This window comes from Rhinolophus sinicus, linkage group LG06, assembly GCF_036562045.2.
Source record: "Rhinolophus sinicus isolate RSC01 linkage group LG06, ASM3656204v1, whole genome shotgun sequence".
Lineage (NCBI taxonomy): Eukaryota > Metazoa > Chordata > Mammalia > Chiroptera > Rhinolophidae > Rhinolophus > Rhinolophus sinicus.
Window position 1 is genome coordinate 127,100,385 of NC_133756.1, and position 243,793 is coordinate 127,344,177.

Sequence of the window (243,793 nt, forward strand, 5' to 3'; positions counted from 1 at the left end):
TACCATGTCCTTGGGGTTATCAGCAACCTTGTGCATAAACGACACCTTTATAAGCATTGGGAAAAAGAAGCTATATGCCAGGGATCGCAAACTCAAGTGCCTATTGGACCCACGCAGATGCTGTTAATTAGTAAACAGACTTGATCGAAGGAAAACTTGGGAGTCATAGGGACTGTGGCAAACTGGGGAGCACGTGGCCCTTCCCAGGAGGGCAGCCCCTTCTCATCCCCACGTGACCACCACTGCTCGGAATGTGACCAGACCTTCTGTTTTATCAAGGAAGCAAGAAATCCAGATTTCCACATGAGCTCGCTCAAGTTTTAAATGTGTCTGACATAACTCATGAATTCTTAAAAATTCTGTGTGTGCCAACACCATGCAAGCCTAACAAAATGGGTATGGGGGCAGAATCCGGTGTACAGGCTGTACCCCTGTATCATTCTGACTTCTACTGTACAGATCGTTGAAGCGTTGTTTACGATCTAGAAGAATTTTAAACCACCTTAATGTCCAGTGATGTGCGCTGGCACAAATATCTGGGTTGCAGCCATGATTGAATTTTTAAAGGCTTTACGAGTCAGCAGGGTGAAGGCCTTGCAGCAGACTAAAAAATTCTTAGGATAAACAGCAGGGTGACATGATTCTGATATGACACGGAATTTAAAAATCAAATGACAAAATGATACCCAGCCAAGTGTTTTATATCTTGACTGGGGGTGGCTACAAAAGTGAACACATGTGAAAAGTCATCAAGCTGTAGAGATCTGGGCATTTCACAGCATGGTTGTCATACCTCGATAAAAAATTAATGATGCCTGGGCTGTGATTACCATTCTGTGTATTTTTGCATGAATATGAACAAGAATTTCAAGGAAGCATAGGCAAAGAAAACAATTTGTGTTGGTTGTGGGTTAACGGAAGATTCTTTCTGCCCTTTCCTACATGTTGATTTCTCTTGCTATTACTGTAATACAGTATTTCTTTGGGGATTGGGGGAAATTCCTCAAAATATATTATCTAAGAAGAGTAAGAGTAGAACATAAGCTGATTAAAAATAAATAAATCAGTAAGTAACTAACTTCCCATTTCAGCGTAGTTTGAAAGCCCAAAAGAGGAATGTTTAATCTGGGTCATTTTCCACCCCTTCCCAACTAGACATATTGAGGCCTCCACCTGCTGCCTCAGCTCCATCCCTGAGCAGCTCAGAAGGGAAACCGGGTGCCCCAGCCCAACAAGGTAACTAAGCGATGTGATGGTGCTGTCCACAGTCCCGGTTATTGGAAAGCCTTCAGCAAGACAAAGATACCTTCGTGCTCACTGAGCTACCACTGTACCCCCGGTATCGTTCAGGGTGATTTCTGCTATAAGTAATAGGAAATCCAACCAAATGGCCTAAGGACTGGAAAAAGTTCATTGTCTCACATACCCAGAATTCCATGCACGGCAATCAGCAACTCAACAATGTCAGCAAGGGCACCAGTTCTTTCCACATCCCTGCCTTCCCGTGGCTGTCCCTCCAATCATGTAGCGGTCAAGTCAGAGACACAAGTAGTCGCAGACCACCTTCAGGGAACGAGTTCTTGGTTCACATACAGCAAAGGAGTGATACTGTTTCCCTTTGTGGTTCTCTCTTTAAGAGGAAGGTTATTCTCCCCCCAAAAGTCCTCATTGGACTGCTCATGTCTCAGAATTAGACAGGATTGAATCACATGACCATTTTAAAATTAATTCCCAGAAAACAGGATAATGAAATTACCCTGAACAACGTGGACTAATCGCCTAGATGGTGATGTGGTGCGTCAACCCTAATGACCTTCATATCCCTTACCAGTTTCACCTCCTAAAAAATATCTTAAATGTATCCACCTCTGTGGTTTCCCAGTTACCATCATTTCTTGCCTGGACTATAGCAAGAGCCTCCTAACTAATCAATCTACAATTTCTGGTGGGTAAGGACTGTCATTGCACAGCCAGCTCAATCAAGGAGACAGAGTTAAGTCAATCTTCTGAACAAAATGTAGGCATGAGGCATTAGGTCAGGGCAGGGAGAGACAAACCAGCTAGAAATGGAAGGAATGTTTATGTTGGTGCTGAACTGGGCTTGTTTGCATGTGACACTGCACCAAGGTTAGATTGTGTGGTGCGCTGGCTTATATGTGGGTTCTAATGTGATTCTCAAAAGAAAATGTACATAGTAATTAGTTTCTCCTGGAAATGCCAACTTTAACTCTCAGAAAGAACCACCTGCCAAGGCAAAAAAAAAAAACAAGAAAGCTATTCATTCGTCCAATACATTTTTGAGGACTTACTCTATCCCAGGCAATGTGCTTGACACTGGAGATACAAGGGTGAATGAGACTGACAGTCTCTGCTCTCTCAGAGCCAACCGTGTAGCAGGAAAGGCAGGCATTAAACAACCAATTACAGACTAATTATTTAATTGCTGTTTTGACAAGTGCTATTAATAGAGAAATATAGGAGACTGAGCCCATATAATGGTTTGAGGTAAAAGGTGTGAAATCAGAAACTGCTTCCCCAAGGAAGTAACATTTAAACTGAATGGAGTTTAGTTCAGAGAAAAAGTAAGGGACACGGATGCAAAGCAGAGGAAACTCCAAAGACCCTGAGGCTGAGTGACACAGGGAAGTCAGTGTGTCTAGAATAGAGAGAATACAGAGGAACAGGACAAGACGAGCAGGGGGAGCAGGCGTGGGAGGGGACAGTAACGGGTAGAGCACAGGACCTTTGCACTAGAGGTTTAAGCGAGTGATCTGATCAGAAGCCAGAAGATGACACCTCAAGCAATGGGGAAGAGACAGAAACAATGGATACAACCGATGTTTCCAGAATTCTGGGAGAAAGGGGGCACCCTTGCCAGTGGACGGAGCTCCTACTGATCTGTTTATTTTTGTCTAACTCACCTTCCCCCCTGGCTGTCACAACACAGTCACCGTAAAGCCACGGATCTCGGTGAAGGACACGTGTTCCCTTTCTGTCGCCGTGTCGCCCTGAGTGACGATGTGGCCCACATGCAGGCTCGAAATGTTCCCAGGTACCTGGGACATGGGTCTCCCCCTGCCCAGGCCCTGTAGCCGGCCTCCTTTTTACCCTCAGACTTCATTCTAAGCAGGAGCCTCCTCCATTCCTCCAGCCTGGGCTGTGCGGAGGGGTTCATTTGCCTGTTAATTTTCCACATGAGGTAATAGGCTCAGTGAAGCACAAATGAGAAGCAGGCCATCAACACTGTCTCCAGCTGAAAAATCAATTCATACTTTCAATTACTCTGGGTGACCCAAGTTACCCCTGGGTTCCTATTTCTATCTGTCTTATTTGTAAAAAGTTGTGTTCCCGGAGCGTGCAGCCCCCAAGAGTGCCCTGGGAGGTTCCGCGGCTGCACCCCAGTGGCACACTAATGGCCCAGTGAGGAGGAGAGCCAGGATTGACAGCGCTCAGAGTGTCCCCAAGGCAGGCAGGCAGCACGTACTACACAGCACGAGTGACAAAGCCTGCTGGGCCTGCGCTACTGCTCAGTGTCAGCCACAGCGTAGGCAGCCTGAGGTCTGGCCGGCTCACACCTGGGCTTCAGACGCCACTGCCCTCTCCCCACCACTGGGTTCTCAGCTGATTAATTGCCTGGATCATTCATCCATTTCACAAACATATACATGTGTGTCAGATACTCTCCTCGGTTCAGAGGAAAGAAAAAGCTGAAAACGATTCTCACATACCTTAACACTGGAGAGTAGGGGGGAAAATACAGCAATCTGGGTGTAAGTCCCAGCTCTTCCATTTAATAGATATGTGGCTGTAGGCCCGCTACATAACCTGTCTGTGCTTTAGGTTCCTCACCTGTGAAATGGAGACAACATCGATTTCCCAAAGTGCTCATAAGAGTACATGCATATGAATAAAATTAAGTTTTCGTGCACTTGCTTTCATTGCATCACATAAAATACACTTCATGGATTGTCACCAGATGTGGAGGTTATAATTTGGAAGGTCTCATATAAAATATAAACCATGCGAAAGGCCACATATTGTATGATTCCATTTATATGCAATATCCAGCAAAAGTAAATCCATAGACAAAAAGCAGACTAGTGGTTGCCAGGGGGCTGAGGGGAGGGGGGAATGGGAAGTAACTGGAATGGCTACAGGGTTTCTTTTTGGGGTGCTGAAAATGTTCTGGAGTTAAGTCATGGTGACGGTTGTACAACCCTCTGAATATTCTTAAAACCACTGAAGTGTACACTTTAAAGGGATGAAGTTTGTGGTATGTGAATTATAGCTCAATAAAGCTATTATTTTAAGTGTGTGTGTGTGTGTGTGTGTGTGTGTGTGTGCGCGTGCATAACATGTGGCATAGATAAAATTCACTTTGGAACTATTTCAGGAGGAGATCATGCAATATGAATCCGGATGATATAAATGGAAAAAAGAAACTGGATTTGAACATGGGCCTAGAGCAAGAGTTTCAAAAACAAGAAAGGGGCTTGCAAGTGTTAGAATGCATCATGATGCTTCTCACATAGGCCATCTCAGATTGGACTGGCCACATTTCAAGCATCAGTAGCTACCTGTGGCTAGTGGCTATCACGCTGGACAGCACACTTTTAGAAGCAAGGCTGAAAAGAAAGGAAGGCAAGACATGCCCACTGACTGAAACCTCCCGGAGCTGGTCATGCTATCCAATGCCACTTTATTCCACCTTCCTAAAGCCTGCAACGGAGATGGACTAGCTCCATTTTGACATTTGAGCAAACTGAGGTTTAAAGAGGTTAAGCAAGCTTAAGGAAAAGGGAGTTTTGTTTTTAAGCAGAGAGAGAAGGTGCCTGACAAGAGGGGACAGCTAAATTTAAAAAAATAAAAAATAAAAAAGGAGAAAATGCTGAGCAGAGGAAGATCCCACAGGATGTGCGTGGAAGGTCACTTGAGAAGGACCAAATCCCACAGGCTAGATGACACGTTTTACACGTCATGGCAGAAAAAGTGCAGTTGCTTTCACCTTGTAGAATTCTCTGATGTTAGAACCATAAGGGCGGGTAGTAGACCCCTCCATTATCAGCTGGGGTCAACTTGAACATGAGCATCAACAGAAACGTATCGCCTCCCAACAGAAGTTGAGATGCCAGCTGCAGTTTGTAATGGTGGCAGAAAGCAGGCTGTGCCATTCACTCAGTAGCTCCCAGCTGCCTTCTCCTGACCTGACCGATGCCCCAACTCCACACCTCACAGCAGCAAGTCCTGGCCTCTTTCTTGTCCCCCTCTCCTCTCTCAATACCTCTTTTCTTCCCCTTGCCTTTGCATTACCTGGTTCCTTTTCTCTACAAGTCTTTATTTCCAAGCCTCTTTCCTCTCCATCTTCATAAATAATCCAGGAAAGTCACTTTCAGAAGGTCTTCTTTCATGTGCGTAATTAAAATTGGCTTCTCTGAGTTGTCTCCTCCCTAAATCATTCATCAGATAAGGAAACTGGGAAAGGAGGTGACAGCACCCACTTATTCTCCTGCAGCATTTTCCCTTCAGATACAGAGCAGGCATGTTGTCGGGCAGCTGTGATGGGACTCCACCAGGTGTCATGCAGGGTCTCAGCTCCAGCTCCCCGCACAAGAACGCAGGACATGGTGAGGCCACAAAGGAACAACAACAGAGCCATAGATAGAGGAGTCATACACTATATTCTCACTGGCGGCTGGGCGAGACACAGGAAGTGGGATCAACATGATCCGCGAGCCGCAACCCTCTGGCCGCTTCTCTACCTACCTACCAACCCTCCCCGTCGCGTAACCACAGCAGTTATATTAGTGGCTAATGGCTAACCGGTAACAGCTGCTGACCATCTACTACCCGAGCCAGCACCCTTCCACGTGAGGCCGAGAACCTGGAAACTGCTCTCTGGGACTCTGTCCCCACACCAGGCAAGCCTGTTGTCTCTGCCCCAGTCACCGACTCAGCTGTCTCCCCAATTTGCAGGGAGACATTGCTCTCCCCAAGTTCTCAAGATGTGTTTTTATAACCTGAGGAATAGGAAAGATGGAATAAAGCCAATTCTAGTTTAGCTCCCAGCTCACAATACACCCCAGCTAGAGCTAATTTAGGCAGCTTGTTGAAAGGTCCTGGACGTTTAGGTATTCAGACGTAAGTCTGAGTCCTGACTCTGACACTTCTTAGCTGTGTGGCCCTGGACAAGTTACTTAACACCCTTCCCCTGCCCCCAAAACTTTGGTTGCCTCATGTTTTAAAGTTAATTTTTCTTAAGAATGGAGCGATACAAAAAAAAAAAAAAGTCAAGAAGAAAAACTGGCTTGCCCAGCTGCACTAACGACATAAATAAGGTGCACAAAAGGTCCACACGAGGCCCAGCTCTTCAGCTTGGCATGGCTGCTACTTTCTTTCATTGCTTTCTTTGGTAATTGTGCCAGCCAGTGCAAATAGGGGGTTATGAGTTTGTAAAACTCGACATCCTATGCACCCCCTCTGTGCTCACCCCATGGATCAAAGACTCCCTTGCTTGTTCAGAGTAACAGATAAGCTGAGCCAAAATGATGCCAGCCTTTTCCCTGATCACGCATCTTCTGTCTACAGGGTCAAAAGACGGCCAAAAAGTCCAACCCCAGTCCTGAGTGTGCAGACAGTGTGGCCTCTTGTGATTTCCTCTGTCTATTAATGAAACCTTGGTGAGTTTGGCAGCCCTAGTGTTGAACCCCGATTAGTCACACATAAGAATCCTCCCTGGGTGCAGTGTCAGGAAGGGGGCAAGGAGGAGAAAGTTGGGGCTGAAATGATTTTGTGGTTCAGCAAACCCAGACACTCCATCTCTCTATACTCAGCACCTAAAACAGTACCTAGAACCTACTAAACCATTTCTACCAGATGGTGAAAGACTGAATGTTTTCTCCCTACGATTGAAAAGAAGGCAAGGCTGTTCACTTTTACCATTCTTAAAAAACAAAACAAAAAAAAACAAAACACTTTATTGAGGTATAATTGACATATAAAAAGCTGTACTTATTTAATGTATGTACTTTGATCAGTTTGGACATAAGTACACATCCATGACACCATCACCGTAATGTGGGCCATACACATACCCATCACCTTCAAACATTTCCTACTGTCCTCTGTACTTTGTGTGTGGGGGTGATCAGAATACGTAAGGTCTATTTCCTGGGCAAATATTGAGCTACGTAATAGTGTTGTTAACTAGAGCACTATACTATACAGTAGATCTCTAGGTCTTACGATTCATCTTGTACAACAGCAGCTTTGTACCCTTTGATAAATATCTCCGTTTCCCTCTCCCCTTCACTGCAGGCAACTATTAGGTTGGTGCAAAAGTAACTGTGGTTTAAAAGGTTAAAAATAATTGCAAAGACCACAATTATTTTTGCACCAACCTAATACCACTCTACTCTCTGCTCCTATGAATTTGACTATTTTAAGTTCCTCATATAAGTGGTATCCCTTAGTGTTTGTCCTGTGTCTAGCCTATTTCACTTAGCATAATGTCCTCCAGATTCATGCATGCTGTCACAAATAACAGAATTTCCTTCTTTTTAAAGGCTGAATAATATTCCATTGTACACATAAACACATTGTCTTTATCCATTTATCCACTGATGGGCATTTAGGTTGCTGCCATGTCTTGGATATTGCGAATAATTCTGCAATGGACATGGGAGTACAGGTATCTTTTTGAAATTCTGACAGCAATTTCTTTGGATATATACCCAAAAATGGGACTGCTGGATTATTTGGTATTCTCTTCCTAATTTTTTGAGGACCCTTCATACTATTTTCCATAGTAGCTATACCAATTTAAATTCTAACCAACAATGCATAATTGTTTCCTTTTCTCTACATCCTTCCAAAACTTGTTTTATATATATATATATATATACACACACACATATACACATATATATATGTTGGCTGTTATATATATTATTATATATTATTTATATATATATATTATTAATATATATTATAATATATATGTTGGGTATTATATATAGGCATATATATATATATATGTTGACTACTATATATATGTGTGTGTATATATATATATATATATACACACACACACACACACATATGTATATATATAATTATATTATATAATAGCCATTCTAACAGGTATGAGGTAGCATCTCATTGTGATTTTGATTTGCATTTTCTTGATGGTTAGTGATATTGAGCACTTTTTCATGGACCTGTTGGCCATTTGTATGTCTTCTTTGGAGAAATGTTTATTCAGTTTTTTGTCCCCATTTTTTAATCAGGTGATTTCTTTTGATGCTATTGAGCTGTATAAGTTCCTTATATATTTTGGAAATTAACCCCTTGTCAGATACATGATTTGCAAATATTTTCTCCCATTCCACAGGTTGCCTTTTCATTTTGTTGGCTGTTTCCTTTGCTCTACAGAAGCTTTATAGTTTGATGTAATCCCATTTGTCTATTTTTACTTTGGTTGCCTGTGCTTTTGAGTCATAAACAAGAGATCATCACCAAGGCCAATGTCAAGGAGCTTTTTCCCTAAGTTTCCTTCTAAAACTTTTACAGTTTTAGGGCCTACATTTAAGTCTTTAATCCATTTTGAGTTGATTTTTGTAAATGGTGTAAGCTAAGGGTATGATTTCATTATTTTGTAAGTGGATATCCAGTTTTCCCAAGACTGTTTATTGAAGAGATTATCACTTCCCTATATTTTATTCTTGAAACTTCTGTTGAAGCTCAGTTGACTTGTATATGCATGGGTTTATTTCTGGGCTTTCTATTCTGCTCCCCTGGTCTATATGTCTATGCCAGTACCTTACTATTTGGATTACTGTAGTTTTGTGATATATTTTGAAATCAGAAAGTGTGATGCTTCCAGCTTTATTCTTCTTGCTTAAAATTACTTTAGCTCTTCAGGGTCTTCTGTGGTTCCATATTAATTTTAGGATTGTTTTTTATATTTCTGTAAAAAATGCCATTCGGATTTTGATAGTGATGGCATTGACTCTGTAAGTCATTTGGGGTAGTATACGTATTTTAACAATACTAATTCTTCGAATCCATAAACACAGGATGTATTCCATTTATTTGTGTCCTCTTTACTTTTTTCATCAGTGTTTTATAGTTTTCAGTGTACAAGTCTTTCACCTCCTTGGTTAAGTTTATTCTTATGTGTTTTATTCTTTTTCATGCTATTGTAAATGGGATGGTTTTCTTAATTTTCCTTTTTGGATAGTTCATTGTTACTGTATAGAAACATAACTGACTATTTTCCACTTGCTTATTTATTCAAGCCTTTATTAGTCTAAGTAGCATGCATTGCACAATACATGGCACCAGTAATTCAGTCTCTGGTGCTATTAGACAGGTCAGGTTTCCTACAGCCAGAAAGAAGGGAGAATGGCAGAAATTATGAGAATTCCTGTCACATAGACCCAGGAGGTCCCAACTCATCAACCTGGCCCAGGTAGGAAGATGTAAGGAATGTTCACCAAGGAAATCTGCCCATCCTCCTGGGACGCAGCAGTACGGTGTTTGTTTGTTTTCCTTTGTTCCTGCAGCCCATGCCAACCCACACGAGTCTCTATCTCCTGTTCCTAAGACCCATGTCAAGTAACTAGTGTCATTCTCCTCTGTGCTTGCAGCTTGTATCTCTCCTTGGGTGTCCCTATCGACTGTGTCTGCAGCTGATACTAGACCTCAAATGTCTCACTCCATTCATCTGCATCCCATTCCACCCACCCTCCAGTGTGTCCCCTGTGCTCCAGCCTATCCCAGCCTATGTTTGTGTACATTCTGTGTGCCTCCAATCTATCTAGATAACCAGTGTTCTCATTTACTGTTCCTCTAGCCTCTGTCTAAACTTGTGTTTCCTTACCCTATGCCTGCAGCCCATGTGTACCTCAAATATCTCCACTTACTGTGCCTCACTTGGTTGTCATTCACCTATTAAAGGACATCTTGGTTCCTTCCAGGTTTTTCCCATTGTTATTCAATCTCCTTTCTATGTGTTCTTAGTGGTTTTCAATTGGTATATTTTCACACCTGTTGGGCAAATACACTGGGGTACAAATACACTGGCTGCATCATATGATGACACTATGCTTAGCTTCACAATTTTCTGGCAATAAGTTTCCTACTATAATTTCTTTAGTTTTGGATTTTATATTTAAGACAATGAATTATTTTGAGTTAATTTATGTCTAAGGTATAAAGTTTATATCTTTGTTCATTTATTTCCTTATGATTGCCTATTTGTACTCTCATCATTTGTTGATGATGACTAAAAAGACTATCTTTTTTGTGTTGATGTGTCTTTATTCCTTTAACCAAATTCAAGTTGTCTGTATTTGCATAGTTCTATTTGTGGACTCTATTTTGTTCCATTTATTTATGTGTCTATTTGTTTTAAATTATCATGCTCTCTTGATTACTGTAGCTTTATAATAAATCTTGAAATTGGTAAGTGTGAGTTCATCGACTTGTTCTTTATCAGTATTGTCTAGACTACTCAATGTTTAAAATGAGTTTGTCGATATCTACAAAATAGCTTGCCGAGATTTTTATTGAGATTCATTGACTCTTTAAATCACTTTAAGAAGAATTGACATCCTAATAATATTGTCCCTTTTGATCACGAACAAGGAATATATCCCAATTGATTTATTTTTCTTTCATTGCTTTCAAGAGAGTTTGATATTTTTCTTTTATAAAAAAAAAAAATGTGTTCAATTTATTTAAACTAAAAAATAAAGTTCACCTATTTCTCCCACTTCTCACCCTCACCCTCACCTCTTGTAACCACCAATCTGTTCTCTGTATCTATAAGCTTTTTTTTTTCAGATTTCACATATAAGAGATATCATATGGTATTTATGTTTCTCTGTCTGACTTATTTCACTTAGCATAATGCCCTCAAGGTCTATTCATGTTATCACAAATGGCAAGATTTCTTTTTTTTTTCCTGGCTGAATTATATATATATATATATATATATACACACACACACACACACACACACACACAATGTCTTTATCCATTCATGCACACTTAGATTGTTTCCATAAATTGGGTATTGTAAATAATGCTGCAATGAACATGGGGGTACATATATCTTTTCAAATTAGTGTTTTTGTTTTCTTCAGACAAATACCCAGAAGTGGTATTGCTGGATCATATGGTAGTTCTATTTTTAATTGTTTGAGGAACTTCCACACTGTTTTCCATAATAGCTGCCCTAATTTACATTCCCACCCACAGTGCACAGGAGTTCCCTTTTCTCCACATCCTTGTCAACACTTTTCTCTTTTTGATAATAACCATCCTGACAAGTGTGAAGTGATGTTTCGTCGTGGTTTTGATTTGCATTTCCTTGATGATTAATGATGATGAGCATATTTTCATGTACCTGTTGGCCATTTGTATGTCTTCTATGGAAAAATATCTATTCAGATCTTCTGCCTCTTTTTGAATAGAATTGTTTGTTTTTTTGCTATTGAGTTATATGAGTTCTCTGTATATTTTGCATATTAACCCCTTATCAGATATATGATTGGCAATTATTTTCTCCCATCCAGTAGGTTGCCTTTTCATTTTGTTGATGGTATTTCTTCTGTGCAGAAGCTTTTTAGTTTGATGTAGTCTCACTTGTTTGTTTTTACTTTTCTTGCTTTTGATTTTGCTGTGAGATTCAAAAAATCATCACCAAGACATATGTCAAGGAACTTACTACCTATGTTTTCTTCAAGGCGTTTTATGGTTTTAGGTTTGTCTTTAATTCATTTTGAGTTTATTTTTGTGCATGGTGTAAGATGGTGGTCCAGATTCATTCTTTTGCATGTGGCTGTTCAATTTTCCCAACACTGTTTATTGAAGAGTCTTTTCTTTCCGTATTGTACTGGTATATTCTTGGCTCCTTTGTCATGAATTAATTGACCATAGATGTGTAGGCTTAATTCTGGGCTCTCAATTCTGTTCCATTGATCTATGTGTTTGTTTTTATGCCAATAACATACTCTTTTAATTACTATAGCTTTGTAATATAGTTTGGAATCAGGGAGCGTGATGCTTCCAGTTTTGTTCTTCTTTCTCAAGATGGCTTTGTCTATCCAAGGTCTTTTGTGGTTCTATACAAATTTTAGGACTGTTTGTTCTATTTCTTTGAAAAACACAATGGAAATTTTGATAGAGATTGCATTGAATCTGTATATTGCTTTGGGTAGTATGAACTTTTTAACAACATTAATTCTTCCAATCCATGAGCATGAAATATCTTTCCATTTATTTATGCCTTCTTCAATTTCTTTTATTAATGTTTTGTAGTTTTCAATAAGCAAGACTTTGACCTCCTTGGTTAAATTTATTCCTAGGTATTTTATTCTTTTTGATGCAATTGTAAATGAGATTCTTCTCTAAATTTCTCTTTCTGATAGTTTGTTATTAATGTAAACAATATGAAGATTCAGTGTTTTCTGTTGGTTTTGTAGATTTTTCCCAGTTTTATTGGGAAATAATTGATATATATCACTGTATAAGCTTAAGGTACACAGCATGATGGTTTGATTTACATGTATTGTGAAATGATAACCACAGTATGTTTAGTTAACCTATCATATCATATAGATACAATAAAATTATTTTTTAAATTGCTCGTATCTTGAGAACTCTTAGTATCTACTGTCTTAACAATTTTCCTATATATCATCATACAGCAATGTTAACTATAGTCATCATATTGTACATTACATCCCTAGCACTTGTTTATCTTGTAACTGGAAGTTTTATCTTCTGACCACCTTTCTCCAGTCCCTTCTCCCCCCACCTCCATCTCTGGTAACAACAAATCTCCCTTTTTCTATGAGCTTGCTGTTTGTTTTGTAGATCTTTTGTTCCTCTCTTTCTCTTTTTTCATCTTATTTTGTGATTTGATGTTTTCATATCCTTTTTATATTGTCATTTGATCTTTGATGTATATATACTGATATACTTTGATTCTTTTCTTCGTATCATTTTTGTATCTACTGTAGGTGTTTTCTTTCTACTGTAGGTTACCATGAGTGTTGCATAAAACTTCTTATAACAGTCTATTTTAAGCTGATAGTAACTTAAACTTCAATCACATACAAAAATTCTACACTTTTACTACCCCACTACACACATTTTGTTACTAATGTCAGAACATACTTCTTTTATATTATGTATCCATTAACAAATTTTTATGGTTATAGTTATTTTGAATATTTTTGCCTTTAACTTATATCCTGAAGTTCAATGTGATTTATGTACCATTATTATTACAGTATTACATTATTCTGTATTTCTCTATATTGTGTATCCATTAACAAATTTTTATGATTATAGTTCTATTTACCTTTACCAGTGTCATTTATACTTTCATATGTTTCCCTGTTGTTGTTTACCATATTTTCATTTCAACTTAAAGAGGCGTACAACCTTCCAAGGCTAACTCAAGAAGAAACAGAAAACATGAATAGACTGATTACCACCAGGGAAATTGAATCAGTAATCAACAATCTCCCAACAAACAAAAGCCCTAGACCAGATGGCTTTACAGGTGAAGTTTACAAAACGTTCAAAAAAGAATTATCAGCTATTCTCCTCAAGCTCTTTCAAAAAATCCAGAAGGAGGGAAGGCTCCCAAACACTTTTTACGAAGCCACTATCATCCTGATCCCAAAATCAGACAAAGACACCACAAAAAAAGAAAACTACAGGCCAATATCTCTAATGAACATAGATGCAAAAATCCTCAACAAAATATTAGCGAACAGAATTCAGCAATACATTAAAAAGATCATACACCATGATCAAGTGGTATTCATCCCTGGTATGCAAGGGTGGTTCAACATCCGCAAATCAATTAATGTGATACACCACATTAACAAAATGAAAAATAAAAATCATGTGATCATATCAATAGATGCAGAAAAAGCATTTGATAAAATCCAGCAGTCTTTTATGATAAAACCCTTAAGAAAGTGGGAATAGAGGGATCATATCTCAACATAATAAAGGCCATATATGATAAACCCGCAGCTAACATCATATTCAATGGGGAAAAGCTAAAACCATTCCCCTTAAGATCAGGAACAAGGCAAGGTTGCCCACTTTCTCCACTTCTATTCAACATAGTGCTGGAAGTTCTAACCACAGCAATCAGACAAGAAAAAGAAATAAAAGGCAGCCAAATCAGTAAGGAGGAAGTAAAATTGTCATTATATGCCGATGACATGATACTATATATAGAAAACCCTAAAGACTCCACCAAGAAACTATTAGAGCTGATAGATGAATTTAGTAAAATAGCAGGATACAAAATTAATATTCAGAAATCAGTTGCATTTGTATATGCCAATAATAAAACATCAGATTGAGAAATTAAAAAGCAATCCCATTTACAATTGCTTCAAAGACTATAAAATACTTGGGAATAAATTTAACCAAAGAAGTAAAAGATCTGTACTCAGAAAATTATAAGACACTGAAGAAAGAAATGAAAGAAGATACAAATAGTTGGAAACACATACTATGTTCATGGATAGGAAGAATTAATATACTTAAAATGTCCATAGTGCCTAAGGCAATATACACATTCAACGCAATTCCTATCAAACTACTAACAACGTTTTTCACAGAAATAGAACATATAATCCTATAATTTATATGGGACCATGAAAGACCCCGGATAGCCTCAGCAATCTTGAGAAATAAGAACAAAGTGGGAGGTATAACAATACCTGACATCAAATTATACTACAAGCCTACAGTAATCAAAACAGCATGGTAATGGCATAAAAACAGACACATAGATCAATGGAACAGAATAAAGAGTCCAGAAATAAATCAATGCCTACATGGCTATTTAATCTACAACAATGGAAGAAAGAATGTACAGTGGGGTAAAGACAGTCTATTCAATAAATGGTGCTGGGAAACCTGGACGGACACATGCAAAAAAATGAAGCTGGACTACCTCCTTACACCATATACACAAATAAATTCAAAATGGCTTAAAGACTTAAATGTAAGATTTGAAACCATAAAATTCCTAGAAGAAAATATAGGAAGAAACTTCACAGACATTACCCGGAGTAAGATTTTTACTGATGTATCCCCTCGCGTGAGGGAAGTAAGAGAAAAAATAAACATGTGGGATTACATCAAACTAAAATGGTTTTTCACAGCAAAGGAAACCATCAATAAATCAAAAAGGGATCCTACTGAATGGGAGAAGATATTTGCCAATGATATATCTGATAAGGGGTTAATATCACAAATTTATAAAAAATTCACTCAACTCAACTCCAAAAAAAACAAACAACCCAATTAAAAAATGGGCAGAGGACATGAAGAGACATTTTTCTAAAAAGGACATACAGATGGCAAACAGACATATGAAAAAATGCTCAACCTCACTAACCATCAGAGAAATGCAAATAAAAACCACAATGAGATACAACCTCACCCCAGTCAAAATGGCTATCATCAATAAATCAACAAACAACAAGTGCTTGCAAGGATGTGGAAAAAAGGGAATGCTTGTGCACTGTTGTTGGGATTGCAGATCGGTGCAGCCACTATGGAAAACAGTATGGAGTTATCTCAAAAATCTGAAAATGGAACTACCTTATGATCCAGCAATTCCACTCCTAGGTATCTATCCGGAGAAATCCAAAACTCTAATTCAAAAAACTTTATGCACTCCTATGTTTATTGCAGCACTATACACAATAGCCAAGACATGGAAACAACCGAAATGCCCATCAGTAGATGACTGGATTAAGAAACTGTGGTACATTTATACAATGGAGTATTATGCAGCCATAAAGAAGAAAGAAATCTTACCATTTGCAACAACATGGATGGACCTAGAGAACATTATGTTAAGTGAAATAAGTCAGACAGAGAAAGACAAATACCATATGATCTCACTTATATGTGGAATCTAAAGAAAAGAATAAGTGAATGAACTAATCAGAAACAGTTTTGGAGACAGAGGAAAAACTGAGGGTTGCTAGATGGGAGGGAGGTGGGAACATGAAATTAAAATAAAATGCCATTGTAAAATCTTTAATAAGGAGGAAGGTATGGGGGAAAAAAAAGCATAGGGAAACAAAAAACTGGAAGGAAATATTCCAAAATATTAACAGTGTTACCCTTGAATGTTTTCTTCTTCCCTTCATGCTTTCCTATACCATGCATGTATTCAAATATGCTCTTGTAATTTGTAAAAGGAAAATAAACATTAACAAATCAAAAAAAAAAAAAGACATAGGGTGGCTGAATGGAAAAGAAAGCAAGACCTATACATATGCTGCTGACAACATACGCACCTCAGATTGAAAGACACACACAGACTGAAAGTAAAGGAATGGAAAAAGATATTTCACACAAATGGAAATGAAAAAAAAAAAAGCTGGGGTTTCAATACTTATATCAGACAAAATAGACTTTAAAGCAAAGGCTATAACAAGAGATAAAGGAAGACATTTGGTATACAACAGCCAAGATATGAAAGCAACCTAAGTGTCCATTCATAGACAATTGGATAAAGAGATGTGGTACATACATACAATGGAATATTACTCACCCATAAAAAATAATGAAATTTTACCATTTGCAACAAGGATGGACCTAGAGGGTATTATGCTAAGCGAAATAAGTCAGAACAGAAAAAGACGAATACCATCTGATTTCACTTATGTGTGGGTTCTAAAATACAAAATAAATGAACAATCAAAAATCAATATATTGGAAATGAAAGCATTAAACATGAAATTAAAATAAAAATGTCATGTAAAATCATTAATAAATAAAATAAAATACTTAGGTATAAAACATGTACAATGCATGTATACTGAAGACTACAAAACTCTGAAAAACAGATCTAATAAAATGGAGATACTATGCTCACATATTTTAAAACTCCACATAGTAAAGAGGACCTATGTGTTTAATGCAGTTCCTATCAAACTTCCAGTAATGTTTTTGAGGACATAGACAAGCTCATTCTAAAATTTATTTGGAAGGGCAAAGAAACTACTATGGCTAAAACAATTTTAGAAAAGATAAATAAAGGGGAAGGGATCACTGTATCCAATTTTAATATTTTACGTAGTGACAGTAATCAAGACTGTAGTATTGATAGAGGAAAAGACATATAGATCAATGGAACAAAATCAAAACCCAGAAATAGACCCACAGAAATAGACCCAATTGATTTTCAAGAAAGGTAAAAAGCAACTTGATAGAGGAAGGATGGTCTTTTCAACAAATCATGCTGGAGCAACTGGATATCCATAGGCAAAACAACCAAAAAAAACACTTCCACTTAAGCCTCATACCTTATACAGAAGATGACTCTGAGTGGACCACAAATTAAAAAGTAAAATGTAAAACAGCAAAGCTTTTAGAATAAAACAGGAGAAAATCTTCAGGATGTATGTTTTTCTAAAAGTTTTTTTTTAGTTTTACATCTGATTGAATAACTGGGAGAATATAACTGGAAGAATACTACAAAATGGCCATTGCCTCCCTTCTATGCTCCAATTTTCATGTGACAATGTCCTTTGTAGCCCACCCTAACTAAGAACATATTAGAAAGGGAATTCTGGTAAACTATATTTCAGGCTAGTCAAGTTAACACATCAAAAGCCATTACAGATATGTACGGAAAAATGTATGCTGACACCGTACAATATCTCATCATACTACATACCATACCAAAAAGTCAATTCTGAATGCATTATCTTTCTAAATATAAAGGGCGAAGCAATACATCTTTTAGAAGAGAACATAGAGAAATATCTTTATGACCTTGAGGTTGTCAATATTTCTTAAACAGGACACAAAAATTACTACTCACCACAAGAAAGATTGATAATTTAACTACAGTAAAATTTGGAAATTCTACCCATGAAAAGATAAGACATAGACTGGGAGATTTAAGGGTATGAAAGCAACCTTCAGGCTGGTAAAATATATTTGCAATATGGATATGTAACCTACAAAGCTGAATCCAGAATACATAGAGAATGTCTTAAAAAAGTAATAAAAAGGTAGATAGTCAAATAGAAAAGGAGGATTTTCAAATCACCAACAAATGTACGAAAAGATGTTCTTCAAGGAAATGCCAATTAAAACCACAATTGTATATCAAGGTCCATCCAAAAGAAAGGCTACAATTTAAGAGAAAAATAATATTAAATGTTGTTAGGGACATGGAGCAACTGGAACTTTCAGATCCTATTGCAACGTAGGAAGTGTAACTTTGTATAACCACTGCAGAAAGCTGGCAGTGTCTACAAAACTTAACTGTATTCATAACCCATGATTTAGCAATTTCATCAAAAGGTAGAAATAATCTAAATACCCATCAATAGAATGGATAAATAAATTGCAGTGTATCATACAATAGAATATAGCAAAGAAAATGAATGAACTCTTGCTATGTGCAGCATTATTGTCGAATCTCACATCATAAAATTGAATAAAAGAAGCAAGGCACAAAGAATATCGAGTGATTCTATTTATACCATTACAGAATTCAAAACAGATTTTAAAATCTATGATGTTAAACTCAGTTATGCTTACCTTTAAGAAGGAGAGTGGGAATGTTGACTGGAAGGTGGTGTTGGGTGTTTCCAGAGGTGTCGCTAACATTCTATTCTTTAACCTGCTTACATGGGTGTGCACCCCTTAGTAAAAATGCACCGAAGTCACTTAAAATGTATGTGCTTTTCTGTATGAATGTTACCTTTCAACAAGAATTTTATTAAAAAGTTAAATTTGAGATGGTGGTGATCAGCAAATTTGTGTATCGGCAAATACATAAAAGGGGCAGAAACTTAGATATGGATTGCCCAGGGAGATGTCAGGAAGTACCAACCACGAAGGGGGTCAGAGGCCTGGAAATGAGGACTTTATCAGGAGTGAGTGCCGGAAACCAAGAGCAGGGGAAGTGGGAAAGAAAGCCAAAATACCAGACCAAGAAGATCCTGGAAATATGGTGACTGAAATAGGAGTTCAGTAGCTGAGAAGAAAGGAAGCGATACCCAGGTGAACATGTAAGACAGGTATTATAGAGCAATGAGATGATCTGAACTAGTGACTTGTTCTAACCATGTATCTCAGTCATTTTTTAATCTTGCTGTGCGGTACTTGATTCCCAACTGACAGAGATCACCTTGCAATCTTAGACTATGGAACTTAACTTCTATCCGGCAATTCCCAAAGGATTTCCGTGGAGGAAGGGGAAGGAAGTTATCGCCATGAAATACACAAAGTATTCAAAACCACCCTTTTTCTGTCTCTCCTTGGTCTTTGAAAAACCAGGAATGTGTATAATACAATAATGAAATGAAAATAAAGTCATTCATCAGGAACCCTGTATTTATTTTCTTTATGTCTGAAGGTTGTTAAATCCTAATTATCCTGAACTATTTTCATACCGCTGAGCAGCCTCCACTTATGAAGTCAGTAATTAATATTCAATTTGCCTAGAGCTTTCAAATTTGCATGTTAATTATTGATTTCTTAATCACCAGGATGGGTACTTGAGAGCTTTGGAGAACACTGACATTTCAGTAAATGTTACAGAGTGATAGTCTCTGTAGATTGGGGTTTTTTAAGAAAGTACTTTGCAATCTTTTATTTTCAGATTTCCTTTCCACCTGCAGCTCTTATTCTTTTCTTGAAACATCTTCTCAGCTTTGCATTGCTGTTACTGATTGAATTATGAGTATGAATCTGGAATGGGACAATGTTATCCTTTATGGTCTCAGCCTGGCCTTCCCTCTACTAGTGTCATTGCTTTAGCAGAGGCAGAGTGAGGAACGATGACAACACAAGCAGAGCAGAGGCAGATGAAGCTGGGACTAGTTTAGCTAGACATTGGGCAAGTGACCTGGCTACCGTGGTTGATCTAATTGAGCTATCTGGATTATCCAAAGTACAGAACTCAAAGAGACTCTAGTTGGGGAATTGACAAAATTGATGGGAGGAAGCTTGGATGGCAGGTGACACTTGATGACCAGGTAGAAGCAGCATCAAGTTGTGACCAATTAGGTCTTTCACAGCAGGACCCCCACCAGTCTTGGGAGGACCCAAGAAACAGGTGTATCCAATTCCCAGGGGAAAGGAACTGGCCTGGACTCAAACCATTCTTATGAACTTAGCTGACTGAGCTGGTGCTCGGATCAGAGCTCCCGACTGAGTGGAGAGTCTGAGTGTCTTCTGCCCACTGTCTCTCCACATACACATGCGGGCTCGCACACACAAGGGCTCGTCAATATGGGGCAGCTCATAGAGTATTTCATGAGTGATGGTCCTGGAAAAAAGACCAATTCACCAACTCCATCCAATTGAATCAATTAGGAGGAGACTAGCCAAAAGCCAGAAGACGTGCTTGGCCAAAGGCTCAAAGAAATGGGGTGGAAGGAAAAGACGCTGTCCTGGTGTAAGAGATTAGAAAACAAACAGGCAAAGAGAGTGCAGGTATGGATATGGAGGGGGGCAGCTTAGAAATAAGTCTTGAAAATATAACTTTAAGTCCTTTTACTTGCTGTTTGACACCCTACTGCCCAGATAGTAAACAGGTATCAAAATGGAAGCCTCCCTCAAGACAAGTGTTAAAAGGGTTGGGATAGGAAATGCTATGGTTTACGTACTTTCCAGGAACCAATCACCCTGGAATAGCACCCAAAGTTAGGGCTGACACAATACAAATTTCATTCCTGCTGTCAAGACTGGCTAATTAACGAGTGGGCCTAAGCCCACAGAAGGAGCTGGAAAAGACAGGATGAAAGGAATGAGGCTTGACAGAAGGCTGCTATGAAATCCCTGGCTGCTAATTCATGCTGACCACTACATTGATTCTACTGAGTGAGATGATCCAAAGAGGACTTCCCAGCAAGTAATTTAACCAATACAATAGCATATATATGGCCTATATCTTTAAGTACTCCAAAGTACCTTAATGTGGTTTTCAACTGATAGGCTGACCATTCTTCTACCATATGAGAAATGGGTTTGGGGCACTTAATTACAGCTAGTATTTTTTAAATTACCCAAGGTGGTAAACATGAATCCACTTTTTAAGCAACTTTACTCAACATTTAAAATTGGGGGCATCGTGCTTGCAGTTATCCCTGGCTTCATAGTGGTCCAGCATAGCTTAACGTGGCAGTCACTTTAAGATGGCTGCCCCAGTGCTCAATCCTGACCCATCTTCTCACTTACCCACTATGGTAAACTGTACCAACAGTTCCAATTCTTCATCCTCCCTGAATTCATTCCTTTTCATTGTCCAATTCCTCCTACTGAAAAGGCAAAGAATATCCCTGTGCCCACCCCCACTCTGCTCCCAACTTGGGGTCTATCATGTGACTTGCTTTGCCAAAGTGAATGTGAGTGGGCATGAATGAACAAATGTTTGAAAAGAGTTTTTTCTGGTCTTGGCTAAGAGGATCTTCTGGGTCTCTGTCAGCTACCTCCCATCTCCAACCCCAGGAGTAAGAAAATTCAAGTGCTTTCCCATGCTTCTTGGAGCAATAGGAACTCAGTAGGGTTGTCTAAGGCCCTCTCTACCCCTGGCACCCATATTTTATTTTCCTGCTCCCACACCGTGGCAGCATGGAAATCACCAAAAAGTTGCCATCGCCTAGGATTCCATTGACTCTCAGATCCCCCATATTTTCTAGAGGTTCCAGCCCCTTCTAAATCAATTTGGAGCTAACTGTGGGGAACCCTTTCTCAGTAACCCTCACTTGCATATACTCTCTTCCTTCACTCCCAACTCTTTTTTCTCTTCAAATACAGAGATTTTTCTTTTTCCTCTATTAGTAGAAATAGGGAGAAAAGGAAACTGGTTAGCCAAGTAGTCTTCCAAACCAATTTCTGTTCTTGTTTTTCTTTCCATTTCTGCCATGGCCTTCCTTCCCTGAAGGCCAAGGTCTAGTTGAATGGTGGGAATGGTAACAGAACAAGAAAACTGAGACAGCAACATCAGCAGAAATCAATTACTACCCCATTTGCTCATTTGCACATCAAATGAATAAATGCCAAATCAGAGACAAGTTCAGGTGAATAGACAAGTCCCCTGAAGTATTAAGTCAGAAACAGGAACTCAGAAGGAGTTATCAAGTCATACGAGGTCTGACAATTAAGTTCGGGAACTTGTCGCAACAAGGTTGCTAAACATTTTTTATATCAGAGGGATTATTCATTATGAGTTTGTACCAACTGGACAAACAGTTAACCAAGTTTACTATTTGGAAGTACTGAAAAGGCTGCCTGAAAAAGTTAGACAACCTGAACTTTTCGCCAACAATTCAAGGCTCTTGCATCACGACAATGCACCAACTCACAGGGCACTTTCTGTGAAGGAGTTTTCAGCCAGTAAACAAATAACTGTATTGGAAAACCCTCCCTACTCACCTGATCTGGCCCCTAATGACTTCTTTCTTTACCCAAAGATAAAGGAAATGTTGAAAGGAAGACATTTTTATGACATTCAGGATATCAAAGGTAATACAACAATCGCTCTGAAGGCCATTCCAGAAAAAGAGTTCCAAAATTGCTTTGAAGGGTGGACTAGGCACAGGTGACGGTGCCTAGCTTCCCAAGGGGAGTACTTCAAAGGTGACTGTAGTGATATTCAGCAATGAGGTATGTAGCACTTTTCCTAAGATGAGTTCGTGAACTTAATTGTCAGACCTTGTAGACACCAAAATAGGATAGAGCTAGTGGTAGAAACCTCAAGCTAAAGAGACGTCAAGAAAAAGAGCCAAGTAAGAGATAAAATACTAGAAAGACCCATGCTATGGCAGGGGTGTAGGATCAAAGGAAAGCAAACTGGTACTGGGGTTCATTGCGCATGTACAAGGGCAGGCCCCTTGGGTAACACCATGGCCATGGTTTGCTCATTTGACATGCTCATGCCCCAACTCTTCTGTGAACACACTTTCTCTTTCTTAGTGCAGCCGTGTTTATAAACCACTGCCTAAGGATTCTGGAAAGGATCTGTTTTTCCCCCCAAATGGAATTTGAATCAGTGTTCACTGCTTTTTTGTAGTTTTGCCATGTTCACATGTCTTAGGAATGCTGTGGTCATGTAATTATAGGTACAAATATTGCTATCCCACCACCGTCATCTGTGTAAGGCCCCTCCCTGCAGTGACTCAACCCTTTAATAGAGCCACCCTGATATTCTGAGGGTTTTGATGATTAGAACCAAGCATTTCAAACTATAGAAATGATCCTGAAAGTATCATCTTAGAACCAAGCATTTCAATGTTAATGTAGTGATCTGTCTTACATCAATACAAGAAAAGATGAAGGAAAAACCACATCAAGCTTTCAAGGTCAACACATAAAGGGATACAATATGATCTCCTTCCCTTCCAAGCCACCCTCTTATAAGTAGTTGAGTTCTTCCTTCTTTTTCTCCTCTCCCCACATTAGTCCTTAAGTCCCTATCCACTTTTACTAACGTGGGTCTCATGAGCATGCATCCCCACTCCTAGGCTGGGTCAGATGTCCCTTCCCTGTGGTCCATGAGGCATCATGCCATCTTTCTGTCACTGTACTTCCAATTATTTTAAAACTCAATGTTTATAAGTCTCACTGGACTGTGAATTCCCGGACTCGGTCATTTTGTCCTTTCTCTATATTATTTATCTCTGTATCCCCCAGGACCAGCCTGGCCCAGGGCCTGGCATAGGTTAGACTTTAAGAATCTATAGTGGTAGTCAAAGCACGCTTGAAAGTAATTGCGGTATCGCTGATCCTAGTCTGAAAATCTGGACCATGCTTTGGGGACCACCCTGGTACAGCTGTCAAAATCTCCTAGTGATTTTCTGCTCTTGGCCTTCACCCTTTATCCTACCCTAGTGTTGACCTAGATCTGTTTATGCCCAGCCGTGAGTCTCAAAACCCTAGAAGAAATATCAGGAGAAGAGGAAAAGGGAAGTATTTAAGTAAGTACAGCCTGAACCCCCATCAGATACAGGCTGCAGAAGAATAAACATCCTCCATCCAAAAAACGATGTGCAAGCCTCAGCTGTGAGGCAAGTGCAAAGTGCTGTCTGGGTCAAGGATGATCATTGTTTCTGCTGTCTGGACCATGGGAGACAGAATCCATGACCCCAGTGCGTCTTTTCCATCTTTGACATATATTATTCTATGAATTTTTGATGTTTCAATCTGTGTACTTTGAGGAAAATAGCGGTGATTACAAAAGAGTACTTTCTGTTCTCCTGGGCATGTGATAGATGGCTGGTTTCCGAGCATGTCTGCAGTAGGGCAAAGCCGAGGGGGCATTATGCTGGCTGTGAGCAGCTCTTACCGTACACCACTTTTCAGAGGCAGGCTAAGTCCTTTCAAGATAGAAAGCAGTGGGTTAGCGCTTCCCCCTCTCAGCAATTATCCTTTGGCTGATCTGTTTCATACAGTTATAGAGTGGTTATTTGGGATTAAAGGAGCAATTGAATCTGTTTCAAAAATAAGTTTGAGATGCCTATCCTCCCTGACAAACATGTTATTACTGCCTTCACCAAGAAGCATTTACCTGTCTGTCAGAAATACACTTTGTTTTTGTTTTGTGCAAAATCCTCTTTTACTGCCGAAGACACATCTATGGAATAAAATAAATGCTTCTGACAGACATTGCCCAAGGGGAAGCAGGAGCCTTCACCCTGCCCACGGGGTCCTGGCCTCTCAGCAGCACCATTTTGTTGATGAAATGCAGTCATGGCCCTATGTGCTTTAAAAATAGAACCTCATGGGATTTCCTCCATTTCCAAAGTCTCTATGGCTGCCCTCATTCACATGCTATTATAGGTAAGAGATTCCTTTCCTGAACATTCTCCTTAGTTTTTCTAGAAGTACTTTGCATTGAAAGGGGGGAGCGTTATAACTCAGTGGGGTCCCTACCTAATTAAGATCCCAGAAAAAGAGTTCTATCCTGTTCCTTAAACGTGCTCAGAGTGAGCCCCACATCAGCCTCTGGGCTGAGCCGTCCATTTTTCAGGTTACCCTCTCTTGCACTTAACGAAAACCTTGAAAGTGTGTCGTCAAGAGCAAGCTCTAATATTAGTGGTAATACCTATCCAGAGCTTTAGATTTACAGACCGCTTTCACATTCACTACCTCTTTTGAGCCTTTTAACAACCTGAGGAGGTAGATGCTTTCTCACTTTCCAGATCAGAAAATGAAGGCTGATGATGACAAGGGTCTTGCCAAAGTCAAAGAACTCTCTAGATAGCCTAACCCAGTTCTCCTGAGTAGCTGTTCCAGACTTCTTCCACTGCCACATAAAAACCACTACCAATTAGACTAAAAGTTATGGGACTGGGGTCTGGACCCAGGTGTACCTTGGCCACGCCCACAGTTTTCTGGGGAGTGTGAGATGCAGGCAGGCCTGAGAACAGCTGCATTCCCCTATACAGCCCTCCTCCAGAATCTGGCCCTGCGCTCAGGGATGAGCATGGAAGTAATGCCTTTTCACACAGGAACAGGCTGGGGATTGTATGTATGAGTATGTGGGGGTGAGTGTGTGTCTATGTTGGGGGGAGGGAACGGAAGGAGGTGTCTAATCTGCACATGTACCTCAAGAACTCTGAGAAGTCGGGGTAGTAGGGGTCCCCCTTCCTTAAGTATCTTAGGCTCACTAGGAGAATCAGTGACGGGATTATAGAGAAACGTGATCAGACCATAGCCATAAATGTAAAACTACCTTTGCATATTGTTCGTTTATTTTATTTCAGTGTTTTTCAACTTCTACACCATTGGCATCTGAGGCAGGATAAGTCTTTATTGTGGCGGCTCAACCCATTAATTCCAGTAGCAATCCTTCTACCCCAACTGTGACAGCCAAACATGTCTCCAGATATTCCTACATGTCTCCAAGGGACAAAGTCATCTATCCTCAGTTGACAACGACTGCTCTATTTCATTGTATTTACTGTACACTTATCTGCCCCCCCTTAACTGAGGGCTACTTGAAGGCAGGGGCTGTGCTGCACTCACCTCTTTAATCGCCAAATCTGGCAGACACAGTAGAGACCTTTCCATTCACAGTGACCTTTTAAATTGACCTGCCATTCCCAGGAGTGATCCTCTGAGAGTTTGTACTTCACCATCCTGGTTCCTTGGCCATAGTTTATTAGACAAATGGTGGATGCCTAATTCAATCTCAATGAATCAGATTTGCTGTCCTGTTGGAAGCGACTCTGACAGACTGAGAGACCCTACATCAGCATGGGCTGGTCTTCTGCACAGACGAGTTGGGAGCTGTGGGCAGCCTCTTGCACCTATCACATGAACCGAGACGCAGAGAAAGCCAATCTTCCAAGATACAAGAATGAAACAGATGTTCAAGAAGAGAGTAGGAACGAGATGAGAGTACCTCTGGGCTCATGATTTTCAGACACTGCCTGATGATTTTTCTACACCCTTCTTGAGGCCTGGCTGCATTCCTATCCTTGGGTTCTGTCACACATCCCTCTACCTTTATGACAGACTTCTTTTTCTTATGTAAAACAGCTTGAGCTGAATTTTGACACTTGTAATCAAAAAAACCTTAGTAATACAGGAGATCTGGCACTGGGTTGATATTCAACAAATTGTGTTTAATTAATTAACAAATTAATTAATGGGTCAGCAGCCAAAAACAAGAGCTAGCGCGAGCAGCATGGCTCTACAAAAGCAGTTGGGATACACTCATCCCCCTAGACAGTGCCCAGCTCCTCCTGGAAGCAGAGGGGTGTCCATACACTGAGAGAGAAGGAGTTAGATGGCAGAGCGACATGTGCAGTAATAAAGCCTTATAGAGGTTGACAACAATCCAGTCCTCTGGGATTCTAATTCAAACCATTGAGTCTTTTCAAGTTGGGCCTGACCTGGGGTAATAGGGCTCCACTGGCCTGCAGAGAATCTAATTATTCATTCAGCCAAAGCAGCTGCTCCTAAAGCATTTCAAGGAAGCTCCCAATTCACAGTCATCCACACCACAATGCCATTTGGTTCTCAGCTCCCCAAGAGTCACCCAGGATGAACTGAGATTCCTCCTAGATATGGGTCTGCAGGAGAGTGGGATTCAAAGAAAGTTCTCCCAGCTCTCCCTTGGGCACACCAGGATGCATTCAATTCTAAAAGGCAATGTGCATATAGTGAGGGGACCAGGCTGGGGTCCTGACGAACAAGCAAACCCCACCGCCACATGAGGCCAGACTGGAAAGGCACAGAAGGTTCCTGGCCTCCTGAAAGACCAGCAGACGAGTCTGAGTGGAGGGACTGACTTGAGTTAACTGCCTTAGTACTTGGAAAGCCCTACTTCATTAAGTAACAGTGGCTACTGATGGTAGCATAAAATAAGTATGAAGTCAAAATCACATTGGTGACACATGAAAAGGTGCTCAGCATAACTAATTAGGGGAATGTAAATCAAAACCACAATGAGATGCCAGCTCACGCCCATTAGATTGACTACTATCAAAAATAAATAAATAAAATAGAAAATAACAAGTGTTGGGGAGGATGTGGAGAAATTGGAACCCTTGTACAATGTTGGGGAGAATGTAAAATGGTGCAGCCGGTAAGGAAAACAGTATGGCAGCTCCGCAGAAAATTAAAAACAAAATTACCATATATTCCAGCAATTCCACTTCTGGGTATATATCCAAATGAATTGAAAGCAGAGTCTCAAGGAGGTATTTGTACACTCACATTCGTATTCAGAGCAGCACTATTCACAATAGCCAAAAGGTAAAAACAACCCAAATGTCTATCAGCAGATAAATTGATAAACAAATGTGGCACAATGGAGTATCATTCCATTTTAAAAAGAAATGAAATTCTGGTACATACTACAAAATAAATGAACCCTGAGGACATTATGCTAAGCAAAATAAGTCAGTCACAAAAACACATGCTATGTGATTCCTCTTACATAAGGTACCTAAAGTAGTCAAGTTCACAGAAACAGAAAGCAAATGGTGGTTGCCAGGGACTGAGGGAAGGGGATTGTGGACAGTTCTTTAAAGGATATAGTTTCAGTTTTTCAAGATATAAACAGTTCTGGAGATTGGTTGTACAGCAGTGTGAATATACTTAACACTACTGAGCTGTACACTTAAAATGGTTAAGATGATAAATTTTATGTTATGTGTATTTTACCACAACTTTTAAAAAAGCAACCATAATGGCTGAGAGTGCCACCAACACAAGGCTAGAGAAAGTAGAAAACCAACATTTGCTCAGAGCAGATAGCTCTTTGTGAATGGCTCATAGCAGAAGGCAAATGACCTGCAGCTCAGACTTTCAGGCAAGGGACTTCTCTGCCTTGGTAGTTTCCCTTGAACAATGTCCCCTGTAAAACTCCAAGTCATCTGCACAGCACATTTCTGTGTCCACTCCTCCTAATCTCTTTTACCATCTGGAGCTACGTGGGGAAGCCATGATGCAAAGGCAACCCAAAGAGGGTACGTAGTCCTGTCAGCTTTGGACGTGTGAGCTATCGCCGTCAGCAGAGGATCGTAGGAGTTGGGGTCCCAGAGCAGAGAGCAGGTGGATAGGAGAACTTTGTCACTGTTAATATTGGAGACCACTGAGATTCCAGGGTCTCAAGGTAGATGATACCAAGGCTGTATATTGAGCAGATGCATTTTGTTGTGAAAGCAACCTTTGGTGGCTTGAAAGAGTAATCTATGTGAAAATGGATGGTCGGGAAGAAAATGCCTCTTTGGTAAGGACTACCATTCAGACCCATGATGGTGGCAGCCAGTGGAATAAACCATCACCCACAGCCTCACTGAACCCTATGCAGGAGGATCCCTCTAAGAATTAAGTTGGTTAGTTCCTCCTCTGCTCAGCCTTCCTGGGACACCCCATAAGCCACTTCCGGGGTGGCTCCAGATGCCCTCCTAATTCACCTACACCAGGGACAACAGGCACGAGTTCTTCACAGGTTTGCTGCAGGAATGACCCAGTGACAGACATATGTCCTGATGGTGAAGGACTCGTCTTGGAGATTTCTGCTCCCTGCCTCAGCTGCCACGAAGGGGATGACTCCGGCTGACCCCAAAGAAAGGCCAAAGGCCTAACTAAGAACTTCTAGCGTAGCAAGTGATCTATAAAATGTGGCCCCTCCAGTCCCAGCAACCGCTGAGCCATGCGTGGCACAGGAAATCCCTGACTTCCAAAAGAACTATGTCCCAGCCTCTCTTCTTTCATGCAGTAACACATTCTGCAATATTAACTAAGTACGTGACAGATACTTTGCTAGGTTCTAGGAGCAAGAGGGAGAAAAGCAGAGACAGTCCTTGTTGTCATGGAGCTTATATTCTAAGGCAGGGGACACATTTCCCAGTGAAATGTAGGACACAGATGCCCAGCTCATTACACAGAGGGCTCACACGCCCTCTCAGGTCTCTGACTAACAGAACCGAATGTGCGCAGCCTCCCCTTCTGTAAAGAGGGTGATCATAGACCATGTTCTAATCACCATGTGCTCCTGACAATGAAGATATGAAGACTCGACACCCTCTCCCAAGGGTCTGTATTCCCAAAATGAGCTTCCTAGGAGCCCTCTCTAGGGAGAAAAGTTGAGTCTCCCCTGGTCCACAAAGAAGCTGGTTTTCTTAGAAGACCAATCACAATAAAGCCGTATGTCATATTGGCTCAAAGTAATGACTTAGAGTCAGACAGTTTGATCCCATCACTTATTCTGTGCCTCAGTTTCCTCATGTGTAAAATGCAGATAACAATCCAAACCTACCAGAGTTTCTAAGCACATTGAAAGAGATCCTGTATTCAAAGCACTTGCACCAAGCCTGGCATATAAGACTCTTAGCAAATTTCAGTGGCTTCCTCTCCTCCCCCCTCCTCCCCCGGGCCAACTCTCCCTTCTCTCACCCCTCGATGTGTACCCCATATGGCCCTGTAGGGCACCCAACACAGGCTTCTTTCCCCTACCAGGGTAGTACTTGTTTCACCTAAACTCCCATTTCCCCAGTTTCTGTCCTCAGATAGCTATCAGGACCCGAAGTCTCCTTAGGATCTCAGGTGTGTGAGCCCCATAACTTACCTGCAGACCCCAGGGGAGAATTCAGGTGGTGTGGAACTCTGATAAGGAACATCGGGATAAGGAGACATTTAGACACCCCCAGGAACAGTCACCCACCCACAAGCACAACAGGACAGCCCATTAGCAATGAAGCAACAACTCAAAATCCTTCCACTGACAGGCCAGTGAAAGGATTTTGAAACCTTCATGTGACAGTGACAGGGACAGTTTTCCTTGAATTCTCCCTCTCCCATCCTCCTTCTTCCAAGATTACACTCAAGGGTGGATGAGTTGCTTATTGGTACAGTAGTGCCTCTGGTTTTATTGCAAATTAAGCATGCGCACATTATAAACAAACAATAGATGTTTCTAGAGCACATATACAGTTTTCAGGCCCCTCATAAATTCTTCAAGAGGAGCTCTGTGCAGTTTATAACCTCAATACAATTTGGAGTGAGTTACAGCCCTGAGTGGGAAGTCGGAAAGGAGACTGCTCACTTAGGGGGAGACTCTCTCCCTAGCCTGCTCACGTGGACGACTCTCCACTCTCCCACGTAGCCGCAAACATCCAGGGCTGGAGTGGGGTGAAGTTCCAGTCCCACACTGGCCCACCCTCACCTTCTCTCCATGCCTTTTCATTTCTTATAAGATTCATTTTCCCTGACAAGCTCAGAATTCACCCCTGCTCACCAAATACCAGAATTCTGGGACTCAGGATGCTGTACCCACTCGCCCACCCTTATTTCCTTAAAGTCTGATATGAGGAAACCAAGCCCCAGAGTGGTTGAGAAACAGAGCAGTAAGCAACAGAGCCAAGACTAGAACACAGATCTTACGAACCCCAGCTCAGGGCTCTTCCTAAAACACTGTGCGTTCCAGTGACCTGACTTAAATGAAGGGGCTTTGAAGTGCTGGGAATACTCGAAACTCTGGATGATCCTATGCGGTAACAGGCAAGAGAGCAGAGAAAGGAGCTAGAGGGTAGTTGTGGGAGAGCGAGTCAAAATGCCAAAACCGAAATGAGGAACAAACTGGAAGGAGCAGAATGAAGCCAGCGTGTGGCCAGATTCTCAATCCTGAGTGAGGACATAGGAGACAGGCGGGCGTGCAGGGAGATGGGCAGGGAGCACAGGGATTTCCTGTGCTTAATCTGAGACCAAGTTTGCGCCTAGAACACTGCTCTTTTCCATAGGATGCGTTTAGTGCCTTTTTTGGAATCTGTACCTCACAACCAACTCTTTGTTCTGTGCTTAGAGCAAGTCAACAGGCGCACCATTCAAGCAATTCCTAGGCTCAACGGGGTGACTCCCATCTCAGGAGACTTCGGGAAAATGCCCCATTCCGTACAGTAAATGACATCTTGTTGTCTCCAGTAGGCTTCATGTGACCGTGACAGGGACAGTCTCCAACAGAAGTAGGTGCTCGGATATTAGCTCTTGTCCTACCATATTCAGATGAGGAAACTGAGGCTGAGAGAGGCCAGGTAACCGACAATGACACAGCTGATAACCAGCAGACTTGTTGTTGAACTCTGGCCTTCCGACTCCCATTCCAGCGTTCTTCCACCCCACCAAGGGTCCCTCTAAACTACCTCTGTGGCATCCCTGCTTTCCTAAACAATCATGTTATAGGTAACAATGTTTTCTTAACGAATTAAACTTTACTTTGTCAGAATGTTGTCAGTGTCATGATACCTCTTGAAATCACTGTCAAAACTCTAGAAGAGCTCTCTCTCTCTCTCATATGCATAGAGCCTGGGGAATGGCAAGAGAAAACAGACAGAGCAGCGGTCAAGGTGAAGTTTCCATGCATCATGATTCCCTAGGCCTTCCCCTGCTTCCTGCAGGATAATCTCCCATGGAGGGAAGGAAGTGCCACGAAGAAAGCTCCTTTATCTTTCCTTGTCCCCTCCTTGGGTATCCCCATTGGACGCTGGACAGCTAAAGTTATCTTTCCTAAAGGAAATAATCTATAATACTAAATAAAGCAAACCGAAAGGTTCTAAACGTCCAACAAGAGAAGAGTCAAGAAAATCATGTTGTACAAGTATTCCTTAGCTAGGATACTATGTGGCCATTGTCCATGACATTTCTGAAGTTTATAACGTGGGGAAATGCCGTCTGCAAAGTCTTCAGTAGAGAATGATCATATTTATATGAGAACAACTATAAGAGAACTCTGTGTAGAGAAAAGGCTGAGTAGAAATGTAACTAAGTAGTAACCATGGATTGTCTGAGTAAAACTATGGGACATTACAATGGACTGAATGTTTCTGTGCTCCCCACCCCAGATTCATATGCTGAGATCCTTACCCCCAGGTGATGCTATTAGGAGAGGGGGCCCTCGGGATGTGATTAGGTCCTGAGATGGAGCCTTCAGGAACGGGATTAGTACCCTTAGAAAAGACAACCCAGAGAGCTTTCTCACCCCTTCTGCTGTCTATGAACCAGGAAGCAGACTCTCACCAGACACCAAATAAGCTGACACCTTGATCTTGGATTTTCCTGCCTCCAGAACTGTGAGAGATCAGTATTTGCTGGGTAAGCCATCCAGTCTATGGCATTTCTGTTATAACAGCCCAGTCATATTTTTTCTCTACTGTTTGTTTCTCTAGTTTTTAATTTTTTATAGGGAATATAAATTTTATAACAGAAAACAGTAAACTTCATTTTTTGTAAAGTGTCTCTCTAAAAGATGCCGAAACTTTAGAGAAACCAGCATGCAGTGGTTAAGACTCAGGCTCAAGTAGACCTGTTTGAATCCCAGGGTTAATTGTTTTATCCCTCCATGCCTCCATTTCCTCTTTTGTACAGTTTGGATAAAAATAATACTGACTTCACATTGTCATTGTGAGGATTAAATGGGATAAAGTAGGAAAAGCACCTTTCCCCACACCTGGCACATACTAGCTGCTTCATAAGTGTTCTCCGTTATTACTGTGGTCGTTGCTCCCGTTTGCTAAGTCCAGTTGCTGGTGGTCAGGAGTATATACAGGACCAAGAATAGCCTGGGTCCTCCCTCTGGGTGGACTGGACCCCAAGGATCCTAAATGGCAGTGCTAGGAGGAGCTCTGGGCTTTTCAATTCGTAAATAGCTACCAGCTGGTCTGCAGTGAAAGGGACGTTCCCATGCAAAGGGCATTGGTCAGGTAGCCGAGCCACCACGTGCTTCACTGTGAGTTCTTCTGGCTCTAGACCCTCCCAAGACAGAATTGTACTGTCTGGGGAGAAAGCCTCCCAAGTGGTTTTCCAGACTCTTTCATATTCTTTTTTTTTTTAAAGGGGTAGGTAGGCGCAGCTCACAGTGGCCCATGCGGGGATTGAACCGGCAACCTTGGTGCTGCCAGCACAACACTCTAACCAACTGAGCTGACCAGGCACCCCCTATATATTCTTTTGATTAAAACCTAAATTCTTGCATTATAAGGAATGTTCCTGCTGCCGATAAATGATGAGCGATTGAATGGGATAATAATAGAATTCCAAATAGCAATTGAGTTTCTCTGAAGAACATGACGATTCCTTGTCCAAGAAGTTCTTTTAGCTTCTTGGCATTGAGGATATGTGACTAGGAAAATATCAGTAATTTTTCCAAAGTAACAGATTTCCTTAGAATAAATGAACAGATTCCCATATTCCAGGTCCATAAAACCCTGTCTGACCAGATTCTAGCTCATCACACCTCTGCTCTGAGAATTGTGTTGCTTACTGACAGACAACCTGGGGTTATTCGGTGCATAGAAGGTGACACATGGGGAAGACCTTCCTTGCTCCTTACAGACCTTAAATATGAAACGGGCATCCAGAGTGAAGATGAATCAGAAGATTACTACCAATAAAACTACGACATTAGCAATGCCTGTGGGGACCCACGGGACCCAGAGTTACTGTTTGCAAGGTATGTGGATGACATACTGTTAGTTTAAAATAACTATGAGTCCACCGAGCCCGGTGTTTTCTGCCACTGTTTAAGCTTAATGATGAGAGGCTCAGTCCAAATTATCATGCCTTCCTTCAGAGGGATCCAGAACACCGTGCAGACGAGTATGTCCATGTGTGGCATCCGACCCATCACTAGGCTGATCGGGGCCTGTGGAGAACCGAGGCAGCTCGGTACCAGAGCACAAGGACTGGACATAGCAACTCCTAGCTTTGTTTCCGTGTGGCAGCGTGCCCTTATACGCACCCCCACATGTTCACACAATCCCAGCGCTGGCGGAATAAATGTTTATAAAAAGTAAAACCTGTTTTATGGAGTGCAGGTTTTAATGAATACAGAGATGTATTTACCCCCCATTTATCCTCTGCCTTTTGGCAATAAAATTTGACTGCATCTGAAGGAGATTTTCATAGTTCTATAAAGAAAGGCAGCTTATAACATGAAAAGCTTACAGCTTTTCAGAGGAAAAAGAAAAATTGAAGCCGGAGGTGGTTAAAAAATATTTCCCATATCCCTTACATGAAATGCCCAGGGTCTTTGAGATTTGTAGCAGAAAATCTTCCTTGTATCTGACAATTCCGTTTCCACAGTGACTGGCACATTTCAGAAGCACGGTGAATGGCTTTCTTCTGGATTTCTTTCCAGCATTATTATTATTATTGCCATCACTGTTAGGTTAGGCACTGGTTTTGCCTAAAGCAACAAACCATCAAAAACTCACAGCCTTCAAGGCTCTCCCTAAGTTATCAGTACACCTATGACAGATCTTATAATTTTTGCATTATTATTCTTATCAGACTAGGAGTCTCCAAAAAATCTGGAAAAAAAACAGCAACAAAAGGCCTTCATCTTTGTGAACAGAAAAGCATTCCAAGGCTCCATAGATTCCCCCACATAAGTGAAAATATTAGTACCTGGAGAATTCAGACCCCAGTGTTGCTTTTGCCTAAACTAACAAGAAGATTTCACTCTTCTTTGCTTTCAATCTTCCCTCCAGGGGTGAGAAAGTCTACCATAGTGGAAGGGAGACTTAGATGCAATGCATGGTGGGCTCTCTGTAATGTGGGCCAGCCGGCAGAGGGAGACGTACTCTGGGCAAGACTGTAAGCTCCTGGGGGTAGAAACTAAGGACTTATTTGTTGTCTATCCTCCAGCAACAAGTAAAGAATGCTTGAATCCTTGTTGAATCGCAGCCATCTCAACTGAAGAGGCTGATTGTGGCAAGGGCAACCAGATGGTCTAAGACTAAGAGTTTGACAAGTAGATTTTTCTGCACTGACTTAGGTAAGGTAAGGCCACTGGTGGGGTGCAAAGGGTGGGGGAGACGGGAGAGGGGATGATGGAGTACTAAAATGGAAGAACTCGGTATTGGGGGAGATACATACAGACAGGTGATGGCAATTCTAGTGATCTGTCCATTCCTAGCAGGACTTCAGCCAGTAACTTGGGAAGGGGCGTTTCAGGAAGGAGATTTCAGCACCTCTCCACCACCATCCCCAACAGGGAGGAAAGAAACTGAACTGGGTATAAGTACCAACCACAGAGACAGAGTTTAAGTCGGGCTCCAGTCATGGAGAGAGATTATAATACACGGCATGATATCTAGGTGACTACAAAGCAGAGGTTGAGACAAATGCCCAAGTCTGGCAAAGTCTAATATTAAACCATGAAGTAGCAGGGCTGGGCAGCCTCCAACAAGCAGAGCTCATCCTTGCTGCTCAAACATCAAGTCTGTGTGTGTGACTTAACTCCAAGCCCCCCAGAGACGGGTGTCAGGCTACTAATGTAAGCTATGTCCTAATCAGGAATGATTAGGGGGTTTATGAAGCCCTGAACTTATAGGTAAGAGGTGCTGAGCAAGACCAAGACACATGGTGAAAAACCTGCCGTCCCTCCCTGACCCGTTTCTACCAAGGGTTCAGAAACATGGTAGTTCAAGCATGAATTGAACCAAAACAGTGTATACTGGCAGAATAATTATTAAAAGATGATCTTGGCCTGTTTTCTATTCTTTGTTATTTGAAAGAACAGAGCAGGTTGTATAATATCTTTTTCTAGGAAGCAAATCTAAGTTCTTGACTCCTTAAGTGTCTGCAACAAGGCTTGGAAAGGTTGGTGGGTAGGCTAGATGTGCCACGCTTTGGGGGATCTTCCCTGTTGTTGGCTATGCTCCATCTGTGTAACCAGGCAACCAGATGATTTTATCAAGACTACAAACTTGGCAAGAAAATTGGCCAAGTTCCATAAATGAGTGCTCTGGGGAAAGATATGTTGGTGGCTTCTGGGAGTTGGCTAGGAGAGTAACGTGAAAAGAAAGTACTTACAATAACCACAGCACAGAGAGGAGGAGAAATAGAAGACAGAGGTCACAATGGGAAGAGGAAAAGAGACTTTCATTCAAGACCCAAGGTGTCCAGGGATTAATTATGGATGTACCCCTTGCGGCCAACTGGGAGTCTAAAAAAGGACACAGTAGCTCTTACCCTTCTCTTCTCCACAATCAGCCAACTCTGAGTTTTTAAAGGTTATGTCCTACACTTATTGTATCAGTCAGAGTTCAATCAGAAAAAGATACTCCTCTGGATTTTCCAAATAGGGGAGTTTTTAATCTAGGGAACTAGACACATGCATAGCCATCAGAAGGACTTGAGAAGCAAGAATCAGGGAAATGGCTGCTGGAATTCATGAAATCACAAAGTGACCAGAGCAGGGAAGTGGCTGTTGACAATCTCCGTTGTTCACAGATCAAAGCAAGTGACACGGGAGATTGATCAGAGATGCTGCAAATCTCAGGAATTGCAGAGAAGCTACAATCTCAGCTACCTGTGGCAGGCGGTTCACAGGAACTCACTTGGAAGTTTCTGTAAACCTGTCCTTTGCCCTCTTCCCATATGTCACAATTGTGCCAGGAAGTAATGGCTTTTCCTGCTCTGACACTATTCAACTCACACATGAGTTTATAGAATCTAACACAATGCAGAACCATCCTGGAGAAGAATTCTGGGAAATGGACTTGCAGACATGTCTGTAATGATGACATAATGCTGAAGATGATGTAGAAGCAGACAGAGAAGATGTGGAGTTAACAGCAGACAGTCTTCCCCCCCCCCATTAATAATGAGGGTTTTGCCGGTTTCTTTATCCCTAGCATGTGACTTGTGGGTTTAAAGTTTGTTAGTGATTCTGTTTTGAATCTATCTCCTCTCACAGGCTTGCACTGAGGGCTTGAAAGTGGTAGAGATTGCTAGCGTGTTTATTCATTCATTCCCTGAATATTTGCTGAGCTCTTACTATGGGCCACTTGCTGATCTAGATGCTGGGGACACACTGGTGAACAAGACAGACAAGAACCCTGCCCTCAGTGGCTTATGCGCTAGTCAAAGAGCGAAAGATAGTAGTGAAGTGAACAAACTGATAAGGTAATTTCTTTTTCCTAACAGCTTTATTGAGGTATTTTTTACATATCATAAAATTTGCCCATTTTAAGTGTGCAATTCCGTGACTTTTAGTAGATTTACTGCATGGTACAACAATCACCATAAATCAGTTTGGGAACATTTTCATCACCACGATAAGATCCCTTGTGCCCACTTATGGTTAATCCCTGTTCCCAGCCCCTACCCCAAGCCACCACGAATCTATTTTCTGACTGTATAAATTTGCCTTTTCTGAACATTTCATAAAAATGGAATCATACTGATCATGTCAATTTGAGATAAATATATGATTTAAATGAATCATTTAAATGTGATAGAGTCATGGGAGCAGGAGCGGGGTTCACCTTCATTTTGGATGGCAGGAGAAGGCCTTCTTGAAAAAGACTAACATTTGACCTGAGATACACCTTTTCAGATTGTCAAGAGCAAGAGGTAGAGGCTGTGTTCACTGGTGTAAAATACAGTAAGTACATTAAAATAACACCAATACGCTAACATCATGGTTTGGAAATGATGTGAGGGTTACATTACCTTCACAATAATCATCTGTGGCAAGAGCCATGGCCAAGGAAGGTGTGCTGTGGAAACCTGTGGGCTTTCAGAAGAGTACATTCCAGTGGAGAGAACTCTCAAAAAGGATGGGAGACTAAGAAGAAAGGGATCAAGAACTCTGTTTTCTTGCTGAAGAACGAAGTCCTCAGCTGCCACTGACAAACGTGGCCCTGCACATAGCAGAATACTCAGACATAAGAAGAGATGGACCCAAACAAGAGTATCTGCCCCAACCTCTCCACTGCCCCAGGAGCTCAGCCAAGGTGCAGCAAACTTTCAGCACTCAGAGCAGTATGGGGACGCAAAGGTTAAGACTTTGGAATCAGACGATTTTTAATCCCAGTTCCTATACTTCTGTGCAATGTGATTTGAGTTGCTGTTTCCTCATCAGCAAAATAGGAATAAAAACTCTTATCTTGTCAGACTGTTCTGAGGATTAAATGTGATAATACAGGTAAGTGATGGGCCCAGTGCCTAACACATCACAAGGCTTCAATAATTATATGATTTGTTATTTTGAACCCAAGTAGGTAAAAGGCAACGTGAGATTATACACTATTTGGTACATCAATTTTTGACTGATTTAACTACGTTAGCCTCTACACTTACATAGAAAGACAGATGCCAGTACTGCTACCACGCAGAATTAAGTAAAATGACTTGTCTCTCAGAAGAAGCCAGGAACAGGTGAAACTGAATCTATTCTGCAAACACAGGAGCTTAGAGCACAAGGTGACCATGAGATTGAGAACCCCTACCCCACCCAGGGAATGCACTAATATCTTGGGGAGTCTATTGGATATCTATTGAGGTGTAATGGGACTGAAGCCAATCTTATCTTAAGGGTAAGAGACCCAACAGACATCAGGATTAGAGCAGTTATTGTTATTATTATTATTATTATTATTATTATTTATCATTCCCCCACCCCAGTACAATTTGGCAGATGAGAAAACTGACCATTAAGAGCTAGGCAGACAAGGAGATTGAAAGTTTAAGAAGCTGTGGGCCACGAAAAGCTAAAAAATAAAGGTGGGGAGAGAGGTCCAAGATGATGGAGTGTAAAAACTGTGCCTGCATCCTCCCATCAACACATTAAAATGACAACTAAATTATAGAACAATCAACCTGGACAACTATCTGTAGTCTAGCTGAACAGAAGCCCTCTGACTAAAAATATGAAGAAGAAGCCATATCAGAATGGTAGGAGGGGCAGAGACGTGGAATGGGCCCCAAACCTCTATGTGGTGGTTGAGAATCAGGAGGGATATCCCGGCAGCAGCCGAGTGAGGGACCCCAGTCCCCCACACCAGACTCCCCAGCCTGGAGTACTGGTGCCGGAAAGGGAAGCCCCCATAACATCTGGCTGTGAAAAACAGTGGAGATTCCGACGGACCAGATGGATGCAAGGAAACCCAAACATCCTCTGAAACGGCCCGCACGCAGATTCGCTCGCTTGCAGGCACTCACCTTGGGCTCCGGTAGAGGGACAGTGACTCAGAAGACACTGGAGACATACAGAGGGGCAGACTGAGCTGTGACTTCAAGGGGAGGACTGGAGGACAGTTGCCATTTTCCCTGTGTGACTTCCTTCGCCACTGCAGCTAGCAGGTGGGCGCCATCTTTCCTGTGTTGAGCCCGCCCCCACCACAGCCAAATCTGAATTTGATTGGCCTTGTGAGCTCCAGGGCTCCACACTGCTGACTCACTGGGACCCCGCCCTACCCAACTCTCTTATGCCAGTGGCACTTTCTCCAAAAGCAGCCAGCCCTGCCCTCACTGAACTTTTTCTTGGAAAACTATCAGAGTCTGATAAACCCCAGGTAGGCGGCTACTGGCCTTGTTGGGCTCCGAGACTTGCTGAGTAGCTTCAGGCTCAGCAATGGCACCAAACCAGAATTTACATTAACCTGGTGACCACAACTCTTACCACTTGTGGGGGCAGAGCCCCAGAAAGTAGTTTACAGGCTCTCGGCCTCACGTGGAGGGGTGCTGGCTCGGGTAGTAGATGGCCATCAGCTGGGGCTGGTTGGCCGTCAGCTGTAGCCATTGAGCCATTAGCCACTAATATAACTGCTGCGGCTACGGAGGAGAGCCGAGGAGAGTGGAGGAGAGTGAAAGAGAGTCGTCGGTGGGTTGCAGACAAAACGGACAGCAGGTCGCACGTCCAGTGAACCCAGCCTCCAGTGAGACCGTAGTGGTATGACTCCCCTACCTATGGCTCCGTGGGTGTTCCTTTTTGGCCTCACCATATCCTGCGTTCTTGTATGGGGAGCGGGAGCAGAGACCCCGCAGGCCTCCCTGCACGACACCACTCTAGTGACTTCCTGGGACCCTGCCTTACCCAACTTGCATACTTCACGAAGCTTTATCAGTGGCTGAACCTTAAGGGAGCTGACAGGAGGAAGCAGGCCTTGGGGAGTCCTGGCTTTTTGCGGAGCTACCCCAGGCCAGTGCTGGTAGCAGCCATCCTTAATTCACAGCGTGGCCTCTCCCACATGCTTCCAGGTCCAGCACATGCAGCGAACAACCATGGATCACTTTGTAGCCCCTACCAGGTAGTACCTGAACAGTCACAGGCAGTGGGTGATCTGGGCCTGCACTGGAGCCTCTCCCAGGAGGCCCCAGAACCAACATACTTGGAGGTTGGCTTCAGACTAGCAGAGTACCACCCAATTAGCCCCACAAGCAGCACACACAAAGGGCAGTCTCAACAGGCACCAGAGCCCCAATGGAGTGAATCCCACTCAGTGGGGTAAGCCCCCCTCACAGCAGCCCATAAGCTGTGTACATGGCTAAACCCCACAGCCAGTCAGCCTATGGGTCAGTCCCACCCACTGATGTGCCAGTAGCAATCAAGGCTCAACTATAATACGAGGGCACACAACCCACACAAGGGACACTCCTGAAGAACCCAGAGCAGGTGATCAGGGAGACTGTGCCAGGGCCACACAGGACACCTAATACGTAATGCAACCCAGCCAAGACTGGGAAACATAGTTGATCTACCTAATACATAGAAACAAACACAGAGAGACAACCAAAATGAGGAAACAAAGAAATGTGTATGAAATGAAAGGAGAAAAATCCAGGAAAAGAACTAAATAAAATGGAGGTTAAGCAAACTACCAGAGACAGAGTTCAAAACAACAGTTATAAGGATGCTCAATGATCTTAGGGAGAATTTCAACAAAGAGATAGCAAGTATAAAAAAGAACATATAAACCATAAAAAAAGAACCAGTCAGAAGTGAAGAATACAGTAACTGAAATGAAGAATGCACTAGAAGGAATCACCAGCAGACTAGATGAGCAGAGGGTCAAATCAGTAACTTGGAAGACAAGGGAGTAGAAAACACCCAATCAGAACAGCAGAAAGACAAAAGAACCCAAAAAAATGAGGAGAGTTTAAGAGACCTCTGGGACAACATCGAGCACAACAACACTCGTATCAATATTGAGAGCCTATTTGAAGAAATAATGACTGAAAACTTTCCTAACCTGGTGAAGGAAATAAATATACAAGTCCAGGAAGCGCAGAGAGTCCCAAACAAGATGAACCCAAACAGGCCCACACGAAGACACGTTATAATTAGAATGGCGAAGGTTAAAGACAAAGAGAAAATCCTAAAAGCAGCAAGAGAAAGGCAACTAGTAACTTACAAGCGCCCGTAAGATTGTGAGCTGATTTCTCAACAGAAACTTTGCAGGCCAGAAGGGACTGGCACAAAATATTCAACGTGATGAAAAGCAAGGACCTATATAACCAAGATTACTCTACCCAGAAAGGCTACCATTTAAAATCAAAGGACAGATAAAGAACTTCCCCAGACTAGAAAAAACTAAAGGAGTTCATCACCACCAAACCAGTATTACAAAGAATCTTAGAGGAACTTTTTTACGATGGAAAAAAAAAATTATGAATAATAAAACAGCAATAACTACATATCTATCAACAATTACTTTCAATGTAAATGGATAAATGCTCCAGTTAAGACATACCATGACTAAATGGATAAGAAAACAAAACTCTTACATATGCTGCCTACAAAAGACTCAGTCAGATTGAAAGACTTGAAAACAAAGGCTATAACAAAAGACAAAGAAGGACCCAGTAATCCCACTTCAGGGTATTTATCCAAAGAAACCCAAAACACTACTTCAAGGGGACATGTGCCTCCGTATGTTCATTGCAGTATTGTTTACAATGGCCAAAATATGGAGGCAGCCTGGGTGTCCATCAATGGATGAATTATAAAGAAGAGGTGGTACATATACACAATGGAATATTGCTCAGCCAGGGAAGGGAATGGGTTCTTGCCATCTGCGGCAACATGGATGGGCCTGGAGGGTGTTGTGCTGAGTGGAGTATATCAGACAGAGACAGATGCAATGTGATTTTTCTTATATGTGGAATCTAAGAAAAAAATGAACAAACAAAACAGAAACAAACTCATAGATACATAGAATGTTTTGATTGCCAGATGGGAGGGGGGTTGGGGATATGGATGAAAAAGGGGAAGGGATTAAGAAGTACAAATTGGTAATTACAACATAGTCGTGGGGATGTAAAACAAAGCATAGGGAATGTAGTCAATGATGTGGTAATAACTGTGTATAGTGCCAGGTGGTATTAGACTAGCCAGGGGGAGCACTTCTTAAATTAAATAAATGTCTAGCCACTATGCTGTACATCTGAAACTAATAATAAAATAATATTGAATGTCAACTGTAATTGGGAAATTTAAAAAGGGGGGAAAGGTGAAAGGGAATAAGAGGTCTAATTTCCAGGTATAAAGCAAGTAAGTCATGGGGATGTAATGTACAGCATGGGGAATGTAGTCAATAATATTGTGATAATGTGGTACAGTGTCAGATGGTTGCTGGACTTATCATGGTGATCACTTCTTTAGGTATGTAAATGTTGAATAACTATGGTGTACCCCGGAAACTAATATAATATTGTATGTTACCTATATTTTTAATAAAAAACCTTTTAAAAAATAAAAACAATGCCTAGTTTAATGAATAAAAAAAAAATGAAGGTGGGGATGGGCGGCAGGGGGTCAAAAAACCAAGAGGTCCCATGACCTGAGGAATCTGGGGTGTCTGGGGCATAGTCATCACCACATTCACCACCATCTCTCCAAATTCCCTTTCAGGACTTTTTCCGAAGATGGAGATAAAAACCCTAAAAGCATTGTCCTTAGTTCACTACCATTAGCAGGATGAAAATAGAACCCACAGTTTCTGTGCGGACCATTGTTTGCATTGTCTCATCTCAGAATTCTGTTCAGCAAACAATTCAAATGAAACACAAGGAAATATCCACCACTTAGACCCAGGGCTTTCAAAAGGTGTTATTAATTAGTACTGACTAAAGAAAAGCCAGCCACCAACTATCTTTCTCTTCGATCTTCCAAGGGGGCTGCTTTTACTTCTTTTCCAAATCTGGACAAAAGACTTTTGAGGAGGCCTGCTGTGTAAGATGGTACCCAACTGAGCCTAGCCCTAAAGGAAGACAGCACTGGCCTTCTCTGAGAGGGGAGATAATTGGAAGATGCTTCATGATTAGTAGACACAGAAAAATGTGTTATCCACTTTCAAGAGCAAAGCCTTAGCAGTCATCAGAACCAGGTTTAAATCCTGGCTCTGCCACTTCGCAAGTGACTTAATCTCTCTGTCCCTCAGTTTCCCTCTCTATAAAGTGGGACTAACAGCCGTTCCTGCATCATAGGGTTGTAATGAGAATTAAAAGAGATCATTTATTAAAAATAAAAAAAGCGTCTTGTACAGTACTTGTCACATTGTCAGTGGAATAACAATTGGTTATTCTTATTACCATTCATATATTCAAACACAATTGGTGGCCATGCCCTGTGCTGGGTGCTGGGGTACAGGCACACCTGCTGTGGTGGAACAAAAGTGGGTTTGGGAAAATAAACACCTGAGTTTCAGTTCTGGTTCTGCCCGTTATTAGTTGTTCTAACTTAGTCAAATCCCTTAAGCTTCTTGAGCATCATTTTTCTCAGCTAGAAAATGGGATTAGTAGTATTACCAGTATTGTTATGAGGCAGAAATAGAATAACGTCTGAAAAGCACGTTGAAGGTACAAGAGGAAATGTTGTTAGTCATTTGTGGGTGGCTTTAGGGCATTTTGCTTCTCTTCCTTTCCTCATTTGGTCCTTTCCTGTTGGAGTTATTTTCTTGTCTAATTTGGTACCAACAAGAAGTGAGGGAAGGGAAGGAGGGCAATTGATACAAACCTCAGTCCATTTCATCATGTATTAATTCTATAATATTCCTGATGAGAAAAGAAATTGGAGCTGTGATTGATTCATACACAGAACCTGGAGAGGTAGTATATTTCCACTTTCCAGGGTAAATAAGAATTTGTATAAAGAGATCAGGTTTTAGAATCAAATCTGTGTTCCAACTCTTAGAAAATCCTTATTCTATTCCCTTTATACCTCTGTGACGATGGGTAAATTAGTTAGCCTCTCTGAGCCTCAGTTTCTTCGTCTATAAAATAAGAGTAAATATACCTAAAATGTAGAGTTGTTAGGTTTAAATATAAAATAGGTAAAACACAGCATCCAGACAGATAGGGTGTTCAATAAGTGGTAGTTATTCTGAATTGAAATGTTTATTTCAAATCTTTCAAGTCCTAACTATGGCAATGATTTTTCAGCACTACCAAGATCTTTTTATGAAATACAGTAGAGTCCTAACCAGCTGACAGACTCAAAGGCAACTTCTTAATTATCCTCTCCTTCCCTTCAGACTCATGCTTCTTGCATCCTCAGGCATCGTGTTGTAATCCATCAAATCATTAGATCACACATAATAGCTCTTTGTGGCATCTCCGAATCTTGCTTTCAAACTAGCGGTTTTGTCCTTCACAGCAGCATGTATCTACAGGATGAATCACTCTCCAGAACCAGTGTTCTGTCAATAAAGGTGTACTGTGTGTGTTACAGTGTGCAAGCAAGCACTCCACCAGGCATCTGGGATAGGTAATTGTGGAATGCACAGTCCCTGACCACCGAGGGAGACAGACCCATCCACAGCGGCAGTGTCACAGACCAGGGCTCTGATGGCACAATGCCCAAAGCTCTGTGAGAATCAACACTGGACAGCCAGAGAAGGTGACCTTTAGGCTGGGCCTCAGAGGATGGGTGGTCAAGGGAGGGAAAGGAATGACACGTGCAAAGGCATGGAGAAGGGAATGGTGAAAAGTTTGGTTAGACTGAAACATGGAAGGTTGGAAAGTGGTAGAAGAGATTGGAGAAGCAGTACAGGAAAAGATGGTAACGATCTGAACTAGAGCGGTGGCGTTGAAAGTAAAGAAGAAGGAAAGAATATGAGAAATATTTTTCAGGTTGCATCATCAGTTCTTAGCAACCAAACGACATTGGCAGAGGGATGAGGAGAAGCACGGAAGCGGTCTCTCAGGTGTTCGACCTGGCGGACCTCCTAGTGGGTGGTGGCTGCATTGACTGACACCGGTAGGATGAACAGGTGGGGGTGTAACTTTTCAGCTCAATCTGACGTGTGTTAAACTGGAGGTGCGTGTGGGTACCTTTCATGCCATAGTAGGTTCCCAGACAAAAACGTGTCCAATGTGTAACTGCTGGAGCTCGGGGACCATGCTGGCTGAAGAGGACATCCTTCATTCTGATATGTGGCCATGTCCAGTAGCCAACTAGACCTGCAGACGTGTCTGGATTAGATAGAGGGTTTGAGCAGTCGTTTTCATGAATGCAATTGCTGAAGTCAGAGGGTAGAAAGGGCCCTCCTTGTAGCCCATAGCTCCCAGCAGAGAAAGGAGCATGTGAGACAAGCTCGTGGTATAGCTACTGAGTTGGCTGTCTTGACACAGCTCTCCTCCCTACCTGCCTCATCTTTTCGATCGTGTTCACATCTTTCTTGCTTTCATCTCCTTTGCAGATCCTAGTGAATGCTTGCGGGATCCTGGCTTAGCAAATAAGCTAAAACTTCCACTTGGAAATCAAGCCCTAGCTGTTATCTTCCTCTGTGGATTAGGGTTTGCTAGAATCAAAGTAACATTAGCACAATTTGTTTGGATTAGCATGAAGACTTCTAATCCGCTCCTTTGCAATATTCCATATTTTAATAACTTTAATAATTACTGCTTCCTTTTTCTCATTAAGAGCTTAGAGACAGAGACCTTGGAGAGGGACCAAAACAATGGCATTTGGTATTGTGGAGGATGGGAAGGAACGTGTGCCTAGCAGAATCAGTATTCAGAGCCAGCCAAGAAGCACTTGGATTTCAATTCTGCAAGCGTTCACGGTGCCCCACGGCGGACAAGCCTGGAGATTCAGGTGTTGGAGGAGAATCCTCCATCCGTTTGGGGTCAAACTAGGATGCCCCACGTTGCACTCTGACAACAACAGCATAAATTGAGTAACAACATCCTCCTGGCGATGTGCTTAGCACTCCTGAGAGCTTAGGAGAAGTCCGGAGCACCTTGGCTCTACCTCACTGTTCCCACTTCAGGGAGGGGCACTGGGGTCTGCGCAGAAGTTCCTATTGGGGAGTTGCCTTCAAACCACAAAAGTGGCTTCAAGTCCTCGGCTCCAGTCGCAGCTCTGCATTTTAAAGTGGCTCCTCTCTATCAGAAGCTAAACTAAAGCACCCTGCAGGATCCTCAGGCTAACCTTTTCCCGTCTCCCGGTACTGGGTGTGGAAGCCAGGACGGAAGGAAGCTCTGTCCTCTGGGCACAGGGGAGTCTGGAGGCTTGGCACAGGAGAACCTCCAGAGGGGGAGAGTACTGTACATGCTGACAAAGGGCCCTGCCCATGAAGAGCAGGCTGGAACTCAGCGGCGGAGGTGGGTCTTCTGCTCCCATGTCAACCCAGCGCAGACACAGTCCTTACGTAGTATGTCTTTCTATTTGAAGCCCAGCTTGGGAATGAGCTGGTCTCAGATTGGTTCTGGGGTCTCCCATCTCTTAGACCCAGAATCGCCATCCTCTTCCCTCTCAGGGTTTGTCTTCAAGAGCTGAGCAGCTTTAATTTTGAACTCTCATGCACAGGATTTTGTTATGCTTGTTTTCCTCAATCATAATACACCTACTCTTTTTTCAAAAAATCTATTTTTAGTGATTCTAAGGGGCTTTGCCTTTCTCAGGGAGATCCTCCAGAGGATTTCACTGCCACCATTCTAGGGAATGCTGCCAGCCTCAGGGAGTCAGAGGTGGCTTTCTGCATCTTTCCCATTAAAAAAAAAAAAAAAAAAAAAAAAAAACAGAGAAAAATGCACAAATTTAATCTCTAGTGAGCCACCCGTCTGGTAGGTACTCCAAACCCCAGAGATAAGTCCGATGCCAGCTTTGCCCAGCTCCCGCCCACAAAAAAAAATCATAATCTATTGGAGGAATCTGACATGGGCAGTAACAGTCTTATAAGACAGGACAGACCAAATGCTAAACACAGGCTCCAAAAAGCCTTCATTACTTCTGACTTGGTGAATTAGGAAGCGTTTCTCACAGGAGATATTTGATCTGGTTCTTAGAGGATAAGAAGGATTTAGTATATGGAGAATAAGGGAAATGGCATTCTAGGATGGGGTACAGAATAAGCCAACTAGAGAAGCTTGAAAATGCAAGTGTTTGTAGTTAAAAAATAAATTTTAAAAAATTTTAAATGCAAGCTTTATTTCGGGAACAATGAGAGATCTAGTATTGATAAAGAGCAGGGTTCGTAGCAGGCAGGCTAGAACACAAGGCTGAAATGTATAATGACATTCCACCATATGGCATAACGTGCTATGGTAAGAAGTTGGGTCTTTATTCTGGAGGGGTTTGAAAAGCAGCATGGCCAGTTTCTCAAGAGAGGAATGATCCAACCCTTCCTGAGCTTTAGGAAGATCCCTGCTCATCCATGTGAAGGGTGGAGAAATTAACAACAGGCCACCAGCGTGGAAGCTGTTGCTAACTTGCCCAGAACTGAGAGACAAAACCAGGGTGAGGGCAGTAGGAAGCCAAAGAAGAGATGGCGCAGAGAGAATTAGAAGGCTTCTGCAACTCTCTAGCTAAGGTACCACTGCCTGGCTTGAGCTCCTCACCAGAGTACAAGCCCCTGGAAGGCAAGAGCCATGTCTTACTCATGTTTGCGTCCTTAGTGTTTAGCAAAGGTGGCTCACATATAGTACAAGTCTTGACCTGGAAGCCTTAGGTGGGCCTCCAAGGAGTCTGAAAATCCAGCCCCCAAATTGTATGCAGAAGTTTGTGTGTCTGTGCACAAGTGTACCTTTCTGTTGAAGAGGGTCTATAGCTTATACCACATTCTCAAAGGGCTGCTGCTATGCACATATAAGAAGAGGCATGCCATACACCACACTTTCACATTTACTTCATTTATTTTCCTCTAACAATTAGGGAGTACCTACCATGTGCCAGATACCAGAGCAAGTGATTTCATGTACTATGTTCTCTGTTAGTCGTCACAACTATATGTGAGCTAGGGATTATTATTCTCATTTCATCAACGAGGACTGACACTCCAGAAGAACAAATGACTTTCCTAGGACCCATGGCTGTGAAGTGGCTGAGCCTGAACTAAAACCCAGGTCCGTCTGATTCCAAAGACTAAATTATTTTCATACTACGTAGTGTCCCTAAAAAGCTATTAGGACTATGCGGATGAACCTGAAAATCTTTATAGTCACTGAAGGAAGCCCGATGCAAAAGGTGACATATTGTGTGACTCCATTTATAGAAAACATTCAGAACAGCAAATCTATTGAGACAGAAACCTAGTGGTTGCCAGGGGTTGCAGGGGAGAGGAGAGTTTCAAGAGAATACCCTCAGCATATGTAGGGGACAGCGAAGTACCTGAGTTAAGTGAAGCCACATGAGCCAACACTTTCTTCTCGATTCAAATGAAGAATGTGGATAAATTCCCGGCACAGACACAAATATGTTGTACTTATTTTGTGTGTGTGTGTGTGTGTGTGTGTGTGTGTGGTCAATGTTTGGTTGTGCAGGAGCATCTTTGAATCTCTATGACTGAAATATATGGAATAATCTGTTAGCTAATAAGGGTGCCTAACCAGCCACCCAGCTGTGCTTTGTTCATGGCACAGAGGGTGCAGAAATTCTCATGAAGGGTGACCAGTCACTTGAGGAATTTAATTTGGTTGTACTGCCTTTCATGTGGGAAATTACAGGCAACATGAAAATAGTGACTCACCAAGGCCTCCAGGACATACCCCCAGGCAAGGGGGTAAACCCTAACACAGACCTTATCTCAGAGGTTCATTCTCCTTTCACACTCTTTGGGAAATGTTTGCCTTCCCTTCGCACTATTCTCGGAAGCATCTCTACTATTGACAGTTGCTTCTGTCGATTGGGAGTTTCACACAGCAAACTGACCCTTTCCAAACCCTTTTAGGAAGCAAGAAGGAGGTGACACGTGTGAGTGGTCTACCGTCCTCATGACCACAGTCAACTTAGCGAGCCCTGGCAGAGAGCACGTGATTGCCCTGGTGAGCCTGTAGCTCGGTTTCCTCCACAGCACAGGCTCTGTTCCTGGAAGGTGTCCACTGAAACAGCCTGGAATGCAAGAATCAAACTCTTCAGCTGTCCATCCATACCCATGTTTGGGGTCATGAAAGTGCCTAGAAAGATGTGCTTCCTGGGGACCAGCTCAAAGTTCTGCAGAGGCCAACTAAGAAGCAAACAGTCACATTCTGTGTAGAGTCCAGTAAGAGTCCACAGAGTGGCCAGTGCAGTGGCACACGTAGAATTCCATCTAGTGCCCAGTGCATTTCCAGTCGGGAGCTCCCTGCAGTGACTGCCCTGAGCCCTCTGAGATAGAATGTGCTGCAGCCTGAACAAAGCCAGTGAGATGACCTCAGCCATCCCAATGTGGTGTCTGGTCAACAGGTCTTCAGTGAAATTCCCCTTGAAGTTCTCCGAGCCGTGCCCAGTGCGAGGTCCACATGGTGCTAAGGATAATGCTTAGCACCCAACCAGTGCCCATTTGATAGCGTACATAGCACCCAGTGAATGACAAACCTAGGAAGCTGCTCTCCTGCCCACAACCCATAGCCAGTCCCTTAGGACTGTCCCTCTGGCCTGCTGATGACTCCAACCCCACTACCAGCCTCTACATAAACTCTAGGGGCCTTTTAAAAGCCACATAATATCATTTTAGCAAAACAAGTGACTTGTTCCAAACCTGAAAACAGCCAAGAGAATACAAAACCCCAAATACCAAGGTAACAAACTTTTGTTTTGAGGTTTTTTACATTGCTTTGAAAATGACATACAATAAATACTCATAAAACAAAAGAGTACAAGCAAATAGGACAGAAATCTATTAAATAGAAAGTGAAATTCCCGGTTTCCTCCCATCTTCCATCTATCACTCTTTCTGGAATTAGCCACAGGTCATTTGGTTGTGTCCTTTCAGATATGTTCCATGTATTACTCAAACATATGTATTATATGCACATAATTCTTTTTTTTACACATACAGGATAATACTGATTCATTCTTCTGAAACATGTTTTTTTTCATATAATGTAATGTGGTCACCTTTCCATGTCTGTATATGTGTGTTTTCTTCATCATCTTTGACTAATGCATTTTATACAGACATACTATTATTTATTTAATCAGCTCTCTGTTGAAGGCATTTATATCATTTCCATTTTTTCACTGCCACAAGCAACATGGCAATTAACATCGTTTAAATTTTGATAAGATTGCAAAATTATCCTCCAAAAAGATTATAACAATCTACACTTGTTAATGACAAACGCAAAACAAATTTTTCCATTGCTTCCAAAAAGCCATCAATCAACTCCACTTGAAAATTCCAGGAGGTAAGAGGTTCACAATGAAAGTTACAGGTTCAGAATGGGGCACCCATTCTCATCAGGCTCGGGTATCGCTCCACGTCTTGCGACATGTAAGCTCGAGGCCAGTCCTTGCACTCTTTCTCAGCTCAGGTGGCCGACACCTCCCGGCCGCCAGCAATAAAGACCTGTGCTCAGTGTACAAGAGGCAGACGTGGCTCACATGGCAATCAGGGTGTGCGTGCTTCTGCTGCCCACAGGCCTGTCCCCAGAGAGCCTGTGAGTGTTGGGGCCTCCCTAAGTCAGTACAGAGCCAGAAGCCATCTCTAATTCCCATAGAAGAGTCTCTCCACCTGCCTGACAGGCTTCTGTCCTGGTCCCTGACTTGGAATGGAGCCCAAGTGGCGATGGCTCTGCCCCCTGCTCCTTGCTCCTCCCTGCGCTTGCTCCCAGCCTGCTTCTTCTAGCTTAGATGTGCCTTAGCCTCGGCGTCTCCACCACCGATGGTCACGGTGAGAGTCTTGATGCACCTACTGCCTTCTCACGTCTCTGCTTATTGTCTTAGACTGGATCAGAATTCACCTCATTCTCTAGAATCAGGGATTTGGACAATTGACCACCCTGACTTTTATCTTAGTTGCCTAGACACCCCTCCAAAAAGCGGTGCTCCACTCCCTCCTGCCATGCCAGGGCCTCACCGCACCAAATATTTATTATATGCTATGTGCATTTTCTATAAATCACAAAATTCCTCAAATAAATTACCTACACATCAAAGTTCTGTATTTCTATTGTAATGTGGATGGCAGGTTATGAAAATTGTATGAATTCGGTATTACTATAGACTGGATATAGTTCAGTCCTTTTTCTTAGAGAGGTGCCCTCCTAGGATGGGACAGTACTCCATCCATCCCACTGATGCTGTATAATCACAGCTGACATGTATTAAGTACTCGCTCATCAGGTGTTGGTCTAAAAGTAAGCATGTGTTAATATTCCTCACCACAACCACCCTCCAAGGTAAGTACTCTTGACATCCCCATTTTATTGGTGAGGCTCTGAGGCTAAATAAATCACCTAAGTTCACCCAGGCTATAATTAACAGAGGCAGTATCCCAACCTAGGCATCTGTTACCAAAGCCTGCCCTGTTAACCACTATGGCCTTCTGTCCTTCCATAGTGGTTTTCTACGTCAGATCCTTGGGCAGAAGCCAAAAAAAATTCATCAATGGCAGCTTTGGCCAAGCTTGAAAGAGGAAGGGTCCAGGACCAAAAGTGAGAGTAACAGCTCTGGGCTCTGGCCAATGACACCCTCTAGCAGGCTCAGTGGGGACTCTATGAGTAGTGAGTACAGATCTATGGGGACTCCATGGGCAGTGAGTACAGATCTACGGGGACTCTATGGGCAGTGAGCACCATTGTGTCTAGCACGTTCCAGGCATGTGATGAGAGAGGTGGTAGGAGGCGAGTGCTGGGGACACAGAGCTCTCAGTTCTGTTCTGCTGCTGAGAGCCCTACTGATGATGAGTGCCAGCCGCTCAGACTTCTTCTTCTTCCAACCCTGGTCCTCTTCAAGCTTCTCATGGTGGTTAAGAGCTCATTGTGAGAATTAAAGGAAAGGAGTCTGGGGTCAGAGTGCCTGAGGCCATCTAAATCTTGACTCTATTACTTCACAGTTGTGTGACCTTAGGATAAGTGACTAAACATGTTGGTGCTTGAATTCCTTGCTGTATAAAATGATGGAAATAATAGTATCTTTCTCAAAGAGTTGTGAGGATTTATATGATGGAATTCATATGAAGTATTTTAAAAGTATCAATAAAGGTGAACTATTTTAATATCATCCAAAAGGCTTGCTGACCCTTTTGAAGTAGCTGAGGCAGTGAACATACAGCCACAATAAAAAGATGTGTTCTTGTATAGGGGATATACAAGGTGCATTCAGGGTGGTGAAAGATGGAAGTAGAATGCTACCTGGAATGAAAATAACTGTATTAATTGGAGGGCTTATGTAACCTGTGTGCCCACCTCTGGAGCTCATCTGCATGGGAAGGGGTTAGCTCTGTTCACATACAGATCCATGGGGACTCCAGAAAATCATAGACGAGGGGAGCAGGAAGGAACTTCTGATGTCAACTAGTCCATCCCTTGCTTTCCAGATGGAGAATGAGTTACTTGCACCAGGTCACATAGGAAAAGAAGAATAGTCTTGGATCTTTTCTCTATTCGACACTGCCTTAGTTGGAAGAAATGATGAACTTTGCTGATTGATCTGATTTATTTAGCAAATTGTTTAACAGATTTAAAGATATGGCAACACGTGGCCCACACTTCTTCATGACAGCAGTTAACTAGAGCTGAGTAGTAAATGTCCCTTTAGCCGGGGCAGGCCTTCTCCAGTGTGACATGACCGATCCCTGCTGGATCTTGGCCTGCATCGCTTAGTAAGTTTACCTTGCTGACCTCTGAGCCCAGCTCTTCACCTGTATTGTTTCCCTAAATCCTAACCATAAAGCCTTGCAGAGAGTAAGTTGGCTAAATAGAGTATTAACATCTTCAAATAACAATAATCATTAGTAATTACCAAGCACTTAATCTGTGTCAGGCACAAGTAAGAGCATTTGGACCCTAACTTCTGAACCCAAAGATATTTTAATCTTATTGTGCATTTGGATCTTACATCTTTGCTCTATGCATCTGCTTTGTTCTCTGGGCCAAGAGGTATCAAATCACTCTCCCATCCAATTCATATTAAATATTACTTGCAGAAATAATCTATTCAAAGTAAAGTTCACAATGGCAAAAGCTTCAAACAGTGAAATTTATTACTGATTTAAAAATGAATCACCTCTTTTAGGTAATATTGAAAAAAGCAAAATTTGAACTCAAAATTTTGTGTAAAAAAACAGAATCTTTTTCACAAAATTTGGATAGTTTGACCCAGAAGAATTGTACATGCTAAAAACAATTGCCAAAGGGAAAACTCACAATAGCAAAAGTTATAATCAGTCTAGCTAGATAGGAAAAAAATGCACATTTTTGTCCAAAAAAATCATATGGAAAAAACTGACCTTAATAAAAAAATTTTCAGTAAAATAAAAATTTTAATTGGAAAAATGAAAGAAATGTGTTGTATGGAAAAACTGTTGAAGAAACTGTATTGGTTTTACTAACTGCCCTTCTCCCAATACCACAGAAAACCCATGTCAAAACCTAGCATGTATCCTTCCATATATTTCCCCATATTTATAAAACCTCATATGAATTCATATTCACATAGCAGAGGCTTTTCATTGTTTGTCTTATAAAATTGAACCATATTATATACATTTCAAGGCATCTTGTTTTTCTCACTTAACAGTATCTTACAGAAATTCTTTCAAATTAGAATGGCTTCATTTGTGTCAAAGAAAGTGCATGAGAGAGATTACTAAATTGAAGGAAATTTTTTTTATTATTTTTAAAAGAAGTTGCTGGATAACTTTCCAAAAGGACTGAAATAATTTACATTTCCTTCAGCAAAGTATGCAAGTACCTCTGTATTCGACCACCAGTTGGCATTTCTGCTTCTTTCCACCAATCTGGTAAAGGTACGTATTAATCTCAGTATCACTTTAATTTGCATTTATCTAACTTGTAATAAATTTGGGCACTTTTCCATGTTTGCTGGTAACTGTATTTGCTCTTCCACAAAATTCCTGTTTATATGTATAACTTGGTCATTTTTGATTGGGTAGTTTATCTTTTGCTTGCCACTTGTAAGAATTATTGGTATGTTTTCTTTACAAATCTTATACCTGTCACTTGAATTACCATTATTTTTTCCAAATCAGTCATTTGTCTATTGGTTTTGCCCAGGATATCTTTGCCATACAAGAGTATGAATGTTTATATAGTTAAATATGATTAAACTTCTGGCTAAAAGGATCTCTCCCCATTATTCCCATTTCTTAGAAAATCTAGGTGGGCAGGCTCCACGGCTCAGGTGGTTGGAGCACCGTGCTCCTAACACCGAGGTCATCAGTTCGATTCCCACTTGGGTCAGCGAGCTGAGCCCTCTACAGCTAAGATTGTGAACAACAGCTCTCCCTGGAGCCGTGGGCTGCAGTGACCTACAGAAACAATGGCTTGAACTGGAGTTGGGGGGGGGGAGTAGATGGAAGAAGTGGGGGAAAATCTAGGAATATAATCTCCCAAATTATCTTGCAAGACATTGTTTTAATTTTTTATATTTAGTTTTTATGTCTATCTCTAATTTATGTTGAATATACAAAGATCGGGGTCTAAGTTTTTATTCCAAATGGATAGTCAGTTTTGCCAGAATACATTCTTTCCTCATTGAACTAAACTACCAACTTTCTAATATGGAAGATGCTTATATATTTCAGGATCTATTTCCAGAGTTTTTATTCTATTCTACTCATCTAGTTACCTATTCCTATGCCAATGTAATATTTAATTTATAGTATGTTCTGACATCTTGTAAACCCTTTCTCACTAGTCTTTTTATCATATTTTTCTGGGCCATCTTTAGGAATTTATTCTTCTACATAAGCTTTAATATCATTTTATCAAATCCTCCCCACCCTAAACCCACTGAGATCCTAATAAGAATTGCATTAAATTTATATATTAATTCGGAAGAACTGACAATTTTAATATTAAGTCTTCCCATCCAAACGTGGTATTTCTATTTGTTTATGTTCTTGTTTTATGTTGTTCCATAAGACACAAACTTTTAATGGATTATTTGCTTCATATAAATTCTTTGCCTTTCTTGTTAAATTTCTTCCTGTTTTATAACTTTGTGATTAATTAAATACTTTTAACATTTCAATTTGTATCTGTTTATTTTTATATTTAAAAATTGCGAATTTTTATATATTTATCTTGCATCCGGACACCTAGCCAAAATATAAAGGCTTTTACTATGGCTTCCCGGGTGTTCCATGTAAATAATTATAAGGTCAGAAAAAGAGATTATTTTTCTCCTCTTTCCCAGTATTTTTTACCAATTATTTTACTTATTTACTATATTTGCACAAACCTCCACAACAATCTTAAATAATAGTGGTGAGACTAGGCCTTCCTGTCTAGTTGTTGGTTTGAATTAAACTGGTTTTACTATTTTCCCATTTAGGATAATATTTGCAGTTAATTTTTGGTAAAGCAATATTTATTTTATGGAGAATTTTTATTAGGAATAGTTGGCAAACTTAACCAAATGTCTTTTTAATTGATATGTTGATTTTTTCCTTTAATTTGTTGATTAATGAATCATGTTGATCGATTTCCACTATGAAACTATATTTGCATTCTTGGAATAAACTGTATTTGTTTTGCTACTCTTAGATACACTACCAGAATCGATTTGCTGATATTTTATTTGGAAATTTTGCATCTATATTCATATGTGATCATTGTCTATAAACTAGACTGGTTTATAAAACGTGAACTAACTATTCTTTAAAAATGAGAAAAAAACTCAGCTGTGAATCTGTCTAGTCCTGTTGTCTTCTTCAAACATAGCTTTTCCATCACCTTTCCAACATCATGAATGGTAATTGGTACATTGGTATTTTCTACTTTAGCTTATTCCTTTTGGGGATTTATATTTTTCTGGGTAATGAACAATTCTTTCTTTTGCCAAGTGTATTGCCATAGAGGTGTATGAGTATGTAACACTCCTTACAATTATTTTAATCCCTATCATTTCCAGTTTTACATACTTTCTGCTCTTCCTCTTTTTTCAATAGTAGAACCAGAGTTTGAGTCCCAGGCTTTCTGCCTCCAGCGCCAGCCCTCATGGCACTGCTCCATACTATACCCTTAGAGGTTAATTAGGGCTGAATCTGTAAATGTAAATCATTTTGACTGATTAGATTGAAAGGATTACTCAATTGCAGAAATTAGATTTTTACAAAGTTTAAATTATTCTAAATTTTACTTAAAATAGCTAACTATCTTGGCATAAGCAGAATCAGCAATAATATATTCCTGCTTGGTAAAACCTTGGGGAATTTGAATTGTCTTCATTTAATAAGCAGACTCACTGTTTCCTTGTAGACTCATCCTGAAACTGGTTTTTGACTAGCATCAATAATTTCTGTGGAAGAAAGAAAAAAAGAGAAAAAAAACATCTGAGACTATGAATGTTATTTAATTCTTGAAAATGGTATTCCAACTAACATGAGATTTCATTCAGTTTAATAAAATACTACTTAATTAGGAATAAGCTTTACTATTATCTCTAGAGATATACTAATATCATTAAAAAGAACACATGGCTGTGAAAATTGCACGTACATTTATAATTTTGTTCCCTTCTGAATATGAAAGACTATTTAATTAAGATTATTACTATCTTTAAAGCTTTTTCTCAAAGGAAGTGTTCTTCATTCTAAGCTACATATCTTTGGGGAAAAAAATGTATATTTTAAAAGTAATCCTGAAATTCTACAAGTTGCATATGCTCTGGTTGTGTCCAAAGGAGGACTCCCTTGTTCCCTCCCTCATTATACTTCTACAATATAACATCAATCAGGGTGGCTTCCATGTGATTGCTTTCTCTCCGTGAACAATTTTTGAACATTTTTTTTTTTTTATGAGCATACTGGAGAGGTACACCAATTCTCCACCTACTTCAGGCAAAAACAAGAATGTAGAGCCTGGCAAGAGGGTGCAGAAAATTCCACCTTCCGGACTGAGATGCAGACACAGATCATTGCTCATCCACCGCCTTCACTTCGTCCTCCATACAAACATCTCTTCTGCCCCCGTGGTCAATATACTTCCATTTTTCCCATGCTCCTCTGTCTCCCTTCCATCTCAGAGTTCCACTTTCTTGTTCTCTGCATCATCTGGTCTCTACTGAAACTATTCTTCCAAAGGCCAACTTCTCTGTTAGGAGTTGAACTGTGTCTCTACCAAATTCCTTTATTAAGGTCCTAACCCCACTACCTCAGTACATGATCTTATTTAGAAATAGGGTAGTTGCAGGTATAATCAGTTAAGGTGGAGTCTTAATGAACTAATTAGGTGGGCCCCTAATCCAATATGACTGGGGACCTTATAAAAAGGAGAAATTTGGACACACATATCTACAGGGAGACCACGACGTGATGACAAAGACATAAATCAGGGCATTGTAGCTCTAAGCCAAGGAATGCCAAGACTGCCAGCAAACCACCGGAAGCTAGGGAAGAGGAAGGGGACAGATTATTCCTCACCTCCTCAGAAGGAAACAACCCTGCCAACACCTTGGTCTTCTAGGCTCCAGAATTGTGAGATAATACATTTCTATTGCTTAAACCATCCAGTTTGTGGTATTCTGCCATGAAAGCCCTAGCAAACTAATACATCCCCCTTCCAAATTTAATGGTATTTTCTCTATACTCATCCCCATTAACTTCTCACTTCAACTGGTAACAGTAGCCACCAAATCCTTGTGAATCTGTCTCCTAATGTTGCAAAACTATAGTCTGTTGATTCTCTTCTGTTGTTTCTTCCTATTTTCTTTGCCTTCTCTACCTCCACCCCCCAAAATTGTCAGTGTCTCCAAGTTTCTGTCTAAAATCATTTCCATTACTCATGGTAATAATGTTTTTTTTTAAATAACTAGCTTTAATTGAGCATATGCCAGGCATCATTCTAAGTATTCTACATATATCATCTCATTTAATCCTCACAGCTCCTCTGAGAAAAAATTTCCTACCCCATTTTATAGGAAACTGAGGCTGGGAGAGGGTAAGTAACTTGCCCAAGGTCATACAAAGAGTTATTGGTCTACGTGTCTTATATCCCCCACCAAGACTGAGTTCCTGAAGGACAAAGACCATGATTCATCTCCGAATTTTGCCACAGTACTTAATATAGCATCTAGCATATGGCAGGTGTTCAGTAGATATTTACTGGCTTAATTTTTTAAGTTTCTAAGTCTAAGTGAATTAATGTATTTGTCAAACTGCCTATTAGACAATTTGAAATTCAGAGCTCAGAAAAACTAAATCTTGGGAGTAGATTCAAATCACCAAAATCACCAGGAGACCTGGCTCACCTGGGTCCTATTCTGATACAGTCAAAGGTTGTCATTTTGCACAGCACTCCTGCTTTTTGTTTCTATGGAGCCCTTGAGGCTCACACCAAAGCCCTTTCTCATCATTCCCACCGCACCCTGGAAGGTCAGAACATGTCATTACCCTTCTTTACGCCTCAGTTCACAGATGCCAGAGAGATGCCTAATCCCTTAGCAGTGATAACAAGATAACTGGGGCCAAAGTACTTTGAACTTGGCAGGTCCCTTTCACCCTGTTGTTATGACTATCCGCATGCCCAGAGGCCACCATAGGAGGCTCCAGCACGTCCCTGACACTGGGCTGTCTAGCAAGTCCATGGGAAAGAGTGGAGAAAAACTTCAAAGCCTTGATTTCTAATCCCAAAACATGGGAATACAGAGCAATTCCAACTGACCATTCACCTGTGTGTACAGCCTGGGGGTGATGGGGGCAAAGCCTGACCTGCAGATTTGAGATTCCTGGTGTGGCAATTAATATGGATTGCAAGGTTTCTAGGTAAGACAGGGAAGGAGCTAAATCAGAGGATCAGAGAACTGGAGCTGATAGCTTGAGTTTTTAACCAGATCCATTAATTTTCCCCCAAGGCAAGCAAGTCAAGAAACCACCAGAAATCCTATCCTAGCTCCATGACATTATTATTGATTATTGTTATTGTTGATATTAACATTGCTCATAAAAGTAGGTATAATTTGTTGAGCACATACTATGTACCAATCATTGTACCTGATTATCTGTATTTGATATCATTTGCTCCTCATGCTGCTCCGGTGAAGAATGATGATGACTAGGAAACTAAGGTTCAGAAAAATCAGTCATGTCCCGAGGTCACACAGCTCCTCAGTGAGAGGCATTCCAAGGCAGAGTGGAAAGCCAGAGCAAAGACCTGGAGATGAGGAAAAGCAAGGCACTCACACCCTGAAAGCAGCGGGGCATTCCTGGGGAACAGAGCCTGAAGAAGAGCATGGAGAGAGGGGCTGCCTTTATATGCTGTGTCAGGGAAATTGTTTTATCTTGCAGATTACGGGGAGCTTTTGAAGAGTGTTAAATAGGGGGGTGACACATCAGATTTGTGTTGTGGAAACTGAGATGCAGAATGGATCAAAAGGGTTAAGACGGAAGGCAGGGAGGCCAGCTGGGAAACTATAGAAGTAATATTGGAAAGAGAGGATGACACTTTTGTGCCTGCTCCATCTCTTTGATGATAGAAGGAAAGTGTTGGAATAGAGAAATACTTAGAAGATAAAATCAACAGGTATTGGGGAAGTACTACGTAAGGTTTCAGCTGATGAAATCTCCAACCTCTTCTACTATGCCTCAGACTCACATATCCAATATCTTGTGGATGACCCATGAGTATTATGCACGGGAAACAGGAATGACTAAAGCAAGATTTCTGATCACCTTCTAGTTGGGACAAACAATACCAAATAAACAAGATCCAGTAAGTATAAGTGGTATGCAGACAATTAAATGAAGGTGATGTGATAGGGTTTGAGCTCCTGGAGAATGAGTGGTTAGGCAAACCTCTCTGAAGAGATGCCATCAGGCTTGCTAAGGCCATGCGAAAATCAGGAGAAAGAAGTGGTTTATTGGGTTGGAAGACTCCAAAGCAGGCGAGTGCAGATGTAACAGAATGGACAAAGGAGAAAAGGAACAAACTAAGAGAGGTAGGCAGTGGCCATATCACATAGGACTTTGGAAGTAATGTCAAAGAATTTATATTTTATTTTAAGTATCATGGGAAGCTGGTAGAAGGTTTTAAATGAGGGAGTGATCTTACCTAGTTTAAGTTGCTAAGTTATCACTCTGACTTCTTTATGGAAAATGTAGACAGGGCAAGGGTGAAAGCAGGGAAACTTTTGCAGTTCCACTGAGAAATGATGGTGGCTTGGAGAAAGGTGCATGGGTTGTGGCTCTGTTGTGATGGATTAAATGTGGAAGGTGAAAAAGAAAAGCATCACTACGTTTTGGCTTGGGCAAAAAGGATGGGGACGACTGTGGCAGGGAGACATTAAGAGCTTTGTTTTGGACATGTTGAGTTTGAGATGCTATTGGAGACCTGGGGCAATGTGCCAAGCAGGCAGCTGGAAAACACAAGTCTGGAATTCAGGAGAGAGTCTGAGCATAGAGCTGTACACTCGTATACTCTCAGCACCTTTCAGCCATGACTTGCTTCTTCCAGTCAAACTCACATCCAGAAGCTGTTCATCCAAATCTACTTTCTCTCTTTCTGAAGAGCAAGGAAGTAGCTATGGCTGAAGAACTAAAGAAATCTGTGTGAGCAGTCTTCTCTTGTACACCCACATGGCTTCTGATCTTAGCGGATTTTAAGTTGCTCTGAGGGAGGAAGGTAGCTGTGCTCTTGAACTGTTTCTCCACTTAAAGATCTCTGTCCGATTTCTGCAGAATCATGAAATGGTGACTCCTTTCCCCCACTCCCATCCCTGACATGTTCAGGAGTTGTTAAGGACAAATAACTACAGTGACTGCTGTAACTACTGGGGAGTAGTCCCAATTTTTTTATTTTGTAAAAAAAAAAAAAACTTTTTGGAGTCAGCAAACTCTCTTGACTGTGATCAAAACTGCTGCCTCTTTTTTCAGGGTTTGAGAAGCCCTCTTATCTTTCAGGCTTTCTGCCCAAAATTCATCTTCTGAGTTACATGTTTTCAATTCCAGCACAGACGGACTGGATGACAAAGGAAGCTCTATGCTATGAGGACAGCTGTTTGTTTCAGGGATGGCAACTCCTAATACAAGGCCAACAATGATTTCCTTGTGGGCCTTTCTCTGCTGTTTGCAATTTGCTAGAACCTTATCATCAAAACAATACGAAGCAAATATCTTTTCCCAATCAGTAGGATCCCTTTTTGTTTTATTGATGGTTTCCTTTGCTGTGAAAAAGCTTTTTAGTTTGATGTAATCCCACATGTTTATTTTTCCTCTTACTTCCCATATATCAGTAAAAATCTTACTCCGGGTAATGTCTGTGAAGTTTCTTCCTATATTTTCTTCTAGGAATTTTATGGTTTCAGATCTTACATTTAAATCTTTAAGCCATTTTGAATTTATTTTTGTATGTGGTGTAAGGAGGTGATCCAGCTTCATCTTTTTGCATGTGTCTGTCCAAGTTTCCCAGCACCATTTATTGAATAGACTGTCTTTACCCCACCGTACATTCTTGCTTCCATTGTCATAGATTAAGTGGCCATATAGGCATGGATTTATTTCTGGACTCTCTATTCTGTTCCATTGATCTATGGGTCTGTTTTTATGCCAGTACCATGCTGTTTTGATTACTGTAGCCTTGTAGTATAATTTGAAGTCATATGAAGAAATGTTCAACCTCACTAACCATTAGAGAAATGCAAATAAAAACCACAATGAGATACCACCTCACCCCAGTCAGGATGGCTATCATCAATAAATCAACAAACAACAAGTGCTGGCGTGGATGCGGAGAAAAGGGAACGCTGGTGCACTGTTGGTGGGAATGCAGATTGGTGCAGCCACTATGGAAAACAGTTTGGAGATATCTCAAAAATCTGAAAATGGAACTACCTTATGATCCAGCAATCCCACTCCTAGGTATCTATCCGGAGAAATCCAAAACTCCAATTCAAAAATCTTTATGCACTCCTATGTTTATTGCAGCACTATATACAATAGCCAAGACCTGGAAACAACCGAAATGCCCATCAGTAGATGACTGGATTAAGAAACTGTGGTACATTTATACAATGGAGTATTACGCAGCCATAAAGAAGAAAGAAATCTTACCATTTGCAACAACATGGATGGACCTAGAGAACATTATGTTAAGTGAAATAAGTCAGAAAGAGAAAGACAAATACCATATGATCTCACTTATATGTGGAATCTAAAGAAAAGAATAAGTGAATGAACTAATCAGAAACAGTTTTGGAAACATGGAGGAAAAACTGAGGGTTGCTAGATGGGCAGGGGGGTGGGGATAAGGGGAAGGTGAGAGGTTTTGGGAACGTACAGAGGGATAGTGGATGGGGGGAGGGGGGTTCACACAGTGTGAGGGATATAAATGATAAATGTCTAAGTTTTGCTTTGTCTTGTGCACCTGAAACTAATTAATAAAAATATATATATATATATATATATATATATATATATATATATATATATATATATATATATATATGCCAGACCGCTATGGGAAATATTTTAAACATTGAGACTTCATCAGACAATTAAAATATTAAGTTTGGAAAACTCAAAAAAAAAAAAAAAAAGAAAAACTGTTCAACAGATTGTCTTTTACTGTATCTTACCACCAGCACTGGTGCTAAGAGAGTAGGCATTTAATTTTACTGATAAGCAAAAAGAACTTCAGAGATGTTGAATTGCCCAAGGCCACAATGCTAGAAAGGGCCCCCACTGAACCTGTTTGACTCAATCTTGTGCACTACTGGGTCTCTAATAACTTTAAAATTATATGATCTTCTATCCATAAGCGAGAATTCTAATCAGCAATAAAAAGAAACAAACTACTAATGCATTCTACAACATGAATAAACCTCAAAAACATATGCTAAGTGAAAGATGCCAGATGCGAAAGATCACATATTGTATATTTCCATTTGTATGAAATGTCCAGAAAAGGCAAATACATAAGAAAAGAAAGTAAATTCCCTGGGACTGAAGATGGGACAGGGGACTGACTACTCTGAATGGACATGAAAGATCTCTTTGGGTTGATAAATTAGACTATAAATGTTCTAATATTCTAAATGTTATTTAGATAAATGTTCTAAAATTAGACTGTAGTAATGGCTGTCCAACTCTTCTCTTTGTACTAAAAAAGTATTGGATTATATACTGATAATGGGTGAATTTTATGGTATGTAACATATCTCAAAAATAAATGTGTAATATAAAATGTTGACTATTTCAGTGTTATGCAATAAAGTATATTTTAAAAAGTAAAAAAAAAAAAAAAAAACAATATGAAGCAGTTTTAAGATGATCATTGCAATTATCTCTAGAAGTATGGCTACCTGGTATTCACTGTCTTCATCCTGACAGACAAACATATGTAAATATTTGCACAGCTCTTTTGGCCTTGTCTTGGTTTCACTTTTCTGGGGGAGAGATGAGGTTTCTGTAAAACGTTTTATAGTTATGTCTGACAGTGAGACTTGACTAAGATTTTTTAAGTGTTTTTCTCTTCTTTCCTTTTTTTTTTTTTCCTCCAGATTTTTTATTGGGGAAGGGGAACATTGTGTACTTCCAGGACTTTTTTCCAAGTCAAGTAGTCTTCCTTTCAGTCTTAGTTGTGGAGGCCGCAGCTCAGCTCCAGGTCCAGTTGCCATTGCTAGTTGCAGGGGGCACAGCCCACCATCCCTTGTGAGAGTCGAACTGGCAACCTTGTGGTTGAGAGGACGTGCTCCAACCAACTGAGCCATCCGGGAGGCAACTCAGCTCAAGGTGCTGTGTTCAATCTTAGTTGCAGGGGGCAGAGCCCACCATCCTTTGCAGGACTCGAGGAATTGAACTGGCAACCTTGTGGTTGAGAGCCCACTGGCCCATGTGGGATTCGAGCCGGCAGCCTTTGGAGTTAGGAGCACGGAGCTCCAACGCCTGAGCCACCGGGTCGGCCCTCTTCTTTCCTTTCTTAATTGATACAGAATGAAGTAAGGAAAAGGCCTCAACGTCCTTAGAAGAAAACCACATGCCAAAGATGATTGTTGGCTGTTACTTTTACTAACAGCTCTTTAAGGAATATTACTATCATACTCGTTTTTCTTAAGACAAAAGATGAAAAATAAATAAATAAATAAAAAAGAAAGAAAAAAGATGAATTTAATTTTGTTTGAATATATAATTGATAAGAATAAAGACGAAAGAGAGAAGATTTGTCCTCATAAATAGAATCTTTGGTGGGTTTGCTAGTGCCTAGACCTTTTTGTCAGGTTTAGAATGCTTGTTTTAGGAGTTTTATTATTTTTACAAGACAAGGCATTGGAAACGTTTTTCAAAAAATTCACATTTTCTGAATATATTATCTTATCTTCATTTTCTTTACACAGCTGAAGCATACTTTAATGATCCATGGGAAACTTCCATGTCTTATTTAATTTTCTAGCCTTATCTTTTCTTTGATGATTACTTGTTCTGAATTTTCCTTTATAGCCAATAATTTTCACACTGGTGCACATCTGGTTACAACTGATGATACTTAAAATACGATAAACAACAGTAAGCTCCATTCATCCATATAATAAACATTTAAATAGTTATCGTATACACACGGACTTACACCAAGTGTTCTCTATGGTCAAACCTCAAAGACGTTAGTTGGACAAGGGAAGATACAGGTCCTTGAAAAGAAAAAGTCAAGCCACTGTTTGAGCAAGTACATAATAGGTGGTCAGACGGAAAATGGTTATATCTAAAAGTAAATCTGTAATATTATTTTAGCAACATTATACACAGTACACATGATAATAATTTGATTGCAATATAAGTAGTATTAGATATGTCTAGCAACACTGTAAGATAATTCAGCTATAACCAGTAGTGACTTGATGTACTTTAGGTAAAAATGGTTACTTTCCTTAAGCATTTGCTCCTCAAAGGGCAGGCTATGATTTTGATTTTTAAGCAGACAAGAGGTTCTATTGCCAACTTGCCAACTTAGTGCAATTTAAAGAAAAGAATGTTTCCATTTGATAAAGTGTATCAAAGTAGTATGTGCTGTTTTGAGCAAGAGAGCAGAGGATCAACGATGAAACTTCATTTGGGGATCATGCATCTAAGAGAAAGCTATTTTAAAACTACAAGCACATCAAGTCACCAAAAATGAACGTTGTCAATTTACAATAATAGCTGTATCTATCTAATAACATATCATGAAACCAACAAAGCCATGTTGTGCTGGTAAGGTACTAGTAATATCTACATAAACGTTCTCCTGAGAACTGCATATTATCTATAATAGTAATTTACACCCGTGTAGTATGTTTCTACTTTTAAAATGTTTTCACATCCTATACCAATAAATTAAGAAGGATGTTATATGGTGTGCCAGTTGCAGCTATAATGTAAATTGAGGGGGGAAATGTCTGGACCATTAGGCAGTGGCTACAAGCAGGACAGCTTGCTTTGTCTTTGGCATATTGTATTATGTGAACATATGCCCCAGACTATGAAGCTGGGCGCCAATGAAAACAAAATCAAACAAGCTTAACAAAACTAACTAGAAGGCAAGGCAAGAGAAGCACACTGTGTATGTGAATCAAACCTCTATCCACTTACACAATAAGAGGAAAGGAATATAAATAGAACCCAAGTCTATATTGCACTGGTTAATTTAAACTGCTGGTCATTTCATCTTTAAATCTGCCACTCCAACTCATCAGGGTTGGCAACAAGCAATAAAGTGTGATTTACAGAAAGGACCTAGTAGGAAGAAGAGAGAGAGAAAACTATGCACCAACATGCTCACCAAGCCACATGGCACTTCTCCATACAAAGTAAACAGAATTGCTCCCAGAGAAAAATAAACAAAGGAAAACCTATGAAGTGGGCTAAGGCAGCGTTCCTTTAAGAGTGTCCCCTTTGCTGGGGTCTTTCTCACCTTGCCTACTACACTCCTATTTACAGTTCTTTAGTCTTCCCACCTGAACCCAACTACCCATATTCCCTAATCCCCCACTCCCAGGACGTAGAAATAGGAAAAGATCTTCATTGAATCACTTGAGGTCAGATATTCTTAACCAGAATTTAACACATCGAATCAGATGTCTGGAAGTAACCTTAGAAGTCTTTTTTCCCTAATTTTTCACCCTCTGCATCAATTCTCCAAGAATAATCCCCCACATGGAATCCAGCCTGTGAGTCAACACTTCTCCTGATTGTAAAGCAAGGCCTCCTGGGGCAGCTCCTTCTATTTCTGGACTGTTCTAATCATTAAAAGGTTCTCAGTCGTGTTAGTCAAAATTAGCCCCCTGCAATTTCTCCTCACTTGAGAAATATAAAGCAAGTCCTTCTCCTGGCAGCCTTTTACTTTGTTTGAAGGCAGCTGTCACCTCCCCACGGTCCCTGTAGTTCAAATGTGCCCAACTGTTCCTCATATGACATGATTTATAGGCTACTAACCATCTTGCTCACTCTCTCCCTCTCTCGGATACTTTGCAATTCAGTAAAGCCCCTCTTCAAAAGTGTTGTCCAGAATGGAACACAATATTGCAGAAATGGCCTAAATACAAAATGAAAGCCATTGTCTACCATTAAATGAATTGCAGGCCCCAAGGATCATATGAACAAGAGAAAGGTTTCTATTGTTATCAGAAGGTTTTTGTTTTTGTTTTTGTGGGGCTTCGGGAGAGAGTTCACCATGCTTTTCATTGTGAGACTCGGGAATTACATTTAAAAACGCAAATGAGAATCGACTATGTGCAAGGCTCTCTGTTAGGGACTTTTGGAGAAACAAATGAATAAAATACAGCCCTGAAAGAGTCCATATACTCTTGTACACCCCCTGTCCCGTCCCCTTTGTGGACTTTTTGATAAGATAAGCTTATATTAGTCATCCATGCTAGCGCATCTGATTGGGGATAGGGGACCCTTAGAAAGATGTGCTTGACCTGGTCCCCAAACAGCTGGTCAGGTCTGTGCCCTAGAACCGCAAAAGCATTTCATATGCTTGCGTCACTGGTCCCATTGACACTCCCGCACCAGCCTGGCTTTTGTACACTTTGTTCCCTCTTCCCAGTCTGACAGCCCTCCCTGCGTCTCCAAACACAGCCTCCTCCCCCATCCTCTGCCCAGATACCCAGGTATTACCGTAACATATCTAGTATCAATTCTCCCGGACCCTGAGAACTCTTGAAAGACAGGGTGGGCTTCACGGTACCTGCTGGCTGGGAGCTCCGGAACACAGGGCTTGTATTCTCTTGGCCATAGTAGCTTTGCAGCCGCCACCTGTGACTGAGGACACGCAAACTGAGGCTGTTCAGTGATACCACGCTGCCAGCTATACCAGATTGCCTTTTACAGAATACAGAATTGAAAGCCTTGGAGATCATTCATTCTACAGTTGACAAAATGAGGGAAGCACAGAAAGTTAACTGACTCGCTTTGAGGTAACAGAGGGGCTGTAGTGACACAGTGGGCCCTAGCTTGATTCCCGGCTCAGCGCCCTTTCCGCGGACGGACGTTTTTACAATCTAAGTACTTTATGTGTATTTGAAGAAGTGCCCTGGGAGTGGATGTGACTCTACCTCTTCCTCTTAATATTTTAATAAAGAAATTTCCTAAACACTAAACTCCCGCCACACGTAGTATAAATATTCCCCTTAACGGCCACCGCGTATCAAAAAGCTGTACCAGGGCGCTGGATTCCCACACCTTCCACCAGCAGAGGGCGAGGAACCGCAGCACTGAACTTGGCTGTGGGATTTTCGGCTCTTGGGGGCCATCGACGGCCTCGCTAGCACCAGAACAAGGGAGAAGGGGCAGAGGGTCGGACCCCCGGTGACCGGGCCCCTCTCCCGCGTACAAGGCTCCCTTCCCTCCCGGGAAGACAGGAGCCCCCGGAAGCGGCGCGTCTGGGACAAGGAAGAGGCCGCGGCTCCGGGCCTTCAGTCTCGCTACATCAGGAGACCCCGGGAGCGTGCACCGCGCTAGGAAACTGAGCGCAAGCTCCCGAGGCCAAACGCCCCCTTGCCACGCCCTCTCTCCAGCCACCCCTGGCCCCCGCGCCCCCCAGGCCCAGAACTCGGCTCCCCGCATTCCTTTCTTCACCCTGCTGTCCCACTCTTCCACCCATTCCTGACCCTACACCCTTTCCTCCCACCGCGCAGTACCCCATCTCCCACGCTACTCCGCACCCCCCACCTACACCTGCTTCCCTTCTCTGTTTCAGCCGCTAGACCCAGTGAAGACTGACACGGAGAGCTCCGCCATTCACGCCTACTGACAGACAGGAAGCCAAATTCTACCCAAAAGCTCTTGATTTGATCTCCTAATGCTAAGACATGTGTACCACCTGTGGGTGGACCATTAAATATAGTAATAGGAGCTAACAGAGAACCTAATAGATGCAGGTCTCTGCTCTAAGTAAGGTACCACTACTGTGTTCGTTTTACTAATGGGGAAACCGAGGCACAGGGTGGTTAAAAAGCTTAAGAGCTACGGATAAAACAGTAGGTGGTATATCCACACAATGGAATGCTACTGAGCAATAAAAAGGAATAAATTACTGATACACTCAATAACGTGGATGAAGCTCAAAAAACATCATGCTGAGTGAAAGAAGCCAGACAGAAAAGAGGGCATACTCAATAATTCCTTCCATATGAAATTCCAAAAAAGGCAAAGCAATAGCAACAAAAAGCAAATCAGTGGTTGTCTGGGCCCAGAGATAGGGCAGGAAAAATCGTTTTGGGGTAATGGAAGTGTTTCAAAACTTTAATATAATCATGGTTGCACAGTTGTCTACATTTACCCAAACTCACCAACTGTACACTTAAAACGAGTAATTTTTGTGGTATGTTAAGTGTACCTCAAAAAAATAAACAATAAATAAATAAATAAAGAAGAAGAAGAAGGAAATGGGAACACTGGATAACACGAGGATGAATAGACAGAGTAGAAACAGGAAAGGTGGAGAGAAGTACAGTAATATCTCGGTTTTCGAACGTCTAAGTGGGGAACATTTTAGTTTACGAACGCCGTGAACCCGGAAGTAAAGGCTTCGGTTGTCCAACCCGCCTTGGAAGTGGAACATGTCACATGGCTTCCACTGAGTGCAAGATCCTGAGGCCTAGCTGTCGGCTGTTTCCAAACGTTTCAGAACTTGAAAGGTCCCCTGGAACAGATTTCGTTCGAAAACCGAGGTGCCACTGTAGTTAGGAGTGAGAACTAAGAAAGAAAGATGGCCCAGAAGCCAAGCGAAGAGACTAGTGCATTGTAGGTGCTGAATAAATTCTTGTTGAATGAATGAACAGCAGTATCCAGAGGGATGAAGTGGTCAACATGCCACAGAGAGGTTGTGGAGGATGAGAGCTCTAAAGAGTCCCCTGGGAGTTGAGCTGGACTCTCCTGGGGGAACAGCTTTCAAAGGAAAAGTCCCCTGGTTTTCTCAGCTTCAGTGTTCTGAGAATTTCCAGGGAGAGAGATGTAAGAGCTTAGTGTACTATCAATAGATAACCTGCCCTAGAGTTCAGTTAATTATAATACGGTTGTAAACAACACAGTGGAATATTGGGCTCATTTGTGATTTTCCTTTCTATAAAAACCCAGCCTACTTTTTTAAATTATTAAAAATCCTTGTTTAACAGGGTTTGATTATGTGAAAACATTTTGAAATATTTTGAATACAGCTTGATCAATGGCTTGAAAAGGAAGTTAACGATGACCTGTCTCATATTCTGATTTTTTTAGCTATAGGCTCCAAGCCTTAAAAGAGTGACAATCGTAGAAGATATGTCCTCTGCAGTGTGAAGTTTTCACACTGATTTACACCGGTATGATTAGCAGCATACTGTGGTATTCAGTGAAGCCTGCCCACAGGGTAAGCTTTCCAAACCTCCTGCTCTGGCTTGCAGGACCTGAGTCACGATGACTAATGAAGAAGGCGCTGCCCATAAGCTAGGAGCTGGTGGGCTGATGAATGGTCTCAGCAAAAGCTTTGTGCCTCTAACTCCGACAGATCATTAGCTCCCAGAAAACGTCCAGCCTCTGGAGGTGATGGTTATTATTATAAACTAATAAATACATGAACATATAAAACAGAGCAAATGGCCTTTTTATGTGCTAGGGATATTTAAAAACTAAGCTGCATATTTCCATGAATACAGAATCCTGTTTATAGCATAAATCCTCCCTTAGCTTCCACAAAGCAAAAGCAGACGCTATTAGAAGAGTCATACTTCACCATGAAGGTGGCATTAAATTTTAACCACTGCAGTCATGGTTAAGGAGATATTTTCATTATAATCCAGTATTTTCAGGACCTTGCAACTTAGTTCAACATTCTCTTTTTGCCAATTAATTATACTCATATTGGTTTCTTACACAAAGGATATGAATGTCTGAAGTTTGATAAAATTTAATCAATCCTTAAGGTTATTCAAATGTTAGAAAAGATAAAATCCTGAGACACAAAGTAATATATAGTATATGGGGAAAATATTAGACCCCTGTAGGAAGAAAACATTATTCAACCAATGTTTCTTTGTTATTAAGTACAATGTGTTCCAGTGAAAAAATATATAGTACCACTATAAGCTGATAGTATGTAGAAAAGGAAACCAAAAATGTATGGGTACTGAAATCATTGCCTATTTCTTTAATTTCTACTTTATATTACCTGGGGGAAAATATGAATTGGCTAATAAAAAGAGACAAGTAAAGTTAAGGAGAAAACAATCTAGGAAAAATAAGGCAGACTATAACTATTCTAATAATAAGGGCCACTTTGGTTACTGGTACCAAGGCCAGGAGGGAAACTTAATAACCTGACATAATTATCGTCAGAAAAGTAGAAAATATGTGTAAGGTCCTCCAGGAAAACAAACTATTAAATCTTAGAAACCCGGTAATCTTGAATCATATCCCATTCTCTTTGGGCATAAGACTATAGCTCCGTAGTGACATTTTGCTATGAACTGAATTATGTCCCCACTAAAATTAATGTGTTGAAGCCCTAACCCCCAAAGTGACTGTATGTGGGTAGAGTCTTTAGGAGGTAATTAAGGTTAAATAATGTCATAATGGTGGAGCCTAATCCCAAAGGACTGTGGCCTTATAAGAAGAGGAAGAAATCAATTTCTTAAGTAAATTCAAATATTTTCTGTGGAGAACTGTCCTTTACTACCAAATTGACTTTTGTTAGTTTTTGAAGATTCCAATTGTGATTAAAGTTTAATTTGATTGATAGTGCTGTCATTTTAAATGCACAGAGTCAAAAATGACTAAATCAAAACAACCAAATGTTTCAATTTTAATCACATATGAAATTTAGCTGAATAGCTTCAAAAGACAAGGTCAATATGAATGTTATGCTAATTAGATATATTCCTCTCACTATAAATATCAAGACTGTCCATGTTTCAAGATAAAAATAAGATAGTATTCTTAGAAAAAGGAAAGCATTCCACCCCTACCAAAGTTGAATCCTTATCACCAAGCAGGAGCCGATAACAAAGTCCTCTTACTATTTATTCATTCATTTGATGTTTACTGATCACTTACAAGGTAGTGATTTAAGGCATAGGCTTCAAAGCCAGAGCTGCCTGAGTTTACATCTACACTCCATCACTTACTAGAGTTCTGACCCTGTGTATTAATCAACATGAGTTATGTTTGCTATGGCAACCCAGTCCATTTGGGCTGCTATAACAAAAGTGTCATGCACTGGTGGCTTACAAACAAAAAACATCTATTTCTCACAGTTCTGGAGGCTGGGAAGTCCAAGATCAGGGTACCAGCCGATTCAGTGTCTGGTGAGAGTCTGCTTCCTGATTCATAGATGGCCATCTTCTTGCTGTGTCCTCGCATGGCAGAAGGGGTAAGAGAGCTCCCTGGTGTCTCTTTTACAAGGACATTAACGTCATTCATAAGGGATCTACTCTCATGATCCCTTCACCTCCCAACAGCTCCACCTCCAAATATCATCTCCTTGGGAATTAGGTTTCAACATATGAATTAGGGGGGATACAAACATTCAGTCTATAGCATATGGTAACAGATCAAAACTGAAATCTCAGTGGCTTAAAACATCAGGATTTATTTCTCACACATGCTACATTTCCATCCTGAGGGAGAGGGAGTTGTACTCACACAATCACTCAGTGATCAGGGTGATGAACATTCTAGCATCTTGTAGCTGTGTAAGCATGTCAGCTTCTTAAGCACTGGAGGGTTTCATATCAGCCATTAAATGCTTCAGCAGGGAAGTGACCTATCGCACAGAAGTGACACATACCAATTCTCCGTGTAGCTTACTGACCATTAGCAGTTACAAGGCCATCAAACGGCAAGAGGATGGGAAAATGATCCTCCTGCATGCTCACAGAGTGAGGGGACCCAGGAAGGGTGAGCACTAAAAACTTCTGTGACATCTTGGGCAAATTACTTACCTCGTTGTGGCTCCATGTCTTCATCTGCAGTATGAAGATAACAATAGTGTCTATCTTATAAAGCTATTGTGAGGATTAAGCTAATATACCTACATCAAGCCCTTTGCACTGTGTTTAACACCTAATACTCAATGAATGCTGTTATTATTATGAACATTGTGCTAAGCTGTAGGGACAACATGAGGACCTGAACAGCTCTCTCCACTCTGGGAGTTCTGCACACATTAGCAGACAATAGACATACAAGTGATAATTCTACAAAAAATCTGATTATCAGCCTGGAAAATTATCTTAGTTCTGATGACTCAGTAATGCAGAAAGGCAGAGCAGTATGAGAAGGTGGAACACAGGCTCTGGAATCAGGCATTTCTTGGTTTGACTCTTGGCTCTGCCATCCACTGGCTGTGATTTAGACAAGTGACTTAACCTCTCTAAGCCTCAGGATCCTTTTCTGTAAAACCAGAACTTTAAAACATTCACCTGCAGTTAGTTATGAGGATTAAATGTGGAGCAGGTAATGTAAAATGCAGCATGTGGTTTGATGAATAGGAGCTATTATTTTTAATATATTCTTAAACATTTTAGACAAAAAAACCTGTTTCTGCTGTTCTTCTCATTTCAAGTCAATAATATGCATAAAGTGCCTATGTGCCACCCATACTCACTGGGGAATACGTATAAATTTAGCTGGTTGACTTTTTCAGGTCACATTAGTTTACAGGAAAAACTAACTAAATAAAAAAGATAGAAGTAAGTAAAGCAAACAAAAACCTACATGGTCCTGAGGAATGTATTTCTTGCTCTAGCCCTCCCCTTCTTCCCGCCCCTACTCTCTCTAAAATCTAGCCCCACCCAGATTCTCCCCAATCATTTGCAAGTCCCAAAAGGGCATTTTGTGGTTTCCCCAAGAACCGGTCCTCCTTTCTTCCTCTCCATTCATCTTCCTGCTCTGAGCCACTAGCGAGGGCTCCGCAGCACCCACCAGCTCCACCGCCCACTCACAGACATGCACAAGGTGGTCCGCACAGGGGAAGATGAGACGTGCTATTGTAAATCAGCTGTCATGGACATCCTTTAATTAACTTTTAATTTGCAAACAAGTTCTCAAACCCTAAATCAGAGTCCTATGAATATCAGTCTTTTGTCGAGAATCTTCACTGTAACCAGTCTCGTATGTTGTGTAGTTGGGCAGATGGTAGCACAATCAGGATGAGCACTCACTGTTAACCAGATTGAAGTCACAAATATATCCAACCAGGTGACCCCACTTCTATCACAGTTTTGATAAAGTGACTTCAAGTACTATAAAAAGATAGACAGCTGGTTTGTCTTCTTTAATGTGAATTCCTAATCAATAATTATCCGTGTTTTCTATTGTATTATCCCTACTGCCCTATAGACAATAAATACATAGTGATAGCTTAAAATACAGCTATGAATTAATAACTAACCTTATTGAAATATGTTCGATAAAATAGATTAGGTCTTCACAAGCCTAAGTAGGATGCTATAAACACCAGAAGCATGCTATAAACACAAGAGCATAAGAGGAGGTTGGGTCTAAATGTTCTCCCTCTCTAGACCATTCAGCTTCTTGACCAACTACTGGGAGCTGAGGGAGGATTGTCCACACACACCAAAGACTCCACACATTTGCCTAAAGACTGTGACCACCTGCTCTATAGAACAGTCCTGCTCGAGGGCAGAACCCTAGGCTTATGGTTGAAGCTCAGCTGTTGAAGACATCCCTTCCTCACCTATGTGCCTGATCTGGAGAAAACCTCAGGCTTCTACCTGTCCCTGCCCCCAGAAACTTGGAAGATTTATGTGCCTCTCTGGCATCAGCCAAGTTCATAGTCTTTCTTTGCCTCTCCCTGAGAGTCCGCATGGAAGGGTCTCCAGAGGAGGTGAGCCCAACGTACCTGGCTGGGGTGAGGCCATTTGTCTCCTGGCTGGTAACCAGGCCCTCAACTACCCAGTTCCCTGATTTAAGGCACATTCTACTTCCTTCCTGCTCTAGCAAGATGTTTCTCATTGGAGCTGCAAATTTTTTCCTTTTACCCTTTTTTTTGAGAGGTACAGAATGCCTGTGTGTGTGTGTGTGTGTGTGTGTGTGTGTGTGTGTGTGTGTGTGTGTGTGTGTTTTAATTTAGGGCAGTGTCTAGTCTTGTTTTTCAGTATATATTTATATTACATTCACTTAAAAAAATGTGATCTCACTTTCATAATTGAATTTTCCCTTTTGTAACACACACCTTTGATTTTTAAAATTATTCTCTTCTTATTTATTCATTTAAGAGATATTTATTCCTGCTAGTACTATGACTGTGATGAATAAGACACTTCTTATAGAACTTATATTCTGTCGGGGTAGACATTGAACAACAACTAACATAATTATTTAACTACGGTTATGCTAAGTGCTAAAAAAGAGGACAACCAATTGCTAAGAGAGGATAATGACAAGGCACCTGACTTCATTTAAGGAGGGAGAAAGGCTTCCTTTGAGGAGGTGCTGATTGAACTGAACTGTGAGGGGTAAGTAGAAAATAACTGGGCAAGGGAGGTGTGTGGGATGGGGGAAGCTCCATAGTAGAGAACATTCCAGGAAGCTGAAACAACATGTACAAAGACCCTAGGGAAAGCTGACTCCACTCAGAAACTGAGAGAATGTGGCTGAAATGCAAAGGTCTAGGAGCAGAGTATCCAAGAGGAAGCTGCTGAGCAGAAGGAGGCCAGATCATGAGGGGCCTTGTTGGCCAAGCAAAGTCTCTGGTCTTTACCTCATGAGCTATGGAAACTATAAAAAGAATGTAACCAAAAAAATTACATGATGCTTTTAAAAAAAGATTACTCTAACTGCCGTGTGGGAAAGGTAAGGTATTGGAGGGAGAGAGTGGAATTAAGAAGCTATTTCATTAGTCTTAATTGAGAGATCACGGTTGTTGGCCTAGCTTGTGGTACTAGAGCTGGAGAAAACTGGGCAGTTTTGATATATTTTAGGAAGTAGAGTTGACAAACAACTAAGGCCTGAATATTTAAATTATTAGATATTAATTTAAGTTTAAAAGGGAAAATACTTGGTAAGGCTTAGGAAGTCCCTGTTTAGAAAGGGGGGTAGAGTTTACTTTGCAACAATAATACTTATGCAGAGACTAAGAAAATGTTGTAACAAGGTCAGATTTTATGCCTAAAACCTAAAATTCTGGGTTGTTGAATATATATATATATATATAATTTTATTTTATATAGAATATAATAGTTTATAGATCATACATTCATTTCATATCTATCTATATGACCATATATTCATATTATATTTATGAATATATGTGTATTCAAAATGTGCCCGTAAGAACAATGAAGAATTCTGAGATATTCAGATCATGTTCCTGTTGGACTACTTAGATTGGGCTACTTAGCCTGGTTAATTTGCTTGGGAAACAATGAAAGTAGTTACAGAATGTGTTTATGTTACATAATTTATTGTACCTTCAGATTTAATGCTACTCTGTTTCTTCTTTCTCATTCCTGAGCAAAGAAGGACCTATAACAACGGAAACCATTGGTTTCCAGGGAAGCCAGACACAGACACAGCAGCTGAAGAGAAAAATCTCTAGCTGTTTTCATTTCTGTCAACCTTCTGGAATCAGATTCTTTCCTGGCTCTTGAGACGGTCTGAATAGTGAAAGATGAGTTGTGACCATCTGGTACTTCTGGGGAGGTGCCATTGGATTGTGATGAAAACACTGGGCTAGGAGTTAGGAAACAGGAGTTCTAACTCCAGTTCTAGACCCAGCTTCCTGGATTGCCTTGAGTAGATTACTTGAACAATATGGGCCTTGGCTTTTCAGCTGTGAAATTTGGACTAAATTTGGCCTGGCGTCCCCATAATACTCATTCTATGATTCAAAGAGAGAATATGAAGCTTCCAACTCACATTTCACAGACACGTTTCTCACATTAGTTTCTCTAATCATTCATTAATTCATTTGACAAATGAGAACCCACTACATGCCAAGTATTATTGTAGGCACCAGTCTCATACCAGTGAACAAAAACAGACAAACGTCCTCACAGAATTTATATTCTAATATCTGTAATAGATTTATACAAATCCTGGGTCATTAGGAATAGCATCTTTAACAAACAATTAAAAGAAGGGTTGTTTTTTTTTGTTAGTTTTTTAACATTAATGAAGGAAAGTTTGTTGTTTCAATACTTATCCCAAGCACCATCTCCTTCCTCCAGGAAGCTGTTCCTCTGAAGATTCAAGTAGGGCTAAGTATATCCTTTTTCTGTAAATTATAGCATTTCATGCTATGCAATTTATTCATAAAGTGGGTACATATTAATAGGCATAAATAAATAATTCATATTGAAATTCTATGTTGCTGTTAGTTATCTCAGTCAGACTATACAGTCCCTGTAGAAGTGACCACTTACCCTCAGGCCCATAGCACAGGGCTGGGCCCCAGTCGGTGCCCAGTGCTATTTGGATCTGAGCTTTGGGAATGTATTGGATCTGAAACCCCACAGCCTTACTCACTCACTTTCACAGAAGGATTACGCCTAGAGCTAAAATTCCACTCGTGGGCTCTTGCCAGGTTTCCTTTTCTCTGCTTGTCCTTTCCTGCCCCTGCATTTGTTTCCCATCCCAAGGCTCAGCCTTGCTCCGGTCCTGCTTCCACAGCTGTCAGCTTGCTAAGGCGGAGGAGCTAATCTCAGCCATGCGCCCCGTAGCACAGGGGCCTCCGCGGTGGGTGGACACAGCAGGGGGAATACCCTAGAAATCCACTGAGGTGTAAGAAGAGAATATTAGAATACAAACCCACTGAGGTGTGAAAAGAAAAGATTAGACTACACACACACACACACACACACACACACACACACACACACACTTACTTACTTACTTTTTATTTAAAAAAAAAAAAAAGAAAAATTAAGATCTACTAACATTTTATGTGTGGATTGACATCAACACTCCCACTCAGCACGCATGTCTGATGTCCTCTTGGCCAATACAGTACCCAGGCTGCTTGAAGGGAAGGAGGAAGGGGAGCTCCCACAGCAAAGAGGGGGTCACTGAGGGTTCAGTGAGGTAGATTTACAGATTACAGTATCTGGTTTTAACTACCTTGCCCTCACAAAATAGAAAAGTGTCTTTGAAAGATTCCTACAAAAACTACAGCAGGAATATCATGCTAATGAGATCAAATACGTACATAGCATTTACTACATACCAGGCACTGTCCTAAGGTGCTTCCTCTCCAGTAATTCATTTCACCTTCACAAAAACCCTGTGAGGATGGTACTGTTTTTATGCTCATTTTAAACATGAGGAAACTGGGGCATGGAGAGTTTAAGTAAGTTGCTAGTCAATGGCAGAGCCTCAATTCACCTCAGACATTCTGTCTCTAGTCAGTGCTCTTCACCACAATGTGATACACCTTAGGGATATTTAATGGAGATTAATTTATTATGATAAATGACCATTGGTCATTTTCCGCTCTTTCCATCACATTTCTTATCTATTTTTACGATCTACTTTCTACGTTTTATTTATGATATTTTATCTTCCAAAGAGCTTGTCTGATTGTAGTGCTCATGCACATAATAAATTTTGAAGTTTTTGTAGTTAAGTTAATGAGACATTGAGTCTAGATAAAAATTTATGATTCCTCATAAACAACAGTGCCGTAGACACAGCAGGAATCCAATAAATGTTGATTATTGACAAAAATTGTGATGATGATTGGGGTTCAAAATCTATACTCTGCCTACAGATGAGTAAATGAGATAATAGTTGAAGCATTTGATTTTTTTAAAATAAGAAAAAAGACCTAATTATCTGTGCATGTAGAAAATTCTATCAACAGCTAACGTAAGTGTCAATTTCAATGTTTTTCTACTAGAGGACTCATGTAAACCAATGAGAAAATATTTCTTTACTCGCTTGTAATGGTAGATAGAAGGTCTTGATAGACAAGTTTAGATGATATTATGCAAAAGAAACTGCCTGTTCTATAAAAAAAAAGGGGGGGGGTTAGAAGAAGAGGAGGAAAGGAATAACAACTGCTATTTAGCTTTTTAAAGAGAAGGTTCACTTTTAGATACATAGAGATAAATTGATAATCTTCCAGGAAAGAGCAACTATAAGAATTAAATAACTAAATATCTAAAAAATGATCAAGAAGTGAAATCATTTAGTCTAGTGAAAACCACCAAATAATTGAAAGACCAGTTTGAACATTTAAAATATAAAGGATCAAACAGCAAAGCTCATTTGCTGAAATTTTAAAAGGCCCAGAGACTTTGAATCACCTAAGTTAGTTACAAATTAAAAGTGATTAGTCACTGCTTTCTTCCCCTGAAAGTGTTATAAATTATAATTTTCACAGAACCATCAAGACAGTTAAAATATACTCTATGGAATATTTTCTATATATTAAAATATAGCATCTATAGAGGCAAACAAGGCTTTGCCTATGATAAAAGACTTTGGAGTTAGACTGCTTGGGTTGAAATCCCAGCTCCACCATTCACTAGAGTCTTGTGACCTAGCAGGTTACTTAACTTCTTTATTCCTGTTTCCTTGTCTGTAAAATGGGGATAACAATTGTACCCAACTCAGAATGTTGTTGTGAGAAGTAATAAGATACTATGTGTAAAAATATTTAACACAGGGCCTGGATCAAAGTAAATAATAAAAATTTGCAATTGTCATTAGGGACAAAACGGAGAACTTATGAATCAAAGTAGACAATAAAAGACCATAAACATTTTCAAATATTGAGCATCTGCAGTGTATCAGTCAGTCATCATGTCAGTCAATGTTCATAACTTGATTTTTTTAATTAGTTGTTTTAAAATTATATGAGACGCACATGTCCCTGGTAAAAGAATTAAAAGAATACAGAATGGTTTAATCTGAAAATGAAAAATAAAAGATCCCAGCTAACACCTACATTGGCATTGACAACCTCTATTCAAGGGACTAAGAGTTAATCATAATAAACTTTTTTTTTTGGTGGCGTAGGAGCAGATACTGCTAGAGATTTCTATGCCTATAATGGAACATACATATATAACCCCCCTCTTTTAATATACAAATGCTATACATTCTATCCTGCAACTTGCTTTTTTTTTTTCCATTTATTACGTCTTGGTTTTCTTTCTATATCATTTTATAAAATAAACTTTTTATTTTGGAATAATTTTGGATTTACAGAAAGTTGTAATATAAAGTTACATGAAATGTGTAATATGAACATATTATACAACCAAGGTACACTTGTCAAAAATAAGAAATTGACATTAGCACGTTAATATTAACTAAACTCTGGACTTTATTTGGATTTCACCAGTTTTTATGCTTATGTCCTTTTTCTGTTCCAGCATCCAAGCCACCATACCATGCTGCATTTAGTCCATATCAGTTTTTATGTTTTCACCTCACTCTATTCTAACAACTGCATAGTATTATATAGTATGGGTGAATCATAATTTACATAATCCTACTGACAGATTTTCATGTTGTTTCTAGTTTTTGGTTATTACAAACAATACTGTAATGAACATCATTATGTGTATATCTTTGTTCACTTGTGCTGTAGAATAATATTAAAAATAAAATTGCTGGATCAAAAGATGTGTATAGTTTGTGTACAATTTTGATGTACATATTGCCTTCAAAGAAGTTTACACTAATTCATATACCACAAAATTTAAATGAGTTCTTACTTCCCCTTAAGTCTTGCTAATCTGAGAGTAAAAATGGCATTTTGCTGTTTTCATTTGCAGTTCTTTAATGAGTAAAATAGAGCATCTTTTCAGATATTTATTGGCAATGCATATTTCACGTTTTATGAGGTGTCAATTTAATCTCCTTTAAGCATTCTTCTATTGGTTGTTCGTCTTTTTCTTATTGATTTAGAAGAACTTTTTTTTATATTAAGGAAATTAGCCATTTGTCATATTGGTTGCAAATATTCTTCCAGCTATTTTGTCTTTTGACTTTATTTATATTAATATTTTGCTATACACAAGTTAAAATTTCTTAATTGCCATCTTTTTATTTATACTTCTGATTTTTGCTTTTGCTCCATAACAATATTATTATAAATTATTCTCCTTTGTATACATTATTTCTCATCCTCACAATTCTATAAAGTAATTGTTACAATGAACACTTGATATTCTCAAGGAATATTGAAGTCTCTTCAAACACCAAATTTGTAAGTACTACTCTATTTACAAAGACGTTATTCTCATTTTTAAAAATTGACATCGTGACTCCAACTTTGTTTTATTGGATTCCTCATTATTTTGGACCTTGAAATTTGAGTGGTTGCAGAACCCTAGAGAAAGCTAGGATGAATCATGGTCAATCTGTCTTTGGTTGCCTTAAGCTCTGATATTTGTGTCTCCTTCTTCGATACATTTGCCAAGGCATTCTCTGTTGATGTGAGCCTCCTTTTATGCTGTTGAACACGCTGACCTATAAACTTTTTCTTTTATGAACTTCTTCAGCTCAGAAAGAGGCAAGCACTTCTGTGGCAATGAGTCTTTTTAGTTTATGTCAACAGAAAAATGCTACGTCAAGTCCTTGAACCAATCTTTCTTTGAGGCCAATCTTTCTTTGGAGCTTTCTTTGACAGCTCCACTAATGTCCTCATACTCTTGCTTCATAAAAACACTTGTCCATATTCCTAGGTTTCTCTTACATTACATTTTCTTGAGTATCATCTTTTCTGTTCTTATTTTTACACAAAGAGTTAGTCAACTTTTTAATGTTTACTAGGTTTTCTACTCAATTGATAACATTTTTTGTAGTGGAAGCACTCACTGAAATAGTTTCCCAAATTGATTTTTCTTGTTTTCATATTGATGGTGTCATTTCCATCACAAATATAAGCCATCGACTAATTTTACATTCCACTCTCTAACTTAACCAAAGAGCCTATTTGTGGCTAAGATCCAACACTTTATTAATTTCTTCAATCTTATTGCTAATAGTTGAATTTCTTTTCAGAGGCATTTTCAAAAAAACAAAGTATTAAGCATTTTCATGGAGATACTACATAAGTGGAGAAGAGCAGGCAACAATGAAACTATCAAAGTATAGTTGCTGGGTGATTAACAAGATTAGTCATTAGCTAAATGACTAGTTTATTTACTCATTCATTCAACAAATATTTAAAAGAACCTACTATACGCCAGGTATTATGAGGGCTGCATAATCCCTCATGGAGCTTAGTCTAGTACTGGGATACATAGAGCCAGGATATAGTGATTGTTTAGTACGTGCTAGGCAGTGTGCTGCATGCTTCAAAGGTTCTATATTAATTTCCTCACTCGAAAGATGGGGATAATAGTAGTAGTTATCCTTAAACTTGTTGAGAAAATTGAATGAAATAATATGTATAAATCATTTAGAATAGGGCTGCATGTATATTTATATTTATATATATTATTACATTATATTATATTATATTATATTATATTATATTATATTATATTATATTATAGACTCAGTCGTACATTATAGTAAAATAAGAGTCTTATATTAATTATTTCTCCAAAAGACGCATTAGAGTTGATTGTCCGGCTAGGTCTTATTTCGGGGAAACATGGTGTATATGTATGTATATAATGTTACCATCTTTTTCTTTACACTCCCATGTTTTGTTTGGAATACATATTTATATTTATTTACAGTTATCTATTTAAATATATATTTAACCATTCTTAACTATTACAGTTTTGTGATTATCATTACTTTCCTTACTATTTAATATAACTTTATATAGTGGGGGCTATTATTATCCTCATTTTATAGATAAGAAAACTAAAGCTCAAATTTAAGAGATCTATCCAAGGAGGGCTATAAAGTTAATAAGTACAGAGGTGGGATTCAAATTTAGGTAACCAATGTTCAGCTTATTCTTTCAACCACTCAGCTATAAAATCTTCTATACTCTGGCTAATGCATAAATTTCAAATATTCTCTTTAGCACAATTATAGAGGTCTACACATCATGGACTTTTCTGGTCAAAACGCCAAATATTACATTTGTAAATGCCAAGGTTCTACTTTATTACTTCCATTTTCTAGTCGAGAAAACAAAAAACAAAACAAAACAACAACAAAAATGAGGTTCAGCGAGGTCTTTTATGGAAAAAGTGTCAGAGCTTGGATATCAAAACAGGTCAGTCTGGCTCCAAAGTCAATCACACTGACTAAAGATCTTCTTGTTAACCTTATTAGAACACAGTCACGGTGAAAATTTCTATTCACATTAATAAAATACACTTAACATCAGTACTCATAGTTATAGGGGTGAATATTATCACTAGCTCTTTAAATTATACACTATGACTCTGACTACATAGCTTTTTAAGAAGAAGTTAAAATATTGAAATGTTTCACAAAGGGTCTTTAAATATAAAAGAAAGGAAAGAAATACCTTTATTACCATGAATATTTTAAATGCTTTTTTTTTTTGGAGAAGTTTTAGATTTACAGAAAAGTTGCGAAGATGGAACAGAATCTACATGTACCCCTCCCTGGTTTCCCCATAGTCACCAGCTTACAGTACCACTGCACAGTTGTCAAAACTAAGAAGCTGGCATTGAGACATTATTGGTAACCAAACTACAGATTTTTATTTGGGTTTCACCAGTTTTTCCTTTTCTTTTTTTTTTTTTTTTTTGGCTTCAGGATCCAACTCAGGATACCACTTTGCATTCAGTTGTCATGTCTCCTCCGTCTCCTGTGGTTTGTGACAATTTTTCTGTCTTCCATTGCTTTTCATGAGCTTAACTGTCTTGAGGAATAGGAGACAAGTATCCAGTAAAATGGCCTCCAATCTGGTTTTGTGTGATTTTTCTTCATGTTTGACTAGAGTTATATTATGAGCATTTTAAAGGGAAGGGAAAAAGAAAATTTAAAAAAAATGTATAAGGTAAAGCAAAAAGCCTTCCACCTATAATAGTCCTGACATTTTTTTAAATGTAAATCTCATCTTAAAAAGGTCATTAATTCAACAAAAATTTATTAAGTACCTATTACATAACAGACACTCTTCTAGGCACAGAGGAATACTCATTAAGGACAACCAGTTTAGATAGAGTGGTCATGAAAGTCTTTGTTTAAAAAGTAGCATTTGGGAGGCCCAAATTATAAGAAGGAACTACCTAGATAAGAACAACAATTTGGGGCATAACATTCAAGGAAAGGGAATAACTAGTGCAAAGGCTTTGTAGCACAAGTGAACTTGATGGATTTAAAAAGCTTCAATAAAGACAGGGTGGCTGCATCATCTGTGTAAGAGAAAGAATGGCAGATGAGATGAGCAAGTCAGACCGGGGCTAGATTACACTGGGTTTTATAGGCCATGGCAAGAAGTATGGATTTTCTGCTGAGTGGGATGGGAACTCTCTGAAAGGTTTTAACCAAGAGAAAGACATAATCTGATATATTTTAAAAAGATTGCTCTAGATGCTGTGTGGAGTAGGAATTATTGGAGGATAAGAATAGAAGCCCGCAGCCTAGTTAGCAGTAGTCCAAGCAAGAAATGATGATGATTGGAGTGGGACGGGTAGCAGTGGCTATATGCATTTGGATTGGGATATATTTCAGAGGAGGAAACAACAGCATTTAGTAACAAATTGAATACGAGATAAAATTCTCAACTGTTTGGCTTGATAAACTCAATTGACAAAATCATGGTGTACTCTGTTGAGTGGGGAGAACTGACAGAGCATATGTCGCAGGAGGAAAGTAGGGGAGGCTTGGAAATCAAATATTCTGCTCAGGTCAAGTTAAATTCAAGATTTTAGAGTCATCAAAAGATAGATGTATGAGTTTGGAACTCACGGGAGAGGTCAGAACTGGAGACATAAAATCCATATGTCAAATAAACGCACATATATGTAATATCTGTAACTTGATTTACTAGGAAGAGTAGCCATACATCTCTATTTATTCTTTCATTTATTAATCAATTCATGAATTCACATACGGATTCCAGAAATATTTATTGTATACTTACCAACCTATTAGGCTATAGTACAGTCATGCCAATGGTCTCTAAAGAGTGTGTAACCAGAGAAGGTAGATCAGGGGAAGAAAATATTAGCACTTTTTAAATATTTATTTTTATCTAAAAACAAAAACATGAAGTCTTACAAATATTTTATAGATTTCCACTGGCATCTCACTATTAATGAGTGAAAAGTGTGAGTGGAAAATAATTAAGGGATTTCTTCATTTTCTTTCCTTTCACTATACTGTGATGTATTTCAGTTTATGTGTGCTGGGCTAAGTAGAGTTGCCAATTACATTATTATTTCATTCTATTAACCCCCACTAAAATGAAAGTAGCTGAAAAGATTTCTGGGAAAAAAACACGAGTTGGAAATAATGGAAGCATAAGCAAAATAGACAACAGTAGAGACAACAAATTTACTTTTACCTTGAAATCTACAGAATTAATCTTAAGTAGTGGGGATGATATTTTGAAATCAGACATTTGGAAACATTTCCATTACGTGATTCTGATGCAAAAATAATGAATGTATGTTACCCAAGGCTGGGACTACAGTGAGGCATTCATCTTGGGTGCACTCAGTAATCAAGATAAATATCTTAATGCAATATTTTAAGAAGCCAAAATTAATACAAAAATCTATGATGAACAAAATAACAAAATTTTAAGTAAAGACAAGGTCAATACCTTAAAAAATTTATACATGTACATCAAAATTTGAAGACAAAATTTTCCAACCTATTTAACAATTTTTCGGGCAACAATTCCAGAGAGTTTGAAACCATTTGTTAAAAATGCAACATTTTCTGGCTGACTTCAGGGGAAGGAAAAAGTTACTAGTTGAATTTCAACAAAAACTTTTCATGACTGGTGGATGGAAGTGATAAAAATGGAAACTTGCATTAGTAAGAGTAGCCAAAGACGTACTTTCATTAATATCTACCTATCTTTGTGAGTTATCTTTTTCAGCTTATGAAAGCCATTAAAACGAAGTACAGAAATAAGCTGAGGTTATTTGAATCACTTTAATAGCTGTTTCACAAGGTATTAAAGATTTTTTAAAACATTGAAACCTAGTCAATCATATTGCTTTCACTGAATATTTTTGAGAGCAACAAGGATTTTTTATACCATTAATATAAAAAACTCTTAGTCACTTTAAATGTTTATTTTGTCTTTATCTTATCCTTCTTACATTTAAAAACGGCTTTATAGCATACACAACAGGATGTGTATATAACTTTCATAAGTATACAGACTTTTTTTGGGTAATAGAGTGCAATTTAAAAGTTTGGAGAGCACAGGTACAGGTAGTTAATGCTGTGGTGGCAGGATTATATTACATCAGGAAGTTGTAAAATCACTGTACCCATGGACTTCCTCATGAAGCACACCCCACTGAGTCTTCATAAAGAAAGTTTTGAGGAATGAGTAGGATTTGGAAAAATATTGCAAAATTTGGTTAGTATAAAACAGAGCACAATGCTTACTGCTAGAGGAAAGGACTCTACAAACATTTTTAAAGAGGATCATAGGTTCACACTGCAGACCTGCTGTTCAGAGTTGGAGAAGAAAGTTCCTTTAAAGGGGGCAGGGAAATGCAGCTGTAATGGGGGGGTGTTTGTGTGTGTGTTGGGGGGAAGATGTAACGCCATTCCTCTGAGGATAGGGTTGTTGCCTTGCCTCGCAGGAGATGGGTCCTGAAGTCCCTCCAGCCGGGGGCGTCGGGAGTGTTGGGAAAGTGGGGGAAGGAGGGGGGCAGAAAACGCAGTTCTTTCTGGCCGGGGCGGGTCAGAGGGTGGAGGCCGGGAGGTAGCCCGTGGTGCTTTCTCTTCCAGGAGGAGGCCAGGGGTCTGTGAAGAGGGGGTGAAGTTCGGGCGCTTTCCTGACGGGAGGGGAGAGCAGTGTTTGTGGTAAGGTCGGAGAAGGGGCTTTAAGCTCGAGTCTTTCCTTGGTGGGCAGCCAGTCCGAACAGCCCGAGAACGCCTGGAGGACTCTGAGGCCTGGTCCTTCCCCTGCCGGCAGAGGGAGTCCCGCGATGGATGGTCCAAAATCTGTCTAACGAAAACAGCGTTTGCATGGCCACTCAACCAATTTTGTACCTCCTGGGGCCGAGTAAGAGCTGAGATAATTAAACGCGAGTGACAGCTGCCTCTGCACCTCGGACACCAGGCGCCGGGCTCCGAGCCCGACGGCCCGAATTCTCGCGAGAGCGGCCGCCGCCATTTTTCCATTGATTGCAGCGGACTGGGGGAGGGGCCGACAACTAAGGCGACGGCGGCGGCGGCGGCGGAGCCTTGGGTTGGTGTCTGCGCGCTGGTGTCTAAGGCCCAGGCTGAGGCCTCCACGGTTGCCGGAGCGCAGGCAGTGGGGAGGATGACTGCTGCTGCCATTCTCTCCTGAGAGAGAGCCGCCGCCACCTCCCCCTCCCCCGCAGGGCGGAGAGGAGCGGCCCGAGTCTGAGCGATGGTGCCCGGCGAGGAGAACCAACTGGTCCCGAAAGAGGTGAGGGGCGAGTGGAGGAGCCTAGGCCCGAGGCCTGCGGACGCTCGCAGGCCGGGGCGAGGGGCCGACTGCGGGCCCAGCTCCTGTACGGGCCCGGCTGTGGGGCACGGAGGGGGCGTGCTGTGGGGGCGGCGAGCAGTTGGGAGACCCGAGTGGATCTCGGGGCCCGGGGGAGCGGAGACCTCGCCTTTCGGGTGTGTGGGGCTGGACAGATAAAGGAGCGAACTGGAGGGAATCGGGTCCGGTGTGGGAGGCTAAGGTGGCCTTTTGAAGTACTTATTTACCATGTCGAGCCAAGATGGGTAATTTCAAGGGAAAAATTCTGGAGCAGTTGCTGATGGGCACGACAGGGTGACGGTGCTGCGTCTGGTTCTGACAGTGGCCGTGTATAACTTTCAGGGCTTGGGAAATGTACACCCAACTTGAGATCTGGGGAGGGCAGAGTTAACTGTTACGACTTTTTTGAACTCCTATTACTTGGTAGTACTATGGGCCTGCCCAAATGGGGCCTGCCAGAGAGCGTTGAAAAGTAATAAATGTGACTTTCACGGGAAGGTAAGAGAGAACATTACCTTATGGAGGGCTGAACTACTTTTTGTAGTTGGGTTGTGGATGCCAGTTTGGGTGACTTCTTAAATTCTTAAAAGCAAGTGATACGAGAAGCCTCGACTTCTTGGCTTCTCTTGAGTAGTGCACGACTAATGGTAGAATCCAGCACGGGCCAGTGAAATTTCAATATATTAATAGTATCTCTGTTGGCTTTATAAATATCTTTAGCGTATACAAACGTGTATTTTTAACTGGTTGGTCTTCAGACTAATGCTTTGGACTTTTATTTCTCATATACCTTACATGGAGGCAGGTGTCTGTTGAAATTAGCTATATAGTAGGATCTTGATATTTATGACTGATGTTCATTAGAAACTTTTTTTTTTTTTGCCTTTTTTAGTTGCTTTGTAACAATTTGTTGCTGCTTAAAACAAGCTATGATACTGCAAAAGACATTGGAATTATGTATCTCTGATATAAATATTTTTCCAACATCAGATGATAGTTGTTTGGCAAGCACAATTTTTTAAAAATTCAGTTATGTGTCAGTATTCATCAGCCATCACCTGTGCAAAGCAGATAAACTGATGAATTAATCAGAAGTCTTGCCTTGGGAGCTTTCAAAGCTACTAAGAACTAGAACTTCATTGAGTCCAAATTAGGGGCCACGTACTTTACTACATAATTAACTCTTATGCAAGGATGGAAGTGATAGGTGATATAAGAAAGACATAAATATGCATTTTCTTTTAGTGCTACATATTGCTGGTTTTATTCTTATGAAAAACAAAGTTAGTTCTTAATTTTTTGACCATTGGAAAATACATTATAGGTGGAATTCTGCTTTAAGAAAATCCATTAGATTTGTTTCCCTAATTGATGTGTAGAAAACATGAGAACTGATACTGTAATGCTGCTTTTACCTTTTGGATTTTAGAGATTCAATACTTCTCCTTTAAGACTTAACTCCCTACCTGAGGCTTCACGTTCACCCCAACTTTTTTCCTTTCTACTTTTTCTGGGTTGTATACTTTTATTTTCTATTCCCTAGACTCGTCTTCAGTCTTTTTCCCTGGCTCATCTCATGATTTCTGGAAGCGAGCAAATAGTACTCTCAAATCTTACAACTCTTTCTTGAAGTCCTTGCCTTTTTTTAGCTAGCTACTTCTTTTCATTTTTGATAGCCATATTTCTTGAATTTCTTGCTTGCTTTTCTCCTCCTTGAATTTTCTTTTGCATTTGATACTTTAAAAAAAAATTCCTTGATTTTAGTAATAGTGTACTTTTCTGGTCTTTTTTCCTACCTGTTTGTCCTATCTGCCCACTCATTTAGTCAATGCCTTTCTCTGTTTTCAGTGTTGTCAGTTACCACTTTTGTCTGGTGTTTGTCATTCCCTCTCCGGTCTATTTCAGTAGGAGTAGAATCATCCAGTGCTAAAGCTGAGAGAGAGCATAGTGATCATTTGGTAACTTCTACCCCTTTATTTTACAGATAAGGAAATTGGGGCCAGAAGATTGAGAATAACTTGTTCAGGGTCACATAATGAGTAAATGACAGAGCTGGGACTAGAACTGACATCCCCTTCATTATACTCTATTTTGCAGGTCCCTCCATGTATCCTAGAGGCTCTGTAAGAATAGTTTTAACTCTTTAAGTACACTTACTATATGAAAACAAGTTACAAAACTAAAAAAAAAAAAAAAAAAAAAAAATTCTCTTCTAATGGCTTACTATCAACAATTTGAAAGGTTTTGTTTTTTGTTGTTTTGAGGACCTTTGTATAGGGAACCTTTGACCCCTGCTAGATCTTAGTTAGGTATGTGCATTCATGCATGTTGAATGAGTAATATATTATTCTGGTCCCTGAAGCTCAAGGACAAATGTACCTTAGAGGGCTGCTGAAGAAAGCAGCTTAGTGTAGTACAGGGGATGGCAAACTATACAGATAGGCCAAATCTAGCCCGCAGTCTGTTTTTGCATGGCCCATGAGTTAAGACTGATTTTTACATTTTCACATTGTTGGAAACAATCAAAAGAATAATAATGTTCTGTGATGCATGGAAATACATGAAATTCAAATTTCAGTATTCATAAATAAAGTTGTATTGGAAAGTAGCCATGCTTATTTATTTACTATTGTCTGTGGCTACAGCAGAGTTGAGTAGTTGATGCAGGTACCGCATGCAGGATAAATTTTGAACTACTTAGCTTGGTATTCGAGGCCTAGCTAGTACAGTTTGATTCTGGCCACAACCCGCCCTTTCACTTTAGCTCTTCTCCCACGAAACAAGTTTTTAATGCAGCCAAACAGGTTTCTCTCTCTCACTTGTTTTTCATTTCTGTTTCTGCTATCCCCTCTTTCCTACTTCTCTCCAGCTGTTCAGAACCTTCATACACATTTTGTCCCGTAAGTACCTCATATCTTACTTATTCTGAAAAAGCCTTTTGTGTCCATTTTAACCTTAGGGATTTCTTCTTAGAAGACCTTTATATATGAATAGAATTCATTTGGCAATTAATAAATAGTGCTTTGTGACATCTATTATATTATGGTCTCAAACTATAATACACATTTTATATATTATGTTACGAATTTCTTGGCGGCAGAGATATTTGTATGTTTCTCTCACCTGTTTTATACATATTATAGGTCTAGGACAGTGTCCTTCCTGGAGCAGGTATTCATAATATTTGTTGATGTGGGTTGTACAGAAACTTAGAATTCTAACCCATTATCCCCTGCTTGGATGTTTTCCACAGCATCCTTGGCAAGCTTTTTTCCAACCTTTGCTTAAATACCTTCATGACTAATCTCTTTTAATATCTTTGGCTAAAAGAGATCTGTTAACTTTTTGAGTTGAGAGAAGTCTAGATCTCTGTAGCTGCCATCTTTTGATAGTTGCTTCTGGACAACAAAGAAATCTTAAATCATTTTCTGTAGGGTAGCCTTTTCTCCCTGATAAAGATGGGGGCAGGGAGCAGGCGCGCCAACCCTTTCTGTTCTAAAGTCTGAGCATCTCAGTGCTTGAACTGGTTCTTGCTTGCTCTCTTTTGGACATATGTCAGTGTTTTTAGTATTCCTCCTAAATTGTTGTACCCAGAGAAGAGCAGAGAGAGTGTGGTCTGTTCATTGTGGTTAACAACAAAGCTTTTCACCTCATGTTTTCACTCCACTATATGTCTTTGAATTGTTGCATGTTGATACTGGCTTGGAGATCTCTTGCTTTTAATATCATCACATTTTTTATTTATTGCTTTGTTGTTTTTATTACTCTGTTTCCTTATAAGGATTTGTGATAATATTTATTGAGTATTCACTCTGCATAATACTACTGTACTCTGCCATATAGGAAAAATTAAGAAGAAATAGAAAAAAATTCATTCTTCTCCCAAGTATCTTGTAGTGTAATTAAGGATAGGGTACATAATTTACTAATGCTTTTAAAATAATACTTTCACTGCAACATTTAAAGTGATGTCCAAGGAGTCTATAAAAGTAGAGAAGATGGAAAAATCAAAGAAAAAGAATGCAGTTCCATATTTCAGTGGTTTTTTTCTGCCTCTCTTTTCCAGGCAATAAACACTACTTCCAGCTGGAACTAATTATAGTAATCACCAATACTTATTAGGCATTTATGACATGTTGTGTGTGCTTGGTGTGTATTAACTCATTTGAGCTTCACAACGACCTCACAACTATATAAGGGCCGTTGATGTTGAGAGCCCCCAAAACATTAAAACAATTTATTTTTCATCTCTATTGTCCGACTTTTTATAAATTCCTTCGATACCTGTTATGGAGCATTTCAAACAAATATTCTTTTAATTCTATTTCTCCTAATTACATTTCTCGAGAAAATGTGCTGCAGTGATCATTCTTGTTTTGGGTGGTTCTTTTAAAATTAGCTTTTTTCTTAAATTTGGGGTGTTTATTCGCTTTTACCAGTAAAAGGCAAGTATGTCAAATACTACTTATTAGTGGTGTACATAAATTGGAATGTTTAATAAAAAGTATTAGTATTTCCAATATTAGTATTTCCAATATTCCAATAAAGTAAAGAAGCTAAATGTAGAGTTGTATATGATTCCAATTTTGTCAAGGAAAAAAATAACAATTTAGAGTTATGCATTGAAGATTTAGAAGAAATACTCTAAAATATTAACAATTGTTTCTGGATATCTGGATTATTAGGCTCTATTTAGATTTTCTTCTTTATGCATTTCGACAATGAGCAGGTACATTACTAAAACAAATTTAGATGATCTGATTATAGTTTCTGAGGTAGCTATTTATATAGAGTTGTATTGTTTTTATGCTTATATGGTTTTATTTTTCCCCTGTCTTCATGCCCTGTATACTATTTGCCAGAGTAATCTGATCCACCTATATGGCTTTAACCTTTGATTGTGATTTATACATTTACATTCCAGCCGTGACCTCTCTTCTTCTAGATTCAGATTTCTACCAGCAAGCTGCATATCTCTACTTGGTTGTAGAATACTATACGACCCACACATTAAATATGGGTAATATCCACCTCATCTATATTTTCTCCCTCTTCTCATGTCTTCCAATATAATTCTCTGTATTTTCTTGTTCAGTTAGTGCATCACTCTTTATTTGCTTGTTAAAATATTATTTGGACTCCTTATTTTTACTTTTTCTCATATATACTGTAGTTGGTTTATCACTTGGAAAATATCTCTTGTTCTCTTACTTTCTATCCATGGCTCTGCCTCTATTTTCTCCTTCAAATGTAGCTCTTCTAATGGTCTCTCTGCTTCTAAGTTCTTTTCTTTCCTAGCCTTCCTCCCAGCCACAATTACTTTCTAAAACAGATGAGATTAGGATTTACCTGTTTTAAAATTTATAATTATTAGCCACCATTGCAAATTAAATATTAGGTACTATTTATTAATACTATGTGCCAGACACTATGCTAAACCATTTATATACAGTATCTCATTTAATTCCTATAACAGCCCTTTAAGACAGCTATTATGTTTCATTATCTATTTGGTAGGTAAAGTAACACTTAGAGAAGTTAAGTAACTTGCTCAAAGTTATATAGCTGTTTGATTCTAAGTTTGTGTGGCCTTAACCAGTAGGAAAGTCCTTCATAATCTAGCCTCAGTTGATTTCTTAAAATTTAATTTTTATCAGTTATACATGCACATATTTAAGAGTTGACTAGCTGTGCAGGACTACTTAGAAAAACTATAGTCCTCTGCAATTCTTCCTCCCTTTTATTTCAGAAATTTATCTCTGTATCTCAAAATAGCATGCTTATAGTTTTCCTTCTTGATTTTTCAGTTTAAGGGATTATCTACTGACTTCCCGTAGGGGAAGATACGGTTTACCACTATCCCCAACCACATGCAGACACACTTCTCATTCCTGCCCTGTTCTCCCAATATTGTCTTATTGCAAGTTGTTTGGATACATTAATATTGAGTTAAATCAATGTGACTATGCATTATTCATAGTTGAGCCATAGTTTACTGTGATTATTTTCCTTTCTTGTACAACAGTTTTCCCTGAGTTATTTTTTAAATTTTGCTTTTGCTTAGTTTTCTTTGTACTTATTAATTTAGCCAAGTGGTTCTCAACTGGGGGCAACCTAGAGGACACTTGGCAACATTAGGTAGGTAGAGGGAGGGCAGGGAGTGTGTTACTGATAATCTAGTGAGTAGAAGCCAGCTGTGCTGCCAAGTATCATCCTACACGGCACAGGACAGCCTCCCACAGCAAAGAATTATGTGCCCCAAAATGTCAATAGTGCCACTGTTGAGAAACCCTGATTTAACCCAGTCTCTCAAGAGTATAAATCTCCTCTTATGTGCAAACCTATCATTTTTGTTTGAATTTCCTTAAATTGCAGCTATTGTCTTAGGTTTGCCTTTACTCTCTGTCATCTTAGTAGTTCTCCTCAGGTCTCTCTTGTGTTAGAGCTGGTTCTGTATGTGATGTCTTCATCTTTTCTTTGCTTTCTCGTTTTGGTGGACCCCTTTCAAAAGCTTTCTGGATGGGATATAATTTTTTCGAGACCTCACAGGTCTGAAAATGTTGTTTGTACCCCCTTGCTTTATACGATAGTTTGGCTAGACAAAGAATTCTCCCTCAAATAATTTTCTCTTAGAATTTTGAAAACATTGGCCCACTGTCTTCTTTTTTTTCAGTGTTGCTTTAGAGACAGATATCAAATGCCTAGAAAATTCTTTACCACTATTTTGAAACATTTTTTTTCTCTCTGGAAGCTTGAAGAATCTTTGTCTCTATAGAGTTCTGAAATTCCTGTATTATGTGCCTTGGTATAGGTCTGTTTTTATCCATTGCTGCTAGGTTCAGGGTAGTCTTTTCTAATCTGGGGTTTATCTCAGTTCTGAGAAGTTTCCTTAAATATTTGTTTTTATTTCCTCCTCTTCATTTTCTTTGTTCTCTCTCGTTAATTCCTATTAAGTGTTGAGCCACTGAGAGGTTTCTCTAATATTCTTGTCTGTTGTCATCCATTTTCATTTTTCTTTTTCTTTTCTTTTTTTTTTTTTTTTTTTTTTGCTTTCTGGGAGATTTTTCTCAACTTTATCTTTCAATTCTTCTACTAAGGTTTTATTTCTGCTATCATGTTTATAATTTTCAAGTATCTTTTTTTTTTCTGGAAAAAAGTTTTTAATAATACCCTGTTTTTGTTTTATGGATGCAATATCTTTTATCTCTCTTAGGAAATTATTGGTACTTTTCTTCTCTGCATATTCTCTTTCCTCCAAATTTCCTTTTGCTGTTTGTTTGCTATGGGTGTTTTCTTTCATATTAGGTGCTTTCCTTAGATGTCTGTGGATCCTTTTAAATGAAGTCAACACTTATTTAAAAGAGGTACCATAAAAAGCTGAATGGAAGCTCTGCCAGTAGGTGGTTATGGTTTTCCCCATAGGTTGACATGTCTGTATAATTTCCTTGCAGACTCCCAGTGACACATCTTTTCTCTTTAGCTGGGTTGATTTCCCAGAAAAGATTTTTGATCTTTTGCCTCTAGAGAACAAGCTTGGGAGCTGAGTAGGAAAAAGGGAGATGGGTTTCATTATTAAGTATGCAAATACACTTTCATTTAATTCCCCAGTTTTCCGAATGGCACCCCTCAAGTCCAAGAGATAACCTGTTTTATACTCTCCAGAGATTGTTTATTGCCAGGGAGAGTCAAAGAGTAGAAGAGGGGATCTTGGGTTTCTAACTGCTTCTTAAGCAGACTTCAATCTTATTTTAGTTTTAACTCTACTCTTACTCCCAGAGTATCTGAAACTGCCCTTTTTCTTTTTAATTTTTTAATAGAGTTGCAAAAAGAATACAGAGTTCTCATATACCTTTCACCAAGCTGCTTGTTTAACATCTTATGTAACCATAGAACACTTATCAAAAGAAATTAACCTTAACAATGCTATTAACTACACTACAGAATTTATTGAGATTTTACTAGTTTTTCCATTAATTTTTTTTTTTTGGTTCCAAGATCCAAATTCAGGATCCCATATTAAATTTAGTTTTTTATGTGTCCTTACTTTCTTTATGTATGTGACAATTTCTTAGTTTCCTTCTCTTTCATGACCTTGACAGCTTTGAATACCGTGTTTTCCCGAAAATAAGACCTAGTTGGAAAATCAGCTCTAATATGTCTTTTGGAGCAAAAATTAATATAAGACCCAGTCTTATGTAAGACCGGGTCTTTTATTTTATTACATTATATTATATATTATATTTATTATATTATTTTATTTAAGACTGAGTATTATATTATATTACATTATATTATATTATATTATATAAAACCCGGTCTTATAGTAAAATAAGAATGGGTCTTATATTAATTTTTGCTCCAAAAAACGCATTAGAGCTGATTGTCCAGCTAGGTCTTATTTTCGGGGAAACACAGTAGTACTGGTCAGTTGTTTTGTACAATGGCCCTGAATTTGGGCTTGTCTGGTATTTTCTCATGATTAGACTGAGGTTATGAGTTAAAGAGAAGGATATTACGGACATGATGTGTCCTCAGTACATCATAAGGAAGTGGTGAGGAGACATGCTGATACTACTGCTGGAGAGGTTAACTTTGAGCACGTGGGTCAGGTGGTGTCTGCCAGGTTTCTCCACTGTGAAGTTACTCTTTTTCTTTTTAATAATTACTAAATATTTTGAGGCCAATCTGTTTCTGCTTAAATTTCTGCCCACCTGTTTTAGCTTCCTTCTATGGGTCTTGCCTTATTACTGTTGCATTCTACTAGTAATTTTCTATTTCCATCATTATATCTACATTGATTAATTGGAATTCTTCTGTGAGGAAGAGTTGTCCCTTCTCCCCTATTTATTTATTTATTTATGTCATTATAGACTTACTGATGGCTTTGTGCTCATCTTTTCTATTTGAGCACTCCTTGCTTTGTGGTACCCCATAATGCTTCAGTCTATCTTATGTTTTCCCTGCCCTAACCCTAAAATCAACCATTTTAAGAAGGAGTTTGAGGTCTTTTGGTAGAAATGTAAACATGATGTAAACCAGGTGTCTTTGGCTTTCCCCTAGGCTAGTGTAGGAGTCAGCCTTCTCAGGTGTAATAGTCATTACCACTTGTTCTGCTTTCCAGCTTCTGGTTTCTTATGGTTTTGTGTTCTTTGAATATTTCTTTACTCTTATTTGAGAATTATTTGGGGGGAACTTAAGAGCTAAATGCTTGTTTTCAATCTATCCTCTTTAACCAGAAATTCCTAACTTAATGTTTTTGTATTCTGCATCAAGCCAGTTTTGTCTTAGCCACATTTGACTACGTTAATTGCTGTTCCCAGATGTGCTATATGCTTTCATGTGTCACTTCTACGCCCTTGCCCTGAGTGAATAATAAGAAGTATTTTTTATCATCTGGTTTTTAAAGAGTTTTTCAATGGGTGAACTTTGATTTTACATGAGAACTACTATTTAAGTACTTTTCTTACATACTTAGGATTTTCTTGCCTCTGTTTTATTTTCCTTTTTTTTTTGGTTAGTCACATAAACTTTTTATGTCTTAGTGTCACATACTATAAATGTTTGCTAAAATGTAGGGGAGAGGGCTAGCACATTTCCAGAGTACTAGTATACAATCGTAGCCCAAGTTGGAAAGAAAAGATTATATTGAAAATAAGGGGATGTGAAAAACATAGCATTAAACATAGATTTAAATACCTACTGTAAATTAAGGTTCCAGAAGACATCTTTTTAAAAAAAAATTATTTTGGTGACAATGGTTAGTAAAATTACATAGGTGAGAAGACATCTATTTTTAAAATTGATTCATTAGTATTAAGGATCTTCTTCAGTTCAGGCAACATTTTAGGTGTCATGCAGAGGCTTTTTCTTTTTTTTAGGTGAGATTTATTACACAGATTTTAAAGTGTTTGGCCTAGGTATTGCTAGCTTAAAATCCAATTTTATAGACGCATTCTCCATTGTAAAAAAGTCTTTGACAAAATGATTGTGTTTGGAAGTGATGGCAAACAATTGGCAAAAATGATGTGGTCTTTACATCAAGATTCTTGAAGACCACACATATTTTTTTTGAGCCTGGTTTTCTGTTATTGTAGTGTAAGTAAACAGATGCCTTCTCTTTGCCCTACTGCATATTTCCACTTACTTTGTAGGTGTGGGAGTAATAATAATTGCCCAAGTCTTTTGTTTAATGGAACTAAACTGAACCAGGTATATGTAAAGTGGCCACGGATATGAACATTTCATTTACATAAAACTGTTGCTATGCCCCACCGTTGAGAAATTATGGTTTCTATGAAAATTACTGAAATGTATGAATTTTGATGATTTTTTTAAAAAGCCTGCTTAACCAGCAAAATCCAGCCTCTCTTCTATAAGAAACCTTTCCTGAGTCTCCTCTTTCAACCTGATTGCATTTTCCTAACCCTGATATCCCATAGCACTATAGCTCTTGGCATTTGAAAAATTATACCCCTTTATTGTAAGTTGCTTGTCCTTTGTGTTAATGCCTTTATTAGATAAGAAGCTTTTCAAAGTCAGGACAGCCAGAGTGCCTGGGTTCAAATACCAGCTTTGTGACCTTGGGCAAGTTACTTCTCAGTACCTTAGTTAAATGAGATACTGGTAACTACCTCCTAGGATTGTTGGAAACATTAAATTAGTTAATACATGGAAAGATCTTCCACATAATAAGCATTCTATAAATGTTAGTTAATACTGTGACTACCTTCATTACTGTTACCACCTTTGTGGGAGTTCAGAACGAATCACCCCAAAATGTGCCTCTGGTATGAGGATTGTTTTGAGCTAAAAACAACTTTACCTGAGCACTCAAGAGAAACTTCTGCCATTCCCTTAACTACCTAGAAGAATTCGAATTAGGGCCCTTGCCTACAATAAAAGATGATCAGAGGTAACCTCTTTTGACCTATCTGTGGGGCAGGGCAAACTACGAATTCCTGAGTGTGCACTCTCTGCAATGACCCTCTGAAGCCCCAAGGTGCCCTACCTCACCCCTAGCTCAGAATGTCAGATATACCCATGTTCCCTTTCTGCCTCTGACTCCCTCATGTATGTGGGGTTCCCATACATGTGTATTACATTTGGTTATTTTCTCTTGCTAATTTGCCTCATGTCTATTTAATTATTAGACCAGCAGAAAGAACCTTGAGGGTAGAGGAAAGTTTCTTCCCCATATCTTCGTCCTATATTCTCCCCAGAGGCCAGCACAGTGTGCTTTACATTGTCTAATAAATATTTATTGATTAAATGAAAATGAAGTAATATTTTAGTTATGAAATATGCTAGTCATTTGAAGTTACAGTTCTGATTATGACCTGTCAGCTAAATATTTTATGTGTATAGCACAAATCCTAGTTGATTGTTAGATTTGACAGATTCTTTTATGTCATTAAGTAAGGCCTATCATCATTGCTTTAGTTAAGAACTGGAACATGTAACAAAGTACAAATATTAAAAATAAAATTTTGAGTCTAATGAGTCCTAAGAAAAATGGGTTTAGTATAACTAGATATTTGTGAAAATAACTATATTAATAAATTACTTGATTGCAAGATTCAGTGTGAAGTGTTATTTTAAAGCAGGATCCATGTTAAAAATAGTTTGTTCCTGAGGGAACTTTATGTTTGATAATCCTGATTTTCCCGTAACTGGAGTATAAAAACAAAAAAGGGACTGTTTCTGGATGATATGGATGGAAGAGACTGTTTCTGTCATTTGTGTTATTGTGTGCTTTTAATTTGATGCTGTGTAATTGACTGCTGTAAGACTAGCTGTCTTTCAGATATTCATATAACATGCTTATATTCAATAAATAGAGTGGCTTTCCAGTAAAGAAAACCTAAGGGCTGTTAAGAAAAAAGGTCTGGATTTAAATCTTTCTGTATACAGTGAATCCATTACCTTTGGTAATATTATAGGTTTAACTTTAGGAAAACCATGAACCTCATTTATGACTTATGTGAAATTTTCTTGTGTAACCAAAGCGTTGTAGTTTTACTATAAATACCTTTGTTTTCTCAAATGAGAACTCACCTATTTTTATTGAATCATAAATATAATTTTTCTTAGTATAGATTTCCATGGCTCTTGATGCTATAGAATTCATTCAGTTAAGCTTGAGTTAGTAGCTGCCAGAAACCAGAGATTCAAAGATAAATTAGGAACCTGACCTAGTTCTATGTGCTAGTCTTGTATAGTCTGGAAGAGACAGACATGTAACAAGACAAATATATAATATGAAAATAAAGTAGAACCATAGAGGAGGGAGCCGCCAGCTTTATCTAGGGGATTCTGTGAGAATATAACATTTGAACGAGGTCACAAAGGGTGATTTTATTGCCTGGTAAAGAAGGAGGTTAGAGCTTTTAGTTAGAAGGAATAGCATTTAAAACACTAAAGTTTTGTAATGCATTTTAGGAAATAGCAAAAAATTTAGTAGATGCATTGGGTGTCTGGGGTTGAGTGAGAGAAGATAGTTCTGCCACATTGTGTCTTAAAATTCTGAAGGCTTTGTTTACCTATCACGAGTTTAGATTTTCACTATGTAGACATTAGGGAGCAAGGAAATTTTTTTTCCCCAGGAAAAGTTGATAGATTTATTTGTAATTGCTGTAAAGTTTAATTGCTGAAACTTGTTCACTGAAACATTTTTTTACTCCTGTGAATGTTTTATGCACAAATGAAAGTGGGGGAAAGGGGAATTTGTTAATACTTTTTCTCTCACCTGTTTGTTTGTTTTTTTTCATTTGCAATCATATAATTAGGTCCCTTTTTTGTTTTTTAAGAGTGAAATGTTTCCCATCCTCAATGCACCGTAAGCACATTTTCCACATGAGCCGGGCTGGCAGGGTATCCTTTGGCATAATTGTTCCATATTTGGTATGGGTAACACACAGGTAGGTGTATTCAAATAGGCTAACTAGACAGGCACCATTTGTGTCAGAAAAGTGCCTGTTGCTACACTCTGGGAGTGTAGATCTGTTGGGAAGTTCTGAGCAATTTCTTATACTTGATGCTGGAAGGGAAGTTTGCAAGTAAGTTTGGTGTGCTTCTGATTTTTACTGACAGCCACAGTACTAGTCTTGTAATGATGTGGTTTCTTCACCTTTTCAGTATAAGCCTGTGTGGTCTGTTTGCAGGCATCCCGCTTTGTAGGAGCCATACTATAAAGAGCTCCCTATTTACCCTCCTTCTTTTTGTCAGAAGCTCAGCCGCCGGGAGGTGCTAGAGAGGGATGATGAGTCTGGTGGTGGCAGCAGCAGTGGCAGCAACTGAGAACAGCGCAAGGAATGTTTTTAATTAAGGGATTAATGAAATCTTCCCAAGGATGTCCCCAATGCTCCAAATAAAATTAAATTTAACATTTAACTAAGAGGAGCTCTTGATTACAACCCCGGTTCCAGGTTGGATTAGAAAGTAGAATTTTTGTATGACTCATCTCATAAAAGATACATAGTAAATAGAAACTATATAAGTTTATATACATCAATTTTATAGATATAAAATATCTACCCTTTTATGTGTTTTAATTTGATTGCCTTTAATTTTAGGTTTACACCAAGTTGTATAATTGATTACTGTATTTATAGTACTTTGTGGTGATGAAAAAAAAAAAGGTGAAAAATTAGATACCTAACAATGAAGTTTCTTATTAAAAGATATCTGAGAGATAGTATTGCTTTAATTTTGACATTTGAAATTCATGTGTCTTGAAATGTTTATTCACCATTCCATTATTTACCATTAACCTAATACAAATACAATTTTAAGAATTCTAAGAAAAAAAGACATGATACAGAAAATGTTTCTACAATTCAGTAATATAATTTAACACTGGAAGGGTAGTCGTGAGGGAGGACAGCCTCTTTATTTTTAGGTGAGAAAAACATAAAGGCTGTAAAAGCTCAACAATTTATTCAAGGTCTCAGGTAGCAGAAGAGCTAGAATTGGACTTTTTTTTTAAAGTCAAGTTTACTGAGGTATAATTTATAGACAGGAAAATTTGCTCTTTTAAGGTGTACAGTTTTATGAATTTTGACAAACTTACACAGTTGTAGAACCACCATCACAATCAAGATACAGAATGTCTTCCTCACCTTAAAAAAGCTTTCTCATGCCCATTGTCGTCAATCCCTTCCTACACCTCCAGGCCCTGCGACCACTGATCTGTTTTCTGCCCTCATATTTTGCCTTTTCTAAATTTATATGAAATTTAACATATGCTCTAACTGGAATTCATATAGTACGTCTGTACCGTTTTGAGTCTGCCTTCTTTGATCTAGCATAAAACTGAGATTCATTTATGTTGTTGCATGACATAGGTTCTTCTTTTTTATTGCTAAATGCCACAATTTATGTATTCAGCTGATGGACATTTGGGTTGTTTCACTTTGGGCGATTCTGACTAAAGCTGCTGCTAATATTTGTGTACAGTTTTTCAGGTGTACATATGTCTTCACATGGTAAGTACATGTTGAATTTTGTAAGAGGCTGCCAAACCGTCCTGCGATGGCTGCACTGTTTTGCATTCCGCTCAGCAGTGTGTGAGCACTGTCATTGCTCTGCGTCCTTGTACTTGGCAATGTCGGTTTTTTTCAGTTTCAATTCGCTTTTTAACCATTCTAATAAGTGTGTAGCGATATCTCTTTGTGGTTTTAATTTGCATTTCTCTAATGCCTTATGTAGAGCATCTTCATGTACCTGAGGGATTTTTTATTAAGCCGGATCCGAAAAACACACTTTATGCAAGTATTACCTGGTTAAAATTTTGCTGGGTACTGACAGGAAAGAAAGAAAAGTACCTGTTTTCAAGGAGCGCATGATTATCATAGGGAAAACTGGTAATCGTGTTAAGGAGGAAAGGCTATACTTGTGCTGGACTCTTGGAAAAAGCGGTTCACATAGTAAGGGATCCGGTGGAAAGGACAATGGTTTGGGAAGCAGAAAAGTCAGCGGTGACTTTGCCTTAGGTGCTTAACCTTTCTGGGCCTTTTAAAATTTCTTTCATCTGTGAAATGCTATAAGATTTATCCTTAAATTATATATAAATCTACCTAAACTTTTTAGTAGTAGGTTTTTAAACTTTGTGAGAAGGCCGTGCAATCAGAAAACATAAAATCTTTGCAGATTTTTTCTGTCTGATGATATTCCTATTGCCCCAAAAACATTATCTTTTGAAATTTTAAATAATATAAATTACAATAAAATGTTATTATACTCGAGAATTATATATTTATTAAATCTATTGTAAGGATAGTAACTGATAGTTCTATAGTAATACCTCTCATCTAATACTATTATATTATTATAATTTATGGAGCATTCTTAAGGTATTCTTTTTTTTTTTTTTTAATCTTCAGAAAATCTCTGTGCCCCTGAGAGTCAGAGATAAGTGACTTACGTAGGATTACACAGCTAAGAGAAAAGTAGCCACCTTGACCTGAGAATTCTAGTCTAGATCTTTTGCTTCTGCAGTACATTGCTCTTTGCACTGTCACCTACTCCAATAGGATATAAATACTTTAGTTTTAAATAATCTTAACATTTTTTTCAGCTGTATAATTTCACGTTCAGAGAATTATTACAGTGTAATATTCTTACATTAAAATTATCCATGCTTCTAAATAAAAAACATAGTAACATAATATAAACAAGCTTCTTTGATTTAGTAAATGCAGTAGAACTCTAATTCAAGACCTGTAAACAAGTCAGTTGTATCACAAGCTGAGTCACTGTTTGTCAGACAGCCTAGCCTACTCAAAGAAGAAAACTTAGCTGTAATCAAAAATAAAAGTAACAGGAATAGTAAAGGGCATATTATTTCCCCTCCTGAGAGTAGTTTGTTTAGTTTCTAAGTTTAGATACCTACAGTATATTATTAGTGGGTTACACATTACCATTAGTAGAACAATTACTATTAAAAGGAGTTACGACAAAAGTGAGAAGAGTGTTAGGATAGAAGTAATAATGCCTTTACAATTTAATGCCACAAATATGTCAACATTATAGAGTCACAAGTAAGCCTGTATTTCTTAGGAAATCTGTGTTCATGTGTGACGTTAGGCTAATCACTTCAGGTTTCTGAATTTCTTTTTATTCATCTGTAAAATAAGGAGCTAGATCTGATGTCCAAAGTTTCATCCATCTTTCACATTTTGATGAGTCATCTGATTGATTTGTTCTTAACTGTCAAATTAAATATGTTGATAATAGTTTAATAGATTGTAAACTATTCTTTTAAAGTTTTGAAACTTTACATTGTTAGTTTTCTTCAGATGGAATGAATACTTACTTGAGGTAATTTGTTGTAAGTAAAAATGTTACATAGTTTCCAAAGAACTATTTAATTATCTAATTATAATATTATGGGGTTCTGGGAGCTTGTTTTATTGGTATTTTGGAATGCAAGTATCTGGGGGACACCCTAATACTGGAACACGAAGGCAGGTATGAAAATATGTCTTTTACAAAATTTTTAAAACAAATGTCATATTGACAGGCAGTTGGCGTTATGACATGTTGCATTTTGTTTAAGTTCAGAAAATCCAGACCATGATATATTGAACAAATACCTGTTAATAATGCAAATTAGTTTATTATAGAATTTGTATTTAACTGCAATAGTAAAGTACATAGAATGCACTTACAATTTTTTGTGTGTCTCAAACTAAGCTTTTAAGTACAAAGTCATTTTTAGAAAATGCCTATGAAGATTTGAATTCAGAAAGCTGGTTAAAGCAGGGAGTGGTTATTATAAAACTTCCTTTAAGTAAAAATTCCTTGCACTAAAAACAATTTGAAAATTTAAAATCAGTTTGGAAAATTTTCAGTTTCATAACCAGTTTTTAGAAATTTACTTGAAAGTTTTAAGAGTATAGTATGCTTCCGAAAGCATCATTTATAACATATTATGAAATTATTTTCCTCAATGAATATGTTTTGTTAGAGAATTCCCTAAAGGGCTTAGACTTTCTACTTCTGTGGTTTGGTTTTAGTAGTAAAGATTGTAAAGTAACCGTTTTCATTTTTTGGCTAAGAAGAATAATGCATAAGAATATGCATTAATCATCCTATACACTTGTTAAGGTCTTTATGTTCATATTGTATCTTTATGATTTTCTAACTTGATTTATGTTTATATATTCCTGATCTTAAATCCTTGGATATATTTGTTTTCTTTTAAGAAGAAGAGCTAAATTCTGTTTTTTTAAATTGATATAAATCCTAGATATATGAAAGATATTTCTTTTTAAAAATTTGAGCCTAAAACTAAAATTATCAAAAGCTAGGGCTAAGAAGACTGAACCAGTCATTTGGGGGAAGTTATAGAGAATACTAGTGGGAATGGACTTAAAGATAAAATGTATATTAAGAAAGTCTTGAATTTTTGTTAGTTATATGTAGTTTGTGTTACTCTCTGATCATAATGATTCATAGAAATGTTTTATTAGAAAGGCTTGACTGTTTAGGAATCTAAACAGAAATGGAAATGAGAAATGGGAAATGTGATATATTTTAATGATATACTTTAACTTCAGTTTTTATTCACATTAAAATAGAAACATTTAAAATATGTAATCACAAAAATGGAAACAGTAAATTATTTCATTCTCAAAAATTTAAAAACTGAAATAAGCACTAAAAAATTCTAACTCGATGCATATCAAATTTGATCATAATGTTTTTACCCTAATTCGGTTTTATTTACATATGCATTTGTTTCTAAATTGCATATTTAAAATATGCTGAATAAAAAGTTCATGATCAGATTATTTTTAAATATGATCAAAGTTTTTATATTTGATTTAGGAACACAGCTTCCTGGCAGTTAACTTCTATAGCTGATATTTTCGCTTTTAAGTGAACAAGTGAGTTTTAAATGCTGAAAATAAGTTTTGCCAAGCATTCCTTAAGGAGCACTAAGCCAGATAGAGCCATTCCCTAATCCTTTTCTTCCGTCATCCGTATCTTAGTATTACTCAGCAAAAAATAGGACATGTTTACTGTTAAAATTTTTAGAATACTTACACATACACTCTTAGTCTTTTGGTTATCTCCCATTCTATACAGCAATCTTCTTAATGTTAACTTTTAAATTGAATAAATCATCCATTTATTTTAATGTTTAGATTATTCACGATTTGGTCAGTAAGAGCCCTTCAACTAGTTTCTGTGTCCTCTTGAGATATCCCACCGTTCTTGGAGCATTCCCTTACTTTCTGGCAGTGCAAGGTTTCCCAAGCTCTTTTTGTACTTCCTCAGCCCTAGTACTAAGATCAGCCATTCTACAAAGACCTCTGGATCCTTTTTGTGGAGAATGGCATTCGGAAACGAAGATCTGGGCACTAGATGTGTTTAGTGCTACAGGGATATCATTACTTTTAGGTTCTCTTAGTGGGAGGAGCTAGAAAATATATGCACACAAACATACATAATTGTGAAATCTGTTTTTATTTCTATATTTCTCTCTACATGTATGCATATATACACTCAAATCGTATGAAAACCCTTAAGAAATAGGCAGATTTTTATTTTTTTGGATTGCAAGAAAATTTATTTCATGCTTATACATATATTTACATATATCCATAATATAATCCTATGCATATTATGTGTTTGTAATGCAGAACCATTGGAAACCCCGTTTGCAGGCTTTTTTTGCTACTTCCACAAATTTATGGTCATAAGTTCTCTATTTAACTTCAGTATTTTTAAACATTGTAAAATACACATAACAAAATTTACCATCATAATCCTTTTTAAGTGCACAATTCAGTGGTATTAGTGCATTCACATGGCTGTGCTGCTCATCACCATCCATCCACAGAGATCTTTTCATCTTGCAGAACTCTCCCCATTAACACTAACTCCCCACTTCCCTACCCCCGCCACCCCCCGCATCTGGCAACCACCATTCTACTTTCTGTTTCAATGAATTTGACGACTCTAGGTACCTCATATAAGTGGAATCACACAGTATTTGTCCTTTTGTGACAGGCTTATTTCACTTTGCATAATTTCGTCAAGGTTTATTCAATTTGTAGCATGTGTCAGAATTGCCTTTTTAAGGCTTAATAATATTCCATTGTATATATTTGTATGTTATATATATAGTGTCACATTTTTTAAAAACTTGTTGTAAGCTGAAATGATGTAAGCTGAGTTAGACTTTGCAGCATAGATAGTGGTGTGACAGGAGGTTATAGACTTGCTAAGAGCACATCATGTCTCGCTTTTTGTGGAAACAGCCCAAGCGTCACATTGAGTCAACTCTAACTGATTTTATAGTGTAGAGTTTTGCAGGGTGTATTCATCAGGGCAATACTTATCATAGAACATAATAGTCATATTTCACTTTTAATACAAAGTGGGGTTTTTTTTAGCATTTTTTATCATTTCTGTTTAGAGAACTTCCTTTAGCCATTCCTTTAGTGTAGGCCTGCTAACAAGTCTCAGTTTTCCTTCCTTTGAAAATGTCTTTATTTCCCTTTATTGCTGAGGAATATTTTGCTGGATATAGAATTCCGAGTTGATAATTCTTCTCTCAGCACTTGGGAAATACTGTGCCACTTAACTTCTGCCTCTCTGATTTCTGATGAGAAATCTACATTTGAATTGTTTTGCCCTTATATAAGATGTTTCTCTCTCACTAACTTTCAAAGTCTTTCCCTTTCTCTTCAGTTTGCAAGGAATTTGATTATGCTATGTCTTGGCAGGGATTTCTTTGGATTTATCCTGTTTGGGATTCACTCAGCTTCTTGAATATGTAGTTTTTTTGTCATTTGGAATGTTTTCAGCCATTATTTTTTTTTAGTGCTTTTTCAGGCCCTCCTTCTTTCTCCTTTCCTTTCAGGACTTGGGTGACAGGAATGTTAGATCTTTTTTTATAGCCCTACAGGTGCTTGAGACTGATTTTTTTTAAGTATTTATTTCTTTATTGTTGAGATAAAGATTTCTGTTGTTCTTCAGGATCACTGATTCTTTCCCCTGTGATAATTCATCATGCTGTTGAGCCCACCTAGTGAGTTTTAATTTTGGTTATTGTATTTCATCTGCTATTTCTTTGCTGAGACTTTGTTTTTTTCATTTGCTTCATGTGTTTTAATAATTGCTTGTTGAACATTTTTATGATGGCTGCTTTAAAATCATCAGATAATTTCAACATTTGTGTCACCTCCATATTGGTGTCTGTTGATTGTCTTTTCTCATTCAAGTTGAGATTTTTCTTGGTTCTTGGTATGACAAGTGGTTTTTTATTATATCCTCAACATTTAGGTATTATGTTATGAGACTCTGGATCTTATTTAAATCCTGATACGATGCCAGCAGGGAAAAGGGGGCACTCCCTTATTACTTAGAGGTCAGCGCAGGAGTTCAGGTTCCTCATCCCGCCTTTATTTATAATCTGGGATGAGAAGGGTACTTTTTACTGACGGGTGTGGCTGAATTTCAGGCTCCCTTCAAGCTTCTGTGGACATCTTCCTGGCTGGGTAGAGGAGGGGCACTTTGTTATTCCTCCCCATGTGGCCTCTACTGATAGAGAAGTGGGGAGGTACCTCTTACCACTGGGCTGTGATGAAAGTCCCCACTGCCCACTAGGTCTTTTTTGACACCACCCTGTTGTGGGGGAAGGGAGTACCTTGGTACAGCCAGGTGATGGGAGTGGAGGCAGGACAAGGTGTTTTTTCTGTGGTGTTTGACTGGAGTAGTGTGGTGTCTAAAAGCTTCCTGTTTTGTAAGGCTACCCCTTTCCTGACCCTGTAGCTAGAGAAGAGCAGGTTTTTCATGGGGCTGTTTTAGTGTGTGCCACTCAGACCAGGATGTGTTAGGCAAAAAGAAATCTGTGGAATTAGCCACCATGCCCATCATTCTTTGGGTCTAGAGGTCCCTAGACAGTCTGCTTCCTCTTCACCTCTCACTGTCTATTATATTTGCTTTATACGTAATATTTTTAGCTGTACTTAGCAGGAAGAATAGGGAGAAGTGCATCTACTCCCTCTTCTAGAAATGGAAGTATTAGGTATTTTAAAGAGTAGAATAGTGTGTGTCACTCCAAGCCTATGACTGACAGTAATTCTTTTTTAACCAGTGAAAGCTATTTTCTTTTTAATTTCCACTTTAAGAGGCTTCTACTCTTCCTTCTGCCCTCTGTTCTTCCTAATATATATTACTTGAAGTAGAGGAATCCTAGAAGTTGAAGTGTATCATCATAAGCTCTCTCTATTTTAGATATCCTTAGTTCCTTTAATTATTTTTTTTATGTAGTGCCCTCAAATTGCCTATAATCTATATATTGTCTTGTCAGTGTTACCTGATCTTTTTTTTTTTTTTTTTAACAGAACTTTATTGGGGAACAGTGTGTACTTCCAGGACTTTTTTCCAAGTCAAGTTGTTGTCCTTTCAATCTTAGTTGTGGAGGGTGCCGTTCAGCTTCAAGTTGTCCTTTCAGTCTTAGTTGTGGAGGGCGCAGCTCAGCTCCAGGTCCAGTTGCCATTTCTAGTTGCAGGGGGCACAACCCACCATCCCTTGAGGGAGTGGAACCGGCAACCTTGTGGTTGAGAGGACACGCTCCAACCAACTGAGCCATCCGGGAGGCAGCTCAGCTCAAGGTGCCGTGTTCAATCTTAGTTGCAGGGGGTGGAGCCCACCATCCCTTGTAGGACTCAAGGAGTTGAACCGGCAACCTTGTGGTTGAGAGCCCACTGGCCCATGTGGGAGTCAAACCGGCAGCCTTCGGAGTTAGGAGCATTGAGCTCCAGCCGCCTGAGCCACTGGGCTGGTCCCAGTGTTACCTGATCTTGACTGCTAGTTTTTATTGTTGATTTGTTTTCTGTAGACACCATTCTGCTTGCTGTACACACTAAGAATTTAGTTGTTGCCCCAGATCTTCTTCGTGTGTACTACCGCCTAGGCAAATTGCTCTCATTTTCTTACTCTGCATTTAGTTGTTTTGTCTCTCTTACAAGGTAAGAGTGGTCTAACACTAAACATTTTTGCTTTCTATAATTTAAAATTTTGCCAAGTACACGTGCAGTGCCAAACATTTGAAAGTCCCAGAAATACGTAAAGGGAAAATATTGCCTCTAATTCTATCCCTAAAAGATAATACTGTTAATAACACTTCAATGTAATTCTTTTATTCTCTACATTTTTCCTTCTTTTCCTTCTCAATACAGACTTTAAAATGCTATTATGTTTCATGTTTTAAGGGTACCATTATTTCTTAGCAATATGTAGTGAATATTTTCCCTTGTCAGTAAATGTAACAGCATTATTTTCAAGGGCTGCATGGTATTTTACTGCATTTGCTAATCGCACTGCCCCTGAACGGACATAGTGACTAGTGTGCAACCTTGTTTCTATTCTTAAAGTGAATATGGTTATTCTTTAAGTGAAAGCTTTCAGCATTTCATTATTAAATATGTTTGCTGTAAAAATTTGTAGATGCACTTTATCAAGTTAAGGAAATTCTCTACTTTATTATGTGTTATGAATAGATGTTCATGGAGTTATTATAGAAAGTTGTTACCATGAAAAGATGTTTAATTCAAATACTTTTTCTGTATTTTATGTATTGACATGATTTTCTCTCTTAATCTGTTAATATGTTGCATTATATAAATTGATGTTTCCATTGTTAAATGAACCTGGTTATTATGTATTATGCTTTAATACATTGCTAAATTCAGTTTCCTATTACTTTGTTTCAGATATTTTGCAGCTTTTGTCATGAGTGATACTGGTTTTTAGTTTTCCTTCATTATATTAGTTTTTTAGAGTTTAATTGTCATATGCTAGCCTCATAATATGATTTAGGGAGCATTCCTCATATTCTGTAACTGAAAATTTTATGTAAAACTTGAATTGGTTATCTTTGATTATTCGGTAAAATCTTTAGTAAAATCATCTACGCCTGGAATTTTTTTGTTGTTATTGGAAGATTTTTAACTACTAATTCAATTTGCTTAATGACTTTAGGACTATTGAGGTTTTCTTTTGTTTTCCTTTGAGTTTGTTTGATGTTATAGTTTTCTGAGTATTTATCCATTTTATTACGTTTTCAAATATATTAGCATAAGTTTGCTTGTGACATTCTTTTATCTTTTTCTTTGTATCTATGGTTATACCCCCTTATAATATTTGTGTGCCTTCCTTTTCTGGGGATTGATCTTACTAGTGGTTGTTAATTAAAGTTTTTGTTGTTTAATGGAACCAGCCTTTTGCTTTGATAATTTTCTTCACAGTATTTTTATTTTCTATGTGATTAATTTCTGCTTTGACCTTTTATTTCTTCTCTTCAACTGCTTTAGCTATATGGCACAGATTTTGTTGTTTTGTTTTCTGCCTTCTGGGGACCAGCTAGAGCCGCAAACACCCCTAGTCACAGAGAACTATATTTTTCAGCTCTAGGTTTTTGGAGTTCTTCATCTAGAGTTCAGCAGATCACTCTTCGTCTTACCTCTGCTTATTCCCGTGCAGGTTCACTTCTTTTCTGGAAAACTCCCCTGCTTTTTCCCCAATATGCTGTATATGTTTTGATACATAATATTTTTATTATCACTTGGTTCTAGGTATGTTCTAATTTTCGTTATTCTTTGACCCATGATTTGGTGTGTTTCTTAATTTTGTAATTACATATGGTTTTTCTAGTCATCTTTTTGTCATTGACATTTAATTTACTTGCATTGTAGTGAGAGCAAGTGTTCCATATACTAATCCTTTGAAATTTGTTGAGACTTGCTTTATAGGACAGGCCAATATCAGGTCAATTTTTATAAATGCACTGTGTATGCTTTAAAAGACTGTATAATCTTGCAATTGTTACGTATAGTGTTTTCATATATCTATTAGATGAGGCTTGTTAATTTTGATGTCTGTATCTTGTTGAATTTGTTGTCATTTTTAAGTTTTAGCCATTTTGATAGGTGTGTGGTAATATCTCATTGTCGTTTTAATTTGCTTTTCCCTATTGGCTATTGATATTGAACATCTTTTTATGAGCTTACTTGATGTCTGTTTATGGTTTTTGTTGAAATGTCTTTCATGATTTTTGCCTGTGGTCTAATTAGATTGTTTGCTTTTTTTATTGCTAGGTTTTCAGAGTTCTTTAGTCTAGATACTAGTTCTTTGCTCATTATGTGGTTTGAAATATTTTATGCCAGTCTTTTCATCTTTAACATGTCTTTGCAAAGTAGGCATTGCTAATTTTGATGAAATCCAGTTTATCAGTTTTTCCTTTTTTAGATCATGCTTTTGATGTCAAGTCTGAGAACTCTGCCTAGCCTTAGCTCTGGAAGACTTTCTCCTGGTTTTTGCCTAAAAAATTTATAGTTTTATATTTTTCATATAAGTTCATGATCCATGTTCAGTTACTTTTTATTTAATGAAAAACTTAGGTTGAGGATTACTTTTTTGCCTATGGATGTCCAATTGTTCCATCACTGTTTGGTGAAAAGACTGTCTTTCCTCCTTTGAGTTGCTTTTGTACCTAGTCAGAAATCGGTTGCGCATATTTGTGTGGATCTCTGTTGCTTTCCATCCATCTGTATGTCTTTCCCTCTGTCAGTACTACACAGTCTTGATTACTGTAGCTGTATAATAAGTGTTGAAATTGGGTAGACTGAGTCTTCTTACTTTATCCTTTGAACTATTCTAGTTCCTTTGCCTTTTCATGTAAATTTTAGAATAATCTTGTCTCTGTCCTCAGAAAATGTTATTGGGGTTTTGATAGGACCTGCTTTAAAACTGTGTATCTATTTGGGAAGAATTGACATCTTTACTATGTTGAGTCTTCCAGTGTAAGAACACAGTATGTCGCTCCATTTATTCAGTTCGTCTGTTATCTCATTGTGATTAGAGAACACATTCTACATTATTTCAGTTCTTTAAATTTGTTTGTTTGTTGGATGTGATCTGTCTTGGTTATATGTTCCATGGACATTTGAAGAGAATGTATATTTTGCCTTTGTTTGGAATGTTTTGTAAGTTTGAATTGATTTTCTGTGGGGTTCTAGCAATTGGAGAGAGAGAGAGAGAGAGAGATCTCCTAACTATAATTTTAGATTTATTTATTTCAGTTTTATCAGTTTTGGCTTCACATATTTTGCAGATCTGTTTGGTTCATACACATTTAGGTTTGCTATGTCTTCTTGGTGTGTGGACCCTTTCATCATTATATAATGTTCTTCTCTGTCTCTGATAATTTTCTTTGTTCTGAAGTCTACTTTATCTGATACTAATTTTTAAAATTAATTTCTGCTTCCTTTTGATTAATGATTGCATAGTATGGTTTTTTCCACCTTTTTACTCATACAAAATAGTTTATATGAAATATATATTATATACAAATCAGGCAAAATATTTTAATATATCACATATTTGACATAATATGTATTATATATGTGTATATGTGTGTGTGTATAGTAAATTTTGCAGAGATAGCATATAGTTGGGTCTTGTTTTTTAATCTACTTGGCCAATATCTGCTTTTTAATTAGTTTATTTAGACCATTTGTATTTATTGTAATGGTTGATATGTTACAGCTTAAGTCAGCCATTTTATTTGGTGTTTTTTGTTTGTTCTTTCTGTTTTCCATTTTATTCTTGTCTTTTACTTGCCTTCCTGTGAGTTACTTGAATATTTTTTTAAAATTCCATTATGATTTATGTATAGTGATTTTGATTGTATTCTTTTGTGATAGCTTTTTTAGTGGTTCCTTTGGGCATTTATACACACACACACACACACACACACAGACAAATACAAATATATACGCACGCACATACACACACACAGTGCCAAAAAAATGTATACACATTTTAAGAAAGGAAAACTGTATTAAAATTGTAATACTTAATATATACCAATAATAGAAGATGAATACAAGTCACATTTGACTTATGCAATTACAAGAGGTGCTCAAAGTGGTTACCATCAGCGTCCAGACACTTCTGATTATGGCAAACTAGTGCTTGAATAATGTTGACCGAAATATCGACTTACATAAATTTTTTTGGCACTCTTGGTGCGTGTGTTATATATGTGTGTGTGTGTATGTATACTTATAGTCTAGTAGTATCAATATTTTACCAGTTCAATTGAAATGTAGAAACATTTAACTCCTTTTATGTCCCTTTACCCTTTCCTGTTTATAATATAATTATGTTGAATATATCCTCTACTTATATTTATAAGTATATCAAGCAGTCTTTTAATTTTTTCACTTCAACTGGCAACTATTTAGTAAAAACTCAACAGGAGAAGGAAAATATATTTAGTGATATTTTGCTTACCATATTCCTTATTTCTTTCTGATGTTCTAAGGTTCCTTCTTTGATCATTTCCTTTTTTGTTTAGAGAACTTCCGTTAGGGTAGTTCTACAGGAGACATTCTTTCAGTTTTCCTTCATCTGAGAACGTCTGGAATTCTGCTTGATTACTACAGCGATTCCTGGGTCATTCCTAAAGGGTTTTTTTGGTTATAATATTCTGGGTTAACAGTTCTTTTCTGTAAGCACCTGAGAAACGTTGTACAATTTCCTTCTGACCTCTGGTAAGAAAGGTGTCCCACTGTCTCTTCCTCCACCACCCCCTTTTGGCATTTTTTTCTCTGTCTTATTTTTGATAGTTTCTATTGCTGTGTTTTCAAGCATTCATTAATCTTTTCTTGAATAATACCTAACCTGTCAATCCCATCCATTATATATTTCATCTCAGATATTGTACTTTTCATCCCTAGAAATTTGAGTTGGACCTTCTTTTTATCTTCCATGTTTTCCTTAACATACTCTGTTCTACCTTCTTGAAATATAGAATATAGTTATAAACGTTTTATGTCCTTCTTTACTAACTCTATCATTTGTATCATTTCTGGGTTGGTTTTCACTGATTGAGTTTTCTCTGCGTTATGGATCATAGCTTCCATCATTTTTTACATGCTTGTTTATTTTTGGTTGAATGCCAGATATTGTGAATTTTACCTTGTTGGTACTGGGTATTTTTTATTCCCATAAATGTTCTTGCATCTTGTTCTTAGATGCGGTTAATTTACTTGTACACAGTTTGATCCTTTCAAGACTTGCATTTAAGCTTTGGGAGATTGGACCAGAGTAACCTTTAGACTAGGCCAAATTTTGTCCCACTACTGAGACAGTACTCTTATCTGAAGCCCTGTGTATTACGAGATTTTTTTTTTTTTTTTTTTTCCCCATTCTGGCTATTGGGATCTAAATTGAGCTGCAGGGATTCTTTCCTGTGGTTCTTTTCCCTGCCTCAGATAGTTTCTTCACATGCATGTTCTGATGCGTGCTCGGCTGCATACTCAGAGGAGGACTGATTTATAGATGTCTGGAGCTTGCTATTTGTAGTTTTCTTCTCTCCAGTATTCTGCCTTGTAAATTCTAGCCGAATTGGCCTCCTTGAACTCCCCACCTCATTTATTCAACTCAAGGAGATTGCTGGACTCTACCTTTCCCACCCAGCACTGCAGCGTGGAAGTGGCTTACTTCCAGGTAGTTTGTTTTTTCTTTCACAGAGATCACTGTCCTGTGTTTCCTGTTTTTGAAATAGATGCTTCAAATATCTGTTTAATATTTGAAAATTATTTGCATTATATATTATCTAGATTTTTCGTTGTTTAAGGTGAGGAGGGTAAATCCAGTCTGCTATTTCATCTTGGCTCATAGTGGAAATTTTTCGGAGATAGAAGATAAATAACTAAATATAAACAAACAAATCAAGTAGCTGTAAATACTACTATGGAGAAACCTGAAAGGAAGGGAAATGAAAAATACCAGGAGGATTGTGGTTTGAATAGGATGTGAGAGAAGTACCCGATTGAGAAGGTGACTGTTCTGATGATCTTTTATATAGCAGTCTGACCCCAAACTTAGTGACTTTTGCTCACAGATGTGCATCCTGGGCAAAGCTAGGCTCTGACAGTTTGTTTCTGCTCTGCTAGGCGTCAGCTGGGGCAGCTGACAGGCTGGGGGCTGGAATCCGAATGCTTTCTCACTCACATGTATGGTGGCTGATGCTAGTTGCCAGCTGGGATCTCTTTGGGGCTGTGACTGGAACATCTACACATGACCTTTCCATGTGGTGCTTGGCTCCCACACGGCATAGGCCAGGCTTCAAAGGCGAGCATCTGAGCGAGAGCCAGGAGGAAGCTGTATGGCCTTTTCTAACCCAGCCTTAGGAGTCACGTTGTCTATCACAGGAAGTCACTAAGGCTGGCCCATGTGAAAGGGGACTGGAATTAGACTCTTCCTGTCAAAGAATCTGTGGACATATTTTAAAGCCACCACGATGATATTTGAGCAAAAGCGGTAAGACTGTCCAGAGGAAGAGCTTTCCAGGTACAGTGCACAGAATTGCAAAGACTCAGGCTGCTACGGGTGCCCGATGGTTTAGATTTGTTTGTGGCTGGGTTCCTTCTGTCCTTTGTCAGCTCCTTGCGGGCAAGGGCTTTGTTCACTGCTGTTTTCTCAGCACCAGGAACAGTGTATGACACGTAGTTGCAGTTCAGTTCCTATTTGTGGAAGAGGGAGTTGGCCTTTTCACACCATATATCAGAAATCCTAAACATGAGTTCATAACCTTTGATCTGGTATTTCTTTTGGAAATTATCTTCAGGAAAAAATATACAGGTAAGCAAAGCTATAGTGAAAATTTGAAGGTGCTTAGATGCCCATTAATATAGCAGGTTAGTTAAATAAATTATGGTTTGTCTATGATATGGAGCACTGCAGTTATAAAAAAAAATTTTTGTTGGTTTCAGGTGTACAAAACAATAATGTGCCGGTTTTAGCTAAATGTTTTGGGATGGAAAGATGAGTGTTGAAGGACAAGGAGATAATTCAAATGATGGTGTACAGATTGATTCTGTTTGGTTTCTAATTAACAATCTATATAATAGATATATGCATAGAATGGAGAGGGATCTGGTAGGATATATATATCGAATTGTTAATTGCTATAGAGGTTATTTTAGAGTTACTTTAAAAAACAATATACTGTATTATAATAGAAATATATTTCTACCGTGAGTGATGAAAATCACCTTTTAAAACAATGTTTGTCTCGTCGTTAATTAAAGATGGAGGAAAACCAATTTGTGTGGCAAAAGTGTGGAATGATGTAAAACCAAGATTTTTTCTTATTTTTTTAAACCAAGATTCTTTCAAGAGATTATCTCTTTATTATAGGTTTCTTTAATTTCCTTTTATATATTTTTGTATTAATTGTTAAAATAAGCTTGTCTCATAATAAGGAAAAGATTTATATTAAAAGAAAATAGTTGTAGGGGATAATGTTAAGCAGCCTTATTTTACGAATATCTATTATGTGAAAAACCCAAATTTATAAACTGGCAAAGTCAGGGATATCTTGATTTCCCTGCAGAGTTCCTTTAATGGACTCAAAATACTCTGTGACTTAGAGAAAGACAGACACTGTATGATCTAACTCTATGGTCTAACTAAAAAAAAACAAACTCATAGAAACAGAAAAGAGGTATGTCATTGCCAGAGGTAGGGAGTGGGGGTGATGGAAATGGGTCAAGGTGGTCAAAAGGTACACACTTCTAGTTATAAGATAAATAAGTTCTGGGGATGCAATGTACAGCGTGGTGACTAAAGTTAACAATTCTATACTGTCTCGAAATTTCCCATCACTACATGAGATGATGGATGTTAACTAAACTTACTGTGGTGATCATTTTACAATATATACATGTATCTACATGTCACACACCTTAAACTAATACAAGTTATACGTCAATTATATCTCGGTAAAACTGGGAACAAATATTGTGACTTAGAACATTTGATTTATATATAGTTCTTAAGCTACCAGTCTTTGTTAACGATATGGTTAATATTATGTATTAAAATATGTTAATATTATTCTTTATAGCCCCCATTTTCAGTAACCTTAAAAGTAATGGAAGCCTAAGATAAAAATTACAAATGTAATTTATGAAGAAAATTCTAGATGGTATAATACTTTAATGAACACATATTTTACTTGCAAAAATTTCTTTCGGTTAATTGTTCTTATTTCACTGTCTTACCTATTTATTTCAAAGAAAAATTTGTAATTCATTTTGTTCTCTATATACCATAGGATGTATTTTGGAGATGCAGACAAAATATCTTTGATGAAATGAAGAAGAAATTTTTACAGGTTAGACTGCTGATGTAATTGCTTTAGTGTGGTAATCAGCAGAGCAAGTAACAGCATGTTAGTATTTTTATTTAATAACAAGGCATGTGTTAAGTTTTGTGCTTGTTTGACTTTTATTTCTACCTGATTTTAATAATAAGAAAGTCACATTAAATGAATGTGTCTGATATTCCCTTGTTTTTAACAAGTAATTGAGGGAGAAAATTGATATAAAAATCATAGAACTCTTTGTTTTGACTTTTGGGATATTAGTTGTCTATTTTTTTTTATAGATATGCTATTTTCAGAAATAATAATAGCCCTGGGTTTAAATCATGTAATAATTTACACAGTCAAAACCCAGAAATATTATTTGAAGAATTAAATAAAACTCTTACCTTCCTGGAAGCCTGTATACACTGAAACCTAAACTTTCCTGTGATGTAGCACCCCATACTTCCCTTTAACACCTCATTTCCCTAGGTCCATTTAGCTCTAAGATTTTTCCCCCATCGCTTTTCCTTTAATCTCTTCTGTTCTCTCCAAGTGACCTGTGGCAAGAAATCACTTAGAAAAAGATCATATAACATCAGAGTTTGCTGGGGTAGTTGGAATGGTGTGGAAGGAGGATCTTAAAAATAATTTTTTAATTTTATTTTAATGTAAGTTAGGGTCCCCATCACTACCTCAGGAATTGTCACTTGTTAAAGTAAAAATGCTCAGTCTGAATAAGCCCAATAAACTTAATAAATTTCAATTAGCAAGAGTATTCACACTGTCAATTCTCTTGTTTAATATATGGCAGTACGTTAAACATGAACTGTGGATAGATATCCAGAAGGGTAGTGTGTTAAGGCCTGATTTCTTAGCTTGTAGCAGCTCCTGCATGAAGAAGTAGATAAAAATGGACTTACGTGTGTATGTGTATTTTTAAGTTTGCGACCGTAATACTATTCTTTGTAATAACATTGAAAGAAAGAAAGTCTTGAGAGAAAGTGAGTTGACTATTAAATTTAGAAGTAAAGAGGCCCCTTCGTAATGTTCTAAGATTCTTTATCTTATTTTTTTTCTCTCAGAAAAGAAATCTGGATCTTGATAACTTTGAATTTTATTTGATATTGTTTTCTACATGTTAATATGTATCTTGTCAGTTATACAACTTGTTTTCTGTTTTTTAATAAGAAATACCTGGAAAGTATTTTTTTTATGAAACAAAAATTATGATGTCAACTTTAGAGAACTCAGATTTGAAGTTAGAACCAATGAGGAATGCCGAGGGAAGGAGCCAGAGCGACTTGAGAGGCAAACAAACGTGCCTTCAGCAGGCTCTGAGATTTCTTAGACAGATACCTGTGTCAAAAATTTTAGATGTTCCTAGCAGCAAGCTTATCTTTGGAAGAAAAATACGTTTTCAATGTTTTTGTCCCAGTATATTTTACCTTTTATAAATAATAGTATGGTTTTATTGTTTTTACTTTGTTTTTTTTCAGGGATTCTTTCTTCAGACTTTGTTAGGAAATCTAGTTTTGTTTCTACAGTGAGCATAGACAGAGACAGAACGCTTTTCTTAACATACAGTGTTACTGTAACTGTCATTGACCTTTCCCTTTCCCTTACTCTCACACGATTAATAGTGCTCTGAGTTGTCCATAAAATAAGCAGTTTTAATTTTATGCTCTATACCTTTTTTGTACTTGGCTAGATTTTCTGTGTAGAATACTTTGTGCCCCTCTAATAGCCCACCTAAGATATATTAAATGTTTTCCCTAGTGGAACATGCTTTAGACGTTTCTAAAACTTTGTACTTGTTTTCTCTTACCTGTTTTCTTTTATTCATCGTAGAACTCTTTTGACTCAAAAATTGTGCTCCCTTCCCTAAATTACATTGTATCCTCAGATATCACACCCTAATGTTGGGTGTAGTACTTAAATGGACACCCTACCCCTCAACCCCCTAACACCACCACCGTCCCCACAACCTTCCCACATAGAGCTTGCATGTGCTTAACTGTGTTTAGGTGCATTTTTATCTATTGCTGTGGTTCAGCCTAGCCCAACATTTAGTGGCTTCAACAACAACTAGCTTATTTGCTCACCATTCTATCGGATTGGTTTTGGACAAAGGCTCAGCTGGTCAGTTTTTTTGTTTCACCTGTGTCATCTGGGATGATTACTTGACTCTGTTTGGCTGGCGGCTTCAGATGGAATGTGCAAGGCTTTTCCCACATATCAGGCACTTCAGTGGTGCTCCACTGAGTGGCCACTTGCTCTTTGTGTGGATTGTTAGGGCTTCCTCACAGCATGGTGGTCCAAGGGTAACTGAATTTCTTTTCTGGTGGCTGGGTTATAAGAGGAAATGTTCCAAGAGGTGCAAAAGCAGAAGCTGCTAATTTTTTAAGGACCTGCCTTAAATCACACAGTATTACTTCTGTCATGTTCTGTTGGTCCTGGCTGGTCACAAGACCAGCCCAGATTCGTGGGAAGAGGAAAAAGGAAGAAGGGTGGCAAAGAATTTGTAGCCATCTTTTAACTCACCTCAAGATGATACTGCTTTTTCTTTTGGGCATAAGTAGGATCAATCTGGTGTAGAGCTCCAAAGAAATTAAGAAGAAAGATAACTACCTTATTTTTCCAGTTCTGAGAAACACCTTTATACTTTTAAATGTTTTGGAAATCTGCATGTTTAATACCGTGTTTCCCCGAAAATAAGACCTGGTCTTATATTAATTTTTGCTTCAAAAGATGCATTAGGGCTTATGTTCAGGGGATATCATCCTGAAAAATCATGCTAGGGCTTATTTTCCAGTTAGGTTTTATTTTCGGGGAAACACGGTATAATATTGTAAAATATTGTTTCTTTTGAAAAGCAATTATACAATAATTGGTACACCTTATTGATGATATCTTATAATTGAAAAAAAAAATTTTTCCTTATCATTTCCCAAATTGGATGGTGGAGGGTTGGGAGGAGAGATTTCACCTCAGTGAATTAGTGTTAGCAATAATGATATCAAAAATTTATATGCAGTCCATGGATGGCAACCATCTATTAGATTAAATGAGAAATAAAGAATGGGCTAGAAGGTTGGGTATAAAGTCATATGATTTGCAAGTGGCTGTCTTAGAGCTTTAAAGAAGAGAAGAGCTTTTTTGTTTGTTTGTTTGTTTGTTTCAATTATCCTAGCATTGAATTCAAGAGTAAAATGGGATTGGCCCCAAAATTTTGCTTATAGGAATTTTAAGGAAACAGAAAAGTACACAAAGTTTTATGTAGGTTTCATCATAGAATAAAGTCTATCCTAAGAGTCAGTAAAATAGAATTGATGGAGCAAATTATTATTAATTCATGTAATAAAATACTATTCAGCTGTTAAAATGATGAGTTAAAAATATTTGACAGAGGATTACATGATATATTTATGTAAGTAAAGAAATTCCAGTACAGCATGTATATTCTAACCTAATGTTTGTGTTTAAAAAGCGTGCATGTATATGTCCGCATGTTTATACCAAAATTTTTGTTATCTTTGTGTTAATGGGATTACAGGTGACTTTCACTTTTCCTTTTATACTCTTCCTATTTTAAAACAAAATTACTTACATGCAATGCACAGAAAAGAAAGCTTTTGTCATTAAAAACAATAAAAGGCAATAATGGTATTAAATTTTGTCTTCGGTATATGTAAGTGTTCAGATGAGATTCAATTGGGGATAATTTCCCCACATTTTTGGATGGAAGGTGAGGAGGCTAGAGTGCCTGTAGCTTGTGCTCAGGTATTTAGGGGAGGAACTAGGAACTGTTAATGTCTGGCCATCTGATGTTGCCACGTCACCATTCTTAGGTAGACTGCCGTGTCAGCACTTCTGATTTCCGAATTCTTAGGTAGGGTCATCTTCCTTGGATGGTCAGTTCCAACCTGTCTGAAGCTTTAAAAATCTGGCCACGATAGTATTTTATACCTGGAAAACTTGAGCCTACCTCTGAAGTGTACTATTGAAACTATAAAAGTGAATCTTTTGTAGTTGAGATTCAGATTGCTCACTCTTTTATTGTAAATCAGAGTTTTTATAAAGGTCCACTTCATATTTCTCAGTTTGGGATTAAAATGTGTAAAACAATTCATTACATGTTCAATATGACACCTTAAGTGTATAGGTAAAGCTTTTTTTTCCTTTCTGACAAGTAGATTAGTAATGTTCTTTTTTGTTATTGTTTATTTTATAGAAATGTATTATTTTCATTTTTAAATGGGTTATTGTTAGTAATTAAGTATTTTGATTTGTCTGAAATATAGTTTTAAACATTATACTTCTCTTACACCAGCTTATTTCTGTTCTAAACTAATTGAATTAAACTTAATTTAAATAATCTCATGCAAAACGAAAATTATATGTAGCAGAAACAAACTATGATTGTATTTTTACCCCATCAAACAAGCAGACCAACTTTGTGGCTACTCTGTCTTCAGTACTAGTAAATGATTATGATTATTCTTAATGAAAAATGGGTAATATAGAAGGAACGAAAGTTTGAGGCTGATACTGGAAAAAAGAGGAAAAGAAATAAATTTTTGTATACAGCACTAGTTCATATTTCCGAAAAGCCTATTATGGGATGGTGAGGGGCACCCCAGTTAAATGACTGCTGCACTTGACTTTGATGGAAAGTAAGAAATTATGTAATTAGAATTGTATATTAAAATAACTATTCTGGATTGAAGGAAAATAATATTGGAAGAAGTTAAACTTCTTAGGATTGCTATAATCTTGGTGTAAGATTTTGATTGCTGCGGGCAGGAATAAGAGAAAAGGGAAATTCAGAAGGTAGAAATGATAGAATTTTGTGATTGTGAGGTGAAGGAGAAGGAGAGAGGGAAGATGATCAGCTCTTTGGTTTCAGCAATTGGTGGTTGATGGTACCATTCAATGAGAGCTGAGCATTACAGGACAAGGAGGGAAAGAGCTTCTTCCGTTAGGTAGGATCTGATGCAGCCTCTTACTTCCCCTGTGGAAAGTGTAAAAGAAAAGCAGTGTCCTTCAACATGCTGAGGGAGAGCATAGCTTCTTTGAGAAAGTGTCCTTTAAAATTTTTTTGTCTTGATAATTACAAAGTTATGCACTAGACGAAAAAGGAGACTTTGTGACCCTGAATCCCTTGTACATTGGTAATTGAAGTTTTTGTTTTGTTTTGTTTTGTTTTGTTTCCCTTGTTTTTCCTTCCCCCTCTGCTGGCTGGTCTGTTTGGATGAGCTTGTCAGCTCCCAATACATCAATAATGGGCTTTTTGGACAGTGATCTCCGTGTATAGCAGCATATAGGTCTGGAGGCCTACTTTCCTAGGTCCCTTAGTTATGGATTTTACAATCTTAGTCTTCACTCTATTTCTATACAGTTCCCTTTTTGTTGCTTCTGGAGACCCAGACATGCTTGATTTGACTGCTAGCAAGGTAATGACACATTTTGAAGGAGCAGATTTTGTCATTTTCAACTGAAAATTGCTCAGATAGACTTTCTTCATGGCTTGTTGACCATTGATTTACAACCTTAAAAGGTGAAAGCAAGTTTCCACAAGAATGCCTGTTGATTTTTAAGTATGCTCCGGTTTTTCCAAAACAAACAAATGTGGTGCTTTGTATGTTTGACATATCCACTGGAGTGTTTTTCAGAATAACAACACAGTAATACTAACACAAAGAAAATAATATTTTGTGGGATTCTTTTTACATTTAATCATAGAAAATATGGTTAATTATAGTTATTTTCCAGTAAAGATAAATAATATATGTATTTTTAATTTCAGATAGAAAATGCTGCTGAAGAACCTCGAGTCTTATGTATAATACAAGATACTACTAATTCCAAGACAGTGAATGAACGGATCACTTTAAATTTACCAGCTTCTACTCCACTCAGGAAGCTCTTTGAAGACGTGGCCAACAAAGTAGGCTACATAAACGGAACCTTCGATTTGGTGTGGGGGAGTGGAATCCATACTGCTGATACGGTAAGACCTTACAGTGTCTTCTGCTACGCTGCTAACAATGTTATAGTCATTATTATTGTTTTTATTAATGAGTATGTTAAGTGCTAGAACTCTTTGCAAAGCTGTAATGTTAAGATCCTATGTGCAGCTCAATAATTGCATCCTTCTTTATCCCTTTGCCTTCGTTCTGGATTCTATATTTGCTTACCAGGTTTCTTCTTCAGTTTTTTTATTCAAGTATGATGACTATTATAATACTGTGTCAACTACAGAAAGATTTCCAGTATTTACTGAATGGAATGATGTTCATCTTGTTTTTAAATGAAAAGTACATTTGAAATTATATGTATTTTATGATCGAATTTTTGGAAAAGTAGGAAAAAATGTATATAGAAAGAGACAGGAGTGGGAGAATATACACCCCATTGTTAACAGAGATTATCTACCAGATAGAGTGGAAGGCTCTTGATCAGGGAGTATGGTGGTCCCATGACTTCTATTTCAAGGGTCTTACCGTCCAGTTGTAGAGAAAGATGTAGCAACAAGTAATTATACTACTATGTTTTAAGTAGTATATTATAAATTTGCCATGAATGCAAAGAGGAGGCATTGATCAATTTTGCATGAGAGAGTTGCAAAGGAGACTGTTGAGTTGGCTCTATCTGCACTATTAGAATAGTATTCTAAATAGTTTTTTTGTTGTTTCCTGTCTCTCAGTCCAAATTCACCCTGCATACTACTATTAGAATTATCTTCAGTCATCTTTAATCATAGCACTTGTGTCACCTTCCAGTTCAGAAACCTTCAATGACTGCTCATTGCCCACCATTAATTATCAGATTCCCTCGGTTAGCATTCAAGACAAGCTACAATTGGTCCTTTAAGTCTTTGTCATCTTAACTCCCACATACTGGACTAATGTATTTTATGAACACAAATTTCCATTCTTTTGCATATCCATATTTTTGTTTATGTTACCTCTATTGATGCTCTTAAGTTTTCCAGGAAAGTGCCTCTCATGGCAAATGAAATTGAATGTGTCCCTGTGGTATTTAGGAGAGCATAGTTTTGATTGGCTCCGTAGACGAATCAAAGATGTTTGATGTTGCCTGATTTGCCTTTAAAATTCATATTTTGCTTTCTATTCCATAATATATCTGTTTTTTTAAAGTATAAAACCAATGTTTTAAGTTAGTCAACTTTTCCCTCTGAAATTGATCAGTGAAATTAGTGGTCCAACAAGATATAAAAAGAGAAACAGTATTTAATCTGAAACTTTGAATACTCCCTGTTATATCACCATATATAACTTCTAGTGTTGCCTCTTTTTCATTTTAAAGGCTAGTTCCTTACTGTCATATATGTCTACCCAAGTCTTATTTATCTTTTCAGAAGCCTTACTTGAGGTTTCCTGATGCAACTTTAAAAGTAATCTCTTTTCTCCTTGCCCTCCTATTGCACTTTCTCCTCTGCTATGCTACTTACCATAGTCTCCTTTTAGTATAATTGTTACTCATTTGTATCTTTCCATTTGGTAGAATGCAAGTATTATGATGGCTGAGACCTCATAGTATCAATTTTGTATCCTCTATAGATACTCTCTCTAGGTACTCAAAAAGTGTTTATTAAATTAACACCTATAGTAGCTTCAAGTAGCTGTATGTCAAGATTACCCATTTCTCTTTCTTCAGCTATGACTGTTCTTAAGTACTCTATTTCTGTATTTTTATTTGCCTACTGTACATTTCTATAGGTATCCTCTTTCACCGGCTTACCGCACAGTGCTGCATTTACGCGTATGCTTCTCTGAAAACCTAGCCCGTTTAGCTACCAACCACCTTGTACATATAGGCACATTTATTGAGGTAGAACCCCTGTATATTCAAGCTATAGCATCTAATCTTTCATGTCCTGCCAGAGAACGCAAGGGACCCAAAGATACTGTTCCTCTTTCCATGTGGCTTCTCTTAGACCCAGGTTTTCTATGTCCTGTTTTTCTCATGGATTTCTAGTTATGAGCCAAAGATTAGAAACAGATATATAGTTTGTTATTTTATTTACTTAACACTTACTAGGTGCCTTGTATTCTTATGATACTAAGCTCTATACAAATACCTTATTTAATCCGTATAACTCCTCTGTAAGATAGATGCTATTACAGCCACAAGTTATAGCTCATATTATAGATGAGGAAACTGACTCATGGGGAGTCAATAACTTCAACTTGCCCGAAGTCACACAAATAGCAAGTGGCAAAATCACTTAAGTTAATTTTTTGTCCTTAATACCTATACTTTTATAGAATGTTAATTTCCTAAAAAATAAGGGTATTTCTATAAAATAAATACTTCTAAAGAGCCATTCCTCATCTTTAAAACATTAAAAATATCGCTCAATGTAACAAAAACATTTTAGAAGAAAAGAATAAGGTTTTCATCCCATCCTGCATTTTTTTCAGCAATGGGCTGGAGTATGGGTGAGTAGGGTTTAGAGCACACAGAGCTCCGTCTTTCGTTCACAACTAGAGTGAGTGTATCAAAATGACAGCTGGAGTTCAAACTGCCCTAACAGATAGAAGAGTTAGGTAAAGACTAAATATCTTAGGTGTTTGATTTTCCAAGGAGTGATTACTTTCATCATCCTGGGCTCTTTTGGATCCTGGCAGTGGACTTAAAATAGGTATCATTTAGTAGGACAGGCTTTTCCTTAAGGTGTCTTCCTAAAAGTGCCCATTTTGTTACATTACATAATTATTTTGGTTGGGTTGTTTAGTGTTTCTTATCTGGGAATTCTCAATATATTCATATATAAAAACATGTTTTTAATTTTTAGTTATATAAAATTATCTTTAATTTTCCTGGAAGTCCATTAAATATTATATTGTATACATTTTAGAGAACACAGAAACATAAATGTTTATAATTCCTTTTTTGTGTGGTATTTAACATTCTTAACCTTTTCTCTTTTCAGTTTTTTAGATGTTGGGGAATGGGAACATCTGGGATACCTGTCAGTATATGCACCGTCACTGGGCTTAGCCATCTCATTACATGAGTGGATGAGTTAATTCCAAGTCTAGATTAACAGAATTTACCAGAATCTTTGTTTAAAAAAAAAAATACCGTTTGAGCCCAATTATTGTAGATAGGTATCCATTTGCATATACACATTTTATTTTATTATTACAATTAATGTTTTTCATAACTTGAGATATTTTTATGCCCATAGGCTCCACTGGATCATACCAGTGACAAGTCTCTTCTTGATGCTAATTTTGAGCCAGGGAAGAAGAACTTTCTGCATTTGACAGATAAAGATGGTGAACAGCCTCAAATACTGCTGGTAAGCTATTTAGAAATCTCTGTATTCATAATTTTTGTGCACTGTCAACTACTAAAGGAAGGAGGAGAGATGTGTTTTGTAATTTATGTATGGTAAATTATTTTTCTATTTTATATTGATTTGTTACAAGTGTATATGTTTACCTGGTTACACTGTTTGTGTATATGGTCTGTTGCCATGCTGGGAACACGGGTTGCCATCTTTAAAACCACCACAACAGGGATGGGATGGGTCTAGGGTAAGTTAAATTGTCAAAAACATCTCCTACTGTGTTTCAGTGGCCTTTCCTTTGGATAAGTATTAGCTTGGTTGCTGTAAGTCTTTGGCAGTTTGACCAAAGTTTTGTTTTGTTTTGTTTTTTTGTATTTTGGGGGAGGGACAGACCCCCAGAATTCTCTACTCTGCCATTTTCGCTCCTCTTTCCCCTTCCCCTCTTTTTGGGAATGACTAGTTTGTTAGTTATATGATCTATTTCTATTTTTTTAGTGTTTATACAAATTTCGTATTTCCATAGGCTTTCCTGTCTGATCAAGTGGCCTTAGAGATCATCTAATTCAGTAACTCCCAATTTGGGCATTCCTTAAAAAAGACTGAGAAAACCTGGCCTGATTTGACCTTGCTATTTTTATGAGCTGAGGAAAAGAAGGCTCAGAAGATTCATGGGCTTTTTCAGAGCCCTACTCTTCAGTGAAACTTACCTTAGGAAAAGTTGTTTTGATGCTTTTCATTTAGAAGTCTATTGTGAATTAATTAGAATGCCTCTTTGGATAGTAGGTAATAATTAAGCACAGGGCATTCATACTGCAATATCAGACAATATCAGAATATGCTCTCTGACGTTCCTTAATCTCATTTATTTTTATGACATGTGAAGATTTTAATTAGTCTGACATTGAAATTAGCTATTAATTTAGGAACCTCTAAATTCACAATTTGGGAATTCATGTTTTAAAATGCAGAGTAATTACTCTTCAGCTCTGTCTTAATTGTTTGTGCTGATTTTCTATCCCTTAATCCTTTCCCACATTTTTCTCATTAATAGGTTTCTTATTGGAAACAATAGGAAACTATCTGTTTAATCCAACACTTACTGAATATCCTCTGCCTGCCAGGCCTACTTGGCAAGGATGATATAAAGCTGAGTAATGATAGACTATGTCATCAAGGAGTTCACAATGGTACTTTTGATTTATTAGTACCAAAAATCTCCTTTTCTTGTGTAAACAATATTTGAAAGAGAATTAAGGAAGATGGAGAATATAAGGACTTTGGAAGGAGACATGAGCACCTTTCTAAAATGTTTTATATCAGGCATCTTTCAAACCTTCCTATAGGGAATGGTGAGAGAGGGTGTACACTCCTTTAAATGTCTTGGTAGTAACAGTAACAGCAATGCCTCATCTTTTTCCCATTGCCTCAGCAATTAGTATATCTTTTTTCATTGTTTCAGCAACGTTTGCCATTCAGTAAATATTGGTTATGCTGCATTTTAGGAGGATTCCAGCGTTGGGGATGACAGTGTCCATGACAGATTTATCGGTCCACTTCCAAGAGAAGGTTCCGTGGGCTCCACCAGTGATTATGTCAGCCAGACCTACTCCTATTCATCTATTTTGAGTAAATCAGAAACTGGTAAGATTTGTTGTTGTTGTATTTTCATGAAGTATAGGGCATTATACCCAGAGTAATATTAGTGATCTCAAGCCTAATCCCCTCATTTTATGGATTAGAAAACTGAGTTATAACACTAATGTGGTTTCCCTTTTCCTCAACCCATTGTTTTTATTGTATTGTTACTGTCACTATTTAATAATAAAGAAAAAATATTGATTATTGTATTTTGAAGGAAGACTTTTCTTTTTGGTAATTTTCTATTTTGAATTAATCCTAAAATTTTGATGTTGACTTCTTTGAAAAGGAATGTCTCTGTTATATCTTTTTGGATTAGAATAGACTATGAAGGTTGCTTTCATTTTGAAGCAGATGGTTAGGGTTATTTTATTAGATCTACTGCGTTATCTTTTAGTTTAATCTAATCATATGTTTGAAATTAATCATGTAATTAAAAAGTTCCTGTTAACTTTTTTCCAAACATGATTAAAGCTAGAGTTTTTATTTTTTTCAATTTATTGAGCTAGTGAAATCGCTTTATTTTTGCAAAGGTTTATTCATTTATATAGGATTGGGAAATTCCAGGCAGCCTCAGCTGAGAAGGTGTAGAACAATCTATTCTCCTGGCCAGATCGCTGTTGTTTGTGGAGAAGAGTCTGCTTATATGAAATAAGAATTAAATAATGCTTTTCATTAATAATCAGGCCAGATATCATACAAGTTTGAGTTCCTTGCCAATCTTATGCACTTCCCCTTCATGTGTACTTGCTGCTGTACTAAGTAGTAGGCTAGAGAAATCTGATTGACACCCTGCCCTCACAGTCTGATGGGGAAGATTTATAAGTAAATTGGTAATTACAGAGCAATGAGGTAGTCTCTGATATGGATTAAGGACAGGGTGCTATGAAAACAGTGCAGATCGGGGGTGGTTAGAAATTGAAGCAGTTTATAATTATAAAACAATGTAGAGTAAAATACATAAACACAGTGTTCTTAAAATAAAGATGAAAGCCATTAGAAGTCAAAGCTTAAATCTTAGTCCATTGTGAAAAGTGATTAGCCACTTGGTCTCTTAGAATCGTACAGGTGCAGATAGTGTGGAATCTGTTCCTCCATTTTACAACTAAGATTCATCATGCCTATCCGTATTTTGGTCCTTTGATCACCTTCTTTAGCAATATAGTTATCCATGGAGCCCACCATTTCTGAAGACATTTTTTATAATTGTTGGGAAATCGAAAAAGTATTTTGATGCTCTTCAGTGAACACCTTCAGCATCTTTTGATAAAAGATTTAAGTGTTTTTTGAGACAACCAAGTAATTCGATATTAAGTAGGAGTATATACGTTCGTTAATCAAGGTTTTGCTCAAATAATGAGGGTGTAACTAAAAGGATGAGACTTTTTTTGTGTATGTGTATGTGAAACGGCCTGAAGTCTACTTCAAAAGAGAAGTTCCAAAAATGTTCTCAGCAATGGTGGCCATATCCATTAGATATATATAGCAAAGTACTTTTAATCATTTACTTAAATTTGAAGTTCATGTAAGTTTCTTCTTTCCCTCTTTGCCCTCCCTCTCTCTGTTCTTCCCTACTTCCATCTCTGACTTCATACTTTATAGCCACTTTTCGCATAGCATGCTGATCTATAGAACCGCATACTTTATAGCTTGTTAAAATAGAGGAAGTCATTCTGAGTTTTCATTTATCTCAGATGTTATTAATTCTTCATTGAAATTGGTTTATAGGGCCTCATGACAGAGATAACTGCTTCAGTTCAGTCTTCCTACATTGGGTGTATGTGATAGTTAAAGTGGATATGTTTGTATTTTTCCGTTTTAATCCACAACTTTTAGATTTGGGGAACAAAGATTTTTATGTCAATTAAACATTTCTCTTAAAATTTTATTAAATGCTGTGTAATATCCACGTGTATATCTGGACATATATAACAAGATAACCTACTTTTTCTGAGAAGCAAGGTTTACATAATGCACAGTTCAGAAAAGGAATCTTTCTTAGGTGCTGTTGAAAAAAATTGAAATTATTTCCAACTGAGTAACTTTAACCTCTCAGTTTTTACTGTGTATTAAATTTTTATTAAGTTCCTATTTGTTATTTTGTAATGTAAATGCTGATTTATGTTTATTTGTGCTTTCTTTTTAAAGGATATGTGGGATTAGTAAACCAAGCAATGACTTGCTATTTGAATAGCCTTTTGCAAACACTATTTATGACTCCTGAATTTAGGAATGCATTATATAAGTAAGTATTTTTAAAATTCTAAAAATAAAACTGATTTAAGAATGAAAATATAGTTTTTTACTAATAAAATTTAATTTATCTTCTTACAGTTATTTGTGTAGTTTGGGGCATTTCTCACTTCATGAGACACACCTTCTTAAATAGTATTATATAAGAAAAGGATTTTTATGAGAGATTGGCATATAAAAACTTTTGGGGAGAGAGAATCGGAAATGCATAGACAGCAAAGGATAAAATTGATATGATTTACATTTGGGATAAATTATTATATATAGACTTCCGTTTCTTATAGCTTTAACTCCTTTATGAAGAAATATGATACCTGCTTTTTGAGATAATTCAAATGTGTAAACTACTTCTCATTTCCCTCCACTTCTCAATTTAAGAAACAAAGTTATTTTTAAATTTGCAAACTTTGTTTCTAAGTAATATATAATGCAACTGTTTGGTGTTTTGTATATTTGTGTGTTTCTAAAAGACTATATATATCAGATACATGCTCTATGAAGGAAGTCCATATTTAAATAAACCCTAAAGTCAGGTATTTTTATGAGTATCAATTATACATTTAATTCACCCTTGTTTTGTATGTTTTCTTTAAGTTACACATAACTTTTATTTTTTAAGACATTTTAAAGTACAAATAAACTGATTTCTTTCCTTTTTTGTGTTACTTTTGAGTAACATCCTTGAAATTACTATAAATATGTATTTAAAGTATTTTTGGAACTTTTAATATTGACTGTATTATTCAAACATTATATTACCGTTCCATTCATATGCAAGCTCATTATCTGAATTTACTTATAAAAGTTGACACGTTTTTCATTTGGCAAGTATTTGTTACCCAACAGAGTTCTATGCTCTATGCTAGGCACTTGGTGGATAGGGATGGAGTTAGAAAAACGTCTTTGTTATTGGGTTAGTTACAGACCTCTTCACAATAGCAACATGTATATGTATGAAATACAGAGGGTGCCAAAAAAATGCATACACACTTTAAGAAAGGAAAAAATGGTATTAAAATTGTAATACTCAATATATACCGATAACAAAAAATGAATACAAGTCATGTGTATACATTTTTTTGGTACCCTCAATAGTTTGAATAACATTTAAGGACAGCTAAATGCTGCGATTGTTTAGAGAAAAAGGAGATTAATGAAATTTGAAGAAGGGGCTTAGCATAGAAAGTAGAATTTGAGGTTGTAGAGCTAGGTATGGTTTGCCAGTTTGAGAAGAAAGAGCATTGCAGGTAGGAGGACTTTCACGAGCAAAAATGAGTAAGAGTCAGTGCTACCTGAATGCTGGGTGTTATTATTAGTTTGTATCAGATACGGTACTGAGCACTTTACATACAGACTCATTTAACTTTTATGGCAACTGTATGAATGCGGCGATGTTATTATCCACATTTTACAAAGGAGGTAACTGAAGGCACAGAGAGGTTAAGTACTTTGCTAGAGGCCGCGATGCTAGAAGTAGCACACCTAGTAGATACCATAATCCATTTCCTTATTCTGCCTGTATTGTAGCTGATGCCAATAAGTGTAATATGTCCCAGGGGCCTCCAGGAAATCAGGAAAACTGGAGTTTTTGTCAGAGTACTAGAAGTTGAGGTTAATAGATGGAGTCTAGAGCCTGCCCTCAAAGCTGGAACAAACTGTATAGTCTAGGGTGATATGCCTGTTTTGGCGAGTAGTACAGAGAAGCTGAGGTCCCAGGAGCTTGATTAACTGTGAGTTCTGATCCCTGAAAGTGGTTTGTAAATTTACGACACTGTGGAGGAGACTAAGCATAGGCAGGACTACTCATTCAGCAAACATATCGGATATTTACTGTATGCGAAGCACTCTGTTAGGCACAGAGATTACAGTAGTGAATAAGACAAAGTCCCTCCCTTGGGCCTTCCATAGGTCAGCTTACGTAAATGAGTTCATTTCACACAGTCATACCCTGTTTCCCCAAAAATAAGATCTAGCCGGACAATCAGCTCTCGTGCATCTTTTGGAGCAAAAATTAATATAAGACCAGGTATTTTATATATATTATATTATATTATATTATATTATATTATATTATATTATATTATATTATATTATATTACATTTATTATATTATGTTATATTATTTTATATTATTTTATATTATATTATATTATATTATATTAAGACCCGGTCTTATAGTAAAATATATTATATTTTTGCTCCAAAAGACGCATTAGAACTGATTGCCCGGCTAGGTCTTATTTTGGGGGAAACACGGTATATGCAATGAAAAATGCAAAGCAGGGCAATGTGGAAAGAGTAACTGTCAGGAGTTGGAGTAGTTAGTCCAAGAGGGCTTCTCTGAGGAACTACCAAGTGAATAGACTTCACAGGAACCAGTCCTGTGAAGATCTGGTGGAAGAGCATTCTAGGCAGACAGAACTGCAAGTGCAAAGGCCTCTGATGAAAAAGAAATCCACTGTGACTAGAGCCCAGTGAGTGAGGAGGGGAGGTGAGACATACCGTTAAGAGGAAGGCCAGATGCCTTGGGGATTGTGAGAAGAGGGACATTTATTACAGGTCAGGAAGCAAAGCCTGAGAGTCTAATGTTGTTTCATAGTGTAGAGCTAAGGAAGGGATGGTTTGTTAAAAAGCCTGAGCCTCACTGGACTACAGGCAGGGTAAGCACTAGCATGAAAGGATAGGGTTCTATTTGTATATTTTCTCCACTTGTTACTTGATAGCCAACAGGGATTCTACCACTTTAAGATGTGGAGGCATGTAAGTGATGTGTTGTTTTAGGAAAGTTTATATAATGCAGCGTGCAGATTTGATTTGAAAGATAGGGAACCTTGGAGGAATCTTATTAAACCAGGCATGGATAATTGAGCGTCAGAATGGAGATGATGGCAGTGGTTATTATATTTCAGATTGAAAACTGATACAGCTTAGTGACAAATTTTATTTAGGAGTAAAGGAAAGGGAAGAATCAAATATGGCACCAAAGTTTCTAATTTAGGTGACTGGAGTAACAACAAGTATCAGCCTGATTTAAAACCTTTTAAAGTATTTGCACTAGAACTAAAAGGCAGGTGAGAATTCAGTTATTACAGTAATTCCTCCCCACCAGTGAATTTCCCTGGCACGAAATTTAAGCATTCTGTGTTTTTGACTTCACTGTGTCTTTACAGCTACTGGGAGAAATTTAAATCCCATAATGTCAATTTAAAATCCCTTCTGTTGAGAAAAGTAAGAATAAAAGAGGGCTGGAGATTGAATATAGAAGGGTAGAAGGTTAAAGCAGATGTTAGGTAATGAGTAGAAGTGTTTGCAGGGAAGCTTTGAGAAGAAAAAAGTGAAATGTATTCCACTGACATCTGCAAGGCAGAAGGGAGCTTCGGTGTGTAAAAAAAGGGACAGGATCACAGAGCTGCAACTTCTAAGCCCTAAAATAAGAAAAGGATTGAACACTTTAACAAGGCCATGCTAAAAGAAAAAAATGAAAGACGTTTAGTAGATTTGTAAATTGCAGTAGAGGAAAATTAATGTTCCAGCCTCTTTTTGAAACTAAACAGGTTCTAGTGAGGAAGTGGAAAGTAATAATCTTATTGCCAACTTAAGAAAGTGAGAATCATTAATATTATCCTTATTTAATATTTTTGTCTTTGGCATTTTATTTTATTGTATATAAATTATTTTAAGGACTTTTGTAAGTACATTACAAACTTTAGTCCCCTGATCTTATTTTTTCCATGAGATTTGAAGTTCTTTGGTTAAGAATTTGCTTGTTATTGAGACAGACCCTGTAGTTAGGACTAGACTAATGTTTATCATAAGTTTGTGAGGTTAAAAATTTTATCTAGATTATTTTATTTACTTATATTCTCATTTTAAAACATTTGATTATGCACAATTTAAAACATATTGTGAAATAGTAGAATACATTTCTATGTACCCATCGTCTAGCTTTGAATATTGTCAACTCATGATCAGTCTTTTTTACTGATAATCCTTTACTCTGATTTTTTTGGAAGTACACCCCTATTATATTAGCTGTAAATTTTATCTCAGGTCAGTGCTAAGATTTACCTGATTACCTTATAAATTTTTAAACAATCTTCAAACCAGGATCCAGACAAGATCCATGCATTGAAATTGATTGATAAAGACAATCTATTTAAATTGTTTTTAATCCCCTTCCATCTTTTTTCTCCCTTGTAATTTAGTCCTTGAAAATATATATATAGATTGAAAACTGGTGTTATTTGTGCTGTAGTTTCAACAATTTGGATTTTGATTAGTGAATGCCACTGTGTCATTTAATATTGTTCTATTCCCTCTATTTTTTGTGAATCAATAATTAGGACAAAAGTCTTGATCAGATTCAAGTTTGACGATTACTTTTAAATGTGCTTTGTGTTTCGTTCATGTTGTTTTCTTATGCCTTTTCTTGTTAAAGTCTAAATTCTTCTGAATTATGAATTGGAGAAAAACTAATGTTTCATTAGACATTAATAGGTTCAGTTAATATCCAAACTGTATAACCCCTGCCGCATAGGAGCTTACATTATTATGATGTTAATAAGTAATTTTCAATAATTTCATTTCAATAGGTGGGAATTTGAAGAATCTGAAGAAGATCCAGTGACAAGTATTCCATACCAACTACAAAGGCTTTTTGTTTTGTTACAGACCAGCAAAAAAAGAGCAATTGAAACCACAGATGTTACAAGGAGCTTTGGATGGGATAGTAGTGAGGGTACTAATTCTCTTGTAATGATAAGTATTTCTAATATTCAAAGGAATTCTAGGAGATTATATTATAAGCAAATAACACAAATTTACTTAATTAACTTTACATTAAACATTTTTATTGCTTTTTGCTGGGATTTAAAAATAACTTACTTTTAAAATTTAAGCTCTGAGGGGTAAATTTTTGATCAATTAAAATTGCTTATAAAATACATTTGGTAATACTCTGTATATAGTTAAACTAAAATTTTCAATTTGTTGTTTTAGATTTTCTTAACTCTACAGTGAAAAAATAACAATACTATGCTATACAATACATACTATACAATAGATACTATAGCACCATAAAGCATGTTATTTATAAAATACTGAAATGTCTTGATTTTTTTCCTTGTGATTGCCTTTTCATAACTGTAGTGTATGTTTTGTGTTCTTTTTAAATTTATCATTATTTCTGTAGACTTTTCCATGCTTCTGACAAATTTGCTTTTAAACAACAAATTAACATTTTACTGCACTAAATTTACTGCTATTTTTAATTAAATTTTATCTTAAAATAGCTTGGCAGCAGCACGATGTACAAGAACTGTGCAGAGTCATGTTTGATGCTTTGGAACAGAAATGGAAACAAACAGAACAGGTAATTCATCCCTCTCAAGTTGAGAGGAGTGTTTTCTAATACATCATTTATTACCTTAAAGTGGCTTTTATTCTATTGTAATGTTTTAACTTGGTCATAGGTCAGTTGTTAAGTACTAAATGGGGAATCGAAAGTACTAGGTTCTCACTTGACCATTTACTGAGTCATAAAAATCCTCATTAAAACACCGTAGACCTCAGTTTTCTCATCTTTAAAATAAGGAAGTTGGGCTCTATTATCTAGATGGTCTCTTTTTAGCTAAGAACTATATAATTCATATTGAAAACTACAAACACATTCATATATGTGTGTGTAGGTGCATGCGTGTGCGTGCATGTTTGGGAGAGATGATTTTTGAACAGTATTTTCAGGTATTTACTAAGTATCTGTTTTATAATCTGTAATACATTATAAAGTATATTCATCAAGCATTGCATCTTCATTTTGGCCATATGCTTTTGACAGTCAGGATCCTTGTTAATCTGACCTTATTCTTCTTATCCAGCAGAAGGAGAAACAGGTTTGAAGATGGGAGAACATTAGATATATCATTGGGATTACGAATAGGGCTGAACTGAATGAGGCTCAGGACTCAGTACAGAGAATTTGTATTAGGTATAGTGATTGAGGATCATAGGGATAAAAAAGGGGAAGAATCTGGAAGATAGCCTGGAGAGTCTACGGTCTGATTGGAACGATTATGATGGCTTGGACCAGAGTTTTTCAAACGGTAGATTGTGATCCATTTGTGGATTATGAAATCAGTTTAGTGAATCTACACCATCACTTTTTAAAAAATGGAATAGAATAGAAAAGTATAAGAGAGCATCACAAAAGTAAGGGTAAGAATTGAATTGTGCAACTTTTGTTAGTTAGATTACTTGGTTTCAATGAAAATTATTTTATTTTTGTGGGTTACTATCAACACTGTTTCAAAAACATTGGATTGAACCACTTAGAAATGCCCTCCCACATGCAGAAGACAAAACCAACTATGATTGGGACAGGTGAATGAAGAAGGCTTTATTAAATAAATAGTATTGGAGTAAAAATGATGGTAGATCCTAGTTTGAAGGTTTATAAATCCTAGACATTTGAAGAGATGTAAATTTATGAAAGAGGTAAACTTTCTTCTTATCTATTCTTAAGAGATATTGAAAAAAAATTGTACGTTTATTTAGTGATCTGGTTTGTCTCATGGTCCTATGGGATTGTATTTTAGACACTTTATGTAGATGGTATTAGGGGGCTGTTTCTTCCTCATAGGTCTGAAGGTACCCTTCCTCTTTTTACATCCGTCTGTGGGTCAACACTTCACTAAGGTCAACTGGGGCATTCCTACTGAGTTCCAAGGTTTGGGTACAAGACTCTTGAGGCAAGACATTCACATGGAGGGTGCTTACTTAGGGAGTTATGTCCCTTCTTTGGACCAGAACAGCCCCAGTTGGCTCAGTGTGGGGAGTAGATGAGAGATCTGTTCTTTTAGATGAAGATATTTTGAGGGAGATAGAGTTTAATATATATTTTTAAATTTCTACACATTTAAAAAAAGTTATACTGAAAGCTTCTTTAAATTGTTTTATGCAGGTTACAGAAAGTTAACTTTTATTTGCACCTCGAACTAGAAGATAGGATTTTAGAAATCAGAATATATTATTGTAAGAGTGATGATATGCATAAGTAACGCCATGAAAACAGCCAGTTATTTAACTGTGTAATTATTAACATGCCTAAAATGATGGATTAGGATGTATTCTCACCCTAATGAAAAGATACGAGGCTTAATAGTATAATAAATTGGTAACTGATTTCAACAGAACATATTTTAATAGAGGGGTTTTTAATATATGAAAATTGAAAGAGTTAGTTTTTGGACATTGATTTTTAAATTATTGTTCATCTAATTTTATTGCTTTCTATTTGATTTTTATCAAGACTTGATTGTTTTTCAGTATAATTTTAGACAAATCTTAAAGCTTTCTAAAATTTCCATAATAAGAATGAATATCCTTTTGAAATTCATTTTTAAAAGAATGAATTATTGTGTTTTCACATATTTAAAAAATTATTTTTAAGGAACACTTTTTAAAATATAAATGTACTTATTTTTAGGCTGATCTTATAAATGAACTATATCAAGGCAAGCTGAAGGACTACGTGAGATGTCTGGAATGTGGATATGAGGGCTGGAGAATCGACACGTATCTTGATATTCCATTGGTCATCCGACCTTATGGGTCCAGCCAAGCATTTGCTAGTGTGGTGTGTACCTTTCCGCTGACTGCTTGTGTATCCCTACACAGAATACATAATAGCACAGTGGTATAATCTATCGTAAGGTAAGTATCATCCTAGATACACCTTCTTGGGTTGTTAGTCATTCCTGCATTTAGACAGCAAAATCTAGAAGATTTTGACCCTTCAGTGAGTCCTAATAGTGCATGTATAAGAGGGAAAGTGAATGCATATGTACTGCCTCATGGCTCAGTATTTTATTCTTTCTGAAGGTGACTAGATTATTTCACTTTATTTATTTGTTTTAACTTATAAACAGTTGGATCTATAAATGCTATTTTTGTGACTTTTTTTTTTGCATTGGAAAGTATGTTTTGTTTTAGGGACATTGTTTTGTTCCATACACTTCTAAAGTTGGAAAAATAACCTTTGATTTTATGATAAACAGAGTCCACATTTTTAAAGGAGCGTCCCTATTCAAAAATTTAAAACCATGCATTATATAAGCTGATAATTTGAAGAATCAGAACTAAATATATTTAGTTTATTTATAGATTGAATATCTAAATGGGAGATTATCTAAGATTTTCTCATTCTTCCTGTTAAATCCATTTCTTAATTACTTTTGGTAATTTTATTGCCTTTTATTCTTATGTATGTGTGTTTACTTGTACAAGAGAAGAGTCATGGAAGGAATTAAGTTGATATTTAAAATGAGAGTGTTCAGAAACATTTATTTTGAACCCATTATGAGCCAGGGGAAACTTTCAGAGCTAAGTAAGACATCTAAAAAGTGTAATTTCATCATGGTGTTGTTTTGGGTCTATTTAGACTGTTAACAAGCTGATGGTGGCTTGTAGCTAAAATCAGTGTTTTTAAAGCCAGTTGGTACTTTGTCCTCTAAAGTAGTGCTGCGAGTATGGTTTGTTCTTCTGGTCTCTAGGACAATTGATTCCCTTTGCTTTTTTTCTCCTACTTTTATATGACTATCAGAAAATAATCAGCAGGAAGTTATGGAATCAAAGTAAAAAGATCTTTTCTGGATAGTAGAAGATCAAGAATCCCTTCCTCCACTATTTTCAGTCTACTTACTGAATAGATTTGAAAGTTTTTGTTAAATGTTAATAGTACACTCTGTACACTGCCATTCTTTGTATGTGAGATTGGCCATGGTTTGAGTGGCTATTTTTGTTTTTCTTTGTTTTGTTTTTACTTTATTTTGGCAGTTTAAGTAAAATACTGGAAAACCATTGAAAATTGGTTAATACTTGTCTTTCAATGACTTATTTCTAACTTATTTTTTTAAATATTGGCATTTCTTTAGCAAAATATACTAGGGAAATTTTTGGTTATCCCAAATGATATAGACTATTTTGTTTATGAAAGTATCTTTTCTGAAGGACTTTACATGTATACATTCAGTTCAGTTTTTTATGTATTAATTGAATGTTGAGGAAGCTAGTTTTATTTGTATTGTGTTGCAATGTTTTATTTGAGTATTCAGCAAATATAATTGCTTACTTAAATATTTGTCATTATTTATTTACCTGCTGAATTGCCACCACTCTCTTAAGTATGTTAGAGACACAGCAACGAAGCGATTTGGAGGATACTTTTGGAGAAGTAAAGTCATATTTGTAAATGAAATTCTCCAAAGATAGTAATCCTCCATGGATGCAAGGATGGTGGTGGTGGTGGTGGTGGTGATTCAGTGGGAATTGGGCGTTACAGCTATGAGGCAGTATGTGAGCAGATTCATGACACACATGCGCTAATAGGGCTTGAAGAAGGCAATTTAAAACTTCCTAGACTTTGCTGGAATCTCTTGAGGGAAATAACAGCAGGTGAAACTACCCAAGATAGGGGTTCTAAGGAGGATACTACCTTCAGAGAACTTTAGTTAGAGGTAAGTGATTTCCCATTATTTTCTGAATTCAAAACCTATGTAACCCACACATCCTACTTACTCCACAGAAATTACCACACAGCATCTAAAATTAGTTTTATATCACTGCTTGCCATTGTGTATTTTGTTAACTTTGTGTATTTCATGTGTTTTCAAAAGAATTTGGTATTAATGTGGATTGTAAAAATCTAGTTAAAAGAGTATTATAAAATCTCATTCAGGCTCTCTAATATCTGGCCTTAATTTGAATTGAACTCTTTTTAAGTTTGTTTTCCTACTTTTAATTTTGGATTCTGTATTTTTATCTTACTGGCTATATATACACATAAATACAAGCACACATGAATACATACACATATATACACACATATACATACATACACATACAACATTGATGGTTATATGTTTTGTTTATCGTATGTTCTGTTCAGTGAACCAGAGTATTACAGATATGTGTATACAGTGAGGTTAATACCTCTGTTTAATTTCAGACAATTAAGTGAGGTTCTGTTGAAAATTGAAGTGTTTTTTTAAACCATCTGAAACATTCAATTTCTGGAGTTTTATCTCCATGTTCAAATAAAGTACTTGAGAATAACATTTATGATTAAGATATGAATAGAATTAGCACTTAGCTAATTTATTCTTATGACATCTATAATCAATTTTTATGATTGTTTTCAGCATGATTAATAGAGGACTTTTTTAAATGAGTGCTAGTAATTGCCTACAATTTTTTAAAGAAGCTTTTCATCATAATACTTTCCTTATTGAATTATTTTTTATTTATAACTATATTTATTGAATTTCTGGTCTTAATTTTACATGGCCAAGTAGGGAATCAGTATTTAAGGGCTCTTCTGCCATTCTCTCTCTTTCTCAGATTGAGTTCTCTGCAACACTAGTCTCCAATGGGATTTAATCGATGTTCAGGGGAACGCTTTTTTGATTAAATAAATGTGGCAAACTGTGTAACTGTAATCCTCTTTGGGAAGTTCACAGTGTGTATTTTATTTTAAACGCCCTAAGGATTCCTGTAGTAGAGAAATTTATTTAACCATGTTGAACCTAGCATTGTCTTTCTCTGTGGGACATCTGTTAATATTTCAAGGGACACTTGGATTCTGAGGAACATATTTTGGAAAGCACTGCATTAGAGTAAGGTGATTTAAGGAATATTTCTAATTTGTTACATTGACATTTATGTCCTTGGGATGTTGAGGGGGAGTGAGAATACTGAAATATGTTTTAATTTCCTTTTTAAATATATTTTGTTATTAATCCTAAAAAATTAATATCCGCTGAAAAATTACTTGTACTAGTCTTTTTAAAAATTTTGTTCTTAATGATTTATTAGATAATTGGAATCTTTTATTTTTACTGATTAGAGCTGTCTATATAAAACCAGTCTTTCTGAATTTCATAATCAAAGAAACCTTGAATCTGCTTATTACCAAGCACATTTGAGGATGTATTATTGTAAGGAGATAGTCCTAAATACATTCTAATGATACATAAAAATTAGAAACATAATTTTTTGTTAATTAAGCATATTTCATAAACTAAACAGCGTTAGAGTCTCACATGTTTGACATTAGGGAAGGGCTTTTCTATTTAACAGTAAAATTTTAGACACTATGTTTTTATGGGGATCTTGTCATTTAACATATTTATTGAGTTGCCTACTCTGTAGCAGGTACTGTTCTAGGCCATTTTCTATTAGGATACTTTTATTCTATTATTGGGTAAGTACATTTAAATATCTCTTTATTAGGACAAAATGTGTTCAGAAGTCTGAAATTGGGTTAAGCTGTATAGTTCCATATAGTGCCTTTGGAAAGATCAGATTATGTAAAAGACTTTTCTTCCCTAAGTAAACGTAGTTTAATGAATATATTAAAAATTTTGAATGGAAAATTGTTAAATTCGTAAGTATTTATGAAATCAAAAGAATTTCAAATGTTTAGTGTACGTAAGTTAATATCATAAGTCCTTCCCTAATTTAGCAGGTGATTTGGACATTCTTCTGTGGCTGGCTTAGCCATATAACTCATTTGGATGACGGAGTGGTCCAAACTTGCCCAAATTTTTAAGCATCACATAAAGAAAAATCTCTTCCACATAAATTCCAGGAATTTGTGTGGTTGAACATAGTGGAAGCAGTTTAAAAAGTGGGACTTCTGCTTTCAGGAAGATGGAGTAGATGTACATTGTCCTATTCCTCCCGCTAAAACTGAAAATCTTGAACATTAAGTATAAAATAAACATGAGAAAGAAGATTCTGAAAGGCATAAAGACTAGGGACCTCAGGATTCAAGGAATGACGTGGGGTGAGTTCCTCAGGTTTTCTCTTTGCCTAATATATCCCAAACTTGGAGTGGAAGAAGCCTGGAAACAGTAACAGGCACGGATTAAAGAGCCTGCTCGCTCTAATCAAAAGACCAGGAAAGGGACAGCCTAGCGAGACAGAAAACTTTTAATGTAATAACTGCTCTGTCCTAGCCGAGCACTGCAGAAGGACGATGGCCGCTGCTCCAGCCTGTGCCTGCCCAAACTGAATGGGGATCCCAAACTTCCCCCTTCCCAAGTTATAACTAGGTGCTCCAGCCCCCACCACCACCACCACCATGGTGGTTTCAGAGAAGGCTGAGTAAGGAGCCAGGAGTATCATCTCTGCTGGGCGGTAATGAACCTCCCCACTGCCATTCTTCTGTTCCTCTGTTTCAGTGTAATTAGAGACCACATGAGAAGCCTGGCCTTCCACTCCCACCTGGCAGTAAGGAGGTACTTCTTTCTCTCCCCACTGGAGTAATGCCTAGTGGAGAGTCAGGGCTTTCATCACCTCCCAGTGGTAAGGAGCCTAGCCCCCTCCCACCTGTGGTGTCAGTGGAGGCCACAGGGGGAGCAGTAATGAGCCACTCCTGCTCCTCACCGCCAGGGTAATATTAGCAGAGGCCTACAGAGCAGCCAGAATCCCTACCCTTGCCCAGCACTAATGAGGAGGCCCTCTCTACCTCAGGTGTCAACAGAGACTAAGTGGGAAATCTGGACTTCTGTCCGGCAGTAATGAGGCAGAGCCCTTTTCCTCAGCTGGAGCAGTGTCAAACCAACCAGCTAAACTAGAAGATTTAAATAGGATCTAGAATCTCATAACATAATACCCTAAATGTCCAGGTTTCAATTTAAAAAATCACTCTACATTCTAAGAACTAGGAAAATCTCATTTTGAATGAAAGAAGAGACAATAAATAGAAACAAACACTGAAACAACAAGTTAGAATTATCTGACAAATATTTTAAAGCAGACATCACATAAATATTTCAGTGTGAGATCTCAAACCCACTTGAAACATAAAAAACTAGAAAGTCAGAGGGAAGAAATAGCAGATATAAAGAAAAATGAAATGGGAATTCAGAACTGAAAAATACAATAATCAAAAAACAAAATATAAAAAAACTCAATGGATAGGCTCAACAGCAGAATGGAGAAGACAGAGGAAAGAATCAGTGAACTAACTTGAAGATAGGGCAATAGAAATTGCCCCATCCAAATAGAGAAAATAGAGTGGGAAAAAGAAATGTTCCTTAAGGCCATATAGGACTATAACAAAAGATCGAACATTTGTGTCATTTGGAGTCCTAGAAGGAGAGGAAAAAGAAGGCAGGGCTGGAACTAATAGTCGAAGAAATAGCGACTGAAAACTTCCCAAATTGGCAAAAGGCATAAACCTACAGATCCATGAAGCTGACCAAACTCCAAACAGGATAAACCAAAAGAACTCTACGTCAAGTCCAATTATAGCCAAACTTACGAAAACTAGACTAAGAAAATATCTTGAAAGTGGCAAGTGAGAAAAGGGTACCTTTTCTTAGAAAAGCACTCTGATTTTCATGAGCACATTTGTCATCAAAAGCTGTGGATGCCAGAGGGAAGTGGCACAGTTTTCAGGTGTTGAAAGACAAGAACTGTCAACTAGTCTTATACCAAGGGAAAATATTCTTCAGGAATGAAGGGAAAGTCAAGTCATTCTTAGATGAGGGAACACCAAGAGCATTTGTCACCAGCAGACCTAACTTTCAAAAAATGGCTAAAGAAAGTAAACAGAAAGGAAATTATAAAGGTAGGCATGTTGGAACATTAGGAATGAAAAAATGACACGGTAAGCAAAAATCTGGGTAAATGGGCTTTCGTTCTCCTGAGTTTTCTAAATTATGTTTGAAGGTTGAACCAAAATTATGTGATTCTAAATATATGTATAGGAAATTTTTTAAGGCAATTATATTATAAATGGGAAGGGGTAAGAAGTCAAAAAGGAAAGTAAAGTGTCTGTATTTCACTTGAACTCTTGAAAGGATGTTACCAATATGCTGTTATGTATGTGTAATGCCTACAGCAACCACTGAAAAAGAGATACACTCAAAAACACTATAGATAAATCAAAATAGAGTTCAAAAAATGTTCAAGTAATCCACAAGGAGACAGGAGAAAGAGAACAAGAAAAAAATTACAATAGCAGATTTAGTTCCATGTAAATAATCTAACTATAGCAACTGAAAGGTCAAGATCGGCATATTAGATTAAAAAGCATGACCTAATAGTATGCTATCTACAGAGAACTTTCAAATATGTTGGTATAGACAGATTGGAAGTAAAAGGATGGAAAATGATATATCATGTAAACATTAATCTAGAGAAATGAGGAATGGCTATATTAATATCAGATAAAGTAGACCATAGAGCAAAGAAAATTACTTGAGACAGAGAGCGTCATTATATAATGATAAAAGGGTCAGTCCATCAAGAAGATAGCAATCCTAAACGTGTATGTATCAAGTAGTAGAACTGCAAACGATATGTTTCAAAAATTGCCTGAACTAAAAGGAGAAATGAACAAATCTACAATTGTAGTTGGAGACTTCTTTGCCCGTTTCTCAATAATTTATATGTAGAACCTCTAGACAGGAAATTAGCAAAGGTATAGAACTCACCAACAGCATCAGCCTATAGAATCTAACAGGCATTTATCAAACTTTGCACTCAACAGTAGCAGAATATGTTCTGTCCAAGTGCCCATGGATTGTATTCCAGGATAGACTATACCCTGGACCATAAAACAAGCGTCAACAAATTTAAAAGAATTAAAATCATAGACTGTGTGTTTTTTAACCATAGTGAAATCAAATTGGAAATCAATAACAGAAAGATAACTAGAAAAATCACTAAACACATGAAAAATAAACAACACATTTCTAAATAATCCATGAGTCAAAGAGAAAGTTTTAAGGAAATTAAAAAAAAAACTGAATTATCTGAAAATGAAAATATAACATCAAAAATTTTGAGACACAGCTAAAGTAATACTGAGAGGAAAACTTAGAGGATTAAATGCTGACCTTTAGTAAAATGCTTACATTAGTAATAAGGAGGAAAAGTTTTGAATCAGTAATCTGAGCTTCCACCTAACATGGAAAAAGAAGAACAAAAGAAACCCAAAGCAAGCAGAAGGAAAGACATAATTTATTTTGAGGAGAAATCAGTAAAATTGAAAACAAAAACAATCAAGAAAATCACAAAACAGTTAATTCTCTGAAAAGATCAATTGATAAACCTATAACTAAACTGACAGAGAAAAAAAAGGAGGGAGAGAAGACAAATTCCCAATATTAAGAATGAAGTGAATACCACTACAGACCTTGCAGGTATCAAAAAGGTAATAAGGGACTACAGTGAGCAACTCTGCACAAATAAATTTGATAACTTAGATGAAATGAACCAATGCCTTGAAAAGCACAAACTGCAACTCATCCAGTATGAATTAGATAATTCATAATTTAAAATTGCTCAAAAAGGAAATCTCCAAGTCAAATGGTTTCACTGGAGACTCATACAAAACATTTTAGAGCAATGAACATCAGTTCTACATAATCTCTTCCAAAAAATAGATACAAAGGGAACCCTTCCCAATTTATTTTATGAAGCTAGTTTTATCCTGATACTAAACCAAGCAAAGATAGTTAAAACAACACCAACAAAAAAACTATGACCCAGTCAGTATCCTTAAGGCATATAGATAGGAAAATCCTTACTAAACTATCAGCAGATAGAATCAAGCAATATATAAAAGTAATTATATACCGTGACCAAGTAGAATTCATTTCAGGAATTCAAGGCTGATCAATATTAAAAAGTAAATAGTTAACCTACCATATTAACAGGCAAAAGAATAAAATTTACGTGATCCATCAATTGACTCAGAAAAAGCACTTGACAAAATTCAATATCCACTCATGACAAAAACTCTCAAAAAAACTAGGAATAAAAGATAATTTTCTCAACTGAATAAAGGACATATTCAAAAAACCTACAGCTGAGATCATACTTCATGGTGAAAGACTGAATACTTGCCCTATATAATGTCAAGGTTGTCTAGGCAAGGATTGTCTGCTCTTACCACTGTTGTTCGGTATAGTACTAGAAGTCCTAGCCAACACAATGAGGCAAGAAGAGGAAATGAAAGACATACCAATCAATGGAGGAGATTAAATTGTCGCCCCCCCCCTTTTTAGATAACATGATATTTTATGTAAAAAATCCCGAGGCATCTCCAAAAAAACAATAAAACCCTAGAAGTAATAAGTGAGTTTAGCAAGGTAGCAAGATACAAACCTACAAAAATCAATTGTATTTCAAAATATTAACAAAGAGCATGTGGAAAGTGAAATTAAAAATACAATACCATTTACAGTTGTAGAAAAAAAAAAAAACCTTAGGTATATACCTAACAAAATATGTACTGGGACCTATGTGCTAGAAACTACAAACTCTGAAAAGAATATTTAAATGGAGAGACATTCTGTGCTCATCAATTGGAAGATTAACATGGTAAAGAGGTCAGTTCTCCCCCAAATTATATAGGTTTAATACAGTTCCTTTCAAAATTTAGCAAGATTTTTTGATGATCTACTCAAGCTCATTCTAAAATTTATGTAGAAGACAAAGGAACTGAAATAGCTAGAATAGCTAAAATAATTTTGGGGGAAAAAAAGAGTAAAGTTGGAGAAATCAGTCTACCTGATTTCAAGACTTATTATGTAGCTACCGTAATCAAGGCTGTGTGGTATTAGTGAAGGGATAGAAAAATAGATTATAGTGGAACAGAATAGAAAACCTATAAATAGACCCACACAAATACGCATTTGCATAACTGATTTTTGAGAAAATCACAAAAGTGATTCAATGAAAGATGCTCTTTACAACATATGGTGTTGGAACAATTGTGCACCCATATGCACAAAAAAAGAACCTCTACTTAGACCTCACATATGGTACAAAAATTAACTCAAAATGGATCATAAACTAAAACATAAAGTATAAAGTTTTAAACTTTTAGAAATATAAATAGAAAAAAATCTTCCAGATCTAGGGTTAAGTAGTAAGTTCTTAGATTTGATACGAAAAGTGCAGTCTACAAAGGGGAAAAATTGACAAGTTGGAACTCATCAAAATTAAAAAATTTGCTGTTTGAAAGCCCATGTGAAGAGGATAAAAATAGAAGCTACAGATTGAACAAATATACTTGAAAATCACATATATGACAAAGGACTAGTATATAGGATATGTAAAGAAGTCTCAAAACAGAAGTAAAAAATAACCCAAACAGGTTGGCCGCATGGCTCAGTTGGTTAGAGCACGAGCTCTCAACAACAAGGTTGCCGGTTCAATTCCCACATGGGATGGTGGACTGAGCCCCCTGCAACTAAAGACTGAAAATGGCAACTGGACTTGGAGCTGAGCTGTGCCCTCCACAACTAGATTGAAGGATACGACTTGGAGCTGATGGGCCCTGGAGAAACACACTGTTCCCCAATATTCACAAATTAAAATAAATAATAACCCAAACAATCCATTTAGACAATTGGCAAAAGACATAAATAACATTTCATTGAAGAGGATATACAGATGTCAAATAAATACTGGAAAATTTTTCAGCATCACTAGGGAAATACAAATTCAAACCATCATGAGAATATTACCTACTGAAAGGCTAAAATGAAAAATAATGACAGCACAAAAAGCTGGCAACAGTGAGTAAACTGGATCACTCATACATTCTTAGTGGGAATCTGAAATGTTACAGGTAGTTTATTGTAAAACTACACATGCAATTACCATAAACTGCAGCAATTGTACTACTCTTGGTTATTTATGCCAGGGAAGTGAAAGCTTATGTTCACACAAACACCTGTACACAGATGTTCATAGCATCTTTATTTTAATGTCCCAAAGCTGGAATCAGCCCACATGTCCTTCAGCAAGTGAATGGTTTAACAGGCTATACATACAAATCATAGACTACTACTCAGCAATAAAAAAAGAGCAAATTACTGATATATGTGAAACCTTCAATGAATCCCCTGGGAATTATGTTGAGTGGAAAAAAGTTCATCCCAAAAGGTTATATATGTTATATATAATTCCATTTATGTAATATTTTTGATTTCACAAAATTTTGAACCGGGGGAACAGATAAACCGTTGCCAAAGCTTATAGATTTGGTGGGGTCCGGGATGATGGGTAAGTGGTTACTGTAAAAGGGCAACATAAGGCATCCTTGTGGTGCAGGAACTCTTCAGTCTGTTTATCACCTATACAGGTGATAAAACTGTATAGAACTTCATATACACACATGCACACACAGATGAATACACTTAAACTGGGAAAATCTGAGTAAGATAGGTGGATTGTGTCAATGTTGATATCCTGGTTATAGTATACTATAGTTTTGTAAAACGTTACATTAGAGGAAACTGGGCAAAGTGTACAAGGGTTCTCTCTGTATAATTTCTTATAATTGTATGTGAATCTACAATTAACTCAAAAATTGCAATAAAATAAGTAGAAGGCTTAGGTAAAAGTATTCGGGGTACTTTTCCTAGTTAGACAAAACAAAAACATATCATACATATATTAAAATATGTATCCTGAGACGATAGTTCAGTATATCTGCTGCTGTATATCAATAGCACAAAATTTTAAGTACCTGAAAATCAGTTAGGAAATAGTTATCAGTAGTGGTTCTGATTTATCTTTGTTCAGTTTGAAAAATAAAACATCACATTTTAATACCCATTTCTCCACTCAAAATAGACATTGAAAGACAGATTTTATATATAGGTTAAGAGTAAAAAGGAAAATGAGAGGATTTATAGATGGTACCATTCCTTGGTTATATCTTTTGATTGCACTGTGCTGAGATTTTCTGCATTAAATATAAAATTATGATAACCGATATTTTTTATTTGGAGAATGAAGGATGTAAGAATTCTCTATGAAAATTATAGTCCCGCCTTTTGGCTCTAATCAGCACCATGGCAGTCGGCAAGAATAAGCACCTTACGAAAGGCGGCAAGAAGGGAGCCAAGAAAAAAGCGGCTGACCCATTTTCTAAGAACGATTGGTATGCAGTGAAAGCACCAGCTGTGTTCAATATAAGAAATATTGGAAAAACACTAGTCATGAGAACTCAAGGAACCAAAATTGTGTCTGATGGTCTCAAAGGTTGTGTTTTTGAAGTGAGCCCCGCTGATCTGCAGAATGATGAAGCTGCATTTAGAAGAAAGTTAATTACTGAGGATGCTCAGGGCGAAAACTGCCTGCCTGATTTCCGTGGCCTGGGTCTTACTCGTGACAAAATGTGCTCCATGGTCAAAAATGGCAGGCCATGACTGAAGCTCATGCTGATGTCAAGACTACCTACCGATGGTTATTTGCTTCGTCTGTTCTTTGTTGGTTTTACTAAAAAAAATGCAATAGTCAGATTCGGAAGACCTCTTATACTCAGCATCAACAGGTCCGCCAAATCGGAAGAAGATGATGGAAATCATGACCTGAGAGGTGCAGACAAATGACTTGAAAGAAGTGGTCAATAAATTAATTCCAGATAGCACTGGAAAAGACAGAAAAGCCTTGCCAATCTATTCGTTCCATGATGTCTTTGTTAGAAAAGTCAAAATGCTGAAGAAGTCCAAGTTTGAATTAGGAAAACTCATGGAGCTTCATGGTGAAGGCAGCAGTTCTGGAAAAGCTACTGGGGATGAGACAGGTGCTAAAGTTGAATGAGCTGATGGATATGAGCCTCCAGTCCAAGACTCTGTTTAAAATTCAGACTTTTCACAGTGACAAATAAAACCTGTTGGTGATGTTTTTAAAAAAAAATTATAGTCTTAAAAATGCGCAAAATTACATTTTGTTCACTATGTAAGTAAGTTCTAGAAAATGAAACTATTTTCACTCTGGAATGATGAAGAACAATCATAGTCAAACCCAAAGCTAGTTTAGAAGCATAATATATGAATTTGACATGCTCAAGATGACAGCTCATGGTAAGCAGTAGTTTGTTTTTTAATGTGTGTGTATTAATGGTACAGTGTTTATAATATTTTGTTCCATTTTTATCCATAACTTATTTTTTAATATCTAAAATATAGTTTGACATGATTTTTAGTTATCTTTTACTTCACATTAAGTGAAGATAAATGTATACAACCATGTTAGCCCATCATTTGCATATCATTTACATATATTTGTTAAATGGATGGATGAATTGAAGCTAATTTTTATAACTGACTAATCTTAATTATGATTATCCTGGTGACAATTTGTTAAAAAGCTAGAGTAAAGAAGCTATAGAAACTTATTAATATAGAAACTAAAGAAAACTTATTAATAAAGCTTTAACTGGTTTCTCTGTCTGAAGGATAATGGTGGCTATCTCCACACATCCTCCCAAAATATCATAGGACATATGGGTTTAGTTGGTTTTTATTTGTGTTCCTTTTGTATTACTAGGAGACAGACTATCATGAACTTCCAATTACCTGTCAGTAGCAAAATAAATAATCACCAAGTTTCAACAGAGCATCTACTGCTACTGCTAGTCTGTATGTGGAGATGGAAGCTTTAGAGACCATATGAAACGCAGGAGAGGGGATTGAAGAACTTAAAACAGAAAGATCAATGTCAAAAGGAGAAAGTACAACAGTATGTGCCAAAATAGCAAACATAGACTGGACTTGGTAGTTTATAGCACCAGCTAGGGAAAAGGAGTTTTAAAGTGAGCAGGATGAGAAATGGCAGCCTTGGAGGAATTCTGCTTTTGAGGGAAGAAGGAGATGAATAGAAAAGGGGTGATGCTTCTGAGCCTTAGCAGGTAAAGAGAAAACTAGAAGAAAAAGAATTAAGGGTCCTGCAAAATGAAAGAAGGCACCAAACTCTTCCCTTTCATTACCATTTCAAAAAACTGCACTTCACTATGTTGACAAAAAAAGGTACTCTCAAGTTAAAGAATGCTGTCCACAAAATGACTGGGGTGGGGGGGTGGAGGGTGCAGAATCAAACTTAGCACCACTGTTAGAATAAAACAGAAAATATTAAAGCATTTCAGCTTACGAAAATCTACCCCCACTCCACCCCCCCCCAAAAAAAATGCCTCAGGAAAATCACCACAAAGTAAAATAGTACAAAGTAGAACAGTGCTCTAAATTAAATATCAAACAAGCAAAACAAGCTGGTATCCAAAAATTTAAGGAGAGACACACATTTAAAAAATGCAGTGTTGATCAAATTCAGAAAAGAAAAAGACAAAGCTATTAGAAATGAAGAGTAAATTATAAAGTGCTTGAAAGAGAATAGAATGGAATGAAAATCTAAAGGACATCAAATGAAAATGAGTGAGAAAAGAAGGATCTCAGAGAAAATGATGGTAAGGGGAGACCAGCAAAGGAGGTCCAACATAACTGGAGTCTGTGAAAAATAAAATCAACACAGTGAAACAAAACTTATAAATTACATTCCAGGGAAACTTTTTGGGAATAAGGGACATTTAAATCTGCCTTTTGAAGGACCCATCATTTACCTGGACAAATTGACCTGGAATGATCAACTCAGACATATTTTAGTAAATAGTTAAACTTGAATGATAAATTGGACTGGCATCATATTTCGGAAGAGCAACATTCAAATCATGGCAACAGAATAGCAATTTCAAGAAACTCGAAGAAAGTATAGGCCAGGGATTCGGTATCCAGCCAAGTTTTCTTTCAGTTATGGTTCCAATAGAAAAGCAATTTTGAATAATAAAGGACTCACTGAATATTATAACCATGAGCCCTTCTTAAAGAATTTATTAAAGGATTAGCTCTATCCAACCAAGACATCACTAGGGAAGCTTCAACAAAAGGACTGTGAGCATTTGATTTATTGAATTGTAGAATTAAGAACTAATTAAAATTGTAGAACTAGGACTGAATTTAAAAAGCATGGGGACATGGGTAGAAGAATAGTATGAAATGTTACGTGTTAGACAAAGTACAAAGAATATCATTCTGAAAAAAGGATAAGAAAGGGAAAATAGAATAAAATCATTGACTGTTGAATAGATGGGAAACAGTACCATTTAGAAATGGCAGACTAGACACTAAAAGCTTAAGTAAGAAAAAAGGGAAAAAAATAAAGAGGAATAAAGGCAATAACAAAAGTATAAATACACTAGAACAAAATTACTAGCCTTCCTAAATACCAAAAGAATCTAATAAACAGGAAAACATGCCACACAGAGAAACGAGCACAGTAAATATTACTTAATACACACAGTAATTATACATTAGTGACTGAGATGAAACACAACATATCAGTTATATCAAATATGAATGGGCTTAAATTGCCTATTAAAAGAAAAAGATTTTCAAGTTAGCTCATAAAGCAAACTACATTAAAATTTGGTTTGCTCGTAAACAAGAATCCATTAGTGGATGCTAAATCTAGGGTGGAAAGTTTAAGGCTCAAGATTTTTGCGTTGTCTCCAAGGGTCTTTACAGATTGCTTATTAGCTGCAAGGGGGAAAATAATAACTATATAGTGGACCACACCCTAATTGTGATTAAAGTTAATATCACCAATAAGGAGGTTAGGGACATCATGACCTGTGACTGTGATATCCTTAAAAGGACATACCATTACTTAGGTAGTAGTCTAGAAAGGAATGCGTAATCTGAATCTATTCATGAAGAACATCAGAGAAACCCAAATTGTGGAACATTTTATAAAACAACTGGCCTCTACAAAAATATGTTAATGTTGTAAAAGAAGGGCTTTGGAACTGTTCTAGACAGAAGGAATCTGAAGAGACAACCAGCAAAATGTAGTCTGATCCTGGATTCCATGCTGTACTGGATGGGGAGAAATGCTGTAAAAGGACATTATTAGGATAATTGACAGGATTGGAATATGGACTCATAAAAGCACTTTATCAATATTAAATTTTTCTAAGTTTGATATCATTAATATTTATGTAAGAATCTTCTTGTTCTTAAAATGTCACATTGAAGTGTTAAGAGGAAAAGGATGATGTGTGAACCTACTCTTGAATGGCTCCAAAAAAATACATAAGAATGTGTGTGGGGGTGGGATAATGAAAGCAAAGGCAGCAAAATGTTAAAACTTGGTGAGTCTGAGTAAAGAGTTTATGGGAATTTTCTGTTCTTTAAAGTTTTCTCTGAGTTAAAAAAAAAAAAATAGCTCTATCTATGATCTATAAGCCAGAGATCAATAAATAGTTTAGTAAGGTAGGATTTGAGTTACATAATTTTTCACTCTTTCACCCCCTTGGATTTTTTTTAGATATTAAATGTTTTACCAATTCAAATTACTTCTATTTGGAAAACTTGATGAATTTGATACCATTCTATGTTAAGCTATATATATGTGATTTCTCTGAAAGATGCTTTTTTTTCTGTTGTTTTTTACAGAATTTACCTTTTTATGCATAAAATATGCCTTTAGAGAAAAAAACGTTTTCCAAATGTGTCCTTTCCTATGACTTCAGTAAAATGCTTGGTCATGTGGAAAACCCCCAGCTAATTGGTCCCCCAATCTTTGGTTTTCCTTGTGTTTTGAGAACAAATAGGAGGTGGATGAAGTTAGAAGCATTTTGAATATCTTTTCATATCTTTGATCTTATTCCAAAATGAGCTATATCAAATAATATCTGAATAGTAGTTTTATAAGCTTTGCCAGCCACTTTACAACTAAGTCCATTTTGCCAGATCCAGCTCCTTTATCTTTTGAGGAACAACAGAAATATTTGAAGATACTTGATCTTAATAATTTTATTTTTTTTCTTTATATGTAATAAATATTGTCAGAAATTGTGTTTAGATCATGTGTGAAGAAGAGGTGACATCAAATGAAATTTGGATTATGCAATCTTGTATGTTGTATTAACTAAGATTCATTTTTTGATTGTGAACAATCAGTGATTAAAAATTAAAATAAAAAATTTTAAGCCCACTGATTCTTCCACAGTATTCATACTAAATTTCCTGCTTCTGTTTTAAGGCTGTATGGAGAAATGAGAACCACATGATTCCATTAGGTGAACAGTCCAGGAGCCCTCATACATTTTCAAATGGAGCAATCTCTGACATGCAATGAGAAGATAGCAGTGTTTTTCAACCTTTGTAACTAGAGCAGTGGTGGATCACTGATTGACCCTAAATCTAGTGATTAAGGATGATTATTAGATTTTTAAATATATGAATAGTGTCAATTCTTTTTTTGTGTGTTACTGTATAGTTTAAGAATGTCTCCTTTTGCAAGAAGATTGAAGTGCTACATGTAACTGCTTTTCTAAGAAGTATGGAATTACTTTGTAATCTAAAGATTGAGGATTTTTATTATTTAGCCACAATGTAAAGTCAATAAAAATTAGGTAGAAATGACTAACTGATATGCAGTAGTAGGAAAGGCAGATCTCATGCAGAATGAAATAAGTAATTATGTTTTTGCTCAGTTTTTATTAATATAATAACATTTTGTTGACTTTTTTTTCCTTTTTGCATTTTGAGTTCCTAATTTTCTAGCCATTCTACTTATAAGTATTTTGGTAATTGCAGTGTTTTTATATTCAGGACCTTGTCATTAATATTATAATATTTTTAAGTAATTAAGAAACAATTTTTTTCTAACTAGGAAGAAGCATTGCATGCGTTTATTCAGCCAGAGATCCTGGATGGCCCAAATCAATATTTTTGTGAACGTTGTAAGAAGAAGTGTGATGCACGAAAGGTAGATGCCATATAGAAATTAATACTTAATTACCTGAGATAATAGTCAGTGTTTAATAGGTCCCACTTTTTTTTCAGGGTCTTCGGTTTTTGCATTTCCCTTATCTGCTGACTTTACAATTGAAAAGGTTTGATTTTGATTATACAACCATGCACAGGATTAAATTGAATGATCGAATGACATTTCCTGAAGAGCTAGATATGAGTACATTTATTGATGTTGAAGATGAGGTAAATATTTATTATATTTTCTTGTTATATTTTTCATTAATCCATTTGGTCAGTTGTGTTTAAAATAGTTGCTTGGGGTAACTTAACACTGATATTGCATAGATTGTTTTCTTGATGGAAGCTTTTCCTTTCCTTATTTTCTAATGCCAAGTTCTGTAAAAACAACTAACTTTATATAAGCTTTTCCTGTCTACCATAAATATTTTGCAGATATTCTTGCTTGAATATCAAATAACTTGTGATATTCTTTGAAAAGACAAAAAGGATCTAAAATTCTGGAATTATTTCTTTAATCTGAGAGATAATCTTATGTTTTATAACTTTCTCAGTTATTGAAACAAACCAGTCTAGAGGTGGGCTTCACTTGTGATACATAATAAACACAGAACAAATATATGAATGAATAAGAAGCAAATTGTGGAGTACAGCATTAGGAATAGAGACAGTAGCAATGTAACGGCTGTATGCGATGTCAGAGGGGTAGTAGGTGGGGGGAGTGGATTATCACTGTGTGAGGGATATAAATTATAAATGTCTATTACATTATTTTGTACACCTGAAACTAACTGAAAAATAAAAGAAATGAAACTGAAAATAGAAAGGGGAAAAAAAAGCAAACTGAGTCGGATGGCCTTAATTTCTTTTATTTGTCTTAGTGTCCTTTTCAAGGATTCAAGTTTCTGGGTTATTCTCACTTCATGTTTGCCTGCTCTTAAATTGCCTAGGTTAGAAAGACAGAAAAGAAAGGTATTTTATCTGTTTTCCTTTTTTGATTAGTCTTTTTAAATTAAAGCTTTATTAAAATAGTTGGAGAATGGGACTTTGAAGTACACAGGTAAAGCTCATCAATTCTTCCACTCATTGACCTCCCCAGATTCTCTAATTTGTCTTAATCCAATAAAAGATTCATGTCCCACTATATTCTTTTGGAAACACTTATGATTTTATTAAGGGGAATATTTGCAATTACTTACATAGTTGTTTCAGAGTGATTATATTATTCACAAAACTGGCATGAAGCTTTTTTTTCTGGTTGGAACTGAGTACTATAGTTATAAAAATGCCTTTTCCCAGGAGCTCAAAACAGTATTAAACATTCATCTGGTTTTATTTAATATGGTATAGAAGAGCAACCTTTCTGAGCCTCACTTTCCTTGTCTGTAAAGTAAGAATAAGAATAGCTTTTATAGGTTTTATAAGAAGAGAGTGCCTTAGATAAAATAGATGTTCATTGAATGGTACCTATGACCAGGTAACATACTGAAAGGTTTGATTTAAAGTATTATCTCAAAAGTTCGGGCTTACGCTAGGAAATCTACCAAAAGGAGACCAGACTTTCAAAGGAGAAATAGGATTCCTGCTCAAACAGAGATCAGCATTAGATCTGTCTTCTGTATCTTCCTAATATATGTCTTGTAAAGGGAAATCTTTTCCGAAGGAAGAAATCCTAGATATAAAGTTTGACAGAAACTTTTAGGAATTCTGAGCCCATTTCTTAAGAAAAGAGATAAGGAATGATCATATTTTTGGGCTTAGTGTAGAGTTCTGAAGTTGGTTTTCCAACTGAAGTTATTTTTCGTTGAACCAAGCTTTCTAGAGGGACGAAGACTTTATGTTAGATGCAGCGCCTACAGCAAAGGTCTTGGCAAAAAGTTGGTGCTTATTATATTACTTGGTTAATTCAGGAAGTTCTATGCAATGCCTTAGAGAAAAATTCTTTATTTAAGTAAAAAAAAAATTTAGGTATGTGTATAAAATATTAAAGGAAAAGGGAAAAGAGTTACTTGAAGATTCCTAAGAAATAGATTTCTTCAATTTAAATTTTCATGAAAGGGACTTTAAAATTATAAAAGCATTGAAAAGTATGATTGGCTATTATTACATTTCCACCTCCAAACATGAGTACAAAATTCTTGAGGGTAGATACAATGTCTTGTTTTTCTTTCTAATTGTCTATGATACCTAGCCCTGTGATAAACTGAATTAAACTTTTTGTTCAAGATAAGGTGGGTTTTTTTGGGATTTGAGAACAAAAGAAGCTCATTTTGGAGCTTAAGTTCTCTGCTTTTATGGATTTTGATGAAAGAAATGATAATTTTATATTGTTACTTTGCAATTGTGAACATAAATGGAGTTTAATAGAATTCTAAATCACTAATTTATTGTATTAAAATTTTAAGGACATTAATAGAAATGCTTTTAAATACTTTTTTGTTTAATTTTATTTAAGGTCTCACTTTTTAAGAGAAACTAAATTTACTTAAAATGAGTATTTTTATTAATAATATCTTAAATTATATGAAAATGTTAGCATATAAAGTTTTACTTTGTGTATATTTTCCCTTTATTTACCTTATAATTGTAAGATAATTATGTTTTATTAAGAAATCTCCTCAGACTGAAAGTTGCACTGACAGTGGAGCAGAAAATGAAGGCAGTTGTCACAGTGATCAAATGAGCAATGATTTCTCCAATGATGATGGTGTTGATGAAGGGATCTGCCTTGAAAGCAATAGTGGAACTGAAAAGATTTCGAAACCTGGTCTTGAAAAGGTACCTTTTATAGTTCGTGGTTTTTAGTTAAGAGAGAATAATGTAATCTCTGTGCTACTGTATATAATTCTGTAGCTGTGTGATGGATAAAATTCTCTCTAAAAGAAGTTTAATTTTTGAAAGTTAAGACTTTTTAGGATAGTTTTTTTATGCATTTATGTGATCATAATTAAACTTTAGGAAACACTTACAGATGGGAGCATTAATTTCTGGGAGGCTGAGCTGTAATTATGTAAGTAAGCTGGGTGGTGGTGTGGAAAGGGTCCTAATAGTCAGACTTCTGCCTTTAAAGTTGCAGCAAGCCTCTAAAATCTTATATCTTACCAGAGTTTTCTCATATAGCAAAACAAAAAGCATTAGACTAGATATTTTGATTTAAAATTCTGGCTATGGAACCCTTTACAAAAAAGTTAATGATAGAACTGATCTTTTGGAGGGAGGGGAAGAACAAAGCCCTCAGTCTCCCTGCGCCCCCTGCCCCACACTCAGGACAGCCCTTAAGGCACTTCACAAAGTGGTCCATGGGTGATCATTTTAAAACTACAAAACTGGAAACTCTCTAGGATAGAACCTTTTTTGTCGCTCTGTCAATGATTTTTAACATTTTATCAAAGCTTTTTTTTCACATTCATATAATCTGCTTTATTGAGGGGAGAGTAACCCATCAAAGTATCTTGAGCACAGAGCAAATATGAATCACAAGCATGAAGACTGATCACTAGCTCAAGTCTTACAGAGTCATACTGAATTATTTTAGGAAGTATTTGAGTATAGCGTTTCACTGGCATAAATCTATTTTTAGACCAAGACCATTATTCTCACCACAATTGCTACTATCCTTTACCTTTGAAAATTATCTATTTCTTTCAGGGCAGATAGATGAATGTGAACTGCTATGAAATGTAGGGATACAATATAACGTAGCATAAAAAACATTGCATTCAAGCAAGAGTTGGCAGACTGTGGCTCAAGAACAAAATTAACCCTGTGTCTATTTTTCTGCATAGACAATATATCTTTTTTTCCTTGTTTTATTACAACAGGTAGGATTTCCATATAGTGTTAAACAGGAGTGGTGAGAGAGGGCATTCTTGCCTTGTTCCTGGTCTCACGAGGAAAGTGTTCAGTCTCTCATCTTTAAGCATGAAGTTGGCTCTAGGTTTTTTTGTAGATGTTTTTTATGGAGTCAAGGAGATTCCCCTCTTCCCAGTGTGTTGAGAGTTTTCATCATGAGTGGGTATTGGACTTTTGTCAAATGCTTTTTCTTAGTTGATATGATCACGTAATTTTTCTTCTTCAACCTGGATTACATAATATATTTTCTAATGTTGAACCAGCTTTGCATACCTGAGAGATGTCAAGTCAGTAGATCCCTATATCACAGATATTACATAAATACATTAGAAGATGCCCAAATCATTATATCTCTCAGCTCCTCTGTAAAGGACATAGAATCTTATTTGAAAAAAATCAGTGTTATTTGGGATTTTTTTATTTTGACCATGCGTCTCAGGATAGTCTTGTATTTGGCACCTGCTTCTAAAATTTCATGCTATTATTTTCTTTTTTACATAAATAAATTTACATTTCAGATGTGCATAGTACCAGAGGTTATAGCATAATTAAAATGTGAAGGAATACGTTTAGTGAAACTTGTGGTATATAAAATTATGTGGTGACTTGCCTTTTGATTATCTTATAGGATAGTTAACCTACAATAAATAAACACGACAACGAACATGTTACTAGACTACGTGCTAATAGAGACTAGGAAATAAACAAATAGGTGTTTTGTGTTTTTCCTCTTCTCTGAGGTACTTTTATTTTTCCCCTCAGAATTCTTTGATCTATGAGCTCTTCTCCGTTATGGTTCATTCAGGGAGTGCTGCTGGTGGTCATTATTATGCTTGTATAAAGTCATTCAGTGATGAGCAGTGGTACAGCTTCAATGATCAGCATGTCAGCAGGGTAAGAAGGGGTTTTTTAAAGATTATCTTTCTGAAAGACAACAGTAGGGATGATTCTGTCAATAGCAGGGTTTATTGAAATGGGAGACTGTGTCCAGTGAAACACTTTAAAACACATTCCAAATCAGTCTTTTGTTTTTGCTTTCAGTAAATTTCCTTCTTTGTTTCTTCTTGTTATTTCTTGGTTTTATTTTGTTTTGTGTGGGGCTTGCTGAGTGTTTCCAGAAATAGACTCCCAGTTTTCCTCTTGCCGTGAGCCTTCGTGTAGTACTACTGGTTAGGAGCACTAGAACTGCTTGGTCAGCAGCAGCCACTGGTTATGATTACATCCTGTGAATTGGTATCTGGGTGGGCCATTTAACTCTGAGATTAAAAATTGGCTTACATATTGACGTAAAGGTAACAGTGTTAGAATTTTTACCCAAAGGTAAATAATATAACAACTTTTTAGATAACACAAGAGGACATTAAGAAAACACATGGTGGATCTTCAGGAAGCAGAGGCTATTACTCCAGTGCTTTTGCAAGGTAAATAACTTCTTAATTTTTAGTGTTGATAAATTAGAATTAACTATAGCTTCTCAATACATTTTACCATTAAAAAGATTTAACCCAGGAGTCGGCAAACTATAACCTATGGGCCAAATCCAGCCCACTTCTGATTTTTGGAAATAGTTTTTTTTTGGAACACCACCATACTCGTTTGTTTAAATACTGTGTGTCGCTCTTGTCTCACTACAACATCAGAGTTAAGTGATTGAAACACAGATCATATGATCCACAATGCCTAAGACATTTACTGTGTGGCCCTTCCAGAAAAAATTTGCTGACTCCCGACTTAACTGAAGTAATCATTCTAAGACACAGGTTTTTTGAAGACTTTGCTGTGTTACCAGGAGGAGGTATGGAATCTTCTCATAAATGTGTCAGCAAAAGCAAAGTAGATAATTTTTTTCTAGAATGAAATTTGAACCTGTCCAAGAACAGTTACATGATTTTCTAATTGTTTAAAATAACAAAAAACTGTTTTGAATAAATGTTTGATGCTAGGAAATGGAATCTTTACAATCTACTTTTTGTCCCCTTTAATCTTTTTTATATTTCTACTAGCTCCACAAATGCATATATGCTGATATATCGACTGAAGGATCCAGCAAGAAATGCAAGTATGTTAACATACAGTTATTTGATTTTAGTCTGTATTATAAACTAATTTCTTTTGCAAGATTTGCAAACCCAGATAACTACTTTTAAATGACAGGACCATTAAAGTTTTTTTTAATATACACATACATGGAAAAATTAATTATAAAGACTGTTATGAGATAATACCAACTGGTAAAAACACTTAAAAAAATCGAACTTTTTTAGTACACTAAGAGAAAAAACTCTGCATTAAATAAAAGGGATATTTATTTGCAGTAAGATTGTATTATACGAGGTGTGATCAAATAATATGGTGAATGTTTAAATAAAAAATGTATTACAGTAAAAGACACATTGTCTTTAACCCCCCTTTGCTTCAAACACACATATCCCACTGTTCTTGCCACTTTCTGAAGCAATTCTGGAAGTCCTCTTTCATGAGTGTCTTTAGTTGTGCTGTCATGGCTGCCTCGATGTCCTGAATCATTTTGACTTTGGGGAAGAGCCAGAAGTTGCACGGTGCCAGATCCAGTTAATAAGGTGGATGAGGACACATTGTAATGTTTTTATTTGACAGAAATTGCCTTATACCAGAAGTGGTGTCTGACACGGAGTGTTGTCATGATGGAGGATGATTTACAGCACACTTTAAAACACACCTTCTCTCAACCGTAGCTCACACCCGACTGACTGCACCAAACAATTTGAAACTTGTCACACACTGTTACTGAGGTTCGACACACCACTTCCTGTATAGAAGAACCCTGCCTTTCTGTTGGATGACACTCGTCAGTAGCATTCACTGTATTTTGCGATCACAATGGAAAGGCTCTGTGTCATCGCTTCTGGTATGGCAGTTTCTGTCAAATAAAAACATTATGGTGTGTTCTCATCCACCTTACTCACCGGATCTGGCGCCATGCGACTTCTGGCTCTTTCCCAAAGTCAAAATGACCATGAAAGATAAACATTTTGAATCAATTCAGGACATCGAGGCAGCCATGACAGCGCAACTAAAGACACTCACAAAAGAAGACTTCTACAACTGCTTCAGAAAGTGGCAAGAATGATGGGGTAAGTGTGTTCAAAGCAAGAGGGATTATTTTTAGGGGGACTAATTGGCAGTATGTCTTTTACTATAATAAATTATTTTTATTTAAACATTCACGGTATTTTTTTATCATGCCTCATATGAAGTTTGGTTCAGTGATGATAGCCCCCAGACCTGTGTAGCAGTCATAACTCACCAGCTGCATGTCTTAGACTAAGTTATTTAACTTTTCTAACTCTTGCTTTCCACATCTGTAAAATGGGCATAATTATAGTATTTAATCGGGTTGTTATAAAAATTAAATGAGATGACATTTTAAGCATTCAGCATCATGTATAGTACAGAGTGAAACCTCAAATTTAACTGTTATTGCTTTTTTTCTATTATTAGCCCTTTGGGTATTTTAGTATCTAAATGCTTTGAATGGGGACCATAGATAAAGTAAACTTCCCACCTACCTCTCTAGAAATGTTCTTAAGAACTAGAGTTAAATATCATTGCTATTTGCTTAAAAAGCAAGTAAAGTTTTATGAGTCTACAGTACGTCCTTTATTAAATTTCAATTTTAAGAATCACAGAAAGAAATCCTGTATACAAAGCATATGGGGTTGTCTCTTTTTTGGTAATTATTACTTTAAAAATTTCAGTTTTTGTTTACATTCGCTCTGACTGTACTGAAGCAGTATTGCAAATAGGTAGGGTGGGTGGGTGGGTGAGTGTGTGTGGGCACGCATATATAGGTGTATACACAGGTGATGTGTTTGCTTATATTCTTTTCATAATTAAAATTATATAATCACTGTCATTGATTTTAACTTATTTCCTTTGTTTAGAAACTACCATGCTATGTGTAAATCTATTTTTAGTAGTAGAATGTTTTTGTTGCATTTTTGTAAACCCTCATTAGATTGTGAATCCAGTTGGTGCAAGGCTAGGGACTTATTTATCTTTTCACCAACAGTATAGTCCCAGGTCTGTCATATAGTAACTTTTCAGTAATTTACTATGGAATTAATGAAAAAATAAAAGGGAAATTATAAGTCATTTTAGAACAGATTTCAGAGTGGAAGTAATCATTCTTACTTCACAGATAAAGAACCTATAACCCAAAGAGTAACTCGTCCAATGTCATAGCTACCTGGAGGCAGAGTCAGGATTGTAGTTCATGTGTCCTCTATGGCAACTAGCATTCCAGATACAGCCCATAAATACAGCAATTACTCAGCTTTCCTTGATTCATTGCCCCACTCTAGTTTTGTGATGAAGCACCAGAGGGCGCTGTATGTATGACAGGGAATATTTTTAGAATTAGAGCTCATTTCTAAGAACCGTAGATTTTTACCTTCCACCAAGGCCTGATTTTTTTAAATAAATAAATTTGTCTCCCTATTTAATGCCTAATAATCATCGATTTTATTAAGCAGTATCATAATCTCATATTGTCACTTTTAATATGTTGAGTTACATACGAAGTTCTTGAAGGCAGCTAAAAGACTGCTTTGAGAGCAAAAGAGATAATTGTTTGAATGAATAATAATAAATAAATAGCATTTGTAGTAGTAGCAGCAGCAACAGCATTTATTACATTTTATTATATCCCAGGTAATAACTTTTTGGGGTAGGTATGGTAATAGGCTAAAGAAACCAAGGTCTAGAGAATTTGCACAAGGCCACACAATTTGATGATAGCACAATTTGAAATCAGAAATTATTTTATTTGCAAGTTTCAGAGAAACTTTTTTATTCTAAAAATCTGTATCTACATACTAGTGTTGTCCTGGAGCCAAGAGCTATTATGAATAAATATAAGTCTTTTTAAAATATGAGACCTAACCACGTGTTATTATTAACTACCTCTTTACCGTGGTCTGGGACAACTCATGTTTCAAGTTGAGAGATTCATGTAATAGAGATGTATTTTGATGAGAGCTACACAATAAGTATATACTGTGAGAACATAGTAGAACAAAATGAAATAAAGGAAGCTCAATTTCAATGACACTGTCTTACCCTGTTTTTATTATTAATAGAATTTCTAGAAGTAGATGAATATCCAGAGCATATTAAAAACTTGGTTCAGAGAGAAAGAGAATTGGAAGAACAAGAAAAGAGACAACGAGAAATTGAGCGCAATACATGCAAGGTTAGATTTCATAATTTTACTTTTAATTAAAAAGTACTGTTGAGACTTGCTTAGCTGCAATTCTGATAACTAGCCCATTGGGATGATATTGTAGACGGTTATGGTATCTTGATCATTAAGCAATGTAACTAACTATATTACTGAGGTAAGATGATTTCATGCATAAAAAACACTAACATGTAGTGATAATACTCAATATTGGTGAGGTTATAATGAGATGAGCATTGTCACATTCAGCTACAAGAAGAATAAATTTGTAAAACCTTTCTGCGTAGAAATTGAGTAGAATTTATCAAGAGCCTTAAGCAAATTTATATCCTTTTATATATAATTCTCTTTAGGAAATATTACCTAATGAGATGCTGTAAAATTTTCACCACAAGGACATTCATCACAGTATTTTCCAAACGAGGGAAAAATTGGAAACAATTTGAATGTATATCAGTAAGGGAATGATGATATAAATTGTGATATATGCTTATAAAGAAACATACAGTTGTTAAAATTTATGTTTTTGAAATTTTTAATGACATGAGACATAGTCACTATGGATTATTATGTGAGAAAAATAGAAACCAAAGACAATGATCCCAATTATGCTTTGTTTTTAATTATAATATTTTGACTATTAGGAAAAAAAATGCTATCTACAAAAGAATTAAGCTTTGACTCATGACCTGCTGACTTGATGATGATATTTTACAATTTCTAGATAAAATTATTCTGTTTGCATCCTGTGAAACAAGTAATGATGGAAAATAAATTGGAGGTCCATAAGGATAAGACATTAAACGAAGCAGTAGAAATGGCTTACAAGGTATGTTTGATTGCACTGTTGGCATTTAATTATTGTTGGTATCTTAGTTAACAGTATTACCATATTTAAAAAAAATTTTATTCTAGTCAATAGTAATACAAGCACTTGCAGTAACTTTGATAGTGCATTTAAATCATATATCTTTTAAAGAGTGTAGTTTATACCTCTTTGGAACATACTCAGGTGGTTTTAAGAAATTTCTCACTCTTGAAAGTCATTTAAGCATTGTAAAACTCTGAATTAGAATTCGAAGCAAAAATATTCATTTATTTCATTTAGCAGATATTTATTGAGTGCCTACCATATGAGGCATTAGAGATTGCTAGAGTGAGCAAGACAACATGAAGTGTTAGAGATACCAAAGTGAACAAGACATGCTCACTGCACTCATGGGATTTTTAATCCATTGGTGAAAAAAGCAGGCCAAAAAAATTAGAAACATTAAAATTTTCAAGTATTTTATTGTTTAGATGTTACTAAAGTAAATCATTAGTATATTGAGATCATTTATTCTGAGACTTTAACCATGAGAAGAAGACACTATGCAAAAAGTTGGGAAAGAATATTTTAAGTAAAGGTAACAGCATGTGTGAAAACTGAAGTGAGGAAGTGCTTGGCATGATCAAGAAACTGATAAAAGGGGCGTTATATTTAGATTGTTTTGAATGAATGTAGAGTAGCATAAAATGAAGTTAGAGATTTTGTAAGACTAGAAGTTTGCATTTTTATTCTAAGAATAATGGGACATTATTAGTGGGTTTTGAAAGGCAAATAGAAAGGGAAGCATTAAATAACCAGATTTTTCTAAATATCGTCTGTGATACTTAACAAATTTTTTTTGTCCTTTCCATATAAATGTTAACATCATTTGACTGAAATTAAACAGTCATTACCTAGAGAAAAAAATTGTATACTACATTAGTTCCTTTATAATTATGTCTAGAATCAATGAAGGAACTAGAAATTATACACAAGATAGCGAACATTGTTTCTCATAGTGTGATCCAGCGCAACCTGCACCAGAATCATATTCCTATTAAAAAATTAATTCCTGCCAATGAATCTGAATTCCTGTGTTGATACCTGGGAATATGCCTTTTAAGCAAGGACCTCAGGTGATTTTTAAGCTAAAATTTGCGACCCACTTTGTGTTAGGTACCTGGTCCTTCATAGCACTTATCAATACTGAAAATTTACAAACTGTGACTATTTTAATGTCATTGTCTCTCACTAAACTGTAAGCACTTATAAGGGTGACCAGTGTTCTGGTTTGCTCATGATTGCATTTCCAGTACTTTTGCCTAGTATATAGGAGAGTCAAAATTGGATGGCTATGTGAATGAGTAAATAAATGAACAAACAATAACATGCATGGATGGATGACTCTGGATTCACCTAATTAAAGTGAAAATCCTTTAAACATGGTGGTGGACTGCAAGCATCATCTTTTGCAAAACCATAGTGAAACCAAATTTAACTAAAATGGAAAAAATGTCTTAACAATTTTACGTAGTAAGGTCAGTAATAGCAGTAAGGGTAGTTTATATTCCATCAGTTTTTAATGCAGGAAGAAAAAAATACTGTTTTAAAAATAGGAAGTAAAAATTCACAAATGTAAAGAGTCAAACAGGACAGAAGAGAGAAATAAACCAATCTTATTTACCAAAAATGGAGCTCATCTCTGGGGATGAAAGTGGGGTTGGGTATAGATCAGTGGGGACACACATGAAGGCTTACAGGTTTTTCTATAAAGTCATAATCACAAGACTTAAATGAGGATTAAATACTTCTAAGCAATCCTACTATGTTTCTCCAGGAAGTTCATTTCCAACTTAAGAGATGTTGCATCTAAGGCATGCCATCGACTAGTGACAGGGACTAGAGGTAAATTTTGTGATAGGAATTCCAGTGCCCTGAGTTGTAGGTATTCTTGAGGCTAATATTGAAGGGGGTGGTCCAAAGAGGAGTGGGGCAGCACTTAAGAGACACAGAAACTACATCCTACATGGTGGCTCTACAAGGCATACTCTCCTCCTGTACTTAGGAAGAGAGTTACTATAGAAACATGAGTTACCAGTTCTTCAAATTGCATTAAGAAAACAACAGATGCGTGTTCTGGTGGGTTGTTTTCCCCTTATGTTTCCAGCTTAGTGATTACAGAGCAATAGCTTGTAATACATTGATTTTGAATCCATCTAAAGTTAAGAATGTTAACTTTTTTAAAACAAAAAAATATCTTTATAGTATGTTAGTGCGTGTGTTGTATGATTTGAGGGATAATGTAATATGATTATTTAAAAATAGCATTTAAATTGTGCCTTTAACTTTGATATCTTTAAACTTTGAATCATAAATACGGGTTTTATTGTTTATTAGGTAATGCAATTACACATCAGAGTAAAATACTATATATTTTTTTTCTCGGGGGTCATTTTCTTTTAGATGATGGATTTGGAAGAGGTAATACCCATCGATTGCTGTCGCCTTGTTAAATATGATGAGTTTCATGATTATCTGGAACGATCATATGAAGGAGAAGAAGATACACCAATGGGACTTCTACTAGGTGGAGTCAAGTCAACATACATGTTTGATCTGCTATTGGAGACGAGAAAACCTGATCAAGTTTTTCAGTCTTATAAACCTGGAGGTAAGGAATTTTATGTTATTTTGAGTAGTATTGGACTTAAAGTTTTCATAAAGTTTTGTTTACAGAAATGAATTTAATTTTAATTTTTTAGATGTTCTTAAAATGCAGAATAATTTTGATAGGTTGGGAACTAGTCAGCATCAAGCTTGGAATTAAGTTCTAGATTACTTTTAAAGAGCTATACACAGATTTAACAAACAAACAAAACTTCTAGCTTATAGTATTCAGTGGGAATTTTCTTCTCAGTATTGACTCATTCTCCCTCCCCCGATTCCCATTTATAAAGAAGACCCTGGCCCAAAAAAAGTATATTCGCATAAACTCTCAGAAGTAGAATGTGTTTCTGAGTCTCCTTGAAGAGGTGGTTTCATAATACACATCACTTACAACATTTTTAAAATTTTCTCCTTCTTCTCCATTTCTATAGGTCCCAGGTACTTCAGCTTTTTCTGTTTTCATTACATCTGTCACATTCCTCAGGATGTGAGGGTTTTTTTTCCTTGTTTGAGACTGATCTTGAAAGCAAAATACCATGCCCCTAGCTTTACCCAAAGTTGTCCCTAAAGGCAGTTATATGTCCAAAGTTTTGTAGTAATCACTATATGTAAACTGTAACAAATAGGGAGAAATCAAAATGTTTACATTTTTTAAACCAGATTCTCACTGTTGTTATCTTGACCCTAGTTTTCTTGTGTAGGTTATTAATCAGAAATCAGGCTTATGTTCTCTGCTTTTATTCCTAAAAATTGAACTTACAGAACCTTCTACGCTTTCAAGTTCTGTTCATCTATAGACCCTATAACACCTCCTTTTTTTTTTTTTTTTTCCTAAATGAAGATTCCTTTTTCCAAAGCAGACTAAGTGTGGTATTCTTTCAAAGGCTCTTTCTGTCAGACTCTGCCCTATCTGTAAATAATCCCTTTGGAGCATTTCCTTACAGATTATTTTTGAACTAGCTAGCAAAAATTATGATATCAAAATATAAAATGAGTCAGCCAAACCACTTCTTTAATAGAAAACTCTAAATGTAAGTGTGACTTGTGAAACTTCTAATCTCCCTCATTCATTAATAGTCAATTAGCAGAGTATTTTGTTAGATTTAGATTAGCAACATAGGGAAAAAACTGAGGATTGACATACTACATATGAGAGATTAAACTATTTAATCTAGAGAATAACTTTATTAAATATGTTTGAAGATCATTTATTTTTCTAATGACTAAAAGTTTAGTTGTATAATGATCTGAAACAGAAGAGGATAGGATTAAATTATAATACAAAGAATTTAAGTGAAAAAACAAACATGTAAACCAAAACAGTTTTTTCTATAGGATTTTTTTCATAGGATATAGAGAATACTGTTTTGAAAAGAAGTGTTTGATTATGAACAAGGTCTTGAATAGTTTAATAAAGGTTGTGCAAAAGCAAGTAGGGCTCCTAGTTGAGTGTTTGTTTTGCATTCTCTAGCTATATTTATGTAATGTTGTTTTGGTCACTGTTTTGGAACTTTGGATGTATATTTTTAATATGCTTGATAAATTTGACAGTGGTTATGTTTTATAAGGAAACAAAACATGTATTTTTAAACACATTTTGAATTTTGTCTTTTTTAAAGAAATGTAGAACTTTTTTATTAGCATCATTTCCATTTATATATGTTTGTACGGTGATAAATTGTGAAAGAAAAGTTTTAACATGTATTATGCATGTATAGCATACACCTATCGTCTTGATAATTAGAAAAGGTGTTATCTATTAGAAACACATTAAGAATGCATTGCTCACGTGAAATACGTTTAAAAAAGTAACCTCCAGTTTTGTTTTTCATATGTGACAGAAGTGATGGTGAAAGTTCATGTTGTTGACCTAAAGGCAGAATCTGTAGCTGCTCCTGTCACTGTTCGCGCTTACTTAAATCAAACAGTTACAGAGTTCAAGCAACTTATTTCAAAGGTAAGTTTTAAAATTGGTTAGTGAATAATTTGACTGCCTGCTGTGTACAAAGCACTGTGTGATAGTTATGAGTAAGATATAGGAATCAATATTTACTTCAAGCAGCCAATATTTATCAGCTAGGAGACAACTGTAGTTAGGAGAGAAGGATGCTTCAAATAAAAGAAACAGATTGATCCAAGTATGGAGGTAAGAAAGTGGGAGGCAAGTGCACAGAACAATGGCATGTGTTTGGCTGGATCGTTGTAAAACCCATGGCTGGAAATGTAAGTTCAGTTATTTCATGGAGCATTTTTAAATAGTAAACACAGAAGTTTGGGTGCTATTGGATGTAAGCAATAGGAAGTAGGTGTTTTGTTTGTTTTTCTACGTACGGCAGCGGTATGATGAGCTCTGCTGTAGGAATGGTAAGCCTGCCAGCACTAGTGTTCTAAATGGATTGAGGGAGGAGTCAGGAAAGTAGGTGAGGAGATGGTTGAAATAATTCAGGTGAAGGCATATGACCAGAAATGAAAGAAGGTGTAGACTGTAAGAATGATTATATAAACAGAATCCGTAGGACTTGTGATTGGTAAATGTTGGAGTAAGGAACACAGATGACCTGAGGAGTTTCAAACTTGGATAACCAGAAAGGTAATGCTATATTAATGGAAATAGAAGAGTAAGTAGGGAAGCAGATTTGACAGGGAAGGTGATATAGATTAAATATTGGCCACATTACATGTGAATTAATGATAAAGAATATAGGTTCATTCAGAATTTCTGAACTAGAAAACGTGAGTTTCTTGGACAAAAAAACAAAACAAAACTAGTCCACTGCAGAGAAGTGATTATCCTTTCAAGGATCCTGTACTCTATAGAACATTGAGCGCACAGGCAAAACTTTGCAGGGTTCCTAAACCCCAGGTTAAGGTCCCTTGGTGTCATTGAAATTGTTCAACAGACCCAAGTTAAGAAGTGGAGTCCAGTTTCCAGTCATTCATCTTAAGGTAGACTTGTCTTTTATCTCATCTGGGGTTTTTAATGCTTTTTAAACGGGTTGTTGTGAACGTTAATAAACAAACAGATGCTCTGTGAAAAATTGTGTTATATAAAAGTTGGGTTTTAATTATTGTGTTAAAAAAAACGACTTCTAACATTTTTGCCAAACTAATAATTAGAGGAAACAAACCATATTGTGAAACTGTATTTTATGATTAAATTGCACATAAAAAGACTACATTAGTGTAATTGCGCTGTATTACAGTTTAATCTAGAGTATGAGTACTGAGGTAGAATACAAAGAATACGTGACATTCCTTTCCCTGAGGAAGCTAATACTTTGGGGGAGGAAATATGTCTGTAGGGAATAAAGGCAGTTCACAAAACTCTGTGCCAAAAAATACAGTATTGAAGTATAACTAGACTGCTGAAGAATTAGTTATCATTAGTTCTGTTGAAAACCAATTATGTTTTTTAAAATGTAAATTATTTTAACCTGTTCATTTCATGTGAAATTCATAAAATGACACCAAAAATTAAGGACATGGAATTTTAAAATAACTAAATTTAAAATAAGTTTTATCTACTAATATAATCTCATTTTACACGGAAGAATTTGGTTTAGTAAACGTATCAACAACTATTCGCAGAATACAAAGGAACCGATGAAAAGTCAAGAATTTAAACAGGCATTGGTTTGACATCAGTTCTCAGAGTCAGTTATTCAGTTTCTTTGGAGTCAAGTACCCTCGTTTACTTTGGAAGCTTGAGAGGAATAGAATTTTTAGTGAAAAATCATTACCTTTAGAATAGTTTCAGAGCATACATTTATAAGGGATACTTTGTTCTCCTAATTTACAGCATAATTAATGGATGAGACTAATAATTTTTCCATAGATTCTTTAAAAATTTGTAAACCTCTACTAAGATTACTTTTCTTTTATTTTTCTTTCTGCTATTTTTAAGAACTCAGCATTGTCTTATTTTTCTCATATTTCTAAGTGAAGCAGAATTATTCCTGAAAGAGTACTTTTTTATTAAAATTACTTTCATTATAGGCCGTCCATTTACCTGCTGAAACAATGAGAATAGTGCTGGAACGCTGCTACAATGATTTACGTCTTCTCACTGTGCCCAGTAAAACCCTGAAGGCTGAAGGTTTTTTCAGAAGTAACAAGGTATCTCTCTTCTTTTTGCATTGCTATTTTCTATGCTGGTAATGGTAAATGAAATAAAGTTTAATATTATAAGCCCAACCTCTAGGGCTATCCATCATCTGTCTGGCATTAACCTTTTAAATTCTCACATCCTCCCAATAATTTTCTTCCTTTGTAGTCACGGCAGACCTGGCTTCTTTCTATTCTCTGAATCAGTCTTGCTGGTTCTCCTCTTGCCTTGTTCATAAGCCACCCCCACTTGGAGTGTTCTTTCCCCTTTTTCTACATTTTTTTCAAGCCCCAAATTAGTCCAGCCTCTTTGGTGAAGCCTTCATGGCTATTTCTATCCACAATGATTATGCTCTCGGAATTTTATTCATTCTTGAGCTTCTCCCATAAAGTCATGCTTCCTGATAAAAATCAGAAGTATGCCTGGTATGAGAAAATTATCACCCTGGGATAATCCAGCATTATTCCCCTTGCCTACTCATTTATCTCTGTTATAAAACAGAAGGTTGACATCACTCTTTTTGTTTCATCTTATATCATTATGTGGTTCATCCTTTATCATACTTCCTATGAGTTTGTTCCTAATGCCATTGGTTTACTCTGGATAAATTGCATCCAAAATTTTCCTTATTTACCATCTTTTATTTATTGCTTTTTCCAGTCTCATTCATCTTAGTGCAGTCTAATCTTTTATCTCATTTAACCATTTTTAGTATTGTTTTATTAATCCTGAAGTGTAATTTTTATTTACTTCTGTTTTCTCTAATACTTGTGTGTGTGTGTGTGTGTGTGAATGTGTGTGTAAAACATTAAAATCTCTAATCCATCCTAATACTGTTTTAGGGTAGGGAGTGGGAGAATCTAACTTTATTTTTTTCTTTGAATGGTCAGCTTTTAGTCCTGATGTGTAACATTTGTTGAATAATAATTATCTTTTTATGCAAAACTCAAAATGCTATTCATAATTGCCAAATTAATTACCTGCATTTCATTATTTAAATTTTATTATGGAAAATTTCAAACATATAGAGAAGTAGAGAGAATAGTATAACGAACCCCCATATACTCATCACCCAGCTTCTACAATTACCAACTCTTGTTTCACCTATATTCAACCACCCACACCCCAGATTATTTGAAAGCATCCCAGCATCATATCATTTCATCTATAAGTAATCTGAATAGATATCTCTAAAAGATGAGAACTCTTTTTTACAAACATAGCTACAATTACATTATTACACCTAAAAAAATAGTAGAAATGCTTTAAGGTCAACCAAAGTCAGTGTTCAAATTTCCCTGATTATCTTATAAAATTTTTTTACAATAGGATGTGTCTATTCAAATCAGGATCTAAATAAAGTCCATAATGTAGCTCTCAAGTCTTATTTTAATCTAAAGATTCCCCTGTGTGTGCTTTGTTTGTTTCCTGCAATTAGTTTGCTGTAGAATCAAGTCGTTTGTCCATTAGAGTTTTTCTATAATCTGGGTTTTGGTGTTGCATTTCCAAAATGTCTTTATACATGTTCCTCTATCTATATTCATGCTAAGCTTTGATTTCCTAAAGAGCAAGATGTGAAACACAAAAATGTTCTGAAAATGGACAACCCAATAAATAAGAAATCTGCATATGTGCTTGTGTGTGTGTTCCATCTATCTTAGCGCATTTTTATAGCTAATTATAAAAACATACAAACATAATATTTGTTTTGTTAAGTCTCCAAAAAAATGTTCCTGTTCTTTAGAAACATTTATCATTCCAAATTTTATAACATAAAATACCAGTGTCTGGTATTGATGTGATGTTATTCTAATGGTGAATGTGAATGTCACTAAAATTAATGATGTACTATAACTCTTTGATTTACCAATTTAGGTGTTTGTTGAAAGTTCTGAGACTTTGGATTACCAGATGGCCTTTACAGACTCTCATTTGTGGAAACTCCTGGATCGGCATGCAAATACAATCAGATTATTTGTTTTGTTACCTGAACAATCCCCAGGATCTTATTCCAAAAGGACAGCATACCAGAAAGCTGGGGGTGATTCTGGTAATGTGGACGATGACTGTGAAAGAGTCAAAGGACCTGTGGGGAGCTTAAAGTCTGTGGAAGCTATTCTAGAAGAAAGCACTGAAAAACTCAAAAGCTTGTCACTACAGCAGCAGCAAGATGGAGATAATGGGGATAGCAGCAAAAGTACTGAGACAAGTGACTTTGAGAACATCGAATCGCCTCTCAATGAGAGGGACTCTTCAGCATCAGTGGATAATAGAGAACTTGAACAGCATATTCAGACTTCTGATCCAGAAAATTTTCAGTCTGAAGAACGATCAGACTCAGATGTGAATAATGACAGGAGTACAAGTTCAGTGGACAGTGATATTCTTAGCTCCAGTCATAGCAGTGATACTTTGTGCAATGCAGATAATGCTCAAATCCCTTTGGCTAATGGACTTGACTCTCATAGCATCACGAGTAGTAGAAGAACTAAAGCAAATGAAGGGAAAAAAGAGACGTGGGATACAGCAGAAGAAGACTCTGGAACTGATAGTGAATACGATGAGAGTGGCAAGAGTAGGGGAGAAATACAGTACATGTATTTCAAAGCAGAACCCTATGCTGCAGACGAAGGTTCTGGGGAAGGACATAAATGTATGTACTTAAAAAGAAAAAGGCTCCTTAAAACAGCATCATTTTCTTTTTCTCAGTTTTATTTAAATTTTTAGTTAAGGAAAGAATCAGCTAAGAGTTAGGTGCTTTGTTCTAAGATCGCCTTAACTTCCTGGATTGTAAGACTATCACCTTTGCTTTCATTTTTGGTGCTTATAGTGAACGGTGTTCTGAGGCCTGTGCAACTCAGATCTGTGATAGTAATGATGGCAGAACTCTGGTCAGAGAAGTAAAAAAAAAATTTTAAGGAAATAATTATGATAAAAAGTACTAAGTAAAAAATTAAATAGTTTGAAAGTAAATGAAACACCAATATAAAAGTCCGGACACTTTAGAATACATTCTATATTCAATGCCCAGGAAATCTTTTTTAAATTTGTGTATCCCCTCCCTTCCTTCCATCCACCAATGCAAACATTTCCCTTCCCACCCCCCTCCCCAAAAAAAGTGCATAACTAACTGGAAAAGTCAAAGAAAGGAAAGAGGCTTTTTTTCTAATCTTAAAATTTGGTCTTTTAAAAGGAAATTGTAAGTATTATGAAATCAGTAGTAAAAACACATAAATTTGTGTTTTTAACTAATTAGGCCCAGATAACACTGGAAATGTGACATGCATACAAATATCTTACAGAAACTCAAGTGAGAAAATGTAGATTGCTGGGCCAAAATGGAGATAGAAACTCTATTATAATAATGCTTTAAATATCTATGGAGTTGGGTTTTTTTTTTACCTCATAAGGCTCATTAACTTACATTATCTCATTTAGTTCTCAACAGCTGTGTGAAATTGATGTTGTTAGACACTTTTCACTGATGAAGCATCTGGCTCAAACAGGTTAAATAATTCTCCTGATGTCACACAGCTAGTAGATCGCACTCAGGTATTCTGATTGTATGCCTAATATGCATTCCTCTACCCCATAACAGCTACCACTGTCCCTTACTTTCCTCACAAATAATAGAAGAAAATTAGCCAGTAGCTACTTTGACTTCTTACCATTCTCACCCTTTCAGGGGCGTTGGAGAAATTAAAAGTAGCTCCTCATCAGGAAAAGGCTAGAAATTTCTTTTAAGTGGTTTGTGTTAGAATAATGTGCTGAAAATTTGACTGCATGATAGTCAACCTTAAGAAGAATTCAGTGGCACTTAGAATTATAGTCCAAAGACTCCTACTTCCATCTTATAATGGTTAAAGAAATCTTTTGAAAGGAGAATGCTGGCATATTAACCTTTCTGGAAATTCATAGTGGGCTGGTTTACTAGCATTCATAGTAAACATGGTGATGGAGAGAAACCATTTACTCCAATTTATTTAGGTTTTCAGAAGCCATACAGAAGGCTTGTTTGAAATGAAAAAGTGAAAACTGGAAAATGCCTTTTCATGTTTAGAAAACTGGCTTAGGAATAGGGGAGTAGAGGTGATAGCCAGCTGTTTCAGGAGTCTAGTGAGACTGTTTCATCACAGTTCCTCAGTGATCTGAAAGTAGGTGCCTAGAAAATGTAGATGATGAGTAATAACATTCCTCAGAGTGGTGAAATGGCAAGGTGAAATAGGTACAAAGAATCTGGTAACTGAAGAGTGACAGTCTGTGGACAGTATAGGCAGTCCATTGAGATAATAACCAAACTACCCTTAAGATAATGGTCTGTAAGCTATCTGTTATAATCCAGGAATTGTTTCAGGGAGTCATTATATACCTTTCTCTGAAAATAGTGTTTCAGTGTGACCTAGTTGTAGACTGCAGGCACTTGCGTATAAACAGGAAGGTAAAGGTAATAAAAATGTAGTGCAGAAATTTCTTTGTACAATTTTGGTTACCACTTCATTCAAGAATTACATAAAAGAAAGGAAAGAAAAAGCGGAAGCCTAAAGATATTTTAAAGTTCCACTGTGAAGAAACTAAACGCTTTAGTTTGAAGAGGTGGATTAAAAAAATAATGGTATGATGGTAATCTCTAAATCTATAAAATAATTATAGCCAGTCAATTAAGCTAACACTTTTTGTTAGGGCTGTGTTAAGTATTTTACATATATTGACCCCAAAATACTTTTTGAGGTATAAATACTATTATCTCCATTTTATAATAGAGGTAACTGAAGTACAGAAAAGTTAAGAAGTCAAAGTCACAAATGTAATATGCGAGGAGGAGCCAAGAATTCATTCAGGCCAGACCATTTAACTCCAGAATCACATGGTCCTGATCACCATTTTGGACTATATCAATAATCAACAAATATTTGTCTTCCTGTGTTACAACATTACTACAAATTATGAGAGAAACCAAAACTCAAATGTATTTGAGTAATGCTTTAGAATTTACTGCATGTGTAACAACAATCAATGAGACTGGTGTAATATCCCACAAGGCTGTGAGATATTGGATAACCAATCTCTAGCCATTTATTGGACTAAAACGGCAAACCTGAAATCCAGCCCGTGGACTTCTGATTTCTAATCAAGTAATTTTTTCATTACTCTCTTCTCAAGAAATTTAGTTTCTTGCTGGATAGCATAACTAGAGTTGTTTTCTAAAAGCTGGATTATTAACATTTAGGGGCCCTCCTTAAAGCTTAGAAATGGACATTTTTTAGAAATTCATTACTCTCTACGTATTTTCCATGTGGTACTTAACCACATTTTCTATAATGAGCCTGTATTTTATAATCAGGAAAACAGTTAAATGAACATTAGTTTCTTTGAAAAAAATCCACTCAGAGAAATTCATCAACCCAAGAGATGACCTGAGAGCATAAACCAGGAGTGTTTTTAGGGTATCGTCCTTGACCTTTAATGTAAATTTCACCAAGAAAAAACCAAGGCCTGCCCTAGAGAGAGCCTGAGGGCTGCAGAGGACTGTGGGCCTGAGGCGGAGGGGCGGCTCTTGGAGTCCGCACTGCCTGTTACAAGAGAGACAAACGAGTGAAGCTTTTGCTCTTTACGAGAATGTAAAGACCAGAGTAACTAGAAGTAGTCTAGAAATATGCTCATAAGTGGTTTATAAAATAAAGGACAAAGATTAAAATGATAAGCATTAGAAAAAATAAAGTTCATCAAAGATAATTCTATTGCAATGCGAAGAGAGTGTAAACTGAGGCTCGGAGGAGGTGGGGGCTTCTGACTCACTTAGACGCTGTTCCTGTTACAGCCAACCACATCTTCAGACGCTAGGTTTGATGGTTGTTGTTTTTTTGTTTGTTTGTTTGTTTGTTTAGAAATCCCAGAACTAGATTTATTAATAAAATTTTTGAGGCAATTACTATATATCTGGCACTGTGCTAAAAGCATGATAACTATATTACCTCATTGAATTCACACTGCAATACTGTGAGGTGGGTGCTATTATTGTCTCCCATTTTTCTGGTGAAGAAATGGTATAGAGGCTGGTGGCTTTCTCTATGTCACATAGCTTGCTCCGTGCCAAGGAAGCAGAAGAGATAGGGTTGGAACCCAGCCACAGCCCTCACGTGACTGTGGAGAACTAGAAACGTATGTATTTCAAAAGAATTCCTGGAAGTTTGGTTTTGAATTCAGCAGCCTAAATAAATACATAAGCACTTAAATATCTCAGAACATTTAAAACTGTCCGATTATACCTATCAATATACTCAGTGTCCATATTTTTTGTCCATTCAATGTTGTATATTAGCTAAAAGTCTAATAACTAAAAAGGGGTACTTTTTCCTGCTTACAGTATAATAAAAGTGTATGCTCTGTTTTATTTATACTCTAAGAGGTTTCCTTTACATTTTTGTTTCTGTTTTGTTTTGTTTTTTTTTGTGTTTAGGGTTGATGGTACATGTTGATAAAAGAATTACTCTGGCTGCTTTCAAACAACATTTAGAGCCCTTTGTTGGAGTTTTGTCCTCTCACTTCAAGGTCTTTCGAGTGTATGCCAGCAATCAAGAGTTTGAGAGCGTCCGACTGAATGAAACACTTTCATCATTTTCAGATGACAATAAGGTTGATTAAAATGATTTTTAATAATTAGAGTCTGTTTTAAATGATAGCTATGAGAACATCTTGCTCTACTTCCAAGTAAGGTGAAATAGATACTCTAAAAGGGGAATTTTCCTTTGATGTTTAGTGGTTATTTTTTTGTTTTTGTTTTCCATATATCTAACAAACACTTGTTAAATGTTAACTGTGTGTCAGTTACTGTTCTAGGTGCTGGGGAATCAGAGGTAAAAGATATGTCTGTTCTCAAAGCGCCCCATAACCTAGAGAATTTTGGAAAAAGAAGCTAAATAATGGGGTGAGAATGGGTTGTTTATTCTGTTGAGAAAGTACATCTAAAAAGTGTTTTTAATTTATAGATTACAATTAGACTGGGGAGAGCGCTTAAAAAAGGAGAATACAGAGTTAAAGTGTACCAGCTTCTAGTCAATGAACAAGAGGTAAGTAATGCACATAAGGTCGCTTTGGGTAGTGACTTAAAACGTACAATGCAGAGATTTTATTACTAGTCATTTATTTTTTTCTCTCTAAAACAGAGGTTGGCAGACTTTTTCTAGGAAACCTTTTAGTTGTGCAGAGGCCACACTGCCCCTGTTGCAACTACTCAGCCCTGCCATTGTAGCACAGAAGCAGACATAAGCAATACCTAAACCAATGTGAGAGGCTATGTCCCACCAAAACTTTATTTATAAAAACAGGCAGGGGACACATGTGGCCCTCACATCATTGTTTGTTGTCCTCCTCTCTAAGGTGTTGCTACAGATGCTGGATGGGGGCAAAAATTCCTGCTTTTAAAAGGGGATTTGTTTGTGCTTGTTTTTGGGGAATGATGGTATAATGCTACAGGTGGCTAGCACTTGACCTGTGCAGTATATATGTTCTTTTTGTGTTCAGAGAGTCATTTTAGTATTTAATAGGCATTTATCTAGTGTCTACTTTGTCTCTAAATGCTTGCAAATATTAACTCCTTTAATCTTCATCAATTAAGGATATAAGTGCTATTATACCCATTTTATAGATAAAGAAACTGAGGTACAGAAACATTAAGTAACTTGCACAAGGTCATACAACTTGTATGGTGGATTAAGGATCTAAACAAACTATGTTTTTTAGGGAGTAATCAATAAAATATTTCAATTCCTGTGATACACACGGCTTGTGGCGAATACCCAGAAGAATAAGGCAAAGACCCAATCTTCAGGATGTTTATAATATCTTATTGGGGATCTAGACAGATGTGAAAAATAAATAACAAATAAGGGGATACATTTTTTCATAAAATGCCTTCATTTGTTCAAAAACAGTTTATCAGGCACCCATCATATCTCTTATATATAAGTCATTTTGACTTATGTTCCTTCTAAGTGGGGGGTTTGTGGATACTGTCTCTTGAGCCAATTAATGCATGTGCTTGGAGAATTAGTTTGCATTTCCCTTATTTTAGTCCATAAAAGTGATTTTTACTTTTAAAATTGTGATCAGTTTATTATAAGAAGGGAAATGTGAATGTGTTATCTTAATCTTTGCAATGACTGTGAGGAAGACACTGTCTGTAGTTTGCAGATGAGAAAACTGAGGCACAGAAATGTTAAGTAAACTTGCCTAAGATAGCAGTTAGTAAGTAGTGGGGCCTAGATTTGAACCAAGAAAGATAGACAATTGTCACGGAATAAAGTACAAATATCTTGTTATTCCTTATTTTAATGTATAACTCAAGCTCTAATTATTTATATTCCTAGCCATGCAAGTTTCTGCTAGATGCTGTGTTTGCCAAAGGAATGACTGTACGGCAATCAAAAGAGGAATTAATTCCTCAACTCAGGGAGCAATGTGGTTTAGAGCTCAGTATTGACAGGTAAAGTAAAATGACAGTGACTTGTAAAAATAAAGCAAAAATATTAGTGATTTGAAGAAAGACTGTGTGATCAAATTACATGGATTGGTACAATTTTCTAAAACTAGAATAATGAAAATTCCTGTACTATTCAGAATTTTAGTACTGCAAATTAGTTTAATAAAACTAAGCAAAAGTATTAGAAGTGTGTTTCAATTTTGTCGGTAGGGTACTAAATATAAAGCACTGTATTTCATTGTATTTTCCTCAAAATTTAATGAATAACCACTTGTCATTTGTATTTGAGCATAATTCACTTTTTCTTGATGTCAGATTTATTATATTTTTTTAAGTCAGGAACTTTAAATTACAGTACTTTACAATGTATTGTCACTTTTGTAGGTTTCGTCTAAGGAAAAAAACATGGAAGAATCCTGGCACTGTCTTTTTGGATTACCATATTTATGAAGAAGATATTAATATTTCCAGCAACTGGGAGGTTTTCCTGGAAGTTCTTGATGGTATTACCAATATTTTTGTGGGGAAATACCAATTATAAATGCTCTAGAACTAATAGAAACATAGTTTTTAATCAAATAATGAATTTCTTTTAGCTTTTCTCTGGGTCCCATTTGCTTTTTAATTTTTTTTCCCTCTAATTTTTTAGAATATTAACTCCTCCTTACAGGGAAGTTACAATTTCCAGGTTGTATCTGTATACTTTGTACAGAAAATTCTAATATTTTCTTAGCCATATTTATAATTTAGTTTCTTTTTTTTTAAATTATGGCTTATTTTGTTTTGAGGATATGCTATTGATAATTTATCAGAGATTTTGAGAACAATGACTATATTGGTTTTCTCGGCTGCCGTAACAAAGTACCACAAACTAGGTGACTTACACAACAAAATGTATGGTCTCACCGTTCTGGAGGCTGGAAGTCTGAGACCAAGGTGTTGGCAGAGTTGGCTCCTTTTGAGGGCTGTGAGGGAGACTCGGTTCCATGCCTCTCGCCTGGCTTCTGCTGGTTTGCTGGCAACCTTGGGAGCTCCTTGGCTTGTAAATGCATCACCCAGATCTCTGCCTTCATTTTCACATGGGGTTCTCCCTGTGGGCTTATCTGTCTGTATCCAAATGTCCCTATACCATGTTCCCCGAAAATGAGACCTAACTAGAAAATAAGCCCTAGCATGGTTTGCAGGATGACATCCCCTGAACACAAGCCCTAATGTGTCTTTTGGAGCAAAGATTAATATAAGACCTGGTCTTATTTTCGGGGAAACACAGTATTACAAGGACACCAGTCATATTGGATTAGGGCCCACCCTATTGACTTCCTTTTAACTTGATTACCTCTGGAATTACCCTATTTCCAAATGAAGTCATAGTCTGAGGTACTGGGGGGTTAGGACCTAACATGTCTTTTGGAGGCAACAACCCATAACAACCTAGAAGAGCACTTGTGTTTGTCATACCTCTTGGTTTTGATTATCAACCTTGGTACATTTAAAGTATTTTTTTTGGAAGAGGTAGTGTGGGGAAAGTTGGTTTTGGTTTTGGGGGGAATCATATCAAAGGAAACAATTAGTTCTATATTATTCTGTGACTGCTGTTGCTTAGCCAAACTTTCCTTTTCTTCTTCTGTAGAAATTAAAGTATTATAAGTTCTGGATGTTTTTATATGTAATTGTAATAGTTTTCAGAGGACTCAATAATACTTATACTTCACTATTTCATGTCTAATTTGCTGTAAATTTCAATGGTTGAAATTCTGATTTATTGGCAAGTTAACTGGGGTGACAAGGAAAAACCAGGATGCCATCTGCCATGGTGTGTAAGCAACTGCTCCAGATTGTAATTCCTTTTCTGAGTGCCTGGGGCCTTAGAGAATAATCACTGTGTCTGGGTAGGCCAGGAAGAGATCCTGGAAAACATAGAAGTCACCCTTCTAAGGGAATTCAGTATGTATTAGCAGAGGTGGATTAGCCAGAAAATGCTACTGCATCAGTATCATTCCAGTGTGTATTTTAGCATCCAATAGGTGAATAAGGAACACGTCCTGTGATTAAATCTAAGGAACATCCGTTGACCTGTAATTTGCCAGATACAGCTAAGCCCTGGTGCTACAATAAATGAATAAGACCCAGTGATTGCCCGCCAGACGTGCACAGTCTGTGGGAGAGTCAGAACCACAAACCTGTCATTCCAAAATGATAGGTCTGAGGACCAAATCAGTACTGTTTGCTCTTGTATACACCAGAGAGAAAAGTGACAAGTGAGCTGCATTTTGAAGAATCACTAAGTTTGGGAGTAAATATAAAGAGACGGATTAATGACGATAGCTTGAGGGGCAAAAAGATAAAGTAAAGGTTATTTGATTATGATGTTTAGATTGTGAGTAGTAGCCAATAGAGAAGCAAAGATCAGAGGCCCAGAGAAGAGAGTGCATTGGTAGAGCGGAGCCCCACACAAGGGGGACAGTGGGATGTAGGAGCGCTGCTGGGGGAGAGCGTGAGGAGAGAGGAATTCTCTTCTGAGACTGCAGGGAAGACAGGAAATATTTCATTCTCAAAAACTCCTGGGGATAATTGGTTTTCTTTTATGCCACTTTTTAAGAAAACACTTGAAGTAAATCTTCTTGCTTAGTCAGGCAACACAGGAAAAGTCAAATTATGAACCTCTAGAGAAAAGAGTGATGGCCTAATCTTGCATGTTCATAGGGGTGGAGAAAATGAAATCTATGTCACAGCTTGCAGTTTTGTCGAGACGGTGGAAGCCTTCAGAGATGAAGCTGGATCCCTTCCAGGAGGTTGTGTTAGAAAGCAGTAGTGTGGATGAGTTGCGAGAAAAGGTAAGTTCATTTTAAACAAAATGAGCTAGTATACCTTTTTCTCTGTGTTGCGTGCGATAGCCTAGGAATAGTGAGTGCCAGACACTGATGCGACAGCCTTCCTTTCTTTGTCTCGGTCACACCTGTGACACCTTGTATCACACATTCTAGTTGTTTCTTAGGGCTCCTAATGCCTTGAAAAATAGCACTGGCTTCTGGCCATCAGAAGTGGACCCTCACTTTATGTTACTTGGATCATTTTGTCCTAAGTAGTTTGGATTATTTAGGAGTTACCAGATGACAGTGCTGTATGTATTTTAAAAATCCAAATGAGGTAGAACTGAATAGAGAATCCAGATGATGGTCTCTTTTGAATTTTTTATTTTAAAGGTGGGAATTCTAAGGATCTCTGGGGAAAGAGTGAATTATTTATAAGTGGTACTAGGACAGTAGGCATTTTGGGAAAAAGTTTATTTCCATACTTCACACCAAACACAAATATAAATTCTAAATGTGTTAAATTTATATTAAAAATACAGTAAAATAATAAATATACTATATGAAAATATTTTTATAATCCTGAAGAGGGGAAGATAAATTGTAAGCATAATAGCAGAAGCTAAAAAAGAAAAGAGTACATAAAAGTTATATCTTGTGCACAGCCAAAAAAAGTTTTATTTTAAAACAACCATAAACAAAGCTAAAAAAAATAAGAAAGGGGAAAAAAATATTTGAAACTTATATATGAAACATAGTGTCCATAATTTATAAGAGATCTACTACATTAATACAATCTAATTTTAAAATACACAAAGAACATGAATAGGCAATTCATAGAAGAAATACAAGTTAAAACGAGCATTTTTCACTTCTTAAGTTGATGAAGATTTAGAAAATCAGAAAATACCTAGTTGGCAAGGTAACAAGCAATATCATACACCTTTCATAAGTGGTTAAATTGATGTAATGTTTTTCAGGGTTCAGTTTGGCATTGTCTGTCAGTATTCCAGATGTGTGATTCCACGTCTGAGAATTCAATCTAAAGAAATATTTGCAGTAATATGCAAAGATATTCATGGACATATATAGTATAGCCATTGTAACTGGGAAAAATTAAAAACAGGTTCATTGTCCATAAATAGGAAATAAAATGGTATATTATTCAGCCGTAGAAGAGAAGGTTACTCTGTATCCTATTCTTATAATAGGATAATTACTGTTATAAAGTTATGATATAGAGATGTTCATAAGTAAAGTTTTATGTATTTTAGAAATATGTGTATATCGTTTACATAGGAAAAGTTTGGAAAGAATGGACTAAATTGATATTTCTGGGACATGGTATTTACATAGTAGATAGGGGAGAGAATTTCACTTTCTGCTTTTTTTCTAATTTTTTTTTTTATATCAAATATTTTTTGAAAAAACATCGAGCTATTTCCATGTTGGGTAAAAGGAAAATAACTTTTCTAAGTAAATTTATATTTTAAATGAACTCATATAATGTTTCCTTTTACAGCTTTGTGAAATCAGTGGAATTCCTTTGGAAGATATTGAATTTGCCAAGGTAAAGCCCTGAGAATGTTTGTTTCTGGTTCCTAATGCTCAATTAACATGGTTAATGGCATGATTTATTCGTTCATTCTTTCTTCCTTAGGGTAGAGGAACTTTTCCCTGTGATATTTCTGTCCTTGATATTCATCAGGATTTGGACTGGAACCCTAAAGTTTCTACCCTGAATGTCTGGCCTCTTTACATCTGTGATGATGGTGCGGTCATATTTTATAGGTAACATTCACAATGTTTTTCTTATTTCTAGTGATACACCATTTTTTTGTGCATAACTATCTTGTTTTTCATAAATGCCTTTACTATTGTCATGGAGAGCGGCCCTGACAAGGAGAAATACAATGAGAGTCACACATTTCATGTTGAAATTTTCTAGTGGCCACATTTTAAAAAGTAAAAAGGAACAGATGAAATTCAATTAATAAAATGTTTTTATCCCAACAGATCCAAAATATTATGATTACAACATGTAGTAAATATAAAAACTAATTTATGAGGTGTTTTACACTCTTTTCTTATAGTGTGTCTTATAAACATTGTGTGTATGTTACACTTTCAGCCCATTCCAATTTGAATCAGGCCCATCTCAAGCTCAGTAGGCACATGTGGCACATGGCTGCCATGTTGGACAACACAGATGAAGAGGAAAAAGAAGTCACTGGAGCCTGGCAAACATGGGTTCAGATTTAGCTTTGTTAATTTACCTAGTTCCTCGCCTGTAAAACGGTGACAGTGATGTCAACCTTGCAGGATTTTATGATAATTAGAGCTATTATTGCAGTTTTAAAAACTGGCACCTAACCTCTTACAAATAGACATTCAATAAATGATAGCTATTATATTGATAATAACATGGAAATTATTCTCTGCCCTTTTTAGAAGTGAGTGCTATATTAATATGTAAACACTTTAGATATCTATAGCATCTCAGTATATAAGATTATTTAATTACACTGGTGACATCAGATTTCGTTTTCTCACTGAGGAGCATTATAGCATTCAAGCATAAATTAATAGAGGCATGTGGCTGTACTCGCCTAATATGTCATTAATATTTTAAACGTAGGGATAAAACAGAAGAACTAATGGAGTTGACAGATGAGCAAAGAAATGAACTGATGAAAAAAGAAAGCAGTCGACTCCAGAAGACAGGACATCGTGTAACGTACTCACCTCGGAAAGAGAAAGCACTAAAGATCTATCTGGATGGAGCACCAAATAAAGATCTGACTCAAGACTGACTCTGCTAGTGTAGCATTTTCCCTGGGGGATTTTTGGTTTTCTTTGGACGGTTCACTGCTACTGTGTAGTGCCATTATGGCCGGACATGGTTAGGGGTAACCCATGACACCAGCACTGATTGGACGGCCCTTCACCAATCAGAAGCTCAGTGCCCAATGGGCCACTGTTTTGACTTGGAATCATGTTGTGCACTATAGTCAAATGTACTGTAAAGTGAAAAGGGATGTGCAAAAAAATAAAAACAAAAAGCAAAACCTGCTACTAGAAAAGGGGGAAGGGGGGTGAGTAAACGTCTTTTATTGCGGACAAATGTGCACATAGCCGCTAGTAAAACTAGCCTCAAACAGGATGCTCATAGCTTAATAATAAAAGCTGTGCAAAGGCCATGAATGAATGAATTTTCTGTTTATTTCACTGATACACACATTACCTCATTGACAATTTGGAAGTAAATGCAACGTGTGTTGACTCTTGGAAAGCAGCAAAAGTAGGAGCTGAAGAAAGAAATTCTTAGAACCAGCCGTAACCCAGTAAAGAATTGTGAAGTTGTGTTTTTATTTTGTTTCATTTTTTGCAAAGTATAAAGAACATTATTCTGGAACATCAAAACGTTTCCCTTAGACCGCTCCCAGCAGGTGGCAGCTCAGATTGCTGAATATTGTAATTATAACTGATTGTACTTAAGTTATGGATGTAGAGAATACGTTTCACTCATTCATTCAGCATGTAAATAAAATTGATCCTATTGAGTTGTCATAATTGCAGTTCACCTATTTCCCATGGTTGTTCTTTTCACATATCATTCATGACGTACATTTGTGTACATTGAGAAGTATAGCAGTCTGTGTAAATGTACTCAGTGAGGTTCCTCAGTGCTGGGTCCCATACGATTGTATTTGCCCTTGTTAATGAGGTTTTTCTGTTCAGCGGCTTCAGTTTTATTTCTTTTTGTACATTTATTTTTGAAGATTTACTTCAAGTTTGAATCTTCTAGAACCCTTGTAAGTCCCACTTTAATTTTTGGAGTTGATTTGTAGTTACATGTAGTTTAACTTTGGGGAAACGTCTTAACATCGTGTTGAATAAACTTGCTAGTAAGTCAGGTCATGCATAGCACAGGCTGATGCAGTCAACATGATTTCATTGCAAAGTATTAGAGTCGGCAAGTTTTTGCTTTGCTAAATACAGCTATTCAATGAACACAATTATACGTAAATTTTGAAAATGCCATCTAATTTATAAAAATCAATATAAAGGTTTTTGGTAAAACTTTTTCATGCCAGATGCTGTTTACAACAATGAACATGCCAATAAAACATTTGTTCGTTCTGTTGTGTTATTTTAGTCATTAAACTTTTGTGGATGAAGAATCTGGGTTAAGAATAGATTTGTTTTCTTTAAATATAACATTTTATAATGTGTATTGAATAATTATTTGTATGATAAGGTATGTTTACAGTGAAGTTCTCATGAGAGATGAAAAGATGTTAATATTTAACTTTGGAGGGATCCTGTCGATATTTCAAAATCAGATTTTTACCCTTTTTTCCTTTTAAGAAATATGTAATTAGAAAATAGTATTAGCAGATGTTGGCTCTGCAGTTTGAATATAATGATTGAGAATTCCACATCTTAAAAGCCTCTTGGAATCCACAAAGAAAAAAAATTTTCTAAGGTATTTTTCTGGCTAATTTTTATTCCATGTGAGCTATGTAGCATTCTGTGCAATTTCAAATACTGTTCTGAGTTTGCATTATTGGGATTGGTGGTATTCACAGGAAAACTGGAAGCATTTGTGGTGAGTTGTCTTTCGGATCACTTGGATTTTCTGCTGTAACATGACAGCCCTTTGGTTCTGATACAAGCCTGCTTACTTGGGACATTGGGGTTAATAAATTGTGCTTCTGCCTTCAAGGACTGGACTGTGGAGCAGAGGCCGATTTGTAAACAAAATGGACTGTGGGCTTGTTTGGTTTGGTTTGGTTTAGTGTTCCTATAAAAGTAAATGGTAAAATTCTTATACCCACCACTCATTTTGTGCGTTCTGCCCTGTTTGTTGTTGTTGTGTTTGCTACTTCTAATTGCAGGCATATTACAAATACCAAGAGTAAAAATATATTTCATTATAGAAAAGAAAAACTTAAAGTTCTTGCTTTTCAGTGCCTGATAGAGTAAAAACACAATGTTGCACTTTAGTAATTTCAGGAAAGGGGGTGGTGAACTTTTCTAAGTGGATTTGTGGCAGTGGGAGGGAGTTTAATGTATGTGTCATCCCCTCTCCTATTCAGAGGATCAAGGGAGCACCTCTGAGCCAAGAGGCAGAGCCCTAAGTGGGCCGAGTGCCCAAGCCAGAGGGCACGGAGCCTGGTGACCATTCATCTGCTGAACCTCCTGAGGCTGAGGCAGGCCACCCAGGACACTGTGACCCTGCTCCCACAGATCACGCCAAAGTTGTGAAGCGCTTTTACTGTGGGGCAAATGGGTTGGTGTCAACCAGCAGGCCCTATGAGAACCAAGTACCTACATTTCTGAGGCAGGTGCAAAAGGCAAGGGAGGCATTCTGGCCAAAGAAGCAAAAGCTATGGTTTCAGGACCATGCTGTATTTCCCTGGTCTGTCCAGAAGTCTGCTAGTTGAAGGTCTGCTTCTCAAAGTAAGGGATAGTAGTCATGATGAGATAAAAATAGCAAGTGAAGGAGCCCCACATTAGAATGTTTGGTGATCTTTTGTAGTGTAATGGAAAGTACTTTAAAATTCTGAGAAAGCAGGGGTGAACCGATGTCACTGCTAGAAAGTAGTCAATCGCTATTGGTTGCCAGACTGCAGTGGGAACTGTGACACATCTCTAGGCCAGGAGAGAAGAGAGCTACAAACTTACAGTGTGGCCTAAGCGAAGGGAGTGCACAGCATCCAACATTGCAGTGTTACTAAATCTGGACCTGTGAATGTACGGAATACAATAAAATCTTTTATTCTGGCTCATTTGCTAGTATTTCCTTTTCAATTGGCTATGGTAGTTCTCCCTCTGAATTTTGTCCTTTTGTTCAGCATCAAGACCCTAAACAACTCTTGCACTTGTGACTTGCAAATTCTACGTAGTCCAGAGTAAATGGAATAGAAGAAAATCTGAGTTAGCAAGTTTTTTTGGCTAAATAAAACTAGTCCATCTAAACAATTTGTGATTTTTGAAAAATCAATATTTTGGTCACTAGCAGGGTGTATGTATAATTTTCTAGAAGATTCATAAAATGTTCTTTTACCAAGTTGGTAAAGCAGTTCATGGCCCAAATAAAGCTTGCGGCCACCCAGACTTAGTGTACAGGAACTCAGAAGATGCTCCTTCAGTGTTTTTCACATGGGTGAGAGGAGCACTGTGATCATATCTTAGAGAGAGTGCTAGTTTTCAAAACTCGGCTTTCAGAAAACAAGAATAGTTGGCAAAATCAAGAGTGCATTAAAGTTAGAAAAGAACGCAGCAAATCACTAGGGCCAAGCTAGGAGGGCAAAAAAAGCATTGGGGTGGAATCCTCTGCCCCTTCCCCCCTCACCAGCTAATCTGTACAGAAGCTGGCCTTTTGATTGGTCAGAGCCTGAGAATTTACCCCACCAGGAATTATTAGTGGACACTATAGCCTAGCCTGAAAGGTGGGGCCCACACTCCCCCTCTGCTTTCTCTGCTCCCAGCATTCATTCCCTTCCCCCCAGTTCAGAGGGCACACCTTGTTTTCAGCCTCTTATAATGCTTAAGGAACCCATTTCATTGAGGAATGTCAACTTGAGATACAAATATGCAGTGGGTCTGTTTTTCCAGTAACTGCCAAGTGTGTTCTGTTGAATGCAGTTTCCCACTGGAAGTGGGCGCTCATCAAGCTCTCAGTGCAATCCGATAACATTTAAGTCACTGCATTATTGAAACAATCTCATCTTACAAACGTTTAAGTTATTTAGTTCAAAGGTTCCCGCACCACCATCCCACACACAGTGCTCACTGTGCTGCTTTCTGGAGAGGGAAGGGGGTGTGGCCAGTGCTGTCACTCTCCCCACCCACTCTCCCTGCACCAGCTCTATGGACAGTGGAAGAGAGAAGGGAGAGGGAAAGACATTTCCTTACATGCACAGCCTCCTGTTGGTCATGGTGAGGTTACTGTCCCTTTTATCTGGTGACTGTAAATTCACTATGAAATGATGCCCTGCTTCTCCTACCAGCCAAAACCTCAGCTCCCAGCGTTGGTGTTCCCTTATGAAACGACTTGCCAGCCTCCTGTTGTTGACAAGAGGTGTTCCTCAAAAATATATGTCCCGTGCTGCACTGGTCCCCACCAAGTCTTCCACCCTTTTTTCACCCTTCTTGCATACCTCTATCGGGATGTGAGTGCTGCTAGAATCCATCTTTTTTGCCCCAACCCCCCACCCTGCACACGCATAGCTGCTCCCACAAGCCCCCTCTCCCTGATGCTCTTCCTTGTATGGTACATGGGTGGCAAGTCAGGGTGTCCTGTAGCTTCTGCGCAGCCACCTCCCCACCCCATGACGTGTCATTTTTAATAGATTTTTATGAGTTTCTCCTACAGTTCTCCCCATGAGTTTTAGTCAATGGAATCAGTCTAATTGCCCCTCCTTCATGGGAGGTCAAACAAGGAATACCACTTTCCACACACTGCAATCTCCCAAAAGGGGATTCCTTACCCCCCCTTCTAGTTTATATGGAGTTGTGCTGCCGCTGCTGAAATGACACCTCTCAGCCAGCCCTGCACCCAGCTCCACAGCTATTGTCCCCCAGAATTTAGAAACCCAATCTAGCTATCAAAAAGTAATTCCAGAATAATCTAGTTGCATTTCTGACTATCTGGAGGGGATCCACAGACCATAGGAACACTTATTGCCCCCTTTCCAATCCCCACCTCTTCCCTCGCACCACAGTAGGGCCCCTTGCTTCTCTCTTCAACTCTCATCCTTCTGCCCTGCGTCCCTTTCTCCCAACCGGCTGTGTCCAAAGCCTAAACCAGGTAGTGAGGCAGGGAAAGCCAGACACTTGGAAGGGGAATGAGAAGGAACTGAACAGGAGGAGGGGAAGCTGGGAAGAATCAGCAGCCACCGCTTATGTCCCATCACACTCCTCTTCCTGTTCATTCTGAGGCAATGTGGGTGGACACACCAGCCATTCTCATCTGTGTGGAAGGTCAGGGTGTAGACTCAGAGCCTGCACCTCATGCCCAAACATCTCCTTTTCTCATCTTGATTTTTCCAGAGCCGTACATTGGGGGTGGGAAAGTGGGTGAGTTGGGATCATAAAGTTATCCTTTGTTCCCTTTGGGCTATTATTCCTGATGCAACTATCTCTGGTATCAGTTAGGAATGCTTTGCACTTCAAACAATGGAAAGACTAACAGTGACTTTACCTGTAATAATCTTGGTGTTTTACTTGAAAACGGGTCCAGATATGGTTGATAGCAGGATAGCTTTCCTCCCCAGTGTCATCAAGGATTCATTCCTTTGTGGTAGGCAGAATAATGACCTCTGAAAGAGGTGATTAAGGTTAAGGACTTTAACATGGGAATATTATTCTAGATTATCTAGGTGGGCTGTGGGGACAGAGTCCCAGAGAGCAGTTTCCAAGCTCTCGGCCTCACGTGGAAGGTGCTGGCTCGCCTAATAGATGGCCATCAGCTGTGACTAGTTGGCCGTCAGCTGTTACCAGTTAGCCATTCGCCACTGATATAACAGCCGTGGCTACGTTTGTTGGTTGGTTGGTTTGCAGGCAGAGAAGTGGACGGCGGATTGCGGATCTTGTGGCTCCTACTTCGTGTGTCTCGCCCGGCCGCCAGCGAGAATACAGTGGTATGAATCTCCTACCTGTGGCTCCGTGGGTGTTCCTTTTTGGCCTCACCATATCCTGTGTTCTTATGTGGGGAGCAAGACCAGAGACCCCGCATGACATGGGCCCAATCTATTCTTACATGTGCTTAAAAGTGGAAAACCTTTCCCAGCTGCAGAAAAACCAAAGAAATTTCATACAAAAGGGAACTGACCTGTTATTGTTGGCTTTGAAGATGAAGGGGGACCATGAGCCAAGGAATGAGAGTGACCCCTAGAGGCTGAAAAAGAGCAAGGAAATGTTTTCTTCCTCAGTGAAGAATGCAGCCCTGCTGACACCACCTTGATCTTGATCATGTGACCTGACCACAAGATGGCTGCCACAGTGCCAAACGGCACACCCTAAACCCCTGGACTCAGAGGCAGGAAACCAGGGAAGGAGGCAAAGGCATACTTCTTCCTGTATGCCTCTTTCCTTTTGCCACTCAAGGAAAACTCCTTCCCAGAGACTCTTTGGCAGTCTTTCCCTTACATTTCCTGGGCCAGAGCTTGGTCATGTGGCCATCCCAAGCTGCAGGGGGGGCTGGCTTTTCCAGACTCTGCGGTGGTGTGAGAAAGGAAAGAAAAGAGAGTTGGGAATAGCTTTAAGTAGCTGAAACGACAGTGTCTACCCTGCTGCATCCCAGAGAAAGACAGGCAGTAAGGTCAAGTACCAAACTCCACCTAACCCTTACAACCACATCCCATTTAGAATTGTGAGTACAGCAGATACATCAGCCACTCTACCTGTCGATTTCAGCCGAGTATTTTGCAAAGCCTCTCATGTGCTTACATTTTTGTGGCTGTGATGACAAAGTGGAGCAAGGTAATATACCTGCCTATAAGTTCCATGAGGGAGGGAACCTGGTTTTATCTCAATATTAGGTGTCTCCCTGGCACCTAATATTGGGCCTGACATATAGTAGGTGCTCAATAAATTTTTTGATTGACATAATTTTCAGCCTCTTCTCCAAACATTTGCTCAAATTTACCTTGCCTTCCAACCACTGTGCATTACTTACAGTTTCCCTATATACCCTCTCTCCTTCTTGTCTTGCTCCCTCTGCCCGTGGCCCGGAATGCCTTTTCCTGATCCTTCTGCCTCCTGATCAACTTCTATCATCTTAGCCAGTTTCCCTGCTAGGTCTCCCATGCCAAGTGCTCCTTTGAGGCTGATGTAACATCTGTCCCGATATCGGATTGAGTGCATTTGTTTTGTGGGCACTGGGTTCTGTGTACCTCCCTCATTAGGCTGTGCTGCCTTCATGGCAGGGTCCCTATTTGGATTGACTTGGCACCGCAGAGCATATCACAGCACCTGGCTCTGAGCAGCTGTCAGTCAGTAGCTGTTGAGTAATAAGGATCTAGAATGGTCCTGATGATTGGGGACACAGACTGGAGAATAGTTCTGTATTTGATGTTAATGTTATTAGTATATCCTGGGCATACTGTACTACATACTGTTTTTGTTTGCCTTCTAGCTCTATTAGTTCATCTTTTAGAGACTCCATTTTCACCTGTTAAATGAAGAAAATACTCATGGATTCAGTGAAGATTAAATGAGTTAATATAGGTAGACTGCCTGTACCCGACTGACCTTAATATATAGTAGCTCTGTTACTATAGTTCCTGAAGCTCTTACTGTGTAATGGCCCAGAACTGTGATTAAAGGACTTCCAAGAAAAGGGTCAGCTACATTCCATTTACTCTTTCAGAAGACAGTGAAAGGTTCCTGTCCAAAAATGATTAACATTTCTAAAATATGTTGATGCTAAAAGAGGTGTGCTTCAGATGTCTGGAAAATTTATTTACACGAAAGAGATTTTATATATATAATACATATTATATATATATATATATATATATATATATATATATATATATTACGGGTCATTTCTATTTTATTTTTTTCTGGCTGAAAGGGTTTTATATTACTCAAAGTCAAAAGGAAAAAAGAAGTCCAAGAACCACAAAAGAGTAGTTTAAGTGATTTATGCTTAATTTCTAACTGCAACATATGTGTTTATACATAATTTAAAACTTAAAGAAAGCATGCTTATACAATCATGTGCAACTTTAAAATTTAATAACTCTGGATGAATACATGATGGAAACAGTCCATGGCACCTGAAAATATCATTTGTGGGACAGCATACATTTCAGTGCTCTCAGTTTGGATATTACAACCATATTTCACAGAGCCTTAGCTCGGTTGGATTTTCTCCACGTGGTTGATAATAGTCTACAGTTGCTGGTAAGTGATTTTGTAAATTTCATTTAGACTCCTGACCCTACAATGACCTAAGTAAGTACTGTTTCTGGCAAGTTAACTTAGATAATATGCTCCGATCTTGTCCTTTCAAAGTTACTGCTGTAACTCACCGCCACGGCACATGCTGTCAGTATGATCTGTCTCCACTAGAATGATGGCTGCCCCCGCACTAGGAAGAACACGACGATTTCTAAGAGTAGAAGTTGACTCTTATACTGATGTGTGAACTAGTTTGACCTGAATTCCAGATGTGCCTCAAAAAAGGAAAACATCTCATTCTTCCTCTTTGAATGGGGTGCTTTTGGTGGCTCTGCGGCTGGTGGGGAGGATTGGGGAGAGCACGGGGCTTGGAGTCACACCTGAGTGAAATCCTGCTCTGGTCTTCACTAGCTGTGTGACTTGGGCAAGCAGCTTGACATCTTTGAGCCTCCAAGATCCTGACAGACAGGGAGAACAGTGCCCCCTTCACCAGGTTGTGGTGAGAGCATGACTCGATCGTGGGTACGTATGCAATTGTTTCCCTGGCACAAAGGTAGGGGCCGAGTAACACTGCTGAAAGGCTGAATGTATGTAACTCAGAGGCAGCAGAACATTTCACCTGCAGCAGCTGAAGGCACAGCTGACCTATGCCCATGCGAAGAAGTGCATGAAAACTTCGTCTGTTGCATCTTTGCCAGGTTTATGTTTGCAAAACAGGGCACTCTTCTTCACACATAAGAGTCAACATTTCCCCAAAACCCATCATGAGGAAATTCTGCATCCTTTTCCATCTCCTCCCCTCCAACAATTCTCGAGGCAACATAGAACAAAATGAAATGAGCCATCTGCCAACCAACAGAGGCAAAGCGGCCAATAATTTGGACCTGTTTAACAGCCCTGTTTTGCTTTAACCCCCCACACCCCACCTTTCCCCAGCACCAGCACTGTGTTGTGTGGTATACAGTCTGGGGGCGGCTAGACAAGTGTGCAGCACCTCATTTTGTTTCAAGCCAGAGGGAAAATGTTCTGGGAAGAGACCATGGAAAAAAGCCTGGTGAGCCGACACCTAGAGGACACAGCTGGGGAAATAAATTAGCTACTTCTATTGCACGTCTACCCGCAGAACAGGCCTGGGTCTAAATCTCTTCAGCCTCCAGCAGCTCAGAGGTAGCATCGGGCTCCCCAAAAGCCATTTCCACTGACAGGCTCCTCTCCAGGTTCTCCAGCTCCTGGCGCACTTCTTCAATGAAGCCACCATCTCCATACTCGTCGGGGACCTCTCGGGGTGCCAGGGTCTCTCCATCTTTGTCGTGGCTCCCGACAAAGGTTGGCTTGCACACATACACCAGGCTGTGGCTGGGGAGAGACGGGGGCTGTGGCTCAGCTGAAGGCCATGTCTCCCCATGGGGCAAAGCCAGGCTCAACGTGGGGGATCCTGGGCATGAGGCTATGCCTGAGACAAAGGCACTGCCCTTTTTCTGCTGTTGGCAGGTCTCCCGGTCTCACCTTCACGACACCTCCTCTAACATCTCTTCAGCAGAGTCTTAACTTCGTGTCAACATCTTACCTTAAAAAAGATTGCTGAGGGAGGATCACTTTGGGAAAATGTACTCAAGGGGCAGCTCCCCCAACCTCTAGCTGCAGGTCTGTCTTCCTGTGACTGAGGTCTCAGGCCCAGCATCCCAGGGACAGACCCAGGGGACACAGGGATCTGAGAATTTATAGCAACAAGGCGCCCCTCTAAGCCCCCTGCCCATCTAGGCCCTGACAGAGGGACAGGACCTAACTGCCTCATCTACTGGGCCTGTGGGGAACCCTGGCCTCATGGGTAGCCCTGGGCCTGTGGTGCAGGGCGGGGGAGTTCTGTCTGTCCAGCCACCCTGGATTCCGCCGGGAGAGAAGGCTGGGTAACGGCTGCTGAGAGGTCCAGGAAGACGTGCCCTGAGAAATGTCCACGGCGCCATCCTGATGCTTCACAGCCTCTCAGTCGCCTCTAAGCATTGGTGGTGCCCTCCACCTTGGGGGCCTACTTTCCTGGTTTCCCGCCGACCTCTCTGCCAGCTCCTTCTCAGCTTGTCCTTGGTAGTAATGGGCCTGGGCTGCCTCCTTCGCCCTCAGCTCTTCTCTTTCCATACCCTCTCCCCAGGTCACCCACTCATGAGTCTTCCACCACCATACAGATGAACCTGACCCTGTACCCCCGGCCATACCTTCTCCTGAGCCCTAGCCTTATAGGTCTGCCTGCTACTGGACTCCTCCATCTAGAATACTCAAGAACACCCCAGATTAAACCTACCCTAAGCTGAACCCACATCTCCTCCCTGCTCCTGGTCCTGAGACCCAACTGGGAGACATCTCATCCGCCCTTGGCTCATGACAAGGAGAACCGGTGGGGCCTCACCTGTGAGGCTGGCAGAGGAGGCCGCTAGCACATGGGCATCGGTCCAGAGCTCCATCAGGCTCCAGCTCCCAGGTGATGAGATCCAGGAGCCGGCTGGCGGGGTCATGGCAGAGCTCATCCTCCACAGGCAGGGGTGTGCACACTGGGAACAAGAGACCTGGAACCGGCCAGGAGTCACCCTGTGCCCCAGCACCAGGGCAGGCACAGGGGGTGGAGCAGAGAAATGGGAGGCAGCCCCCCCCTTCCACCCTACCCAATGTGGAGGTTAGGATTGAAGAGGTGGGATGAGAGGAAATGAATGGAGGGAATGAGTGGGGAGGCTGGAGCAGTTAGGAGGACTGCCTGGAAGAGGCAGGCTTGGGCTGGGTTTTGAGGCCAATGGTCTGGAGAAATTAAGAGTGAAAGAAAGGCATTCAAGGCTGGGGCACAGTACCAACAAAGGTCTGGGAATGGACTCAGTGGGAAAGCTTGGGGCAGTGAGATTCCCAAATGGGCCAAGGAGTGGTGGAGAGAAAAGGAGAACAGGTCAGCTGGAGCTAGCCAAGGCCTTGGAAGGTGGAATGAGACTGAAGTGACACCCAGAAGCCATCCTTGAGGAAAACCGCAGGAGCAGCAGGTACCAGGAGGACAAAAGGGCTGGGAGAGGTGGCCAAGGGGAGAGTGCCTGAGCTGACCTCACCTGGGAGAGGCAATGGGAATGGAAGATGGGAGTAGAAGGGGAGCATTCAGTTGACAGGAAACACCACCAGGGCCAGGTGCTACCTCAGGCCTGGGGAGGGAGGTGAAATGGAATGGGGAGGGGCTGTTCTTCCTGCCTGGGCTTAAGTGTCCTGAAGGAATTTACATGTTCTAGGAATCAACAGGGAAAAGAAAAAGAGATGGTCTTCCACCCCAGGTGTCAGGCAGAGGTTGTGGCGCTGGAACACATAGTGAGTGAGCATTTGGGAGCCTGCCCAGGGGTGTGGTTGGCATAGACGGCCCCAGGAGACCCAGCCTGGTGAAGTGTGCGGAAGGGCTTGCCCTGCACCCAGAGGGAAGCCACCCACCTCTCTGGAAGGCACAGCACAGCCCAGGCTGGCAGTCCCTCTGGTTGTCACAGATGGTCCCATTGCTGCCTTTGGTGGCTGTTTTGGTGCAGTGACCCCAGACACACAGCTGGTCTCCACAGCACTCAGTGTCCCGGGTGCAGATCTGCAGAGAGGTGGGAAACACAACAGCCCGCCAGCTCACGACCTGGGAGAGCCTGTCACCACCCGCAGCCCGGAAAGCCTGAAGGTATTGCAGGTAGGTCAACCCACATCCTTCCACTGTACAGAGGAGGAAACTGAGATCCTAGGTTGGTGGGGCTTTCATGGAAGTCAAGGGGGCAGAGGTGGGAACGGGGCTGGTGAGACAGACGTGAGGGCTCAGAACACTGGAAAAATGGCACCTGGGGGGTTGCATGTATCTGGGTCTTCCTGCACAGCTTGAGATTTTGCCTTTAAAGGATGGGAGTGTGTCTTTGCTGTCTGCCCAGACTTGTGCCCTGCCTCCTTCTTATTAGGTCCCTAGGTTGGGAAGGAATGTGAAGGAACATGGCATAGGGCCCACAGAAGCAGGCAGTGTGATCCTTATAAGCTGATTACATTAAGGCCCAAGCCTGGGAAGGGGCAGATGGGCTGGCACGTGGGTGCCGTGGGCCTGGAGTCACACATGGGGAATGGCAGTTAGCAAAGTGGCTTCTTCACGGCCGTGCTCAGTGATGGCCCCCAGCAGGACAGGCCACGAGGGGCATCGGCAGCTGCCTGACCACAGATGGGGCCGGAAGGGGTAGTAAGAAACCTTCTATTTTCCAAACTTGTTACTGTGCTGTGTTCTTGTCTTAATAATAAAAACGGCCAAGAAAAGTCTATGGGCCCATATGGCTCTGTCCGAACATCTGTTGGGTGGAGGGAGAATCTCTGCTACCCTTATTCATGCTTCTCTGAAAAATCTCCAACAGAAGATTTTCTGGCTACTTCTTGGCCTGACTTCTGCCTTCTCTGATTGGGAAGATTGGGAGAAAGGTGTGGGCGGTGGGCTGCAGGCCAGGAAGGTGAGAGGCTACCCATTCCCTGCCCCAGGGGCTGCAGCAGCGTCCCTGGCTGTATCTACTGGGATGGGTCTTGGGGAAGGGACAGGTGTGGGGCTTCTTCCTCTGCCCTCCCTTCCCCTCCATCATCCATGAGGCAGACAAAGGGGCCAGAAGTCGCGGGGCGGGTGGGGATGGCTTCCTGGACAGGCATCATGGAGAGGGTCTTCTGAGCGTGGACATGGTGTGGCCCCATAGGAGGTTTCCGGGAAACCCAGCTGAAAATGTGTGTGTGTGTGTGTGGTGGGGGGGGGGCCTTGTCCTCCAGAGCCCTTTTCTGGGCTCCATGGCCCTGGTGCTACAGCCCTGGGGCCTGCGGGCACACTCACCATCTGCTGGTCCCGGCATGGCTGGCAGAGGTACTGGAAGCTGGAAAACTGGCAATAACTTCGGGGCCCGCAGTCCTCATCGATGATGCACTCCTGGGTGGGCAGAGAGCAGCTCTGTCAGGAAAAGCAGGTCAGCAAGCCCATGTGCCCTGGGAAGGGCAAAGCCCTGTTTATCCTCCAGCCTCGGGCCCATGGGCTCAGGCTGCAGGAACAGTCTCAGATACCCCTCAGTGCCCCGCAGCGCCGAGTCCTGTCCAGCTGGCTCCTTGGCATCCCACACCCCCACCACAGGCCGGCGGGGCCCCCAGCCACACCGCACGCGGGGGCTTCTGCTCTCTAGGATGCCACACCCAGTTCATACAATTGCCTCTGTGTGCAGCCTCCGCTCACACACCCAGGGTGGGGAGCAGAGACGCAGGGCCAATCTTCAGCACAGAGCAGACGGATTTAATTAAAAAGGCTAATGGGTTCCAGGCCCCGGGTGGTTGCACAGGAGGGGCCGAAGTCCAGGGCCTGCAGTGCCCTGCTGACCAAGAAGGAAGAGGGTGGCCACTGTGAGCCCATATCAGGGTCCTGGGTCTGGGGTCTGGGGCTGACAGACAAAGGCAGCTGCCAGCTTCCAAATGGGAGGAGGGAGCGGCTGGCATTGGCCCTCCAATCCAGGTGCCTTCTCATGGCTGTCAGCCCCACTTGGTTGGGGAAACGGGGGAGGCAAGGAGGGAAAGGAATGTGTCCACTACTGAGGCCCAGAGGGGGAGGCCATGGGAGAAGCCACTGTGGCCCTGCCACAGTCACCAGTCACTGGCAGGAGCGGGACTGTGTCAGCTCAAGCCTGGGAACAGGCAGCTGCAGAAGGAAAGAAGGGCAGGAGCGAGGAGGCCATGACAAGAACCACCACTGAGGACCCCATCACGGGTCCAGTGCAAGCTGGGCTCTACACTGGAAGGATTACTACCCCCATGCTGCCCACTGGAAAATGGAGGCTCAGAGAGGCCCAGGAGTCCCCCAAGATAGTATGGCTAGTTCAGAGTAAGGGGATTCTTTCCACCACTAGCCCTTTGGAGAAGGGGCTCAAGGCTCCAGATGCAGCCATCAGAGACGTGTGGATGAGAAAGCCTCTTCTGAGGCAAGTATTCTGGGGCCCTAGCAAACCTTCCAGAAGGTTCTAGGGGGAGGGAGGGAAGGACCTGCCTCCCCCCTCTGACCAGGGCATGCTCCATCCTGAAAGTGGGTGTAGAGTTGGACCTGGAAAGGCCTGGATGGACAGCCCCTGGCCTACGTGGCCTAAGCTGGTCCCCACTATTCTCTGTGAAGCTGATGCAGCAGTGCTAATGGATATGAACAAGTAGACTGCCAACGGGGCATTCTGGGGACCTGGTGGTCCCAGCATGTGGGTAGGTCTGGGGGTCAGCTGAGAGGCCCTGGACAGGCAGCCTAGGGAATGGAGCTCTGCCACTGGAAGTGATTGGTGTCCTGTTCCAGTTCTTGGTGTCCCCTGGCCAATACTGCAGGCCCAAGAGGGTGGGCATTTGGTCCAGGCGCTGCAGGCTGGGCTTCTGCACAGCACTGCTATTGACCCCACACTTCAGAGAGTGGATCCTGTTCTGCTCACTAAGCAAGGCTTGCCCAGCCAGGAAGACCATCAGTCCCACCGGACACCATCTTCCCACATCCCCCCTGAAGGATGATGGGAGGAGGGCAACTTGGAGGCAGTGGTAACAGTTACCGCCCTGCACCAGGCAGGCCCTGTGGGCAGCAGGGACTCCAGAAGGGACAAGGGCTCACACCCAGAATAAAGGAAAAGCAATTTCAATCTTTACTGTAACTTCTTTAAAAATGTCAAAGGAGAGCACATTGCCTGGCACTCTGCAAAATGACCTAAACTTGCTTTTCTCTGTGTCTCCTCAGATTCTGACTCGTGTCAGCCCAGCAGCCCCCTCCTTTGGCTTTGCCCCCCAATCATCCATCACCGTGGCAAGCTGGGTCCTCCCTCTCAAAAGGAGTCGGTGCTTGTCCCTGTTCCCATTCCAGCAACCCTAAAATGTCAGCAGGCCACCATTTCTGTTTCTACGTGTGAGAAAACTGAGGCTCAGAGCGGGGTGGAAGGACTGCCCACGTCAACAGCTGAGCTGGGGGCTGGGAACTTGGTCTGTTTTACCCCATAGCTCATAACAGCCGGAGAAGTCCACTGGGCTGTAAGAAAACCACAAGACACGCCTTGTCTCAGCCACCACGCCTTCTGAGACACAGACTCGACTCGGCCAGTTCATCCAGAAGCATCCTGATATTTCTTCCCAAGCAGAATAGCAAGAGAATGGGGGAAGGGGAGGGAATACAGGTATTGAGTCTCTTCTCTGAACCCAGCCACATTTTGAAGTACTGGGATGCAAACGTGAGGATGAGAAAGTCCTTGCCCTCAAGGAATTTATAATTCAATTTTTAAAAAAGGGTAACCCAGTAGAAAAGGACATGAAGGGTATGAACAGACAACTTACAGTAACAGAAATTGCTTTGCCTCTCTACACAGAAAAAGAGGTTCAACATCACCAATAATCAAGGAAATGCAACTTAAAAGAGCAGGATACCATGTTTTCACATACAATGAAAACAATTAAAAAGGTTGACAATACCTGTGGTCGGCAGAATACCGGCCCCCCAGAATGTCCATAGCTTATTACCTGGAACCTGTGGACGTGTCACATTACATAGCAAGGGGAGGTTAAAGTCACAGATGCAATCAAGGTTGCTAATGAGCTGACCTAACGATAAGGAGAGAATCCTGATTATCCAGGTGTCCATTGCGATCATAAGGGGCTTTGAAAATGGAAAACGGGGCAGGCAGAAGAAGAGTCCGTGTCTGAGCAATACCATGTGGAACTCCACGGGTCACGTCCACTTCCCTGGCTTTGAAGATGGACGGGGCCTACAGGCCAAGGAACAGACTCTCCCCAAAGCCTCCAAGGAGCACGGCCCTGCTGACCCTGATTTCAGTCCCGGGAGACGCCTGCCAGACTTCTGACTTACAGAACTGTAAGATTAATTTGTGTTGTTTTAAAGCTACTAAACGTATTGTAAGCTGTTGTAGCAACAATAGGAAACTAATGTAACGTGGGGACAGAGAACAGTTTCCAGGCTCTCGACCTCACGTGGAAAGGTGCGGGCTCGGGTAGTAGATGGCCATCAACTGTGATTGGATGGCCATCAGCTGTGGCTAGTTGGCCATTAGCCATTAATATAACTGCCATGGCTACGCTAGCAAGTGGGGATTGCAGTTAGTGAGGGGGTGGGGTGGTTGGCAGAGAAGCAGACAGGGGAATGCGGATCCTGTGGCTTCTGCTTCCTGTGTCTCCAACCCAGCCGCCAGCGAGACTATAGCGGTATGACTCCCTTATCCATGGCTCTGTGTTGTTCCTTTTTGGCCTCACTATATCCTGTGTTCCTGTGCGGGGAGCGGGAGTTGAGACCCCATGTGACACATGGTGCAGCGAGCAGCGTACGGTGTCGGCCAAAGCTCTCCAAAGGGCGGCAGAGCAGTTTGTGTGTGTTAGTACTCAGTCTCAGGAAGCCCATGGAGTGCAGTGCTGGGAGCAGGAAACGCACTGCCTGGGAGAAACGTGACCCTTCGGTGAATTGGTGGTCCTCTGAAGCCTCTGGATGGCACGCCACCCTGTTGGCCATGGCGTGCGTCACCTTCCTTTTGGTGGTCCACTGCTGCCGTGGGCTCCTAGAGTTGTGGACATCTTACACCAGGGCCACCACCCACTCGGATGCCTGGCACGGCGAGCAAGACTCCAGCCAGGTAAGAATGATGGCTGACTCTGGGCGGGGGGACATGTGGCCGCCACACAGTGTGTGGTGCTCAGTGGCCACTGTTCTCAGGAGTTGGACCCCCATGGAGGGGTGGGAGGATGTGGGCGGTTCTTAAACCAGCATAGGATGGAGAAAAAGGTCGTTGCGTCCGTGTGGGCTGGGAGATGCTTGCTGGGGCAGCTCAGATGCGGGACTTGTGGTCCCAGGAGGAAACACTGGCTGAGTCCTCGGTAGAAGATGCGGGTGAGGTCAAGGTCGTCGCTCACCCCCAGATTGGGGAGGACTTGGAGCCCTCGCCCTGAGGAGAGGGCACACATTGTGGGGCCGGTGCACAGTCCTGGCGAATGACTGTGGACTATGGGGAATTGCCTTCCATCCCTGATTTGATGGATCACTTGACTGTTGGCTTGGGAATGTACCACCATGTAGTGGAACAGGCGGATGTTTACTTCCTGTGTCTTGACTGGCCGCTGCCGAGAATATGTGAGACCCTGGCTGTGCCCAGAAGTCTGGCTGTACCCAGAAAGATGGGCAGTGCTCTGGGAAACCCTGGTTGTGCCCAGAAAATAGGTGGACATCGAGGGACACCCCCTGGGAGATTACTTGAACTGAACTGGGACCTTTTCTTGTGAGCTGGGTTCCTGACACAGGGCCCGTCCCAGAAGATGCTTGTCACATAGATTGTGAGGTAAGACCCTGCAGGGCTGGAGTGTGGGGACGGAGTCCCAGAGAGCAGTTTCCAGGCCCTCAACTTCACATGGAAAGGTGCTGGCTCGGGTAGTAGATGGCCATCAGCTGTGACTAGTTGGCCATCAGCTGTAACCAGTTAGCCACTGGCCACTGATATAACTACCGTGGCTGAGCTAGCAAGAGCGGATTGCAGTTAGCAAGTGGGATTAGTTGGCAGAGAAGCGGATGGCAGATTGTGGATCATGTGGATCCTGCTTCCTGTGTCTCCAACCCAGCCGCCAGAGAGAATATAGTGGTATGACCACCTATCTATGGCTCCATTGGTATTTCTTTTTGGCTTCACCACATCCTGCGTTCTTGTGTGGGGAGTGGGAGCTGAGACCCCACATGACATGTAATAACCAATGTTGGTAGGAATTTGAGGATGTGGGCATGGCCAGACACTTTGGGGGTAATTAAAATGGAACTAAATGGTTTTTTTTGGCAGGCAATTCATCAGCATTATCAAAAATTTAAATGCATATATTCTTTGACCCAGCAATTTCCCTTCCAGGTGACTATCCTCAGAAACTCTTGTTCATCTGTACAAATATCTGAGTACAGGGATGTTTAAGACTACATTTTGATATTATTTCTAATCCAGGAATAATGGAAATGCCCAACAGAGGGAACTGATTAAATTACTGTAGTCATCTCACAGGGAAATGCTACCAGACAGACATTAAAAAGAAGGAGGTAGAGCTTTGCTTTGTGATGTTCACATCAGTAATTAAAACAAGCAAGGGGGAGACCAGGAAATCTCACTTTTTAAAAGCAGAATGACAATATCTATGATATGTGCCTGTGACCAGCATAGCGCCCGGCACATAGGGGCACAGGACAGATATGTGTTGAATGGATGAAACCATTTGTACGTCACTGTGGCAAGCAGGCTAGCAGGAAGCTGATCATTAGCAATGATCTGGGAAGCAAAATACACACACATTTCATTAATTTGGCTTCTCATTTCCAAAGAATCCTGTCAACTTGAAATGTTCACCATATACTTCCTCTTCCAGATCTTTAATTAAAAAAATATCAGCTAAGAGCTTTCCAGCACCGATCCTTGTGAGACCTTGCTGTTTACAATTCTCCACCCCGAAAAGTACACATTCATCCTTAGGAATATTTTTCTTTCCCTAAACCGCCTCCTTCTCATGACAAAAGCATTACCTGAAAAGCCCCAGTGAAGCATTAATTTTTTTTTCTAGGTATGGAAAGTTTTGGGGCATGGAACCTTGTCAAAGACTTCTAAAAAACTGAAATACACTAAAGCTACTGGTTTCTTTTGCTGACATGTTTTTGTTACGTATAAGAGGGCTGGTAGGTTAATTCAGGGTAACTTTCCTTCGGGAAAGCTCGGTGCTTTTGTTCTAACAATCTGCCAGCGTGTTTGCTGTGGACATGTGTTTCCAGTGGCCTCTAGAAAAGGTCTTTAAGAATTCTGATCATACTGGGAACCTTGGAACTCCAAAGTATGAAGAAACCTTAGAGGCCAAAACAACACAAACGTTGAATCCCGGTTTTGCCACTTGCCACGTGACCTATTTCACAGGGCTGCTGGGTGGCGTTAGTGCCCTATGAATGGTGGCCGTAGCAGCAGCAGCTGCATATCTGCTCCTTCGCCCATTCAATGTCCGATTCCCCTGGGGAGCACCCCTGCCAGGGGACGAGCCTGTCAACAGAAAGGCAGGTCCAAACAACAGGGGCTGATGTTTCCACCAGCAACTCTCCATCTCTGTTCCTGTTAACACCTAGAGACTTCTATTCAGAGAGTGTCACTAGTAAGTGGGCAGCAGCTTGTATGCCCATAGGAATAAAGTTCCTGGGGCAGAGTGGCCTCTCATTGTACAAAGACCAGGTTTTCCATATGGTAAGGTTGTTAGTTTTGGGTCTCTCCTGAGGACCCCTTACTAGGGACAGGTTTCCACCTTTCCTGGTGTTAAAGACCTGGGGAACAGGTCAGGTCCCCCCACTTTAAACAGAACTGAATGGCGGGGAGGAGAGGACATGGGTGGGTGCCTCCCCACCCCTCCCCACCCCACTCCACCCCACCCCACCAAGCAGAGCCAGGCCCAGAGCTGAGAAATCCAGGATTGTATTCTTTTCAATAATTGCAGTTTCTCTTACCTGTGCTCAAGGGTTTACATGTGGGCTGATGTTTTAAGGGAGCCTCAGTACCCACCTGGGGGCAGGGTGTCTGAGCAGGTGAGCTCTGAAGTAAGAGGCCTGTGAGGGGAAAGAGGCTGGGCTGTTCCCCATGTAAAGAGCTGTGGAGGTTCTGGGTTTGGGGTCCTTCTTAGACCATTAGGACTGGAAAAGGGATTGCATGCTACACTGAGGTGAAATTAAAGACCCTCACCAGCACAGAAGGTAGGGTCACCTGAGTGCCACAGAGCAGCTGGGAGGAGATGCTGTGCTGAGCACCCACCCTTCAGAGCCTGCAACAGCAACCCGTGGCACAGAGTCCTGGCACAGCAGGGCCATCAGTGCCCGCCACGTGTCACAAATTCTCCTTAATCCCCTCAACATGGGCCTTATAATCCATACGTCACAGATGTGGAAGCTGAGATTTAAGGTGAAGGACCTGCCCAGAGTCACCCAGCTTACAGGTGGAGTCGAGAGTCCAATCCCGCTGGTCTGACCCTAAAGACAGGCTCTTTCCATCTCCTAGGAAGATCATTTTTCTCTCCCTTCATCGTTAACCAGTGTCCTGTTCCTCAGGGGACAGGGCCTGCCTGGGACGGGGTCCTAGGCCCCACAAATCCCCAGACATAGAAGGCAGGGCCTCAGGGCCAAGGCCACGGCCCCTGGACATCTGGATCTCAATGTCACTTATGTTCTGCCTTCAGGGACTCCTCTCTAATCCCCTTCCCTCCAGGCACTCGTTTGTCCCAGCTCCTCTGTCTCATCCTGGAGGGGAAGTCTGACAAACAGTCTAGAGGCTGGCCATCAGGACTAAAGCCATCCAGAGGATGGTGCTTTGTTGTCCCCAGAAGGGAGCTATGTTTAGAAAGCTCTGGCCAGAGGCCCCACAGCACTCTGTTCAGATGCTGGCGGGGGAGGTGGGGCTGGCGGGGAACGTGCCATAGATTTGGCAGGCTACTGGGCCTGGAAATGTCTCTGCTGCTTTGACACTATCATGAAATAGTGGAAAATGGCAAAGGCTCTGAGGAGGCAGGAACAAAAAAGAGGGGGAGAAAACAGCACATGACCCCTGCAAGGCTGTCCTCACAACTAGGAGTGGGGCGGGTGGGGATGGCTTCTCTGTGGCCCTTAGGCTGCTATGATGCTTCCCCTTTCACACTGGCCAGGGGTGGACCCTTCAGGGCTAGGCTGTTTACGGCCTCCTCTCCAGTTCCAAGAGTCAGGAAAAAAATCTTCAAGGGAAGGAGTGAGGACACATGAAACGGAGGCCAGGGGACCGCCACCAACCAAAACTTGCTGGCCCTCCGAGCTTTGCACCCTGCAGCTGAGGCAGAGAGGGCAGCAGTGAAGACTCAGAGAGCACCTACTATGTGTCTGCACTTGCTGAGGCTTTAGTCAGCTCTCTGATACTCACAGCCACCCTGTGAGGTCAGTTGCCGACTGCATATCCCTCAGCATGTGCTGGGCGACATAGTTGCCATTCACTAAAAGAATAAAGAAAGAATGAATAATTGAACAGATGAACAATTGATCGAGCTCCATTTTGCAAATAAGGAAACTGAGGTTCAGAGCCCAACATCCTCATTGGAGTTTAAAAAACTAAGCTTGAAACCCAAGTCCAAAGACCTACAAGCTGAGGCTCCCCCCTTCCACTGCACCCTGTTGCCCCCAAATGACAGTTATGGGTTGAACTGTGTGCCCCCGAAAGTCACATGTTGAAGTCCTAACCCTTGGCACCTCAGTATGTAACCTTATTGGGAGTCAGGGTCATTGAAGATGTATTTACTCAAGATGATGTCGCTAGGATGTAAGCCCTAATTCAGGATGCCTGGTGTCCTTGTAAAATGGGGAAATTTGAACACAGAGGTGGATACACAGAAGGAAGATAAGTGAAGCCATGAGAAGACAGCCATCTACAAGCCTATGAGGTAGGCCTAGCACACGTCCTCCCCTGACAGCCCTCAGAGGAACCAACCCTGCCAACACCTTGACTTCAGACTTCCAGCCCCCAGAGCTCATACATTTCTGCTGAGTCACCCAGACTGTGGTACTTTGTTACAGCAGCCATAGGAATCTAATACCACCCCTGCCCCCAACAGCCCATAGTCACAGTCCCCTGTTTTGGGTCTTCCACACACATCCAGCTCCTGCTCCTCAGCTTCCGCATCTCCTTGGTGGAGGTGACAGAGGGGAACCCGTGGGGAGTCACTGGCACCTTCTGAAGGTTGCTGAACCCAGAAACCAGCCCAGCGTTTCCTGGCTGAGCCCTTCCTCCCCCAACCAGAAAGTTCTAGGCTCTGGCACCTGAAGCCTACACTCTGGTTCCGGGGGGTTTAGGCAGAGGGTCATGTCTGGCCCCAGGCATGGGGTGGGGGTGCCTGGCCCTGAACGCCCCCAGGATGAGTGTACGACACAGGGCTATTCTCTGAGCAGAGAGAGTCCCAGAGAAGAGCGGAATGTGGGGACCAGTCACCCTGACTTTCCCAGGACTGGGCGATTCCGGGGGTGCAGGCCTATTAGTCCCAATGCCTAGTAAGCCCTGGGCACATCGGGAGAGCAGGTCAACATGTGAAGTGTGGTCACCCCCCACCCTTCCCAGCCCTGCTGCTGCACTCACCACACTGAAGGGTTATGCCTGTGTTTCTTCCACCCCATCAAGGCTGCGTGGTGCCCAGGGGACCTGGGGTGGTAGGAGGGTAAGACTAGGGCTTTGGGGCTCATTCCAGGTTTGAATATAGGTTCACTTATAAGCTGGGGGATCTTGGGCAAATTACTGAGCCTCTCTGTGCCTCATTTTCCTTATCTTTAAAATGAACCTCATGAAGCTGTGGCACAGATTAAAAGAGAGAATATGTGCACACGCTTGGAACAGCCGTCCCCAGGAGTGAAACCCCAGGGTGCACCTCTGTCTGCATGCTTAACTCACAGCAGGAGCTCAGCTCACCTCCAGGAGCAGGTGTCCCTGGGAAGGCCTGAGCAACCTTCTGAGACTAAGTTGGGGCCAGTGGATCTCATCCTGCCAATGAATACCCAGGATGCCAGGTCGAGGCAGGGCTTTCTACCCATCTCCACAAAACAAGCACCTGCTTCACCCCGAAGCCCTCTGCTAAGGGAGGAGGACAGTTGTACAGAACAACAAGGGGGCCCAAGACTGGCCATCTGACCAAGGAGGACAAGCGGCTGTGCCAGAGGCAAGGAAATGTAAACAGGATTAGATTGCCCCCAGGGGTTAGGCACCTTGGTATCCACCTGTCTTCCAAGGTGAACAGGAGAAGCCTCATTTTACAGACAAGGAAACTGAGGCAGTGAGAAGAAGTCACTGACCGAGGTCATGCATAAGAAGCAGCAGGGCCGGCACTTACGGAACACACCCAGTGCTGTCCGAGGATAAGGGCCACCCGGGAGCTGGGACTAGGGACCCAAGCACGGGGCAGGAGGACGCGTGTGAGAGAGGAGGCCTCTCGCAATGGCAGGGGAGTGGGGCTGCCAACTCTGCCTCTGCGGGAGGGCAGAGTCCCCAAGGCTGGGCCCTGGCGCACGCTTAAGGAATATGCTGAGGCAGAGCAGCAAGAAGTCTCCCCTTCATTCATTCAAAATTCAAGTCAGGTTTCCGGGGTCCTCCGAGTCCTTTTTTTGACCTTAAAACCGTGCGAATCATAGGAACCTGTAAAGTGCACATTTGTCTTGAACACAGCAGGGCACCCCCAGCCTCTCCTGGACACTGCACTGGAAACTTTCAGCCAGCTCAGGGCAAGCGGGGGCCCCAAACCTCACCACGGGTTCTGTCCTGACCCATGATGCAGAGCTTGCCCTATGGAAAAACCCAGGCAGAAGCCAAGCGCTAACGCTAGCTATTATTATCCTGATGTCTCAGTGTCTGCAAAAGCCTGTGTCTCTTGGGGCTGCTCCAGCCAATTCTTCCTTCCCCCAATCACACAGCCCACGAAAGAGGAGACTGCATCACCAGCTGGGCTGGGCACCCCACTCCTAAATCTTTTGTGCCCAGATCATTCAGGAAATAGCTCTGGAGTTCTCCCTTTCCTCCTGCTCCCTCCCCCTACATAGGTAGCAGCCCCCAGACCTGGGCCCTCTGAGTCCCTTGCTCCACCGCCTCCTGGGGAGATTTTCAGGGCTGGAGGGGCGGGGTGTTCCCTCCTCCAGTGATCCTGTCTGGCTGTGAGGCCACAGAGACAGCCAGGCCCACACTCACTGAACTTCCCAACACTTTCTTACAGTCTAAGTGATGTTTCCTTTGGCAAACTCACAGGACATTTCATTCCAAAGGAAACTTCTTCACATGCCTCCCCAACCACAGGAGTGCTGTCTCCCCGCCCGGATTAGAAGCAGTGGAGGGAGCCCACTCTACCTTCTTCCCCCAACAATGTTGCCGGGGCTTTGGGTCTGCATAGCCCCCACCCCGTATTCCAAAGGCACAGGTGGGGTAGAACCACTGGGCCTTGCCTGGGTCTGACTTAACCAAACACACCTATAACCCAGTTCTTGCTCCATCTGCAGAAGTTAGCTGCCCTTCCCCTCACCGGGAGTCTCATGGGCACTTTAGATCCAAAAGCACCAACAATGCTAGGGCGCCTGGTCCTGCAGCACCCCCAGGTCTCCAGTAGGAGGAAAAACCCAGTCCTGACCCCTCAACGTCTCCTTGTTCAGGGTTGCATGAGACCCTTTACTTTTGGGATTTCACAGGCGCGTTGCGAGGTTTAGCAAATAAAGATACAAGATGCCCAATAAAATTTGAATTTCAGATAAATAATATTTCAGTATAGTATGCCCCAAATATTGTGTGAGAAGACTTATACTAAAATGTATTTTAGTGTTATAAGGGCATCTGTGTTTTATCTGCCAACCCTATCAACAGAGGAAGATTCAACAGGTGTGTTTCTTGGAAGTGAGAGTGGGGTTGGCCTTTGTCAGGAGAAGGATGAGGAAGAGGGAGGGGCTGGTGACCGGAGAAGAGATGTGGCCTCGAAGACGTCCATGACGATAAGCCAACGGGGACATCAGGGAGCCTGCTCTTGACCTTGGGCCCTTGGCTAGGAGCAGAAGACCACCTGGAGTCTGGACTGTCCGTCAGGGGCACTGTGTGCAGGTGCAGCTTCTGGACTTGGAGAAAAGGCCTCTGGATTCCGTGTGACGATAGTGACTATAACAATGAATCTATCTGTCATAACAGCCAACGCTTATGTCATGTTTCCTACCGGCATATGCCAGAGTTTCCTACATCCTAAGCATCGATTCATGTAATCCTCAGAACAATCCATTGAGAGAGGTACTATTATTATTCCTTTCTATTTACAGATGGGGAAACAGGCACAGAAAGCTTAAGTAACTTGCCCGAAGTCACACAGCTAGTGAGCAGCAGGGCTGGGAGGTGAGCCCAGACCTGCGGGATCCTATGTTAGGTCAGAGAGCAAGTGGGGCCAGGATCCAGAGCCTGCCCAGGCTGAGAGTCCTGCGGGGCTTTGCCCTGCCCTCTGCCCATGAGCATTTCCCCGTGGGGTAAAAAGAGCAGCAACAGAAGTGGGGGCAGAATCCCCATAATGAGAAAGGTACAAATCATGCAAGTGAGAGTCCCCAGCTGCTTCCTCAGATGCTCAGTGGTCGTCTCATCTGCTGGGGGAGGAGGGACGGGGGAGAAGTGCAGCCCACCCTTCCCAGAGCTCTCCATCCACAAGGGCCCCACTGCCCCCCACGTCAGGGAAGTGGAGGCTGGGCTGGGCCTCTTTAGGAGAAGTCTTCTCAGTGTTGCTACAACCCCGACAGTGCTTACACTCCCTGGACACAGGACAGCCTGCACCTACGTTGGTCTGAAGGCCCACATGGGAGCTGGGAGAAATGCTTCCAGTAATGGGCCGAGAGCCAGATTCTTGCCTGGTTCCCAGGAACTGAATCCGGACCGGATCCCAGGAGAAGATGCTGAGTGTCCGAAATAAAGCGGCCGTCACTCCTTTCCAACCCCATGCTGCCCAGCTCCTGTTCAGGCCTGGAAATTGGGAGTGGGGCTGCCTCTCAGGCAGGGGAGGACCCGCTGCCCACACCTCCTCCTGCTGAGGGCACACCTCATGCTCGGCACAGTTGTGGTGGCAAAGACGCAGGTCTCCAGTCTCTCTTCCTCTCCACCAGGCTCCTCTATGCAGCCCAAATTATCTTCCTAAAACACACACCTAATGACGCATGTCCCTAACCTCAATTGTCCTGAATCTGCTCCAGCAGAGGGGCCCCGGAGAAGCCTGAGGTTGGACTAATTCAATAAACCCCTAACGGAAGAAGACAGGCTGACTTCCAAGCCCGGGAAACGGTCAGACTGCATTTGTGACACTGGCATAATAAAATAATATGCCATCGGGAGATTGAGTGAAAAAACCACAAAACAAACAGGTGTATCCCCCAGTGACCTGGGGGTGGGGGGGCGCTGAGGTTCCGTCACTGGGGAGCTCTCTTCTCGGCTGCCGTATCAACAGTATCGACCTCCCGTGGCTTGAATTCTCACTCGGCAACCTCCAGACAACCAACCTGGCTCCCCAAGACCCTGAAGGCAGATAGGGGGTGTCCTGGAGAGGGTCCCAACCTTTCTGCCACTGGAAAGAGATGCTTCTCACTCTGAAAATTAGTAACCTGGCTTTTTAGTTTATGCATCTGTGAGGTCTGAATTTTGTTAGCAACAGGGTCAAGAATGCCCCCTCTCTGGGTCTACAGGGCTCAAGGGTTTTGGGTTCTAGCACATTGACCAGGGCTGTGAGTCGCCACAAGACCTTCACCCTGAGGACATACGACCTTGTGACACATTATCTTTCTGTCTTCCCTGCCAATCATGGCCTAGAATCCAAACTCAGCATAGCACATGGAGCCCTTCACGGTCAGTCCCCAACCTGCTTTCCCGTCGGATTTCCTGACCCACCCCAATACCCAGTCTTGGTCCCTGCTTCCAGAACGCCCTCACTGACTCATCTTTAAGGAGAAGCACAAATATGTCCTCCTTAGTGAAGCCCTCCCTTCCTCTCCCCACTGGGCAGCTGGCACCTGTCTCCTTGGTGGCCCTCTGCCCCCAGCCCTCAGTATCCTCCCCAGTAAAAAGTGGCTGCAGATAAGAATACATTTGGGCTCAAAGGACCAAGAGGTGATTTTAAGACTGACACTGGGAAAGCCAAGATTCAGGTTGGGGGTAGTTTTTCTCTCAGCCATCTCGGGCGGTCATTTAGAGCAAGGAGGCCAACTCCACATCCCACTTCTGGGTGACCTCATAGCTTAGTGGCTGATTTCATGAACTCGTTCAGCTCCACTTTGACCCTCTTTAGCCTCGGCCCCTCGGCAGTCTCCTTGACCTTGGCTGCTGTCTAGGCCGAGCAGGCTTGATGCCATTCTCCTTGGCTGCACAACTCTGCTCACTGTTCAAGAGTCAGGCCAAGCTAGCATTCCTATAAATTAATTTATAACGTATAAATCCTTGTTGATGTCGAGTCTCTGGGGTCACCTGCTGGAGGTGCCCCTGTGGTCCTGGTTGGTCTCTGAGGAAGAGCCCCCCCCACCCCCAATGCCGGCCTCGACCCCATGGTGCTGGAAGAGAGGCCCATGGTGAGGGTCTTTATGCTTTCTCTCCTTCAAAATAAATGTTCTGGGCAATGAATGGTGGACATCAGAGGCTACATCTGCGGAGTGACCACAGTCCCTCCCAGGGTTGTGCTATGTCTTGAGGAGCCAAGAGCGAGCCTGGACTACGATAGGTCAGGGGCCTGGAAGGAGCTACAGGAGGAGATTGTTCGGGCATTGTGACTGTCCCTCCTGGCAGGGAGAAGATGGGTCTTCTGAGGGACAGAAAGATCTAGGGTATCCCTGGTTAGTCTCCTAGGAGGCTGCTCCAGGAAACCATCACAGCGATGCCTATGGGAAGGCAGATCTTTGCTCATTGCTCACAAGCTTTTTGTCACTGGTCCAAAGGGCTGTATCTGCTTTACCCTTTCTGGCCTCTCATCCACAAACTCAGGCAAATCTCCTCCACCTTCCTCTTCCTCCTCTTCTAGCCTGGGGATGAAAGAGCGGTCTGCATTCTGCATCCCATTGCATCTAGTCTGGCATCCAGTCTGAGCAACCCTCAGCGCTGGCATTTGCCTCAGACAAATAGCGTTCAGCCTTGGATGACAGCGGGGCCATCGCCAAGGCAGCGGTGTCCCGAGCCTCTACACTTCCCTGGCTAAGGGAGAGCACTGCCTGAGCCTCAGGTCACAGGCCAGGATGAAGCTCGCATGTTACCATGGCACGTGGGGTCCAGTCAGGGCCTTAGGAGGTAGCCATAGCTTTGCGTCTCCACCCTCAGGAATCTCCTTACATGGGCCCTAATGAAATCACCTCACTTCAATGCACTTACATGGATTAAACTGATTCACATTCATGTCATTTACGTGCACCCATCACGCCTGGTATTGTTCACATGATTGGCTGGGTGATTCCTTCATTCATTCAAGGGAAAAAATAATGCAGGAGATGAAGGGTAGGAATAGGGTAGGTTTCAGGGTTAGGGTACAAGTGTCTGTTTATGCTTTTCAGTAATTACAAAAACCTCTGTCGTTCCGAGAGTGTTCTTACTGGTTAGTCACATTTGGTTATATATTCAGGACCCTCCCTCCATAACTGGGGATGGATGGAGTTTCCCCATATTTACTCAGTTGGTTTCTTGTTTACTCTGAGTCACAGGAGTCAGTGAGCTGACTTGGCCTATCCCAAACCCGTCCAACTGCTTTTCCTTTGCCTTAGAAAGAAAAAGCAATGCAGTATCATGTTCCTACATACTCTCAGAACTTAGAGATGATGCCTGCACAGGATCTAGTTTCTCAGAGTCTGGTACTCTGCGACGCAGTCCCCAGGCACACATATGTCCTGGCGAGAACTGGGGTGATAAGGACCAGATAGATCATCTTCTTTCCTCCGTCCATCCCCGAGTCTCGGGGCGGGGCTCTTCCTCCTCAGGAGAGTGGGTGATGTCGTCTCTGAGCAGGGACAGGCTCCAGGGGTGTGGCATGTCATCCCTCCTGACAACGCAGAGACCTCCAACTGAGTCCTCTGTGTCCTCAAGCTGGGCCCTTGGTGAAATAGGCCTCAGAGGGAGAAGGCAGTTGGGAACCACCTCCAGAGGCAGGTTCATGCTGCCAGATGCAGCCAAGGCCTCAGGAACTCCCTGAGGGAGACCAACCTCTGCTGGAGTCCGGAGCAGCAGGAGTCTAAGGCTTCCCACCCGGCCACACAGGTGGCAGACGGCAGATCTGGGACCACCTGTGCACTCCCACATTTGAGAGGGCCCCAGCCCCAGCACTGTCAAGAGCTCCCACAATGCTGGTGATCAGAATTTGCTCAAGTGTCAGTTTGCTGCAAATGCGTCTTCCCATCCTTAGGATTCTAACCACCTGAATGGAGGCGGACATCCCCGGGGAAACTGGGAATCGAGTCTCCTATACAACGGGGGGCAGGGTATTCCACTCCGGGGAATGCAATGGACGGATCCCCTTTAACAACCTCCGTCTGCCTGAGAGGCCCTGTCTACACCTGAATGATCAAGAGGCCCCCATGTGGGCACTGACCACTGGCCTTCTTTTAAAACAGGAGTCTTAACCCTTTTTGTGCCATGGACTCCCATGGCAGCTAAATGAAGCCCCTAGGCCCCTGTTCAGAATAATGCATTTAGATGAATAAAGAAAAACACAAGAATACCAAGAAAAATGATTGCACTGGAATAGAGTTAGAAAATATTTTGAGATCAGTGTTTTATGGGCTTCTTTACCCATACTCTGAATAGTGAGATTTACTGGCAGTCTGACAATGATCTTAATTCTAAGTAGTGGAACATAAGTGCTATTTAAAGACATCAGCAACAACAGTAAAAGAATATGAAAATATCTGTGATTGCTCTTATAACAAAGGTACTGCTCGTAATACTGGGGTTTGTTGCCCATATTGAAGATGGGAGGAAGGGCTGCTTTAAGTTAACAGTTAGTAAAAAGGGTGCATTTCTATCCAGGTAAAGAAGGTGACTTGAATGCATAGCCAAGGTTAAGAATCACTGCTTTAGTGCCTCCAATCTATGGCACTTTTAAAAATACATCTCAAAGAATTCCTTTTTAAAAAATGTGAAAAGAAGAATATTTAAAGCAAAACAAACAAAGTTGTTTTCCATTTTGCATAAAAAAGTCACTTTCCCAGCCCATTGCCAGGCTGCTGGGTTGGGGAACTAGCCTGGCGTTCACCCTGGGCCTCAAATGAGCTCCCAAACCCCTCATTCCTGGCCTTTTTCCTGCTCTCAGCAATCATTCTTTCTGTCCCCAGCAGCACTGCCCACAAAGTCCTAACACAGTGAGGACTAAAAAAGGGGCTTGTGGAATTGTTAAACCTTTCAAGTTGAACCATTTATGTTAATGATCCTGGAAAAAGCTTTAATATGTTTCAGGCGTGGAAAAACATGACTTGGCCTCATTTTGCTCACAAGCAGCCACGTCTTATTTGCTTCACCTTGGTGGGATGGCAGGGAACATGGAAAGCTTCAGCTGTGTGCAGTGGTATACTGAAGGTGGTCTGGGCATAGCCAGACACCCTGGAGCCACCCATCATCAAGGTGATCCCAATACCGCCCATTGAGGCACTAGCACCGAGGAAGCCACCCACACCACCTGGTATCTCCAGCTCCCCAAGCCAAGACCCAGACCACAGGCTATAGAGAGGACCCACTCCCCCATGGTGAGCTCCCCAAGTCCTCCTTACTGGGCAAGCCTGTGTAAGTCATTTAACATTACTGGGCCTCAGTTTTCTCATCTGTAAAATGGGAATGATAAAACCCAACCAATGAGGTTGCCAGATTAAGGGTAATAAGTGGTATGGTGTCCACATACCATGGCATGTACCAGTCATTCAATGACTATTAGTGACTTTCCCACCTGGCCCTTTTGTAAGGTAGTGTTACACAGTAGGAATAGGCTTTGGAGTCAGACTTATTTCCAAATTCCAACTTTGCCACGTACTAACTGTATGACCTTGGCAAGTCACTCTGTGTTTCCTTTTCTTTAAAGCAAGACAAGTAAGGCCTATTTTAGGTGGGTGTGGTAAGATTAAGGAAAAGAGCATACATGACATGGTCACACATTATCTGGCACATAGTAGATGCTCAATGAATATTAGTTCTCTTTCCTTTTTCTCAGCCTCCAAATCCTAGCAAAGCTGTCAGGCGGAGGGAGCCAAGGTAGGCATTGAGTGTGAGTATGGGCCTTTGATTTGGCCTTTCTGCTACAGGGTGTGTGTTCTCTCTGGGGAAGGAAGGCCCGGCAGACATCACTGGGAAAAGCAGGATCCCGGAAGCATGAAAAAAGCAAGAGTGTGCTGGGTGGGAAACTTGTACATGTGGGGCTGAGCCTAAGTTCTGCTGCTTCCAGGGCTTGAGAAAGATGGAGTCTGCTGGCCTCTGCCCACCTTGAGCCAGCGAAGGACCCAATGGCCTGGGGCACAGGCCTTCCTCCATCTTCCAGCCAGGATGTCTTCCATCCTGACCACTACTCATGAGGCACTGGGCTCTTTGCCTTTTGTACCTGCTTCCTCTTCAGGGAGGCCCTGAATTATGAGGCTCTGGAAAATTCAGGCTATTTCCCGTGGCTGTATTTTCCACATCACATCACTGAAATGCTCCAGTGGCCAACTTTTTCAGATATGGACACATGCTACCCACTTAACACACTCCTCTTCAGTGATTTAGATCCCTCTTCAGTGGCAGGAGGTCTCGTACTTGATCACTGGCGAGAGCAAATGAAAGTGGGTGAGAGACTCCCAGTTTCCTAATCACCCTCTTCTTATGTCCTCTTCCAGAGACCCCAAAACTCTGCCATCCCTCGGAGGGAAAGATCCCTGTGTTTATTGGTTTTTCATTTTGGGCATTTGGGCCCAAGGGTGTTTAATGACTTGATATAAATGACAGAAACGTAACCAGATGGTTGAAGATTCATGATAACCTCTTCAAAACCACCCAGAATTATGACTGTACATTTCCATGACTTTTTCTATCAGAAATAAATATTTTTATTGCAAAGGCCAAAATTTATATCTGGGTTCATATTCAATTCAGTTCTGCCATTCAACCATCTACCATGACTTTAACTTCTCTAAACGCCAGTGTCCTCATCTATAAAATATTTGCTTCTCAGTACTATAAGGCTTAGAAAATAAAACATGTGAAAACACCTGGTATACAGCCCAACAAACGGTAGGTGTTCAGTGATGTAAATGAACGAATGAATGCAAGGAAAACACAGAGAAAATCATTTTTCAAGCAAATGAAACTCATCTTCATATTTGCAGCTCTTTGCTGACTCTTATCCTCAAGGATTTCTGCTTCTGTTTAGACTTCCCAATTTACTCCTTGGTCATCCATAAATTTGTCCATTCAGCTACTAAGTGTCTACCCTGTGTCGATACAGAGACCAACACAACAAAGTCCCTGCCTTCTCAGGGCTCACAGTCTTTTAGACACTTCTCCTGGCCACCACTTTATGAACTTCTGGTTTTGCATCCTGGGCCCGAGAAGACCCCTCCCCACTGGTCTTCACCATCTTTCTCAGCATTAGGCAGAACGTCTTCCCTGTTACTAATTGTATGAAATGTCACAGAAATGGTGGCACCTAGACTCTGCTTCCTCAACAGGGAACTCCAGGTCCAAAGTGTATTAAATATTGAAATTAACTGGACATGAGGTCCCAACACTAATAGCTGCATGATTTGGGGAAAATTATGTCCCCCCCACCATCTGTTTTCTCATCTGTAAAATGAGAGGTTTGGGGTGGAGCAGGGATAAGAAATGGACCTCAAATATAATGCTCTTCCAATTGATTACCAGTGCCTGCTTGAGGTGCTGTGTTGTCTCAAGTTCTGAGGTTCTACCTGGGCTCATTAAGAAAGAACTGCAATTGATTAATGATGTCTGCCATAGGCACAGCGGTGGGGGGATAGCATTGTGAGTGCCACATGTTTTCATCCCTGGTCTACAGGCGCTCTAAGGACCCTGTGAATTCTGCCATTTATAATTCTATGACTCAGTGAAATACTGCTTTACTTTATCTATGGGAGGAGGCCTGTCTTCACACACACGGCTTTTTCGTGGTTGGTCTAGCAGCATAGCCACCATCACCTGAGAAACTTTCTCAGTTACCGTGTTTCAAGCTACAGCAACTTTACAACAAAATAAACATATTTACTGATTTATCATATTCATATTCAGTAAATTACTATTGCCTGCTCTCAAGGGTCCAGGAAATTAGGTCAGAAAGGAGAATTTACATTTATTGAGCATCAATTAAGTGCCAGGTACTTTCCATACACTGCTACTTCTAAAACACTTGCTTTGGGGAAGTCACTACATTGTCCTTTCATAGAGCAGGAACCAGGGCTCAGAGCACTAAGAGAAGATGTCCAAGGAGCGGGGATTCTAAACTATGGCATTTTGGACTCTGAATCCCACTGCACTGTGCTCCCTAAAACTTACCCAGATGTCTTGTTTATTCTTTCTCTTCCAGGAGGTATAGGTGAAAAATGAAACTGACGGCAGGTCTAGACAGAATGATGAGATCTGGGCAAACACATAGATGACTCAATCCCCATCCATCATTTTTCCTACAGTCTGCTGGGGATGGCACCAAGAGTAGAAGTTCCTTCCTGATTTAGGAGATCAGCTCAGCTCACCAGATTTGGGGCATGACTGTAAATTCCCTGAGAGTATTAAACACATCCCTCTCCATCCTGAACCCCCATCCTGATCTAGTTCCCTTCCACTGACTCTGGCTTTGACCCCAGAAGAGGAAAAGGATGAAGGCCTCTCCTGGCACTGTCTTCTGGCCCTCCCCACTGGCAGCCGTCCCTACCACTGGTGGGAATTAAAAACCCACTGCTACCACCACAAAACCCTCTTTCTGGGGCCAGAGTTTCCACCTTCGCTCCTTAGGGTCTGCAAAGCACTGACAGGGAAGTGGGGTGCTCCTGGAGCCTGTGGGATTCCTCTAGGAGACCATGGTGGGGGATCTCATAAAGTAGGGGGCAGAGGGGAATAGATTCCTAATGGTGAAAAAAAGACATTTTTGGATCCTAAAGATGAATCTCCAAGATGCAGCTTGAGCCTGTGTACCCCCAGCCTGGGGCAGTTTTCAGCACGTTGGTTGGAGGCTAGGGTATCGGTGAGAACCTCTGGTTAGTGCACAGGCAACCGCTGGGACAGGCTGAGAAGACCCTGCTTGGACCAAAGGTGGCACAGCCTGGGGATTTTTCTACCGCCCTCCAGCTCATGTTTGGGACCTTGAGTCCCTAGTTCCTACAGTCATGGAAACTAAGAGGTAAAAAAATGTCCCAACTCATGCTCCACTGGTGGGAATGTACAATGGTGCAGCCACTGCGGAAAACAGTATGGCAGTTTCTCAAAAAATTAAAAATAGAATTATGATATGATCCAGCAATTCCATTTCTAGGTATACACCCCAAAGAATTGAAATCAGGGACTCAAAGAGATAGTTGCATGTGCATATTCATAGCAGTATTATTCACAGTAGCCAAGAGGTGGAAACAACCCAATTGTCCATCAATGGAAGGATGGAAACAAAATGTGATATATACACACATACAATGGAATATTGTTCAGCCTTAAAAAGGAAGGAAATTCTGACACATGCTACAACACGGATCAACCTCGGAGATTATGCAAAGTAAAAGAAGCCAGTCACAAAGAGACAAATACTGTATGATTGCATTTATATGAGGCACCTAGGATAGTCAAATTCATAGAGACAGAAAGTAGAAAGGTGGTTGCCAAGGGCAGACGGGAGAGGCAGTAGGGATTTACTATTTAATGGGTGTAGTGTTTTAGTTCTGCAAAATGAAAAGAGATTGGTTGTGAATGTACTTACTACTGAACTGTATGCTTAAAAATGGTTGAGGTGGTAAATTTTATGTTATATATATTGAACCACAATTTTTAAAAAGTTCCATTAAGAACACGGGTTTTGGAAGTTTTGGAATCGATAAGATGTAAATGATTTGTTTGGTTTTTGTCTTTTAGTATAGGCTCTGCCACCTAGCTCTGTTGTATAACTTCTCTGAGCCTCAGTTATTTCACCTACAAAATGGGTCAATAGGGTATCTGCTTTGTATAGTTGTCATGCGGATTATGTGAGAGGAAGCTGGTCAGATCCCAAGCACAGTGCCTGGCACACAACAAGGGCCCCATAAATGGCAGTTCTTACCTTCATCATCATCTATTATTACTATTGTCATTAGGTCATTAACTATTATTGAGCACTCAGTCACATCACAGCACTGACTGGTTGGTCTGAATTGTTCCCAGGATTAACCCTCAACATGAGAAAGAGGCAGGTTTGGAGAGGGGTTGGTTAATCTGGTCACTTTCTGAGTCACAGTGACCAAATGAGGGAATATTGTGGTCTTTATGTTATTTTAAAAACCACACAAAATGGACTGGCGAGCTTTGTGCGTGTTTCAGAACAATGCCAAAGATCAAGGAAGGTCAGGGCCACGTATCTTACAGGCAGGACGCAAAGGCCTCCGTGGTGGATGTTTTCCAGGCTGGTCTGGAAGGATCCGCAGGTCCTGATAGCAGTGGACAGACACAGCGCTGCACAGGGGAGCGCTTCAGCCCCAGGCTACTGAGAAACCACAGAAATTGGCTCGTTCTGCAGCCATCAGCCTAATGAGATTTCAAGTTCAATCACTATCACTTATGTGGCCTCCCTATTGGCACCAAGCAAAAGCAGAGTGTTCCATTTCTAACTAAAAGTTTCCAGATTCCGAGCCCCGAAGCCAGGCTTTTTGTGGGGCATAAAGGACTTGAACTTCAGCAGAATTCAGCAAATCCCTGTCCCACCAATGTCTCTGCCATCCAAACCACGTTTTCCTGACTCTGCTCTGGGGACTGTGCATAGCCTCAATACACTATGAAACAGTATAGGGCACATTAAAGCATTTCAGATGCAGGATATGTTCCTAACGCAGCATGTATTTCTAACTCCTTAGCTGAGCTCTCAAAGCCCTTTCTGATCTAATTCCTGCCTCTCCCCAGCTTCATCTGCTGTCCCTCAAGTACATCACCCCCTACTCCCCAACTCTGGTATTCTAAACTACATAGTGTTCCTCAAACATGTTCTTATTTCCGCATGCCTCCTTGACTTTGAACAAAGAAGACTTCTGCAAAGAATACCCTTCCTCCCCACAACTGAGAATTCCTAGACATCATTTAAACTACAGCTCAAGGGCCACCTCTTCCAGGAAGCCTGCCAAGAAGTGCAAAGGGTCTGAGATTTTACTTGCAAGGTGACAAGTGAGCCTTCCACGGCTTCATGGATGCCAGCAGAAGACATGAGACTCCTGGATCAGAGACAAAGGACGTTACTGCTGACAGCACAGAAGCAGCAAGAGCTTCATGTGTGTGACAGTCCCCTTCCCCCCTAGTCCCATGCAACAATGTGGAGGGGCCCAGGTGGATGCTGTGCATGCAGTGAGTGTGCCTCACAGACAAGGAATGTCAAGCCGACAGAACTCACAGCATTTATAATGGACTGCATGCACACCTGCCCTCTGCCAAGGAGGGAGAGCAATCTCTGTCCTCCAAGGCTGCTTGCTATACAAACATGCTTGAAAAGATAGTCTGGAATAGGGCAATTAGTGCCTCTTTTTAAAAAATGAGCCAGAGACCATGAAGAATTACCTCCCGACAATCTTCCCTGGCTACCTGAGCTGGTGCCCATACAGTGCTCCTACCACGCCCTGTACAACCTCTGCTTAGGAAATATGAATCCACATTGTAGTGACCTATTTAATTTTTTTTTGGTCCTCTACTAGCCTGGGTGCTCTCTGACATTAGTGACTATCTTTTACATTTATCTACCAAACAGTCAGTGCTCAATGAATGTGCAAATAAATTATTGAGTTGAATAATTAATACTAGGAATTTTGATAGCCATGGTTTGGGGGGAATCAAATAATAAGAACAAGAGGCTGACACTTACCGACGGCTTACTCTCGTGTTCTAGGCATTGGGCAGTGTTTTTTTTAACGAGGATTATTTTACTTTATCCTCATGACAACACCATCTGGAAGGGGTTTTTATTAACCCCAGTGTACCTATGGGGAAGCTAAGACTTAGAGCAGTTGAGGAATTTAATCAAATTCACCCAGCTCATAAGCAATAGAAGTGCAGTTTGAACTCAATCTGCCTGTGCTCGAGCCCTCAGCCACTGGACTGAAGTGCTTCTCCTACCAGGAGGTGTGTGTTTGGGGTGTTTGTGGAGGTCAGGGAAGAAGGAAGGAAACACCATGCCTGTTTTTTTGTGTTTACAAGGGTGGAGGCAGAGGCCTGCGTGTCACCATCACCTACTCCTTGGTGTGAGGTGGCCCATCTGCTACCTCCTGTGGACACGGAACATTCAGCTCCCACTGGAACTTCACACCTCCCTAATCTGGTCTTGGGAACCACCAGGAATACAACACTGACCTTTCTCCCTGAAAAAGGGAAGAAGGAATAAGATCAATCTGTGGAACACTCTGTGTTTGCTACCAACTTACAATTCTCAAACAGCCGTTCCCCTGGACCTTACTAACAATCAAAGAAACATAAACGTAAATGATCACCCACCGGAATACCCACTACAGGGAAGGGCTGGTGACATACAGTCTCAGAAATTGCTGCTAAGAGTAAAATTAGTACAACTTTTCTGGAGGAAAATTTGGTAGCAACTCTCAGAATTTTAGATATGCACACCCTTAGACTTAGCAACTTAATTTCCAGTATTTATACAATACAAATACTTGCAAAGTCGTTCAAAACTATAGATAGAGGTTCGCAGCAAAATTGTTTGTAAGCTCTCTTTAAAACATTCAAAAATACAGAAATCGATAAAAGTAGCTGCAAATTTCAATTCCTCCAGAGATACCTACTATGAATGATTCAGTGTATATTTTGCCAAGCTTTTTTATGCATCCTTTTCTCTCAAAATGAGATATTTTTATGTAGTGTATATATAAGGTATATTTGTATATATGTTGCTCTGCAGGTGCTTTTTTTCACTTAACATTTTATTGAAGACATCCTTTTATACCAACCTATAGGAAACTCACTAACTTCACAATATTTTGATTTTGGATGTAGAATCATGTATATTTAAGAATTCCTTCTTGAAGGATATTAGGTGAAGAAAAGTACAATTTAATATAGCCAGGTTATAGCTCAAAAAGAAATGCCTACTCCTTAAAAATCGCTCACCCACATGAACTTTCTTTACTTGAGGATTAGTTAATAATTTCTCAGAATGATCCAGAGCGCTTCAATTTTCCCTGTAAGTTTTCCCTACTGGATTAAGCCATGAGGGCCTTATACTGGGCCAGAAATCACACACTCAACTCAAAATATAAATCTAGAAACACAAATGTACCTAAGTGTCCAGTTATCGGACTGTGGAAATGTACATTCACACAAGACTATGGCATTACTCTTAGAACCCCAAGTCTGATGTTTTCTGTAGAAACCAGTAGGCATCTGCCAACCTGAGGCCCAGCCTGGAACTTGTCAGCTCCTGACCACCACCTATTCTTCTTGTCGTCTATTATGGCCCATCCTTCCCTCTGTTTCTATTCCCAACACCCTGACTTACAAGGATAAGAACAGCAAGCAGGTGAGTCAACCTTGCGGCTAGGAACACAGAGCATCGCCTGACTTAGAGAGGGAGGCAGGGCTCTGGAGAACTCAGCCCAAGGCTGAACACCATCAAGGAAAAAAGGCCTGTGGGGCCCTTGAACATATGCTCAGCTCCCAGGCATTCATTCTTTTGGCAGTAGGTTGCTGGGAACCAGGGGAGAAGCCAATTAGAACCCAGTTTTAATTACTTTTCAATACAGTGAGCCTTACACAAAGAGCTTTTAGAAACCTTGCAGTTATTAGATCCTCACCCCATTTTGTGAACCGGAGATTACTACCCCATTTGATACAGAAAGAAATCATAGAGGATAAAGCTTGTCAGGGTCAGGGCAGGGTTTGACCCCAGGCTGGCTTCCCACTTGGTTCAGACTTCCGTATTCTGCCTCCAGACTGAGAGAATGACAGACAGGGAAGGGCTGCATTTCCTGGGACTTGGCCACTTCCGCCTCCCTCCATCCAGTAGGACTCTGCAGGAGGGAGGGACTTTGGTAACTGACTGAGTTTCTGTAACAGGCCCAAGCCCTCCCCTAGTGCACTTCTGTTAAAATAAACCCCCAAGGCCATGTCAGCATGGTGCCCTCTGCAATTCCATTAAGTTGATAAGGACAACTCCAGCTCAGAAATCAGGGCATAGGGAGCAAACAAAGCCGGTACCCCACCTGTGTTCATTCTGTGATGAATGAACACCTTGGGGCAAGGAAGAACCTGCAGCCTCACCGAGAAGGCAGTCATCGGACACCCTTGCTCCTCCCACACGCTGGCTGGGTCCCCCTGGGCTTTGCAGTGACAGGACGCTTTCAGTTCACTAGGAAACCAACATAGGAGTCCTGAGAGGTGCAGCCCCAGTTTCCCTTCCCACTTCTCCCAGTCGTCAACACAAGTGACAAGCATCCTCACAACAGAGAAGGCATTGGGTTCACACTTGTAGAGAATTCCATTGTCACTGTACACAGTCCACTGGGTCAGGTCAAAAAGGCGCTGTCAGCCCTGGTCATTCCTGGGACAAGGAAGTCACTCCAATTGCTAATATCTGGATGATTTGGGGAGTAAAATTTGTCTACTCGGGGCCTCAGAAGTTTTGACCAAGATCTGGGAGTTGGTTGTAATGTAATTGAACCTATACGTTCAAACAAGGTACATTCCGCTGGAAAAACAAATGGACCTACTCTTTTAGATCACATTCTCCTGTGAAAACAGAAAAGACAACAAAGGCAGGATGTGCCGAGCTAGGTAGCCGTGAGCTGTATTTGAATTAGAGGACATGTCCCTTCAAAATGGTGTCTTGGCTAATTGGGCCAGATTCTTCATATTTGGGGACACAAAGCTATAAATAAAAGCTGCCCACTGATGCATAATGGCTTGTCTGCTCTCTAGCGTCCAACACACCACTTTCCTCTGAACCTGACCCTGCACAAAAGTAGCACCACATCAGTCAGCCACCCATTGGCCCGTGAAGGGAGACAGGCCGGGGGCTCTGCACAAAAGCTTCACAGAAAGACGTCAGACCCTATCAGCAGCGCCGGTGCACTCAGGTGAAATAACAAGCCGCAATGTCCTTTTCCCCTTTCGCATTTGAATGTAAAAACAGACCAAAACCTTGCACACAGTGCTAAGTTTTCTAGACAGGCGTATAGTGTTACTGTCTGTAATTTTCCATGGGCCTCCTCGGGTTACCATACATATTAATACACATACGGGCATTTGAAGAAAGGAAAATAGGGGGGGAGTGCTTGGTGATTATTTTTAATTGAATTCATCTGGGAATTTTAAATCCTGAAAATCTGGCCCCTGTTTACAGTAATTTGAAAGTTTGAACAGTATATGATTTTGTCCTTTTGAATGGCAAATCTCCCTTTTCCATGTAAGAGAAAGTTTCTGCAGCACGTCATGCATTTCAGAGCCAACTGTAAAAATCATTCCATTATAAAACTATAGAATGGGATAGTTGTGATAATGTTCAACCGTTCACGTTCCTTCGAAGGCAATCTAGCCTTTATAGCTTGCGACTCAGAAAAAGGAGCTCCACATCTCTGTAAAGATGACCCTTGAGCCACCCTTCAATTAAGTTAGGTCCATGGGGACCCAGGAACCAAAGAGCAGTCGCATGGAAGAATTCTGTGGGCATCTGAAACTAGATCTTGCTTCTCTGACTCTTGGCAAACCACTCTGACAATGGTCTGGTACACAGACCATCATTTCTGAACATGACATCGTTTTCACAGGTGGCTTGAAAGGTCTCCAGTCTGTTCTCTAAAGACCCGGGGGATTCTCCAAACACCGGCAAGTCAAGCATCAGATGCCCCCGGTCTCCCTTCTAGCCAGTCAAATTGGAATTTATTCTCATAGACAAACCGAGTGAGTTAATAGCTTGAGCAGGAATCAAGAAAAACTTGGTGAGTCTCTACCTTCTGGGTTTCTTGGATCTCTCTCTTCATCCACCTCCTGTATTCTCAGGAACATGTATACAGGGGTTCAAATCATGCACTGCACAAGGATGCCGCATGTGTATCCTGTATCACACGGTGATGGACCTGTGAGATTGCGTGGGCAGGTGTGGAGGTTCTGGGCCTCCCAGCGGAGCCTGAAGCACGGACACACACACGGCCATGCACACTCGGGAAAGCTGGCATGAACTCGCCGGCTGCAGCACACACGTGCAGGCAGCTTTGAGCTCTTGTCTCTCCCCCGCCCACCACTCTCAGAGCCTCAGTTCCCCCACTCTGGGGCTCAAAGCCTGACACAATCACCTCACTGGGGGTAGAGGACAGAGCACAGGATGTGAATGTTGCAGGTCATGTGTGCAGCGGGGCCTCCAGCAGGTTCAGTTGTGCTCTCGGCACTGGGAGGCTCCCCAGAGCAAACCTCTATCAACGTGCAATCATACACTTTTTCATTTTTCTTAACTTGAGGACAACAGCTTTTCTTTCTAATTCACAGCCCTACGAGTTCTGTTTCCTCTGCTCTTCCCATTCCATGGCTTCTGCTCAGGCCCTGCTTTCCTTCCCTCATGGGGCCCCAAACAGAGACATAAATCTGGAATACCCGGAAGCTTTTCCTTCTCGCTACCAAGACTGTACCCTATGGCTATTTGTCTGGTTTTCGGTTTTGCTTCCCTCTTTCTCTTCCCACCTTCAGAAGCTGGCCTCTCTTCCCTCCTGATTTTAGTCAATCCGGTTTTTGTTTCAAAGGCTTCTGTACTTTCAGAGTTGGGAGAGATTTTGAGAATCATGGGGAAATGGAGGTGACCCACTTTGAAGTGACAAACTCATGCTTCCAGCCTCTGCCGTTAGGGCTCTTTCCATTTCACCACACGGTTTGCCCCCACTCACCCCCGGAGCCCTTGAATGGTAGACCAGCATCACAAAAGACCAAACGGAGCCCTCAGCCTTCAGCAAGTGTCTAAGCAATGTACCAACAACAAGCAAAAAGAACCGATTACGAACCATGTCAATATCACCTCCCTAACTATTATGGATAGATTGGTTCTCTCTCTGAAATAAGGCTAAAAGAGAAGAGGAAAACTCCTTGATCCCCTTGGAAGGCCAGGGATGCATTTTGCACCTCAGAGGGGACAACCGTGTAATCAGGAGTTTCTATAAGGCACCTGGGAACAAGGAGGCTGGTCCTTGCACTCCCCACAGAGGAGGCACATTTTTACTGCCTACCGTGACGCGGGGCAGTCACCTGGTCCACTCCTCGTCGGACATCTGCTTCTAAAGCTAGCTACCTCTTTGAGAGGATAAAGTACAGTTGAGTCACCTCTGGTCTGGGAGTATGGAGACCGGTGACCCTGATTGGGTCATCCCTGACCTGTGTCTAGGTCTTCTTTCTATAAAATGACATCTATTCCAACTTTAGGACTTTCTAATTCTATAAAAACCATCTTCCTCTGGACTAAGCAACAGATAACTGAGAAGCAGGCACAATCAATCACAGGAAGACAGAGTATGAAGCCTGGAATGAGAGGGTACCTTTTTCCCCTTAGGTCACTGGGTTCCACTTAAGGTTTTTGCTCTCAAACTGCCTGACCAGGGCTGAAATTATACCAGGCATGGGGGAGGCCAGAGGCTTTAGGGCATTCCACAGTCAGATGCACCAGATCCTGCGGCCAGGGTCCCCAGTCAATGCACCTGGTCCTTCCTTGTTCCCCTTTCAAGGCTGAGATGGAGCCATGCAAATAACTGAATTGAATTCCTCTGTTATTTCTGATGCAAAGTGCGTGGAGGCAGAGCCTGTTACCACATAGCATCGGTCTGGTCAGAAATGGAAGAATCAGGGAATCTTGGCAGCAACGAGGCAGGAGAGGTGCCTGAGAGTCAGTCACCTCCTGCCCATGGTCTGAAGCCAGGGTCACCCTGGGCAGGGTGCTCAAAAGTGTGTGTGCCTTGGGGTGTGAGCGCAGGGGAGATGACAACTCACGTGGCTCCTTTTGTCTTCCTCTCCCACAGACGTGATCACTGTCTCTGAAAAGACCGTTTGTCCAGTCTGGTTGTTGGTGATCTAGAGAACAGGTACAGTGAATGTGAAATAGAAGGAATTATGGGCAAATCCCACAAGTTTGTTTGTTCTATTTTCTGAAGCAGGGGTATCCAGTAAAGCAGAAAGACTGCCCACTCCCCCTTTTCTCTCTGAGTTCCACCAGCAGCCCTCAGATGAACAGCTTCTCCTCTGAGCAGCGATAATAGATATAACAGAGTCTGCCTCACAGGGATGCTATGTGCAGGCATGAGACAGTCTGTGTAAAGCACTCAGCACAGGGCCTGTCACCTAGCAAATATTCAGTGTTAGCTATTTTTATCGTCCTTCGGGCTCATCACTTGAAACTTAAGGTCAACTTTCTTTTCAACTCCAGGTCTGGGTATCTAATTGAACATTTTTCATGAGAAGCAAGCAGGTTTTAGCTACAGCTGCCCCACTCCTGATTCTGGTGAACTGTTTTGTTTCATCAAGAAAGTGCTTAAGTACAAGGGGAGATTTGGCCCAATATCTCTAGCTGCTATCTCTGCCTCTGGTTCTGTCACCAGGAGCAGGCATCTTGGAGCTAAGCCTTAGAATCGTGACATGAAACCCTGGCCATTCCTGCCCCATCAAGACTCTGTACTAAAAGCCGTGTCTAAGGTTTGGGTTGATGATAAAGAACAGAAATGTTGCGGCCCAGGAGCTAGGAGATCTGTGATCTTTGAGCCCTGGCTCAGCTGCCAACAACCGTTTACTTCATAATGTGGAACAAGTCATTTCTCTTCTCTGATTCACAATTTTCTCATTTCTGGATGATCTTTAAAGTTCCTGGCAGCTCTAACTATCACAGGAACTTGCAGCCAGAACAAAGTGGAAACTCTTAGCCTACTTTTCAGTAGTGGATCAAATTCCATTTCTAAGGAGATAAAGATCATGTCTTCGTCAACATACTTTAAAATTTTTATCCAAATAATTCCTCTCCCCAGCAGAGACGATGTCTTCTCCCTCTGTGCCAGATTTTTACAAGATTAACCAATGTTATATTTTTTTTTTAAATTCTACAGTCTTGTACATATTGGTTGCAGGACTTCTCAGTCTTTATTATATCAATAGCAATGTGCATTTTTGTATCTACAGGAGGACAAACACACACGATATTTTCCAAACATGAGGCTCTTCATGAAAGAGCTTCTCCTTCATGAAGCATTGCACAGGACAGGGCTCCACAGAACCCAGCTGAGAACCCCAACACCGGGCTGATAACACAACTGTACCATACTAACAATAGTAATAACAACTTGCTGTAGGATAGCACTTTATAGTTTACAACGAACTCTCATATACTTTAGGTTATTTGACCCTCACGATACTGTAATGTAGATGCTGATATCCCTACTTCAAAAATGTGGTCAGATGGGTGATGAAATGTAAACAATTTTTCAAAACCACACAGTTACTGGGAGGATTCACACTTACATGTTCTGACAGCCACAAGGAGCACCTTTAAGAAACAGCCGGATCTGTTGGCTCATCACTGTCACAAGGGATGACTTAATATTGGTTTTGACAAGAATAAAATAATCACTTTCGGAAACATTCTCCAGTCTTCAGATGAACAACGCTAAAGGATTCTGTTCAGCAGGCCACTCATTCATTTATCTGGGGGCGGGGTACCCTCTGAAGCGGGGCTCCTCAGTATGCAGTGGGAGAAGCGCCACACAAAGGCTACTTTATACTCAAGGCAATGGCCCATGAAAATTGACCCCTATATGCTCTATGGCACAGGAATGCTATTGTTTCAACAAGTCATTACCTGAGCACTCGAATAAAAGTTGGGCTCTTTTGTGAAAACTATTATGGCCTTACATAGTGTAGGAGTTGAGATGAGATCCGAGGTCAAGCTCCTGGACGGTCACAAAAGAATGTCAACTCTATAGCCTCTGTAAATGACCCTGAATGTGTGCACAGCAGACTCTCTTCAAGAGAACACAGCTTACATAGTTTGCCCTTAGGGTCCTCTCAAAATCACATTGGAGACATCTCAGCCTAGAGGCAGGCTAATGCTACATTCCTCTAAATTTGCAGTGTTTTCTTCTTCAAGTCAGATCTGGAACGAACCTGCTTGCTCCTCATGCCTAATCGTAGACACTTAGACATGGGGTCGGTTGGAAAAACTCCGCTATAGAATTTTGAATGGATAACCAGTGAAGTAATGAATAATGAATCTTGCTTTCCCTTCTGAAGACAAAGTGTATCACGTTTGAGTTCCTTCTAAGGAAACAGTGAAGCTGTACTTATCACAACATGGACTCCACAGCTATTTCACTCTACAGAAACATACATAAAAACCTACGAGATAAGTTCCTCAAGTTCACTACTAGGAAAGCATCTCTGTAGACCATTGTTTGCTTCCTTTTTTCAAATGATAAAAATCCCTGAACATTCCTTTGCAGTTGGGCTGGCAGGAAGCCTAGAGTTAAATTTATTGCTTAAACGAAAGAGCAAGTTAGATTTTTGATACATATTTCTCCCTTTAGACAGTTCCCTCACTCCCTCTGGTTTTTCATCTGTATTTTGCCCTCCTCATTTGTATTTTTGGCTTGTGTATCAAATATGTAAACAAGACCTTACTTCTCGAATGGGACTGGGTGCTATAGAGCGGAGAAAGTGCTGGCCACGACCGCCCTTACCTTGTGAATTTCTCGATGCACATGGATGGTATTATTTCCAACCTTCGATTCCGTGTTGGTTTCATTGTGATAGCTGGGAGGTAAGTTTGCCAGGTTCACTTCTGACGTTTTACCAGCAGCTTCTTCTGCCTCCATCTAGTAAATCAATGAATTAAATGAGCAAAATTATTTTCTCTTGATACAAATCAGAGTCCTTTAGAAAAAAGAACTCCTTCTTGTTTCCTCTTCTGTGATTACAAATAATGCTAATAATGATAGGTCCCATTAACTGAGTATCAACTAGGACAAGACATCGTCCTAAATGTTTTGCATGTATTACAGCCATAAATCTCACAACCTCCCTGCAAGGTGAGTGTTAATGTCTGAGCCACAGCACCAGACACCTACCTTCTCTCCTTGAATATTCAGAGTAACCCTATGAGGAAGGTGTTCTACCCTCATTTTGCAGATGAATAAAACGAGATGAGAGAGGTGAAGGGATCTGTATCAAGTCATCACATTGGTAGTAAGTGGCAAAGCTTGGATTAGAACTCGTGACAGTCTAGCTCCAAATTATTGTGTTTCCCCGAAAATAAGACCTAGCTGGAACATCAGCTCTAATGTGTCTTTTGGAGCAAAAATTAATATAACACCCGGTCTTATTTTACTATAAGACCCAGTCTTACATAATATAATATAATATAATATAATATAATATAATATAATATAATATAATGTATAATACCGGGTCTTATATTAAGTTTTGCTCCAAAAGACATATTAGACTGATGGTCTGGCTAGGTCTTATTTTTGGGGAAACACGATATGTGATAATAACCTCTCCAGCATCTGCAGTCTCCTACTCTTTTCCAGCTCAATCTTTTCTATCACTAAACATGCCAGGCTTTCTTGCTTATAAAAACAAACAAATAAATAAATTGTCCTTGTCTTGTCCGTCCTGTTTTTTATCTTAATTCCATTCTGCCCTTAGCATAATTCCGCCCTTGCTTTTACTGGGGAGATAGGAGAGCCCCACAGAAACAAGTTTGAAGATAACTATGCTGGTTTCCAGAAGCCAGTCAGGAGTTCAAAGAAGAGAGGAGAAAGGTTCCCAGGAGGGGGAGGAGGCTTGATTGGGCTGGTCTGAAGGATGGGTAGGATTTGGAAAGACAGGAGCATAGAAGGGGGCAAAGCTGCGGCAACCTGGATGAGAATGGTGTGTGTGGTGGCAAAAGCAGAGGGCCCCTGCTGGTCACAGGATAACATGATGGATGGTGAAGTACAGAAGGACCGGCAGGAGATCCAGGGGGCAGTTCTAAAGTAGAGGGCACTGTCCTGGTTCTCAGCCAGGAGGGTACAGCAGGTAGGCCCAAAACTTCATATATGTGGATCCCTCACCAGACCTGCCACGTTAGACTTTCTGGGGGTGGGACCCGGGATATCAACGAGCTTTTCAGATGATTCTGAGGTATTCCCTCCCTTCCACTTGCTCCCAGGTAAGAATCTCTGCGCCTGGCAACGGGGAGTTGCAGCAAGTTCTCACTAGTTGGGAAATAATACAGAGTCCAGAGAAGGAAGAAGAGAATCCAGTCAGGCGACCGGCTGGAACCAAGTCTGGGGGGAGGAAGTTATATCTGGGGAGGGGACTTCTAGGGGATAAAGTCTCCAAACAAGTCTAGAAGGACCAATCAAGCCACGGAGAGAGCAGTTTTAGAAGTTGGTTTGCTGAGTAATGTTTAGGTAGAAGTGGAAAGAGCAGATATTAGGTGTTGGAATATTTAACAAAATGGAGAATAAATGGAATGGAGTTAAGATAAAAGACAGGCTGGGCAAGAAAAGGACAATTTATGTATGTATGTATGTATGTATGTATGTATGTATGTATGTATGTATTTATTTTTGTAAGCAAGAAAGCCTGGCATGTTTAGTGATAGAAAAAATAGAGCTGGAAAAGATTAGGAGACGGCAGCTGCTGGAGAGGTTATTATCCAGAAGGAGACAGGAATGTTTTAATGTTTTTAAAATTCCCATGGGAATCTGTATCCTCAGGTTTGGCTTTCAAATAATTGACAAGTTATCAAATCTAGAGTGTGCTTTGGGCTGAGCAGATAGTCTTTTTATAAAAACCTCCCTCTCTTAACCTGTGGTTATTTCAACAGAATGAGCTAACAGTTCCTTAAAGGCACCGCAAGCTAAAAGTACAGTTTACAATGGAAATTTCAACCACAACTATTACTGCCACTAGCAAGAAAAACTTAAGCCTGAAGCAGTAGGACTTGTTTCATAGAGGAGGAATGTGAATTTATTAAAAGTGGCATTTATGGTTGCTTGAATCTGTGTGTCTGTTAAAGGGGCACAGTAGGAAAAATTGGAGAGATAAATCCAGGCTTGGTATTGGGGTCCTTCCTAGGAATATGGGAGGTGATAAGAACATTTAAAAAATATGCCAGTTACAGATGTGGCGATGCGGGGGAGAGGAGGAGGGAAGAAAGGGAGGAGAGTGGCTTTGTCTTCAAAATACATTTATCGGTAACATAATGAATAATAAGACAGGAAAATAGGAACAGCCTGGACTATATTATTTGAAGATTTGCTGCCCCCAATAACCATTCTACAAGTAGAGTTAACTTCATCTTTCCCCCTTAGAAGACTCAACAGCTTGAGTCAGCTGGAATATTTAAAATGTCAGGAAGTTACTTGAAAGCAGATTCATGATGCAACTATGTAAACAATTAATACATCTGGTCCTGTTCTTTTTGGTTCTTACCCGGGACAACAAGTAAATAGCAACTGTCCTGTGTTTATGAGATTTAAGAGGCCTTCTTGGCAGTCTCTTTAAAAAACAATACTAATAGCCACAATCGATTGAGAATCTATTATATAATGGACATCGATGGTTCTTTGTTATTATTCATACTAGTACTATTAATATGATGATAATGACAGCCATTATTTATTGAGAACCAACAATCTCCTGTAATCCTTACAACCACCTCATCGGGGGCCAACTTAAACCAATTTTACTCAACCTTATTTTAGACAGCCGGATAACTTGCTTTACTTGCATCCTTTCATTTCATGCTCTCCTTTACCCTAAGGGGTAGACATTCCTCCATTTCAGAGCCTGGATCCCACAGCTAGTAAGTGGCAGAGCTGGGATGGGTTAAAGGAACGATGGTTCCCACATCCGTTCTCCTGCCACAGGTATTCTGCCTTTCTCAACCTGGCCCCACAGCTGGTGAGGACACTCTTTGGGAAACAACCACTGAGTAGGGTAGTGGTGTTGCCAATGTCTCCCCTGATGACAAACTTCAGTTAGCCCATATGCACAAGTGAAGTAGAGCCATGTCTGGAGGGAGGAAGGCTGAGGCCCAGGCAGTCACATTGGACAATTCCCATCGAGTGGACCCTACCACTAAGGTCCACGAGGCCCCTAACTGCTCTAATCAATGAAAAGCCTGAAGCGTCCCTGCTGCTCCCTCATCGCCCTCACTAAGGGCTACCATCCGACCACCATGCTGCATGGGCAAGTTCACACTGCATAATAATATGGCAATGACCCTGTCAGTCTCACTGGGAATCTGTGTGCAGGAGGGGAAGCCCTGGAACCCAGAGAAGGAAAGCAGATGACCTGCCTTGGAACCAGAAGCATCAAAACCTCGATATAATTTGAAGGTGCAGAGTTAAGAGACAGTGGGGCTTCACTGAGTCCCATCCCTCTTTAATTGTTCCATGTCATGATTCTTGTGCTCTCACAGGAAATAGAAAGTCCGTTGATTTTGGAATCTGGCCCATACAGTGGATGTTCAGGTACAGTTGCCCATGTAACTACCTCCCAATTCAGTGTCCCCTTCACTGAAAACTCCAGGTTGACTGTTATGGAATGGAAGGGGATATATCTCCAAACTACACAAGGGTGGGGGAAGAAAGCAACTTCTGGTAGACCAGAGCCAGCATTGAAGGCTTTATCCAAATGGATGTGGAGACACCAGACCCAAAATCTTGGCTATCTATCTGGTCTCTCACCGACTCCTTCTCTGTAAAGACAGGCTGCAGCCAGGCTCAACAGTGACTATGCCCACCCACCCCAGGCATCAGGGAAAGCTCCCCACACCTGAGTAGGAGAACTGGGCCAGCTGCACCTCCTGGCTAGGCAGCCCTGGCGATGCTTGGGTGACCACCATAGAGGATGCCACTCACAGTGTTTGGACCTGGGAGGTGATAAAAGAAAGAAGCCAGGCAAAGTTGTACCTAGGTACCTGGTATCTGATACTACCAGTTGCTATATATTGCACACCTATTATATGCCAGGTGCCCACACACATCGTGGCATTTAATTCCCACAAGAAACTGAGGTAAAAGATGTTAAGGGATTTGCCCAATGTCCTTTGCTAATGAGTGGCAGAGGAGGAGCATTCTAGGGATGGAGGTGGGGTGTCTTTCACATGACCCCTCCTACTACCTTCCACCCTCTGCAAATGCACACTGCTGAGATTCAGGATTCTGGTTTTCCTTCTCTGCCCCACATGGCATTGGGGGAATTCCAGTCAGAAGACCAGCAAAGCTCAGGTTTCTTGTTTCCCACATGGCATCCTAACTGTGTCTTGGGGAGATGGCACAAGCTCAAAGCCCAACGGACAAGCTAGAACTTGAGATGCCTGGGGCTTCCTCAGCCTCTCTGCAAAACCATGCGCTGGAATATCAGGGCCTTGCAAGCATCCGCTTACAACAGAGGAAGGCCAACTGCACACCGGAAGAAAATTGCCTGGTGGTGGTCGGCAGCCTGCAGACAGGTGGTGACCCGGGCTGGCTGCCGGTGAGTGGATCCAGCCAGAAGCGCTAGGAGGACAGGCTCAGATCCAAATCTTTTGGCAGCAACGCAGAACGAGGTGGGAGTTGGGATAACCCCGTGCTGCCTCCAGATCACTCCGAATCTGCTGCCGACCCTTCCCAGCCCTTTTGCGGAATCGAGGACCCTAGCCAGCGGTCAGAGCACTGTTTTCTCCCGCCCCGGCTCTCCCCAGCCTTGAGCTTCGCAGAGCCCTCCCGGCGCACCCACCTCCTCCACCGCGCTGCGCAATTTGTGCTGCGTGTCCTCCATCAGTTCCTCCACTTCGCGGAACATCTCGTTGAGGGTGGCCTCCTCCTGCGGGTAGCTGAGAGCTGGGCCGGGCTCGACGGGAGCCGACGTCGCTGTCGGAGCCGGCGCGGGGGCCGTGGGGACCGCCGCCGCCAGCAGCAGGCACAGCAGGGTGTTCCCAAACCGCCGCATCTCCGCTCTGCGCCCAATGTCGCTGCCACTGCCACTGCCTGCGTCCCGGAACACGGTCAGAGCGCGCCGACCACCCCCTCGCCAGCCTCGTCGCCCCGCCCCGCCGCCCTGGGCACTCTAAGTCCCCGCCAGCCCCCGACTCCCTTCTTCTCCGCCCCCACCCTCAGATGGGACGAAACTGAGTGCCCCAGGACGCAGCTCCCCTGGACAGAGAAGCACCCTCCGGGTCCAGCCCCGCGCTCCTGCGCCCTGATCCCTTCAGTACCCCCACGCTCATCCTGGTGCACAGGCTGAGTTTAGCCCCTTCTCCCAGTAATGACCCCTCCCTCACGGAGCAACCGAACCAGGGTTTCTTATGCTAACAGCCTCCGGCCCATCCCAGCCACTGGGTTCAGCAGGTTCGAGCCCTGCCCCCTTCTCGACCGGGTCAGGGCGCAGTTCTAGTGCCGCGACCCCATTCCTGCCCCTACTCCATCACAGGCCCCTCTGGGGTGTTCAGAGCGCAGGTCAGCACCCTAACCTCGGGGTCTGACCTGAGTCCAGCGCCCGGCTCCTAATCCACCCAGGCGAGACCTAGCAGAGCCATCCCCCATCCCCGCCGCCGCCCCTCACCCACCCGACTGGACCTGCCAGGCCTAGCCGGGAGGCCGCCGAGCGGCTGCAGGGGCGGGAGCTGAGCGGTGGGCTGGCAGCGGGTGCGGGAGCACGGCTGGGATGCGGCAGCGCTGGTACCCGAGCTCGCTCGCAGCGCGCTCCGCCCGCCCGCCCTCCAGGCCCCCGCCCCGCGGGAGGGGCCCCGCTCAGCCCGCAGCCATTGGCCAGCCGGGCGCCGGCGACCTCATGCCCCAGGCCTGCCTCCTCTGCCTCCGCGATCCACTCTACCGGAAGCCGTCCAATTTCCTGAATCCCAGTGGCCCCGCGGCATCCTAGTTCATTGTCTTCTCTGCCTTGGGTTTTTGCAACAGCGTAAGGGACGGGAGCAGGTGAGGGGATGGGGGTGTCTTCTTGAGTCCCACCTGGCCCTCTCCAAGCCATCCTCCAGCCAGCACGCAGTCCTACAGGATGAAATCCCAGCCCCGAAGCCTGGCGTTCATCGCTCATCACAAGCTGGCCTTAATCTGTCTGCCGTTATTGACACCATACCCCAGCCAAGAAAACCCACTTGTAGCTCCTGGAATAGGTCAGGAGAATGTCAGCAGGCTTCTTGAGGGCAGCATAGCAGAGTGGGTAGGTAAGACCAGACATCCGCAGCCAGGCTACCTAGCGTGAATCCCAGCTCTGCTCCTTAGGACCTTACCCATCTGGCCAGAACTGTCTGTGCTGCAATGAGACCAAATGTAAAATGTAGTTTATAGCTGTAAGTGTACCTCATAGTTAACAAGGATAATACGTGTGGGAAGTGTGCGGCACGCGGTAAGTGGGATGTAAATGTTAGCTATCATGGAACAGAACTTTGTCTTACTCATAGCACTCTCCCCAGCACCTAGAACAGAGGGTACTATTTTTTTTAATGATTTTTAAAATATGTGAGTGCCTAGAACACGGAGCACTCTCCTATATTTTTTTTGAATAAACAAGAGTTTTATTTGTCAGACCTCCTCCTATTTCTTCCTATTAATCTTTCTGTCTGGACAGTCCTCCATCTTCCCCTTGGCTTGGCTAATTCCTCATCCTTCTAGAGTCAAAGTTTCTCCTGAACTCTCCCTGCTCACCCATGTCTCCTCTAGGTTCCCCAGGATCGTGTGTGCTTTTCCATCGCAACCCCGACTTGCCATGGTCTGGCTGGTCACTGGCCCATTTCTCCCCAGAGACCAGGAGCTCCCGGGAGGCAGGGACTGACTTGCTAACCTTTGTGTAACCAGGGCTGGAGCCATAATACACCGCTGGTCTCTGAGAAATGGATGCAATAGCTCTTGATATAGCCATATAGTATCACCATTACTAAGCACTCTCTATGTGCCAAGAACAGGTAAACTCATTTAATTCTCACCCTCTAAGGGTGGTACTACTATTTCTATTCTCATTTTACAAATAAGGACACTATCTAAGGGCATCTAGCTAGTAAGTGGTTGAACAGAGATTTGAACCTAGGAATCTGGCTCCAGAGCCTTCACTCTTCACTGTCAAACTCCTCTGCTCTAAACCTGACTGGGAGGTGTCATGTATAAAGATGTTTATTGAAACTCTATTTACAATAGCAAAAAATGTGGAAACCTCTTATTAGTACTTCAACAGGAAAACGGATAAACAGGGATTTCTACAAACAATACAATATAGCAGTTAAAGTAATGAGCAATCTTTCTAGGCAACAACGTGGATAATTCTCAAAGGAACATAATGTGGAGTGGAAAAGGCAATTTGCAAGATGACATGTACAGAATTCTATTTGTGCATATTTTAAAAACACAAAGCAACAGTGCATACTGTTTATGGATGCTTAAATATAGTAAAAAAAAATACAGAAATGGGCAGGCTGCCTCTGAGGTGGAAGGCAGGGGAACAGATGGAGACTGGTTTCCATTGTATTTATAAGATTTTATTCTCTTTAAGAAAGCATGTGCCAGCATGGAGGAGTTCTGAAGCAAAAGTGTCCAAATAGTCACATCTGTTTAATCATGACAGTTGATTAATTACATGTGGGTTTATGGGTGTGTCTGTTGTATTATTTCCGGTATATTTGAAATCATTTGTGAATACACTGAAATCAAAAAAAGCAAAAGGCAAGCTCCCCACCCCCCCATCCCCACTCACCACCTCCTCTTAAAAAACAAAACAAAAAAACCTCTTATGGCCAAAGAGACTTTTTCTTAGATCTGTTCTTGACAGAAATGCTCTCCTCCCCCGGGGCCCAGCAGTAGCCTCCATTACTGTGAGGTGGGAGCCAAGAGTGGGAGGGTCCACATAAGGCCCCAGTGGAGGGGCATTTCTCTTCATAAAAGGCCCTCTGTCTGCTTGAATGGTTGGGAGCTTTCCTCCTGGGGTCGGTGGAAGGATCAGGCAGCTGGAGCCAGGTAATGGCTCTCTGCAGCAGATGGGGCTTATCTGTTCCCTTCCCAGGGGAAGGAATAGTACACAAATAAGGAAACCTCAGATATCCAGGACTTATAGACACTCAGTCTGGATAGGTGACCATTACGCACTGATTTTTTTACATTTTAACCATTCAGAATAATTAATTAGACCAGGAGAGGGTCGATTACACATTTCTCTTTTTTGCTTTCCCTTCCATCTTAAATAGACAGTACTGAACATAACTTGGAAAACAATGTGAAGAGTAAGCTCAGAGATAAGGCGTCTGCATGGCTGTTTAGTATCTGTTTTCGCTGCCCGAATGCAAGCCATGTGAGATTACACGGGATGCTTGTCTCTGCAGTCACCCAAGGGCTGCAGAGAGTCAGCATGCCAACTAGAGGTGGTCCTGCTGGGGGCAGGTGGTTCCCCGCCCTCAAGGACTCTGCACTGTGTGAAGAAACAGAGAAGCAAGCAGATAATGCCAGTACAGTAAGATGGAGGAAAAGACGGAGTGCAACTGGCTCCTAAAAGAAAGGAAGGTGAAGAAGTATGAATTGCCAGCTCTAAAAATAGTCACGGGGGTGTAACGTACAGCATAGGGAATATAGTCAATAATATTGTAATAACTATGTATGGTGTCAGATGGGTACTAGACTTATTGGGGTGATCACTGCATAAGGTATATAAATGTCTCATCACTATGTTGTGATTAGGGACCAATCACACCTGAAACTAATATAATATTGTATGTCAACACTAATTGAAAAATAAATAAATATAAATAAATAAATAAAATAAAAGCTGACTCTTTCCAGGATGCCCATGGGGGTTGTCCATCCCTGGTCCAGTTAACTCTGGTGGGAGTGGGAGACCATGTGGTATCCTCATGGATGACCTACCTCACTCACCCTTTGATTGGAATGGAGATTGGATTCTTTCCTGACCCATCAGATTCTTTCTTGGATTTTGAGACTGGAGACACCATTCAGCTGCTTGAGGACAAAAGCCAATATAGAGAAAGTCGGAGAAAGTGGAAATGAGGGGGAGAGTCAGTTAGAGAAATGAAATTCTGTGAGCCTGGGGGGTGGGGGGAGGGGATAGGAAGGAAGGGAATAGCTGCTTCATTCCATGATGTCATTCTGGTTCTTGTTTCTAGTCTTTATCTTTTGTGAGTCTGAGACCCAGCTACAACATGTTCCCTTAGACTTTGGGAGATGTTTTTAGGTTCTTCTCATAACTTCCCTTACTTATGAGCTAGGATTAGTAACTCTCTGTTACTGGCTACCAAACTGTCTGGGGTGGGGCTGCTTATACTTTAACAAAGCAATCCTTTTCAAGGAAGGTTTGCATTAGAGAATGTTACTATCCCTGTCTGAGACCCATGGATTAGAAACAGGGCCACCACGTCCTGTGGACAAGGAAATGCCAGCCAAGAGTCTCCTTCCCTTTACTAGATGACGCCTGACCTGCAGTGCCAGCCACCAATTTCATCGAGACTTCCCAGGTCTTGCCTGGAACTTGTGATTGTTCTGATGAAATTGGTGCCAAGATTTTTTCTGAATGGAAACTCCATCTGGCTTTGGAAAGCGTGTTCACGTGGATTCAGGGTTTCCATGAGTAACAGCCACTGAATATCCAAAACATACATTTACTTTGCCAACTTTCCGTGGGTGGGTGAACAAAAGAGACCCAGAGGACCATATTCCTGGCCACCACATTTGGAACGCAGCATACGAAGAATAAGTCCCGGGCCTGGCTGTCTTGTTTTTTTATTTAGCAGGTGGATGTGCTCTGTACTGTATATTCCTGCATGTGTGTCCGAAGTGGAGGATGACTAAGGAGCAAGAACATTTTGGTGACGCCAGTGCCAAAAGAGGAAAAGCAAAAAATTGACGCTCTTACGCAACTATGGAAGCAGAATGTTTAGAAATGTGTTTCTACCTAATTTTCTCCATTTCTTGAGGACAGAAGGTTGTGTTTATTTCTTCCAATGCTGACTGTATAACGGAATCACCTGTGAAGCTGGCTAAACAATACAGATGCTTGGGTCCCCTTTGGAGATGCTGATTCAGTAAGTATGAGGGTCCTGTCAGGCTCATTCTAGAATGGTCCTTGCTGAAGATTCCGTTATCATTGGGCCTCAACAAAAAGCTTTCCTCCCATCCCGTCAGCCTCTCCTCCCATCTGTGGAACAGCATAGTCAGGCCAGCAGAGCATACTTTCCCATGGATGTGGTTGGAAGCTGGTGGAGTAGTGGAAAGACGGCTGGACTGGGATGAGCTGGTCCTGGGTGTAGGTTCTGACCCTAATCGCCATGACCCGAATATCTTAGGGTTTTCTAGCTTATGGACACATTAGCCCCCAGACCACAGGGCTCTTAGTCCACACCTGCTGTCACTAAGCAGATAATCCGGGAAGTCCCCAAGGGATGTGTTAGTAAATCTGAGAATCAGTCCTCATTTCCAGTCACCTTCACTACCGTTATCTTCAAGATACTTGTGCCATCTTGATGATAATGATTTAAGATTTAGTAAGTGGTGTTGTCAATTGCCTGGCAGGGTGTTCCAGTAAAGGGGGGGTGGCTGCTATGGTTTCTGCGATGTTGAGATCCTTAATGCTCGGCAATAAAAAGGAATGAACTACTTCTACAAATGACAACACGGATGCATTGCAGATGCATTATGTTAAGTGAAAGAAGCCAGACTCAAAAGACTACATACTGATTCCATTTATTTGATGTTCTAGAAAAGGCAAAACTGTAGGGACTGTAAACAGATCATTGGTTGCCAGAGGCTGGGATGGGGGTAGAGGGTTGACTATAAAGGGGTACAGGGACATTTGGGGGTTCTATACCTTGACTGGGGTGATAGGCAAAGGATGTTGATATACATTTGTCAAAATTTGTAGAACTATGCACTAAAAAGACTGAATTTATGTACGTAGGTAAATTACATTCAAATTCAAAGACAATAGGGTGAAAAAGAGAAAATGTAGCTTGCCCAAAGGTCAGAGTCAGGGATTCAAGCAGGTGTGTATTGAACTCCTGGATCCAGACTTTGAATTGTTCTGCAATATGGCGGCTCACAACCGCAGGCAGCTCCACAGGTGAAGGAGGCACTCCTCAGGAAACAGGTGTCTGTCTGGGTCAGGGATGACAGACAAAGAAACCAGCAGTGGGGACACCGTGGTGTGGGGAAAGGAACTGTATTCTAGTCATGGTTTTGCTATTTCCTAGATTTATAATCTTGGATAAGCTAATTTATCTCTCTAAGCCCTAGCTTTCTCATTTTAAAAATATTTTTTCCTTTGTTAAAAGAGAGCAATAAACACTGACCTTAAGAAACGAGTCTTTGTTGGAAGGCACTACAGAGTCATTGTAGAGGACAGAGGTCCTGGAGCAACCCCAGCACCCCTTACTCTCGAACCAGGTGACTGGGACAAGCCTCCCCACTTCTCTGAGCCCCACTTCCCTCATCTATAGGAGGACAGGAACTGTATCTATCTCCTGGGACTGTTGTGAGTCTTACAAGTTCCTTCAGGTCCTTAGTAAAGCGCCTGGCCTGTAGAAGCATCCGTGAGTGTT

At 39.7% G+C, this 243,793-nt stretch overlaps 2 protein-coding genes and 1 pseudogene across 8 annotated transcripts; 2 read left to right on the forward strand and 1 right to left on the reverse strand.

Moving 5' to 3' along the window:
- The first annotated feature begins 86,853 nt into the window (after nt 1-86,853).
- Nucleotides 86,854-188,475, forward strand: USP47 (ubiquitin specific peptidase 47). 3 transcript variants are annotated; one of them, XM_019729265.2, is made up of 29 exons: nt 86,860-87,597; nt 117,800-117,859; nt 123,639-123,842; nt 127,050-127,163; nt 128,657-128,795; nt 130,941-131,037; nt 135,638-135,783; nt 136,337-136,416; nt 138,529-138,678; nt 155,586-155,681; nt 155,759-155,911; nt 158,297-158,464; nt 160,301-160,432; nt 160,883-160,959; nt 161,542-161,597; nt 164,659-164,771; nt 165,484-165,588; nt 168,031-168,238; nt 170,076-170,191; nt 172,231-172,350; nt 174,215-174,992; nt 178,797-178,972; nt 179,326-179,406; nt 180,706-180,821; nt 181,203-181,321; nt 183,522-183,652; nt 185,151-185,198; nt 185,289-185,419; nt 186,267-188,475. In XM_019729265.2, exons 1-29 carry the CDS (start codon nt 87,559-87,561, stop codon nt 186,439-186,441), a joined length of 4,128 nt encoding a protein of 1,375 aa, XP_019584824.1. In that variant the 5' UTR covers nt 86,860-87,558; the 3' UTR covers nt 186,442-188,475. The 3 variants fall into 3 exon arrangements, with proteins under 3 accessions (XP_019584831.1, XP_019584824.1, XP_074192097.1); XM_074335996.1 differs by lacking the exon at nt 86,860-87,597 and adding an exon at nt 115,961-116,031; XM_019729272.2 differs by lacking the exon at nt 117,800-117,859 and having other exon boundaries at nt 86,854-87,597.
- Nucleotides 149,776-150,795, forward strand: LOC109446162 (small ribosomal subunit protein eS1; annotated as a pseudogene).
- A 5,796-nt stretch (nt 188,476-194,271) lies between the features above and the next one.
- On the reverse strand, nt 194,272-238,544 carry DKK3 (dickkopf WNT signaling pathway inhibitor 3). 5 transcript variants are annotated; one of them, XM_074335997.1, is made up of 8 exons: nt 238,081-238,544; nt 236,986-237,236; nt 231,948-232,082; nt 229,219-229,299; nt 199,386-199,478; nt 197,993-198,137; nt 196,947-197,103; nt 194,272-195,901 (listed from the first exon to the last, which is right to left on the reverse strand). In XM_074335997.1, exons 1-8 carry the CDS (start codon nt 238,121-238,123, stop codon nt 195,682-195,684), a joined length of 1,125 nt encoding a protein of 374 aa, XP_074192098.1. In that variant the 5' UTR covers nt 238,124-238,544; the 3' UTR covers nt 194,272-195,681. The 5 variants fall into 5 exon arrangements, with proteins under 5 accessions (XP_074192098.1, XP_019584854.2, XP_074192099.1 ...); XM_019729295.2 differs by having other exon boundaries at nt 238,215-238,542; XM_074335998.1 differs by lacking the exon at nt 238,081-238,544 and adding an exon at nt 237,825-237,954.
- Nucleotides 238,545-243,793: the final 5,249 nt, after the last annotated feature.

Bases quoted from the DNA above. Each gene is read 5' to 3' on its own strand.
- USP47 (XM_019729265.2), top strand. From the start codon at position 87,559: ATGGTGCCCGGCGAGGAGAACCAACTGGTCCCGAAAGAG. The intron at 155,912-158,296 runs GTAAATATTTAT...TGTTTTATTAAG, and splicing joins TTATTGATGTTGAAGATGAG to AAATCTCCTCAGACTGAAAG. The intron at 160,433-160,882 runs GTAAGAAGGGGT...ACAACTTTTTAG, and splicing joins ATGATCAGCATGTCAGCAGG to ATAACACAAGAGGACATTAA.
- DKK3 (XM_019729295.2), bottom strand. From the start codon at position 238,299: ATGAGCGATGAACGCCAGGCTTCGGGGCTGGGATTTCATCCTGTAGGA. The intron at 237,237-238,214 runs GTGGGACTCAAG...TCCGGGACGCAG, and splicing joins GATGGCTTGGAGAGGGCCAG to GCAGTGGCAGTGGCAGCGAC. The intron at 197,104-197,992 runs GTGGGTGGCTTC...GGCCGGTTCCAG, and splicing joins GTGCTGTGCCTTCCAGAGAG to GTCTCTTGTTCCCAGTGTGC.